At 41.6% G+C, this 241,064-nt stretch overlaps 5 protein-coding genes across 28 annotated transcripts; 4 read left to right on the forward strand and 1 right to left on the reverse strand.

The window, feature by feature from the left end:
- Positions 1-3,581: 3,581 nt before the first annotated feature.
- On the reverse strand, positions 3,582-34,105 carry CPSF2 (cleavage and polyadenylation specific factor 2). 3 transcript variants are annotated; one of them, XM_039536390.1, is made up of 15 exons: positions 33,991-34,105; positions 26,710-26,890; positions 24,145-24,304; positions 23,931-24,036; positions 22,022-22,151; positions 20,475-20,590; positions 19,685-19,872; positions 18,876-19,166; positions 16,922-17,022; positions 15,433-15,633; positions 14,566-14,718; positions 13,379-13,604; positions 12,240-12,542; positions 8,575-8,709; positions 3,583-8,464 (listed from the first exon to the last, which is right to left on the reverse strand). In XM_039536390.1, exons 2-15 carry the CDS (start codon positions 26,856-26,858, stop codon positions 8,372-8,374), a joined length of 2,352 nt encoding a protein of 783 aa, XP_039392324.1. In that variant the 5' UTR covers positions 26,859-26,890; positions 33,991-34,105; the 3' UTR covers positions 3,583-8,371. The 3 variants fall into 3 exon arrangements, with proteins under 3 accessions (XP_039392325.1, XP_039392324.1, XP_039392323.1); XM_039536389.1 differs by lacking the exon at positions 33,991-34,105 and adding an exon at positions 33,805-33,949 and having other exon boundaries at positions 3,584-8,464; XM_039536391.1 differs by lacking the exon at positions 33,991-34,105 and having other exon boundaries at positions 3,582-8,464; positions 26,787-26,892.
- A 6-nt stretch (positions 34,106-34,111) lies between these two features.
- Positions 34,112-44,272, forward strand: NDUFB1 (NADH:ubiquinone oxidoreductase subunit B1). 4 transcript variants are annotated; one of them, XM_039536392.1, is made up of 3 exons: positions 34,112-34,262; positions 39,026-39,170; positions 43,979-44,272. In XM_039536392.1, the coding sequence occupies exons 2-3, from the start codon at positions 39,031-39,033 to the stop codon at positions 44,013-44,015; spliced, it is 177 nt and encodes a 58-aa protein (XP_039392326.1). In that variant the 5' UTR covers positions 34,112-34,262; positions 39,026-39,030; the 3' UTR covers positions 44,016-44,272. The 4 variants fall into 4 exon arrangements, with proteins under 4 accessions (XP_039392326.1, XP_039392327.1, XP_039392328.1 ...); XM_039536393.1 differs by lacking the exon at positions 34,112-34,262 and adding an exon at positions 34,281-34,614; XM_039536394.1 differs by lacking the exon at positions 34,112-34,262 and adding an exon at positions 34,647-34,810.
- A 2,628-nt stretch (positions 44,273-46,900) lies between these two features.
- Positions 46,901-66,266, forward strand: ATXN3 (ataxin 3). Of its 16 annotated transcripts, XM_039537142.1 has the most exons (12): positions 47,046-47,156; positions 51,975-52,139; positions 52,582-52,626; positions 54,115-54,200; positions 54,689-54,755; positions 57,796-57,883; positions 58,178-58,310; positions 59,030-59,205; positions 59,919-60,042; positions 61,909-61,994; positions 62,889-62,910; positions 63,095-66,266. In XM_039537142.1, exons 1-11 carry the CDS (start codon positions 47,061-47,063, stop codon positions 62,891-62,893), a joined length of 1,071 nt encoding a protein of 356 aa, XP_039393076.1. In that variant the 5' UTR covers positions 47,046-47,060; the 3' UTR covers positions 62,894-62,910; positions 63,095-66,266. The 16 variants fall into 16 exon arrangements, with proteins under 16 accessions (XP_039393079.1, XP_039393076.1, XP_039393073.1 ...); XM_039537145.1 differs by lacking the exons at positions 47,046-47,156; positions 62,889-62,910 and adding an exon at positions 46,901-47,012; XM_039537139.1 differs by lacking the exon at positions 62,889-62,910.
- A 3,824-nt stretch (positions 66,267-70,090) lies between these two features.
- Positions 70,091-153,239, forward strand: TRIP11 (thyroid hormone receptor interactor 11). 2 transcript variants are annotated; one of them, XM_039537135.1, is made up of 21 exons: positions 70,091-70,132; positions 76,951-77,027; positions 77,669-77,779; positions 79,267-79,545; positions 82,660-82,728; positions 86,538-86,703; positions 89,310-89,675; positions 91,383-91,423; positions 96,769-96,864; positions 103,811-104,017; positions 113,376-116,408; positions 118,115-118,255; positions 120,053-120,246; positions 127,792-127,955; positions 128,307-128,410; positions 128,720-128,819; positions 144,471-144,552; positions 145,378-145,492; positions 146,118-146,243; positions 147,903-148,047; positions 151,059-153,239. In XM_039537135.1, exons 1-21 carry the CDS (start codon positions 70,123-70,125, stop codon positions 151,277-151,279), a joined length of 5,847 nt encoding a protein of 1,948 aa, XP_039393069.1. In that variant the 5' UTR covers positions 70,091-70,122; the 3' UTR covers positions 151,280-153,239. The 2 variants fall into 2 exon arrangements, with proteins under 2 accessions (XP_039393069.1, XP_039393068.1); XM_039537134.1 differs by lacking the exon at positions 70,091-70,132 and adding an exon at positions 70,338-70,818.
- A 2,432-nt stretch (positions 153,240-155,671) lies between these two features.
- FBLN5 (fibulin 5) lies at positions 155,672-230,527 on the forward strand. Of its 3 annotated transcripts, none has more exons than XM_039537136.1 (12): positions 155,672-155,703; positions 174,048-174,102; positions 175,469-175,518; positions 177,172-177,223; positions 178,341-178,571; positions 208,574-208,696; positions 214,046-214,162; positions 215,526-215,645; positions 220,832-220,954; positions 224,679-224,805; positions 226,877-227,072; positions 230,318-230,527. In XM_039537136.1, the coding sequence occupies exons 1-12, from the start codon at positions 155,695-155,697 to the stop codon at positions 230,477-230,479; spliced, it is 1,365 nt and encodes a 454-aa protein (XP_039393070.1). In that variant the 5' UTR covers positions 155,672-155,694; the 3' UTR covers positions 230,480-230,527. The 3 variants fall into 3 exon arrangements, with proteins under 3 accessions (XP_039393070.1, XP_039393072.1, XP_039393071.1); XM_039537138.1 differs by lacking the exon at positions 155,672-155,703 and adding an exon at positions 171,476-171,861 and having other exon boundaries at positions 175,445-175,518; XM_039537137.1 differs by lacking the exons at positions 155,672-155,703; positions 175,469-175,518 and adding an exon at positions 171,476-171,861.
- Positions 230,528-241,064: the final 10,537 nt, after the last annotated feature.

Here is a 241,064-nt window from a genome sequence, read left to right on the forward strand (position 1 = left end):
TATATTAACTGAAAGGGCTACTTTTCAGTGGTGCTGCAAGCACTGGTGGACCATAGGGGACGTTTTACCAACATCAACGTCGGGTGGCTGGGCAAGGTTCATGACGCGCGTTTTTAGGAACTCTGGTCTGTTTAGACACCTGCAGGAAGGTAGTTTCTTCCCGGACCACAAAATAACTGTTGGGGATGTGCAGGTGCCTATAGTGATCCTCGGGGACCCAGCCTACCCGCTAATGCCCTGGCTCATGAAGCCCTATACAGGCGCCTTGGACAGTGACAAGGAACTCTTCAACTACCGGCTGAGCAAGTGCAGAATGGTGGTGAAGTGTGCTTTCGGACGTCTCAAGGGGAGATGGAGGAGCTTACTGACTCGCTCGGATCTCAGCAAAACCAATATCCCCATTGTTATTGCAGCTTGCTGTGTGCTCCACAATCTCTGTGAGAGCAAGGGGGAGACCTTTATGGCGGGATGGGAGGTTGAGGCAAATCGCCTGGCTGCTGATTACGCTCAGCCAGACAGCCGTGCGATTAGAAGAGCCCAGCGGGAAGCGCTGTGCATCCGGGAGGCTTTGAAAGCTAGGTTCCTCAGAGAGCAGGGTAACCTATGACTGTCCAGTCTCTTTACAGAGAAGCTGAACCTGCCCGTTTCTTTACCCAGTTACTGTTGACTATCCGCTGCAGTTACATACCCTGTTCACCCCGTTTCCCCCCTTCCAACACATGTGTAAAAATAAAATCCATGTTTCATTGTTACTTAACTACGTTTTCTTTATTAATGACTTTGTGTTAAAGGGTTGAAACTGGGACGCAGACTGTGCTGGGTAGGGTGTGTAGTGATGTAAATACCGCTTCTAAACTCGAGGAATGACAGGCTCCTGCTCCTAGAGCGGTCCGCAGTGCCGGACTGGTTGTTTCAACGGAGCCTGCCATCCCTCCTTTTTGGGACTCTGTGTGCGGGGGCTATGTGGCCTTGTGGCGGGGGAGGACGGTTACAGATTCCCCTGCTGGTGGCTCTGTGGTCCAGGACAAGGACCGCTGCATAAGATCTGTAACCGCCCTCCCCCGCTACAAAGCCACGTACCCCCCCACCCACACAGAACATGGAAACCACCTCCCATACCGACCAGGGTGCCTACTGACTGCACTGTGTGTGTGACCTGCTGCTGATCCTGCCCCCGTGTCTGTACCCTGGTAAAGGTGACTGTCCTATGCAATTACCAACCCCCTTCCCCCCCCCCTTCAAACACAGACTTCTGTACAAAAACATGATGGAAACAGTAATTAACAGCAAAGTATTTTTAATAATCAACTAGACAGTTAGGGGATGAAACTGGGATTGGGGCTTGGGTGAGTCAGGAAGGGAAGGACTTCTCAAAATTTAGGGAATGAGAGCTTTTGGGTAATTGAGCACTCTGCTGGGGTGGAGTGACAGTTTTCACGGCCCCTGGCGCCCCTCCTTCTTATTATTTTGGGTGAGGGGGGTATGGGACTTTGTAGCGGGGGAGGGCGGTTGCAGATACACTGCAGGGGGGCTCTGTCCTCCTGCCTGCGGTCCTGCAGAACATCCACAAGGCGCCGGAGCGTGTCCGTTTGCTCCCTCATTAGTCCAAGCAGCGTTTGAGTCGCCTGCTTGTCTTCCTCACGCCACCTCTCCTCCCGTTCGCTGTGTGAGCGCTGGTACTGAGAGAGGTTCTCCCTCCACTGGCTCTGCTGGGCCGCCTCGGCTCAGGAGCAGCCCATAAGTTCAGCGAACATCTCGTCGCGTGTCTTTTTCTTTCGCCACCTAATCTTTGCCAGCCTCTGTGAGGGGGATGCTGGGGCAGGTCGGGAGACACTCGCAGCTGTGTGATGGGAAAAAGGGAGTGAATTCCTTGCAAAGATACATTTTTGCGAACAATGAACACAGTCTAGTCTGTCTCTGTGAACAAGACCATGCACAGCACCTATCTCATGCGCACTCAGGACAAGTTTGAATTTTCGGCCTTCGCTTTCATTGCCTGGGGTCTTGCACTAGAGATCAGACAAGCGGTTCAGGACAGCAGAATCCGTGTAGCAGCCAGGCCTGGTAAGCCGTAGACTTTAGGCTGCTTAAAACTTAATGTATAGCAGTGCCCTCCTGCTGCAGGCAATCCGGAAAGCATAAACTTTGCCCCTGTTCCACCCACTCGCGGCTGTCCCCGGGAAAGATCCCTGTATGCTGCCCCTCTGCAGCCTCCACCACGTGGCTGTAAAATGACGCTTATTGTTATGCAAAGGAAAAGTGAAGCATTCCCAATACTAACATTACACTAATTCCCCTAATTAAATGCAGGAGTCGCCGAGCGAGATCACCCTGAGGAGGGTCACTGAGGCAGACAGAGAGCGCATGCTGCATGAAAGCCAGCACAAACCAGGGGCCTATGCTGCCATGCTCGTGGAGGCAACGCTCCCGGAGTACCTGAGGATAGCCTGGCGTGGAAAAGTGTGCTACCACGGAGCACCCAATAAGGCAGCTCTTCCCAGGAACCTCATGCGTAGGCTTTTCGATTACCTCCAGGAGAGCTTCGTGGAGATCTCCCAAGAGGATTTCTGTTCTATCCCCATATACATTGACCTTCTTTTCACATAGTTAACATTCCTGTTCTTTCAAAAATAAATGCTTACATGTTTATAGCACTTACCGACTGATCCTTCCCCTGACTCAGGGTCCGGGTTAACGGCCGGGGAGGGTTGGTAGGGGATCTCTGTGAGGGTGATGAAGAGATCCTGGCTGTCGGGGAAATCAGCATTGTAAGCACTGTCGCCTGCCTCGTCCTCCTCAAACCCTTCCTCATCTTCCCCGTCCGCGAACATCACCGAGGAACTGCCCGTCGACACTATCCCATCATCAGAGTCCACGGTCACTGGTGGGGCAGTAGTGGCAGACCCACCGAGAATGGCATGCAGTGCCTCGTAGAAGCGGCATGTCTGGGGCTGGGCTCCGGAGCGTCCGTTGGCCGCTTTGATTTTTTGTAGCCTTGTCTCAGGTCCTTGATTTTCACGTGGCACTGCGTTGTGTCCCGGCTGTATTCTCTGTCTGCCATGGCTTTGGAGACCTTCTCGTAGGTTTTTGCATTCCGTTTTTTGGAGCGCAGCTCCGAAAGCACAGACTCATCGCCCCACACAGCGATCAGATCCAAGACTTCCCGGTCAGTCCATGCTGGGGCTCTCTTTCTACTCTGAGATTGCATGGACTCCTCTGCTGGAGAGCTCTGCATCGCTGCCAGTGCTGCTGATCTCGCCCCGATGTCCAAACAGGAAATGAGATTCAAACTGGCTAGACAGGAAAAGGAATTCAAATTTCCCCGGGGCTTTTCCTGTGTGGCTGGTCAGAGCATCCAAGCTCGGACTGCTGTCCAGAGCGTCAACAGAGTGGTGCACTGTGGGATAGCTCCCGGAGCTACTAGCGTCAAATTCCATCCACACCTAGCCTAATTCGACATGGCCATGTCGAATTTAGCGCTACTCCCCTCGTCGGGGAGGAGTACAGAAATCGAACTAAAGAGACCTCTAGGTCAAACTAAATGGTTTCGTTGTGTGGACGGGTGCAGGTTTAATTCGAATTAACGCTGCTAAATTCGACATAAACTCCTAGTGTAGACCAGGCCTTAGAAACACCTGGAGCATGGGGCAGCATCCCTGACCATCTTGGCCAAGAGCATCCTCCTCATGAGGATTAGTAGTACTTAATTAGGTACAATTTATGTCACTGAAATCAAGAACCCTTTCTTTACTGTAATTCCCATTTACCAGACTTGCAGTACAAACTAGCCTTTGGCAGGGAATTTTAGCAGTTGCTTAGCTCATTATCGTTCAGCTGTTGAGCCACAGCTTCAGACTACATCACCACCTAAGAGGATTATGCAACAACAGGTGATTACTGCTTAAACCTCTAATATTGAGCTTGTCTCCCATAACATTTTAGGCTTCTATGGATACCTTTTTTCAAGGAAAATAGTTAGTGGTTCAACAGACATCTCACTTGGAAAAAATGTAGTTTATTTTACTTAATATTACAGTGGCAAATTATCATTGTCCATGAGTGTACAGTTTGATGGTGCACAGTATGATTAAAATCTAGTCCCCCAAATCTCCATGTATTTTTAAAAATGCATTTTTAAAGACAGCAGTTCTCAAACTGTAGGTCACGACCCTGTTTTAATGGGGTTACCAGGGTGGCTTAGACTTGCCTTGGTCCTGGGCAGCAGGGTTGAGATTATATCCCACCAGCCTGGGACTGAAGCCCTTGGACTTCCACTTTACTCCCCCTCCCCCCCCGGGTGGTGGGGCTTGAGCTTTGGCTCCTGCACCCAGGATCAGGCTTCGGTTCCCCCCCGGGGCTGTGTAGTAATTTTTGTTGTCAGAAGGAGGTCGCAGTGCAATGAAGTTTGAGAATCTCTGTTTTAAGACTTATCCTCTTCTGCAGATTTGCTAGGTAGCATATCTAAATATACACTATATACATATTTACAATACAAATGTAAAATACCTAATGAATAATTATAGCGGTTAAGCATGTTTCTGGGGAAATAAAAAGTGGAGGAAAGGAGATGCTAGGAACCACCCACCAGCACAAGAATATCTTCCTTAAGATTTTCTATGTCATGAGTGTTTGTAGTATAAAAGAATCTCAGTATTTAAGAATATGGCTGACTTATTTAGGAGGAACAAGTTCTCATCTTCTGTTGACTAATTCCTAAATTCTTTCTAACATTAGGAACATTCTTTGAAGACAACTGGACACTTTGCCTTGGAAGTAGATCTGGAAATTTCAGCCTCCTCTTCCTCACTAGATATGTCAAAACTATCCTCACATCTAGTTGTTAGCCCTTGAGCTCTGCCTGAGGAGTACCAACCAAATATTTGTTAACTCAGGTAACTTATGCCAGGGACTAAACCTGGCTCCCTTGAATGGAAAGATTCCCCAGCAGTATCTAAATATATGTGTATATATATATATATATTGCATATATTTTTTCTCTAAATTTCCCCCCTCCCCCCCACTGTTTACTAATATCAAAGTGTTGCACACAAAAAGACCTGGATCATCTAAAGCCACCACTGAAATGCAACCATCTTTGCAGTACAATGTGACAACAAGGCAATGATACACAAAATATTTTTTAGGGCAGGGAAGCGAAAAGTAACTCATAAAATTAGGGGAATTTAGGCAGGCAGAATGCAATGATCTCTTCCATAATTTGGCCATGATGGGTCATGCAATATGATATACATCAATAATCCATAATGCATACCAACCATTATCTCACACAAAGTAAGAAGTTTAGTCCAGTTGGGCATTGTACCTTGAGGAAACAGACTTCACCATACAAAATTCTCTATAAAAAGCTTCACTTATTACATAGGTGTACTCAACCTTGCTGGAAACAGAGAGAGAAAAAAGCAGCATTTTCTAAAAATGAGTATATCTATATGTCAGGCCCAGTAAATTGCCCAATTCTGGGTCTACCAAATGCAGGAGTCACTATTCTACAGATTCTATTACAAAACAGAGCCTCAGAATGATGAACAGTTGCTTTTGAATAAAAAATGTTTATTTTTAAACTCAGATGTCTTTTCAACCAGAAAGCTTCTCTATAACACAGGAAAAGGTCTTTAGACCTCCATATTTATAACTTACCTTACACTGATAGTTTACAAAATTCTAAACATTGTAAAATATTTTGATGAGTAATGTCATTTACTGTGTGCACAGCGCACTTGGAACTTCCATTAAATAGTAATCCCTGACACAGATGTTTTGGGGATTGAGCCCTATACCTCAAATCACCATCCAATTAAAAAGAAAAACCAACCCCTCCCCAACAATCATTATTTTTAAAGGGTGGGAAAAAACAAACATTGTGGTGCTTCGTATGAACTAAAAACCAAAACTGATTTCATCCTTGTGACTGGACAGATGTCTTTAACAGATTTGTATGCATAAAGGCTTTCAATTAATTTAACAAATTTTAAAACATAAAATATCGGTAACAACCATGGAATGTAAAGTACTATACGAGCTTCTACCAGCTTCTATCTTGAAATCTTACTGAAAGCCTTTAAAAAAAAAAAATCTTATGCTTGACCTTAAAATGTTCTCCAAAGGCAAAATGCTTCCTTTCCCAATTGGAAAATTCACACACTTTTTTGAGCCATGCTACATCAGAGTGATTTTGATTCAGCATAGTAGCAATGAGTTTTATGGTGGAACTTTTATCACAGATGGGACCCAAAGGGTTTGTCTCTTTGCTTGTTTATATCAAATGAAGAGGTGTCTGACTACAATTACAATTAGATCAGGGGTACCAGACACCCCAATTTTCCAGCATAGTTTTACCAAAGGATTGCTCTCAAGTGTTTTCATAAGAACCTTTTCATTCCAGTTTAATACTGAGCATATTCTCCTTCCCCTCTGTTAAAACTTATTTGCAAAGGCTTCCCTGAATCTTTTGCCTTAAACAATTCTCAATATTGCCCAAGGGGGCGGGGAGGGGAGGAGAGTAGATTTTCAACTTTGGTAGTGTGTATTTGAGTTGAAGTAAAGCAGAATGAATAAAAATTAGCCTTTCACCCACATGAACGTAATTTAGCTTCAAGGTAAACCTCAACTTAGATTATGGGGACTGATGATTAGAGAAATCTTCATTACATTTATATATTAAAAGGCGTGGTGCTACATTTCTTTCCCATAAAAAAACCTACTTACTTAAAATTCCTTCATGGTATTTCCTCCAAATTCTATGAAATGGTGGTAGGCAAGGAGAGGAGAATGAAGAAACTGGGGTTCAGCCCCCAAGTACTGCAGATCTCTCATTATTTCTAGCCAGGAATTTGTGTGTATCAAAATACATACATTTCCTCTCGATCATATTTTAGAATGCATTACACATTTTTACATCTAGTATCAGAAGTTTTTGAATGCTTATCCCAGTTTTCTTTTAAGTTCCTATTCCAACTTTTAACTTTTAAACAGTATAAACAGGCAACTTGAAGAATAGCTATACAATGCCTAATAGTCAAGAATGAACAACAAACTAATCTTCACTTCAGCAGCTGCCCATAGAGCTGGTTTTTGCCATTTCATTAAAAGTTTTGTTTGCCTTTTTTTAAATAAACACATGAAAGCAGAACTCAAGTTTAAGCCACCGTTGTTGTAATAAACAAAGAATAATTTCAAACACTGGTTAAAACCAAAGGTCAAGAATAAAAAAGTAATTTCTCATTAATAGACCAGTGCTCTGCATGTGTCCCATCACTGTTTTCAATTCAGAAATGTAAGAAGTTAAGTGACCCAAGACTGTTCATATTCAACTAAAAATTTAATAAATTTTGGTACCAGTGGCTGTAATCCCACTGCCAGCAACAGGAAAAACAAGTAGTATGAAACCTGATACCAAGGGGATAAATCCACAAAGTGAAGAATTCAGACTTAAGGACAGAATACCTTCCTGAACTTAGCTCACTGTGCACTGCTTATTATAAGTAACAGAAAGCAGGTGGTTTTTTTTTCTTGAAAGTATTAAAATCAAAATTCTCAAAAGATAGGTATAGCTGGCATAACAGATTGCAACAACTAGAAGTTATATATATATATACACACATATACAGTAGCTAGAAAATGCAAAAACGTGATTAGCAGATCTGTCAGACAACTTTTGTTTTTCCAGTCATTCTGTATTAAAGTACCTTATAACATTTTAAAGCTGGCTTTTTGACCCAGGAAACTGAAATTTTATTTCACAATATCTTATGATGTACTGTATCAATCAGTAGCACGAAGCAGTTACAGTATTAACAAGGATGCATATTAACCATTGCAGGAAAGCCACTATTAAGCACTTGGCCAATTTTCAATGGCCTAGAAACTTTTTACTGAAACTTCTACTGTTCAGTAGAAGAACCTCCCCACAAAAAGCAAAGACAACCCTTACATTTTTAAAATAGGAAAAATGATTCTTTTTATATATTTGCATTCTTAGGCAGAGACTTGGAATGCCATGTCATGTGAAAGAGCATGTTTATGACCAGTTAAATCCTTCTTGGAAGAAAGTTCATAAAAGAAACTGTCAATCTCAATTATAGCATACCAATGGTATTTGCAACAATATTCTTTAACAGTCTGAAAGCCAACCATGTGGAATGTACCAAGAGATGTCTTACATAGAACTGTGGTAGCAATTATTTACCTGTTCAGGTTAGTTTACTGGATTTTGACGTCAAACTTTTCTGAAGAATCAGTATTCTCTATAGAAATTAGAAAACTACAAAAAGATACCCACAAAAATAAAAAGGTAGAAATCTCCACAATCTTTTAAAGTTCAAGTAAAGACATCATCTTCACAGCATCTCCTTTAGACAATGGCATATTGCTCGTATAAAAGATCTCTTATTCTATAGAAGTCCTGGCAAAGACAGCCTTCCAATCCAATGCGCCCTGTTTCAGTCTGAAACAAAAAACATACTTGAATTTATTATCTTTACAGTGAAGTGGTGAGAGAGATGCACATAATGCGTTGCATATATTCTAGATATTTTTAAAAACCAACATACTTACCCTACGAACAGCCACTAGGTTGTTGCACACAAGCACCCCTCCTACAAATTCAGCTTGAATTCCTTCTCGCAGAAGAACTTGTTTAAAATCAGACAGTCTTGGCTCATTCATGAAAACAGACTGATGTCCAATAACCTTTCAATGAATAAAGATTGTAGTAAAACATTTTTATGAAGCCTTTATAATAAAGTAACTCAGCATATGATTGGAAAAAAATATATATTCTAGGGCTGTCAAGCGATTAAAAAAAATTATTGCAATTAATTGCACTGTTAAACAATAACAGAATAACATTTATTTAAATATTTTTGGATGTTGTCTACATTTTCAAATATATTGATTCAATTATAACAGAATACAATGTGTACAGTGCTCACTATTTTTATTACAAATATCTGTGCTGTAAAGAACAAAAAAATAGTATTTTTCAATTCATTTAATACAAGTACTATAGTGCAATCTCTTTATCATGAAAGTGAAAGTACAACAAATGAATGTATTATTAAAACAAAAAAATATTTTTCAAAAAAAAATACCAACACAAACCTTTAGACAAGTAGTCTCAGTCACTCAGCAGTCAAAGAGACAAAACATTTGTTTACATTTGCAGCTGCTGGCTGCTTATTTATTTTATATGCACCAATGGTGAGATCAAGTGAGATCATGGCATGTTTATTTTGCAGCATTGCTGCATATTTACACATGAGATGCTAAGATGCACATATGTCCTTCACACTTCAGCCACCATTCCAGAGGACATGTCACCACAATAATTATACCCAAAGCAGTGCACCCCATGCATGTTCACTTTCATCATCTCTCATCATGCCACCACCAGAGAAGGTTTTTTTTTTTTTTTTTTGGTTTTGTTCTCTTTAGTTTGTTGCCATTGGTGTTTTGCTTTAAGACTTCTGATGAAAGCCACTCACACCTCCTCTCTCTCAGATTTTGGAAGACACTTCAGAATGACAACCTGTGAGTTCTGCTATCTTTCTTATCTATCTCACTTCCTTACACTGTGTTGTTTTTTAAATTTTTTTTTTGTTAAATTTTAAAACAACAAAATACAATCATCATATAAATATATATAATATATATGGCAATAATAAAAAGGCATGCAGGAAGACATAGAGACATAGACATTCTATTCTCAGTAGTCAAAAACAATTTAACAATTTTTTTTTTTTATCATCAGCATGGAAGCATATCCTATCCTCTGGAATGCGAAAGCAAGAAGGGTGAATGGATATATGTTATCTGTCTCGTAAATGTTTGCAATGCTATGAAAGTGTCATCACAAGGCCTGTCACACTCCCTCAGTTCAGGTGAAAAAAAAAGACACTTGTTAAATTAAGAATGTAAATTAAATAAAACAAACTTGAAGAAGATTGACTGAAGAAGAAAAGATTGAGGACTTGTGACTAGGCTCTGAAGTTTTTTTTTGTTTTTTGTTTTTGTTGAAAAAAAAAAAGAAAAAAAAAAAAAAGTGATTTTCTCAATAAAGAGACTTTTGGATGGTGTATATGGTGAGGTGAACTGTAAAATTGTTTTTAAATTTTGTTTTTTTTATTTTTTAATATTATATATAAAATAATAAATAATAAAAAAAAAATAATTAAGTCAAAATATTAAAATGTGTATGAAAAAAAAAAATTATAATAAAAAAAAAAAAAAAAAAAATAAAAAATTTCAATTGGCATTCTATTGTTTAACAGTGTGATTAAAACTGAGTTTAATCACGATTAATATTTTAAATCAGAAATCAATTTTTTTGAGTTAATAGTGTGAGTTAACTGCGATTAATCGACAGCCCTAATTTATTCAATTTCCCCTTTAATAGGTGTAATGATTTTAAGAAGGCCTCCTCACTCGCAACTCCTGGTCTGTGCTGGGAGCATGAACCTGTGGGACAGGGCATGGGAAACTCTGGTTTCCTTTTCAAACTCTGTGATCTTAGCAAAGTCTACTAGGGTAAGATTCTCACCAATACTCAAGCCCTTTTATGCCAGATGAAAGAGCTCTATAAGCCCTGGATCTAGCCAAGAGATGATTTCCCCCTACGTAGGCATTGTGTAAGACAGCCATAAGGCTACCTTTGTAGGATGTACTCACAAGCCCTGGACAAGGGGTGTGCTGGGAGCGGTGCCCCGACAATCAACACTGTGGTTCATAGCACAGCCCAGGGAGGTTGCCATAATTTAAATAGCCCTAGGTGCCTTCCTAAATTATGCTCCAAGGGATACAGAGGCCCTCAGCAGTACTGGTTTGGGAAGATACAAAGGTGGCAACCTACCTCCATCTGGGCTAAGAGTTGCAGCACAAGACCTTACCCTTAATATCTGTATGTCTCAGTTTTCTCTTTTTTAAAAGGAGTTAATGGTATCTACCCAAATACGCAAAAGTATTTGAGGACTAAGGACGAAGAGTGCTATTAAGAATTGCACTGTCTGATCCTCTGCTGGTCAGTTAGGTGCTTCTTTTTGAAATGATATTCGTGCATGTATCTATCTTTAACCTACATATGATGAGGAAACATTTACCAGTGTCAGATGAAATTTAAGGAGTAAATCCAAGGAGTGATACCAACTAGGGTTGTCAATTAATCACAGCTAATGCCTGCGATTAACTGAACACAAAATTAATGCGTTAATTTTTTAAACACATTAATTGCATACCTCTGGGTGGAGGGGAAGGGGAGAGAGGCATTGGCAGTGAGGGAGCTGAAGCCCCAGCTCGGAGCCTGGTGTAGGGGTGGAGGCTTGAGCCTGGAGCCCCACGCAAGCCCCGAGCGAGCCCCAAGCAGGGCTGAAGCCCCAAGCCCCCTGCCTATATTTGAAAATATAGAAAACATCCAAAAATATTTAAATGGTATTATGTTACTGTTTAACAGTGCGATTAAAACTGTGATTAATCACAATTTATTTTTTTAATCTGAGGATTAATTGCAAGACAACCCAAATACCAACTGATTTCCAAAGCCATGTATGGTAAGTGCACAGGTCACATAATAAATATTTTTTTTATTGCATCAGTACCTAGAAGCCCCATCTGAGATCAGGGTCACATTGTGGTAGGCGCTGTATATTATATATAATAGAGACATTCTCTGTCTTGAAGAGCTCACATCCTGAACAAAGAAAGCAGTAGCTGTGTAACAACTGTAAAAATCACACTAAGGGCTGGTCTTCAATATGGGGATATAGACACTGCTGCAATCAATGCAGCAGTGATCAATTTAGCAGGTCTAGTGAAGACCCGCTAAATCAATGGCAGAGTGTTCTCTGGTCGACCCCGGTACTTCAGCTCCCTGAGAAGAGTAAGGGAATTCGAGGGGAGAGCATCTCCCATCGATGCAGCACAGTGAAGACACTGGGGTAAGTCGACCTAAGCTACCTAGCTGGAGTAGTGTAATTTAGGTCGACTTACACCCGTAGCGAAAACAAGCCCTAAGACACCAATTTACAACATGAACAGTCCGATACTGGAGGCCTTATTCAAGCGAAGCTCCTGACTTTAATGAGACTTTTACCTGAGTAAGTCCCACTTAAAGTCAGGCTCTAAATGTTGAAAAAACTATACCTGCAAATCATCCCCACAAATATAAGACTCAAATCCCCACAAATATAAGAGAGCATGTAGCCAAGGGAAGGCAAAAGCTTTTCTACCTCATGTGGTGGCAGTGGTTCTAGAGTAGGAATGATCTCACTCTCCTCACATACTTCCTTATCATCATCATCAAACAAACTCTTCATAGCCTTTTGCTGTGCAATAACACTGGAGTCAGAAGAAGGCATATCCACTTGCATTTCCAAGTCTTCTCCATCTTCTCTCAGCTCTCCTTCTTCCAGAATGACTCCTGTGTCCACTTTTGAAACCCGCATGTCCAGGACACCATCTATCCAAGCTAGTTCTGCATCTTTCGCTTTACAGAACTGAAGGGAGCTGACCAGAGAATCTTTTAACCTGACCTAAGTTGCACACAGACAAAAACTGTAATGACTTATTTACATAAGCAAACCTGACAGCACATTTCACAGGCTCTTTCGAGAATTTCGAGAAGCATTTCAGTTTGGATTTTCATTGGAGTTTCTCCAACCAGCTCTCGCATGCTCTCTTTCATTCCCCACTCCCTTCAAACTGAGGTATGTACTCTTCTCTCTAGCCCCATTGCCCCATCATTAGATCTCTGCTTCAAAGCTTAGTTGAAACCATCTATAATGCTGACATGGTCAGGCAATTTCTCTAGTTTCTTTCATGTTACACACACACAGAGAAACAAACACACAAACATACAGAGTAATGGTATAGTTAAGGTTTTTAGTAAAATTAAGTTGCTCTTACTTGACATGCATATTTTCAATTACTACTTGCACTATTTCTTTTGCACCCAAAACTCTTATAGCAGTTTCAATAAGAATTTTGGATATACGTGGAATGCAGGACTGGGACTCAAATGCATACCTAAATATATACAATGTGTTCAGCAGAGCAAGTTGAATGAGATACTTTCCTTTTGCACTTTATAATTGCAGGCTTAAAATGTAATCTCAAACATCTATTAATGCAGTGATTGCATTAATAATGTATTGGTATAACATATGTAATATCCACAAGATTATAATGGAAATGTTTCCATCTTTCCCCAGAAATAAGTTCATTGTCTTGCCACAATATGACTAGATGTAAGTGCTCATACCATTATCTTTCCCCCCAAAAGACACAGCCAAATAATGACACAATCTGATCAATATAGGGCTCTCACAACCCTCAGTACTCATACAATTGATTAATTCCACTATCTTACCTGATAGATGTGAGTCTCACTGGTTGCATCTACAGTTTCATGCAGTTTAGGCATATAAACTTTAATATCTTTCCCACCAAAAGCTCTGCAAGACTCTGAAAGGTCCTGGCTAGCCTCAGGTGGACCATGGACAATGATCAACTGTCGTGGCTTCATCTGGTTAATTATTTTTTTAATGGAGTCACCATCTGAGCGTCCTTCATAGTCTATGTATGTAACTCTGGCTCTAATTTGATTTTAAAAGAAAAAAAATAATTAATGCTTTGTCCTAAATTTTGAGAGAATAATTATGTTGTCTTATTGCTGTAACACTTGCTCTTCCTTTCCCATTCCCCCTCCTGCCCTATCCCACATCATGTATAAAAGTAGACTATAAACTCTTCAGAGTAGGAACCATGAGTCAAATTCTGTGCCACCTCCAGGAGCAGCAGCACAAGAGGTGCAGCCCACAGGAAGCTTTAAGCCACTTTGTGCCTTCCTGACTTCAAAACAGGCCCCTGCCTAGTTTAGGCAGCCTGAGGAGGTGGGTCTGCTGTAAGTTACAGAAGCTTCCCCAGTGTTGCTTGCAGCATAAGCCAGAATGGCAGTAGTTATGTGCACTATGCCCCCCAAAATGCCAGAGACTGCAAGAGGAAGAGAGCGGGGAGAAGGCCACAGTTGAGCCATATATGGCAGCCCAATGCAGCGCTTGCACCAGTGGAATTCTCCCCCAGCCCCTTTAAACCACCCAAGCACCATCTAAGGTGGGGGTGAGGGAGAGAAAGGGGCAAAATCTTCTTTTGTGTCTTTTCATCTGTGCTACAAGGCACCTAGCATCCTTCTGGGTGCCATAAAATAATGATTAATGCTACATTGATGTAGGTTTCTTTCCATTAATTTTCTTTTTAAAAAAAAAGATTTAATAGGTGATACTTGAAATACATGCAGCTATTTCAATGATTTTTCTACCCTTTTCACAAACTTAAAAAAAAAAACCCAACAACATTATCGTCTAGTTCCCCAGAAAAATCTCCCTCTGGACTTGGAAAAAAATAAGCAGCCATCATGAAGTTTCAGCCTGAAAAACATTTTTTGAGGAAAAAACAAAACAAAACATAAGCAACTAAACACTGTTTGCAATGCATCAGCCATTTCAATTGTGAATCCCTGACAAGCAGTGCCCTCAAGTTTATCTAAAAATCACTCACTTTATTTCCATTGATTCTGTTGCTGAAATACATTTGGTAGGAACATCTGATAAATCTTGGTCCATAGGCTCATCTCCATTTGTCAAACCAGATTCTAATTTACTCTTTTCTTCTTCAGTTGCTTGAAGCTCTGGAACTAGGAAATCCTCAGGCCTAATGTTGAAATGTTTAATTATTTGCATTAAAGTAGCACCAGGGTTCTAGGTGCTACACAAACAATATTTACTATTACACTATATTACTGTTGAGTTGCTTTGCAATTAAAAGTATATAAGCTCAGCAGAAATGCTTTTAAGATTCCAATATCTAAACATGCTCAAGGATATTCCACCCCGGATTAACTATATTTCTTCCAGATTAATATCTTTTAGATATTCCAATTTCTGGCATTTACATTCAGCCAACAGTCTACAAGATTCTCTCTCTCTTTTTAGTACGAGTTCCTTAAAAGACAGATAGCCTCTTTGCTGGAAGATAGCGGTTTCTGTTTTCTCTCCTTTTCATTTCAAAGTTTACAAATCAGATTGTGTAATTTAAACAAAAATCAGGTTCACATTGAATCAGGTTCACAAGAATCAGGAACCAACAGAAAAGAATTTAATCACTTCTCTCTTCTAGGATAAAGAAAGTGCCTAGAGAGGGAGCATGATTTAAATGGATTGAGCATAAGGAAAAAAGGAGGAACTTCTTAATTTCAGTCCTGGCACTATCACTAATTCTCCGTGTGGCCTACAGCAACTTGTCTTAATTTCTGTCTGTTATCCTTTGTCTAAAGTGGGGCTAATACCTACTTCACAGGTCTGTCGCAAGTGCTAAAAAAAAAAAAATACTATACAAATAATATTACTATTTTTTCCTCACACATACTTGATAATCTCCCCATATTCATCCCATTTAATTCTTTCTTCTGGGGCTGGAAACATCGGATAAGACTTCTTGGCCTGTTTGAAGAAGCTTCCTTTTCGGCTTCCTTCACCTTTCATCATCAAGTCATGTTTAGTTTTATGCACTGATGGCTGATCAATATCCTCTTCAACATCACTCTCATCACTGGAATCAATATCTACCCTGAAATGTCACCCCAAAATGGATTTTAAGTTATTTCTTTTAAGTTTCATTTTACACACTCACCCACACACACACATAAAATTTCATTTTAAGTTACGTATCAAACATTTGCTGGCCATTGCCTGCACTCAGATGGTCACATGCCTAATTTTGCAATTAATGAACATTTAGAAACATTTAAAATCAGTTATTGCTGGAGAACTAAGATGATTTACAAACTTCAGAAAGGATTTGTGACTGTCAAAGAGATCAGCTAAAAGGGGCCCATTAAAACAAAATTCCATAGCTGACTAATGAATGATCTGATATACAGTAACTCCTCACTTAATGTTGTAGTTATGTTCCTGAAAAACGTGACTTTAAGTGAAACGATGTTAAGTGAATCCAATTTCCCCATAAGTATGAACGTTAATGGGGGGGTTAAGGTTCCAGGGAAATTTATTTTTGCCATACAGTACAGTACTATAGTTAGGAGGTGCCCCTGCCTTACCCCACAAAGGCACAGCCCACTGGCACTGGGGACAATGAGGCAGGCAAGGAGGCTGAAGGTGCTGTAGGCTAGGAGAATCACGTTGTGCAGCAGCGGCAGCTTTCCCTACTCTGCAAGCACCAGGGGCAGGAGGCTCAACCCTTGGCCCACCCACTCCACCCCTTTCCCCAAGCCCCCCCCCCTTAACCCGCCTCTTCTCCCCCGCCCCAGTTTACTCCGCATGCCATGTCCAAGCTCCTCCCCCCCCACCTCCTGCCCGTGGCAATCAGCTGGCTTACAGCGTTCAGGAGGGAGGAGCAAGGACACGGCACGCAGGCTCCCACATCCCGTTCTGGAGACAGGGGAGGGAGGGAGAGCCTGCGCGCCGAGTCGTCGCTCCTCCCCCTCCTCCTTCCTGAACTCTGCAAGCCAGCTGATTGCTGCGGGCAGGAGGTGGGGGGAGGAGGGGGAAGGCACTGATCCACAGGGTCTGCCGGAGGGCGGGAGGCACTGGGGGGGGGAGGGGAGCGGGCGTAGGGGAGCTGATAGGGTGGCTGCCAGCTGTGAACAAAGCAGGCAGCCAAACAACATTATAGCGAAGCGTTGCACAACTTTAAATGGAGCATGTTCCGTAATTGAGCAGGGACATAAGATCGAAACAACGTTAAGTGAGAGGACGTTAAGTGGGGAGTTACTGTATTTTCACCTATGGAAGCTACAATTTTCAGCTATTTCCAAAAGGTAGTAAGGTATATTGGTTACTTGAAGGCTGTGTCTTTGGCATTAAGAGCTCACTGCATTAACAGGAAATATACTTACTCTTTGGACTGTTCTAACTTTTTAGCTGCTTCTTTCTTTAGTTTCTCCTTTTCTAGGTACTCCTCAAGTTCCTTCCCTTCAAGTTTGACACGTTTCCTCAACTAAAAAGAAAAAAAAAAGAAGTGTGTGTGTGTGCGTGTATAAAAATATAAAAGGAGGGGAAAAACTGTATTAGAGTAAGCAACTTCAAAATAAGCTGTAACTTTTATTTGAAAGTTTTAATACCCCTTCTACTGCACCAACTAAAACTTTTACCCAGTCACAATCAGTATCAGGATACCAAAGTGATTAAGGCTACTTCTGCCACCCACATTGAGTTCAGTAGTAACTTACTCTTAATGTAAATAAAATCCCTAGTACTGCTAAAATTGAGCAAATATATTATTACCATGCTTAACAATAAAATAGTTATAGTAAAACTGTATTAAAAATCAACTGATTCACTTTGCAAAACTCCTAAATTGAAACTGATCTTCATTTAGTAACTTACAGTGAAGGAATTATTTTTTCCCCTTCTTTCAGTAACTGAACAGGGAAAAATTCATCCCTAAATAATATTTGGTGTTGGTATTATGGTTTTCCTGTCTTTGACACTGACAAACAAGAGCAGAATGCCAAAACTGAATATTATTATAGGGAACAGTAGCAAATTTTGCTCTGGCTTTAAAGAAGGCATACCACAGTACACCTCTAAACCGCTATTAAGAGGGGAGCCAAAAATCCCTACTGCGTTATAGCACAAACCCCGTTATATTGGGGTACAGGCGGCAGGGCTCCAGCGGAGATTTAAAGAGCTCTGGGCTCCAGCCGCTGTGTGGAGCCCTGGGCCCTTTAAATCATCGGCGAGCTCCGCTGCCGCAGCCCCAGGGTAGCGACAGCAGGGCTCCCGTGGTGATTTAAAGAGCTCCAGGCTCCAGCCACTGCGGGGAGCCCAGGCCCTTTAAATCGCCGGCAAGCCCCGCTGCCGCAGCCCCGGGGTAGCAGTGGCAGGGCTCCAGCAGGATTTAAAGGGCCCGGGGCTCCCCACAGCAGCTGGAGCCCTGGGCCCTTTAAAGTGCCACCTGAGCCCCACTGCTGCAGCCCCGGGGTAGCAGCGGCAGGGCTCCAGTGGTGATTTAAAGGGCCCAAGGCTCCCCATAGCAGCTGGAGCCCCGAACCCTTTAAAGTGCTGCCGGAGCCCCGCTGCTTCTGCGCTATACGTAAACCCGTGTTATATCGGGTCGTGTTATAGCAGGGTAGAGGTGTATATGTTTTCCTAAATAATACTGTATCCCGAGGACAATAATGCATGAAGTATTCTATTGTTTTAGGAAATTATAAAAGAAAGCTGTAGAATCTATATGGGAATTGCTAAGAACCCCTTTAAAGTCACAGGTGTACACACTCCCATACAAACCATAAAATTTGGCAGGTGGAATCAGGAGCAGGTGTAGTATGAAAAATTACTTAAATCAGCTGTATAAGTCAACTATTCCTGTTTATTTTCCACCCTTCGTTTTCTTTTTAAATTTCTTGTGTTATATTAACCTCACTCAGCTTGACTTTCTTTTTCCAAATGATTTTTTTGTCCAAATAAGCAACTGTACCTTGCCATCTAAACGTCGACGGGAAACTGTACAATTACTTTCTGTTTACTGTAACATGGGTGCGCTTCTGTGATTTGAAAGGTATTTTTAGCAATTTTTATGCTACAGATTTTATAACCTTGCCCTTCAGCTAATATATAATAATTCCCTACCACAAAATCTACTTTTGATCCTATTCTTATTTGACGATGCCATGCTTAACTATAACTACAGTTTGACACATCAGGAAATAAGTGGCTTAAGAGTTCTCTCAGCAACTAGACAAAATTTTCAATAGTACAATCAAAAAAGAAATTTAAGCTAGGTCTTGAACAGACTTCCACAGTTGGTAAACATCAGAAAATCTGAATTGTAACATATTGCCTTACCTCTATATCTATAACTTTTTCAGAAGGGTTATCTATAAGAAATCGTGCTAGCGTCCCAGGTGTGGTCCTATAAGTTAAAATTACAGAGTTTTTGGGATCCTGACACCACTGTATAAAGAGATCTCTTGAAAACCCACATTCCAAATCAGGCTGGCTGGCAAGCACGACTTTTGGGCTAGGTACTCGAGCCAGGTCAGAAAGACCATGACATAATGAGAGATGGCGGAATTGAAATGGATTGTTCCTCTTGTCTTCAAAACACCTCATCAGTTTGTCACTCATCCATTCAACCTAAGGGTGGTATTGGAAAAAAGAGTTAAGTCATCTTTAAGATTTTTACATGGTACTTTGTAATAACTAAAACTGATGTACAAACTCGATACTTGTACCTGACAACATTAAAAAATGCTCTTCTAGAGATTCTCAAGTTGACGGGTGCAGTATGCACACACATCAAATCAGTCTCTTTACCAATACCTCTTTGTGGGCAATCACATATCATGTATATAAATTAAATATTCTTTATCACACCTGCAACCTAGGCTAACGGATCACGTGGTACAAAGAAACTGGATTTCCCTATCTATCAAGTCATACTACTGGCAGTATTCTGGTTGCATATTACTTGATGGAGGGAATTTAGATCATGAGTGCCCACGCTGGAATAGGGAAGTCAGACCAGTAACACAGAAATTTTTCTTCCTGTTAAACAGAACTACATGTCTTTGGATAAGCCTACTGTTATCAAGCAACATTAAGAATGAAAATAATTAGCCTCTTCATAATTGTATTTTAATATCAGAACACACCTGTGATTTAGAAAACTCCACTACATTGTAGCTGACATTATTTAAAAGTGCTAAAGAGTAGACTCCTAATCCTGCATCTTTTGTTCTCCAAATCTGATCAAGAAGTTGGGCAAGTTCCAGAACTCTGCCTGCTGTATCCACGGCTATTAACACATTTCCATCACCTCGCAACGTCTCCAAGACATTGGCTGGAGTGGGATGGGAGGGGAGAAATAAAAATAAATAAATAAATAAAATAAAGTAGCTGCACACTGAACCACAATTAGAAGAGAAGAAAGATTTTTATTTTCTCTACCAAACATCAACTATAATCAGAGGAAAACTAAACTCAAAGATTAACTGACAATAAGCAGCACTGAAAAAATCTCAGCTTCAAAGAGATATTGATGCACAATTCCCATTTTGGGAGCTGTGCCCCTCTTATAGAGCTTTCAAAGGCTCAGCCTTAATATTTAATAGTAATTTCTTTTTTTAAATCAATTTTAATGATTTTTTTTAAATGAAGCACAAAGAACTATTGAAATTTACTTCCTTATCTCACAGGAACAGATCAGCTCAGGCTACATCAAAACATCAAGTCTTTGAATCAATTTTAGCAAGCATGATTCAATCACTTTTTATCTGAAAGTATGTTTATTCACAGGATCACTAGAGTTAGAAAAAAATAAAAATGAATCAGAAAATTAAAAGAAAATTAAAGATTCTCAATTTTCATGTATATTAATTTGTTATTGAAGTTTATAACACAATTGAAAAACAGATATTTTCCATTGCTACTGCTTTAACATACTTAACAGTTGTTCATCTCTTTGCTTCCGTCTGGGTTGTACATACGTAGCATTAAAGGAATCTGTGATAAGCAGCGAAGGCCTGCTCAACATTTCCAGAGAACATCCATTTAAATGGCTGAAGAAAAAGAAGTTAGGCCACACAAGTTCAGTTTTTGTATTGCTAACGAACGACAAGGCAAAAAAAGTCATAAGATTGAAAACCATCACATTGAGAACTATGTGCAGAACTGGCATTCCCCATTATTTGGCAAATTTTCAATTAGATTCTTACTGTCTTTTAACAACAACAACCACCACCTTGAAAAAACCCCTCTATCGTAGGAATCAGATGATATTTCTTGAGAGAAAATGTACTAGAACATGGATGATCTGGCTTCATAACCATGTACTTATGCCATGTTTAGAAAGAACAGTTTTTTGTTAGGCCAAAAGCATGGGCACTTCACGCTGCTTTCATTTTCTACATGCCAGGCCTTTCCCTTCCCTGAAACCTCTCACCATCCCTTAAATTTAGTTTAAGACAAACCCCAAATAATTTATGTTTTAAATCTGCAAACTTCTTCCACTTTGATTTTATTCTCGTCTCCATTTGTCCCTTTAACACATTTTAATTTAAAACAAAATCTTCCTAAAGCAACACAGAATATAATCTCTCTTTTCTGCGGGAGCAGGGGGGGGGGGGAGGGGGGAAGAGAGAGAGAGAGAGAGAGAAGAGATTTGCTCTCTTCTCTTTTTAAAGGATCTCAAACATTTCCACAATAATCTAAATATAATTATTTCCTCATTTTAAGCACCAAGTCACCTATGTACTTTTTTTCATTTTCTAAGAAATGTCTGTCCCATTTGACTTATTCTTGAATTACTTCTATATGAGACCAGCTGCGAAAACTCCTACAAGCAAAAATTGCCCTGTAATCACATTTTAATCAAAGGAGAAAATGAACACTGCAATTTCCCACAAATATAAATCTAAGATTCAAACCCTCCTTCTCCCCCACATCCCCACCCCTGAAGCCTTTAGTATCTGCATTTTGTACCTAGATTATTATGCAACATTTATGTCTGTCCCGACTCCCAGCGCATCTGCAGTCTTGATTACAAGTTGGACCTTATATTGGCATTCAGGGGCTCATTAGCATGGTTGTTTTTCCCTTGATAAAAGGGACAGTTATTTATCATTGTCTTATTCTTCTTAGAAGATTGCTTCTTTTTATTTTTATTATAAAAGACACTATATTTTTATATTCCTTTTTCAACGGGGAGGAGAGATTTCCCCTCCTCTCCCCAGCTGTAGCACTGGACATTTTCTGTTTCAAAATTTACAATTAAATTGAAAACAGGATTTGAGAACCAGGAAAGAGAGACCTTACTGCTCTGCTGTACATAGCCACCATCAAATCCAGCTATTTGAGTTGAAGTGAAGTTGGCAATCTTAATATTTCATGCCAGTGCAAGTATTTATCAGGCACTGTTAAATTACACCGCAATACTAACTGAAATTTGGGAAGAAAAAACAAAAAAAAAAGGTTTGCTGTGTTGTACATACATCTCCCTCTTGTGGTTGAAGTCAACAGCATAAACAATTTCTTCTTCTCCATCTTTGACAATCTTCCAAATTGTGCCTCCTATCATGTGACCAGCCGGCAGTGGTGTAATAGAAAGACCGTGTCCTTTCCCTATAGGAACAATATTGTAACCTCTCAATATTTCAGATATAGCATGCCTATTACAATACATTATCCCAACCACAAGGCAGTCTGAAATAAACCACTAACCCATAGTTACTACTGAGGGAGGTCAGAAGTCATTATTGCCTCCAGCCTGACTACTAACAACAGTGTAAGGTTCCAGAATTCCCTGTGATTAGGGATTCTTCCCCATTTGGCCTCCAGAAAATGGAGAGCTGGGAAAGGTACACCAATCTCAGGTTAAGTTTGTTCCAGCTGTGCTGTATTGTCCATGAAAACAGGAGGAAAAGAAACACACACCTGGCAGCACTTTTTGCCAGTTATTCTATGAACATAACATACAAACCACACTGGTGAAATGCAGTCATCTCTGGGGTAGAGAGTGGCTGCATTTAACCATACAGCAATATTACAGAGCTAACAGCAAGTGAACAGCAAGCTTTAAATTAAAGTTTCTAGGAAATTACAGAGGGTGCAAGTAGTTACACAGATTAGAAATCAGCCAGACCATGAGGACACACAGTAATCTCTTATGAAAAATATCAAGAAATGTGTTTCTAGTGTTCCACAGTTAGGTAATAGACCACTTATCTGCATGGAAATACTCTTAGAATTAATGACAACACGCAAGTGTGGTCATGCAGCAGTAGAGGGAAAGGTGGAGCATAACTTAGCCTGTAACCAGCACAAACATTCTAATCTTAGAAGTGTCCAGCATGCACTCTCTGAACTCATTTACATTACAAATATGACAAGTCAGGGGGCCCAGTTATAAGACAGTTCAAACTTTACATGTCTTCTCATTGGTTTAGTTAGTGTGGACAGGACTTCACTTTGTCCCAGTAAATGTGTTAATGCCTTAAACCAGTGGCTCTCAACCTTTCCAGACTACTGTACCCCTTTCAGGAGCCTGATTTGTCTTGTGTATCCCCAAGTTTCACCTCAGTTAAAAACTACTTGCTTACAAAATCAGACATAAAAATATAGAAGTGTCACATGTGTCACACTATTACTGAAAAATTGCTCTCTCATTTTTACCATATAATTATAAAATAAATCAATTGGAATATAAATATTGTACTTATAATTCAGTGCATTGGCTATACAGCAGTATAAACAAGCCATTTTTTGAAATTTTAGTTTGTACTGACTTCTCTAACGCTTTTTATGTAGCCTGTTGTAAAATTCAGCAAATATCTAGATGAGCTGATGTGCCTCTTGGAAGACCTCTGCATACCGCCACGGGTAGGCATACCCCTGGTGAGAACCACTGCCTTAGACTACTATAATTTGAGCAGAAATCTCCAACACTCCTGTCCATTTCCTGAAGAACTTGCTTTTCTGTTTTTATTTGTGCTCCTTTTCACTTGGGGAAAATATGTAAGCAACTGTCAATGTTGCCTTCAATTAGCTAGCAACAAGATGTATTTTAGAGATGTGGAAGATATGAGAAAAATAAAGATGAGAAATAAAACATAGGATAGGACAGTCAAATTCAATCCAGCATAACCCTTACTAACTTCAATGGGAGTTGGGCCTTTTTCTGAAATGTAATTATTGGGGCAGATCCTCAGCTGGAGGTGGAGCTATGACAGCTTACACCAATGAGGATCTGTTACTTTGTGCTGCTACTGATCCACTTTTAGTGAGTCAGAGGACCTATGCCACGTACTCTCCTCAAAAAAGCAAACTCCAGTTCAAAATGAAAATGCACAGTAAATCCATTAAAAGACAAGTCATCTTCTGCATCTTTTGCTGTGTTTTTACCTTTCAAGTTCACAATCTGAGAGAACTTGAGCTGCTGTATTTTATCAAAAGCTGCATCTACATCATCCAATGTAAAGAGAGTGAAATCTTCTGTATTGTGGCGAGACTAGCATAAAAAGGAAACAAAGGAAAACATATTAAAAAGCCCGAAAATCATCTTCTATGAAACAGTTTAATAAATTAAATACAAGTGAAAATGAGAAATAAAATATACCTGATACAGATCATACATAAACATTTGTCCCATTTTATATACAGGAATGGTTGCATAAATAGCACAATTTAAACCCATTTTTCCAACTGCATAGGGGAGAGCACCAAGATGTAGAGGATCAGGGTGAGAAAGTAGCACTGCATCAACCTGGTGTACATATCTAGGAGGAAAAAGGAAATATACGTGAAAAAAATTACTTAAAAAACAAAAAAGACTATTTGTAGTAACATCAAGTGCAAAACGGCCAAGCAGAAAAAAAAAATCACTCAGTTTATCCCCAACAGAATGGGAACTTTGAACTAAGGAAAAGTTTTAATAACTGTTATAAAAAATAAAGATTAAGGATAAAATTTTAAGAAGCTCTGAAGTGACTTAGGAGCATAAGTGCCCAAGTCATTTTTCAAACTGGGACTTAGGATCCCAAGTCACTTAGAGTAAATGTTTCAAAGTGCCTAATTTCCTAATTTGGCAAACTCCAAACTCACAGGAATTGCATTACTACTATTTCAGACAAGTGATAAATAGTAAGATAAGGGATTAAAATATTTCCAAATTGAAATAGCTTGAATCCAGTATTCAAACAGATTTAGTATGCAATTTCCCTTAGCTTTTCACAAAACTAGTTTTCCAAAGCTCTTGAAAACTATACACAGTTAATTATTTATGACTGTTTGGTTGGCTCTGGAACATGAAAACTTCTAGCTGTACCATGCCAACCTGACATTTTAATGTAATATTTTCTTTCTCCTCCAGAATGATTATGCTTGTTTAGTGCTTATTTGTATTACAATTATAAATAATAAAATATGACATGACTTAATATATTTGCTACTTAATTGAATGGCTAACACTATCAAAAGATTTTAAGAAACATTACATTTATTAATTGTGAAATTAAATTAGTCTAGGACGCAGGGCCCAATTCTACAGCTTTTACTCACTTGAATAATCCCATTTAAAAAACCTGAATAAAGGCTACAGAATCAAGTCCCAAATCTGTAAAAGCCAAATTAAAAAAATATCTATTTAAAGAAAGAGGAAGAGGTCAAATGTAAGTATTTCAAACAACAGTAAGTGGCTGGATTGTTATTAAAAAAGTAAGAAAATGGATTCTTTGACCTACTGGCTAAACATTTTATAAGAACAGACATCTCGAACAACAGACAAGTGAAAAAAACTTATTAGCTGAAATGCTAACAACATGTATATTGCACATATCTGAGTAGCATGTAGCAGGAAAGCCCTTTTCCTGAAGAGTAACTGTCTGGTTCAAGAAACTTTTCAAAATATTAACAGCCATATTGCAATTATTGTATCATAATATGTAGTTGAAAGATTTTAATGTGTGATGATGCTATGAATAGTGATTAAAATTGGCATTGTGAAGATTTTATGTTTTTTCAGGAACTTCCATATTTAGACCCCCACCTTGTAATCACCGGAAGTACAGGATGACCCTTTTCTGCACATGCACAGAGCCATCATTGAATTAAATGGGGTTCAGTGCAAGAGCCCACCTGCTCAGTTTAAAACACAGATTTTTTTTTTCCTGACAGCCCAAACACCCGATAGCAGGTGAGGGTCAAACTGTTTTCTTTCTGGCTTATACATGATCAGCAGTAAGATTCTACTATTTGTATTTAGTTAATTCTGTCGATAATTAAGGCTACGTTTTAGTCATGGGTATTTTTAGTAAAAGTCACTGCCTGTGACCTGTCCATGACTTTTACTAAAAATATCTGTGACTAAAACTTGGGAGGGGGGCCATGGGCGGTCCAGGGGGACTGCGGGTCCTGGGGGAAGTGGCTCAGGACCCCTGCTGGTGCTCGGGGCTGAAGTGGGGAGGGTTGGCAGGGCCTCCCTATCCGGTTCCACGTCCCTGTAGCTCCTAAGGAGCGCAAGGGCACAAGCACTGGCTGCCGCAGCTCCCATTGGCCAGGAACTGCAGCCAATGCGAGCTGTGGGGGCGGGACCTGTGGGTACAGGCAGCGCGGAGCCAGTTCCCTCACCCCCGACCCCTTGCCACCTGGGAGCTGCAGGGCCATGCCAGTAGGAGCCCCCTACCCTGAGGTAAGCGCCCCCTAAACTCCCAACGCTCTGCCCCTAGTCCTGAGCGCCCTCCCACACACCCAAACTGTTGTTGCTGGCCCAGGGGCTGCCCACTTTGGGTAGCCCCTGAGCCAGACCCAGCCACTGCAGAAGTCATGGAATCCGTGGCCTCCCTGACAGACTCACAGCCTTATTGATAATACATAGGCCAGAATTGAGCCAAGCTAAGTATCTCATAGCTGTATACAATGGATCTGCAGGGCTATTAGATAAAAAAAATCATATTTATGTAATTAATGCAAGCTGATATAACTCAGAATATACACTAAGCAGATCTATTTATTAAGGTTTTAGAAGAGTGATTTTCCCTATCATATATGCAATTTTAAACAGAAAACAAAAATTTTGGATTTTCATTCTACATCATGAGCATAAAATATCATGCTTTAAAACATGCAGTAATGTGTTTTCAGGGCTTTTATTAGAAAAACAAACAAAGGATAAGCAATTACTTACTTCCTTAGAGAATCAATGATATCCATTGAAAAATTCTCATCCCAGCCACAGTCCAATAAAAAACGAAACTCGTCTACCTGCAGCAGATAGCAGAGAGCAGATTCCTCCTGCACCCCTGAGAGCGTAGTCAACTTGATAATGGAGGTCATTTTGCTGTCCAAATGTCTGCTTACCAAAACAACTATTTTAAAAAGAAAAAAAATGTAAACACCTAATACAAAAGAAGTTTGTATTTAGATATTTAGACCAACCGTTATTTTATTATTTGTGTTATCAATTACCAGAAATTCTACTGACACTGTTATTTGAGCTGCTATATTTTAAATACAAAGACAGAAAATCTCTTATTGTTCTTAAATTGGGATTGTTTTCAGATACTTCCCCAAAACCTAACAAATTTTATGGATGTCATCAAAAATGTTGCAAGTCAATGTATGGCAACTTCATATTTAAAAGGGATTGTTCATTAAAAGAAAACTGGATGGAGACAGACATACACAAGCTTCCACTGAAGATGAAGAGAAAGGCAGATTGATAAAGAAACAGAAAAAGCCTGAGAAACTAGATCATAAAAGTGTAGGACTGTAAGGGACTTCAATAGGTCATCTAGTCCAGTTCCCTGCACTCAAGGAAGGACTAAGTAATAACTAGACCATTCCTGACAGATAATTGTCTAATCCAGTGGGTCTCAAACTTCATTTCACTGCGACTCCCTTCTGACAACAAAAATTACTACACAGCCCTGGGCGGGTGGGGGGAGGAGGGGACAGCCAGAGCCCTGACACCCCATGGAGGGAGGCTGTAACTTGAGTCTTGCTGCACAAGGCCCAGCAAGAGAACTAGATAAATTCATGGAGGTTAAGTCCAATAATGGCTATTAGCCAGGATGGGTAAGGAATGGTGTTCTTAGCCTCTGTTTGTCAAAGGGTGGAGATGGATGGCAGGAGAGAGATCACTTGATCATTGCCTGTTAGTTTCACTCCCTCTGGGGTACCTGGCATTGGCCACTGTCGGGAGATAGGATGCTGGGTTGGATGGACCCTTGGTCTGACCCAATATGGCCATTCTTATGTTCTTAAGTCTAACACCAGCCCTGGTGACCCCATTAAAACAGGGTCACAACCCAGTTTGAGAACCACTGGACCTGTTTTTAAAAACTTCAAAAACAAAGATTCCACAACCTCCCTATGCAATTTGTTTCAGTGCTTAACTACCCTGACCGTTACAAAGTTTTTCCTAATGTCCAACCTAAACCACCCCTGCTGCAATTTAAGCCCATTGCTTCTTGTACTGTCCTCAGAGTTTAATGAGAACAATTTTTCTCCCTCGTCCTTGTAACAAACTTTTATGTCCCCTCTCCCCACATCTTCTCTTCTCCAAACTAAACAAACCAATTTTTTTAGTCTTTCCTCATAGGTTATGTTTTCTAGACCGTTAATCATTTTTGTTGATCTCTTCTGGACTTTCTCCAGTTTGTCCACATCTTTCCTGAAATGCAGCGCCTGGCACTGAACACAATACTCCAGTTGAGGCCATATCAGCATGGAGTAGAGCGGAAGAATTACTTCTTGTGTCTTGCTTACAACACTCCTGCTAATACAACCCAGAGTGACATCCACTTTTTTTGCAAGTGTTAAATGGTTGATTTATATTTAGTTTGTGATCCACTATAATCTCCGAATCCCTTTCCATAGTACTTCTTCATAAGCAGTCATTTCATATTTTGTATGTAATTGATTGTTCCTTCCTAAATGGAGTATTTTGCATTTGTCCTTACTGAATTTCATCCTATTTACTTCATACCATTTCTCCAGTTTGTCCAGATCATTTTGAATTTTACAGTAGAACCTCAGATTTATGAACATCTTGGGAGTGGAGGTTGTTCGGAACTCTGAACAAACCATGGTTGTTCTTGCGAAAGTTTACAATGAACACTGACTTAATACAGCTTTGAAAATGTATTATGCAGAAGAAAAATGCTGCTTTTAATCATCATAATGTAAATGAATCAAGCACAGAAAGAGTACCTTACTTGCTTTTGGGGGGGGGGGGGGAGGGGGGAAGAGATGAGGAGTGCCTCTGCTGCTGCCTGACTGCATACTTCTGGTTCCAAATGAGGTGTGTGGTTGACCCGTCAGTTTGTAACTCTGGTGGTCATAACTCTGAGGTTCTACTGCAATCTTATCCTCCAAAGCACTTGCAACCCCTCCCATCTTGATATCAACCACAAACTTTACAAGTGCACTCTCTATGCCATTATCCAAATCATTTATGGAGATATTGAACAGAACTGGACCCAGGACTGATCCTGCAGGACCCCACTAGATATGCCCTTCGAGCTTCATTGAGAATCACTGATGATTACTCTCTGGGATTTGTTTTCCAACCAGTTGTGCAGCCAACTTATAATAGCTCCAGCTAGGTTATATTTCCCTAGTTTGTTTATGAGAAGGTCATGCGAGACAGTATCAGAAACCTTACTAATGTCAAGATATACCACATCTTACTCTTGAGGAAATTCTGCACCAAAAAAATTAAAATTCTGCACATTTTTTAAAATTGGGGAGCACTTGCCACTGGCTGCATGGAGGTGGGATATCACCCTGCAGCACCCCCCCAGAAACAGACTCAGCAGTGATGCTCTTCCCGACCCTCACACAGCGCAAAGGCTTTGCCTGTCCCACAAACAGCCCAGGGTTCTGCCCCTCCACACCAGATGAACCAAGATAGCAAGGGAGAGGGGCATCCTCTCTCACACATACCCACTGGTCCCCAATCCAGGTGTGGGGCAGGCAGGCAGGCTCAGACCCGCAGGACTCAAGTGTGGAGGGGGGGGATCCAGAAGTGGGGTGAGAGAGTTCTATGTGGGACAAGCTGGATGTGGGGGATCAGTGGGGCAGTTCCTAGCCTCTGTTTGCCAGAAGCTGGGAATGGGCAACAGGGGATGCATCGCTTGATTAATACCTGTTCTGTTCATTCCCTCTGAAGCACCTTGGCCAATATTAGAAGACAGGATTCTGGGTTAGATGGACCTTTGGTCTGACCCAGTATGGCCATTCTTATGGTCTGAGTGTGAAAGGGGAGGGAGGTAACTAGATGCACAGGGGCTCATTGTGGGGGTTCCCAGGGCAGGGGGAATGGGACTCTGCAGAGGGGTCCAGGTGAAGATGGCTGGGGCTCAGCACGGAGATGTGGGGGAGATGGGAATCAGAAGAGAGTGTGGGAGGTTCAGCGAGGGGGTCCAGGTGCTGGGGCAGGAGTCCAGGGGCAGCTGATTGGGTCTCAGTGAGTTGGGGGTCCAGGTACAGAGCTTGTTAGGGTGGTCCAGGGAGGAGTTCATTGGGGTGGAGGTTCAAGTGTGGGGGCTCAACAGGGGCTGGTAATCCAGATGCAGGGGGAGGAGCTCAGCCAGGTGGAGGTTCAAGCACAGGGAGGGTAAGGCTCAGCAGGTGTAGGTATGGAGAATATGGATGCACGGGCGTTGGGTGGACAGGGGAGCAGGTCCCCATACACTGACCCCCCCTCCCATGGCTGAAGGAATGATGGGGGCAGGAAGTGGGGATGCGAAGCTTCCTGCAGCCAGGAGAGGTTTCTGACCCAGCCCCAGCCACTACTTGCAAGGGAACAGGAAGTTATGTCCTCCCCAGCCCAGCCGAGACTAGCAGCTGAGCCTGGCACAGGGTAGGAGCCACCAGCCGGGCATCCTGCCCATAGTGATTTACCTGTCCGCTGGCTCCTCCCGGCACCCGAAACAACATGCCCATGCTGCTGGGAAGGGGCCCATGACCACTCTTGTGACTTCCCTTTGCTTCCCTCTCAAAAGTCATATTTCTACAGGGAAGCAATGAAATCTGCAGAGGCCATGAATTCTGCATGCAGTGGTGCAGAATTCCTCCAGGAGTAAACATCTACCCTTTTCCCCCATTCACAAGGCTTGTTACTAAGGCTATTAACTGCAGTTAACTCGCGTGATTAACTCAAAAATTAATCACAATTAACCACAGTTTTAATCACATTGTTAAACAATAGACTACCAATTGAAATTTATTAAAAATTTTTGGATATTTTTCAGATTTTCAAATATATTGATTTCAACTACAACACAGAATACAAAGTGTACAGTGCTCACTTTATATTATTTATTACAAATATTTGCACTGTAAAAATGAGAAAAAGAAATAGTATGAGGTGAACTGAAAAATACAAGTACTGTCGTGCAATCTCTTTTTTGTGAAACAACATAAATGTAGAATTTTTTTTGGTTACATAACTGCACTAAAAAGCAAAACATTTCAAAACTTTAGAGTCTACAAGTCCACTTGGTGCTACTTTTTGTTCAGCCAATCGCTAAGAAACAAGTTCGTCTCCACTGACAGAAGATAATGCTACCAACTTCTTATTTACAATGTCACCAGAAAGTGAGAAGAGGTATTTGCATGTGACTTTTGTAGCCCGCACTGCAAGGTATTTACGTGCCAGATATGTTAAACATTTGTGTGCCCCTTCATGCTTCGGCAACCGTGCCAGAAGATATGCTTCCATGTTGATAATGCTCGTTAACAAAATGCACTCAGAGGGATGAGGTGTGGAACATGCTTACAGAAGTCTTAAAAGAGCAACATTCTGATATGAAAACTACAGAACCCAAACCACAAAACACACCCAACCTTTTGCTGGTGACATTTGACTCAGATAATGAAAATGAACATGTGTCAGTCCCCACTGCTTTGGAGGTTATTGAGCAGAACCTGTTATCATCATGGAAGCATGTCCCCTGGAATGGTGGTTGAAGCATGAAGGGACATATGAATCTTTAGTGCATCTGGCATGTAAATATCTTGCCAGGACGGCTACACCAGTGCCATAAGAACACCTGTTCTCATTTTCAGGTGACATTGTGAACAGGAAGCGGGTAGCATTATCTCCTGCAAATGTAAACAAACTTGTTTGTCTGAGCAATTGGCTGAATAAGATATAGGACTGAGTGGACTTGTAGGCTCTAAAGTTCTACAATGTTTTATTTTTGAGTGCAGTTATTTTTTTGTACATATTTGTAAGTTCAATTTTCATGATAAAGAGATTTCACTACAGTACTTGTATTAGGTGACTCAAAAAATACTATTTCTTGTTTTTATAGTGCAAATATTTGTAATAAAAATAAAGTGAGCACTGTACACTTTGTATTGTGTTATAATTGAAAATGTAGAAAACATCCAAAAATATTTAAATAAATGGTATTCTATTTTGTTTAATCACACAATCGCAATTTTTTTTTTTTTTTTTACAGGATTTGTTCTTGTCAAATCCATGTTGACTGTTACTTATCACCTTATCATCTAGATTCTGGGTACTGAAGTTAAGTTGACTGGTCTATATTCCCCATTTTTATAGACTGACACTACACATTTGCTCTCTGCCAGTCCTCTGGAATCTCTCCCATCTTCCATGAGTTTTCAAAGATAACTGCTAATGGCTCAGATATTTCTTCAATCAGCTCCTCGAGTATTTCAGGATGTATTTCCTCATGCCCTGCTGACTTGAAGATATCTAACTTGTCTAAGAAATTTTTAATGTGTTCTTGCCCTATTTTAGTCTCAGGTCCTACCTCATTTTCATTGGTGTTCACTATGTTAGATATCCAAAAACTACTGATCTTTTTGGTGAAAAATGAAATAAAATCATTTAGCACTTCTGCCATTTCCACATTTTCTGTTATTGTGTCCCCCTCACTCCCTGCGATTTAGTAATGAACCTACCCTGTCATTGGTCTTCCTCTTGCTTCTAATGTATTTGTAGAATGTTTTCTTGTTACCTTTTATGTCTCTAGCTAGTTTAATCTCATTTTGTGCCTTGGCCTAATTGTGTCCTTACCTGTTTTTTTTTAAATATTCATTCTTTTTAATTTGACCTAATTACCATTTTTATAGGACTCTCTTTTGAGTTTCAGATCACTGAAGCTTTCCTGGTTAGGCCATGGTGGTCTCTTGCCATAGTTATCTTTCCTATGCAGGACAGTTTGCTCGTACCCTTAATAATGTCTCTTTACAAAACTGCTAACTCTCTCAAACTGTTTTTCCTCTTAGACTTGCTTCCAATGGGATCTTACCTACCAATTCCCTGAGTTTGCTAATGGCTGTCTTCTTGAAATCCATTATCTGTATTATGCTGTTTTCCCTCCTACCATTCCTTAAAATCGTGAACTCACCATTCATAATGGTCACTACAATCATGGCAGTTTTTTAAAATATAACTTTTAAGAAGTACTAATGAAAACAGTGAGTCACACTTTGCCCTTCTTTTTCTGAAAATTGGGCATATTTAGTCTGGAGAAAAGGAAACAGAGGGGACCTGAAAACAGTCTTCAAATATGGTAAGTGATGTTATTGAGAGGATTATGCTCAACTGGTCTCCATGTCCACTGAAGGCAGGACAAGAAGTAAAGGGCTTAATCTGCAGCAAGAAAAAAACAGAGTTAGAGGTAGAAAATATTTTTCTAATATCTAACAGTAGTTAAGTTCTCTTCCCAGGAAACTTGTACAACACCCATCTTTGGAGGAATTTAAAAACAGACTGGACACATACCTGTCAGGAATGGTCTAGGTTTACTTGCCATGGGGATAAACTAAAGGACCTCTCAAGATCCCTTACAGCCACATGTCTAGGATTTTGTGATTGCCAGAAGGCTAGAGATCTCCCCAAAGGAGATCCAATGCTAGTAGGAGACACACACACACACACCAGGTGCATGACTCCTCCACTCACTGTCCCCTTCCCCCACTGTGAGAAGCGACTCCCACTCCCGCCTCTCTCTGGAGGTGCCCCCGCTCGAGGGTCTCCTGCCCCAGCTCACCCCCGCTCTCCGGCGCTCCCGGGTAGGGTCCCAATCCCAAGACATCCCGGGGATAGGGCAAGCGCCTCTCCCCGCTCTCACTGACGGGGGGGGGGTCGCTTAGAGAAGTCCCCACACCCAGACCAGTCCCCCGGGCCTCATGCGCTGGGACGCGGAGCCTCCTTGCTCGCCAGGGGCCAGTGCGCAGGTCGCTGTATCAGGCTCTGCCCGGGGACATGGGCGAAGCGAGACACCCCAGCACCTACCTCACCACCAGCCCTACGCCGCTGCCCCCAGACCCCTAAACCCAGTGGGGACAGCACAGGGGGGACCCCGGCCGCCTCCTCAGTCAGACCCCATGTCTTCCACAGCCGCCGCCATTTTGAACTGAGAGGGGGAGGCGGGGCCCGGGAGTTTGGCGTAGGAGAAAGCGAAAGGGGAATGGACTGTACCATTGGCAGCCCGGGGGAGTACGGAGCGGGACACTCGGGCCTCGCATCCGCTTTAGTTACGGGAGCCGGGCCATAGAGGCTCATAAGGGCAACGGCGTGGAACTTTGAAATAAACGCTCCCAGGGTTAAGCTAATCCCCCCCTTCCTTCGCAGCTAATGGTCTGTCCTGCCAGGCTAGTGGCTTATCCAGTAGCAGCAGCTTGAGTGGCCCCAGTTGTCCTTGGGCTCGGCGCCGGCGGCAGCAGGTCTAGGCCCGGCAGCGCGCGCGGCAGGTGAGCGGGGCCTGTGGGTGAGGAGGCCCCGGGGGCTGCACGTTTGCCTCGTGCTGGCCGCTGGCCGTGGTGCCTTCTTGGCTGAGAACACGGCTCTAGCGCGTGGGGTGGGCCAGGCCAGTCGCTGTTAGTGCGATGTGCGAGGGGGCTACTGCAATAATACTGGGCCCGTGTGGAGTGACTCTCGTCCTCGGATCGTGTGGTACTTACACCGTAATGCTACTGGGAGTAGCCGGGGCCCTGTGCTAGGTGCTGTACAAGTTGAGTGGCGGATGCCTAAGCTCCAGAGTGCTGGACAAACCAGGATAAATTAGGCAGCGGAACACTTAACTTGCTTGTGGGGCCTGATCTGGTAAGTGTGTTCAGACCTCATCTACCGGATTGGGCCTTATAGACAAGTTCACACAATGGCCAGAGGTGGGGAGGAGCTGTCATCATTTTTAGCCCAGTGGTTAGGTTACTCATCTGTGAGGTGGGAGACCACTGGTTCAACTCCCCCCTCTGCCTGAAGGGGAGAAGGAACATCAACAGGATCTGCCACTTCTCAGGTGAGCTTCCTAGCTACTGGAGTATGGTATATTCTGTTGTGGGGCTCCGTCAGTCTCTCTGATTGAAGATGTTCCACTGTGTATGAATAAATAAATGTCACTGAAGCAGAGGGACAGGATCATGGATCTTCTACCTCTGTGGTGAGCATAGGTGGCAGGTTTGTATAATTTTTGGTGGTGCCCAAAATGGTGGGGCCCCCCTACTCCCGCCCTGTAAGCCGATATAAAATGAAGCTACAACGCGTCAGTGCCACAAGATTACAAGGGTCAATTAAAAGTGGAAAGTCAGAAGCAGCACTTGCCTACTTCAATATACAGTATTATATTTTGTTGCACCTGTTGTGATGAAGTGGGAATGTTCTTAATATTTTCTCTGAATACTGTGTGGGTGCCTCAGTTTCCCCTGCAAGATGCCAACTGAAGGTGTTGGGGACAAAGAGATCAGGTGGCCTCCTTGTCCGGAAGAGACACAGAGGCCAGAGGAGGGAGTGTCAGTTTGGAGCTGGCTGGGGAAATGGGGAGAGACCCAGAACTTGGTTCTGGGCTCCCCACCCCCCAAGATGGACCTGACAGAGGGGTTCTGTTTTCTGTACCAACAAGCTCTGTTTAAACTGTGTTCCCGTCATCTAATAAACCTTCTGTTTTACTGTCTGGCTGAGAGTCACATCTGACTGCGGAGTTGGGGTGCAGGGGCCTCTGGTTGCCCCAGGACCAGCCTGGGCAGACTCGCTGTGGAAAGTGCATGATGTGGAAGGGCATGCTGAATGCTCCGAGGTCAGACCCAGGAAGGTGTAAGCTTCTTGCCCTGGAGACAGTCTGCTCCGAGAGAGGAGGCTCCCCCAGAGTCCTGACTGGCTTTGTATGGAGTTGTTCCAAAGCATCACAGCATCCCCCTCCACACCGTGCACTTCCCAGAAGTCCGCACAAGCACTGACACTCCCTCCTCCGGCCTTTGTCTCTTTTCCAGGTATTAGGAGGCCACCCGATCTCTCTGTTCTCCAACACCTTCAGTTGGTGCCTTGCAGGGGAAACTGATTTGGGAGAAATGAAGTAAAAGCTGCCCAAACCGAGCTTGAGCACTCCTGAATTTTGAGGTGTTCAAATCCAGAAGGCAGGTGCTGGGGGTGGGAGAGGGCTGTGGGCTCCATGGGGGAGCATGGCAGCAACTGTCTGGAGCTGCACGGAGCCAGACACTCTGGTCTGAGTGGCACAGTAAGCGGTTTGGGGGTTGGAGAAGAGGTAGGGAGTTCCGGGGGGCAGTCAAGGGACAAGGAGCAGGGGGGGTTGGATGGGGCAGAGGTTCGAAGGGGCAGTCAGGGGACAGGCAGCAATTGGATAGGCATGGGAGTCCAGGAGGTTTATCAGGGGACAGGTAGGGGGTGCGGTCCTGGGGAGGAAGTTGGGTGGGGTCTCAGGAGGGGGCAGTTAGGGACAAGGAGAAGGAAGGCTTAGATAGGGGCTGAGGTCCTAAGGGGCAGTTAGGGGCAGGGGTCTCGGGAGGGGGTAATCGGGGAACAAGGACCAGTGGTGCTTAGATAGGGGGTGGAGGTCCTGGGGGGCAGTTGGGGCAGGGGTCTGGGGAGGGGGCAATCAGCGGCCAGGGGCTGGGATTCAAAGGGCTCTGGGCTGCTTGCAGCCGCGGGGATCCCAGAGCCCTTTAAATCCCGCAGCGGGCAGCCCAGAGCCTCCCTGCCCGCGGCGGCGGGGAGCCCAGAGCCCTTTAAATCTCAGCCGCGGCTGGGATTTAAAGGGCTCTGGGCTGCCTGCAACCGCGGGGAGCTCAGAGCCTTTTAAATCCCAGCCGCGGCCGGGAATCAGAGGGCTCTGGGCTGCCCGCTGCCCAGAGCCCTCTGATTCCCGGCCGCGGCTGGGATTTAAAAGGCTCTGAGCTCCTCTGTTGCAGCCCAGCGCCCATTAAATCCCAGCCGCGGCTGAGATTTAAAGGGCTCTCGGCTCCCCGCCGCAGCGGGCAGCCCAGAGCCCTCTGATTCCCGGCCACGGCTGGGATTTAAAGGGCTCTAGGCTGCCAGCAGCGCAGAGCAGGGGAGAAACCTAGCTCCAAATATTGCTGGAGCAGAGCCCCTGTCTGTGAATATATTCCTGGGGCTAAAGCCCCAGGAGCCCATATACGTTGGCGCCCATGGTGGTGAGTGCTCTAACCACCATACTACAGAGTCATTCTCACGCAAGCACTTTCTATCTCTTCTCCCCCTGCCCTCTTTCTGACTTCCCCCGATGTTGAAACTGTTGCACTGTGGATAATAATGAAAGAATTATTGGACCAGAGAGAGAGCAAGAGCAAGCATGAGAATGACTTCGTGGCCTTTTGGCTAGAGTATTCACCTGGGAGGGGGGAGACCCAGGGTATGTCTACACTGGAAACTTCAAAGTGCTGCCACGGAAATGCTCCTGTGGCAGCACTTTGAAGTATGAGTGTGGTCAAGCGTGAACTGCTAATTGCGCTCCCCACGCTCAGAGCCTGTCTACACTAGCACTTTAAAGTGCTTGGACTTGCTGCGCTCAGGAGGGTGATTTTTCACACCCTTGAGCCAGCAAGTTAGAGTGCTATAAAATTTAAGTGTCGACAAGCTCCTAGAATCCAGTTTCCCTGCTCCAATGACTGTTTAAAATATTTAGCCACGGTGGAATAGCTTCAACAGAAAAGATTGAGGGAGCTTCAGATTAGAATAGCTCAGAGCCCAGTAGCTAGGGCACTCAATCAAGAGATGGCAGATCCCTGTTCAATTCACATATTTCCCTCAAGTGGAGTGGGGACTTGAACTTGGGGTCTCCATGTCCCAGGTGAGTACTTGACCATTGGGCTAAAGATTATGAGGGAGCTTCTCCTCTCATAACCCTCTGTCCCCTCCGTTCATTCTGTCCCTTCCCTGTTCCTCTTCTCCCCCCCCCCCCATCTTCTTGCAAAAATGGTATAGGTACCTATCTCTGAGACAGCATTTGCAGCTGAGAATCCCAGTCAGAGGGATACACCTTCCTGCAGTCCAGACGTAGGTGCCTAGCTCTGAGAGAGGGGTATGCCTGAGAGAGAGGTATGCTTCCTGTTGGCTACCTTAGGCAAAGAACGTCCTGGCATGCTGCCTTTTGTGAATTCCATTGTTAGGCACCTATCTCTGCTCTTAGCCTTTCATTGTATAGGGAGCCTAGGTGCCAACCCAGGTTTTGTGAATCCTGTTGATTTTCTAAGCGCCTAAATTTCTTTGTTAATCTAGCCTAGCATGCCCAGTTCTTTCAATTTTTTCATGTCTTACACCCCTGTTAATGTATACCAGAGTGACAGTCACTTTTTTCAAACAGCATCATATTGTTGACTCATATTCAATTTGTGATCCACTAAAACCCCCAGATCCTCTTCTACAGTACTGCTGCTTAGCCATTTATTCCCCATTTTGTATTTGTGCATGATTTTTCTTTCCGAAGTGTAGATTTGCGGTTGTCTTTATTTAATTTCATTTTATTAATTTCAGTCCAATTCTCCGAAGCATCAAGATCATTTGAATTCCAATCCTGTTCTTCAAAGTGCTTGCAGCCCCTCCCTGCTTGGCATCATATGCACATTTTATAAGAATACTCTCCGCTCAATCATTCAAGTCATTAATGAAAATATTGAGTAGTACCAAACCAATGACAGATCTCTTCAGGTCACCATATGATAGGTCTTCCCAGTTTGACAGTGGACCATTGATAACTACTCTTTGAGGATGGCCTTTCAACCAGTTGTGCACCCACCTTACAGTAATTGCATCTAGACTTATAGATGAATACTATGAAAATTTCCTGCTTTATAAATGTTTGTTGAGAACAGGTATTATATTTTACAACAAGGCAAACTCCTCATAAATGGTGCACTATTAGGATGATTTCTAGTGAGGGACTTTTGCCATAATTTTAAATGCAAATACTCAACCTATGGTCACCTTGAAATAGTTTATTAATTGGGTTGCATTCCTATTCCCTTAGGGCAAAATTCTACTGTCAGTACTGCAAGTTCAATCTAGATTCCAGTATCTGGCTGTTCCCAGGAATTCTGTGTGGACCTGAGAGCAGCATTTTTCTCTTGTTAAAATATGTGCTGTCCTTCAGATGTTCATGATTGCATAGAGTACAGGAGGTTATATGTACTAAGTATATGCAGTTATTTCTATGTTCAGATTTTTGTCTACTCTGACCCCTGCCCCATTTTTTTTTTCGTTCTAGCAATCATGGTGAATTTTGTCCAAGTTGTGCGTGATTACTGGGTCCATATTTTGTGTCCCATGGGATTTTTTATTGGATGCTATCTGGACAGACTGAATGATGAAAAACTAACAGCTTTCAGAAACAAGAGCATGTTATTTAAAAGGTTAGTTTATGACACAACTTTTTAACAAAATAATCTGTCTGAAAGGCCTAATTCTGCTCCGATTGAAGTGATGTGAGTTTTGATATTGACTTCAAAGGAAGCAGGATTTTGCCCTATAGGTCCTGTCCTGCAAAATGTTGGCACCTCAAGTGAAGTGATCATTGTTCTCAACTGCCTTTTAAATTAGTTGGAGTTAAGAAATCTTGCAATCCTTCCCTATGTGAATGTCATAAGAATGGCCATATTGGGTCAGACCAATGGTCCATCTAGCCCAGTATCCTGTCTTACGACATTGGCCACTGCCATATGGTTCAGAGGGAATGAACAGAACAGGGCAATGATCCATCCCCTGTTTTCCAGTCCCAGCTTCTGGCAGTTAGTAGTTTAGGGACACCCAGAGCAACGTTTTCTGTCAAAGAGTTCCACAAGGTGACCTCATTGTGTGAAGTACTTCCTTATGCTTGTTTTAAACCTGCTGCCTATTAATTTAATTGGGTGACCCATGGTTCTTGTGTTGTTATGTCAAGGGTTAAATAACACTTCCTTATTCAGCAAAGAGTCCTGTGGCACCTTATAGACTAACAGACGTATTGGAGCATGAGCTTTCGTGCGTGAATACCCACTTCGTTGGATGCATGTCACTTTCTTATTCACTTCCTCCACCCCATTAATCATTTTATGTAGACCATTAATCATTTTATCATCTCCTCCTTTAGTTGTCTCATTTGTAAATTTAACAGTCACACTCTTTTTCATCTCCTCATATGAAAGCTGTTCCATATTCTTAATCAATTTTGTTGCCCTTCTCTATACCTTTTCCAATTCTAATATATCTTTTTTGAGATAGGGTGGTCAGAACTAGACTTAGTACTCATGGTGTGAGCATACCATGGATTTGTATGGTGGCATTATGATAGTTTCTGTCTTCTTATCTATCCCTTTCCTAATGGTTCCTAACATTCTGTTAGCTTTTTTGACCACTGCTGCACATTGAGCAGATGTTTTCAGAGAACTATCCACGATGATTCCATGATCTTTAGTGGCGGTAACTAATTTAGACCCCATCACTTTGTATGTTTAGTTGGACTTACATTTTCCAAAGTGCATTACTTTGCAGTAGGGCTGTCAAGTGATTAAAAAAATTAATTGTGCGATTAATCGCACTGTTAATAATAGAATGCCATTTAGTTAAATATTTTTAATGTTTTTCTACATTTTCAAATATATTGATTTCAATTACAACACAGAATACAAAGTGTAATATTTTTTATTACAAATATTTGCACTGTAAAAAAAATAGTATTTTTCAATTCACTTAATACAGGTACTGTAGTGCAATCTCTGTATCATGAAAGTTGAACTTACAAATGTAGAAGTATGTATTAAAAAAAAAAAATTAAAAAATAAGACAACGTAAAATTTTTGAGCCTGCAGATCCACTCAGTACTACTTCTTGTTTAGCCAATTGCTCAGACAAACAAGATTGTTTACATTTGAAGGTGATAATGCTGCCGGCTTCTTGTTTACAATATCACCTGAAAGTGAGAACAGACATTCTCATGGCACTGTTGTAGCCGGTGTTGCAAGATATTTACGTGCCAGATGCACTAAAGATTCATATGTCCCTTCATGCTTCAACCACCATTCCAGAGGATATGTATCCATGCTGGTTCTGCTCAATATCTCTCCAAAGTAGTGCAGACCAATGCATGTTCATTTTCAATATCTGAGTCGGATAACACCAGCAGAAGTTTGATTTTTCTTTTTGGTGGTTTGGGTTCTGTAGTTTCCGCATCGGAGTGTTGCTCTTTTAAGACTTCTGAAAGCATGCTCCACACTTCGTCCGTCTCAAATTTTGGAAGGCATTTCAGATTCTTATACCTTGGGTCGAGTGCTGTAACTATCTTTAGAAATCTCACATTGGTACCTTCTTTGCGTTTTGTCAGCTCTGCTGTGAAAGTGTTGTTAAAATGAACAACATGTGCTGGGCACAGTTGCCAAATTTCACACGGTAAATAAGCACCTGATTTTCACAATAAGCCAAAAATCAAGCTAATCTCCTTTCAAAACGAGACCAAAACAAGCCAGTCCCTAAGAACCCCAACACTCTATGTGACTAGATCCCCCAGCATGCAGTCTGGGACTGTGGTGGGCCTGCTGTGCGCCCCTGACTCTTCTCTCTTCCTCCTCCTCCCCGCTGCTTGCCCCTGCTTGCCAGGAGCCGATCAAAAAAAAAAAAAATCAACAAGCTACAAGCCAAAAACTAGCCAACAAGGAACTCTTAAGCCAATTAAGCAAAAAACAAGCCCAATTGCTGTGTGTGTGTGTTTGGTTTTTTTGTTTTGTTTTGTTTTTTTCCCCCACGGGTTTGGCATGTCTGGGGCTGGGTCATCATCCGAGACTCCTATAAAATGAAATATATGGCACAATGTGGGTAAAACAGAGCAGGGGAGATACAAATCTCCCCAAAGGTCAGTCACAAATTTAATTAACGCATTATTTTTTTATGAGTGTCATCAGCATGTCCTCTGCAATGGTGGCTGAAGCATGAAGGGGCATACAAATGTTTAGCATATCTGGCAAGTAAATACTTTGCAGTGTTGGCTACGAAAGTGCCATGCAAATGCCTCTTCTCACTTTCTGGTGACATTGTAAATAAGAAGAGGCAGCATTCTCTCTCATAAATGTAAACAAACTTGTTTGTCTTAGTGATTGGCTGGACAAGAAGTAGGACAGAATGGACTTGTAGGCTCTGAAGTTTTACATTGCTTTGTTTTTGAGTGCAGTTATGTAACAAAAAAAGAAATCTACATTTGTAAGTTGCACTTCCATGACAAAGAGATTGCACTTCAGTACTTGTATGAGGTGAATTGAAAAAATACTATTTCTTTTATCATTTTTACAGTGCAAATATTTGTAATAAAAATAATATACACTTTGATTTCAATTACAACACATAATACAATATATATGAAATATAGAAAACATCAAAAATATTTAATACATTTCAAGTGGTATTCTATTGTTTAGCAGCGCAATTAAAACTGCAATTAATCGGTATTAATTTTTTAATCACAATAATATTTTTTGAGTTAATTGCATGAGTTAACTGCAATTGACAGCCCTACTTTGCAGTTATTAATACTGAATTTCATCTGCCATTTTGTTCCCCAGTGACAGAGATCCATTTGTCACTATTAGATAAGTCCAAAGCTGACTACAATCTTGAGTAATTTTGTATCATCTGCTAATTTTGCCACCTTACCGTTCATCCCCTTTTCCAGATCATTTATGAATATGTTGAACAGCACAGGTCCCAGTCTATGTTCCCTGTAAGCTGTGCGGCCATGCAGCAGTCTCTCAAGGGCTGCGCAGACAGGCACCCTCCCACAACCCGGTGCAGCCCCACCGGAGCTGCCGGGGAAAGGAGCCCCGCCCACGGCCCAGCCCCTGAACCCCTCCTGCACCGCTCATCCCCAGTCCCACCCCAGAGCACACACCTCCAGCCAGATCCCCCCCACACCCCAACCCTCTGCCCCAGCCCTGAGCCCCCTCCTGCACCCCGAACACATCATCACTGCCCCCACCCCAGAGCCCACATCCCCAGCCAGAGCCCTCACCCTCCCTGCACCCCAACCCTCTGCCCCAGCCCTGAGCCCTCTCCCACATTTCGAACCCCTTGGTCCCACCCTCACCACATGAATTTTGTTAGCACTAATATGAAAGTGATGTCACACACCACCCCCATATTGGTGCACATAACAAAATTCATTCCACACATGGACATAAAAAATTAGAGGGAACACTGGTCCCAGTACAAATCCTTCAGGGATCCTGCTTTTTATCTCTCTCCATTGTGAAAACTGACCACTTATGCGTACCCTTTGTTTCCTATCTTTTATTCAATTACTGATCCATGAGAGAACCTTCACTTTGTCCCATGACTGCTGACTTTGCTTAAGAGCCTTTGGTTTGGGTCCTTGTCCAAGGCTTTCTTAAAGTCCAAGTACTCAACTGGATCACCCTTGTCCATGTGCTTGTTGACATCCTCAAAGAATTCTAATAGATTGGTGAGGCATGATTTCCTTTTACAAAAGCTGTGTTGATTCTTTCCCAATAATTCTGTTCTTTACTAGAGTTTCAACTAATTTGCTTGGTACTGAAGTCCCATTGACTTTGTTGGGAACAACACATACATAAGGGATTGGCTCCTAATTCCATCATTTGCTTTCATGCTAAAAGGGGCAGGGAGTGCTGAAGATGCACCTTAGACGAGATGCTAGAAAGCAACTGAACAACTATTTTATGGGTCTTTGTCATGCTCCTAAAGTGTCTACTTCAAGCCCTCATTAGCCACACTTGATAACTAAGGCCACAGTTGTCCAGTGAGCTCAACTCCAATGTGAGTGGACCCTGCCATGAAGTCCCATTTTAGTCAGTAGAGATATGCTGCTGCAGGATCTTCTCCACAGCACTCATTGAGGGGGGTCCTAATGTCGAAGGAAGTCAAGAGTATCATAAGGAAAGTACACAGAAAAAAGCGATCCTAACCTTTAAGAAGAGAGGAAGGAAGGAGAAGACCAGTTGTTCAAATGATAAAGTTTTTGATTAACAGTTACAAGGGAAGTCAAGGATATTAATTATTCTTAAAAGTTAATATAGAAATCAAGATCTGTTACAAAATACTTCACAATTAAGCTAGTGAAACACTAACTTAAATCTATGAGCAGTAATGTAGATTACAGTCTGCAAAAGTCCTGTGCACTACCTAATTTTACTATCTTCATTTTTTTTCCCCCTCCACACAGGGAATTGAAACCCGGTGAAGAAGTTACCTGGAAATAAAGGCTGTCTGTGAAATGGGAAATGCTTCCATGTAATTAAATTAGCATGTATAACAAGTGGATGATGTCTTTGTTACTGTGTCATCTGTGGAACAGGAACCATGTTTTTACACTTGATACACTTTATGCCTAGTATTAAAAAAAAAAAATAAAGCCACTGAAAAGTGTAGTTTAGCTCTGCCAATTTAATTCCCTGTTCTCCATTTCCATTGTGAAGGACAATTTAATCATATGACTAATAAATATCCTGTTCAGAAATGTTTTTTCTAAAAAGTCTTGCTTCTAAGGCAAAAACATACACAATAAGCAGAAAAACTATGTAAAAAGCACTCACATTTAAAACAAATGAACAAAAAAACCCTCCAAGGCTAGGACAGGTCTCTTCGTATTTTAATTGAGTAAAATGGGGGGGGGGGGGGCGGGAAGCATTAACAGTGAAATGGAAATTAATTTGCCTTTAAAAAAACAAAACAAAAAACTACTCGTTTAGTTATAACAAAGTGTGTGTGTTTGCCTAAATCATTATCAAGTAGAGAGACCTGTTGGTCCTCTAACTTATTGTTCTCGTGTAGGTATTCTGAGCAGTTCAGAGGGTGCAGCCATGGCTTGGGCACAGGTGCTTTTGTCCTATGGCAGGTTGCAAATTCTAGGCATAGCTAGGTGTTTGCCATTCACCAAGCATAAAGTGGAGCAGCCTTTGGAACTTCTGTAATTTATGGAAACTTCCAGAAACCAGTTATAGGCCATGCCACAGCCTGTTCTTTGCACCAAGGCCTGTGAGGGGTAGAGACATAGGGGCATTATATTAGATCGTAAGCGGCTGGAGCCAAGGACTGGAGGATATTTAGTTCTGTATTTCTACTGTGCCTAGCTCAACAAGATACTGGTCCACGATGGGCCTCTTTGGTGCTACAGCAATACAAGTAATTAACAACTCTATGCTGTTCAAGGAATTCCCTGTGCTGAGGAAATTTTTGGCTTTGGGGGAGGGGTTCCAGCTGCTTTCCAGACCTTTATGATCATGGTGTAGTGTAAAGGTGCTTAAAACACAGACGTGAATTCAGTCATAGAGTTTGACTGATTTTTCTCACAGTGGTTGCTCTCCTTCAGAACATGAAAGGGTCACCCCTCAAACCAGCAGCTTTCCATAAATCTGCATATTGGTTCAATACCTCCCAGACTGTCTGCTATAAAAAGTCTTTGGTTTCCCCAAATGCTGCTGTTCCACAATCCTCAATGGTTTTCAATGAGTTTTGGTATCAGTATTAACTTACACCAAGATCCCTGTGGTGTTGAATTTAGAATGATGCTATAGAGAGCACTGGAGGTGAGACTTTTTAGTCATTGTGCAGTGGTGTCAGTACTTCCCACTTCTGTTTCTCCTAAATGATGACAGAGCCAGAATAGGATAGTAATCAGAATATATTGCCTCCCTGAAAGCCCATAATTTATCACACATGAAGTGGTAGACTACTGGGACAGCTCATCTGGAAAGAGGAAAACTCCAAATTAAGCACCTACTGTTAGGACATGCTCCTTTGGAAGAGCCATTTTTCTGTACTCTAGAAATGTCATCCACCTAAACAATGTTCTGATGGATTTGTAGCATAAATTACATGCGCTAGCCAAGAGTTCATCCTAGCACTGATCAGTTTATGTGGTCGGGCTATGCCCATCATTCTGGTATCTGAGAGTCTTAGTGTTCAGATATTACAGTGATGGGCAATACAGGTATAAGACAAAACAGGTAATTTTATCTTTGCTGGTTGATTCTTTCTCTCTTTTCCTATTTACTGAGGATGAGCATGACCAGATTTGTTCTGTCTCAGTAAACTTTTTGGGAAAGGAGTTGTATCTTCCTCATGTTTGGCAAGAGCCTAACAGATTTCTGATGCTGCTGCACTCTTTAAAAATGTCTCTTCTCTTTTCCCTTTTGCTCCATTCTAGCCCCACCTTCCTGCTGGAGCACCTCCCTGCCAAATTCTCTGTGTTCTACTCTCCCTTCCCTCTTTTTCCTCCCTTGCGTTCAATATTAATATTTTATGTACCAGAGTGTCTATGACTGGCTGTTGCCTATGTCTACCTCGCTTCATTGCCAAGTGGTAGCCATTCCCTCCCTTGCTTTCTCCATCCTCTTCATTTGCATCCTCCTTATATTGGTTGAAATGAATGAGTTTAGGGAAAGCAGAGAGAGAAAGAGGTTTAAGTCAGCAGAGCAGACAGCTGGTTCACTTAATTAAAAAAATAAATCATAGTCATTAGTTTTCAAATGCCACCATTTGTACTGATAAAGGGGAGAGTAGGAAATGGCCTTCACAATTCATACAGACTGACAGGGCCTTCAGCAGGAGCCTCTTTTCATTCAAATGCACTGAATTTAGCTGACAATTCTTTCCTTCAATTAAACGGACAGTTATGAGAAATGGGATAATTTGCTTTGAAAGTGAATTAAATTCATTTCTGACTGAGTTAGTGTAGAATAGTATATGGGCATTGTGACAAAACTGTGGCTAACAGACTTAATTATCACCACACTGAACAAGGTGGATTTTGGAAGGACCTGGCCCCTGTAGGAATAAAACAGACCCTGCTGCTCACAAAGCACAACCCTGCCCCCTTAAAATACCATGGAGGTGCAGGATAATCTCCATCAGCTCCTGGCAATACAGGGCTTGTGACACACAGGGTGGGGGTCCTATGCACAGCTCCAGCCAACGCGTTACAGGGCAGACAGCTGAGACCGCCTGGATAATCAAGTGGTTGTAAGCGCTAACAAAGCTCTTCAGACCACAGCTATGAGCTCGGGCCTGAGGCTTTGACTGCGGCGTCCATCCCCCACTCCCCACGGCAGCCGATAGGGGGCGCCCGCGCCAGCTATGGGAACCCCGAAGCCGCTTCTGGCTCCCGCAATCCCCGCCCCCAGGACGCCAGCGCAAGCACTGATGTTGTGATCACATGACTGTCACGGCGCTGGAGAGGCCGTGGTTTATTGGGCGGGGTAAGATCACGTGGTGGGCAGAGGGCGAGGGGGTGCGGGGCTGCTGCGATGATTGGCTGCTGTGGGGCTGGGATGTGGTCACGTGAGGTGGAGGCCGCTGCTGGCTTGGGACAAATAAACATGGAGGTCATCTTCCACGAGAGGGTGAGTGTGCGGCGAGGGGAAGGGGCGCTTACGGTTGAGCGCGGGGCTCGGGAGTGGGCGGGGGGCGCCGCAGAGAGCCAGCGGTTGGGGGGGGTATTTCAGAGGCTTGGGTAGGAGCTGGGGCTGGGCTGGGAGAGGAAAGGAAGGAAGGGGCGGTAGCCTAAGGCGGGGAGGGGGTTGGCAGGTGGCAGCGGAGCGGCATCCTGGGGCGGGGGAAGTGAGGGGAGCCGTAGCCAGTGGCTGGGAGCCGGGGGTGGTGAGTTCCCTCCGTCCCGTGGATGACTTAGAGTAGGGTAGTACTTGAAACTGTCTTTTAAACACTCCCCAAAACAACCCCCTGACTACATTCTTTTATCCAATTGAACTTGAAGTCATATTGCCCCTTACTATAACATCTTAGTGCTGATAAGATTCCTCTCAAGTGGAAGGGGAGAGCCAGGTGAAATGACAGTTCAACTAAATACATCTTAGACGAAATCTAGTCCCCTTTCAGAAGGGGAATCTAGTTTCTCGGGCAGTCTGCTGGCATAACTTGCCAATACTGAAGTTTCTACCAGCTGAGTGGTTTCAAAAAAATGGCTGGACAAATAAGTCTATAAAGCTTCAAAAGTGGTCACAAACAAGTGTCAATATTACTTCCTTTTATATAGACAACTTTTTTCATGTTGAGTTTATTTCCTGATTTTTTTCTTGGTCCTTTAAAGATAAATATAGAGAACTTGATCGTGCAGAATGAAGTTTTTACTCTCTTGAGAAAGGCAGCATTGCTTAAATGAGAAATGAGTATAAAGATGGGAAGCAGGAGATATGAGCTCTATTCCTGACTTCTTCTGTCTTGCTGTGCCTTTGCTCATGACAACCTCTCTCTGCCTCGGTTTCTGCATGTACAAAGTGGAGATTATGACACTTATTTCAAAGTGGGTGTTGTTAAAATTTATTTAATGTCTTCTACAGTGCTTCTGAAAATGTAAAGCACCATATGCGTGTTAAATATTTTGTTTCAGGTGACAAGTACTTCTGCTACTCATGATTGCCTCCAAACTCCTAAACAATAATCTCTATATCACACCATCACATTCTAGTGTCTTCTTTATGTGTTTCCTGTAATTTAGTTTCTTTAGCCATCTTTATTATTAATAATTGTTTTTCAATTGGTCATTCTTAATAAATTTTCTTTTGTAAATGCAGATTGCTCTAGTTATTAAGAGATACAGTAATTAAACCAAACTAGTTCCTATCTGACCTAGACTGCCATGTGTAGGAGGGGAATTTAAAAAACAAACAAAAAACCCCAACATTTTTTGTTTTAAAATAAGTTACTGTGGAAAGATGGCTTTATAGGATTGGAATGATAGAAGTAATTCTGCTGAAGATTGATATTCTTATTTATACTCTGCCCTTTAATCTATGTTGCAAAATAATTGCCATTTATTGTGTAAGTGGTGTAAACTGCAAATATTTTACATCAGTCTGCAGTACAGGAAATGTGTTTCCGTATATGGAAACATACTTGCTCTTTGACAATTTAGTAGTTAGATTACTTAGGTAGAGATAAAACATCTAGTTAGATATCTTAAGCAGTAAACAACATATATTTTTATTCTGTTGTAATAATTATTTTCATAGGTTCTGAAGCCAGAATTGTGATGATCTAGTCTGACCTCCTGTATAGAACAAGCCATAGAACTTCCCCAAAATAATTCCTGGAATTTGTCTGTTTGGATGTTTTTCTATCTTGATTTAAAAATTGACAATGATGAAGAATCTACCACAATCCTTGGTGAATTGGTTCAATGGTTAATTACTCTTGGCATTAAAATGTATGCCTTATTTCTGGTCTGAACTTGCCTAGCTTCAATTTCCAGCCATTGGATTGTGTCATTCCTTTGTTTGCTAGACTGAAGAGCCCATTATTAAATGTTTGTTCCCCATGTAGGTACTTATAGACTGTGAGCAAGTCACCCCTTAACCTTCTCTTTGTTAAGATAAATAGATTGAGCTCCTTGAGTCTGTCACCATAAGGCATGTTTTCTAATCCTTTACTCATTCTCATGGCTCTTTTCTGGGCTCTTTCCAATTAATCAACCCCCTTCTTGAATTGTGAATACCAGAACTGGACACAGTATTCCAGCAGTGGTTGTGCTAGAGCCAAATATAGAGATAAAATGATCTCTCTACTACTACTCGAGATTCCCCTGTTTATGCATCCCAGGCTCGCATTAGCTCTTTTGGCCATGTCGTCCCATTGAGAGCTCATGTTCATCTGATTATCCACCCTGACACCCAAATCTTTTTGGTCACTGCTTTGCCGGATAGTGTTCCCCATCCTGAAAATATGGCCTACATTCTTTGTTCCCAGAAGTATGCATTTACATTTAGCCATATTAAAATGCATGTTGTTTGTGTGTGGCCAGTTCACCAAGTGATGTAAATTACTCTGAATCAGTGACCTGTTCTCTTCATTATTTACCATGCCCTCAATTTTAATTGCCTTCACTGGGGAAAAATGTGAACAAGTGTGTATGTAACATCATTTTTAATAAAGATCTGCATTTCAGTTCACTGGTAGTGCCCCCATTTCCTCCAAAGTATTCAGAATGCTGCTTACGTGTTTATAGTTAAAGTATTTTAATACACACACATCAAATTCTTAACCATAAAATCAAGCGTGAAAAGAAAATAATATAATTTTAAAAGGTAGGTAGGGATACCTTTTCAGATAGGTCTAAGGGGGGCAAGCTCCATGCCTAAGGAGCCACTACTGTAAAAGACAGGAAGTTCTGCTCTAGGGTAAAATGTTGAAAGCTCTAATAAATGAATGGCCAGAGCACAAATGTATGTCAGGACAAGGTTGAACGAGGAGGCTTCTAATTATGAAAGAATGCTATGTCTCCACACTTAAGGTTAAAGCTACTTTCAGTTATAAATTATGAGCCTAATTTTCTTGCCTTCCCCTGCTTGCCCCTCAATTCACCCTTAATGTCACCAAAGAAAAACCCCAGTGCACCTGAACATTTGCATACTATATATTATCTTAGGATGGTAAAAATATTTGGGGCAAATCCCATGAGGACTTTCAATGAAGTAGGGTTTAAAAATTTCCCTATCATTCTCTTACAAAGATTTTCTTGATGCTTTGACTTATATTTTAAATCTGATTCACATAGAATCTTCAAAACCAACTTTTTCAAGAGTCCCTAATAAATGGGAATGCCTTTCATATGATTGAAAGTGCATGTATATTGAAGTTCTTAAGGTAAAAAAAATACAAAAATATGCATTTCTATTTACTTTGGAAAACACATGCTATATACATGTGTATATTTGGATGCATTTAAGAGATGCATCAGTTTGAGGCAAACTTATAAAGTCTTCATGGCCTACGTGCAGAGGTGGGCAAACTACAGCCCGTGGGCCACATCTGGCCTGTGGGACCCTCCTGCCCGGTCCCTGAGCTCCTGGCCTGGGAGGCTAGCCCCGGCGCCTCCCCTGCTCTTCCCACCTCCCCTGCAGCCTCAGCTCACTGCACCGCTGGCACAATGCTCTGGGCAGCCGGGCTGCGAGCTCCTGGGGCAGTGCAGAGCGCAGTTGCAGAGCCCGGCGTGATCCGGTGCTCTCTGCTGTGCAGTTGCACGGCTGGCCCCAGCTGGGCGGTGCGGCTGTAGCACCCCCAGCCACCGGTGCTCCAGGCAGCATGGTAAGGGGGTGGGGTGGATAGAGGGCAAGGGAGTTTGGGGGGAGTGGTCGGGGCGGGTGTGTGGATAGGGGTCTGGACAGTCAGAGGGTGGGGCACAGGGTGGTAGGGGTCCTGGGGTGGGTGGATGGGGTGGTGGTGGGGAAGTCAGGGGCAGGGGTTCTTGGGGCAGTCAAGAATGAGAGGAGGGGTTGGATGGGGTGGTGGGGGCAGGGTCCCGGGGCCATCAGGGGACAGGGAATGGAGGGGTGGATGGGGCAGGGGTCCCGGGGGCCATCAGGGAACGGGGGGGTGGATGGGGCAGGAGTCCTGGGGGGGGGGCTGTCAGGGGGCGTCGGATAGGGAGCGGGGTGCGGGCAACGCCTGGCTGTTTGGGGAGGCACAGCCTCCCCTAACCAGCTCTCCATACAATTTTGGAAATCTGATGCGGCCCTCAGGCCAAAAAGTTTGCCTGCCCCTGCCTACGGGTGTATATCCATGATGGGGGAAGCGACATAGGGGTACATGCAGGGGCGGCTCTACAAAGTAGGCTGCCCCAAGCAGCGCGCAGCGGCGCCGCGCCGCCCCCCCCAGTCCCCGTCCGGGTCTTCCTCTTCTTCCATCCCGGGGCGGGGAGGGGTGAGCGTCTGGAGCTCTCGCCTCTCTCGCGGGAGCTCAACCGCGCTGCTGGAACCAGCGGGACTGCCGCAGGCATGACTGCGCAGGGGTACATGGCACTGTTGTGGAGAGAAAAGAAGAGGGAGATTTATATGGGACAAGTGCATCTGGTATGGAGAATGAGAGAGTCACATGTGGAGGCTGCCTGGGAGAGAATGAAGTCTGTAGCTGCTGCTGTTTGCAAGAATAGTTGGAGTCCCTCTGTGACTTCATCAGTCTGCAGAGACTTCTGTCACTGGCCAATTCTTAAATTATCTTCTAAATTAAAAGTAAACTTACGGACTAAAAATGTTTACATTTCTTGAGAAATAACCCAGGGTCTTACAGGCATGGAGACAAGTAATGCACTGTAGGAAAGCTTGGGGGTAAATATACTCCCTTGGCAAACATAGATGATTGAAGCAACGAAGATATAATAAAACATTTAAACAATTCTTGTATATATTTTTGTTCCTTTACAATTTTAGCAAGAAGGCTCATTGTGCGCTCAGCACTGTCTGAATAACTTACTACAAGGGGAATATTTTAGCCCTGTGGAGTTATCTTCTATTGCACAGCAGCTAGATGAGGAAGAGAGAATAAGAATGGCAGAGGGAGGAGTGTCTAGTGAAGAGTACAGAACGTTTTTACAGGTAACAATCATTTTAACGTTAGATTGCTTGACATCTGTTTGCCTTTTTGAAACATAATTTTTTGTTTTACAAATTTGCCATTCTTGCTTTGTTATGGGAGCTCCATTTTCAAGTGATAATGCTTTTCAATTTTATAGTCTTTTTCAGACAAGTATGTTAAATTGGCATTTACAGACATTAATTCACTACTACAGCATCACAACACTTCTATGAGAAATATATTATCCCCATCTTACAGGCATGGAGAGAAGGATATGGGATTGAGTTTTTTCACTAAAAGTGTATTTTGGGCAGGGCAAGCAGTCTTTTGAAATGGGTGTACAGAGTCTCTGTTGTAGGTGTACACGATTGTATTTATTTTTACACTTGATTTCTCATAAACCTTTTTAGAAATGTGAGCTGATCACAATTTTTCTTTTTCTCCTCCACCCACATTGAACAGCAGCCTTCTGGAAATATGGATGACAGTGGCTACTTCTCCATTCAAGTAAGCATGACTCTGTGGTCAGAACAGTTTCTTACAACCAGTGAAGTTGCATTATATATATTTTCTTCAAAAGAATTTTGATAACATTTAGTAATTCTTCTCCAATTTCTAGTGTGTAGGATTAATGCAGGAGAGTTCTGGCTTTCTAGAGCATCGGGTTTAAATTATGGATTACAGAGGCCTTCCTGGTGATTACGGGGTCCATGACAGAATCCTTCTCTTACAAAGTAATCTGCAAAATGAAAAGGCTGCAGAATTTGTGTTCCAAAGGCTTTATTTCACACTTCTGAAACTTTAGAGCTATTTGGAAAAAAGTTTATTTTTAAAAAGGGAATTTACTTAATATGTAGCGAATCTTTTAAATACCTGTAATAGAACCAAAAACCCCATTAAAAAATCCCAGAGTAGTAGCTTCTATCTATATTGGATCCCTAGGTCATGCTCTGTACCTTTTGTTTCTCTTCTTGTGGCCCCCATGTATGTTGGTCAGTATTTCTTTCCATACTCTCATGTAAACTTCTGTTCCCATTACTCTGTTTTGTAGATGCACAGGGCTCTCTTTTTATTTGCTAACTTTACTTCCCAGTCTCATTTCTGAAATATATTTTCTGCCATTGCCAGCATGGCAATTCCTTACTTCCTAATTGTGCTGCAGTGACCTTGAAGCTGATAAAAATTGCTTCCTACTTTGTTTCTACTTTCTTGCTCTACCATTTCTTTGCTCACTTGCTACACTTTTGACTGGCTGAGGTGAGGATGAATTGTTAATCTCCCCATACCTTTATCCCAAACAGCTTTAAGTGAGTAGTGTTAAGAGGTTTGATTTCATCCATAAATTTCAAACGTACTGATTAATGTTTAAAATGAGTTAGAACTTTAGCAGATATTAGGGAGATCCCTAGTTGGAAGTCTAGGATTTTTGGTAAGCCTTGATGCTCAGGTCTACACAAGTTGTAATGGAGTCAGGGATCTTGTTGCAACTTGGTTCTAGTTTGTAGTGTAGCAAAGTTAAGGACCTATGTGAGTTAAAAGCCTTAGTGGACATGTCTTCAGAAAGGATGAGAGTAGATGATCCCTAAATATGTTAAAAGTAGCCCTAATATTGTTTCTTGTGTTATCTTAATGGCTGCAAAATGCCAAACAGTTTTAATAATGTAGTTTTGAGGGTGAAAATAAGAAGGTAATAAGCATACAGCTGGATATAAGACTATAACCTAATCAAGGAGGTGTGCTTTGCGAGAATCTCTCTGTCAAACTGTAGTTTTGTAATTCATCTTTGTTGTATATGCTATCTATGTTGTGTGGTGATCGTAGATTCATGAAGGTTGCATTTTGAATATTCTGATCCCGAGGTTTCCTTTTTATATCAACTTTTTAAAAGCACAGCTTTATGAAAACAATATAATTGTTCATAGTGATTAAAATGGTTGCATTGCTTAAATTTGGAGTTGACTGGTTTGTCTCATGAAAAGTACTATTTTTTGACAGGTTATAAGCAATGCCTTGAAAGTTTGGGGTTTAGAACTAATCCTCTTCAACAGCCCAGAGTATCAGAGGCTCGGGATCGACCCTATGTAAGACTTTCTTTTTAGCACCCTGCTTTCATTTTACAGACAAGTAACGCTGAAAATCTGTGATTACTAAGTTTCTTTTAGAATTACTGTTTCAAGCTCTGTTACATTTTGATGTTTCCTTTTTTATCCCCTCAGCCTTTTATTTTTCGTATTTTGGGGATTAATATGATCTGTCCTCTGAGCCTTCATGACATCTCAGTATCTGTGGCATCACAGTATGCTGATTGAGTTGCATGTGATGTCATATATGCTTTATGACATTACCAGGTTTATATAGACTTCAGTACATAATTAAAAAGAACACTTTAAAATGTTATGAATTATAATAAGAGCAATTTAAACACTCTATAGCATCAATACTTACGTTGTATTGCCAAAATATTGTAATTTATTTATAAATTAGTGATAACAAATAATTTAAAAGTTAGTATGAGCTCCAATATTAGAGAATTTAATTTTATGTATACCTTGTGTTTTTCTTTTTGCAGAAATGAAAGATCATTTATTTGTAATTATAAGGAACACTGGTTTACAGTTCGAAAGTTAGGAAAACAGGTGACCTTGTCTTTTTTTATTTAAAAGTTGACTTCAGAGCGGGGGTGGAAAGAATGGTTGCAATGAGGCCATGTGCTGGCCTTTCATCTTTTGAAGGTCTGGGTTGAAATTTGTTTTAGACTATCCCAAATAAATAGGTTGGGTAAATGCTCATTTATATCATAATGCTGCCAGGCAGCTTGGCATTAATGTTTGCATAAGGAAGGACTCTGGATCAGATCCCCTAAGAATCTGCATGCTGTTATAAGAAGCAAGAGCTGCAGCTCTGGTTACAGCTTTATGTGACATCACTACATATTCGTCAGAAAAGAGAGAAGACTTAATATAACAAACAGCCAGAAAAATCATACTTTCGAAAAAAGTTTGAGGTCATCTTTATACATTATAAAGAGGTACTGAGGGTCAGATTTTTTTTTTTTTTTTTGCTGCATTACACATACTATTACATTGGTACTGTAAAAATACATTGCAGGTAGTTTCTGCATCTTAAATGGCTAGTCAGTATATGGGAAATATGATTAACACATTAGACCTTTGAATATTTATGTTTGCCAACATTGGAGAGGTATTAGTAGGGATTGTAGTGGGAAAAGTAGAAATGCAGCTTTTAACTCTGTAAGATTTAGGAGAGCTTCTAGGAGGAATTAAATTAGAAATAGTAAAATAGATCCCTAAAAATAAGGGATGGTGTGCCTGTATAAAGTGTTCATAACCAAACAGCCAGATAGATCAGAAAAAGTTGGGTCTTTTTAACACACAGAGATAGAATACCAATCAAAGTTGTCCCTTTCTAGATGACATTCTATAATACTTCATATAACTAAACTACATTTTTAAAATGTATAAAACACTCCTAAAGTAAACTTTGTAAAAACATCTATAATAATGGAAAGGAGCTCACATAGCCATGAATAAGGTTTTTGGAAGCTGCAGCCATGCTGACATCCAGGTGAGAAAAAATAAGTAAACTTTTTGTAGATGAAACTAACCAGGCCACTGCTCTCAATATGGCACTGAAACTTTTTGTTTTCTGCTGAAAAGGCCCATTGAATGCACCAAACATTCCCGATAAAGCCTCTTTGTTAAAAAATTAAAGCTCAAAGTGGTTTGGCTGCAAGTGTTGCCTTATACTAGTGATGATTTTTCAGGCCAATACAAATTTCAAAAGTGCACTTAGATTGTGGTTTACTTCAAGTGGAAATGACATCTGGCGTAAATGGTGGAAATGGGGAATACATTACAGACTTTACATTCAGGATTAGTTTAAAAATAATTTATGTTCATTTTGTAAGCATTTTTTCATGTTTTATATCAAAGGGACATTAGTGTTCACTTTAAAACTGTTATCTGATGGGGGAGAGCATTCCAGGCTAAATGCATATGTGTAGTTCAGATTTTTTTTGGTAAGCTGCTATTCTGTCACTGTGATTTAAAAATAAAAATAAAATTGGGTTTAAAACTTTATTTTTTTAGATATTACATAGTTTATAATCACAATAAAGCACTTCTTGGTGTCTATTCAGAGAGTGATACAGAAGGAGGATTCATTTTATAAATTGTTAATCCATCCCTAGACAATATAGATTAGCTCAATGAAGGAAACATTAATTTGACTCGTTCATCTCTATTATTTGTTATACTATAAAGTAAAACTATTATCTCGAAAAGGTTTTTTCTTCAATCCCCATTTTAAAAGCCCAACACTCACGTACATATATCAATACGTTACCTTTTTATCTCTACCCCACACCCTTGGCCCACACATCATTTGGGGATGGATTTAAAAAAAAATTTTTTTTTTTAAGAGGAAATTTTGTGGCGTGAATGGGGTAAAATGTTGGCCGTATGATATGGAACTATTTGATGACTCTATTCCAGGTGAACAGTAATCAAGACCCCAATCCTGCAGACACATGCATGTTCTACTTCAAGGACATGAGGAGTCCACTGATTTCATTTAAATGTGTTTAAAATGTTGCAGGATTGGGCCCAAAAGTAACTGGTGGTTCAGTAGCATCTGAAATAAGTTAATAGTCTCATTCTAGCTATCAATGGACATTAGCCTCTATCACAAAGAATATACTTATATATTAATTAGTACTCTTGTTGACAGTTTCAGTAGATTGGCCAAGAATTGTATGGAAAGGAAACTGAATTCTGTTGCCATCTGAAGTGGTTCTGGAAGGTCATGATTTTAGCACAATGGAAGAGTGTTGTGAAGAGATAGGTCTGATAGTTTTAATGGCTCCTATAATATCCATCTCTCCCCAAATTGGATACATTTTCAGTTATTACCATAATTACTATTAATGACTAATTGGCCTTTTGGAGTATGTGTGCGCGCAGTGATTTATACGGACACATCTTTATATCCTGTCTCGCCGCCTCCTAATATAGGCTGTGTTTGTGACACAGATGATAAAAGCATTCCAAGTGAACTTGGTTGATATAATTATCTTTAAAATACATGTAGAGAAACCAGTTACCTATGATTAAAGCAATCTTTTTTTATAGTATCCGCAGTTAAAGGCAGCACTGTTACACATATTCTTAAGAGAAAACACTCAACTATTTCTTCAGCCATCCCTTTAAATAGGGATTCTGTCCACTTTCCACTACAAATATGAATCTATGGTGGAGTGACAGAAGGAAAAAAACCCTCAGTGTATCAAATGACAATCTCCAAGAACAAATATTGCAAACCAGAACAAACAGTATCATAAAGTAACAGCAGAAACCATGACATAAAAATTGTTCAAATTTCTCCCCTTTAAACTCTCCTGATATGAGTAGGGAGGAAGCCTGAAGTTACATAAATTTCCCTATAAAGTTTCAGAGTTTGTGTCAGCTGAGGACTGTTTGAAGGGTGGCAGGTGCAATACTTATGTTGTTGTGCTTTTGTGCTTGAAAGGAATTTTTGATGTTTCACATGATTAGTTTACAAATCCGATATTTCATTGTGGAAATTGACCAGATTGCCCAAAAATAAATTCCATGCTAATTTTTTTCTCTCAAATCTTTTTTTGTTTTCAAATTATAGTGGTTTAACTTGAACTCTCTCCTGATGGGTCCAGAACTAATATCAGATACATACCTTGCACTTTTCTTGGCTCAGTTACAACAGGAAGGTAATACTAGTTTGCAAATGTTAAACCTCATTGGCTGAAAGCACATGATTAAACTCAGATAATTAACCTTTATTTATAAGAGTGTTTGTATCCAGTCTATCTTACATCAGTTTTGTGACTGAATTGGTGAAATAACTATACAATCCTTATAATGAGTGGCAAAGCGTAATATTGAATGTCTATTATATTGCTGGTAATAAATTACATCTTTTTTTATTTCATGGTATATTTAGTTGGGGGTATTTAATAATCCACACACTTTATACTTAGTATTTCTGCTTTTATTATTCCCAGGTTATTCTATATTTGTTGTAAAGGGTGACCTGCCAGATTGTGAGGCTGACCAACTACTGCAAATGATTCAGGTACAGCAGATGCAGCGACCAAAACTGATTGGGGAAGAGACTGCACAATCAAGAGATGAAAGGTAAGGTAAATAAAAATTTATTTTTAATAGTGTTGAACATGATTTTTTTTAGCGACTGATGCCTACAACCAAGGCACTTATTTCTAAGTAAACTTACAAAGTAGTATTAGGTACCTCTAATTCATTATATATACTATTATAATTTCACTGAGTTGTAAAGCTGCTATTTTCTGATTTATCCTACAAGTACAACATTAATCCTTAAATGTTTCCAAATCTTAAAACATTTTAAAATACTCTAGTCAGCCCGGTATAGTTTTGTTCCATTTTATCATGTTTAAATTTTATTGCTTTTAAAGAGATTTAAGAGAGCTTTAAATTTTCAAAGGAATTACTTCATAAATGTTCCTTTCTCTTGGTATACAGGTTAACTTCCATGGCTCTGCAATAGGTAAAAACAGAGATCTTGTGTGGCAATATAGCCTAGTTGATAGAGCATGGGACTGGGAACCACAAACTTCTGAGTTCTGCCCTTCACTGTGACACTGACTAGCACTGTGATTGTGGACAAATCACTTAATTTCTTTTGTATTTCTGTTTTTCATTTGTAAAAGGGGGAAATATTTAACTACCTCAGAGGTGTGTTGTGCAGATAAGAATGTTTTTACAGTACCTTGAAAATGCAGAGCTAAATCAACGCGCAAAGTATTATTCTTTATTATGAGATTCAAATGAAAATGTTATCTAAGGCTAATTGCAATGAGATATCTATTCTGCAGGGGGCAAAAAACTGACCTGGAACAAGCTTTAGACGTTAACCATCCCTATGATGGAACAGGCATGTTAGATGAAGATGAGGAGAATTTCCAAAGAGCCCTTGCTCTAAGTAAACAGGAAATTGATATGGAAGATGAAGAAGCTGATCTTCGTAGAGCCATTCAACTTAGTATGCAAGGTAAAAGACTTACTTTAAAAGAAGCTACAATTTTATCCAGTGATCACTTTGACTAGTTGAGTTCTTGTGAAAAGTGAAATTTGACAGCTGAAATCTGTTCATAGGGTCAACTACAGTAGCTGTTTTCCCTGTGAATGTGTCTCAGGCCCACTGATCAGGCCCTCTGGAAAGTCTGCCTCCTAAGCAAGAAGTGCTTAAGTGTGAACTTTGGTCCTTTCCTTGTGACTCTTAAAAATGTTGTCAGTGATGATGTGAATAGTTGATCGCTAGGAAGTATACTGAAAGTTCATCTTATTCTATGCATCTGAAGAAGTGAGCTGTAGCCCACAAAAGCTTATGCTGAAATAAATTTGTTAGTCTCTAAGTTGCCACAAGTACTCCTGTTTTTTTTGAGGATATAGACTAACACGGCTGCTACTCTGAAACCTGTCATTAATTTTTAGGTTGGCTACTGCATGGGTAGATTTGAACTGTTGATCTTCAAGTGAAGTTCTCTGTTCCCCAAATCCCTGAGCCATTCACTCCTCACCAGATCTATTGTTTCAAGACTTTTGTCTGTAGTAATAGAGATTAGATAATTGTATATGATGATCATGTTATAAACAATTTTTTCTTCATCGAGATTTGGAGAGGTAATTTTAGCTTTGTTACATTTGTTAGTTTAAAATTTCCCGTCTTGATTGGTGTAATGAAATACCATGTTCTAACTTTAGGAGGTCATCGAAGTGAGTTTTCAGACTCTGTATCGCAGAATATACCACATTCGTCTGGTATAAGTCAGTCTGAATCTCTTTCTTCAGAAGAGCTGCGAAGGAGAAGACAGACATATTTTGAAAAGTAAAGTATCTGGTGAAAAACTGAATTTGCTTGTTGAAGTAATTATATTTTAGGATAGTAGAATATTTTTTTCACACATTGAGGTCAGATTTAGCTTTATTTATCTTTTTTTTTTTAATGGCCTTTTTAGCACTGTATTCTGGAAATCCTGTAGCTTCTAATTAGTTACTTGAGATACTAGTTAGAAGGAGATTGTTTGCCGTAAGGTAAAGGTCCAGCTATGTGCACACATAGGTACTAAGATACTGTTTTATATGAAGTCTTTAGGAGTATTGTTGTAAATAACACTAATTATTTTATAGAGGGTATGTGTCCTTCATGATTTAATGAGAGTACACTCCATGAAAAAAAAACAATCAATATTTAGTGGGGGTATGTGCCTGAGAGGTGAGAGAGAAATGCAGGGAGAGTCACATAATTTTCATCTATTGAGTCCTTCCCCCTCTGAACAAAATGTTAGGCAGAGCTTGTTCTCTGCTAACCATAGCAAGTAGATTCTTAATACCAATTCAGCTTCTGCTTCAGAACTATAAACCAGTTGCATCTCTTCCGTTGTTACTATTGCTTTTCCTTCTCTCTATCTTGATCTTCTAGTGAGGAAAGAGAGGGGAACCAGAAGGAAAAGTGAAGTAGCAAGGGGATAAGATTGTGGATGAGAATGCCAGACATTTGAATTGAAGGGATTTGGGGTGCAAGGGCATATGATGGTGCCTAACACCATCCAAATATTTCTCACTCATTGGCTTTCCATGGAATGAAAAATTACTTTTTTGCAGAGGGGAGGTGTCAGAACAGGACTTCAGAAAAAGACAATAACGACAAGATGAGGAGCTTTAAATGGAGACTGTGGATTTAAATTTGGACCTGTATGTAAATTTTGGGGGGAGGGGGGAACAGATGTAAAGCCTCAGATCCAGGGAAATGTTTCACAATTAAAAAAAAAAAAAACTCAGTAAAAACAGTTTTTTAACAACTAAATATTTTCCTGCAATGTGTGGAACCCTAGCAGTAAGGAACTGAAAGTGAATCTGATATAATTGAAAAATATCAAAGCTGATATAAATGTTAAAATTAAATGGTATAAATTGTGACGTTCTCTGGTGTTTTAAAGTTTTGTCTTTTAATGTATGATATAAAAGAGACAAAGTGGGTGGGTTAATATTTTTTATTGCACCCACTTCTGTTGGTGAGAGAGACAAGCTTTCACGCTTACACTCTGCTCGAAAGCATCTCTCTCTCACCAACAGAAGTTGGTCCAATAAAAGATATTACCCCACCTACCTTGTTTTTCTCATATCATGGGACTGACACAACTACAACAACCCTGCATATAGGGTTGCCAACTTTGGTTGTATGAACTCCTGAAGGTTTCATCACATGGCATTATCTTTAATTAAAGATTAATCTTGAAGTCCTGGAGACTCCAGGACATCCTGGAGGGTTGACAACGCTGCACAATGTATGGTGTTGAACATATGTAAAGAAACTTTGTTTAGAACATAAGATTTTTAAGTTGACAGTACTACTTTAATACATTTTAAAAGTTCCCTTTTTCATAATTCTAACTACCCACTATGGGTTCCTTAAGGTTGATAGTAGGTAGCTATCTATTTTCTGCCTTTTTTTGTGTGTGGATCAAATTATTTGCAGGGATCAGAATATAGTGAAGTGAGTGCCTAATATAAAACCCAGAGATTCTGGATTATCTCACGGTCAGTTTTGTGTCTGGTAATATTTTCTTAAAGTATAAATGTGGTAACTTGAACTCTACCAGATACTAGGAACTTAGAAGTTTGTCTAGTTTATACTATTTTTGTGCTCCTAGTTTTGTTTTTTCACTAATTTAAACTATTTTGGTAATTTCAGACAGCAGCAACAGTCGCAGCAAGGCCAGACCCCAGATTTCCATGATAAACCAACTACAAGTTCAAATGCACTAGGAACAGACCCAGGTATTGTTTTATTCAACCTATGGTTTTCAACACAGATGTTAATCTAGGTTTTTCCCTGGTGGGTTTTCTCTCTGCTGAAAAACAGTTCCCCAATTTTCCTTGCCTTAAAAATAAATAAATAAATAAATTGGAGATAGGTATATCTCCTAGAACTGGAAGGGACCTTGAAAGGTCATTGAGTCCAGCCCCCCTGCCTTCACTAGCAGGACCAAGTACTGATTTTTGCCCCAGACTCCTAAGTGGGCCCCCTCAAGGATTGAACTCAGAACCCTGGGTTTAGCAAGCCAATGCCCAAGCCACTGAGCTATCCCTTCTCCCCCCTTTTTAATTCTCCTAACAACTGCCCTTGGGGCTGCATGACGTAGCCACTATTTTTCTTGCTGGGGAGGATATAATAGGGCTCTTAGAGAGCCTGTTCTGCTGTGTTGGCCAAAAGGGTCACTTTTGAGTGATATGAGATCACCTGTCCCATACGAATGGACTGCATTACCTGCACACTGCTCTCAGCCCTGTTGGCCTAAGAATCTAGAGATAGTGATTGAATGTAGATCTCTCCTTCTTGGGAGTGCACAGCACTGCTCCTAGATCAAGCAGGTTCTGGTTTTACTTTCTTTCTAGTTGAATATAGTATTGTAGCTCTTGGTGTAGGTGTATGCAGCACTTCTTATTACCAACAACAGAATGCATGTTGAAAAATAAATCTCTCTCTCTAAATGTCTATTCTCAAGTTTTGTAAAAAAATATATGTCTGTTCCAGCCTAATGTATTATTTTTAATTATGTGTGGAAACATGTTAACAATGTAATTGAGAGAGAAAATAAATCTGTGAACATTACTAATGTTAAATATCAAAGATCTAAAATTAATTATACATTATTTCATATCTTTTTATAGAATGATTACAGTGCATTGAAAAGTAAGTCTGAAATGATCATTTGATAATAGAAAACAAAAAAAGCAAAAGACATCTGAAAAAACATGGAATGATAAACAAATAGAAACAAGAGGCAAGAAGTGATATGAAAAATGTTTACTTTTTTATAGCTGCATTCCAGAAGTAATTAGACATAAATATTTTGTGTATGTTTGTCTCCTGGCAGGAGGTGATATGAGTGAAGAAGACATGCTTCAAGCAGCTATGAATATGTCCTTGGAAACTGTTAGGAACTGCCTGAATACAGAAGAAAAGAAATGACAAAATGTTTTTTCTTTTGTCAGAACACTCAATCTCCATTATAATATTCTTGTGTGGATGCTGTACAAGCAGGGTTCATTTCAGAGACATGGGATATTGTCTAACCACAGATGAAAAGAAGGGGGGCAGAGTTAAAAGGGGATCTGAAAATAACAAAAATATTGCACCAATTTAGATATTATGGCCCTGATGCTGAAAAACACTTCAACTCATGCATAATTTTGCTCAGGTGAGTAGTTTCATTGACTTCAGGAGGATTACTCAAGTGAGCAAAGTTAAGTGCCTTGTAGGCTCAGGGCCTGTGTGTTGGATGCCCCAAATAAGAGGCAAGTATAATTTACCTTCTTTTCTTATTAACTGTCAGCTGCTTGGAGAATTCAGCACAAAATTACTAAATTAGTGCAGTTTTCTTATCAGTGAACTCAGATGCCATTCAATAATAATTTAAAAAATACAAAAAAGTTAGGCTCTTAAATCATTAATAGAAAATATGGACACATTTTAAAACCAGTAAGCACATTTTAAAATTAAAAAAAATTTAATTCAATCTTTTACCCTCTAGAACCTGAGTTCATGGTTCTGTGTTTCTCCTGCAAGAATTGATGGTATTTCGCTTCCCAGAACCTAGAACAGAGCTCTCTGCTTTGCTGTTTTGTGCTTGCGATAGGATCATTTCTGCAGGAGAAACACAAAACCATGAGGTCTTGGCAGTTGAAAAGAAAAATCTTCAGTATATTTGTAATTATAATGCTACCCAAGTTATCTTAATGATTTAAGATCGACATTTTTTGTACTTGCAGTACCTTTAGCATTATTTGAAAATCATCATTAAAAGAAGGTTCATGTCAAAGATTTCTCCAGTTCTCTTACTTTAGGTCAGATGATTTGGCTACCTCTTCATACTCTTTCCACCGAATGCCAAAGTTGGCTTTACTGGAGATGGTACTTTTTTCTGTGAGAGAGACATAACATGTTGGCAGTTGGGCTAAACAGTTTATTCTTGTTTCTAATTCTCCTGTTTTGTCTTATGTTTTTTCTCTTTGAGTTCCTCCCCTTACCTTGGCCTCTCACCATTTCTTCCTTCACACTACTAGTAAGAATCTCTCTCTCTCTTCCCTGGTTAGTTAGTTCATCAAGCTTTGTTGAGAGTGGGGGTGGGAAAGGAGGGAGAAAGAGATTTAGATGCCATAACTTCAGTGCCACATATCTAAGGAGCATTCCTGCAATCTGAAATGACCCCTGTGCAAGTAGTTTTGTTAAGACTGACTGTTTATGTTTGTATGTGTGCGCATGTTTTTTCTCAAATGTTTTTATGAATATCTTCTATTTTGTCAGAATTTTACAGCTTTTTCAGGAATGGCCTTCATTCATGCACCTTACAATTTGTTTATCATGTTGTTTCTCTTACTGAGAAAAATGGGGAGCAAAGTATGCAAGCTAGCTTGTTCAATCAGTTGTAAGACTTACCCTTTGATACTCAAGATGAATGTGTGACAGAGTGACCAAATTTGGCTTTCAACTTTACTGCAACAGTTTAAACATGTTCTTTTTTCATAAATGGTGCTTTAACTATAAATTCTGTTTACATATAAATTATATGGAAATATGTTATAGATGTATGGTGTTTAAGCTGTTTTTCATTTAGTATGTAAGCAGTTGCCACAGACCTTCTAAGAATAATTTTTTGAAACTATACATTTGATTTCTTTACCAAAATATTTTAAAATTATACTATTGCACCATAGTAATGTATTTAATTATAATTAGTTAGAGTGAATTATAATTAGATGGAAATAAACATTCAGCACAGAATAGTACTGTATATAAAAGGGCCGTTAGGTTTTGGTAAAGATTTGTATAGAATGATGGCTTCTTGATGGCTTAGAATATTACTGTAAAAGAGATCCTTAGGCTAAATTTTGTTTCCTTTACTTGTATGCTTAATTTCCACTGATTTCAGTAGGAACACTTGCATGAGTAAGGCAATGTGGATATGACCAGAGGACAAGTAATGCTTTTTAGAATTGCTTTTTAGTTCCACCATTCTCATCCTTGGTAGGCAATACTGTTGTGCATTTCAGTCTACCTAATTGACTAACAGATTAACTCTTTTGCCATGCCTGCTGCACCAAGTTTTTAAAACAAAGTTACTGCTTTAAAAAACAAAACAAAAAACAACACCCTCCTTCCCCCCCTCCCCCAGGTTTGCAATGCTGAATGGCTGCACAAACCTATCAGTATAGATTTCAGCTTCAAGATTGACTGTTCCTTGTAAATGAAAGTGAAAAAGGATGCATATAAAGCATGAAATACTGTTTTTGTGTGGCTGGAAATTCATCATGATTTTTCTTTTTTTCTGCCTACATTTTGCCTGTCATAAACATTCTCCTTTTTGGCATGAGGCAGACAACAGCTGGATGAACTTATTTGACTTAATTTAAAATGCAGGATTTTATCTTTATAAATGGATACAGATTTGTAAAGACTGGTTAAAAGACTTCTTTTTTAAGACATGGTAATTGCTAATTTCCTCTTCAGTTATGTTATGTTATAAATTAATATTTCTTTGGCTATATACTGTAGCATTCCTATATAAAAATCTGAATTCTTATATTCTAGTGATGTCAAACCACCTCACTGCCTAAGTATTGTAGCATACAAGAAATGTAAGATCATGTAATGCTTAAAAGGCACAACAGAGTGAATCGGATGTTATGAATAACCATATTCCTTTCAATAAACGGTATCATCTAAAAATTAAGTGAGCTAATTGTGCACTTGGCCTTCTGAGAAGTAATAAGCTCACTCAGACTGGTGACCTGTTAGGAATTAGTTAAGAGGTAGCCCTGGAGGCTACATACATTAATTGCACCAAAGGAAAAGGTGAATATGAACTAGTGACAATACACATATTACAGTGTAGATCCAAAGTACAGAATGTGTGGAGCTGCCAAGAAGCCATCAATAAAAACTGATCTCATTTTCTCAATGTGCATTCTTTAAGTGATAAGCACTTACTGACATGTATAAATTGTGAAACACTTTTGTAAATAAAGTTTAAACTATTTGAGTCTTTTGCTAGCAGTAGCCATCTTTTGAAACTGAAGTTTCATCCTAATATTGTAGCATTAGTAGAGAGCCCATTATGCAGGAGAATAAATCATTTTTGTTCCAGTCTGACATTTGTAAGATCTTTAGATCCTGTCTATCCTACAAAAATTATCATCTTTATCATTATTATGGTCCATGTGATGTAGTATGTTCTTCTGTCCACAGAAGTCAGGGAAGAAAAAGTGATATCCATGTTGAGTAGCTACAGAATTAAAACACGGTTCTGTAAAACTATTGTAACTTTTTTTCTGTCCTCCCAGGTAAGGAAATGATCATGCTATAACAGTTTCAGGCCAGGTCACAATCATGCTTAATTATGGTTAATTTTAGGCACTATAATATAAACTCTGCACTATAAATGCTATTCCAAGCCTACCTTTCCAGCCAGCACTCTATACCCCGAAAGCCTTTTCTCTTAGCTTTCTCTCAGTAAAGCTTTCTTACCAGCCTTCTGTTACTGTCTTCATGGCTTTCTCTCAGACAGCCTCCCCTACCTCAAAACATTTCCACCAGTCAAACCCATAGGGCCATATGATCAGCTTTTGCTCAGAATGTCCATGTGCCTATATTTTGGGTGCTAATGTTATTGTTTCAGCCACCTTGTTACAATGGCTTCTTTACATTTATCCTATATGTAAGGTGGGGCCATGCCCAACCCATAATTACAAAGTTTAACTCAACAAGTTCATTCACGTTACTGAAAAGCTGATTCCACTTTGATAGCTATTTCCGTTTCTAAGGAAAGTGAATTTCCTCAGAGAGTGGTTATTTAACTTAACCAAAACTATAGTACAGGCATTTTTTTTCACAGCCCCAACAGCATGCCTCAACCCAAATCAGCTACTCAGGTGTTCACTCTGTGCCTATTGAGTTATTGACTTCTCTGTACAGTTAAGATTTCAGTTGTCGTGTGTGTGTGTAGGGGGGTTGTTTTGTCTCATTTTACAGCATCACTTAACCCCTTACAGCTGTCCCTGAGTAATAACCTGATAACTACTAAAGTGGCTGAATTCAAACCAGTCCCAATAAGCCATCCAAATCCCTGGCTAGTTTAGTAACAATATGAATATAAATTTTATACCTGCACCTTATATTGATGCATTGTCTGTAAGACTGTGACTGCTCCCCAATTATGTTGTTTCAGGAATGTCTTTTTATTATTATGGAAAAGCTGAATGGATATACAGCTTCTTTGGGGAGAAGGGCTGTGATTAATTTAAAAAACAAGTCCATGCTGTCTAGGAATGATTTTTTTTTTAAGCTTAATCTTAAACTTAAAAAAACCTAAATATTTCCTGAAAATACCTGTTAGTGTTAGAATTTGTAAATTATTTTTTCTTATACTACCTATATTTAAGGCCTAAATTTCATAATATACTATTAATAGGCAAGTATGAGTATCTGGGATAAGTTTCACATTAATCATAGGGTTTTATTGGCCTAGTTTATGCTTTTGGGTGACACATGGGTCTGAATGTGGGGTAATACTTTTGTTTGTCTGCATGCCTCTGATGCAGTGTCATTTGCTGACAGATCAGTGAATGAACAAGGAGACCAATGAATGTTGCTGTCACAGTCTCATCTGTGAGCTATTCATAGAACAGTACCCAGAAGAACTCTCAGTAATTTTGCAATTACACAAAATATACTTTATTTTGTTTGGGTACCAATTAATGGAAATGATAATGATCAGGCTAATGTATGCTTTCTGGTGAGAGAATGACTGTAATGGGACAAGGATGGCCCTTATAAACTCAGGGTATCTTGTATTAATGATCACTTAATATCCGGTAACATCTGAAAAGCTATTAAACATTTTCCTATATTAACTGTACAGAAACACCTGTTGTAATAATGATCAGAGACTGGATACAATACAGTAAATTCAAATAGAGAAACATTTTATATGTATTACCTTTAATATGACCATTTTAAATCAGAGATTAAATTCTGACAAAGGCTGATGCATCAGTGATGAAAATAAAGACAAGTTCCATAGTTTATTGTGGTCAGATCTCTACATTCTGTATACAAAATTAACATAGTCCGTATTGAATGGATTAAAAATTGGCTAACAGAGAGATCTCAAAAAGTAATTGTGAATGGGGATTCATCAGCCAATGGAGGTGTTTCCAGAGGGGATCTGTAAGGATCTGTTCTCTGGTCCAATGCAATTTAATATCTTTATCAATGATCTGGAAAAAAACAAATCAGGGCTGGTCAAATTTGCAGATGACACAAAAGTTGGTGGAACTGTAAATAATAATGTGGATGAGCCTAACCAAGATCACTTGATAACATGAGCTGATATGAATAGCACATGATTTAACACCGTGAAATGAAAGGTCATCCAGCTAAGAACAAAGAATGGAGCTCACATTTATAGGATGGGACTGTGTCCTGGAACAGTAACTCTCAAAAGGACTTACTTTAGCGGTCACAGCAGCTAACCAACTGAACATGACCTCTCAGAGTTAAGCTGTAGCTAAGAGGGTTAATTACAATTCTTGGGTGTATAAGCAGGGGAATATTAAGAGTAGAAAGGTGATATTACCTCTGTATAAAGCATTATTGAGACCCTTACTGGAATATTGTGTCAGTTCTGCAGTCCAAACGTCAAAAAGGATGTTGAAAACTGGAAAAGATTCAGAAAAGCTACAGAAAGTTGGTCTAGAAAACATGAGTTATAGTGAGAGATTTAAGAAGCCCAATGGGTAAGAGAAGGTTAATAAGTGACTATCATGATATGCCACACACTCTACATGGGGAAGAGATTTCTGAGAGGAAGATGGCTCTTTACTCTGGCAGAAGACATGATGAGATCCAGTGGTTGGAAGCTGAAGCTCAGAAAATACAGACTATGCGGGTGCATATTTTTAATGGAGAGGGTAACTATTGGAACAATATCTACAGAGTCTAGTTAAGAGTGGATATCATTTTAAAGGATATTCTATAGTTCAAACAAAATATGGGCTTCATGTAAAAATTATTGGGTGAGGTTCTTTGATTTGTGTGATGCTGTGTGTTTGCGTGTAGCTGGCGTGGTGTGAGAGCGGGGACTCAGGAACTTCCCTGGGTCCAGTGTGTGTGTGACTGGTGGGATGCCAGGTGACTCCCCAGGGGCCAGGTTTGTGTGTTGCAGGTGGGATGTGAGGGGCTTGGCCCGGGGACTCTCCGGGGGCCAGGTCTGTGTGTAGCTGTCAGGGTGTGAGGGGCTTGGGTACTCCCCGGGGGCCAGATTTGTGCATAGCTAGTGGGGTGTGAGGTGACTCCCCAGGGGCCAGATGTGTGTGTAGCAGGTAGGGTGCGAGGGGCGAGGGGACGCCCTAGGGGCCAGGTGTGTACATAGCTGGCGAGGGGCTCGGGGACTCCCTGGGGGTCAGGTGTGTGTGTAGCTGGCAGGGTGTGAGGGGCTCGGCTACTCCCCAGGGGCCAGGTTTGTACGCAGCTGGTGGGGCGCGAGGGGGCTCCCCAGGGGCCAGGTGTGTGCATAGCTGGCGAGGTGCGAGGGGCTTGGGTACTCTCTGGGGGGTCAGGTGTGTGTGTAGCTGGCAGGGTGTGAGGGGCTCAGGGATTCCCCTGGGGGTCAGGTTTGTGCGCAGCTGGCGGAGTGACGAGGGTGACCAGATGTCCTGATTTTATAGGGACAGTCCTGAGTTTTGGGTCTTTTTCGTATATAAGCTCCTATTACCCCCCACCCCGTCCCGATTTTTCACACTTGCTGTCTGGTCACCCCAGCGGAGTCTTCGCACAAATGAGAAGAGACCAAGGGCGCCTGGTAGTGGAAGCGGCTCAGTCTGGGTGCCCCGTGCGGCCGGTGCTATGCCACGCGGTGAGTGGCGGTGGCGGACTGTCGGTGAAGGCCCCGGCCAGGTGCCCCGGGAGCGAGCTCCGGCGGTATCACACGCCGCTAACTTACACCTGGACGGAATATGCTGTTCGACCGCCGCTATCCCGAGCGCCTTTGCTGCTGTGTACACGTCCCAGTAGTCGTGACGCCGCTCTAGCCTCACGTAGCGATTCTCTATGGTTATGCAGGGAGTTTGTGTGGACTCGGAGGTGTCATGGCGTCCGTTGAGGTGGCAGCGCCTGAAGCTGCCGGGAGGAGCCGCTGAAGCCGAGCTCTGAGCGGGCAGGGAGTAATGGCCGGGGCGCTGGGACTCTTTCACTAGGCGCCAGCAGGAGCCCGGCCTTTCCTGAGCGTGCGGGGTGGCAGGAGCCGGCTCTCCGAGCCCAGGCTGCCCAGCCCCCGGGGCAGATAGCGAGCCGGGGCCGAGCTGTTCTGGGGTCCGGCGCCACCCCTGGTGCGGGTGCTGCCTCGGGGAGGCCTCTGGCCAGCGCTGAGGACAGTTGGGGTCCGTTGAGGAGCAGCAGCAGAGATGGCCTCCTGGTTAGGGGGCCTGGGCTCGGGGCTGGGCCAGTCCCTGGGGCAGGTAGGGGGCAGCTTGTCCTCCCTTACCGGCCAGATCTCCAGCTTCACCAAAGACATCCTGCTGGAGGGCACCGAGGAAGTGGGAGGTAAGAGAGGGGGGGGGGGGAAGGAGTTGCTGCGGCGGCCATGGGAGGGGGGTGCCAACCCTCTGCGATAAGTGTGGGGCTGGGGGGGCACTGAGTGCTGGGGAAAGATTGTCAGCTCTATGGGCTGTGATGTTTTATATGTGTGTTTAGTACCATGTACTCATCTGATAGCATATTAATGATAACGAAGAGATATAGCAATTGTTGTAAGTGGGTAACAGTTTATTTAGGTCTGTGACCAGCTAGACCACCTGAATTTAGAGATAAACATGACTGAGATTTTAAGTGTCTTACTGGAGTATACCAGTTTAACGAGAGAATTGCTACCTTCATTTTCCTTTTTTAACAATAATAAAGAGAAATAAAATGTTTAGTGCTAGTGGAGTTTGTTGTTACACCTATTGGAGTTGGTGAGGGGTAGCATTAACACTGCTGATCAAAACAACCAAAATTTTCTTCTATGTGTTTTTTCTGGAAGGGGGTGCTCTCTCTCTCTCTCTCTCTTTTCTTCCTTTTTTCTCATAGAATACAGAATATCAGGGTTGGAAAGGACCTCCGGACGTCATCTAGTCAAACCCCATGCTCAGAGCAGGACCAGTCCCCAACTAAATCATCCCAGCCAGGGCTTTGTCAAGCCTGACCTTAAAAACCTCTAAGGAAGGAGATTCCACCACCTCCCTAGGTAATCCATTCCAGTGCTTCACCACCATCCTAGTGAAAAAGTTTTTCCTAATATCCAACCTAAACCTCCCCCACTGCAACTTGAGACCATTACTCCTTGTTCTGTTATCTGCTACCACTGAGAACAGTCTAGATCCATCCTCTTTGGAACTCCATTTCAGATAGTTGAAAGCAGCTATCAAATCTTCTCTCGTTCTTCTCTTCTGCAGACTAAACAATCCCAGTTCTCTCTGCCTCTCCTCATAAGTCATGTGCTCCAGCCCACTAATCATTTTTGTTGCCCTCTGTTGGACTCTTTCCAATTTTTCCACATCCTTCTTGTAGTGTGGGGCCCACTGGGACACAGTACTCCAGATGAGGCCTCACTAATGTCAAATAGAGGGGAATGATCACGTCCCTCAATCTGCTGGCAGTGCCCCTACTTATACAGCCCAAAATGCCATTAGCCTTCTTGGCAACAAGGGCACACTGTCAACTCATATCCAGCTTCTCGTCCACTGTAACCCCTAGGCCCTTTTCTGCAGAACTGCTGCCTAGCCATTCAGTTCCTAGTCTGTAGCAGTGCATGGGATTCTTCCATCCTAAGTGCAGGACTCTGTACTTGTTCTTGCTGAACCTCATCAGATTTCTTTTGGCCCAATCCTCTAATTTTTCTAGGTCCCTCTGTATCCTTTCCCTACCCTTCAGCATATCTACCACTCCTCCCAGTTTAGTGTCATCTGCAAACTTGCTGAGAGTGCAGTCCACACCATCCTCCAGATCATTAATTAAGATATTGAACAAATCCGGCCCCAGGACCGACCTTTGGGGCACTCTGCTTGATACCGGCTGCCAACTAGACATGGAGCTATTGATCACTACCTGTTGAGCCCAACGATCTAGCCAGCTTTCTTTCCACCTTATAGTCCATTCATCCAATCCATACTTCTTTAACTTGCCGGCAAGAATACTGTGAGAGACCGTATCAAAAGCTTTGCTAAAGTCAAGGAATTACACATCCACTGCTTTCCCCTCATCCACAAAGCCAGTTATCTCGTCATAGAAGGTAATTAGGTTAGTCAAGTATGACTTGCCCTTGGTGAATCCATGCTGACTGTTCCTGATCACTTTCCTCTCCTCTAAGTGCTTCAGAATTGATTCCTTGAGGACCTGCTCCATGATTTTTCCAGGGACTGAGGTGAGGCTCACTGGCCTGTAGTTCCCCGGTACCTTCTCCTTCCCTTTTTTAAAGATGGGCACTACATTAGCCTTTTTCCTGTCATCTGGGACCTCCCCCGATCGCCATGTGTTTTCAAAGATAACGACCAATGGCTCTGCAATCACATCCGCCAACTCCTTTAGCACTCTTGGATGCAGCGCATCCGGCCCCATGGACTTCTGTTCGTCCAGGTTTTCTAAATAGTCCTGAACCACGTCTTTTTCCACAGAGTGCTGGTCACCTCCTCCCCATGCTGTGCTGCCCAGTGCAGCAGTCTGGGAGCGGACCTTGTTCGTGAAGACAGAGGCAAAAAAAGCATTGAGTACTTTAGCTTTTTCCACATCCTCTGTCATTAGGTTGCCTCCCGCATTCAGTAAGGGGCCCACACTTTCCTTGACTTTCTTCTTGTTGCTAACATACCTGAAGAATCCCTTCTTGTTACTCTTAACATCTCTTGCTAGCTGCAACTCCAAGTGTGATTTGGCCTTCCTGATTGCACTCCTGCACTTCTGTCAAGTTCTTATTCTGTGCACACCACACTATCTGGGCTCTGTGGAGAATAAACTTAGCAAAGCAAACTAAGTACAGTATAAACGTATTTAGAGATATATATATTACAAAAGTTATTGGCATGTGTCCTGTTCCTGTTCTTATTTTCTTGTCCTGAGGTGTTGGAATTGCATTAGGGTACTTTGTTTACCAGGTTTGAAAGCATATCAAACTTGTCTTTGGCTTATTATGTTTATTCAGTTTATCTACAGCTTGGCTTGATCGGTTCCATTTAGAATGGGGGAAGTTTTCTAAAACTGTAAACAAATTGCTAGTTCAGTATTTTCCACATATGTATGTGATTGTAAGTCTGACGTGTCTCCCAGGCAAGGCTTTAATATGATGAGATTTTTATTATTTATGTTACAGTAGTGCCCAAAAAATCCAATCAAGATCGGAGCCCACTGCATTAAGTACAACAAAATAGGAAAACACAGTCATTGTCTGAAAGAGCTTAAAATCTAAAATGAAAGAAAGAAGCAAAGGGGGAACAAAAGGGATGTAATGTACAAGCAAAGTGATCAGTTCAATGACAGTCAGACACAGTGTTAATTCTATGTCTGTTTTAGTATTGGTGTTCAATTTTTCCATGGCATTTAAGCTTTTTAAATTAAACGTTTGACTTTGCCTTATAGCTATCTGCCCAACATGGTGAAAATATACATACATTAATATAGTTAACATAATATTACATCTGAAAATTATGGCTTTGTTAGAGAAATACTCTTTAATTGAAGTCTTTGTGATTTTAATGGTTTTGTTATTACCAATAGTAGGACCAGAATTTGGAATTAAACATCATAATTTCAGAAGTTTGATCTTATGAAGTGGGTAATCATTAAAGTAGGAATTCTCTGCAGGCGGGCTGTTCCAGTATTAAGTGGCTCCAGTATTAAATGGGATGAAGATATTTTGGTTACAGGACTGCCAATTTAAAAATGCTTCAAAAGAGAGAGGAATTTGTTCTGATGGCTGCAATATACTCTGAGAAAAGATTGTCTGTTGCCCTCTACTCTGAAAGATCTACTTGCAGTTTTAGATTTAATAATTGTTTTAACATTCCCAAGCTTATATTACAGTACAAGCTTTGTTATCTGGCATGTTGGGGAAATGGGGGGGGGGGTGCCAGTAAGTCAAAAATTCAGGTTAACCAAGAGGGAGAGAGTTTGGGCGTGGGAGGGGGCTCAGGACTAGGGGTTAGGTATGGGAGAAGGTGTGGGGTGCTGGCTCCGAGTTGCACTCACTTCAGGTGGCTCCCCGCAACTGGTGACATGTCCCTGCTGCTCCTAGGTGGAGGTAATCCAACACCAGCCAAAGTGTATCACTTTGAGCAACGCTGTTCTATCTGCTGGATATCTAGGCAGACTAGGTGTGTTCATGTAAGTACAGTTTGCAGGGGCGGCTCCAGGCACCAGTGCACCAAGCGCGTGCCTGGGGCAGCAAGCCACAGGGGGTGGTCTGCCAGTCACTGTGAGGGCGGCAGTCAGGCTGCCTTTGACAGCATACCTGTGGGAGGTCCGCCGGTCCCGCGGTTTTGGTGGCAATTCGGCAGCGGGTGCGCCAAAGGCGTGGGACCGGCGGACCTCCCACAGGCATGCCGCCGAATCTGCATTTCCAGTGGACATCCCGCAGGCATGCCTCCGAAAGCCGCCTGACTGCCATGCTTGAGGCGGCAAAATACATAGAGCAGGTGGGAAATTACAAATGCAGTAAATAGCCAAGCATTGTTTGTTAGAGTTTTGAATGAAGTAAAGTGTGAAATAAGAGGACTGCCAACGGTATTCTATACATCTTTTAAAAACATTGTTCCCTAGTAAAAGGAAGTGTTAATGTAGTGTCTGACTGCTAAAAAAGGGGATCCAAGATAAATTGTACTAGAGTGGTGAGCTTTACCTGTTTTTTCAGGGAAACCAATTATTACACTGTCCAAGGATAGACTATACTTAATGCAACAATCATAATAACCTTATATGGTCAAATCAGATTGGCTTGTGTTAAGGAAAATCTGCCTTTCATATTTGTTTTGGGAAAAGTATAAAAGTACACAAAAGGTGACCCATTGGACATCATTTATTTGTATTTTTAATGCGATCATCACATGGGAGTATTAAGAAAAACAAGTAAGCCTTGTGGAAAGAGGCAAAATCCTGGTATGGATTAAAAGTTTATTCAGCAATAAGAAACAGTCACATAGAGTTAGATTCCCAAAGGTACTGCTGTAAGGTCTCCCATGTACCCCTCTATGCTGACGGGAAAGAGCTCTTCCGTCGGCATAATTAAACCATCCCCAACAAGCGGTGGTAGCTATGTCGGTGAGAACGTGTCTCCTGCAGACATAGTGCTGTCCACACCAGCACTTTCGTTGGTGAAACTTACTGGTCAGGGGGTGTTTTTTTCATACCCCTTGACTGACAGGAGTTTTGCCAACAAAAGAGCTAGTGTAGACACAACCTAAGGCACCTATCTTGCTCTATGCATTGTATAGGGAGCCTAGCACCTAACTTGGGCTTTATGAATCAGTGTTGTGATTTTTCTAGGTGCCTAAAAATTAGGCATTGTGACGTTCAGCATCACGCTGTCTACGTCCCTTTCTGTATGTAGCTCGTAGTGAACACCTGCTCCTCCAAACAGAGACAAGGTAATAATGAGTCATAGTCATAAGGAAATTTAAAAAATGCTAGAGGGGAGTGGGCTAAAGGAAGTGAAGGATATTTTCGATCGCATATGACCCTATGTCATGATACAGAGCACATTTCCCAATTACTCGAAGTTATTTTGGTTATTAAAAACTATGGAAGATTGTGAGCAGCTCCAGTTAAATTTAAACACAATGGTGGCAGGACGCAGAATTGGTAAAATGATGACAAATTACATTTAATTTGGATAAGTGTAAGGTAATGCACACTGACAAAAATAGTCTACATTTCTGTTATATGGATAATCAGTTCTGAATTTTGCAGACTTCTTTGGGGAAGAAGACCTAATGGTCATTATGCTCAATGAAGAGGCATATCCGCCATCACACAACTGTAGTAAGGAAAAAATAAAAATAGAATACTGGAGTGCTTTAAAATGGGTTAAAATCATGCAGAAAATATTACCTACGATATGTAACAGTGATATACCTTCATCTATAATACTGTGCTTTTTCTAATTTTGGTTGTCTCCCTTCAGGAAAGGTATAGCAAAATTGAAAAAAGCTCGAAGAAGTGGGACAAACATTTAGAGGCAACTTGAGATTTATATGATTTGTGTTGCGAAAATATGATAGGAGGAATTTCATTGAGGTGTTTAAAATTTTAAAGGGTACAGTAAAATAGAACATTTAAATAATTTCAGATTAGAATAGTAGTTTTAGATGCCACAGAAATAAATTGACAGTTTAAGTTACAGTTTGCCATTGGTTCCAAGAAGTTTCTTTAAAAAAAGCCTAGATAACAGAAAATATTCCAAAATCCTGAATTGAAGAGGTTTTTTTGCACTGTAGTCCATAAAATGTTTTTAAGAGATAAAAGGAAAATAACTAATACATTTAAGGAGTAATAATATGTAACTAAGCCAAATAAAGACTTTAAAATATTCTCTTTACCTGAACATTCTATTTTGTGTCTCTTCCTGTGGAATTGTCACAGCCAATTCAGATGAGCACAATGTGAGTGGGTTTTTTTTGTTTTTTGTTTTTGTTTTTTTTTTAAATCTTTCAGAAGCACCAACAGAACTCCAAGTATCCAGTTCTAGGCTAAGAGAAATAGAAAGTACTCATGCAACACAGAGATTGGAGGTAAGCAATTCTGGAATGCAGGTAATTAGGCAAAATAAAGGGATGCTGATCAGGCTGATTTTGATTGTTTCTACATGTATTAGAAATATGATTTTAAAAAAAAAGCTTACTCTAGAAATGAAGGTGACAAAGGTGTTTAAATCCCAATCCATCATTACATTCAGAGGGCCAGATTTGTTTAGTGGGCATGGACATATGTGTGTTGTAGATTTGTTACCTCTTACATTGATTGCCTTCTCCATTCTGACATTGTTCATGTCAAACAGTGGGACCTTGAAATGTAACAATAGCTCCTGGCTCTGAGATGGTCTCAAGTCCAGGTTTCTTGTAAGTTTTCAGCATTTTTCTGGCTGATAAGGAGATAAATAGATGCTTTATGAATAGCTGGGTTTGCATTTCAGACTTGGACACAAATCAAAACTAATCTAGAAGATGTAATTTCCGGCCTATAACCCTCAATCCAGATTTTTATATGCGGTATTTTAAATTTCAAAGAGGGGTTTAAGTTTGAAAGAGTAAAGTAGGACAACATGGGAAGTCAGCAACATAGCTATTTTAATTTTTTCTCCCGTTAGCAAATTCCTTAGGAACATAAGCTGTAGTTTTTTACATTTATTAATAGTCACTTTACACTTTTCTAGAATGAGAGACTGAAGAAGGTTTGCAGTGATCTAGAAGAAAAGCATGAAGCAGCAGAGCTTCAGATAAAGCAATTGTCCATAGAGTACCGAAATCAGCTACAGCAAAGAGAGGTACGGTGCAGCATAAATAATTTCAGGCAACATATGTCTATTCGTTAACAAAAATGTACTACATTAAGTTTGTTTATATACTTATTGAAGAGATAACTTTATCTATTATACAATCTGTAAAGGTGAGAGGCCAGCAGACTGTTCATCATGATATAAAGTACTCTATTGCTCATCCTGTCATTTATGCTGTTGCTCATTTATAAATGTACAGATTGTCTCAATCACTCACAAAATGCTTCCAAATCATGTCACATCAGTTTACGCTTACACCTGCCAGATGACTTAATATAATGTAGCTATTGATCTAAATAGCCTCAGAAATACCTTGTCTGATGTCACAGTTTCTCCCTATTTTATTACCACTAAGGAGCAACAGAGGAGATTAACTACTACATATTATCATAAATTATTTTATAGTCCTAAATCATACTTTTTGGAAGGATAGGTAAGAAAGGTAAGAGAAAATTCTCTTTAAAAGTGTTTATTTCTATTGTTCTTTCAGATGTTCATTTGGTTTAAGTGTAGACTTAAAAATGGGACAGGATCAGTATTTGCAACTCTGGAAAGTTGATTTTTGAGCATAAAGTAATCCTCTATGCATGCAGCTGTATAATGTGAGATTTTAGAGTCTTCTAAACAAGGAAAACTAGCAACGCATTTATAAAAATTGCTTTTACTGAACAGGTTTTTAGCCGAAATAATACCTTTGAGACGTGTGTTGCGCCCATTGAAGTCAATATCCGATCTCCCATTGACTTCAGTGAGAGCAGGATCAGACCCTTGATTTGTACGTGCATAAGAAAGGACATATTGAAGTTGGAAAAGCAACATCTGGATATTTGTAGTATTTTGTCCATTCTGTATCTTAGTGTAAACAATTTTCTTTTGCTCTAAGAGTGACTTGTTTAATATAGTGTGTTGTGAATGCAAAACCAGCATTACATTGAAAAGTTGGAGTATAAAATAACCTCAATTTTAATATCAAAATAAATAACCTGAGGAACCCTGTACTGTTTTGTTTTTATTTTAATATTTAGTTAAAAAATCTACCACTTTTTATATTTAACTGTGTTGTGAGACTTGGCACTCAGAAGCCTTGCTGTAGAATTTAGGTACATTTGCCTGCTGAATACCCCAAAACCTTTATTTACAAGGGAAGCATTCTTTTTAAGGGGAAGTGCGGATACTTTGCTTATATGGTGCCTTTTGCTGACTAGTGCTTAAATGGTAAAAGAATAATTTTTAGAAGCAGTTTTTACAAGAGTCCTTGCTTTATAAGAAGCCAGTCAAGAACATTCCTCTCCATTGAGTTAGAGAGAAAACACCTTTTTTTTTCTCTAGTGAAAGAACAAGGAGACTTCAGTAATTTTATCTCAGATTAAAATACAAATAGCAAGTTTAAATTTCATCCATTTACAAGAGATAAAGTGAATATACTTTGAGATTTTCTTCTTACTAAAATCATGCACTGTATTCTATATATTTAGGTTGAAATCAGCCATCTAAAAGCTAGACAGAATGCACTACAGGAACAATTGCAGAAGTTGCAGACAGCTGCTCAGTCAGCACAGTTAGGAGCTGGTGTTTTGCCGCCAACCACTACATCAGCTTCCTTTGTTCCTGTGGTTAGACATCATTCTTCAGGTTTTCAAGGGGATGACATGGACTTTGGAGATGTAATCTGGTCCCAGCAAGAAATAAACAGACTGTCCAATGAAGTTTCTAGGCTTGAATCTGAGGTTGACCACTGGATGCAGATAGCACAGGTGGGTGATTTTTCCCTATATTTAGTACATTGAGTGAATTGGTCACTCTTGAAACCAGTCGTGTTCAAGTTCATGTTCAGCAATTAAATGTAGAGAAGTAGCATTTAGGTTGACATAGCTGCTGTGCTCAAGGGTGTTACAAATCCACATCCCTGAATACCCATAGCTATGCTGACCTAATCCCCAATGTAGACACAGCTAGGATGATGGAAGAGTGCTTCCAGCGACCTAACTACTGTTGCTCAGGGAGGTGGTGTTCCTACAGCAATGGAAAAACCCCTTCTGTTGGTGAAGGCTATGTCTACACTGCTGGGTTATGCTGGCATAGCTGTGGCGCCGTAGTTGTGCTGCATTAATCCCCATAGGCACTAATACATTCTAATTCTGGTTTTGCTGGTTGGTGACCCTTGGTACCTTTCAGTCACTGTTGTCCATTTGTAAAAAATTGGTAATACATAAAGACCTGCCTTATAGAAGTGGTATAAAGATTAACTAACCTGTAGATGATGATTTGAAAAATATATAGCACTATAATTTCTAAATATTATTTTTACTTTCTGAGAAAAGGAGCCATAGTAAGACTTAGTTATGGAGACTGAATTTCTTTACTCTTCAGCATTATATTAATAATACCGCCTCTCCCACCGCCTTAAAATCTGTAAAAATGTTTTATAAGTAGGGCTGTCAAGCCATTTAAAAAAATTAATCTCAATTAATTGTGCTATTAAAAAAATTAATTGCACGATTAAACAATTAAAAATACCATTTATTTAAATATTATTGGATGTTTTCTACATTTTCAAATATATTGATTTCAATTATAACAGAATACAAAGTGTACAGTGATCACTTTATATTTATTTTATTGCAAATATTTGCACTGTAAAAAAAAAAAAAGAGAAATAGTAATTTTCAGTTCACCTTATACAATTACTGTAGTGCAATCTCTTTATCATGAAAGTTGAACTTACAAATGTAGAATTACGTACAAAAAATAACTGCATTCAGAAGTAAAACAACGTAAAACTTTAGAGCCTACAAGTCCACTCGGTCCTACTTCAGCCAATCGCTCAGACAAACAAATTCGTTTACATTTTCAGGAGATAATACTGCCCGCTTCTTGTTCACAATATCACCGAAACGGAGAACAGGTGTTTGTTCTCACGGCACTGTTGTAGCTGGCCTTGCAAGATTTTTTTGTGCCTGACATGCTAAAGATTCATATGTCCCTTTATGCTTTAACCACCATTCCAGAAGACATGCATCCGTGCTGATGAAGGGTTCTGCTCGATAACCATCCAAAGTAGTGCTGGCTGATGCATGTTCATTTTCATTTTCTGAGTCAGATACCACCAGCAGAAGGTTGATTTTCTTTTTTGGTGGTTTGGGTTCTGTAGTTTCTGCATCGTAACGTTGCTCTTTTAAGACTTCTGAAAGCATGCTCCACACCTCATCCCTCTCAGATTTTGGAAGAAATTCTTAAATCTTGGGTCGAGTGCTGTAGCTATCTTTAGAAATCTCACATTGGTACCTTCTTTGCCTTTAGCCAAATCTGCAGCAAAAGTGTTCTTAAAATGAACATGTGCTGGGTGATCATCTGAGACTACTATAACATGAAACATATGGCACAATGTGGGTAAAATAGAGCCGGAGACATAACATTCTCTCCCAAGGAGTTGGGTCACAAATTTAATTAACGCATTCTTTTTTTAACGAGCCTTATCAGCATGGAAGCATATCTTCTGGAATGGCAGCCGAATCATGAACGGGCCTACAGATGTTTAGCAGATCTGGCATGTAAATACCTTGCAATCCCGGCTACAAAAGTTCCATGCGAACGCTTGTTCTCACTTTCTGGTGACATAAATAAGAAGTGGGCAGCATTATCTCCTGTAAATGTAAACAAACTTGTTTGTATTAGCGATTGGCTGAATGAGAAGTAAGACGGAGTGAATTTGTAGGCTCCAAAGTGTTGCATTTTTTTGTTTTTGAGTGCAGTTATGTAACCAAAAAAAAATCTACATATGTAAATTGCAGTTTCATGATATAGATTGCACTACAGTACTTGTAATAGAAACAGTATTTTCCAATTCACCTTTTGTTTATCATTTTTACAGTGAAAATATTTGTAATAAAAATAATTCTATAAAGTGAGCAGTGTACACTTTGTATTCTGTGTTATAATTGAAATCAATATATTTGAAAATGTAGAAAAACATCCAAATATTTTAAATAAATTTGAATTGGTATTCTATTGTTCAACAATGTGATTAATCACGATTAATTTATTTGAGTTAATTGCATGAGTTAACTGCAATTAATTGAGCGCCCTATTTATAAGCCTATCATATTTGTTCAGGCAAAGAGTTTCTTAAACATTTACAAGGGTTCTACCCAAAATATTATAACTTCTTTGGGGATTTTCATATGTAGGCTTCTAAAAAGTACTTTTTCTCTTGTTGTTTGTGCTATTGATTGTAAGTTACTACTCTGCCAATACACAAAGTGATACTGTAGTTGCCAATTTTTATTATAAATTTTACCATCTGTAATTTTCCCTTACCACTTAACTTGATTTTCTGTCAGTTACAAAAATTCTCATTGCTGTGATCAAGTAGAGCCCAATCCTGCAAACTCTTACTTATGTGACTGATCTTTACTCAAGCAACTAGTGCATTTGATTTCAGTGATATTACTTGTGTCCATAGCATCTACAGTTACCTATACTGGAATTAAAATACAGTGAATATATAGGTTTTCTTTAAATGCAAGAAACTGTTAAATATGCTAGCATGTCATAAATGCAATCAATATACTGTGAAATTTGTGCACAAAGAAATCCAATAGCTGTTCTTATGTTTCAATAGAGCAATGCTATTTTATATTTTTTTTCTTTGAAAACTTTACATTTTAATAGCCCCTCTTTATAATAAAAATACCTATGTTTGAATGTAGTGATAGAGGCTTACTTACTTTTAGTAAGTACTTTTAGTGTCCTTGCATTTTCTATTTTATTAAGAATTATTTGCTGTTGAAGTGCTCAAAGGAAAATAAATTGAGATAAACAACAGTTTATTTCCCAAACTAAAGTATTATTTTTCTTCTTTTATCTAGTCTTCCAGAGTACAAGGAACAAATAATGCTGATCAAAGTGAAATCTGCAAGCTGCAAAATATTATCAAAGTAAGGTGACAGTTTTCACAAATCAATCCACACTCATAAATTTTTAATAATTTGCAGCTAAGCCCCCAATCCTGCAAATATTTACATGTGTAGTCCCAATGACTTCAGTCACGTTTCATGTGAATCAAGTTAAGTGTATGCATAAGTGTTTGTATGATCGGGTACTAAACAAAGTGTATTGGCATATAATGTAATTGTGTTTATAACTGAAATGTTGCCACACCGCCTATATTTTAAAAAAAATTCTGATTGATTAGATGAATGAGTGTCTCTCAGGTTGGTTATGCAACTGGTTTGCTACAATATTATAGGCTTGAAAGCATAAAGTTTGTAAGATTAAGGCCAACACTTCAAAAGTAGCCAGTGATTTGTAGTGCCTCAATTTTTGGATGCCCATCATGGGATACCTTGAGGTTGCTTTCCCTCCCCAACCCCTTTCCAAGTCTCTACAACTCCAAGTGAAGTCAGTGTGAACTATAAGTGTTAAGCACTTCTGAATTTCAGACCCTTAATGGCTAAATTAGACACCATACAAATTTTGGTCTTATTTTGTACATATCTGGATGTAATTTTGCTCTGTTCTGAGTCCTGTTTTTCAAGTTAACCACTCTAACTTATTAATGTACTAATAAGTGTGAAGGCATATACTGGTAATGTTACATGGTATACATATATAAATACATAATGTAAATGGTGAAATAAGACAAATACATTTTTATACTTACAATGAAGCTGGAAAATCAAATCAGTTTTATCTTCAATACATGGTAAGGTGAGAGTAAGTGTATTATCTAGTATAACTTAAATTTTCTAGTTTGTTTTTCTCCCATATTTGTGTGTTTTAATGTAAGTTATAATGAATGATGGAGAGATGACTTCCTGGTAATTAATACTTACCTGGAGAAGTTCAGGGAATGACAGGAAAACTCCCCCTGATCACGCATTGCTGCTATTAAATGTTGGTTATTACATCCTTATTATTTATCCTATGTAAGTAAACAGTGCTCACCTTTTTTCTGTATTGAAAAGTGAAAAACCTCATTGCACCTTGCCGGGGATGCAGAATTCTAGTTACAGTACTAGAAACAGCTATTTTTTCTAGAGTTCCAATAAGCTTATAATTTTGAATTTATAAATATGATTAGAAAGAAGGTATATTGTTGCAGTTGTCTCTTCCCCAGAGTCTTGGATACTTAAGGCAACTTTCAAACTAGGAAAAGCTCTAATTCAGTAACTCTCAACCTCTCCAGACTACTGCACCCCTTTCAGGAGTCTGATTTGTCTTGTGTACCCCAAGTTTCAGCACACTTAAAAACTACTTGCTTACAAAAACGGACATAAAAATACAAAAGTGCAACAGCACAATATTACTGAAAAATTGGTTACTTTCTAATTTTTACCATATTATAAAATAAACTAATTTGAATATAAATACTGCACTTACATTTCAGTGTACAGTATATAGAGTAATATGAACAAGTCATTGTATGAAATTTTAGTTTTTTCTGACTTCGCTAGTGCTTTTTATGTAGCCTTTTAAAACTAGGCAAATATCTAGATGAGTTGATGTACCCCCGGGCAGACCTCTGCGTATCCCAGGAGTACGCAAACCCATCATTGAGAACCACTGCTCTAAATAAGTATAACAGAAGTCTGAGTGAGCTCTGCAGCCCTTTTTACATACTTTTCATTGTGGACCAGCCTCTTCCACAAGTTGTGTGACACTTTGCTCTGTGGCTGGTTCAGAAAGTTAGTCTTTCTTTTGCCTTCTGTGATGTATTGTAATGTGTCTACTAAGGTGTAAATAATCCACACACTGTAACTCTTCCCAAAACAAGTGCCAGCCTCTAGTCCTATGCCCTGCTCCTGCTCCAAAAGAAGTCTGTTGCAGGGCTCTCATTGACTTCTGTTGGAGCAAGTTTAAGCCCTCTGTGAGAATCTCAGGGTTGTGGAATCTCTTCCAAGATGAGTCCAGGTTACAGAATTGAGCCCACTTTCTGTCAAAATAGGAGCAATCCAATATTTTAATTTTTTTAGCCATTTGTGGCAGAAGTTGGGGTTTTTTTGGTTTTTTTTTTTCCACCAGTACAAATGAATTGACCATGATCTTGATTCTTCTTTCAAGAATAGTCCCAGCTACTCTCCCTAGTGAGGCTGAATTTTCTTGTTGCTTAAAGAGGAGAAAGTTGAGGCTAAGGTTGTGGGCTACATTCTGGCTGTTAGTAAATTCCTGTGTTTGCATAAGGTAAGGGCTTGTCTACGTGGAAAGTTAGTACCCAGCAAGCCAGGATGTGAATGTACAGGGCATCAGCTTGCCACTCACTATATGGACACTGCTACCACACAGTAAAAGTCCCGGAGTGTAGAATAGTACTTTGGCACTTCCACTGCACTATAATAATGTCCCCGGGGCGAGTTAATGCATGGCAAGCTTGTGCCTTGTAGATTCACATGCTGGCTTCCCAGGCACTAACTTGTCATGTGCACAAGGCCTAAGTTACTTTTTTGATGAAAGAACACTGCCAACTATCCCTATAGTTGATAAATGTTTTTGTTTTCAATTTTGTATTACAGTCAAGCTCCAAGATGACATTTTTTCGTTTCAGTATTTGTAAAGTTCTTAGAAGATGTGACATGCTGTTTAAGTGCTAAGTACTTTTGTTATCTAAGTGATAATGTTCAGAGTGGGCACTTCCAGGGACTTGAGGATCTGAAGAAAAGCTAAGGGTATTTAACATAGCTAGCTATTAACTGCTGCTATGGATTGCTTTACCTGGGACTGTAGGGGGGTGTGGGGTATGTGTCACTATTGCTTTACTTTTCTCTGTGCTGAAAAGATCAGAGTAGAAATGCATATCCATGGGACACAGCATGGTGTTATACAAAAGTAGTCAGACAACATGTACAGTTACAAATAGGAAAATAGCATTTTGTGCTCATGATTCCATTAAAAGCGCACACACACAGATTTTTGTTGTCATTAATTTCTTGTTCAAGAAACTTGTTCACCTGTTTACTTGGCAGCCCTGATGTATCAGTCATTAGCGTTTCCTAATTAACATGAGTTCTCCATCCAAACAAAAATATTATCTGAATGTTCATTAATAGAGGTTAGAGATGTTTTGTCTGTCATTGAAACAAGGTGATAGATCTGAAAATACAAGTTATTTGACATTTTGAGACAATATTAACCTGATTATAATTTATCTAATGTGAGTGGGAGTGTGTATATGTGAGAGGTGAGGTGGGGGATGTCCTAATGCAGGGATCAGCAGCCTTCGGCATGCGGCCCATCAGGGGAAATCCGCTGGCAGGCTGGGACGGTTTGTTTACCTGCAGCATCCGCAAATTTGGCCGATTGCAGGCCAATGGAGGCTGCGGGAAGCGGCAGCCAGCACATCCCGTGACCCACGCTGCTTCCTGCAGCCCCCATTGGCCTGGAACAGCGAACCGTGGCCAGTGGGAGCTACGATCGGCTGAACCTGCAGACGCTGCAGGTAAACAAATCATCTCGGCCCGCCAGTGGATTTCCCTGATGGGCTGCGTGCTAAAGGTTGCCAATCCTTGTCCTAATGTATACATTCTCCTATGTGTCTGAGATTACAAGTTCTTTGAGGTGGGGCTCTTTTTAGTTTGTACCATGCCAACCACATTGATTGTATGTATAAATAATTTTTAAACAGGCACGTTTTATTTTTGGTGTAAAATATTTGGCAGTATCTTTGCAGGTGCAGAAAAATATTCTTTTAAAATGTACACATACTGTGTGTCTGCATTCTAAATATTTTTTTTTCAATTACACTTTTTAGGAGCTGAAACAGAATTTAAGTCAAGACATAGATGAACATCAGCATGAGCTTTCAGTATTACAGGATGCACATCGACAGAAACTAGCAGAGATAAGTCGTCGGCACCGGGAAGAGTTAAGTGAATATGAGGAGCGAATTGAAGAACTTGAAAATCAGTTACAGCAAGGTATTTATTACCCTGCGATCATTCTATTTTATAAGCTGTTACCCTCAGCTTTTATATGGAATGAACTTTATTCAGAATATCAAATGCACATACAAATGAGCAGTATAATATATGTCCAATACATTCATATGGATTTAGCAAATCTTTAGTTTGATTAAAATTGACTTGAGCACATTTAATTACATTGTTAATGGCTGCTCTTCAGAAGAAAATACACGTGACTTTCAACTGTCCACCACACAGATTCTGATCTAGATACTGAGTGAGAAACTCTTCAAGTCTGTTAAATTAATTTTTCAGACCTATGGGTTTACTATCTGTGGAAGGCTTCTCTCCTGCTATTCCCCAATCTACTAGAGTTGAAAACTATCTGAGAAACAGATATCTCTCTTCACTTGTATTCATTGCGGGATATTTTTTTAAACTCCTGGACATTAATTTGTCCCCTCATAATCTACTTACATCCATATCCTCAGGCAGGTGGTATGCACCAAATCAGGAGTTCTCAAACTGGGGGGTTGGAATCCCTCAGGGGGTCATGAGGTTATTACATGAGGGGGGTTGCGAGCTGTCAGCCTCGACCCAAACCCCGCTTTGCCTCCAGCATTTATAATAGTATTAAATATATAAAAAGTGTTTTTAATTTATATGGGGGGGGGGTTGCACTCAGAGTCTTGCTATGTGAAAGGGGTCATCAGTACAAAAGTTTGAGAACCACTGCACTAAATCCATAAAGCCAAGACATGTTTGATTCCAATCCAATATTGATTTGGAAAGAGACTGCAGAATAGAGTGAAAACTTTTCAACACAAAAAATAATTCTGGAGGCAAGTAGTAGGTACTAAATGGGTCACTCACTGAATGATATGAAGTCAGAGTTGATGGTGATGAGGGCTGTATAAGTTCCTGGTTGGATGGATTGGTAAATAGCACATTTTCTAGCAACAAGTGCCTTTATCTGTTTTTCTTGTACTGGGATATCTTTGGATGCATAGAAGTGAAAGTTTGTATGTCTTATTCATTGGGTTTCTTTTTGAAGGGGGCCTCATTTACAAGTTCATATCTAAACTTAATAAGTTTCATTTGTAATTGATTCATCAAAACTATGCCACCCAAAGAGTACACGTTACCCTTTTGGGAAAGAGACGTACTTCAAATGACAACTGTCCCTTCCCAGAATGAAAGAGAAACTCCATTACCAACAGTGTCTCCTCAGATATAGAGTTAGGCAGAAGCACCATGTAAGAACCTTTTGAGGTCTCAACCAGAGTGGTAGGGAATTGACTCATGGTATCGTAATGCCTGTTAAAATTGTTCTGTCTTCTGACTTCTTTCAAAAGAATCCTTTTAAAGAGTCTTGGGTGAAATCAAAGGCATGAGCCACATATCTCTTGCATCATGACTCAGCTGTAAGACAAAATACTTCTCACACTTCTTAGTATGATATTACTCACCTATGACCATACCCTTGCTAAATTGCGTTTTCACCCATCTGGGATCGTCTGGATGCAGAACCTAGAAATTCTTGTTTTCAGAATCTACGTAGTCATGAATAGACAAGCAACATGTCGTCTTTTACCAGCTTCTATCTAAATTTTGGCTTTCTGCCTTCTTGAACTCTGTAACTTGTATAAATGATTTGCATTATAAGTTACGCTGGCTATAGAGAGGCTTCTAAAGTTTTAGGGACATTATATCTTGTATCTATAAAAACCCAACTTCTCTTGAACATGACCTTTAGGTTGAAAGTCTGAGAGTTTTATTGCAGAATAATGTGTCTTTGCTTCTATGCTTGACAATGTACATTTTTTAATGTGAACCTTTAGAGGAAAAGTCAATACTGTTTACTGTATATTGAATTATAAATGTAAGGATTTATATATAAAATGGCAAAACCAAATGTAATGAGAATTTAAATGTTGTGTTTGTGTATAGAATATATGATTGTCATCAAAACATTCTTTAATTCTTGAAGGAACTTAAAATAAATCTAATATGCTTGTACTAATCTCCAGTTTTCAGCCACAATCCTGAGAATTTAAAATTGATTAAAATGAATACATATGAAATATACAAATTATTATAACCTGTGACAACCATTCATTAACTCTGTTACATTAAAACAACAAACCACAAAATCTAATGTCCTTTGATCTGGAATGAACCTGGTAGCTAACAGTATTCTGGAGAAATAGTTTTAGGGACATATGAAGGACTGACTAGACAATTTTATTTTTTGATGCTCGTTATGACTTTTGATTATTTTTCCCTTTAAGTCCATTTTTTAACTATTGGTGATTAGAACTGTATCTGCCTCACTTCACTTATTTCAAAATTGCCATTTTATAGTTATCAACATAAGCAGCTGTGAGGTGTATCTCTTCTAAAGCAAACCACGTATCTTTATATACTTCAAACATTAGTTCTTCTAAATGTCTCTCTTGCTTTCTGTAGATGAAGTGAGTGCCTCCATTTCACTAAAGTTATTGTTTAACATTGCCAACCTTTCAAGAATAAAAATTCTTAGTTGGTAGCTGTTCCAGGAGAAAATTCTATAATGCTGACTTTGGTTACTAGTTTAAACTCAATCTCTTGTGCTTTTTCAGGTGGTGCAGGCATTGAAATCACTGATTATTCTAAAATTAGCGACTTGCAAAAGAACATTCAAATCCTACAAACTGAAAAACTAAAGGACACACAGAATATGAAGGAACTGGAGGATAAAGTAAAAAATTTAAATGAGAAATTGTCTTCTGTAGAAAATGAGAACAAAATCCTGCTGAATGAGAGAGAACTGGTAAAGATGGAAAACAGCCAAATAACACAAGAATATGAAAGACTGAAATCTGAGTTTATTAAGCTTCAAAATTATGTTGCAGAACAGGAGACCCTTCTGAAAGAACAGGGGAAAAAACTCCCACTGATGACATCGTCAGAGGAAGAAGTGCTCAGACTACAACAAGCACTGTTGGGTAGGAAGCAATTGAGATTTTCAGCTCCTATCCAAAATATTTTACACATTTAAAAATAGAAGCCATTTTAGGAAAAATAGTATGAATAAATGAGATTGTGATAACTATGACTAGAGCCTCTTTAGAAAAGGGTTTACCCCTGAAATGATCAAGTAAAACAAGATCTGAAAGGTCTACCTTGGCACTACTCTGATAGTGAGGTAGAAGTCTCTGGATAGCTTAGTGAAGATGCCTGGCTAGAGCCTAGCAGGAATTTTTGTTCTCTGTTTTGCCGTAATGTTAAAAAAAAAAAAATGCCAGTTTTATGATGGTGGTTTCTAATATTGTTTGCATCACTCTGTAAACATACAGCTAAGATCAAAATATGTAGAGAGATGCTGACAAATGTTAGAGATATGGCCGGTCTTAAAATGTTATTGAAAATACTAAAATTATTTACAGTGGAAAGAAGAGACGCTAAAGATGACAATTGAACAATTTAAAATTATGGCATGGCACATGAAAAATGACCTTTCCTGTTGGCTTGGGTTGCCTTCCCTTATCAACCTGGGCTTGTTTTCTTTTACTTCCCTTTTTCGGATCCATTTGCTGTCTTGCTCTGACACTTTGTCTTGTTTTACTTCTCTTGCCCCCAGCAAACCCTGGGCTAGGTATGGTATACTGTAGATATCTGAACACAGAGGTCCTCTGAATATGGATCTCCCTATCTGCAGCAGTATTTGGTTTTTCCCACAAAACCCATAGAGAGTTCTTTGCAGGTCCAGAGATCTTCTCTCAAAGTGTGAGAGGGAGGGCTGCAGCTCCCCAAAGTAGATCTGCTCAGGGGTTAATACTGTCTGAGCCCTATCCATTTTATAGAAGCTACCATTCAGGGTCTTCCAGGGCATTCAGTCTGGGAAGTCCTGGCAACATGGTGGTCCAGCCAGGGAGCCTCTGCAGTAGTTTCCCAGAAAATAGCAAAGCACAGGGCCAGAAGTCCTTATTCTTTCACAGGGGACAAACCCTATTCCTGACTGCAGAATCCAGAAGAGACTGAGGAGAACCTTGTAGTGTTTCTTTTCCCCTAAACTTTTTCTACATAGGGCTTTTTGGGGTTTCTTGTGAGGGAATTGCTTTCAAAACGAGACTGTTAGCCATGAGTTTTTCCCACAGTAATGACCACTTTTAAGTAACAGAAGCATATGTTTTTGCTTGTAACCATTATAGAAACTCAGTAGTAGGAGTTACGTTTAAATGAATATTTTTCCATTATAGTGAATTGTTTTTTGATGTTATAGGAATGTAATTCACAAAAATAAAATGCTGTCTTTGTGATTTATAGGCAGTGTCTGTGTTATGGTAAAATATGTAATCCTTTCATTTTGAATATTTTTTTTGGTGTTTTATAAGTCTTAAGTACTTAGTCATTCAAAGCTAAATTTCAGTAACTACTGATGGACTGTGTCTGTAACTTTGTTTGTGTTCTAACATCTTGGCTTGACTCTAGCTGCGAAGTGATGAAAACTGAATCATACTGTTGTGTTGTTACATTATGGGTTTTTTCCCACTGATTGGAGCATGCTGATGAAGTATACAGGTTTATTGCTTGGAGACATCAATTTGGTTTTAGTTTCCTAAGATTTTTCTACTTAATTTGTATAGCAATTTAAATGACCTAATCTTCTGGTTGTCAAAATAAATAATTTAATTTTGTTGCTCTTTTTACAGATGCAGAAAAAGAAATAATGAGACTTAATACCTTAAATCAGGTAAACTGATTTCGAAATGATACCAACGCTGAAGTCATAATAGTAAGAACTAATGTGAATCATAGAATCATGCAAATGTAGGACTGGAAGGAACCTTGACAGGTCATCTAGTCCAGTCCCCTGCACTGCCATAGGCCTAAGTATTATTTAGAATATCTCTGGCAGGCATTTGTCTAACCTGTTGTTAAAAACCTCCAATGATTCCACACTCTCTTTAGGTAATTTGTTCCAGTGATTAGCTACCCTTACAGTTAGACGTTAGGAAAAACTTCCTAACCTAAATCTCCCTTGCTGCAACTTAAGCCCATTACTTCTTGTCCTTTCCTCAGTGGTTAAAGAGAACAATTTATCACTCTCCTCTTCGTAACAGTTTTTTATGTACTTGAAGACGGTTATGTTGCCCCTCAGTCTTCTCTTCTCCAGACTAAACTCATTTTTAAAAATCTTTCCTTATAGGTCATGTTTCCTGGACCTTTAATCAATTTTGTTGCTCTCCTCTTGACTTTCTCCAATTCGTCCACCTCTTTCCTCAAGTATGGTGCCCAGAACTGGACGCAGTACTCCAGTTCAGGCCTTCTCAGTGCTGAGCAGAGTGGAAGAATTACTTCTCATCTTGCTTACAACTATCATACTAATACAACCCAGAATGTTGTTTGCTTTTTTTGCAACAGTATTACATTGCTGACTCGTATTTCGTTTGTGGATCACTATAACCACCAGATCCTTTTCTGCAGTTCTCCTTCCTAAAGTCATTTCTTATTTTGTATTTGTGCTGTTGATTTGTATTTGTCCTCATTGAATTTCATCCTATTTAATTCAGATAATTTCTTCAGTGTGTCAGGAAGATCATTTTGAATTCTAATCCTGTCCTCCAAAGTGCTCACAACTCTCCCCAGTTTGTCATCCGCAAACTTTAAGTGTATTCTCTGTACCCATTATCCAAATCATTTATGAAGATATTGAATAGAATCAGACCCAGAACAGATTCCTGTGAGTCCACACTCAATATGCCCTTCCAGCTTAATTGTGAATCATTGACAGCTACTCTGAGTACATTTTTCAAGCCAATTGTGCACCCATCTTATAGTAGATTTGTGTAGGCTATATCTCTCTGAGAATGTCATGTAAAACAGCATCAAAAGCCTTACTAAAGTTGAGATATATTACATCATCTGCTTTTCCCCTTATCCACAAGGCTTCTTACCCTGTCACAGAAGGATATTAGGTTGGTTTGACATAATTTGTTCTTGACAAATCCTTATTGACTGTTACTTATTCCTCATTTTCTTCTAGGTGCTTACAGATGGATTATTTGCGCCATTATCTTTCTGGGTACTGAAGTTAAGCTGACAGGTCTATAATTCCCTGGATTGTCCTGTTGACCTGATTTATGGAGGGCTGGTTAATTATATGCATCAATGATCTGATGAGAAGATTCATAAACTTTAAACTCATAGACTTTAAGGTCAGAAGGGACCATTATGATCATCTAGTCTGACCTCCTGCATAATGCAGGCCACAGAATCTCACCCACCCACTCCTGTAACAAACCCCTAACCTATGTCTGAGTTATTGAAGTCCTCAAATTGTGGTTTGAGGACCTCAAGCTGCAGAGAATCCTCCAGCAAGTGACCCCTGCCCCATGCTGCAGAGGAAGGCGAAAAACCTCCAGGGCCTCTGCCAATCTGCCCTGGAGGAAAATTCCTTCCCGACCCCAAATATGGTGATCAGTTAAACCCTGAGCATGTAGGCAAGACTCACCCACCAGCACCCAGGAAAGAATTCTCTATAGTAACTCAGATCCCAACCCATCTAACATCCCATCACAGACCACTGGGCATACTTACCTGCTGATAATCAAAGATCAATTGCTAAATTAATTGCCAAAATGAGGCTATCCCATCATACCATCCCCTCCATAAACTTATCAAGCTTAGTCTTAAAGCCAGATATGTCTTTTGCCCCCACTACTCCCCTTGGAAGGCTGTTCCAGAACTTCACTCCTCTAATGGTTAGAAACCTTCATCTAATTTCAAGTCTAAACTTCCTAGTGTCCAGTTTATATCCGTTTGTTCTTGTGTCCACATTGGTACTAAGCTTAAATAATTCCTCTTCCTCACCAATATTAATCCCTCTGATATATTTATGAAGAACAATCATATCCCCCCTCAACCTTCTTTTGGTTAGGCTAAACAAGCCAAGCTCTTTGAGTCTCCTTTCATAAGACAAGTTTTCCATTCCTCGGATCATCCTAGTAGCCCGTCTCTGAACCTATTCCAGTTTGAATTCATCCTTCTTAAACATGGGAGACCAGAACTGCACACAGTATTCCAGATGTGGTCTCACCAGTGCCTTATATAACGGTACTAACACCTCCTTATCTTTGCTGGAAATACCTCGCCTGATGCATCCTAAAACTGCATTAGCTTTTTTAACGGCCATATCACATTGGCGGCTCATAGTCATCCTGTGATCAACCAATACTCCGAGGTCCTTCTCTTCCTCTGTTACTTCCAGCTGATGTGTCCCCAATTTATAACAAATTCTTGTTGTTAATCCCTAAATGCATGACTTTGCACTTTTCACTATTAAATTTCATCCTATTACTATTACTCCAGTTTACAAGGTCATCCAGATCTTCCTGTATGATATCCCGGTCCTTCTCTGTGTTAGCAATACCTCCCAGCTTTGTGTCATCTGCAAACTTTATTAGCACATTCCCGCTTTTTGTGCAAAGGTCAGTAATAAGGTTAAATAAGATTGGTCCCAAAACTGATCCCTGAGGGAACTCCACTAGTAATCTCCATCCAGCCTGACAGTTCACCTTTCAGTATGACCCGTTGTAGTCTCCCCTTTAACCAGTTCCTTATCCACCTTTCAGTTTTCATATTGATCCCCATCTTTTCCAATTTAACTAATAATTCCCCATGTGGAACCATGTCAAATGCCTTACTGAAATCGAGGTAAATTAGATCCACTGCGTTTCCTTTGTCTAAAAAATCTGTTACCTTCTCAAAGAAGATCAGGTTGGTTTGGCACGATCTACCTTTTGTAAAACCATAATCAGGTTCTTGTTCTGAAATCAGGCCACAGAATTAGAGAATGTAGAGAATCCAATACTTTGTAAGGACTCTCAGGGTCTGTGGCAAGAACACTCCTGCTGAGGACAAAGCCAAGCTTTAGAGATTTTTATTAAAATCAAAGCTCCAAACCATAGAATTAGAAAGAAATAATATAGTTCTATGGGTACCTGTGGTATCATTCCTTACAAAAGCTACTCACACCCTTCCTTGGGGACCTGGTGATGGAAGACAAAGGACTAACCTTGTCTCTGGCATGACAAATGAGTCCGATGATCCAGGTTCCTCAATGCTGAGATGGTGGGGAGAAGGGTCAAATGTAGAGTAGCCAAGGCAGGGGTGGGCAAACTACGGGCCGCGGGCTGGATCCGGCCACTCAGGGCTTTGGATGCGGCCTGCGGCGCCGCTGGCACCACATCCCTGCAGCCCCCGGATTGGGGGGCAGAGGGTTCCAAGCGTTGCCCTTGCCTCCAGGCACCGCCTCCCGCAGCTCCCATTGGCTGGAAACGGGGAATCGCAGCCAATGGGAGCTTTGGGGGAGGTAACTGGAGGCGCAGCAAAGGCAGTGCACGCCAAGCCCTCCGCCCCACCTCCCCCAGGGGCTGCAGCGCTTCTGGGAGCAGTGTGGGGCTGGGGACAGGGAAGGCATGCAGAGAGCCTGCCCTGGCCCCAGTGCGCGCCGCTGCCACACGGGCACCCGAACCCCTCCTGTATCCCATCCCCCAACTCCCTGCCCTAAGCCCCCTGCCTGCACCTTGAACCCCTCCTACACTCCAACCCCCTGCCCTGAGGCCCCTCATACACCCTGCACCCCAACCCCCTGCCCTTAGCTCCCTGCTGCACCCTGCACCCCTATGCACCTCAATCCCCTGCGCTGAGCCCCCGCCACACCCCACATCCCTCTGCACTGAAACCCCCTGCTCTCAGCCCCCTCCCGCAATCTGCACCCTCCTGCACTCTGCACCCCTCCTACACCCCAACCCCCTTCCCTGAACCCTCTCATACATCCCGCGCGCCCAGTCCCTTGCCCTGAGCCACTTCCTGAACCCTGCTTACAATTTCCCCACCCAGATGTAGTTGGTAGCTAAACAAAAGATGAACTAAAAGAACTAACTCTGCTTGGTGGTTTGCCCTCTTATAGGGTCTTGGACTATCCTGAATATTCATGTCAGTTCCCAACCTTCCATGCCCAAATCTTATTCCCTCACCCACATAAATCTTTGGGTACACTTACTATATAGGCTAGCATATTTATGCATATTAATAGCACATCCATACAGACCATTTTGTATTTAAAGTCTGCCTTCTTCAAGTCCGTTGTCTTTATTTTGCTGTTTTCCCTCCCACTGTTCCTTAGAATCATGAACTGTATCATTTCATGATCATTTTCACTCAAGGTACCTTCTATCTTCAGATTCTCAACTAGTTCCTCCCTTTTTGTCGGAACCAAATCCAGAATAGCTTCTTCCCTGGTTGTTTTCTCCACCTCCTGTAATAAAAAGTTGTCTCCAGTGCATTCCAAGAACTTGTTGGATAATCTGTGTCCTGGTCTATTGTTTTCCCAGCAGATGTCTGGGTAGTTGAAGTCCCTCATTACCACCAATTCCTGTGTTTTGGATGATTTTGTTAAATGTTTAATAAAGCCTCAGCCACCTCTTCTTCCTGTTTGGGTGGTGTATAGTAAATCCCTACCAGGACATCACCCTTGTTTTTTTACCCCTTTTACTCCTGACCCAGAGGCTTTCAACAGGTCTTGCTCCCTCTTCTATCTCAACCTCAGTGCAAGTGTAAGGAAAAGCACCCTTTTGAAATTGTATGTTTTATATTGAACATCTTTAAAGCTTTTTTATTTTCATGTAGATAGTCTTATGATAATCAAGGAAATAACTTTAGGCTAATAATTTCATGATTAAATATGCCTTCCCTATCTCTTCTATATACAATCTGGTATGAGAAACTCCACACACTCTAGTAGTTAGAACTATTGCACTCCCTCTAACAGTGTATTGTTCAATGTAATACAGTGTGTAACTTGTTTTTAATTAAGTGGTGAAGGCATCCTAGAAATCACATGTAGACTTTTCGACAGTATTACAGTATTTGCATTGTCACTTTCTAAAAATTGTTTGTTTTCATTCTTACATGCTCCTTTATAGAAAAATCTAAAATGTTGTAGACATCTTGCAGATGCTATTGTTTTGATACTTTGATACAGATTCAGAAGAAACAAAATTATCAGATGAATTACCAACTTTTTTTTTGTAGGCTGATAGTTTTATTGGTGCAGGAGAAGATGGTCTAAAGGTTAAAACAGATACACAAGTTTTAAAAGAAGAAAATCATAAACTAGAAAAAGAAAAGGTATGTTAGTTAATTGACCATCTTTGCTTTTAGTTTTATATATACGTTTACTGCAGTATAAGAGAGTATTAACAAGCACATTGTGCACGTATTACTATTCTGTGTAAAGTTTTCAGACCAGCCTTAAATCTACTTAGAAAATTTGACTTTGTTCATTAAGGTATTTGTATGAAGTTGTTGGACTTGTAGTATATTTTTATTTCTCAATTTTTTACAAAAATCTCAAGAAAATTATTTAATTCCATTTCAAAATTAAAATAAATTATTTCAGTTAAATTCCCATATTAAAATAGGTATTCGATTCTGAATTGTATTTGTTACTACTGCTTGAAAGTACATCCCATTGACATATTGTAAGGGAAAGAGACTGCCTTTGCACTTTTTGTTTACTTGATAAATATTACATCATAGAAGCTGATGTATTTTGAGTTGTAAATTAACCATTTTACAGAATTGCATTGATATGTTGCCTCAGATGTTGATTTAAAAAAAAAAAAAGGAAAAGGACAAAAAGAATCTCTGAATTACTAGCTTTGTAGCTATTGCTTTCCATCAGCTTCTGTCAGTGTTTTGTTAAATATGATTCCCCTTCATATTTGGCATTGCATTGTGGTCTCTAAATTCTGTTTGCCGTTATTTTCACACTGCATCCCACCCCGCGAATGACGACGACATTTTGATATTGCACCATAGATCCAAAGATTTCAGTTTCTTTGGTAGAAAGTTGTTAACATAGAAAAATGACATAGTGCTTGAAGCATCAAGTTTAAATACCTGGTCTCCCTGGAAATTTAGGTTCTTCTTTGAGTAGTGTGCCTATGGGTGCTCCACTGTATGTGATGTGATCCCCTGTGCCTGGGATTGAAGATCTTTGGTAGCAGTGCCCATGGGGCCCCACATGCACTCCTCCCCATCTTGTGCCGTGGGTAACTTATAGCTGTGTGGTCCAGCTGCCCTCAGTTCCTTCTCAGTCGCCTGTGGTATGGAATCCGGAGCAGAGCCCTTCTACCTCCTTAACCTTTAGAGAGACTCTCATTAGCTAACCTTACATTAGTAGGTGAATAGCCATTTCTGTTAATTTTCTCCCCCTAAAAACATTTTTTTATAGTTACTCTTACCTTCCCATTACCTTACGCTTCCCTGTTTTCTGCTCTCCCCAAATGGGAGCCCTCATCCTCCTTGGGACTGTGCCAGGATCTCTTGGGTTCAAGAGGTACCTCTCTTGTTAGGAGGCCTTTCCTGTGAGTGACGGGCACTCATGGTGCATCCGCTGCCTCAGTGAGGGCCACGTCGCACAGCAGTGCACCCACTGCATCAACTTGACCTCCAAGGCCCAAAGGACTGTGAAGTCAGACTCAAAATTCTCCTCATGGAGAGTTTTCTACGGCCAGCTTTGGATCCCAGCCTTGATACCTCTCTGGCCTGGCTCTCGCCCTCATTTCGGTCAGCAGTCTATTCCCACTCGCCATGGCCATCCAAGAGGAAATCCTCTTTTTCCCACTCAGATGGGAAGAAATGGGCCACTACTTCACCTTCCAAGGAACCGTCTCAGAGAAAGCCATCTCCTGCAAGGTCAGTAGCCTCAACATCATCAGGGGTGAGACTTAGCTCCCATGACCATCTGAGTACCTCTGATACTGGAGCTAAACGGAAGTCCAAGGGCCCTAAATGGACAGGACCAGAGGCGGATACACTGTCTCTCAGGACCGAGAAACACAGTGCAAGAGCTTCCGAAACGGTACTGAGTGCCTCATCCAAGACAACCTTGGGTGCGTCAGCACTGACAAGTGTCGGCATCGACCAAACCCTCAGCACTGAGCAAGCTCTCGGGATCAAGTAAGACATCTAAACCATTTACTGGCTGTTCGAGGGAATGCACTCCACCCTCGGCATTGATAGTTCCTTCAATTTCTAAACAACCACTGGTGCTGATGATGCTCCTGCCTGTGCTACAGCAGTTCAGATATCCAAGGGACCTGGTCATCGGTGATACACTGGAGTCTCCGCTCCTCCATTGCAAGCTCCTTATAGTTCATCCTCTTCCCAGAATCAGAACCCTAACCCCTTCACCACTGAGAACTGCACCACCCTTTCCCAGCAACGACAAAGAGGAAGAGGATGACGAGTACTCCATTCCACCTGCATATCTGGAACACAGACAATCCTCTGCTCGTCTGCGTTATCCAGAACCAAACCGAGGGCCTGGTATGGACCCCCATGGATTGGCTTTGGTCCTGCTTTGAGCAGGGGGTTGGACTAGATGACCTCCTGAGGTCCCTTCCAACCCTGAGATTCTGTGATTCTATGATGCCAATCTCTCCAGATTGGCCCTACTGGGCCCCATGGGCTATCTGTATGGCACAGTTTTCCAAACCACCCATAGAGCAGATCCAGAAACACGAACGATCGCCATCCTCATCTGTTTCTTGACCATCTGATGTCAACCCAGTAACGATGGAGGAACAGCAGGAAGACACAGAGGAAGAGGTTACACCACCACTCCATTTCTCCTCCTCTTCCCCTGATGAGGCGATCATGCCACCACCTCCTACGTTGGCAGACTATTTCAGACACTTTCAAGAACTATTCTGCAGAATCGCTGAATCTCTCCGGATCTTGCTGGAGGAAGTCCCAAGAGCAACAACACAAGCTGTTTGATATCCTACATGCCTCCACATCGGTGACGATAGCCCTCCCTATTCATGAGGTCCTATTAGACTCTGTCAATGTGCTCTGGCAGACCCCAACGTCCATCCTGCTAACCTACAAGCAAGAAGACACAAAATATTATGTCCCCACTAAGGACTTGGAATTTTTTTTCCCATCCTACTCCAAACTCCCTGGTCGTCAATGCGGTACATAAGAAGGGATGCTAACACCACCCCAGGGCAAACTCCTACAAGAGGGACTGGATGAAACTAGACTTGTTTGGTCTCAAAGCATATTCTTCTGTGACACTCCAGTGTCATCTCACTAATTACAAGGCTCTTATGGCCAAATACAATTTATATGAACTATTCTAAAATACAGGAATTCTTCAACATCTGCCAGACAATAAGGAGCAATTCCAGACATTTGTGTCTGAAGGACACCACCTTGCCTGCACGGCACTACAAGCTTCCCTGGATTCTGCAGTCATGGCTGCTCACTCCATCGCAACAGCTGTGTTAACGAGACAAGTGACATGCCTTCACCTCTCTGGATTCCCTAAAGAGGTGCACAGTCCGTAGTCAAGGATCTACCTTTGAAGGTTCCAAACTATTTGCCGAGCACATGGATGAGTCCCTACATACTCTAAAGGACTCTTGAGTGATTCTCCGCTCTCTCGGCATATATAAACCAGCGCTGAAGAGACATCAGGGGAAATACCAGCTGAGATCCTGAGTTCCATGTTTCCCTCCTCGCTGTCAGTATGACACGCAACAAAGGCGACAGATACCCCTTCTGAAGTGCAGACAAATACCGTCTCATGAAGCTACCTCTTATGCACCTTCATCTAAAATATAATTTTGAAGGTTTGGTCAAGGCCCGAGAAAGCCGCCTCCCGTTAAAGTTGCTGCAACCATCTTTAACAACTCACCAGTTTGACGACCGTTTAGCCCCTTTTTATCTGTCATGGTGACAAATCACTTTGGATACATAGATCCTGGAAATAATCAACAAAGGGTACTCCATTCCATTCCTATCCCTTCCCTCCTTCCTGTCCCTCTTCAAACACCCTTATCACAAACATCTTCTATGAGAAGAAGGAAATAACCTTCTGAGACTGGGGGCTATAGAACCGGTCCCATCCCAACACAGAGGGAAAGGTTTTTATTCCCACTATTTTCTGATCCAAAAGAAATCCAGTGTCTGGAGACAGATCCTAAACTTACGAAACCTCAACAAGTTAATTTAACTGCAACACTTCAGTCTGGTTACACTATCAACCATTATCCCAGCATTGGAATATGGGTACTGGTTTTCAGCCCTCAACTTCCAAGACACACATCTTCACATCACCATACACCCTGCTCACAGATGATTCCTCAGATTCATCCTGGGAACCAGTCATTACCAATACAAGGTACTACCTTTTGGACTCTTTACAGCCCCTCACCCCCAAGTATTCTCCACAATTTTTGTGGTAGTGGCAGCATACCTGTGCAAATAAGGTATTGTCATAGTCCCATACTTAGACAACTTTCTCCTCAAAGCTCCATCTGAACCTGAAACAATTCACACCATATGAAAGATGGAGCTTTTCTTGAACCTTGGCCTTGAAATAAACATCCAAAAATCGACACTGTCACTTGTGCAACATCTTGACTTTATTGGGCCACACCTGGATGCAATACAGGCCAGAGCCTTCCTTCCAGCTCACAGATTTTCTATAATAGTCGACCTCTATTTTCTATAATAGTCGACTTCCTGGCGGAAGTGCCTCCAGCTGCTCTGCCATATGGCAGCGGCCACATTCGTGGTAAAACACGCCAGGTTGCACGTCTCCATGTGTGGCTACACACAGTGTATGTACCTCACAGACACAAGTCTTCACAAACTCCTATTCATGTCTGGTGGACACAACACCAAAATGTCTGTATGGGGGTCCCTTTTCTCCAACCAACACTGTCCCTGATTCTAACAACCAACGCCTCCCTAACTGGTTGGGGAGCACACCTTCAGACCCACAGGGAAGGTGGTCTCCTGCAGAATTCTCCATGCACATCAATTTTCTAGAACTGTGAGCGGTTAACAATGCGTGCCGACATTTCCTACCACTGATCAGACATCAAGCCATAAAAGTAATGACAGATAATATTGCCTGCATGTTCTACATCAAAAGACAAGGCAGAGTAAGGTCCCACTCCCTATTCTTGAAAGCACTGAAATTGTGGAACTGGTGTATCCAACAGTAAATCAACATTTCAGCTGCATACCTTCCTGGAAAGCAGAACACCATGGTAGACTCACTGAGCAGCCAGTTCTTACAAGACCATGAGTGGGAACTAGATAAAAGAGTCCTTCAGTGCATATTCAGCCACTGGGGATTTCCCCACATAGATCTCTTTGCCTCACCAACGATGCCAATTTCCCTCGATTCTGCTCACAAGCAGCTCTAGGCCACTGGTCTCTAGGAAGCACCTTCCTTATTACATGGGATGATCCACTACTCTGCCTTTCCACCTTTTCCCCTCTTGTTCAAGGTACTGAACAAAATACAGGTGTAATGAGCCTGAGTCATCCTCATATTCCCAACATGGTCACGACAAATTTGGTATCCTTACATCCTGTGCATGACATTGTGTGCTTGGATCACCCTGCAATTGATTCCACACCTCCTCTCGCAGGACATCACAACCTCATCTTGAACTGTCTCACGAGACCACCATTTGAACCCATAACAACATGCTCTTACATTCATCTTTCAATGAAAACAGAATTTCTTGTAGCCATCATGTCTGCCTGACAGAGAAGAAATAGGGGCTCTCATGGCATACCCCCCAAATAGTTTTTCATAAGGGCAAGGTCACATTATGCACACATCCAAAATTCCTAGCCATGGTGCTGTTCTTCCATTTGAACCAACTTATCCACCTTCCCTGCTTTTTCCTGAAATGCATACCAACCAATATGAAGCAATGCTACACACCTTGGACATTAGGTGAGCATTAGCCTTTACCTTGATAGAACTAAATCTTTCAGACAATTGTTGTGCTTATTCCTCCCAACCACCAAATGATCAAAGGAAGTGGCTGCATCCAAACAGTGTCTTTACAAATGGATCTCTCAGTGCATATGCCTTTCTTATCAACTGCACAACTCCACCTGGAACTTGAGCGCATTCCATTCGTGCTCTCTCCACATTGATTGCCTTTCTCAACAATGTGCCGATCACTGACATTTGCAAAGGGCCACCTGGGCATCTGTGGACACTTTTGGCCAACACTATGCACTATCCATGTTGCAGTATCAGATCCCTTACTAGGACACACTGTCCTCTCCTCCTTATTGGACACCACTCCAAAGCCCCAGCCTTTACATCTATGGGCACTGCTCTACAGTCATCTACAGTGAAGCACCCCAGAGGGACACTACTGGAAGAAGAGAAGGTTGCTCACTATGTGCAGTAACTGAGGTTCTTCAAGATGTGTCCCCCTATGGCTGCTCCACTACCTGCCCTCCTCCCCTCTGCTTCAGAACTCAAAGATAAACTCTGCAGTAGAGAAGAAACTGAGGATGGTTGGAACACACAGCACTATATATAGATGCCCCCCCCCCCCCCATGGCGTGAGACAAGGAGAAGCACCTGTGTGGCCCAGGTGCAAGGGGTGCTGCTACACTGCCTACAGTGGAGCACCCATAGGAACAAACGTCTCAATGAATATGTTACTGCACATGGTGAGTAACCTCTAACTTTTGGTAGGGTTGACTCGTTATTCTATGGTAATCAGAGTTCCATGTAGTTTATTATGTGTTTGGAAGCACTTTCAAACTGAGGTCCCCTCTACTCTGCATGGACACTAAAAGTCCCATTGCATTTTTCATCAGAGGTTTACTCGGATACCCTTGGTCAAAACCCTCCCTTCCCTCTTCCATTATGCATCATGCTGTGCTCCAAGAGCCACATCCATTATGCAGCTATGACAGTGTACACCAGCTGAGGACAGATTTCTCTTGTGGATGATGTGATTTTTCTTTGTGCAGTTATAAGTTGCTCTGGGATCCTTGTGATGAAAATACTTCTAATTTATGTATATTTATTAATGTTAATGAGACACCTTCCTCACACTGAATAATGCTTAGTTGGGATAAAACTCAAGTAAACTTGTTCTAGTGTCCAAAAGACTTGCTTTTTTTTGTTCAAACTTAAAATGCTCTAGTTGACTAAATATAAAGCCTGTTTTCAAACCAGTGTTTAAAAACTTGAATAATAGTATAAAATCCAATTTATGTCCAATATAAGGAAGAACTTCAGAAGAAACTAGCAAGTTTACAACATAAAGATGAGGATGTTACATCTGCATCTATTGAAGACACGAATTTGGAATTAAATCAATTAAGGCAAGAGTTGGAAAGGAAGGAGCATGAACTCAAAGAAAGTATTACAGACAGAGCAACACTAACAGCAGAATTAGAAGAATTGGACAAGCAGAATCAAGAAACTGTGCAGGTAACAAATATTGCCGAGAATTAATGGACATATTTACTTTTTAGACATTCAGTGTATGATGTTAATCTTTGCTCACAGATATCAGGGCCTATTAGGTTCCCAATAGTCTATTCTTGCCATACTAGATAAGACCAGTGGTTTATTTAGTCCAGCATCCGTCCTGACAGTGGCTGATACCAGATTCTTCAAGGAAATGCAAAAAAAATCCTGTAATGGACAATTATAGAATAACATACCCACTACCCACAATGGAAATTTCTTACTAATTTCTGTCAGGTAGTGGTTATCATGTGCCCTCTAGCATGAGGGTTTATTTCCCTTTTGAGGAATGTTGCAATACCAAGGATATGATTAGAGTTTTTTAATTCTAATAAAATCTTGACCTCCATAATAACTTGTGACAATGAATTTGTACGTTAACAGTGTGTTATGTAAAAAGTATTTCCTTTTATCAGTTTTAAATGTTAGTAGTTTATAGTAGCATAACATCTTAAACTTTTTTTTAAATCATCAGATTTTGAACAAAGTATGTGAAACTTAGTGATCACAGATTATTTTAAATCAAATATTAATAGTTTTATGTTTGTCACTATTTTAAACTGATATTCAGATTTAAAAAATGTATTTGAAATACATCTGTTTCACATTAACTACTTGACTTTTCAGAAAGAAAATGGCCAATACCACAATAACTAGGGCCTTACCAAATTCAAAGTCCATTTTGGTCAATTTCATGGTCATAGGATTTTAAAAATTGTAAATTTCAGCTATTTAAATCTTAAATTTCACAGTGTTGTAATTGTAGGGGTCCTGACCCAAAAAGAAGTGGTGGGGGGGAGGTCACAAGGTTATTGTAGGGGAGTTGCGGTACTGCAACCCTTACTTCTGCACTGCTGCTGACGTCAGCGCTGCCTTCAGACCTGGGCAGCTGGAGAGCGGCAGCTGCTGGCCGGGAGCCCAGCTCTGAAGGCACAGCTGCTGCCAGCAGCAGCACAGAGGTAAGAATGGCATGGTATGGTATTGCCACCTTTACTTCTGCACTGCTGCCTTCAGAGCAGGGCCCTCAGTCAGCAGCCACCACTCTCTGGCCACCCAGCTTTGGATTCAGCACTGCAGAAGTAAGGGTGGTATGGTATTGTCACCCTTACTTCTGCGTAGCTGCTGCCATAGCACTGCCTTCAGAACTGGGTGCCCAGTCAACAGCTGCCAATCTCCGGCTGCCCAGGTCTGAAGGCAGTGAAGAAGTAGGGTGGTAATACTGTGATTCCCCTAAATTAACCTTGTGACCCCTCTGCAACTCTTTTGAGTCAGGACCCCCAATTTGAGAAACGCTGGTTTCCCCTGTGAAATCTATACAAAAAGGCACACACAAGACCAGACTTCACGGAGGGGAGACCAGATTTAATGGTCCATGATGCATTTTTCATGGCCATGAATTTGGTAGGGCTCTTACAATAACATTACAAAATAGTATGACAGCATATGAAACAAATGTGCCGTGTGAGTCAAAATACTTGTATCTTTCAGGACAAAACTTCCCATAAATTTGAGTCTACCTGCCTTATTGAGCATATGCTAATATAAACTCAGAATAGAAAAAACTGAATTGGTATGAAAAAGCCACACAGTTATATCAGCTCACTGGTTTTATTTGCAGGGTGTTCTGATCTGCAAAATGGCAAAATTGAAGGAGAGAGAAGAGAATTCTGTAACGTCCGGGGAAAGAATTATAGTGTTCAGAAATTTAAAAACCCCTATTAAATCATTCTGTTATCCCTATGGACCTCCCCTCTTCGCGCCCCCCCCCCCCCAAAAAAAAAGAAAAAGCTTTCTATCCAATGCAGATTTGTTCCCTACAGATTCATAGATTCAAATCCTAAGGCCAACAGGGACCATTATGATAATCTTGTCTGACCTCCTGTATAACACAGGCCATAGAACTTCCCCAAATAATTCCTAGAGCATATCTTTTAGATAAACATCCGATCTTGATTTAAAAATCATCAGTGTTGGAGAATACACCACACCCCGTTGTAAATTGTTTCAGTGGTTAATAACTCTCAATGAAAAATGTATGCCTTATTTCCACTTTGAATTTGTCTATCTTCAACTTCCAGCCCTTAGATCGTGGTATACCTTTCTCTGGGCTTGGCTACACTTACGGTTTGCAGCGCTGGTAGTTTGCAGCGCTGGTCATCCAGCTGTGTAGGAGCAGTGCTGGTGTGTGGCCACACTCACAGCTACCAGCGCTGGTGTGTGGCCACATTTGCAGCATTTGCAGCGCTGTTGGGAGTGCTGCATTATGGGCAGCTATCCCAGCATTCAAGGGGCAGCAACGTGCTTTTCAAAAGAGGGGGGTGGGGTGTACTGTGACAGGAAGCGGGGAAGAGAGAGAGAGTGGATTTTTTGGAGCCAACACTGTGTGTTAAGTTTCCTGGATTGAAAAATCACAAAATGTTCGCGAGCCCTTAGTCTTAACTCCTAATTGCAAACAGCCTGCCTCCAACACGGACTCCCCGCTGTTTCACTCACTCCCTGTGGTGTACTGTGACAGGGAGCGGGGAAGAGAGAGAGAGTGGATTTTTGGAGCCAACAGTTTAGCTTCCTGGATTGAAAAATCACAAAATGTTCGGGAACCCTTGGTCTTAATTGCAAACAGCCTGCCTCCAACGCTGTTTCTCTGTCAAGCAAATGTTCTCTCCCTGCCTCTCATTTGATCGTTCACAGCCAGGTACAGATAGCTCCTGTTTGCTGTGATCAGTGTTTGTTTTTTAGATAAGCAGTTCAACGGAGCTCGGATCGGAGTTCACAACAAAACAAAGAGAGGCTGCATAACAAAACAAAGAGAGTAATTTAGTTAAAAGCTTTCTGGGATATCTCCTTATTCCCTGGAGGCCAATAAAAGCGCTGGTGTGTGTCCACACTTGATGAGCAGCGCTGGATCACCAGCGCTGCAATCGCTACACCCCAACCTGGCCAGGTGTACAGCCAGCGCTGCAGCCAGGGAGTTGCAGCACTGGATGTGCCTTGCAGGTGTGGACGGTTACTAATTGCAGCGCTGGAAAGCCTCTACCAGCGCTGCAACTTGCAAGTGTAGCCAAGTCCTCTGCTAGATTGAAGAGCCCATTATTTAATATTTGTTCCCCATGTATGTACTTATAGACTGTAATCAAGTCACCCCTTACCCTTTCTTTGTTAAACTCACAATAAGGCATGTTTTCTAATCCTTTACTCATTCTCTTGGCTCTTCTCTGAACCCTCTCCAGTTTATCCACATCCTTCTTGAAATGAGGGCACCAGAACTGGGCACAGTATTCCAGCAGCGGATGTGCTAGAGCCAAATATACTGATAAAATGACTTCTCTACTAACTACTGAGGGGAAAAACGACTGAGGAGAGTTGGCAGTTTTTCAAAGGGACACTATTAAGGGCCCAAAAGCAAGCTATTCCGCTGGGTAGGAAAGATAGAAAATGTGGCAAAAGACCACCTTGCTTAACCACGAGTTCTTGCATGATCTAAAAAATAAAAAGGAGTCATATAAAAAATGGAAACTAGGACAAATTACAAAGGATGAATATAGGCAAACAACACAGGAATGCAGGGGCAAGATTAGAAAGGCAAAGACACAAAATGAGCTCAAACTAGCTACGGGAATAAAGGGAAACAAGAAGACTTTTTATCAATACATTAGAAGCAAGAGGAAGGCCAAAGACAGGGTACGCCCACTGCTCAGTGAGGAGGGAGAAACAGTAATAGGAAACTTGGAAATGGCAGATGCTTAATGACTACTTTGGTTCAGTCTTCACCGAGAAGTCTGAAGGAATGCCTAACATAGTGAATGCTAATGGGAAGGGGGTAGGTTTAGAAGAGAAAATAAAAAAAGAACAAGTTAAAAATCTCTTAGAAAAGTTAGATGCCTGCAAGTCACCAGGACCTGATGAAATGCATCCTAGAATACTCAAGGAGCTAACAGAGGAGATATCTGAGCCTCTAGCTATTATCTTTGGAAAATCATGGGAGACAGGAGAGATTCCAGAAGACTGGAAAAGGGCAAACATAGTGCCCATCTACAAAAAGAGAAATAAAAACAACCCAGGAAACTACACACCAGTTAGTTTAACTTCCGTGCCAGGGAAGATAATGGAGCAAGTAATTAAGGAAATCATCTGCAAACACTTGGAAGGTCGTAAGGTGATAGGGAATAGCCAGCATGGATTTGTAAAGAACAAATCATGTCAAACTAATCTGATAGCTTTCTTTGATAGGATAATGAGTCTTGTGGATAAGGGAGAAGCGGTGGATGTAAAAATGGCCTATATTCTTTATTCCTAGGTGTATACATTTGCATTTAAGTTATTAAAACGCACATTGTTTGCTTGCACCCAGTTTACCAAGTGATCCAGATCTTTCTGAATCAGAGACCTGTCATCTTCATTATTTACCACTTCTCCAATTTTTGTGTCATCTGCAAACTTTATCAGTGATGATTTTATGTTTTCTTCCAGGTTATTTGATAAACATGTTAAATAGCATAGGGTGAAGATAACAATCCCAGAGGGACGTCACTGGGAACAGACCTCTTTGATGACAATTCCCTGTTTACAGTTACATTTTTGAGCCCCATCAGTTAGTAGTTTTAAAATCATTTAATGGGTGCCATGTTAATTTTATATCGTTCTAGTTTTTTAATCAGAATGTTGTGCGGTGCCAAATCAAATGCCTGACAGAAGTCTAAGTATATTACATCAGCACTATTATGTTTATCAAACAAATTTGTAATCTCTGTAACAGGGTGTGCTGAATCAGGAGCTGACTCAGCATCCTGTCTCTCAAATCCCCACCAATATAGATTAATTGAGAAGGGTCAGTCAGCTGAGTAGAGCTACATCTGAAGGGCTAATTAGAGGGGGAAACAACCCCAGTATCTGGGAGCCTATAATTTGAGAGGAAGGAAGCTGTGGAAGGGCGGGCTGAGAACCAAGGAAAGCAGAGATGGGCAGGGCTGACTGCTGCCAGCTCTGTTCCCTTCTGCAGAAGCAAGTGCTGGCTAGGGCTTATAAATATAAATAAATAGCACTACAAGTAGAGACCTGCTGGCACAACAAAATAAAACATGGTGATGGTAAAGGAGACATGAAGTGGTTTGGGTTTTACTTAAGGCCTGAACGGATTCTCAGGGGATTACCCCATAACAATTTTATCAACAACAGATATCAAGTTTGTTTGACAGGATCTGTTTTCTGTAAACCCATCTTGATTTGCCTTAATTACATTACCCTTCTTTAGTTCTTTATTAATTGCATCCCAAATGAGCCATTCCATTATCTTCCCAGAATCGATGTCAGGCTGACAGGCCTATAATTAACTGAGTTATCTCATTTAACCTTTTTAAAAATTGGCAAATGAGCTTTCTTCCAGTCTTCTGGAACTTCCCAGTATTCCAAGACTAATTGAAGATCAACATTAATCATCCAGCAAGCTCAGCAGCCAATTCTTTTATACCTCGAGTACAAGGTAATGTCTAACTTTAGTAGCTACTGTTTAACGTCCTCCAGAGATGTGAGTGCAGTGGAAAGTGTGTTATCACCATATGATGAGACTATATCATCTGTTTTTTTCCCCCAAATACAGAACAGTAATATTTATTGAACACTTCTGCCTTTTCTGCATTATTATTGATAATTCTACCATGTCCATCTAGTAATGGGCCAATACCATTGTCAGGATTCTTTTTGTTCCTAATATATTTTAAAAACTCCATCTTATTATCCTTAATTCTCCCGGCCATAGATTTCTCCTTTTGTCCCTGGGCTTCCCTTATCAATTTTATACAATTCCTAACTTCTGATTTATATTCACTATATCAACTTCCCCTTTCTTCCATTTGTCACACATTTTTTACAGCTGCCTTCACTCTCCTTCCCTCTAAACCAGGTTGGTTATTTTACCAGCACAGCCTTCTTCCTTGATTGTGAGATTGTGCCTTTTGGGGCATCTAGTAAGGTATTCTTAAAGGATTCCCAATTATCATTCACATTTTTCTGATTAAATTCTTCCTCCTGTCTGTGATCATTGCACACACCAGCGACTCCTTGCATTCACTACAACAAGCCTCTTGTGTGCCACCCTTCTATCCCCCTTTTACTTCAGTGACTCACTGCACACACACAGCCCAATACCAGAGAATCTTTGCTTTCTGCCCCCCATTCTCACCTCCACCAAGTGTGTGACTCCCCATTCCAGGGGCTCTGTGTGCTGTCTCTTTACCTCTTCCCCCATACCAGGGTCCCTCAGTTTCCCTCCCATGCAGGAAGCTATGTGCACCCCCGTACCTTCCTTCCAAACTGTATCAAGGTTCCCCATTTCCCACCTTCATTAGGGATTCTTTGTGACCCCTCCATTTCCCCAAATGCCAAGGGCTATGTGTGGCCCCAAATGAGGGTCTTCCCTTTACCCCCTTGGTCAGGGATCTGTGTCCCCCATTTCTCCCTCCTCTCCATGCCAGGGGTTCTGTGTGCCCCCATTTCCAGGTCCCCCTTTTTCTCCTGCCAGAGCTTGTGCCTGCCTCTATTCCTTCATGCCCCAATACCATGATCCCTCATTCTCCTTCTCCCTCTGTGTGTATCTCCATTCCCCACTACCACCGTTCTTAGTCTCCTTCTCTCCCCCTCCCCCGTTTCTTTCCCTTTCAATGTGTCAGCAGCATTGGGAGGATTGGCAGAACTCAAATGAGGTGGTTTGTTATGCTGGAATAAATTAATGAATGCGATAAATCAGTTCTTCAATTTATAGACAATTACAAGGGTGATTGGAGATGTTAGCTCTGCTAACCAGATGCCAGGGGCTTAATGTGTCCCCCATTTCCTCCTTAAGGTTTTCATATTTTTCACCAAATTGAATAGTGTTCTGCCCATTAATGCTTCGAATATTCCCTTAACTTTTGGAATTGATTGGATGAGATGGTCAAAAGTTATTGCATTACACCCAAACAAAGAAATGCAGTCAAGCTTGACCAATAATACATCCGCACAAGGCGGTTGAATGGGCAACCTTATTCAAGCATTTTGTAGGCTTTTTACTTTGCAACCTCAGTGTTCTCTTAATTTTTAAATTAATTTAAATTTAAATTCTAGATATATTTTGTTTAATGTAATTTCATATGTTTTTAAGAGGCTTGAAGAAAATTGTTTTTTCAGTTATATGGAACCATGTTGGCCCCACATGTGAGTCATCTGTAGGATTGGGAGCTTTAGATCCATAGCATAGACCTCTGCCATGGATCTTTAGATTCATAACATAGACCTCTCCCACATGAGCTAACAGAGAAACTGGTAGCAATGGAAGACTGTCACCTTCCATGTGGACCTGCCATTAGACAAGGAGTGAAGACACACTGTCAGGTGGATTTCATAGCTTTTTGCTAAACTGCAAAAGAATATTGAGACTATAGAATAATGGTTTCAATTCTCAGTCCTATAGGGGAGTATGCCCAGTGGTTATAGACCCTTCTGCCCCTGTCTTTCTGCTCCTATTCCTGCCTTACCCTCACCCTTATTCTTCATTTGAGTCAGGTAGCTTCTTTCTCCTCTATTTTGCCTGCATGCCAGTAGAGAGAGCATTGGGAGTTGCTCTCGATTCCTGTCCTTGTCACTACAGCAGCTCCTGGCAGCCAGGAGGAGTAATTGCAGTGAAGGTCCTGTTCAGTCCCTGAAGCCACAGGATGGTGCATGCTCCAGCACACTGTGGGCATGAATCATGTGCAGTCTAGTCAGCACATAAGAGCTGTGAGAAGTGGAGCATGCTCAGTACAAATGGAATCTTCAGAAAATTTAGTTGCAAAACTGTAATGTCTCTCTACTGGGCATGTGCAAACAGACTTTTTTTTTTTCAAAGGATTAGAACTTTGCCAAATTTGGATGAATTTTCTCAGGGACAGCAAAAGCACATCACTAGCATTAGTGGGAGAGACTCCCTAACGCCTGATCCCATTCCCCCACTACAAAATTTCAAGTCCCTGCTCCAAAGTATGGAGGTGCTAGAGATGCTCATTGAAACTATTGTAAAGACTTTCTTAATATGGGCAAAAAGGTGTATTTTTCACTAATCTCATTCTCAAAAATGGCTGAAGCATTTTAATTGAAACTGTCCCCAAAACATCAGCCTTGGGCACCTGGCATGAGAAATTTCAGCCCAAATGGTTTGTTTGGCAAAATTAACTGAAAACAAAGTCTTATAATGGAAAATGTTGGGCATCTTAACTGTATGCATCACTGTCTGTGCTGTCTATAATAAATGAGCTGTCTGTCAAATTTTCAATTGTATTTTGTTACTACTGTGTTAAGAATTTTAAAGTTCCAAATGTTCATTTGACCTAGTTGGAAAAAAAGTTTTCCTTTGTCTTAACCAAATCTTATATGCACCTGGGATTTCTTTGATGTTAAGGCTTCCTGGCTTAAGCTATCTTGTAGACCAAAATGGGTTCTCTTTTAAATATAATATGCTATTTCCTTCCAGTACATCACTTGAACGCCAGTGGTTTGATAGAATTATTACGGTATATCTGAAAATCTTAGGCTGTCCGCTCTTGGGAAGCACTAACTTCTCTTAGGGGCACTCAAGCAAGTCCATGAAAGGACAGTACGTTTTGTTAAATATTGGGTTTCTTAACATAAAAATGTACTGAAACAGAGCTGTCTATTGAAAAGTGAATATTCAATAAATTTCTTTGCTGTTGTGTGCTAATGTCATTGTGTTTTGACCATGTTTAAAATAGTCTCAAAATGTTCCATATTTTTCATAGGCTTTTTATAAAGACTGGAGGAAGAAATATTCTTATAATTTCTAATAACATGATTAATCTCTGTTTGAGTCCCAAATAGTCTGATATGGTCTATATTAGGCAGGCATGCTGTACCAATTTATCAAGTTTTTTGTGCAATTCAAATATAAACACTTTTTGCAGGTGGTACAGACTGTATGTTAATTCATATTTATGTATTCATGTGAATGAACATTAATCACGTTTACTTATTTGTGACTTGATTTAACGCATCACTAACTCTAATAGCTCAAAATATATGGAAGTACACAGCTAAAATGAATTTTTACTGTATGCCAATTTAATTATCCTGAGAAATCCTGGAAATTTTTTACTTTTACATTCGACTTATTCTTTTGGAGAGTGATTCTATAGGTTTGATGGAATATATTTTTAATAATTTGAAAAGAACTGCTTAGTCAACTCCTTTTAAAAAATCCTTTACATTCTTTTGTGATCCAGATGATAAGATGAATGAAAGCTCTGTTTTTACTGGCTCTGTTTTTATCCTGATGAATGCTTGTTTCTGTTTATTTTAGCATATGATTACCCTGAAAGAGCAGCTATCAAAACAGCATACAGAAGCTGATAGTACCATCAACCAGCTGAAACTTGACATAGATTTTGAAAGAAGGAAAGTGTCTGAAGTAGAAGCTGAGAAGATGGAAATGAGTAAGGAACTAGATACCCAGAAATTAAAAATGAACCACTGTACGTTTGCACTTAATGATCTGCATATGAGTAATCAGCAGCTTCAGCATAACATTAAGGATTTACAAGAACAACTAAAGAAATTCCAAAATTGTAACTTGAATAATAAAAAGGAAATTGCAGAATTGAAGCAAAATCTGAAACAAAAAGAGGAGGAACTTTCTGTTTCCCAGAACAAGTTAACAAAGATAATTAATCAAGAATCTAACAGTAACTATCAAGATCTTTCACTTAAAGAAAGAGAAGCAGAAATTGAAAAACTAAATAAAGATATTTCAGAAAATAAACAACTAAATCAAAATTTGGAGAAATCAGTTTGTGATCTTAAAATAGAAAATGGAAAGCTGCTGGCAGTCTGTGAAGAACTAAAACAGCAGTTGCATGAAGCCTTTGCTGAGAAAAATAAGATTTCCCTGGAAAAAGATACTATGTTAGAGGCTTTGAAAATGGAAAAAGGACAGTTGGAAACTGAATTAAGCCAGACTGAAAAGCGGCTGTTGGAACAAGCACAAAAATATGAACAAACCATTGAGGACCTGTCAAATGCACGTAACATGAACACCGATGCATTACAGCTTGAACATGAGCGTCTAGTGAAATGCAATCAAGAGAGGGACTTTGAGATAGCAGAACTCAAAAGAAACATTGAGCAGATGGAAGCTGACCATGAAGAAACTAAAGAGATGTTGACAACTAGCTTAGGAGGACAAAAGCAGTTGACAGAACTCATAAAAGAGAAGGAGATGTTTGTTGAAAAATTTAAAAATAGAGCTCTAGAGTTGCAACAGGAACTTGAGGAATATGTTAAGGATTCCAAAAAGCATGATATTTTAAGACAAAATTTAGAAGAAAAGGACAAAAGTCTTGCAGCCATGAAAGAAGAAAACAATCATCTGAAAGAAGAGATTGAAAGACTAAAGGACCAGCAAAGCAGATCTCCACCTGTGGCTGAGCCTAAAACACTAGATATTATTACTGAACTTGAAACTGAGATAGCACAGTTACATGTAATAAAGAATAATCTTGAGGAGGAAATAAAACTTCACAAAAAAACAATTGAAGATCAGAGTCAGAAAACTGTGCAACTTCAACAGTCTTTGCAGGAGCATAAAAGGGAAATAGGTGAGTCTAAATTTCAGTATGAGCAAATGAATGTCACACATGAAAAGCTTTTCTTGGAGAAAGATGAGGAAATTAAAAGTTTGCAGAAAACAATTGAACAAATTAAAACTCAGTTGCACAATGAGAGGCTCGTCTTTCAGACAGACTCCTCTGATCTCTTTCAAGAAACCAAAGCCCAGGCACTTAATGGAGAAAATGGTAACGAAAAACATGACTTGTCTAAGTCTGAAATTGAAAGACTAGTGAAAGGTATCAGAGAGAGAGAAAGGGAGATTAAGCTTCTGAATGAAAAGAATGTCTTTTTAACTCAACAAATTGATCACTTGTCTAAAGATCAAGTTGGTAAACTCACTCAGATCATCCAAGAGAAAGACTTAGAGATACAAGCTCTCCATGCAAGTATTTCCTCTTCATCATATAGACAGGATGTTCTGTACCTTCAACAGCAACTGCAAGCCTATGCCATGGAAAGAGAACAAGTGCTGGCAGTTTTGAGTGAAAAAACTAGAGAAAACAGTCAGTTAAAAACAGAGTATCATAAAATCATGGATATGGTGGCAGCTAAGGAAGCAGCTCTGATGAAGTTGCAAGAAGAGAACCAAAAATTATCTAATAAGTTTGAAAGTAGCAGCCAAGATATGTTTAGAGAGACTGTTCAGAATTTGTCCCGTATCATTCGAGAGAAAGATATTGAAATAGATGCCTTGAGTCAAAAATGCCAAACCTTATTGACTGTCCTACAGACATCCAACATAGGTACTGACAGTGGATCAGGAGGTGTTAATAGTAATCAGTTTGAGGAGCTTTTACAAGAGCGTGATAAATTAAAGCAACAAGTAAAGAAGATGGAAGAGTGGAAGCAACAAGTAATGACTACAGTCCAGAACATGCAGCATGAGTCAGCTCATCTCCAAGAGGAGCTACACAAGCTTCAGGCACAAATTTCTGTTGACAGTGATAGCAATTCTAAATTACAGATAGATTATAATGGCTTGATCCAGAGTTATGAGCAGAATGAGAAAAAAATGAAAAGTTTCAGTCAAGAGTTAGCACAAGTTCAGCATAGTATAGGACAGCTTCATAATACCAAGGATCTTCTTCTGGGAAAACTTGATATGGTAACACCACCTCTGCTGATGGCTTCTTCTGTTTCACAAACATCAGATATTCCAAGCAGTACTCCTCCTGAAATAGTCAGTGATGCATCCAAACTCCTTCAACAGGAATTGGAGCAGCTTAAAAAAATGTTACAAGAAAAAGATGACACTATCAGAACTCTTAAGGAAAATAATCAAAGATTGTCTGATTCCATGGCTATAACATTAGAATTAGAAAGAAAGGGACAAAAGGACACTGATCCAGAGATGAAGCAGATAAAGGGAAAATGTGATGTTTTCCAGAAGTCACTTAGGGAAAAAGACCTCTTGATTAAATCTAAAAGTGATCAGTTACTTTCTGTAAGTGAAAATCTTAGTAACAAAGAAAATGAAAATGAGCTTTTAAAACAAGCTGTCACTAATCTTAAAGAAAGAAATCTAATTTTAGAAATGGACATCTGTAAGCTGAAAGAAGAAAATGAAAAAATAGTAGCAAGGTGCAGGGAGAAAGAAACCGAATTCCGGGCATTACAAGAGACTAACATGCAGTTTTCAATGATGCTGAAAGAGAGAGAATTTGAATCCCACTCAATGAAAGAAAAAGCTCTTGCCTTTGAAAAACTATTGAAAGAAAAAGAACAGGTATGTGAGGAATTTTTATTTGTTCTATTAGTTATAAATATTTAAGTGAGAAAATACAAACTTGAAATCATACATATGACTGAATTCTCACAAATATAGTCTGGAGGTATTTGCCTAAAAGCAGCTTCTCATCTACTATATGAAACCTCGCAGAAGTGAATGAATTTCAAAGTTTAGTGGGTGTTTTGTTCAGGATCTCTTAGAAACCTGTATTTGTCTTCAAAGGTTATAAGTATTACTGTTAATGTTTAAATAAACCACTGCAAAGTAACCTGACATAGTTTAAGTATGATGATATTTTTGGCATCACTTAGAGCATTTTGTATCTACCAAGTGGAATCTAGAGCACAATTTCTCTGAAAAAGAATGTCTTTGTAGATTTTAAAAATGTACTTTTTATGTAATTCAAATAACTTAATCTTTATGGCAGTTAGAATTGTGTGGGTGTTTTTTGGTTTTGGGTTTTTTTTTATCCATGACATCTTCAGACACATGTGAAGTACTCTTGCCAGTCCAAATTTCTTACTCCGTACTGTTCTAACTAAATACTGTGAAATTGCAATGATAAGGCACTTCAGTGATTTAAAATACAGTTTGGTTATGTAAAAACTATAAAATGTCATTGTGGGGTTTCATGTTTACTCTTGATCTTGTATCAAATAAAGTTACAAATAAAAAGATTTTTTTTTAATGGCCAGCCCTGCAAACTCAGCCAGGCTCTTGAGAGTCAAACTTGTTTCTCTCCATCTCTTGCATAATCCTCAGTAATAAAAGTCCTGCAGACTAAATTAGGCCTCTTGGTGTCACCAGTGCAGCCCAAATGTTTTAAATGGGGTTTCACAAATATAACTGACTGGAACTTAGTAAACAACTTATTTGATGTTGCACCAGATAGTATAGCTCTCTCTCAGCTATGTTGGCTGTGCAGAGCTAATAAGAGTAGTAACTAAATAAGAAGAAGTTTCTAGCGTTTTTGTTAAAGTCAACTGATATGATTTTGAATACATGCAGAGAGCAGATCTGTGTAGATGGAAGATTCCATTTTTTACATAATCATTTTATTTTTATTACTGAAAGTTCATAGTGGGCCTAAAAACATTAGTAGCCACTGTTTGTTTGTTTATTTCATTTCTACTCATCTGACTTTATACCTTTTGGAATGTGTTTATTTCTATATAGCTATCATAAACAAATAACATAAATAATAATATAAACCACATGCCCAAAGAAGATTCAAATCAAGTTACTTTAGAAACAGCTTCTTAACAGGAAGTATAGCTTCAGAAATTGTGTTTAGGGGAATTGCAATTTCGAAGTTTACATGTCTGAAATGGAGGGGTGCTAGATATTTATTTTACTGCTGTTAGTGAATACATTATATTTGTGCATGACTTCAGAAACAGTTTTTAATCTATCAGACAATATGCCAATAAAATCATTGCAAAATAGACAACTGTTTCTTCAAAGGATCTTCTGTCCAGTAAGCACTCTCGTCTTCTATCCATGTCTGTCTATTTCATCTTTTTTTTTTTTGGAGTGCAAGTTCTTTGGAACAGAAACTGTACCTCCTTTTATACAGTGTCTTGCATGTTTATGCAGAAATGCCTAATAAATAGTTATAATAGACTCGTTTAGTGTTTTAAACAAATAAAAAAAGTTTTTATACATTTCTAACCTTTCTTTAATTGTATGTCCTCCTTCCAAAGGGCAAGGTGGGGGAGTTGAATCATCTGTTAAATGAAGTTAAGTCAATGCAAGAAAAGGCTGTTTCTTTTCAACAAGAAAGAGACCAAGTCATGTTAGCACTCAAACAGAAACAAATGGAGAGCAGTGCCCTACAGAATGAGGTATGACATTAAACAAGAGTAAAGCACAAAAAGGGTGAGTGAATAAGAAAAATCAGAGAATTTACCGTGCCTTAAGAATTCTTAGATAAGTATAAAAAAGGCATCTAAAATATATATCTATGCAATACAATTAGGGCTGTCCATTAATTGCGGTTAACCCAAGTGATTAACACAAAACAAATTAACAAGACTAAAAAAGTCATGATTAAGAGCAGTTTTAATCATACTGTTAAACAATAATAGAATACCAATTTAAATTTATTATAAATATTTTTGAAGTATTTCAACATTTTCAAATATATTGATTTCAATTACAACACAAAATACAAAGTGTACAGTGCTCACTTTATATTATTATTTTTTATTACAAATATTGGCACTGTAAAAAAAACCCCAAAAGATAGTATTTTTCAGTTTACCTCATTCAGGTACTGTAGGGTAGTCTTTTTATCACGGAAGTGCAATGTACAAATGTAGAATTTTTTTTACATAACTGCACTCAAAAACATAGGCTCATAAGTTTTACAGTTTTAAGTCCACTCAGTCCTACTTCTTGTTCAGCTAATTGCTAAGACAGACAAGTTTGTTTACATTTACAGGCGATAATTCTTCCCGCTTCCTATTTACAGTGTCACCTGAAAATGAGAACGCATTCTCATGGCACTGTTTTAGCTGACTTGCAAGGTATTTATGCACCAGATATGGTAAACATTTGTGTGCCCCTTCATGCTTCAACCACCATTCCAGAGGCCATGCTTCCATGCTGATGACACTTATTAAAAAAATAATGTGTTAGTTAAATTTATGACTGAACTCTTGGGGGAGGATTTTATGTCTCCTGCTCCGTGGTATCGCATTCTGCCATATATATCACGTTCGGGCAGTTTGGATGACGACCCAGCATAGGTTGTTCGATTTAAGAACATTTTCACTGCAGACTTGACAAAAACGCAAAGAAGGTACCAATGTGAGATTACTGAAGATAGCTACAGCACTCGACCCAAGGTTTAAGAATCTGAAGTGCTTTCCAAAATCTGAAAGGGACGAGATGGGGAACGTGCTGTCAGAAGTCTTAAAGGAGCAACACTCCAATGTAGAAACTACAGAACCTGAATCACCAAAAATGAAAATCAACCTTCTGTTGGTGGCATCTGACTCTGATGATGAAAATGAAGGTGCATTGGGCTGCACTGCTTTGGCTCATTATGAAGCAGAACCCGCCTGTTCTCACTGTCAGGTGACATTATAAATAAGAAGCAGGCAGCGCTATCTCCCATAAATATAAACAAACTTGTTTGTTGTAACTATTGGCTGAACAAGAAGTAGGACTGAGGGGAGTTGTGGGCTCTAAAGTTTTACATTGTTTTGTTTTTGAGTGCAGTTATGTTAAAAAAAAAAATCTACATTTGTACATTGCACTTTCACGACAAAGAGTGCACTACAGATTAATAGAAATACTATTTCTTTTGTTTTTTACAGTGCAAATATTTGTAATAAAAAATAATATAAAGTGAGCACTGTACACTTTGTATTCTATATTGTAATTGAAATCAATATATTTGAAAATGTAGAAAAAAGCCAAACATTTATAATACATTTAAATTGTTATTCAATTGTTTAACAGTGTGATCAAAACTGTGATTAATCATGATTATTTTTTTAATCTCACCATTAATTATGATTTTTTAAAAAATAATTTGAAAGCCCTAAATATAAATCAAAGGAAATAATTTGATTTGCTTATAGTATCATGCACAAAGAAGCATGTGTCATCGAACATACACTATATTTACCCAGGTGCAGCATTTACGTGATAAGGAGCAGCGTCTAAACCAGGAACTGGAGAGGTTGCGCAATCACCTCTTAGAAATGGAGGACTCCTATACACAGGAAGCTTTAGCTGCAGAGGACCGAGAGACCAAGCTAAGAAAGAAGGTCATGGTTTTGGAGGAAAAACTAGTGTCCTCTTCTACTGCAGTGGAAAATGCCAGGTAATATTTGCCTCCATCCAGCATTAGCATTTCCTTGAATAATTGAAGTATTCTAGAGTGATGGTGATACGATGTTTATTAGCTTTAAAGAGCATAGATGTGCTAAGCGCTGAGTAAAATGAAGGCATGGAACATCGATATTCTTCGAGTGCTTGTTCATGTCAGTTCCAATCAGGTGCATGTGCGCTGCATGCACAACAGCTGGAAGATTTTTCCCCTAGCAGCATCCATAGGGTTGGCCTGTGTGACTCCTGCAGTCGTGCCCTCATGGCGCCCAATATAGGGCCTTGCCGACCTGCCACCCCCTCATTCCCTTCTTACACCAGTGATGGCTAGCTGGAACTTCCCTCGCTCTTGCTTCTGCAAGTGCCTTTAACAGTGTCCCATTGTATTTTATATATAGTTAATAGTTTTTGTCTTAAGTTAGTAGTAGTAGTAGTAGTAGTGTTAGTTGGCTATGTTTTCATTGTGGGGGGGGTTCTCCCTCCCCCATTTCTCCCTCGCCACCAGGCATGCCTTGGTCGCTGGGGTTCAAACCATGTGGTGAAGTCTGCGGAAGATTGATGCGAAAAAGTGACCCACACACTTTTTGTTTGAAGTGCCTTGGCGAGAGTCACCAGAAGGACAAGGCATGATCCGACAAAGTGGGTACTCGCCTACGAAAGCTCATGCTCCAATACGTCTGTTAGTCTATAAGGTGCCACAGGACTCTTTGCTGTTTTTACAGATCCAGACTAACACGGCTACCCCTCTGATACAGAAGGACAAGTGCCGCATTTGTAAAGGGTTTGGGCTGAGGATCCTTAAGGATCGCGAGCAGAGACTCAGACTTATCTTCATGGGGGCAGCCCTCCACCTGCAATCCAACCCTGGGTTGGCGGAGCCCAGGCCAAGTGCCACTGCCTCCGTGTGCAGTGCAACAGCCCCGATGGTGCATGCATCAGCTCCTAGAAAGGAGACTAAGAACTCCTGAATCATAGAATCATAGAATATCAGGGTTGGAAGGGACCTCAGGAGGTCATCTAGTCCAACCCCCTGCTCAAAGCAGGACCAATTCCCAACTAAATAATCCCAGCCAGGGCTTTGTCAAGCTTGACCTTAAAAACCTCTACGGAAGGAGATTCTACCACCTCCCTAGATAAACCATTCCAGTGCTTCACCACCCTCCTAGTGAAAAAGTTTTTCCTAATATCCAACCTAAACCTCCCCCACTGCAACTTGAAACCATTACATCTTGTTCTGTCATCTGCTACCATTGAGAAGAGTCTAGATCCATTGTCTTTGGAACCCCCTTTCAGGTAGTTGAAAGCAGCTATCAAATCTCCCCTCATTCTTTTCTGCAGACTAAACAATCCCAGTTCCCTCAGCCTCTCCTCATAAGTCATGTGCTCCAGCCCACTAGTCATTTTTGTTGCCCTCCGCTGGACTCCTTCCAATTTTCCCACATCCTTCTTGTAGTGTGGGGCCCAAAACTGGACACAGTACTCCAGATGAGGCCTCACCAATGTCAAATAGAGGGGAATGATCACGTCCCTCAATCTGCTGGCAATGCCCCTACTTATACAGCCCAAAATGCTGTTAGCCTTCTTGGCAACAAGGTCACACTGTTGACTCATATCCAGCTTCTCGTCCACTGTAACCCCTAGGCCCTTTTCTGCAGAACTGCTGCCTAGCCATTTGGTCCCTAGTCTGTAGCAGTGCATGGGATTCTTCCATCCTAAGTGCAGGACTCTGCACTTGTCCTTGCTGAACCTCATCAGATTTCTTTTGGCCCAATCCTCTAATTTGTCTAGGTCCCTCTGTATCCTATCCCTACCTTCCAGCGTATCTATCACTCTTCCCAGTTTAGTGTCATCTGCAAACTTGCTGAGAGTGCAGTCCACACCATCCTCCAGATCATTAATGAAGATATTGAACAAAACCAGCCCCAGGACTGACCCTTGGGGCACTCCGCTTGATACCGGCTGCCAACTAGACAAGGAGCCATCGATCACTACCCGTTGAGCCCGACGATCTAGCCAGCTTTCTTTCCACCTTATAGTCCATTCATCCAGCCCATACTTTTTTCACTTGCCGGCAAGAGTACTGAAGGAGACTGTATCAAAAGCTTTGCTAAAGTCAAGGAATAACACGTCCATTGCTTTCCCCTCATCCACAGACCCACAGTGGTACCCACAGACTCCTGGCACCAACATGTCACCAAACATAAGACTTCTGGTAGGTGCCGATCTGTATCCCCGGTGCCCCAGAAGAAAAAGGCAGGAGAGTGGTTGCTGTTCCCCTCCTAAGCCTAAGGAGACACCGGCAGGGAGACCTCAGCCCACCCAGCCTACTTTGGGCCTGGCAGCTCCCAGGGGCTCATTGACTCCTGCCCCGCAAGGGGTCCAGTTGAGTCCGGCCCACTCCCATTCTCTGGACTGTCATGGCCGGGACATTCAACTCCACTCCAGAGACTTTTGAGGTGGTGCAGGACCTTATTCGTCTGATGGCTCCGCCTTCTTCAAGGAGGGACGAGGCACCGGTGATAGGCCAAAGTCAGCAATGATGTCACGCCACTCCCCTGCTCCAGCACACTACTTCCTGGTGCCATCTGCCCATGGAGGGGAACCGCATCAGTCCCCAGAGGGTCTGCATCACTCTTCAGCATCATCCAGTACTGCTTCTCCGTGCTCTTCTTTTTTGGAGACCTCGGAGTCCGAGGCAGGGTCATATCGTCCAGCAGCAGCAGGTCTAGATCTAGGCAACACCGCCAGCCTCCTCCGTGACCATGGCCACCTCTGTGGTAACTACCAACTCAGTGGCCCTTTTGGACTCCCTGGGCCCAGCGTCAGAATCAGGCGTCAAGATCCAGATCAGTGTTGATCGCATCAGCATTCGTTGCCCCTCCGCAGGAACTGGCACCTGGTCCATCTCCGGTGATGACTCCTGCACCCCCGCCTGCCGCTTTGAGCTCGGCACTGGCAGCCTCAGCACAATCAGCATGCCAGTCCCATGAGCACCGTGACTCTCTTGGCGCCGAGGGCAGTGACCAGGGCCATGGGCCAGTGTTTTCGTCCTCGTCCTGCCCAGATGAGGCTGTTCTGGGTACGTCAACGGCCCCGGCCTTGGAGGAGAGTAGGGTCCTGCAACAGTTGTTGCACAGAGTGGCCCAGAACCTGGGGAACCAGGCAGAGGAAGTGGTAGAGCATGCGGATCCCATGATGGACATCCTTGCCCCCTCTGGACCCTTGCGTATCACACTGCCAGTTATTAAAACTATAAACGAAATCACAAAAACTTTGTGGCAGACCCTGGCCTCCTTGCCCTTCCCCATCCCCCCCCCCCCCCATAGCAAGGAGGAATGAAAGACGCTATTTTGTCCCTTCAAAGGGGTATGAGTACTTGTACACTCACCCTCCACCCAACTCCCTGGTGGTGGATGCTGCGAACCAAAGGGAGTGCCAGGGGTTCCAGGGACCCTCCCCTAAAAACCGAGAGGCCAAAACTTGACTTATTTGGGAGGAAAGTATAATCCACAGGTGGTTTACAGCTCTGAATTGAAAACCAACAGGCCATCATTAGCAGATACTGCTTTAACACATGTGGAGCGATGACCGAGTTTGCCAAGCTGTTACCACCAGTCTCTCGTTCTGAATTTAATGCCTTCGTTGATGAAGGCAAACTCATTTCTAGGGCCTTCTTGCAGGCGGCTCTTGATGGCGCGGATGTGGCCGCCCATACAATGGTTACAGTGGTGGCCATGAGGAGATCCTTTTGACTCCAGGTCTCTGGACTACCTCACAAAGTCCAACAGACCATCCAGGACCTACCTTTTGAAGGTCAGGCATTGTTTTCTGAAAAGACAGACAGAAGACTTCACAGTTTAAAGGACTTGAGGGCTACGCTCAAGTCCCTGGGTATACATACCCCCGCCACACAATGCAGGCATTTCAGGCAGAAACCTCCTCTGCGGTTTTACCAGCACAACCAACAGGATGGTTCCCGGAAGAGGAATCTGAGTGGCAGGAAGAAGCTGCACCCATCCTCAGGGCAGGGCTCTGGCCAGACCAAGCCTTCTGAGGGCCAGAAACAGGCCTTTTGAAGGTGCGCAAGAGGATAGCGTACCAGATCAAGAACTGCATCTACCCCACCTTACCTTTTCATCAGACTATCCCCTTTCTACCATGCATTGTTCCTTATCACTTCGGACTGCTGGGTGCTCCGCATGGTAGAGAGGGGATACTCCATCCAATTCTGTGCCCTCCTGCCCTTCCATCCCCTTCCGTGTCCCTCTTCAGGGATCCCTCTCACGAGCAATTCCTTATACAGGAGATTCCTCGCTCCTTTCACTAGGGGCAGTGGAAGAGGTTCCTCAGGAACAAAAGGGCAAGGGCTTCTATTCCCGATATTTCCTAATACCGAAAGCCAAAAGAGGGCTCAGGCCTATCGTAGATCTGCAAGAACTCAACAAGTTTATGAAGAAACTCAAATTCCTCATGGCCTTTTTGGCCTCCATCATCCCTTCACTGGATCCAGGAGACTGGTATGCCACCCTCAACTTGAAGGACGCTTACTTTTACATAGCAATAACTCCGTCCCAAAGAAAATACCTCATGTTTGTGATGAACAATACCCGCTACCAGTTCACAGTCCTCCTGTTTGGCCTGTGAACGCCACCTCACGTATTCACCAAGTGCATGGCAGTCGTAGCCACATTCCTGTGCAGGCGACAGGTGTTCCCGTACCTCAACGACTGGCTGATCAAGGGCCAATCCAGGGCTCAAGTAGAGATGAAAATCGCCTTCATAAGAGTGTCTTTTGGTGAACTGGGTCTGCTACTGAACGAGGGGAAATCAAAGCTGTCCCCGATTCAGAGGATAGAATTTGAAGGGTTGGTACTGGACTCGACGCAGGCAAGGGCATTCCTTCCTGAAGCGAGATTTTGAGCTCCCAGCAACATCATTCAAGGTCTGAGGCAGTTCCTCACCTATACAGCATGGAACTGCCTGAAACTTCTAGGACACATGGCTGCTTGTACCTACATAGTACAGCATGCTAGACTCAGACTTCGACCTCTTCAGTCATGGCTAGGGTCAGTGTATCATCCAGCCCGGGACAGTTTGGACAGAATTGTAACCCTGCCTTGCCCGGTACTCAACTCCCTCCTGTGATGGCTCGACCCGCAGGTAGTATCTGTAGGGGTTCCCTTCACCATCCCGCAACCATCCCTCTCACTAGTGACAGATGCGTCAGACTTGGGTTGGGGGGATACATTTGGGAGACCTCAGAACACAAGGCCTCTGGTCTCAGGCAGATCTTGCGCTACACATCAATGTCAGAGAGCTGAGAGTGGTACGCCTGGCATGCCAGACTTTCCGAGCCCACCTAACAGGGAGATGTGTATCGGTCATGACAGATAACACCACGGCGATGTTTTACATCAACAAATGGGGCAGAGGGTGCACACTCCTCTCCCCTGTGCCAGGAAGCCCTCATGCTTTGGGACTTCTGTGTAGAACACTCAATACACCTGCAAGCATCATACCTCCTTGGAGTACAGAATGAGTTGGCGGACCATCTCAGCAGGTCGTTCCACGGCCACAAGTGGTCCATCGCCTGGACGTCGTGAACTCAATATTCCATCAGTGGGTCTTTCCCCAGATAGACCTTTTCGCCGCGTGATGCAACAGGAAGTGTCAGCAGTTTTGCTTCTTCCTGAATCGCAGGCTGGGCTCCATCACAGATGCGTTCCTCCACCTATGGGGAGGCCGTCTCCTACACACATTCCCTCCCGTCCCTCTCGTTCACAAGGTGCTCCTCAACATATGGAGGGAAGAAGCTTCAGTGATACCAATAGCTCTAGCTTACCCCGCCAGCAGTGATACACATCACTCCTGGAAATATCCGTGAAAGCTCCAGTCACCTTGCCGCTCTTTCTGAACTTACTAACTCAGAATCACAGCTGTCTCCAACATGTAAACCACGAGTCACTCCACTTCGTGGTGTGGAAGCTCTATGGCTGAACCCAGTGGAGCTTTCTTACTCTGATCAAGTCAGACAAGTTCTCCCTGGCAGCAGGAAACCCTCCACAAGAGTTACGTACCTTGCCAAGTGGAAGAGATTTTCAGTCTGGTTGTCGCAGCACCATTCGTCTTCGCCGCCGCCTTGGTGCCACTAATACTGGACTATCTTCTCACCTCAAGCAGCAGAGACTGTCTGTGTTGTCAATAAGGGTTCACTTGGCTCCCGTCTCTGCCTTCTGCCCAGGTGCAGAGGGATGCTCGGTCTTTGCCAACCCGTTGGTCAGCCATTTTCTTAAAGGTCTTGACAAGCTATACCTGCAGGTCCGACAGCCTGTCTCAGTTTGGGACCTCAGTTTGGTCCTATCCAGACTTATGGGGCCGTCATTTGAGCCTTTGACGACGTGCTCCCTGATCTATCTCTCACACAAGGTGGCGTTTTTGGTAGCAATAACTTCGGCTAGGAGGATGTCAGAGCCCCCTTACACTGTATTCCATAAGGACAAGGTTCAGCTCACCCGGCTTTTCTCCCGAAGGTTGTCTCCCTGTTTCACATCAACCAGGACATCTTCCTCCCTGTTTTCTACCCTAAGCCGCACTTGAGCGGCAGGGAGCAAAGACTTCATTCACTGGATGTTCGCAGAGCACTAGCCTTCTACATTGAGAGAACGAAACCGTTCCGAAAGTCTGTCCAGGTATTCACTGCAGTGGCAGACAGAATAAAAGGTCTTCCTGTCTCTTCTCAATAGATTTCATTGTGGATCGCATCCTGCATCTCTGAGTGCTACAACCTGGCAGGGGTGCCTGCTCCTTCAATCACTGTGCACTCCACCAGGGCTCAGGCCTCTTCAACGGCATTCCTGGCGCAGGTTCCCACCCAGGAAATCTGCAGAGCAGCGACGTGGTCCTCCATACACACTTTCACCACGCATGATGCAATCACCCCAATACTAATTTCTCCCCACTGTTACTCAGACCTTCTTGTCAACTGTCTGTAATGGCCACTCTCTTACCACTTCAAAAGTTATTTTTCCTCCCTTGGTATTCTGCTGTTAATTGGTTTATCTTGTTAGCCTGACCTCACACTTGGTAAAGCAACTCCCATCCTTCCATGTATTTATACCTGCTCCTGTATTTTTTCACATCATGCTTCTGATGAAATGGGCTCTAGCCCACAAAAGCTTATGCCCAAATAAATTTGTTAGTCTCTAAGGTGCCACAAGGATTCCTCGTTTTTATTTTGTTCAGAGTTATGAACATTTCAGAGTTCTGAACAACCTCCATTCCAGAGGTGTTTGTAACTCTGAGGTTCTACTGTATTCAATAAGCAGTTTACACACTATACTACACTACATTCCTGTTCAGCTGAATGACCTGGGGGACATTCCCAACTTTTGGATCAATGGAAGTGCTATTAATTAACATGGGGAATGCACTCTGGATTCAGATAACTATCGGCTTATCAGATAGAGGGAATAAAGAGTACTGGAATTATATGGGTGTGTGTGTATGTATGTATATAAAAAAATATTTTCTTTTCATGAAGCCATCAAGCCAGTCTGCAGGTGGAATCCTTGCAAGAGCAGCTGAACCTAGTGTCCAGACAGAGAGATGAAACTCTGCTACAGCTTACCATGTCACAGGATCAGGTGAAACAGTATGCACTGTCACTGGCCAACCTGCAGATGGTACTAGAGCAATTCCAGCAGGGTAAGTTGCATCAAAAATCTTGAAGAAAAGATTGCAATGAACATTTTCAGTCAGTATAATAGAGTTGTGGTTTGGTGCATTGTTTTTAATTTTGGCGATCACCAATTGCATTCAAGTAGATTTTAATTTCAAAATCTCAATTTTACCTTTAATACACTTAGGGTGAAATTCTGGCCACATTGAAGTCAATGGTGAAAATCCCATTGACTTCAGCGGGTCCAGAAATTTCACAGTTAGCGGTGCTGTATTTGGATTTCCATACCTTAGGTTTTGTGATGTGTAGCAGTAAAACCTTGAGGATTAGAAAGTGTGAACTAACTGTGTGGGTTTTGGTTTTTTTCCCCCTTTTAGAGGAGAAAGCCATGTATTCAGCGGAACTAGAAAAACACCAAAAACAGACTGCAGAATGGAAAAAAAAAGCTGAAAAGCTAGAAGGAAGGGTTGAGTCTTTACAGGTGGGCTGAGAAGATTTTTAAATTACTGTATTAAATAATCCCGATTGTTGGGTTTTAAATACCTTATTACACAGGAATATATTAGATAATGCTGTTTATAAGTCATTAGTAAAATTTTTGACTGGTGGAAGGGAGGAGAAAAGGAGGGCAAGCTAGCCAATTAAGTGAAATTGTGCTGATTATTCATTTTCCTCATATGTTTACAGTCCAAGAATTTAAAATAACAGTGATTAAAATCTTTGAGTTTGAAATACTTTATTTTTGTCATCACAATAGATTATTGTGATAGTGACTTTCCTCTCCTTACAGGAAAGTTTAGAGGAAGCAAATGCTGCCTTGGATGCAGCATCAAGGCTGACTGAGCAGTTGGATCTCAAAGAGGAGCAAATTGAGGACCTTAGGAAACAAGGTAAACAAGTTGATTTTTTTTCTAAAAGTGTGCAAGAAATTGAGGAGATGGTGTGGTACTCTGGGAAAGTTAGCAAAGGTGTGAACTAATAACTTCTTTGAGTGTTGGTCCCTATGAATATTTCACTCTGGGATACAAACGTTCTCCATGCATCTGGGACTGGAAGAATCTTATCCATTGGTCCATACCTGCTCCCTTGCTCTCCTTGTGATTCAAACCACAGGCATAAGGGGCAGTGCAGACCAACCATCTTTCCAGTTCCTCCTTACTGACATATGATCTGTGATGGACCCTCCACTGTCCAGAGCTGATCCTTCTCTTCATTCTGTAAATATTCAAAATAACATAAAGTTTTGTGAGGTTTTATAGACTTTCTGCTAGCTAGTATTAGTTTTATTAGTATAGTTAGCTATTAGTTAGAATCCCACCCCAATCCCTCCGGTACGCTCCTATATCCCATACTGGGAAAGCTGGATTATGCCCAGGATACCAGGCTTCAAAACTGTTTCCTGTCCTTGCTCCTTTTCAGTCAATGACAACCAGCTAATGATGCCTTTATTGCCTCAAGGAAGCATATCTCCACTAAGTTCAGTATCTGCCACTCAGATAGTCCCAGACTAGGGGGACTCCTTGTACATCAGCCATAGTCATCGAAGAGCTTGCCTCCCTGCATGATGTCATACTCAGGAGCAGGAAGAAGCAAAGCTAAAGATCCTTCGTCTGAGTGGTCTTATGAGAGTAGGGGACATTCATAAACATAAAAGCAGATTCCTCTGTAAATCCACTGCAAGGAAGAGAGATCCCTCCCTGACCCTGTCAGAGTGGGGAGAGTCTTTGGACCCAGGAACTTAGGCCCTCCTAAGCCGCATGGCCATGATTAAAAGATGCATAGGAGCAGAGCTCCTTCTGTACTGAACTCTGCACCAACAGTGGCACCAGCTCAGACACTGACAAAATCTAAGTACTGGGACTCTAAGGACCCAGAACTGTTGTTGTTATCCATGAAGAGCACTCAAAGGGAGATGCATTATGGGCACCCCTGTAACGGTTCACCAACCGCTAAGACTCTAGCTATGTCGACACCAACAGTGCCAGGTGATAAGACTCCATTATTCTCAAGGAGGGCAGAGACTTACACCTCTCTGGAGGATATGTTCCTCCTACCAGGTCTGAAAACTCCCCTACTGTCAGGGCCATCCTGACTAGGGAGATTATGACTTCAGGAGGAAGCAGGGTCTCTGAAAGAAGTCAACCTTCCTGTTTGCTATCTGCAGCTTCAGTGGTACCACCACACCATTGATGGAGATGGACCTGACATTGTTAGGAGAATCAAATATACCAGAGGAACTTCCATCAACTCCACTGAGAGAGATCAGCCCAGACAGGGGATCAAAAGTCTCCTGCAACCAGCCTCATCCACCCAACCTAGCATATCTTTCTTGGAAGCAGTAGTACCCACTGCCGTCAGGGCCTCCACAGCCTACATTTGACCCCTCCTACTTGGTATTGGTACTTGGAGTCCATGCAAATGAGTAGGGAGTCATGTTACCCTCTCCTCCAAGGGGTCAGTCAGAATCTCATCTGGAACCCACAGAAGAGGAAGAGGATGAGCTGGAATCACCAATACCAACAGTGAGATGGTCACTCAGGCTTCACTCTCTCCTCCAAATGTCCATTGAAAGTTCCAGGAGTTGCTATGGAGGATGGCATAGGAGTTGCAGATCTCCTTAAAAGAGATCCAGGACACACTGCATAAACTTCTGGATATCCTACAATCCATGATACTCAGTTGAATAGTGCTCCCGATCAGTGAAGCCATACTGGAACTGGCAAGACCCGTATGAGATACGTGACATGTGCCGCTACCCCCAAGAGGGTAGAAAAACTGAGGGAGCAGAGTTCTTCTTTTCCCATCCTGCCCCAAGCTCCTTGGTTGTTCAGGCAGCCACTGAAAGATCCAGGCAGCATCACCCCAGGGTCACCCCTGCAGATAAAGAGGCCAAATGCTTAGACCTTTTCAGGTGGAAAGTATTTATGTCTACTAGCCTCCGATTTGGAATATCAAACTACCAGGCTCTGCTGTTCAAGTATGATTTTATAAATTACATAAAGTTTCTGGGCTTCAAAGAGAAACTCCCTCAAAAAGACCAGGCTAAATTTCAAGCCCTTACAGATGAAGGCAAGTTAGTGGCCAGAACCTCTTTGCTTGTTGCAGGAGACATAGCATCAAGACGAATGGCAACTGCCCTAGTGATGTGCTGTCAGTTGTGGCTACACACTTGAAGAGTCCCTAGAAAAGTCCAAAACACCACAGAGGACTTGTGCTTTGACAAAACCAGCCTTTTTAATGAAAAGATGGATGATTCCTTGCACTTGTTAAAGGACCCCCAGGGCAGCCCTCTGTTCCCTGTATACACACCAATCCGGTAAAGATGATTTTATAAGCAGCTGTGCAAACATATGCCCTTTCTACACCCTTTTATTATTAGTGTTTGTATGAGCCGCCTTGCAAACGGCAAAAGGTGCAATGATCTAGATTCGCTGCTCCTTCTACATCAGCTGCATCTACTCAACCTCAACCCCTGCAAAAAAAATAGTTTTGACAGGACACTCAGAAGCTGTGAACTGATGTTGATGCCATATCCACTCAATTCCAAGGTTCACTTTGGTGGTCACCTAGCCCAATTTTCCCACAATTGGAGAATAACAACAGACAGATGAGTGCTGGATATTATCCATCCTAGCTATACCATTAAATGTATCTCTCTATCCCATTCAAAACCCTGTTCCCTATCCATCTTCAGAGATCACTATCACAAGGGGACTCTCCTGCAGGAGATTGTTTCCTGTCATAGGAGAGAGACTATTGAGAGGATGCCACCTCAGCATCAGGGAAAAGGATTCTATTTGAAATATTTCGTGGTCCCCAAGAAGGGAGGGTGGAGACCTATTCCTTACCTACTTCAACTCAGTGTTTTTATTTGTAAACAGAAATTTTGCATTATCACAATGACATTAGTAATTCCATCCCTGGTCAAAGACACATGGTTTATAGCTCTTAATGTGAAAGATGCTTATTTTCATGTGTACATTCACCCTTCTCACAGAAGGTTCCTCAGATTTGTAGTGGGTCCTGACCGCTACCTGTATAGAATTCTTCCATTTGGCTTGCAGCAGCACCCCATGGTCTTTACAAAAGTCTTTGCAGTAGTAGCAGCACAGCACAGTTACAACAGCTCCACCATCCTCCCATACTTAGATTGCTGGCTTTTGAAAGGCAGGTTGTTACGGAGTCACCGGACCAATGCTCTGGAACTACTCCATACGAAGCCAGTCAGGACTCTGGGGGAGCATGCTTCCTCTCTCTGAGCATACTGTTGCCAGGGCAAGAAGCTTACACAGCTTCGACCTTCCTGGGTCTGACCTCGGAGCATTCAGCATCCCCTTCCACACTGTGCGTTTCCCACAGTGAGTCCACCCGTGCGGGGCTGCTGGGGGGAAGCCAGAGGGCCCTACACCCCAACTCTTCAGTTAGCAGTGACTCTCAGTCAGCATGTAGAACAGAAGGGTTTATTAGTTGACAGGGAGACGGTGTAGGACAGAGCTTGCTATCATAGAAATCAGTGACTTTCACCCAAGTCCATGTTGAGGAGTCCTGAGCCAGACAGCCAGGATTCCCCCTCTTCCAGTCTCCCAAGCACACTGCCAACCTCCAGCTACACGACCTCAGAAACCCCCGTTGCTCCTCCTCCTTGTCTTTGTCTCGTTTCCCAGACAAAGAGTCACTTGGTTGTATTCCCCCTCCTGGGTCTCAGGTTACAGCACCAGTCATAGCATATGTGCAGGCAGCTGGAGCAGACTCACTTGCCCCAGAGGTCTCAGCCAAAGTCACACACCCCTATTCCCAGCACCAACATATTGGTGCAGCACAAAGGGAAACTGAGGTGCGCACAGTATTCTTGCAAAACAGTAAAACTCACATAGGCTCAATAGTAAGACTCACATACAACATAACAAGGGAAAATCCCCACTTCGTCACACAGGTCCCGACCAGAAGTCCTGGCATCAACTCCATTGCTGCTCCATCTCTTAACATTTCTGAGTATCCGCCTGAATTTGGAAAAATCTATTCTGACCCCGACACACTCCATAGAATATAGAGGAGCAACTCTGGACTTGAGTCAGGGCAAGGGCTTATTTTGCTACAGACCAATACCATGCCACAATTGATCTAATAGACCAAGTCATGTGCAACCATCAGATGTCACTTTGGGTATGCCTCACTCCTCTAGGGCATGTGGCATCATGTACTTATGTGAAAGGAAGGAGGAGGATCCGGGGAGCTACAGGCCAGTCAGCCTCACCTCCGTCCCTGGAAAAATCATGGAGCCAGGTCCTCAAGGAATCAATTCTGAAGCACTTAGAAGAGAGGAAAGTGAACAGAAACAGTCAGCATGGATTCACCAAGGGCAAGTCATGCTTGACTAACCTAATTGTCTTTTATGACGAGATAACTGGCTCTGTGGATGAGGGGAAAGCAGTGGATGTGTTATTCCTTGACTTTTGATGAGGTCTCACACAGTATTCTTGCCGGCAAGTTGAAGAAGTTTGGGCTGGATGAATGGATTATAAGGTGGATAGAAAGCTGGCTAGATCATTGGGCTCAACGGGTAGTGATCAATGGCTCCATGTCTAGTTGGCAGCCGGTATCAAGCAGAGTGCCCCAAGGGTCGTGATTTGGAGGATGGCGTGGACTGCACCCTCAGCAAGTTTGCAGATGACACTAAACTGGGAGGAGTGATAGATACCCTGGAGGGTAGGGATAGGATACAGAGGGACCTAGACAAATTAGAGGATTGGGCCAAAAGAAATCTGATAAGATTCAACAAGGACAAGTGCAGAATCCTGCACTTAGGACGGAAGAATCCCATGCACTGCTATAGACTTGGGGCTGAATGGCTAGGCAGCCGTTCTGCAGAAAAGGGCCTAGGGATTACAGTGGACGAGAAGCTGGATATGAGACGACAGTGTGCCCTTGTTGCCAAGACGGCTAACGGCATTTTGGGCCATATAAGTAGGGGCATTGCCAACAGATTGAGGGACGTGATCATTCCCCTCTATTTAACATTGGTGAGGCCTCATCTGGAGTACCGTGTCCAGTTTTGGGCCCCACACTACAAGAAGGATGTGGAAAAATAGGAAAGAGTCCAACGGAGGGCCACAAAAATGACTAGTGGGCTGGAGCACCTGACTTATGAGGAGAGGCTGAGAGAACTGGGATTGTTTAGTCTGCAGAAGAAAAGAATGAGGAGGGGTTTGATAGTTGCTTTCAACTACCTGAAAGGGGGTTCCAAAGAGGATGGATCTAGACTGTTCTCAGTGGTAGCAGATGACAGAACAAGGAGTAATGGTTTCAAGTTGCAGTGGGGGAGGTTTAGGTTGGATATTAGGAAAAACCTTTTCACTAGGAGGGTGGTGAAGCACTGGAATGGGTTACCTAAGGAGGTGGCGGAATCTCCTTCCTTAGAGATTTTTAAGGTCAGGCTTGACAAAGCCCTGGCTGGGATTATTTATTTGGGAATTGGTCCTGCTTTGAGCAGGGGGTTGGACTAGATGACCTCCTGAGGTCCCTTTCATCCCTGATATTCTATGATTCTATGAAGTGATGCCATTTGCCAGATTCCATTTCTGTTGCCTACAAGCTTGTCTCTGAACAGTATATATACCCTCAAGGTGAAGGCTTCGCTGACATGGTGGAAAAACCCTCAATGTGTATGCATAGAGAAACACAAAATGGTAATTACAGATACTCCCTTTCATATAGATGATCACAGAGCACAAGGCACTTGAACACCCTGGGAAACTAGAGTGCACATAAATCTCCTGGAACTAAGAGCATTCTGAAGCTTGCATGTCATTCTTACCACTCACATGATCCTGATATATCCTGATAATGCCAGACAAAATTATGGCAATGTTCTACATAAACAAGCAGAGGGGGCAAAATCCACCCACCATAAGCGGTCAACTTATGGAATTGGTGTATTGGGAACCACATTATGCTGTCATTGCATCTACTGGGTGGCCACAATTCACTGGCAGACAGCCTCACCAGACATTTTGCCACTGATCATGAATGGGGACTACATGACTCAGTGGTGAGCAACATCTTCACTTAGAGGGGATCCCCTTCTTGAGATGTTTGCATCCCAGGTGAGCAGGAAGAGTGACACATCCTGTTCCATGAGACTTCAGGGACGCAGCTCTGAAGGAAATGCTCTCCTGTTGTCCTGGACAGGCCACCTGAGGTATGCCTTTCCTCCCATTCTGCTATTACCTCAGGTTCTGTGACAGAGCGCTTGTCATTCTCATTGCTCTCAAATGGCCCAGGCAATTGAAAGCTATTCATGCCTTCACTCACCTTGTGATATCAAGTGTCTGATTAGAACCCTCCCACCAGTGATGAAACCAACCCCACAATGGGAACTCATCTTCATATTCTCAACATTGACTAGGCCGGGGTCATCACTTATTTTTAGTCAAGGTCCAAATTTATTGGTCAAGGTACAGTCAAGGTCCAGATTCCAGAGAAAATAATACAAAAATAATAACAATAATGATAAGTAAATACAAAGATTTTGTGGTCCATTTAAAAGCATCTAGCTAGCAGTCTGGATTTGGTCCATAATCTGCCTATTGACTACCCATGGACTAGGCCTATTGACTACCCATGGACTGTTAGCCATGTCCCACTTGTCCATAAAAGTTGCCTTCCTGGTTGCCCATCACGTCTGCTAGAAGAGTAGGTGAACTCAGGACCCTGGTGGCTGATCTACCATATGCTGTAGTTCACAAAGACAGTCTCGCTATGGCTGCACATAAAATTCACCCCTGAAGTAGTTTTAGATTTCTGCATAAATCAGGCGATACACTTACCTGTGGGTTTTTTCTGAAGCCTCATATCACCAATGAAGAGAGCAGACTTCATTCCCTCGATGTGAGATGTACATTAGCATTTTACCTGCAAAGAATAAAAATGATCAGAATGCCACCTAGATTATTTGTTTCTATAGCAAAATGAATGAGAGGGCAAGCTTTATTCTCTCAAAGAATCCCTAAGTGCATCTTGGGTTGTATCTCCCTTCCTACAAAAGCAGCCTCAGTAATCATTTCATGAGGTGTCCTTACTTACATTTGCAAAGCAGCAATGTGGAGCTCTAGCCATACTTTCATGAGGTACCACACCCTCTTCAAGCCTCCACAGATGATTAATCCTTTGGGGTGGCAATCCTACAATCCTAAACTGCTTGCAGCTTTGCACCCTCTTCCTACCTCAGTATTGCTTGTGAATCATACACAGTGTAATACAAACAGGGGTGAGCACTCGAAGAAGAAAAGGAAGTTATTTTATTGTCACTGGAGTTCTCTGAGATCTGTGGTCCCTGTCTATGTTGCACAACCCGCCTTCCTTCCCCTCTGCTTCAGACCTTTAAACAATTTGCAGTAGAGAGAGAACCAGAGGTGGTTGGTTTCCACCATCCTTTATGGAGTTCTCAAACTTCATTGCACTGCCACTTCTGATAACAAAAATTACTACATGACCCCAGGAGGGGACCAAAGCTTGAGTTCCACCACACAGGGCAGGGGGGGTGAGGTGCGGGTGGCTAAGCCAAAACCCTACTGCTCCAGGCAAGGGGTCTGTAACCTGAGACCCGCCACCCAGGGATGAATCCCTCGGGCTTTGGCTCTGGGCAGCAGGGCTTGGGCTTTTGCTTCAGTCCTAGACCCCAGCAGGTCTAACACCAGCTTTGGTGACCCCATTAAAACAGGGTCGCGACCCACTTTGGGGTCCCGACCCACAGTTTGAGAACCACTGCCTTATATCATTGTTACAAAGCACAAGGAGAGCTAAGATGTAGCCATAGACCAATGAACACTGCTTGCAAATTCTTCCAGTCTCAGGTGTGTAGAGTGCATGCATACCCCACAGTAGAACACAGGTAGCAGCCATGCATATTGGGTTACAATAAGGTAACTTCCCTTTTTTCCTCTTGTGAAGTAAAAGAACAGTTTTGTGCCATCCTTGACAATCTTTAATTTTTTCTTATAAACTGATGATTTGAAGGAAGTTTATAGTTCTTTTATTGATGATCTCCTACCAGGAGAAGCCATTTGTATTCACACTTCTTTCTTAGATACCTGTGCCCTTAAGTGAGTTTTGTCACCTTCTTTAAAAGCATGTTTTTAAGGTGCTCAGATATGACAGTGATGAGTGCCATAAAAATATCTTAACTATAAATAGTTTCCATAATAAAATATGGATATGCAAATAGAACTTGACTTATTTCCTCTCTCCTGGAGCGTCAGCTTTTTTTCTTGAACATTAACTGTTTTTCTGTTGTGTTTATTATCCCGGGTCTGTGTTTTTATCCTGTTTAAAAAAATACCGTGTCTTTGATATAAATTGTATTTGGAAGTTTTGATCTGAATTAAATAGTTACAAAATTAATAATAGCAGAAGAAAAATGAAAGGTAAATATAGAGACAAGAGAGAAAGATGTGCTCAATTGAGATTTGAAATGAGATGAAGAGGCAGTGAGGCAGAGAAGTAGAAGATGTTCCAGGTAGCAGAAGTTGCACCAGCAGAGGTGAGATTGGATGGAGGGGCATTCAGAAAGGTAGTGATTGATATTAGAGTAGAAAAAGGATATGATGTGTTATGGTTTGACATCTGTGTGGCAATAGGCAAAAAGCAATTTATATTAATACTTTCTGCTTGTTTTTTTAATCTTCATAATAAAGCGTCAGATCACCTCACGTACACCTATCTCCCACTGACATCAATGGGAGTTATGTGCCTATATCAGAGACTGTATTTTCGGATCTGATTTCACCTGTTTTGGAATGCAAGATTCTTGATTGCACTATTGTTTAGAAAGATGTCTTGAACATATTCTTGGATTAAGTACTCTAAATGTTGTTATACTGTACTTTATTTTTAAGACAAAACTTGGCCAGACAGTGAAGGAGTTTGCCAGGAGAAACAATTTTGAAAAAGATAAATGGCTTTTGCTTTATGACTGCACTTAGACATGAATCGTGTAAAGAAGAGTTGTGTGGCTTTTTCTTTCATAAACAAGCTGGAGATTAATGATTCATTGTCATAAAGTTTTAACATTAAAACAATGTTAGGAAACCTTAAAAGGCACAGTAACATTGTAGCGAAAATGATCAAATCTGCTTTTTCATCTCTCTTATCAGCACATTGTATGATATGGTCTCAAGTTCCCAAAGTGAAAACTTAAGTTGTGAAAATTTAGGTGTTTATATATGGCAAACAAACATCAGTAAGGCTAGATTGTGAGAATACTAGTTTTAAAATAGATGCCTCTGATGCAATTCAAATAATTGCTATATGAAGAACTTTGGGTTCATTTTGTTTTTATTTTCTTGTTGAATTAATTGTTGTTGCCATCGGAGTGGTCTGATAGCATCAAACGTGCTAACTCTCCTACACAGCTCTGTCAGTATAACCCAGTCCTTACCTGTTATCTCTTCTGCATTAGTCATGTTCCCTTCTTGAGTCAAGATTTATAGTTATGCCATTGCCTCAAGTTTTATGGTGGTTTTGTGATCTGAACAAATACCCACAAATAATTAAGGGTACTGAGTTTGTTAAATAATCTAGCCCAGTTTTAAACCTTTTTTTCCAGGCATGAGGGGATGTTCTGTACCTGTCTTGTTACCTTTTCCTTCTCTTCTTTCTTGCTCTTCTGACCATCCCTCCTCTATCCAGGTGCCCTAGTCCAACTGCTTTGCCATTACTCTACTTGCATGCCCTGCTTTCAACCTACCCAATTCACTGCATGGATTCAGGCTTGATATGAGAGTCTAGGGGTAGGAAGAGAGCCAGAAGGTGCCCATGTTAATTAGTGTCTGAAGATGAGGGGATGGCAAAGGGTCACTTGTGCCCTGCAGTCACTAGCAGCTCTTGGTTTTTCTCATTCTCTTCCCCCTGTCAAATGGAAATTATTGGAAGATCCTTCTTCTTTTGAGTTTCCTTGGGGGAAGGAGCCCAGAGTGTCTCATCCCACCCTGTAATGGTAGCTTCTGCTGTTGAGCAGTGAACATATTCATCTGATTCCTACTGCTCATTTTAAAACTTTTTTGGTGTTTTTATTTTTTTGTTCCTCATCTGCATTGACCAACTCATTCTTGTCCCTTAAAACAAACTTTTCATTTTAAAGCAAACAGATAGGAAAGCTTGGGGTTAGAGAGGAAGTAGGGGTGCAAAGTAATTTGGCAACTCTCAGCTATTTCAGCAACTATTCTCCAGAAAAGCTGTGACTCTTACTAGTTCATTGAATGAGTAAAAGCAGCAAAGAGTCCTGTGGCACCTTTATAGACTAACAGACGTATTGGAGTATGAGCTTTCGTGGGTGAATACCCATTTCGTTGGATGCATCAGATGCATTGAATGAGTGTTTACTCAAATTCCAGTTGTGTGTGCGCAAAACTTGGCCTCCTGTGGGCAAAGTTAGGGGTATTTTCCCAAGTCCACATATGACTTTTACAGCGTAAATTAAATGTCAAGCTGCAACATGAAGATGCAGCTAGTTACCTTTTTTGGTTTGAGTTGAACCATCTGTATATATAGCTTGATTTCAGTATAGTCGTTCCATGTGAAACTCTCCCTGACACCAAGGACCAAATTGAACCTCGGCATAAGCAGACAAAACTCCCCCCCCCCTCCCCCGTGAGAGGGTGTGCTCATGCCAGGGTGAACTTAGTCCCATAGTTTTGCATTTGGTGATTGTGGTGGTGGGAAGGTTGGTAGGTCTCAGTAGGTTTGAACTTACAGGCAAGGTTGGATCTTAGTATGGTTTCAAACAATAATATGATATTTGCAGTGTTGTTTTAGCCATGTTGGTCCCAGGATATGAGAGAGACAAGGTGAATGAGGAAATATTCAAATCTCAGGAAGAGCTCTGTGTCACTCAAAAGCTTGTCCCTTCCACCAATAGAAGTTGCTCCAATTAAAGATACTACTTCACCCACCTTGTCTCGCTCAGTGTGATATAAGCAGTTTAGTTTAAAAACTTGATGCATAAGGGAAACAACATTTTACTTGGTTAGAAGTACCTATCAAATAGTAGATTTTTTTTTTCAGAAAAGGCTCTCAGTTTTTTAACATGTTATTTATTCAAGAAAACATATGATGTCCTGTTGAAAATTGGCCAAATACATTCCCAGACACAGCTTTGTTGGCCAAATCTTTTGAAGAATTTCTTTATGGATTTTTTTGGCAGGAGAACTGATATTTAATGGGAAAATATAAGACATACCAGATGCAATTTTTTGAATTGCCCTAAATGGCGTACAAATTATTGGAGACTGTCAGAAATGTCTCGTTTACAGCAATCCATGCTGAATTTTGGCTCAGGTCTCTTCTGCTATGCGCTCTTTTCATACCCATGAAATAAATGATTAAATTGTATTCAACTGTGTAATTATACTTGTGATGTCACAATACTTTAGAAGGAAATATATTTCTGAGATGTGGACTGATTATAAAACAGTTTATTCACTCTACAAATGTGTAGATGTGTAATAGCCATTAAAATTGACCCTTATTAAAATTATGATGGAATATAGCTATTAAAGTGACCCTTAATGAGCTCATGATAGAATAAATGTTTTGACAAAAGTAGAATAATATATTTAGCAATAATATTTTCACTTTAAAAATGTATTGGTAATGTTTGTATTGACTATGAGGAATAAGTTTTGAGATGGACAGTTGAAAAATAGTGTAGTCTAAAGCAACACCATTAAGTTGAAATATGTTCAATTAAAAAAAAAAGGGAGGGGGGAACTGTTAAAAGGTATTTCAGATACTACACCTGCTCCTGAGTTTCTTTGTCAATTTTTTTGGTTTTGTAATCACATTTTCCAATTTTTTAAAATGATTTTCTCTTCCCTGTTCCTTTCTGAAAGACCTACACAACATACCATGTCAACTAACTCATACGGCCCCCAGAGCTGTCATCTTTTCTTAACATTTCTTTCTTTAAACTTTGGTCTTGTGGAATCCCACATATTAAGTTATTTTATATAAATTATGCTTCTTTATATCTTTAAAACATTGATTTTAAAAGCAGTGTAATTTTTCTCTCCCCCCACACCCTTTTATGTCTAGCATTTGCAAAAAATTGGAATTTGCAAGTGTGTGTTTGTATTTAAGCAGCCATTCTCTGGCACTTTACACATCAGGATGGTTCTCTGATCTCATCACATCTCAGAGTTTGTTAATGCTAATATGTGGGATTTCTCAATATACCCTTGTATTCAGAGTGTAATTGATACAGATGTACAATAATGAATCTGATTATTAGAGGTGTGTGTGTGTAATTGCGAAGACAGATTAATCAATCTTTACTTTGTTTTGAATAAAAAGACTAATCCTTATGCCTCTGGAGTAAGGTTTTTTTATGCGTTACACTAGTTACTTTCTTTCCGCTTTGTATTCTATAAAATTCAGTTTCTGACTGACAATTATTACAGTTATACTTGGAGTCCTCAAACAGGATACATTAGAACATATCAGTTTCACAGCTAAGGTCTTTGATGTATATAGAAAGTCCTGCTGAGGGTGGCATGGGAGTTATTATTGTTAATTGAGAAAACCCCACTGTGCCAACATGGTTGTGGGCTGAATTTTATAAAGGATTACAAGCCATGTGGAAATTAGAGTGAAGTGTTTTTCCATGTATGTCAGATGATTTGTAACCAAAAAAGGTAGATAGTTACGCTCCCCTGCCCCAAATATATATTTACTTATTGATAGTAATTCATAGGAATTTTACCTACATATTTTAGTGATTGAGGCTTGTAGATGTCCATATCTCATGGACAGCTTCTTAATAGAGAAAATATTGGATTTAAATTTAAAAAGTTTACTTAAAATTTACAAGTATAATTTGAAATGCTCTGAAATATACAAACACATGAGCAAGGGGAACCTCCTGCAAGGGTAGATTAACCTGATGACATTTCCTGGGACTGAAGACGATAGCCACTCAACTCTGCAGAGGAAGGGAAGGAAAAGCTCCTGGTCTCTGTTAGTGTTACTTGAGCGTGAAATCCATTTTACCACAGAGGCTCTGCATGAAGCTCCTGTGTCCCAGTTAATCCTTTATATGTGGTACATAGAGATTTGTACCTGCCCTTTGCATTAGATTGAATGTAACCCTGAGAGAATACATCTTGCAAAATCCATACTTGGCAATCATTTAAACCCTAGTCAGGGGAGAAGACCTCTCCAGGGTCATTCATGTTGTGACGGTGTTTATCAAGATGGTCAGCTTCAGTATAATCTAGTCAATTGTCCATGTAGCTGAGGTGGCTAAGAGATTCTCTGCCACTGAGGTGAAACTGACCAATGAAACCTTGCGGAAAGGGCATTCCGGTATCCTGTGTGTTGATGAGAAATGTAACTAGTCAAAGATTGATCCAAGTGGTGCTCGATCTGCAAAGAGGCCATTTTCCTTTGGGATTTGCCATGATGATGAGAGGAGAAGAAACCACCAGAGTTTAGCATCTAACACTACCATTTATCATCTAATACTACCCTGGAAATATCTTTTAGTTCCTAAGCAATTGTCAACTTTTTCTTAAATCCCAAAACATTTTGAAAGTGAAGAAGTTGTCTAGCAATTACTGTACTGTTTCATTGTGCAAAAGATCTTTAATTTATCTAATATCAGCTATTTTTGATTCCATATTTTAATATAAGTTTGAGTAGGAATCTTGGCATGTTTTCTCACAACATTAATGTTGAATAAAATGGTTTTGTTGTGTGAATTTTCTTAGGGATTTATTTTTCTCTCATAATATTTTAGGAATTCATAAGCTATTTTTATCAGCTTATGAATGATGAAGGTGATGGAAGGTCAAACAGAGTCCAGGATACATTTCCATAGGGTGGTTAGGTGATTGTATGTGTATAAGAAAAGGCAAGCAGTTGAGTTATATGTAATACTAGATGCATAGAGAAATGGATGCCATTATACTGTTTGGGAAGAATGATGATCATAGCAACAAAAGGACTAAATCTGATGCCTGTTTGGTCTGTATGAAATGAATCATTGTTCTTGGTAACTTCCATACTGGACATATCAATCACAAAACCACACTGTAGTTGACCATTCTGCCTATGATTTCCACTCAGCTGTGATCCAGCAGATCAGGATATTGCATCACAACAACCAATTGGAACATGGAGCTGGCAAGTAGGAATTCAGGATAGTGGATAAAGATCCATTTTTGAAACTTTTTTATTTAACTCCATAAGTATTGATAGGTATATCGTATGATTTGCAAATTAAATAAATAACAGCTTTTGGCCCTCTCATTTGTCCCTCAGCTCCGTGTCTCAAGGAAATGTCATGGTATCTGTGATGTTCCAGTCCAACCATTTTAAACTGAATTTTCATACTTCCAAAAAGCCATTTCAGTCTCTCCTATAACTCCTTTTCATCATATGGGTTATTGGCATAATGGACCATGTAAGTGTGCTGGATCTGGAGTGCATGCACATGTTTCAGCACCCTGTTCTGCGGCTTGGGACTGTGGCTGAGTTAGGTGCTGGCAGCCCAGGGTTGCTAAAGAGAAAAAGAAGAGAGACCCAGGGCCAGAGGAAGGACCCTGGTGGGAGGCTTCCGTGCCAAACAGATGGGACTGCCTAGTGGGAGATACCTACAGAAAACAAAGATTGAAGCTTTACTGATGAGAGGCTGTAGGTCCACAGTTGGATCTGGTTTTTGGGAAAGAATGCTGGAGTCTGTGAAAGTTTGTTTTGCATTGAGGTGATGTTGAACTGTGAAGTTACTTTAATAAACCAAACCCTGAGAAGGGATGGAACTTCTCATGAGAGTCTGGGTGTACTTGGAAGCTAAAAAGGCAGCACACACATGACCAGATGACATACACTGACCCTGTTACAGACCAGAACACACCGTAAGAGTCATTGCAGTCTTGTGTCAAACTGGCAGTCTGCAAAATTATACCTGGAAATTGGGATAAAGTAAAATACAAATAAATGTTTCTATTTCCCAGTGTGAGAAAATGGCTCTAAAAGTGCTAACATTTCCAAGTCTGTTGGGGTGTCAATAGTGATTTATGGCTAATTCAGGAGACCCAGTGGGGTAGGTTTGGGTATTATGGTGACCAAAGTGGTTTCTAAGTTCATACTCTACACTATATAAGATTTCAGATAGGACTGAAATCATACCTAGAATGTACTGAAGCAGCTCATGAACTGTTGCATAAGATCTTATTTTCCAGCTTTAGTTAATTTAACTGCAGCTGAACAATTTACCAAGCCTCATGCAGTGGATTTATAACCTGCTGTCTGTGCTTTGGCTTACTTTGCACTGAATGTGCTGGGTATTTTAGCTCATATTAAAATATTAAATACCTTATTAAGTGAACACTTTCCAAATACATCATCTTTATTTTTAAAAAAAGTTATTTTAATAATATTGATGCATTTTATTTGAAAACATATGTGTATATAACTTTGAAGTGTATATTATCTTAAAATCATCTATTTTAGTTAATTTACAGTGAAATTACATATTAATTCTCTAGGTGAGATCAAACAAGAAATGTTAGAAGATGCACAAAACAAACTAATGAACCTTATAAACAGCACAGAAGGGAAAGTGGACAAGTAAGTGACTTTTTTAATTGGTGTAATTATAAGTTCTTTGCTCTTCATCCTATACATCCCTTCTTAAAACTACACTAACAGAATAAGAATAGTAGTCACGGTGTAGATATAGGTTTCTGCATAAAATATTTCAAAAAATAGTGAATACTTGCATATTTTCCATTGTACAGTCATTTTAAAGCTTAGTTTTGAAAATTGAAATAAAAATGTTTGTCTAAACAGAATTAAAATATGTCGTCTAAACAAAATTAGCATTATTGATTGTTCCTTATTTATAATTCTAGTTTTACTCTAATTTCTTGACTTTCTATCTGTAGTTCAATGCTAGTACATTGTAATCTGTCTAGGGCACAAAAAGTAAGCCTTCTCACATAGCTGGTATCATCTGGATATCAGACTCTCATTTGATTCCCCCCACTTAGAATTGATATTAAAACTATAGCCACTCCACTGTTTCCTCCCTTAGGATTGGTTCAAGACAGTACTTTGCTTCTTGCTCCTTCCTCCATGTCAGTGAAATATATCACTTCCTCAGCATGTGAATCATTGTTTCCTCTGTCTCAGTAGACAATAAGGCCATTTGCAAGCTTCTCCAAATTATAACCCACAGTAGAGGAAGTGTTTTGGGAGCTTAAAGGAAATTGGTGAGGTTGTCATTTATTTCTTGCATCATACATTTTGACTTTGGTTTATGATGATGATGATAAATTAGAAAAGTGTATGTGAAATCATTTCAAGAATAAGGATTAATATGTTAATATTTTGACAACATGAGTTTTGTAAAAGATGAATTGATTAATTAGCTCTTTCTCTGCATTTTTATAGGGTCTTGATGAGAAATCTCTTCATTGGGCATTTTCATACTCCAAAGAATAAGCGTCATGAGGTCTTAAGGTTAATGGGAAGTATTTTGGGGCTCAAAAAGGAAGAACTAGATCAGGTAATACCGTGTTAAAAACTAGACTTCCTCTTTCATTTAACATATATTTGTGATGTTAGTAAAATACAATGTTGTTTTCTGCTGCTACGTTAAATGCCACGGCCAAGCAATGTTTATGGAAAATAAAAAATTTGGCCTTTCATCTGTGTTCATTCTTAAAGAGGAACATGCTGATTCTATTGGATCTTACAATGATTTTAATAGAATAATAGATGCAAGATGTCATTTTGTCTGATGGATGTTGCTGTAGAGGAAGGAAAGAGCTTCACTTGGTTGTTAGTACAGTAGCTGTAATATGACAGTCTCAGAATGTTTACTTCAGTTAGTCAAACTAGTTTAACTCATGTATACAGGCTTATTTAAACAATGGTTTTATGCATAACAAGATTTTAGACCAGTGGGATATTTCAGAGGGGTGGAGAACAGTTTTAAAGCTTTTGTTAGTAAATAAGGGTTCGCTGTTCGTCAAATAAGATAATCTGGAACAGTTCCCTTTGCCATTTGTGAGCAAATGTAAGGGAGCCAGCCCATAAGCTGATTTTTATTGTTTGTTTGCTTTTTGTTGGTTGGTTTTGCTGTTTTTTCTTTATTTCAGCATTTCTCTTTTTTTTTTAATTCTCTCTAGTTAGTGTCTGAAGACCAAAAAGGTGTTACCAGATGGGTGACTGGTTGGCTTGGTGGAGGAGGAGCTGGATCAAAGAGTGTCCCGAGCACACCTATAAGACCAACTAATCAATCTGTTTTCAATAGTGTAAGGATTAATTATACAATTCTCTACATTTGAATGCAAAAGCCATGACAGTTATATATAAATGCTAACATTTTTAGTTTTGGTATTTTGGTCTTGATTTAATGTTGGTTTTATTGATAATAGATCTTAAATTACTTGTGTTCTTAGTGCAACTACTTAGTTTTCCAACATTTTTTTTAAACCAGTAATAAACAGGAGGTTAAAAGTCATACTGGCCTGAGGTCCATGCTAAGTGCTGGGCTACTACCAAAATATTACAGCTCTTCTAGGGATTGATGACATCATTGTCCACCAGGGACTTTTATTGTGTGAACCTTCAGAACTAGAGGTTAAATGCATTATTTGAAAGCTGGGAGTCTTCAGCAGGCTTCAGGATATAAGACCATGAAATCATACTTTGATTACAATTTTGTCCTTCCCTTTCCCCAAAGACCCCCCACCCTCCTTTCAATTTTAACTTGAAAGCTGGAATTCCTAGCTTTTCTGTGCTGTATGTCATTGGTCTTAGATTCAGAAGTTCTTGAGAAAGCAGCCACTTTTCAAGTTTTATAAAGTGGTGATTCTGACACTGTAGTAATAATAATAAGTGGAGATATACCAATCTCCTAGAACTGGAAGGGACTTTGAAAGGTCATTGAGTCCAGCCTCCTGCCTTCACTAGCAGGACCAATTTTTGCCCCAGATCCCTAAGTGGCCCCCTCAAGGATTGAACTCACAACCCTGGGTTTAGCAGGCCAATGCTCAAACCACTGAGCTATCACTCCGCCCCCACCTCCAGTAGACTGGAGTCTTTCTTGGTGATCAGCAGAATGGAACATATTTGAGAATCAAGCAGTGAGCAATAAGAGGGTTTGGAAGTTGTTTTTTGTTCACCGTGCCACAGAATAAAAATGTTGGAGAATTTATGTAAAGCGTTAATCTCTAACTGTAAGCTTATGGGAGGATATTGGCTACTTAAAATGACACAAGCAATGAAGTGGAGTAATAAAGTAAGCCACCAGCCAGAGCTGTGATTTTTAAGGTGTAGATGTCAATTAATTTAATTTAGAAAATGTTTTTTCCCAGTGTGTTTGCTAATAATGTAAATTGTCTTAGTAGTTTCACAGGCATAAAGAGGAAGATTAATAATTTTGTATCTGCAGTGCTTATTCTCCTAGCAAAGTCTGAGTACTGTGCTTTTGCTGACATCATAAGCAGTCTCATATCCATGGCATAGTGTGTCAGATAAACAAAGTGGAGAAAGTAATGGCCTTTTTAAAAAAAAAATCTTACATTTTCTCCTCTTTATTAAGCTGTTGTAACTTGGGTGACAATATTCCTGTGTCCATGTTATACTGCTTATGATGTCAGTAGCATCATGGGATTCAAAAAACAATCCGACTTTGATGGTGGAGGTACAAATGTTATCTTTAAAACTTTAATAATTTCCAATTATATTTTTGCTGTGTCACTGAAGGTTAACTGATATTTTTTAAATAAATTCCTTGATCACCGCATGTTAAAGTCTGATTTCTTGTGACCTTAGGGCTAGAAAAATTCTTGCAGGCCAGTACAGATCTTTTCAGGACCAGTCTTTCTTTCTAAATTCTGGTCCAGAAGCAGTTATCAGTTAAAGAAAATTATTGAAAATGTTCTAATTAGTGGGCATGTTCTTTCTAGTCTTTTTCAGAACTGTTTGTGAAGTTCCTTGAAACAGAATCACGTCCAAACCTTCCCCTACCCACGCTCTCTGTTCATGACATGAAACCTTTAGGAGCAGCAGGAATTTGTAATCCTAGTAGTACCAGATCCAGCAGCCATACAGGTAACACCATATCTTGGTGGAAAATTTGAAGTTCTGGGTTAAATCTAAAGGGAGAGAGAAACTGTGTGGGTCCGTCCGTCCTTTCATTCTGATGGGATTTTCTAAAGGGCATACATGAGTTAAGCTCCTAGCTCCCTTAGACCCCTTTGATATTCTGTTTCCCCCTTCGCCCATCCCCAAAAAAGTCCCCTTAATCTCTGAGTGAATATATTGCTTTTGATGGTGAGAGCCAGCACTAGAGCCAGACAGATGGTAGTTAATCTTCCCTGCATGTGGTGATGTCTGTGCTCTCTAGTCCTGATCCGCAGCATCCCTGCTGTTTAGCCTGGGTCTCATAGAGCTAAGAATGCCAAGCTTATGATGGTTTGTGATGTGTAACACCAGTTCACTTCCTAAGTATTAGGCTAAAACTAGCAGATTGTTTAAAAATGTGAGCTAATCGGAGATTGATTTTTTGATCTGAGAAAGGATCTCTAATTTGTTCTCCGTGTTGGTAAAGTCAGAATACTTTAACAATTATGCCTGTACTTGAAATACTTCCTAGCAGGTATGTGCAAAAATATCAATTGACTTTCCTTTAGATTCTGATCCTGTAAGACACTGAGCACATGCTGCTGAGTAATACATGTTTAGGATGCTCAGCACCTTGTAGGATCAAGTCTTTAATTTAATTAATCAGAGTTCTGCATATGGAATGATTTTTTTTTAATATGCTTTTTAGGACTTCATCTTTAGATGCCAACTGTTGCTGATCATAGAGCCTTTTTAAATTAAAATTTCAACAATTGTAAGCTGCAATATTAAGATTTAAATAACTTTTTCAAGCCACAAGTAAATTGGAGAAACATAAAGAAAGAATTTCCAATTTGCCGTATCAGCTTATCTCTGAAAGTATTATTTTCAATAAACTTAAATTAGGTTTCATATTTCTTTGTACTCTTGTCATTTATAATAATATAGGCAGGGTACCCTATTTTATCTGGCAAAAGCCCATTTTCCTAGTCTGGAAAAACTAAGTTCTGAGGTCCTTTATTCATTGAGGAACCATATTGTTCCGTTATAAAACCAGACACCCATGCTATATCCCTTAATTGTTTTGGTTTTGGTATCTAAGTTTTCAGTTGCTAGAGATATACCATATGGAAGAAGCATAAGATAAGGATGTAAATCCCATACCAATGCAAAAGGACTTGAGTAGCCTTGCTATATTTATAGGAGTTTGATCCAGTTGTGTGATAAAAGATCCTTTTTAAAAAAAACAAAACTACTGAATTATTATGGAGTGGCATTAGCAACTTAGTTTCCACTATAAACCTGATATATATACTTTTCTTTTGCCTGCTTCCCCCTCTGATAGCTGAACACAAAGGAAAAACATAGGTTATATCTAGGGCCCTACCAAATTCACAGTCCATTTTGGTCAATTTCAGGGTCATAGGATTTTTAAAATCATAAATGTCATGGTTTCAGCTATTTAAATCTGAAATGTCAGTGTTGTAACCCTGGGGATCCTGACACAAAAGCGGATCATGGGTGGGGTCACAAGGCTATTTATTGTAGGGGAGCTCATGGTATTGCCACCCTTACTTCTGCACTACTTCAGAGCTGGGCAGCGGGAGAGCAACAGCTGCTGGCCAGGCACCCAGCTCTAAAGGCAGCACCGCCACCTGCAGCAGCACAGAAGTGTAAGGGTGGCATGGTATGGTATGCTATTATAGGAGGTGTCACAGTATTGCCAGGGCCGGTGCAACCATTTAGGCGACCTAGGCAGTCGCCTAGGGCACTAGGATTTGGGGGGCGACATTTTCTTCGGCAGTGACTGCGGCGGCTGGATCTTCGGCCGCCCCAGTCGCTGCCGGCATTTAGGCGGAGGGAGCTGGGGAGGGCTGCCTGCAGCAAGTAAGTTCCCCTTGCGGCACGCAGGGGAACTACCCGCCCCAGCTCACCCCTGTCCTGCCTCCTCCCCGAGCACGCCGTGGCTGCTTCATTTCTCCCGCCTCCCAGGCTTGCGGCGCCTAAGCTGATTGGCGCCGCAAGCCTGGGAGGCAGGAGAAGTGAAGCAGCCACAGCGTGCTCGGGGTGGAGGCGGAGCAGGGGTGAGCTGGGGCGTGGGGGGGGGCCTCAGGGCAGAGGGTGGGGAGCTGCTGCAAGGGGGGCACCTCAGGGCGGAGGGGAGCTGCAAGGGGGAGGGGCGCTTCAGGGTGGGGGCTCGGGGATGGGGGAGGGCGCAAGGTGGAAGTTTCACCTAGGGCGTGAAACATCCTTGCACCGGCCCTGAGTATTGCCACCCTCACTTCTGTACTGCTACTGGCGGGGGCGCAGAAGAAAGGGTGGCAATTCCATACCATGCCACCCTCACTTCCGCGCTGGTTATGGTGCTGCTTTCAGAGCTGGGCTCCCAGTCAGCAGCCACAGAGCTTCCTGCAGCTGGGAGGTTCCCGGAGGTGGATCTGACCCAGTCCCAGGAATGGCCTCTGCTGGGGAAGAGAAAGTCCCATCCCTCCCCAGCCTGGCCATGACTAGCAACTGGAGCATGGTGTACTGTAGGAGCCCCAGCCCTGCCCCTCCCCTACACTAGACAGATTTCACAGCGGAGATCAGATTTCACAGTCGGTGATGCATTTTTCATGGCCATGAATTTGGTAGGGCCCTAGTTTTATCTGGGACTGAGATAATTTTTATACTGAATTTGAAATGACTTGGACAAAAGCTAGTATGGGCAGGAGTTTTGTCTAAAAGGGGCAGATTGTGAGAAGTTGATATATGGGCAATCAAAGCTAGCATAATTTTACCAGTGGGATGTAATAATAAAGTAGATAAGTAGAGAGGATGCAGAGTTGTGAAAGGCCTTGAAGTGTAGGGCAAGAAGATTGAATTTGATGCAACGAAGGAGGAGGAGTTGAAGGGTAATCTGCTTTCTACACAAATGCGTTGAAAATTGGTGGATTGTAAATGTTTTCTAATGTGTGTGTGGTTTTTTGTTTGTTTTTTTGTTTTTTTTTAAATCTCAGAAACTACAGGCTCGGGAACCAGTAGAAGACCAGATGCGAATCCGTTCTTGGCACCCCGATCTGCAGCAGTGCCCCTAATCACCCCCACTTCTCTTGGAGCTGGTGGATCAGGGCATCTGCTTATGAAACCTATTTCTGATGCATTGCCTACTTTTACACCACTGCCAGTGTTGCCTGATGCCAGTGCTGGTGCTGTACTAAAAGACCTCTTGAAACAATAGATGATTCTGAATCAATATTGATGATGATAGCACTTTAAGAAAAATGAGAACTCTATATTTTATATAATTGATCACAAAGAGGCCTTTTGTAAAAAGCTCTGTACTTGTTTGCAGATGTACTTGGTTTTTCTTTAAATTTAATTATGAACTAAACCGTGCTTTGGAAATTGTAGGAGTCACAGGAATAACTGCCCTCTTTGTTCATATTGGTTCTGAGGTAGGTTTTAAACTGGAGAGAATTTATTCTATCTCAGTTGTAGAATTGCAAAACAAACTGTAGGACTCATAAACACTAGCTGTATTCTGAGTTGTTTCAGGAGTGCAACAGCAATATTAACTCTTTGGTATTGGGGTCAGTTTGTCAAAGAGCACAATCTGTTATTGACAATGGGCATGTGAGGAAGCACCACTCCAAATTAATTAATATTTCCAACCAAAATTAATATAGAATAATATTTGGGGTGCCCATTCATGACGCAAATTCCAAAGGAGGAGGTAGGGAAGCATGTAGGAGCTTGATTATTGGAGACGACAAAAATACTTGCAGTTACCCAACTATATTTACGTAAAAACATATCCCTCTCTTAATAAGAGGATAAGTTGCACCCCAAATTTTGGGCCACTTTGAGGCACATCAATCCTTTTTGCACCAGGAGCTATATTTTTCCCAGTCTAATAGCTGCTTATGGCAATCCAAAACCACAGGCACCAAGGTGTTAATTCTGGAAACAAAGGAGTTGGAGAATATCTTTGATTTTTTTTTTTCCCTAAAAACTTCCATGTGATGAATAGCTATCAATGGAGAATTTAACAGATCCATGGGAATTTTAATATATATACACACATGCTGCAGTACTGTAATGGTTTAAGATGTATATTTAAAAGACTTTTATCGTGCAGGATTTGATTTGAAACAGGTTTAAAGTTTGAACATATGTATAGAATTTAGGTAAATAGATGTTTACTTATCCCAGATTTGTAAATAGGTCTATATAAGGCCAGAGCCAAAGCCAATTATGTAAATTTAGCTGTGATGACTTGTACACTTTATACTACATGTTGCAGATAAAGTATTGAATTGCATACTGAAAGTTAAAACTAACCTTCTTAGAAAAACAGTTAAAATCTGCAACAAAGCTGCTTCGTTTAAAAATGTCTAGTTTCTAATCCTGTTTATGCCATTCCTTGTTTAGTCGGTGTTAAAGGTGATTATTGTGCAAGTTCTATATTAGAACTGTCAGCCTTTAATCCTCTCCATTTTCATTACGTACCCTTAGTTTAAATTGTTGCGAGAGTTATGTTTAAATAAAATTAATCACAGAATCTTGTATCAAATCTGTCAAAATAATGAATGCAACAAAACTTTTCTTTATTTATATATAGATAAAATGGTAACATCCCTTCATTTCCTTTAAACTGTTCTCTAGAAAAGTTTCTCAATTTGTTACTCCATCTTCACGAAGAATTCAACTTCAGAATCACTTTCATACAATAATGACATTCCCCAATGTAGCAGAGTTTTATGGATTTGAAATGGAAGGTTAAGGCAAATTTAGAAGCAGATCAATCATGTTGAATTTTTGTTTCAGATCACTAGTATCTGTTATAAAATCTCTATTATGGATAAATTAGTGAATGCATTCAAGTCATTTGAAATTTGATTTCTGAAAGGTCAGTAGGCATATTTGATTTATGAAAGCAAGTATTATGTTGTATAAGAACTAAATTTTAAATTCCTATTAAATTTTTGGATACCTTTGTTGAGAATATTCAGGTAGGTTACTTAAAATGTGTATTGTCATTGGAAAACCACCATCATGGAATGGTTATTTTTTGTCCAAAAGACTCTAAAGAAAGTTTAAACCATGTGGTGTATCTGTGCAATCTCTTATATACGTGTAATTATATTTATTTCAGGGTGAGCAATCACTTTGAATAAAATCCTTTTGATGAGCTGATATAGACAGAAATGTTTGCCTTTTAAAAATAATGTATTTTACAGATTAATAATACAGGTGGACACGTGCTGGCAGCTGTCTCCTGAATTTAGTGGTTGACAGCCACATTTTGGCTGATTACTATTTTTCACAAAAAAGTCATCTTGATTTTTTAAAATTATATAGAACTTAAAATGCACAGAAGTGAAACAAGTTAGCTTCATAGCTAACGGAAATAATGTGTATTAGGACCATTGACTTCATTGGACTTTAGATCAGGTCTGTTATGCAATAGCTTGGTAACTGCCACCTAAATCTTCCCATCCTCTGGAAAACTTGGGCGGGGGAAAAATAGGCAGGAAATGTCAGAGTCCCTAATTCATGTTTCCCTTGGAGAAAGGAAAATGTATCAAATTCTAATAAGCCCCTGGAATTGCAGAGATTGCTTCTGTAGGCTTGGGACTATCTGTTTAGAGGGACTGTGTTTCCCCCACTGCATTCCTCCTTGGGAAATAATACTGTTCAGTCCATTATTTAGCCACTAGAGAGTAAAGAAAGGACTGAGCTGACTTAATCACACTTCCTGCTGCTATTGTAAGTAATGCCCAAGATTGCTGTTACTGAAAGATTAGTGAAAATATCTTCTGATCTTTTCTCTTTATTGACTTTGTGCATTTAATGATTCTTTGTACATAGTCTGTTTCCCATATTTACAGTCAATTAGTTAATCAGTTTTTCCTGTTATTTGTGTGGGTCTTTCCCATAGTAGTGGCAGGGGAGAAACATTTTACATAGCAAAAAGGTGAGTATAAAATCACAAATTGTCTGTGGGGCTTAGGAGCAGGAGCAGTCCTTGAAACTTCTTTTCACTTTTTCTTAATGGACTAGATTTTACGTTTTTTATTTGACTGTGTCCCCCGAATCTCCTTTCCCACAGGAAGAGCTGCATAGTGAGTGCAATCTAGGTGGACACAACCAAGTCAAATGGCAACTCATAATCTGCATCTCATTTACCTTCTTGATAATTTATGCACTTGACAATGATTTTTCACTAATAATTTGTAACAAGGCAGGCTACTTGAAAGAAGAATTTATAAAGCAATGGTTGACTGATACAGTTGCATTATTAGTACCAAACAAAATGTAATTTAACTCATATATGTTTCTTTCACGTTATAAGTAGGCTTGGAAGAAGGATAAGTTTATCAGTAAATATTGGTAAATGTCTATTTCACTGTTTACACGCAAACCCGATGAAAATAAAATGTCTCATCAGTGATAATTGAAATTTACAGATAGGCAAAGTAAGAAAAACACTGCTTGAGAACTTATTGGACTCAAAACCCCGTGATTTAGACTTCTGAATTAGGCTGATTACAAATGGACTAGGAGTTGATTAGTAAAAATAAGTATATGTTGATATAAGAATATTTAATTTGTATATTTTCACATATGTTGACAAGTTATAACTCTTTGAATCTCAGCATCTACAGTCATTAAATAATTCTGACTCCCCATCCCCCTAATTTCCCACAACTGAAATTTTTAAAATGTTTAAAAGTGGGGAAAATGCTTAAACCCATAATTTCATGCAACTCAGAAAATTTAAATCAATACAAATCGAAAACAATGCTTAAAAAGAAACATCAATATTATGCACTGAAATTATTTAAAAAAAATTGAATCCTGCCAAGCCTAGTTACAAGCTTCTTGGAAGTTTTGTAGTTAAGTTCTGACACTGTTGTGACCACAGTTTTCCAGGTAGCTCAGTTGCTACTTTACCACTGTCTTAAAGTTCAAGACTTATATCTTCAGTCAGTTGCAATAAATAATTTAATATGTTTAATACACATTTGTTTAATTATGTGTTGTGGCTTTCTAGGTATCTTACAGTCCCAGTTTGAGAGAAGATTTAGCTGTAACAAAATGTCATTAAACTTTTATTTAAGAAAAAATGCGAATTTTTAATTTACTGTGGAGAAAAAAACTTTGCTGTGGAAACAGAAATGACAGCTTAAAGAATCAATTGCACAAATTCATGCAGGGCCTAAATTTAGAAGAACAAGAAGTATTTATAAAAAGAATTTTGAAAGCCGAGCTCAACTTAGATTTATGTTTATCAGAATGTAACTCTCTTGGTTTTATTTGTATGTTCAAAGTCTTCCTTTCATCAAAGTGCACTTTTTGGAAATCCCTAAATATCAAATGCAAATTGAGAAATTGAATTCTGTACATATAAATGTCTTTAAACATTTTAAAAAATTCTGGTATATTTTTATATGTCTTTACAGCATGAGATGTCTTATTTTGCCACACCTGATAGTTACTAAAATCCTTATTAGCTGTTAAATAAGTGAATATCTGTAAGGTGAAAATCTACAGATTGTGGCATTTGTTTTGTGCTGCATTATGCTGTATTAATGTACATACTTTTCCATTTTTTTGCAGCATTGCAAAGCTTTATAGCTAACAACAAAAATGATACATGTAAGTTGGCAATGTATGATGCACAATGAAAAAAATTAGCAAAACAGCTGCTGGCTTTTATTTAAAAAAAATAACTTGCACATGTTGTTTACAGCAGCACAAATGTGATATGTTGGGTGAACTATTACATGCAATTGCTACAAACTTACACTTAAGTACAGGGTTGGGGTTTTTTGGGTTTTTTTGCAGTTAAGATTTAGAAACCTTAAATGTGTAATCAGTGGAATACTTTTTGTATCAAATAATTTAGTGCCCCAGAAAACTGATATATTAATAATAGCTAGGGATAAAAGAGGAAGTAACATCAGAGAAAATATGGCTTTTCTATGCTGGCTGTATTAGTTGATCTTTTAGAATGGTAATTTGACAAAATTACTAACACTTGCCGATTTGATCAAACAAAAGAAGTAAAAGCAATTGATCAAATAAATGAATGTGCTTGCTGAAATAAAGGTAAATATTAATTAGACATAAATACAAGAGGACATTTATCATCCAGTAAGTGCCCACATTGAGTGATTGGGTATTGTTCTGTGCTTCCTTAACTGGCGCATGTGACATAGACTCTTAATTTTTATTTTTTTAAGGATTTACATCTGTTGTTTGTATCAACTCTGAGCTCACTCTTTTAATGAATTTGTTCACAGCCAGTGTAAGATTCTTATTGAATGGCTTCTCACAGTCTTGATGGGATTTAATGGCATTTTTGCTCAGAATTTTCTGGCAGCCCATGTTTTACTGGCTTTGAGAGGTGACCCTCTCTTGGTCTTTGATGGACAACTCATTAATATTATTGTGAATTTCACAGTAACACTTATGTTTCCTCAATTTTCAGACCTCTGTAAGCAAGCAAAATGGATACTTATTTGTAAACTTCCCTCTCTGCCAGCAGACATTTTGATTTGACTGTTTTATACCCTTTTTCCCCCCTACTTGATCCTATAGAGAGCTGTGCCACAAAGTTATCTGCTTGATGGTATTGTTTTTAATCTAGGAAAAGAGTGAATCCACTGATGATATTTTAAGCTAACACTCAAATGGAGTGTTTACATGATGGGTAGAAATTAGGCCTATTTTTTTTAAAAAAAGGGAGATTCCCTTAGAAGAAAGACATTCATCCTTTGACTCAAACTTGCTGCTATATGTGCCTATAACAACTGTGTAAACAAAGGGTTACTATTGTGACTGCATAATTTCCTTGGCCACCTCCTTCTTTTTCTGAAAAGACGCTGTCTACTATTTTTCCCCAATCCTGTCTTTCTCCTACCACAGTTCTAGCTTTTTCCATCTGGCTTTGAAAATACACCCTTCACAGTGCTCCCTGCACCAGTAGAAGATGAGGACATATCCTGCTGCCACAGTCAGCATGACTTTCCTGGTTGCAGATGCAGAAGATATAGATCCTGCCAAAGCAACCACCATAATCATAGAGACTGAAGAGATCCTCTTGGTGCCTTCATGCAACTGGGATATGTGGAGTGGTGAAAGGATAATAATTGGGTTTTCTTGTGGCCAAGGAAGAAAAGATGCATCCTTACCAGAGGATGGAAGTGAAGAAAAGCCATCTTGTACATCACTAGTCCTAACTGACACAAAGTCACAAGTTCTTCTCTGCGGGCACATATTGGGACTAAAAAAGTTTTGGCAATATTAAGTGTCAGCAGCAGTCCTTGCAGTGAACTATCAAGTATAAAAATATATGTAATCAGTGGCATGGTCCCTGAAGGTCTGCCTTCATGAATCCAGGAAAAATAAATTCATCTGTATGTCTCATTTTCATCAACCCTCAAATCCAGCTACAGGCTATTTCCATATTAGCCAACTTGGCAGTCATCACCTTCCTAGATTTAAAACTATATTCATGTTTGCTGATAATAAACATAATAAAATATTCATCTTTATAGCCACCAAATCTGCTGCTTGGGGAAAAAACCCTGACTGAAACATTGATATTGGGAAAACGCCTATATAAACTGATTAATCCTACCTCCTGTTCTCAAATTGCAGAAGTTGGGCTGACAGACTGCAACAAGGAACAAATTCCACAGCTAGGGATCTGTCTTTTAAGACTGCCCAGCTACAAGCCTTCAAGAGAAGAACGCTGGGAATTGAAGACCAAAGTACCCCCAGCTGACTTCTGCAGTTGCAACAGGCAACTTCTAAACTAAGTCCCCGCATCATGTAGCACCACCAAGAAGTTCTTAGTAGTCTTAAAGGATAGCCCAAAGTAAAGCACATTGCCATAGTCTAATTTGGAAGTGATAGAGGCTTGAGAGAGATAGAAGACATCAGATGAAGAAATGAACTCCAGGCCACAACTTTCATCTAAGATCCTAGGAACAGTGATGGATCCAACAGGACGTCAAAGCTGCCATCAGTTGACAAAAGGAAGACAAAACCTCTGCCATCTACTCTCACAACCAGCCAACATCCTCTTATCTTTTCTGGATTGTGCCCCAGACAGTTTGTTCTCATCCAAGCCTCAATCTCCTGCCAGGTATTAGGAAAGCAAAAAGACGACAGAGTATATAGATCATGTAGAACAGAGTGTGATCTACATAAAGATTTCACTACAACCCTAAATACCTCAAAATCTCCTTTAGTGACCTCAAATACACATTGAACAGGAAGGGTCCCAAGAAGAAATAGTGTGACCCTGCACAAGAGAGCCCTCACACATATATTTCTAATGTCCTTTTTCTACTGAACAGTTGCTCTGAAGAAATCCAACCTGCAATTGGAACTTAAACCCCTGTTTTGAAGAAATGTTTAGTGCTGACCATCAGCTGATTGCATTTTTCTTTGTGTTTTCTTAGATCCTATTTTTATGGCATTGGTAAAAGTTACAAGCAAGGTGCAGTAGAACACAACAGAATAGACAGTGAATGTTTTGGAGTACTAATAGTTACAGAGAAACATGTTAAGGAGTCCAAGCCACAAATTGGCAAGGATGTGACTTAGCGAGGTTGAGAATGTTGATCAACAACAATCAGAGCCAGCTATTTTGTATGTGGAGGGGGCAGGGGTGATGAAACTGCATGGTTCTCTAAAAGGACACTTATCTTTTCTGGCCTATGTGATTCTTGAGTCTGCTAAACTAATCTAGCAATACTAAAGAAAATTATTTATTTGGGGAGAATTCATGTGCTTTCTACAAATGAAAAAAAAAGCACTTTAATATATACACATATAAAAATACATCTTATCACATCAGGTAAACTTTTTTTTTTCTATCCAGCTAATGATTTTAGATCTGACTTCAAAATATTACAGAAGATGGGTAGCTCCCTTTAAAAAAAATCTCCTTTGCCAGTTATTACAAGACCAAAAAGTCATGTTTTTAGGATATGCATCACTGTTTAAGAGAGTGGTTAGAAAAGACAGATGCATCTGTAATATAATACAATGCATACAACCTGTGAGTAGTCTTTCCACGAAAAAAATTAATCATTTTCTCCAAGTGAGTATTTTGCAACCCATCAGAATGCTTTCACATTCATGCAGCTGTAGTCTCAAGCTATATTTCTAATTTCAAAACCTTAGCAGAAGAAACTTACTAGAGAAAGATGGACCTCATCATGGGTCTGTTTAGCAGAATATTTGCTTTTATAATACAGCCAAAGAAAACTTCATCCAGATCATTAGAAACACTTGAAAACAGCCCTTCTCCATGCTCTGCCTGTTTCTACAATATTTGAAGTCTGACTATTCTGTAAACTAGATATAACAAGTGAAGTGCAGCTGAGGTACTTGTACTAGATTTGTGAGACTCAGAACTCATTATATCTGTATATTAAATGCTTGTTAAAGGTGCCAGATTGAAAGCTGTAAAGAGTGACATACTGAGCCTATCCACTGAACAAGAACAGCATTGACTCCATGGTATTCCCTCAGTGCCTTGCCAACTTGCCTCAGTCCTGGAGAGGACCACTTTTATGGGTCAGAGAGGGTGCTGTGATTCAGTCTCTATAGTCAATCAGTGCTTGGCCTGACTGCTGAGCTTTCCAGTAGTGGTTAGTTTGCATGTGTGTCCACTGGGAAATGAAATTAAACACACTTGTGTAGTGTGTACCTCTGTACATGTAGTTTTTGAGAGGGAATGGGTGATAAAATCAGTGTTTCCAAAACCCTTGTTTTAAATGCTTTGATTTGTCTTCATGAGAAAAATGCCTCATTTTTAAACATTGTTTGGAAAAGAAGCAAGAAGGCTTCTAAGCTTTGAGTCAGGGCAGGAGTTGTTAGGGGAGTGTCCTGTGTCTGTATTCACAAACAAAAACTTAGTTAATGCGGAGTTGAGGTTGCCTAGGGGTATTTCATCCTTCCAAAATATCGAGTTTAGTTAAACTTAGACCTCTGAAAACCAGGAAACCTTAATTTTGCCCTTCTGGAGCTGGCAGTAGCCGCTGGGAATAGTTCAGTAAGGGTGAGGTAAAGGTTAACAAACTACCATGGGACATTAAAGATGAGAATGGTCTGTGGGTTCAATGATGGGTTACTGAAAGTATAGTGTTAGATGAAATCCTGTAGGTAAAGGTGAAGAATTATAAAAGGGGATGAAGAGGTTATACAATTTAACAAGTGTGAGCTTTTCTGTTGAGGAGACTCACTGAGTGTAATGTAGGGGTAAGTGGCTTCTCTTGAGTACACCTGACCAAAACACAAGTTTTGCCTTACAAATTAAAGGTGTTAGATTCTGTCCTACAGTGCTCATGTGCCCTATTTCTTGAATGTTCTGTAGTATCTGCAAGAACATAGTGATAGTATGTGTGTCATGAGTGTGTTGGGGCCTGCTCAAAGAGGGCAGCATTGCACAGTTGTGTAGCTTAACTCTGTATTGCCTAGTTTTCAGGGGTTGAGGAACAATTAGAGCCATAGTTCCACTTCCAACCCCAGGTATGTGCCCCCCCCCAATAAAAAAGGGGGAAAGAATGAGTTAGTTTTGTAAAGTGATGTTTTTAGGAGAGTGTATCTTGAAAATACCTTGCTCAAATAACCCCAGATATGTACTAATAACCCTCCTCCAGGAGGCACAGCAAATGTTTAGACATTCCGAGTAAGTGTGCAGATTTTAGAGAACTTAGACTAGTCAACCTTTAAACAGAAAGCAATACCTCAACCTTAACTTGAGCAGAGCTGCTGCTCTGCTGTAATATATGTAAATAGGTAAAGTGTCAGTAGATGGTGCTACATTTTTTTTAGATGAATAAAAGTAGTTGTGTACTGCAAATGGTTTCCTTTGTGCAGCTCTTTATATCAGATTTTAACCAGAGTGGTGAGTGTGAAGGGCAGATTGAAAAGGCAGTGGAAAGTGGTATTGCAGAAATTCCACTAGGGAATACACCCATTCCATTTTTCTGGAAATAGGTTTCTCGACTGTACTTATGACCAGCCCAGACAGTGGGTGTTATACACTCCTGTCAGCACATGGAAACAGAAAAATAAAAACTTATGTTATGTAATTCCCTCTCTAAAGGGAGCTGGTTAGCTGGAGAATGCTCAGTTCTCCTCTTGTCCTCAGCAGATAGACCCTCTTCAGACTAGAATCATAGAAACATAGGGCTTGAAGGGACCTCAAGAGGTCATCTAGTCCATCCTCCTCTGCTGAGGCAGGACCCAAGTCAACTTAGATCATCCCTGACAAATGTTTGTCTAGCCTGTTCTTAAAAATTTCCAATGATGGGGATTCCATACTGGCTGATGAACCAAAGCTTTTACCCTGAGGTGTTTCTTTGTCAGCAGCCTTGCTCTGCCTCCTTGGCACACTTAGTGTGAAATATGATAGTGACCAAAATCAACTGAGCCAGAAGGCTGACCACCAGTCATATGAAATGAGCCTCTCCACTACAAACGTGGGTATTCATGAGCACAACTTAACTGTAGAGAAGTTCATCTTGTGTCTTGACCCATCTGCATAACTTGTCAGACACCCCCAGTGGAGAGGGAGTTGAGTAATAAAAAAAGACAAAAAACAATCTATATCTATCTATATAATGATCTCATAACTTGGGGGCTGATCTCATGATTTTTGGGGGCTGATCTATGATTTTTGGACCCTTATTGGAAATACTGTAACTTTGGGTAATCTACAAGTTTAGCTACCTCACTGCTCACCCCCTTTCCATATCATTAGTATATTAAACAACATGGTACCTACCATACAACAATGATGCACTGCTGTTAACCTTTTGCCATGATAATATCATTTAATCCTACTTGCTTTCTGTCTCCTAGCCAGGTTTTGATCCATGACAATATTATGCCCCTCACCCCTTGCCTGCTAAATTTCTTTAGCAGAGCTTTTTGGAAGTCTAAATAAATTGTCAGCTGGTTTTCCTTCATCCAATATTTTGACATGCTCAGAATTCTAAGAGATTAGTGAGACACAATTTCCTTTGCCTCATGACATCAGCAAGTCACTAAGAGACAAACTTTCAAAAGTGGCCACTAGTGTTGGGTGTCACAAATTGGGAGCCCAGCTGTAGATGACTAGGGCCTGATTTTTCAGAGGTTCAAAGCACAGGTAGTTCCCACTGACTTTAGTGGACTTGTGTTGGGCACCTCTGAAAATCCTAGCCTTTCTGGCTAAAGCAGAGTATCCAAAATTAGAGACTGCTTTGGAAAGTGCTAGTCTTAACCTCTCTGTCCCTCAGTTTCCTCACCTGTAAAATAGAGACAGCTTCTAAACTCTCTGAGAAGATGATAGCATTAAAGTTTGTAAAACACTCTAGCTCCTCAGGTGGAAGACTCCATAGAAGTATAACACACATTATATCCATATTTAATTTCTATATTCATTTCTGCAGCCAGCATAAACTTCCCTACATCTGTCTAGTAACATATCTCTGTAATGTCTGTGCTGATTAATTCTTGTTTCAGTCCTAAGTGGAGCACAGGATCTGATCCAAGAGGTGAATATAGTTGAACAGCTCAGTAATAGCGACCATAATGTCATTAAATATAACATCCTTGAAAGGGGGGGAGGGAATGCATAGAAATCCTGCCACAGTAGCACCAAATGTCAAAAAAGGGAAATGCAGAAAAATTAGGAAGCTAGTTAAAAGGAACGTGACCAGAGTGAAATCCCTCAAAGCTGCATGAAAACATTTTAAAAACATAATAGATGCTCAAACTATATGTATGCCCCAGATTTTAAAAAAGTGGGGGGGCATAAGAGGACCAAAAAATGTCACCATGGCTACCAGCAAAATAAAAGAAGTGATTAGAGTCAAAAAAGGCATCCTTTAAAAAATGGAAGTCAAATCCTACTGAGGGAAATAGGAGCATAACTCTGGCAAGTCTAGTGCAAAAGTATAATTAGGCAGGCCAAAAAAGAATTTGAAGCGCAACTAGCAAAAGACACAAAAACTAACAGCAATTTTTTTAAAGTACATCAGAATCAGGAAGACTGCTAAACAATCAGTTGGGCCACTGGGTGATCAAGCTGCTAATGGAACACTCAAGGAAAAGAAGCCCATTGCAGAAAAGCTAAATGAATTCTTTGCTTTGGTCTTCACTTCAAGGGATGTGAGGGAGATTCCGACACCTGAGCCATTCTTTTTACGTGACAACTCTCAGAAACTCTCTCAGATTGAGGTGTCAGTAGAGGAGGCCTTGGAACAGCCTAATAAACAGTAATAAGACATCAGGACGAAAGGGTATTCACCCAAGAGTTCTGAATGGAACTCAGATATGAAATAGCTTATATACTACAGTTAATAGTTCTGCAATTGCTTAAATCAGCCTCTGTACCAGATGACTGGAGGATAGCTAATGTAATGCCGATTTTTTTTAAAAAAAAGGATCCAGAGGTGATCCTGGCAATTACAGACCAGTAAGCCAAAATTCAGTATCAAGCAGATTGGTTGAAATAATAGTAAAGAAGAGAATTATCAGACACATAGATGAACACGATATGTTGGGGAAGAGAACACAGCTTTTGTAAAGGGAAGTCACGCCTCACCAATCTATTATAATTCTTTGAGGATGTCAACAAGCATGTGGACCAGGGTGATCCAATTGCTAAAGTATACTTGGACTTTCAGAAACCCTTGGACAAGGTCCCACATGAAAGGCTTGTAAGCAAAGTAGCCAACCATCAGATAGGAGGGAAGGTCCTCTCATGGATCAGTAAGTGGTTAAAAGATTGGAAATAAAGGGTAGGAATAAAAGGTTACTTCTTCAAATGATTGCTTATGTCTATTCCATATTGGGGGTGTGTGCTTGCCACTTGCACCAGTGCTGGAAGTTTTTCCCTCAGCAGTATCCGTAGGGGACCAGCGCCGGGGGGGCCCTGGAGTGGCGCCACCAGCTTCCCCCCCCAGCTCCTTCTTGCCGCCAGTGACGGTTCTGGAACATCTGCTGCTTTGTCTAGTGTTGTTTCATTTTCTGTTCTTGTGAACTTTGAAAACCTGTAATATAGTTGTATATAGTTAGTAGTTCCTTAGTTACCCTTAGTAGTAGTTCTCAACTTTTCATTAGTCGCAAACGGGTCTCAGCTGGAGAACGGGGCATGCCCCGGTCCCCAGGCTTTAAGCCCTGCGATCGCTGCAAACAGCCTATGCCTGTCAGCAATCCACATACCGGCTGCCTAAGGTGCTTAGGCATAGGGCACGTAAGTGACAAGTGCCGTATCTGCAAGTCCTTCAAATCTAGGATGAAGAAAGAGTGTGATATCTGTCTGAAAGCACTCCTAATGGAGTCGGCACTCCAGCACTGGAGCAGCAGTCCAACTCCGCACTGAGCACTACGGTCTCCATGCACAATGCTCCGCCAGTTCCATCCACGAGCCAGAATGTTCCCACTCCACGGCTCCAGGGAAGAAGACTGGGAGGGCAAGATCTCCTACCTCCTGTAAGGGACAGGAGAGGGCTGGGGGTGCCAGACAGCTCAACATCCCGTTCGGAAAGTCAGGCCCCAGCTCAAGTTGAGTGGTGCAGCCCATCCCATGCTTCGCCTGAGACCCTGGATAGTGGTGCAGGCCCTAGCCAGCTTCAGGTGCTGTCGATGCTCAAAGCTCTTCGAGCGGTTCAAGAGATCCTGACGCTCCTGGTGCCGCTCACACTGGCTCCCATGGTACCCCAGTCTCGGGGAAAACCTGCATTGGGACCTATGTGTGTATTCCCACCTTAGCATACCGATCCTCATTGAGAGGGACGTCCCACCAGCGTTCGCCCACCCAAAGCCATCATGCCTCAGGACTAGAAGGGCAGGTTCAGTGGAACCCTCTTTGGTCCCAACACTGGGAGCACCAATCGAGGGACTCGAGGCATACCTCGCCAGTAGACCCTCTGAGGCATGTGCCACCAGGCAAAAACTCCCGGGACCGATCAGACACCAGAGACTGCCAATTGCTGGGCTGTCATCACCTTTCTCCAAGAAGGGGGTCGTCCTACTCAGAACGATCTTCCCAGCAATCGGCCTATAGTAGCTCCAGGTCCCGTTCAACATCCCGGTACCGGTTGAGTAGCGTGAGGCATGGATTGCCGGGTATCCAACGCAGATCTGCCGAATGCCATCGGTCCCCGAGAGCCCAACCAAGACAGTCTGACAGGTCAGTTTTGGGACACAGCATCCGTCACCGGTTGGACAAGAGCCACCACTCAGCCCGATCCTGGTCACCCGGTACTGATCACTCCACTGGTAGCTCCGGCTTGGAGCAAAATTCCCTGCCTGTGGGACAAGCCCGGTACTGGCAGTGCCATTTACATTATTAGCAACAAAACCTGTCCGATGGCCCCAAGCACAGTGGCTGACGCCATGGTATCAGTGGAACCTTTGGGGGTTCACCCAGCCTTCCCAGGCTACCTGATTGGTGTCAGGCATCTCAGAGAGGCCAACGGCCTTGGTATCCTGTCCACTTCCGGTGCTGAAGACTTAGGGGAGTAAGACCCCACAGGTCCAGGAGGACCCAGGGAAGCAAGCTGCTGGACCACCAATGGATGTGGCAGTTCCTGCAGCACCGGCATTGTCTTCGTCATTGCCAGGCAAAGCTATCACGGGACCCCCTACCCAGTTCCTCAGGATGACAACAGAGCACACCAGGAACTTTTGAAGAGGGTCACTTCTAACCTGGGGCTTCAGGCAGAGGAATTGGAAGAGCCTTCGGACTCTGTTTGATGTCCTCTGTTCCTCTGCTCTTGCCAGGGTGGCTCTAACCCTTTGTGAAGGGGTTTCCAGAATCACTAATGCCCTGAGGCAGACCCCCTCTTCCCTGGCCTCTATCTGTAAAAGGGCTGAACACAAGTACTTTGTGCTGACCAAAGGACACAAGTACTTATACTCCCAGCCAGCCCCTAATTCCCTTGTGGTTGAGGCGGTTAACCATAAGGAGAAGCAAGGACAACCTGGGGCCATCCCCAAAAATAAAGACTCAAGGAGGTTGGATCTCTTTGGATGTAAGGTTTATTCGTCTTCCAGCCTTCAGTTGAGAGTGGCTAACCACCCTTGGCTGATATGACTTTAATATGTGGTAAGCCATGGCCAAGTTTGAAGGGTTGCTCCCCGAGGCTTCCAAGAAGGAGTTCTGAGCAATCCTCGATGAGGGCACGACTGCTGCCAGGGCAGTCCTACAGGCGGCAGCAGATGCTGCTGATGCTGCCCGCACCAGGGCTTCCGCTATCTCTGTGCAGCGAGTCTCTTGGCTGCTCCTCTCTTGGCTGTCCACTGAGGCCCAGCAGTCATTGCAGGACCTGCCCTTTGATGGCAGGGCCCTATTTGCTGAGCAAACAGACAGCAAGTTGCATGGCCTCAAGGACTCCCACATCACCCTGAAAACCCTGGGTCTCTACATCCCACCCCCGGCGTGTAAGCGGTTCAAACCGCAGTAGCCTCAGGGCCAAGGGTGCCAGCCTCAGCAGGACCAGCCCCATAAACAAGCCAAGGGTTACAAGCACCACCTGAGCCACACACCTCCATCCTTGGCCCAGTTGGGCTCGACCTGTAATAAGCAAGGGGCCAGATGGTCATTTTAAGGGTGCGCCTGAAGGCGATTTACCAGACTATTCCCCAGATCCATCTTTCCCAGTGTTCTCCGACTGCCTTTCCCCTTTCCTCCCAGCGTGGACCGCTATAACTTCGGACCACTGGGTCCTCAGCACAGTGGAATGGGGTTATATCCTCCAGTTCCTTTCTGAAGGATGCATACTTCCACATAGCAATCTTTTGAGGACACAGATGCATCCTCTGGTTTACGGTGGGGGTCCCACCACTACCAGTTTACAGTCCCCTCATTCAGCCTGGTGACAGCACCGAGGGTATTTACCAAGTGCATGTCGGTGGTGGTGGCTTACTTCAGGCTCTGGGTTATCCAGATCTATCCGTACCCCGAAGACTGGCTCATCAAGGGTGGTTCCAGGTCTGAAGTCCGAAGGGATGTTGCAGTATTTCAAGCCACTTGCCACTCTCTGGGCCTACTGGTGAACGACAAAAAGTCGACGTTAGTGCCAGTGCAGAGGATAGAGTTCATCGGAGCAGTCCTCGACTCTACCTGCGCCAGAGCGTTCCTGCTGCTGGAAAGGTTCCACCTGATGGCAAGCCTCATCGCGGAAGTCTCTGCATTCCCTCTGATTACAGCCAGGGTCTGCCTGCGCCTTCTGGGCCAAATGGCAGCGTGCACTTATGTGGTCCGCCATGCCAGGCTCTGGATGAGGCCCCTGCAAGTATGGCTGGCGACGGTCTATTCCCATTCCTGAGACCCTCTGGAGAAGATCGTTACCATTCTGTTGGTGATATTTACTTCGTTGAGATGGTGGACTGACCGCAGGACAGTCCTAGAAGGGGTTCCGTTCAACAGCCTCCTCACTCCATTGAGTTGGTGTCAGATGCCTCGGACCTCGGCTGGGGTGCACATCTCAGCAATCTCCAGACACCGGGAATGTGGTCCCTGGAGGAGATGCGGTTACACAAATATCAAAGCGTTCCAAGCAGTCCGGCTGGTGTGTGGAGTCTTCTTGCCCCACCTGTCGGGCAGGGTGGTACGAGTCCTGATGGACAACATGGCCTCGATGTTCTACATCAACAGGCAAGGGGGAGCGAGGTCGTCGCCTCTCTGTCAGGAGGCGCTCCGTCTGTGGGACTTCTGCATCAACCACAAAATCAACCAGGAAGCTTGTTACCTTCCTAGCATCAGGAATACGTAACAGACCAGCTCAGCAGTGACTTCTCCTGCCACCGTGAGTGGTCGCTCCATACAGTGGTAGCCTGCATGATCTTCCAAAGGTGGGGAGCTCCCCAAGTGGACCTGTTTGCTACCAGACAGAACAGGAAATGTCTCCAGTTTTGTTCTCAACAGGGTCTGAGCAAGGACTCCTGCCTGATGCCTTCCTTCTGTCATGGTCAGGGAGCCTGATGTACGCATTCCCTCCGATTGAGCGCCCCAGTGTGGCCTTGCCAGCATTGGTTCGGCATGCTCATGAGCCTGTCGGTGGCCCCTCCCTGGCCCCTGCCCAACCAACTGGTCCTGCTGTTGTAGGACCATGGTCGGCTCTTACACCTCAACCTCGGGTCCCTCCATCTCTTGACATGGATGCTGCATGGCTGAACCCAGAGGAGTGGACCTGTTCGGAAGGAGTCCAACAGGTCCTCCTGGAAAGTAGGAAGCCCTCAACTAGACTGACTAACCTGGCCAAGTGGACAAGGTTTTCCCGCTGGACATCCAAATGGGGCAGCTCTCCCTCCATATAGGCTGTCCTAAACTACCTGCTCCATTTGAGGAACCAGGGCCTGGCACACTCTTCCATTAGAGTGTATCTCCGCTTTTCACCCACCAATCCAAGGATAGATGGTGTTCTCCCATGACATGATGGTTGGATTCTTGAGAGGGCTGGAGAGACTTTCCTGCAGGTGTGGGATCCCGTCCTGCAGTGGGATCTTAACTTGGTTCTCTCTAGGCTCACTGGCCTGCCCTTTGAACCGCTGGGGTCCTGCTCCCTTTCCTATCTGTCATGGAAGGTCGCATTCCTGGTGACAGTGACATCAGTGAGACAGGTCTCAGAAATTGACCTCAGACCTGCCATACATGGTCTCCTACAAAGATAAGGTTCAGTTGCGGCCCCACCTGGCCTTCCTGCCAAAGGTGGTCTCCACCTTCCATATGAACCAGGACATCTTCCTCCCAGTGTTCTGTCCCAAACCACACAAGACCAGTGAAGAGAGGCTTCTTCACGCCCTGGACATCCAGAGGGCCTTGGCTTTTTACTTAGAACATACCAAGCCTTTCCATAAATCGACTCAACTCTTCATCACTTCAGCGGGTAGGATGAAGGGTCACCTGGTGTCCTCGCAGAGGATTTCCAATTGGATCACCTCATGCATAAGGGCCTGGTGGGGATTCCACAACCACCGATTGTCAGAGAAATGAAAGCTCAGGCATCTTTGGTGGCCTTCCTAGCGCACATCCCTATCCGGGATATCTGTAGAGCCGCAACGTGGTCCTCAGTCCACACGTTTACCGCTCATTATACCATCGCTCAGCAGGCCAGGGATGATGCTGGGTTTAGCAGAACTGTGTTGCAATCTACACGTCCGTGAACTCCTACCCACTTTCAGGGGTACTGCTTGGGAGTCACCTAAAATGGACTGGACATGAGCAAGCACTCAAAGAAGAAAATACAGTTATCTTTTTTGTAACTGGTGTTCTTCGAGATGTGTTGCTCATGTCCATTCCATGACCTGTCCTTCCCCACTGTCGGAGTTTCTGGCAAGAAGGAACTGAGGGTGAAGGGAGCCGGCAGGGCCCTTTATACCATGCTATGCATGCGCCACTCCAGGGGGTGCCAGAGCCGGTCCCCTATGTATACTGCTGAGGGAAAAACTTCTGGCACCAGTGCATGTGGCAAGTGCACACACCTAATATGGAATGGATATGAGCAACACGTCAAAGAACACCAGTTACAGAAAAGGTAGTTGTCTTTTTTCACAGTGGAGAGAGGTAAATGAACAGTATAGGTCCCAATACAGAACTTTGAGGATGCTAACGTATTCATAAATGATCTGGAAAGGGTGGGGAGATAAAGAGTGAAGTGGCAAAGTTTTGCTGATGATACTAAATTACTCAAGACAGTTAAGTCCAAAGCTGATTTAAAGAATTACAAAGGGTTCTCACAAAATGGCAGATGAAATTCAGTGTTGATAAATGCAAAGTAATGCATATCGGAAAAAATTATCCCTACTATATAGGCAAAATGGTGGGTTCTAAATTAGCTGTTACCACTCAAGAAAGAGATCTTGGAGTTGTAGATAATTCTCTGAAAACATCTGCTTGTGTGCAGCATCAGGCAAAAAAGCTAACAATGTTAGGAACCATTAGGAAAGGGACAGATGACAAGACAAAAAATATCACAATGCCACTATATACATCCATGGTACACCCACACCTTGAATACTGTGTGCAGTTCTAAGGTAATAGGTAATAATTGGAGATATACCAATCTCCTAGAACTGGAAGGGACCTTGAAAGGTCATCGAGTCCAGCCCCCTGTTTTCACTAGCAGGACCAATTTTTGCCCCAGATCCCTAAGTGGCCTCCTCAAAGATTGAACTCACAACCCTGGGTTTAGCAGGCCAATACTCAAACCACTGAGCTATCCCTCCCATCCAAGCTCCAAAAAGATATATTGGAATTGGAAAGGTGCAGAGAAGGGAACAAAAATTATTAGGGGTATGGAACAGCTTCCATATAAGAAGAGATTAAAAAGACTGGGACCATTCAGTATAGAAAAAAGATGACTGAGTATATAGTAGAGGTCTATAAAATCATGAATTGTATGGAGAAAGTGAATAGGGAAGTGTTATTTACTCCTTCATATAACACGAGAATCAAGGGTCGCCCAATGAAATTAACAGGCAACAAGTTTAAAACAAAAGGAAGTACTTCTTCACACACAAGGCACAGACAATATGTGGAATTCATTGCCAGGGGATGTTGTGAAGGCCAAAAGAATAACTGGGTTCAAGAAAGAATTAGAATTCATGCAGGATAAATCCATCAATGGCTATTTGCCAAGATGGTCAGGGATGTAAACCCATGATCTGGGTGTGGCTAAACCGTTGACTGCCAGAAGCGAGGACTGGTCACTCAATATTGCCCTATTCGCTTCATTCCCTCTGAATCCTCTGGCACTGGCCACCAGGAAGACAGGATACTGGGCTAGATGGATCATTGATCTGACCCAGCATGACCATTCTTACATTCTTATATATGTTCTGCTTGACCTACTAAAAGTCTGAGGCAAAGTCACACAACACCTGAAAAAGTATTTCTCCTCCTCCCTCTTCAATCAAAGCTCCAGCCTTAAAGCAGACAGAAGGAAAGTGTTTTGGGTTTCCTGAGAAATCTTCCATTTTACAAACTGAAGCCTTAAGTTTGGCGTCACCTTGAAAATGGCCAAAATTTCAGACAATGCTGTTACTTCCCCTTGAGTGTCTAATTTGTTTTCTCTTGTTTTGAAATAAGTCAAAATTATATAGTCCCTGTAATTGCAATTGCCATGAATTCAAGTCATTCATCTCCCGGAGGGCCAGAGCTTTCATCAGTATGCCATTGGCATGAAGTATTGCAGTGCTGCATATTCATCATCCAAGCTGAGACACCAGTTACAGGGCCCCAGTTTTTTGCTCTGAACGAAAGGAAAACAGTCCCTTTTCCAGCCCCTTGATAAGGGATTCTATCCAATAACAATGCAGCCTCTGCACGAGGCACGTTTACTTGTAAAGTTTGCAGTAGGAGAGGCTTTCCTTAAAGCTGTGTCTTTTATCCTGGCAGGCTCCTCAAGATTGTTGTGAGGAGTCTAGCCAGTTGGTGAGCTCTGTAATCTAAACCAGCTGTCTCCAGACTGAGGCCCCCATTTGCATTGTTTAACATACTTAGAAAATGAAGTGTTCATTTTTAACATTCCTCCTTCAATTGGTTTAATGCTGAATTACAGAAGAGAACTAAGCAAAACCAGGTGCTTTTGCTGTATTCTCTCCAGTGTCTGAGGAGGAGCAGACCTCTCTCTGCCCTTTCTATTATTTGGTATTTCATTCTTTGGAATACAAATGACTGAGGAACTCAAGTGCTAGCAAAACGCCGATGTTCAGACACGTTTTTTAGTTATTCAGCGTGCAGACTCCTTTTTTCCTTCTTTCCTAACTAATGTTGGACATGCAAGAAGTAAAGAGGTAAGTACTGTGCATCAAACTATTTTACTGACTGAATGGAAACCTACTCATGGAAAACGTCTGTGGCTACGAGTCACTATGCCAGTTCACTTGCTAAAGCCATTTGCAAAGAGACGGGATCTTAATGGTCAGAGAGAGGGTAAAGCGCTTTTTGTTTGTTATAAAAGCTGTGCTGTCTAGCAATTTCTGTCTTGATTTATGCTGTATTCTGCATTTAGGAATCTGTCTCTTGTGGGAATGCTGAATTGCTACAGTAAAGGGTCTTCTGGCTAAAATCACAGCTGCTTTCTCTGCAGATATGATTCACAGTAATTGATTTAAACTTCACTAGCTATTGTTGCAGAAGATAATTGCTATTTTATAATAATTTGTCTGCTGACTAAACCAACAGGACCAGCTTAAAGCAATGTTGTTGGTTGTGTTGTGTTATATGTCTGTTAATAATTCTCAGGGGGACGAGAGAGCTGATACTGTAAAGTCAATTGAAGTAGTGATTGCAGCCCAAACCCACGTCAGGAAATCTCTGTATTGTTCTATCACGTTCCTCATAACTCAGAAGAACCTAGTAGCTCTTAATTCTTGAAACCGAAGGATGTATGTAGTTGTGGATACTATCAATAAGTAGATATGAATTTTTGCTGTACATCAAAGAGTAGCCTTGTTAGGCACTTTTAACATAGAGCGATAAAACGTTTCATTTCCTTCCGTTATTCCTCTTTCTATATACAAAATGAATGTGCAGTAATGTACACAGTGCATGCTTGAGAAAATGTGTTCTATCCCTCAAAAGGATTTAAGGGATCCATAAAAGAGATGCAGTCCTAAATAGATGATGCAGCCTTAAATGCATTACCTCCATTTCTAGGGAAAAGTCTTTACAGAATTTGCCTGTTTGTGTCACTACAAAACTTGCCAAACAAACAACATTTGCCTGTTACACAGCACCACGAACAACTATGTTAGGGGTTGTGTGTACTTTTCAGAGCTTATTCCTCAACTAAACATACTGGTGTTTTAAAATGTGCCTGTCAGTTTGTGAGTAGTCTTGTCTGATGTATCTAATAGGTCATGTTCAGTACCTTGACTTGCTATACGAATCATAGACAGAGCTAAAAGAACCTGTAGGGAAAGTTGGCTGCTCCTTTAAGTAGCAGAACTGAGGCCACCTAAAATTTTCCTGCTTCCCATGTTGTTTTTAGAAATATATTGTATACGCTATATACATTCAGTAATAGTCTCCAGCATAAATGAGACATGGCTCTAAAATGTATTGAAAAGGATCTTTATATAAAGAAACTGGAAAACACTGAAATTGAAGTACACAAAATAAAATCAATTTCTTATTATTCTTTCCAGATTCAAATCTGGCACTAGTTAATATCCATCACTTTGATTTGGCCAGGGTATTTATATGGGCAAAGCATACTTCCAGGGCTCAGTCTATAGCCAAATATTTAATAGCAAAGGGCCAGATTCTGTAACTGAGAAGTTCCTTGCTTTACAAAAAGTCCTTTGGAAATACATAGGCCAGACTCTCAGCTGCTGTAAATCAGCATGGTTTCGTTGAAGACACTGATTTATATCAGATGATGACCTGGCACAATGTATTTACTTGCAGAGCAAGATAATACTCAGTGTGAGTAAAGAGCTACAATCTGATCCCAAGAAATCAGTTGATTTTGAGAGTACTTTCTTGGGGATGAAGCGTGGTCTAGCCCTGCTAATGACTTGCTCTGTGGGGTTTGTGCTTCAGTTTATCCATTTGTAAATTGTGTATAATACTGACCTAACTCCTAAGGATGTTGTGGACTAAATTAATGCTTGTGAAGGGTTTTGACATTCTCAGAGGACAGGTGCCACAGAGGGATAAAGTTTTATCATTGACTATTATAAACTTACCCTTTGAAGAGTTTGTGTATAGCCTATAATAAAGGACATGGATTAGCCTACAGATATTTAGGGCCTGATTCTGATCTCACTGGTGTTAGTCCAGAGTAAGAACACTGACTTCAGAGTTCTGAATCTGGGCCATATACTTAATGTTATATGTCAGCCAAATTCATCTATAGTAAGCACTGTGGAGTGCACTGGAGTTACACCAGAGATTAATTTGGCCTCGTATCTAAATCTGTGAATTGAACATGTGCATCAAAATGTTTACATCTTATTTTCTATGCGTATTATAGGATACTGACGGTTTTCATGCTGGCCACCTGCCTTACACGCCCTGGGAAAGCACAGGTGAGATGAGCACACCGAATACATATACTTTTTTACACTAAAGCATTTCATAGCATGAGGCTTACTTTGATAGCAGGTGAATAGGAAATCTGTGGTCTGGGGCTTAGATGAACAGGAAGCTATGTGGTCTAGGGTTTAGCGTGGAGGAATGGGAGCCAGCAGGATCCTGGAGTCTAATGTGGACTGTCAACTCAGCAGGAAATTCTTGGAGAAAGACAGGTCTCAAAGAAAACCAGACACTGCCTCTGAACTAAGTAGTCCTTGAAAATGAATGCGCAAAAGCACCAACAAAGGAGCTTTGAGTCCTGAGTTCTACCAGTGAGGACCCTCCATATTTGGAACTCCCATTGATTTGAATGGGAATTCTGTGTATGGAAAGCTTCCAGGATCCAGCCCTAGGCCTTTCAGCTGTGGGTTTGGGAGCCTGGAGATGTCATCCTAGTCGTCATTCTAATTCCTTGGAATATCCAAAAGCATTGGAGCTCAGGATTGAGGGATATTACATTAGTAGGGCTGCATAAAGAAGTTTACACAGTTCCTGCCTGAACTGAGCCTGGCTCAAGCAAATTTTATTAGTCCTTCATGTTCCTGGGCATTAAATTCACTGTAAATTAGGCGGGGAGGTTAAACTCTGATTTGAAGGTAATAGTCCTATATTGTTCAGGGCTGTGTTTCCAAATACCTTTTAGAGAAGGTTTTGAAATTTAGTTGTTTTTTTTCCTCCTGCTGGATTGACAGTTGACTGCATGTGGCTTGTTAATTGATATTTTGCCAACATTAGAGCTGGGCAAAAAGTTTTCCCATCCGGTGAGAATTTTAGAGATTTTACATTTTTTCCCATCCTGAATTGGGATGAAAAGTTGAAATATCAAACATTTTCACAAACTGAAAATAAAATTTAAAATAATTGAAATTTACTTTTAAATGAGTAAATTAAAACATTTTCTTTTTATAATTTTGCAATGTTTCATTCTGATTTGGACATTTTAAATTTTTTAAACCTTTTTTTTTTTTGCTATAAATTAAAGTTCAAAACAAAGTCATTTCCAGCTGAAAAATGGAACTCTTTCATTTTGAAAATGTCAAAACAGGACATCCTTCTGACAATTTCTAAACTTTTTTTAGTTTTTTTTCAAAACAAGACATTTGTTGAAACCAACTTAATTCCCGCAAAGAGTTTGTTTCAACTAATTGGCCTTTTTAAATGAAAATATTTTTTCATCTAAAAGTTCCCAACCAGCTCTAGCCAACATAGGCAACAGCCACAAGATGTGAAGAATGTCACTGTAGCTAGGTGAAGAGGTTAAAAGCACACAGAGTATGTATGTTCTTTACATGACAGACTGAAAATAGACTCTCCCATCAGAATACCCTTGGCTTCCTCCAGATGATGCTAAAACATCTCATAATGTCAAAGTAAGTGCCGGCAGAATTCCCCACCACATGATCTGTAACTGGAGTGCTCTTGTGGGTAGATGGAGGGACTCACTTCATACATTTAAATGACCATTCATGTATTTCCTGCCATGTCCCCTTAACCCTTTAAAAATGCCTGTCTCAGTGTCTTGTTCATTCCACTCTATCACTCCCACCTGCAGTTTACATTGCTGCCAAATATGCATGACACACTTTCCCTTCCCAGCTCACCAAGGCAACACTTTCTACTGACTTCAAATACTTGTAGAAAACTCACTTCTTCCTTGACGCCCAGAAGAAAAACACCACTAAGTCCTCCTGCCCTCTGGTTCTTCCAGTGCATCCTGTCTTCGATGTCCCTATTTCTTACACTGTCAGTGTAACCTACTGACAGATTGGGTATCATGCTCCCCTCTACTGGCTGACCAACTGTTACCAGCTGATGGGCTGATCCAAAACCCATTTAAGTCAATGGCTGTCTTTAAACTGACTTCACTGGGCTTTGGAGGAGGCCGTACAGGAGTTACTTCTGTAGCTGACATGGAGCGGGCTCTGCTGGCATACTGGAGACCGCCGTTCAAGCCCCGCTGATGGTCTCTGTGGTGGGGTGAGGAGACTGCTGTAAAGCATGCACCCTTGAAAAAAGCTTCCTCTAAGGATTTGTCTACAGTAGGATTTAAAGGTGTGGTATTTGCAACGCGTCTACATGTGTGCTAAGCTGGTACCCTAGAGTCCAACTCCACCTGCTTAGCATGTGTTTAAAAATATATATTGCCTTGTCAACACTAGAGTTGGCTAATGACTTTTAACAACACACCTTTTCTCCTCATCAAGACAAGTGCTAACAGGAGACAGGGCCGGCTGCAGGCACCAGCAAAGGGAGCAGGTGCTTGGGGCAGCCAATGGAAAGGGGCGGTATGTCCGGGTCTTTGGCGGCAATTCGGCGGCGGGTCCCTCACTCCCTCTCAGAGCAAAGGGCTTGCTGCTGAAGAATTAAGCGGCGTGGCTGAGCTGCCGCTGAAGTGCCACTGATCGCAGCTTTATCTTTTTGTTTTTGTTTTTTTTGTTTTTGCTTTGCCGGCTTTGGGGCGGCAAAAAAGCTGGAGCCGGCCCTGACAGGAGATATAATAATTCCTAGATCTTATATTGCACTTTCCATCCATAGATCTTAAAGTGCTTGACAAAACAGGTTGTCAGTATCATTATTCCCATTTCACAGATGGAGAAACTGAGAGGGAGGTGACTTGCCTAGGGCCACTCAGATTGGTGGCACAGCCAGAAATTGAACCCAGCTCTCCTGAGTCCCAGTCCAGTGGCCTATCCACTGAGCGCTAAGCCATTGGCAGACTAGATATTGGTTTCTCCATTAGAGAATGACAGCCTGCTACTGCTGCCAGCTTATAGAATTACTGCATGAGCTAAAGCAAGAGGTCTGTGCTGCAGTGCTGAAGGTTCTGAGTTCAAAGTCTGCTGACTTCCCATATGAGAGAGTCATGACAAAGGTCCTTTGGAGAAGGGACTCTGTTCATTTTTTGCATATTGTACAGTGCTGAACACATTACACTATAATAATAATCCAGATGATCACATGATTTTTTTTTTGTCATCATCCAATTTCACAATCACTGAGTGTCCTTTCTTTTCTTGTTTTAGCAGCAATGCACTAACGGGTTTGACCTGGACCGTGCCTCTGGGCAATGCTTAGGTAGGATTTTGACTGAATCAATTCATTTACACTGGGGTTCAGACCCTCTGGCTTTGTTAAATTAATAACGTGCTACTATCTGTGTATTTTGGCTGAAGGATGCTCTCAGTGTCTGGCAAATATATATAAATTATGCACAAGCCTTTGGAAATTGTTCACTTGCATAATTTTTTCAATATGAAAATGTCATTGTTCAGACTGGGTGCAGTGCTTTTCTCATGGCTGTGATGACATGAGTTTGGGAGCTCAGTCTAGTTGCCAGAGAACAGGGGTTCAGTATCATAAATACCCACTACTTGCTACTTTTGGCAGCTTCAGCCAAGAGGCCAGGGAGAGTTCCTCTCACCCTCTAGTTCAGAATTAAGGTGCACTTTGGGGCAGTGCAGGGAAACTTGAACTTTGCTCATGGAGCATCTTTTCTGTGGATTAACAGAGGACTTCAGAGGGGCTGTCAATATAGCACCTTCCACATACGCTAACAAATAGTAAGTTAAAAACAGTAACATAAAAACAGAGATGCCCTGTCTGAGCTTCCTAGCAGTTCCACCCTCCCAGCCAAGGAAATGCTCAGATCCTAATAATCTCTCTGCATCTTTCTAAGGTCAAGACAAAAAATCCCAGGCAGAACAAAAAAGAGACCTGAACCAAATCCCCAGATTTGAACATCTCAAACTTTGTGTGTGGGAGGCACTGCGGAGTCCCAGATCAGAATCCAAGTTTCACAGCTGGGCAAACCAAACCACCAGTGTTTGAAATCTGGAGCTGAATGTTGTGGCTTGGACAGATCCATTAGGAGAAACGGGCTGTAGGATCAGTGTTTAAACTGAGCATCTATAGAAAAGAAAAGTGGTTGGTTTTTTTCCCTGATTGTAAAGTAGAACAAGTAGAACACATGCTAGGTTGAAAATATGTGCTGTTTCCTGTTATGATGTGAGCTGACTTCAAAGTGAGCCTCTGCAAAGGAAGCATAGCTTTTCCTAACACAAACCATGTATATCATATTCAGCAAAATCCCAAGTAAACCGTATCATATGTGCTGTTCTGTGCATGTGTCACATTAAGGACCAATTGTGGAAATTGCTGATCTAATTGCCATTCTATTACTACATCCTTCCAGATATTGATGAATGTCGGACTATTCCTGAGGCCTGTAGAGGAGATATGGTGTGTGTTAACCAGAACGGTGGCTATTTATGCATTCCCCGAACAAATCCAGTTTATAGATCACCATATGTGAATCCTTATTCAAACATTTATCCACCACCTCCAGCTCCCAACTACCCCACTGCTACAAGACCTCTGATGTGTCGGTTTGGCTACCAAATGGGTGAAAACAACCAATGTGTTGGTAAGTAGTAGAACACTTTATATATTTTAAGGCTAGAAGGGATCACTGCGATAATCTAATCTAACCTCTTGCATAACTGAGGCCAATGTTACACACTAATTCTTGCTTGAAACCTGATAAATTGTGGTTGGACTATAGCATTTCTCATAGAAGGACATATGTTATGCTGCTTGTATGGTCTTAGTTCAGGGCAAACAAAGGTATTTTCTCCAGTCTGCATGTTTTCCTTAAAAATGAAAATCCATCCTGTTGATTTGAAAGATGGCTCTGTCAGGTGATTCACTGGTGCATACAATGTATGAATTTTCACCATCATGAGTCTGTCCTTGAGAGAAAGGAGGGTCTATGTTTAAAGAACTGGAGTAGGACTCGGGAACTTTAGGTTCAATTCCAAGCTCTGCCACAGACTTCCTGTGTGACCTTGGGCAAATCTCCTAATCTCTGTGCCTCAGATCCCCATCTGTTGAATGGGTATAATAAGACTTCCTTTCTCCCACCATTTGTCTGCCTTGTCTGTTTAAACTGTAAGCTCTTTGGGACAGGAACTCTCTCTTACTATATGTATGTATAGTGCCTAAAACTAGTATTATTACTAGGATAACTTCAAGGCCTCAACTAAAAATGGACCCCTCTGTACTAGACACTGTACAAACATGCAGTAAGAAACAGTCCCTGCCCCAATAGAGCACTGATCCTGTAACACGAATAATAAATAACTATTCTTACTGTTGCCTCCATTTTGTAGCTTTTCTAGAGGTGCATCTTTTGGGCTTGATTCTGACCCCATGCACACCACTTTTACCCAGCTATGATGCTTGCTATCCATGGAATTACTCCTGATTTACATTAGTTTAAGTGAGAAAGAACAACCACCATTTTTGTTTTTTATTTGTTTTTTTTCTAGCTTCAAGAGTACAGCTTGCAAGCCAAATTCTATGTCTGCTACACCTATGTCAGTTTAATGTCACTAATCAGCAGAGTTACTTTGGTGTGAAACCGGTATCAGAGAATCATAGAATATTGGGGTTGGAAGAGACCTCAGGAGGTCATCTAGTCCAATCGCCTCCTCATCACTCTCAGGCTCCAAGTGTTCTGTTGTGCAGGAATCATGGGTTCAGCCTCTGTCATTGACTTAATGTGCAACCACTATCTTTTGCTGCACCTCAGTTATGCCACCTGTAAAATGGAGATAAGAAGTTGAAAATTTTCAGTCAAAAGTGTTGGAAAAATTGGGTTTCAACAAAATGATTTTTCATGAAAATATCTGCTTTCCATAGAAAAATATGTTTTTCATTGAAAAACAATGCCCAAATCTGGAAATATTTCTATTTGGATATGCTGCTGCAATGCCTCATAGGAGTCGTAGTTCAATTTCCTCATGTCCCTGTTCTTCTCTTGGGGTTCAGTTATCTCTTCCATGATGCACTGCTTCCCCTCTCCAAGAGGGGAAACCCTGGTGCATGATAGGAGATGTAGTCTGACCATCCAATAGAGAAGAATGGGAACTTAAGGCATCCAAACTACAATTCCCATTAGGGAAGCATTTCTGAATTAAAATAGTTTGGTTTTCAGCCAAAATATTTCTGGATTTTGGCAGAAAATTTTTTGTATTTGAATTTTTGCCAAAAAATTAAATTTTTCATGTGGGGAAAAGCCCATTTTTCAACCAGCTGTAATAAGAATAATGGATGTTGTGAAGTTTAATTAATTTTTTGCAAAGAGTTTTGAAATCCTCAGATGACAGGTGTTGTGAGTTAAGTATAGTATTAATTAGTCCTACTGACCCTACTGAATTAATTCACATAATTTCTGATGATGTTGTGGAACTATAAAGGCCAATGCTTCTTTCAATCAGCACCATTCCAGTAGAGCCACCTGGAGTTGAGAATACAGCAATTAATTGCTAGGGGAGGCTGTGCTGAATGCAACCACTGACCAGAATAGCTGGGAAAAGATGGAGAGTGGCCCATCAGAATCACAATTAGCTGGAAACATTTTCTGAACCTCCCCATCAGGTTTGAATTGAGGCAGATAATAGTTAGTGTTTGTGTAAGGACAAAAAACAAAGCTTAAAGAAAGAAAACAAGACCTCGCCACAGCCATTGGGTCTCCACTGGGTTAGACTTTGTTTTAAACTGTGTGTTATTTAGTGAAGTGCTCTGGAGACAATTTGTGTTTCACTTCCCTGAGATGGGAACGGAAGGCACCTAGATAGACAGTATAGAAGATTGTCACGCTACGCTGTAGCATCCATGAGTTCCTCTGCAGTAACTGTAGGGCCCATTTTAGTATTTCTTGTACATCCAGAACACTGTATTTTATGGAGGTAAAGTTCACCCTTGCACTGGAGGACAACACAAGGCTTATGTATCACTTACGCCCTCAGGGTTTAAATAATGGATTGGGCTTGTTCTGATCCTCTGCGTAGGGGTGAATTTCACCAGGCATACACAAGAAATGCTGAACCAAAAGGGTGCCTGAGCCATAAAAACAACTGCTAGTGTCAATGACCCTTCAAGCTGCCCCTGCCCTTCCCCACTTGTCAACGTTCCAGGCCCCTTGAAACCTAGGACAGTCTTTTACCATGAAGTTTTCAAAAATGCTCACTACGAGCCTAACCACTTCTATTGAGGTCCATGGGCCTTTTGGCCATTGAATTCAATGGGAGCAGAGGTAGCCTAGTGGCCACTTATTCTATGGAGTGTAGGTTATAGAAACTCTCTCAGATCACATTTAGGGTTTATAAGATATCCCTTTGCCAAACTAATGCAATAGAAATCTTTTCTTTACTTTTTTCTTTTTTTAAATTCCAGTGGAAACATTCTTTTTAATGAATGAACCATCCCCTGACAAACCTGTTTTCACTATCCGAGCTGAGAGAAATGCAAGAACGTTGTGAGAGGGTCTGTCTATCCTAGGGTGACCAGACAGCAAGTGTGAAAAATAGGGACAGTGGGTGGGGGGTAATAGGAGCCTGTATAAGAAAAAGACCCAAAAATCAGGACTGTCCCTATAAAATCGGGACACCTGGTCACCCTAGTCTATCCCATCCTGGCAATTGGTTGGTGAGCCAACCCTCACTTTGCCTTAACTCTTCAAGGAATGCACACCCCAGGTGGTTCAAATAATATTCCCCCTCCTAGGGGCTGATTTATTCCAACATAGCTAAAGATAAACATAAGTAGTTCCTCTCCTGGCCAGCAAGAGTTCACAAGGAATCCATCCCTTTCTAGCCCTCTAGCCCTCATCCTTTCTGGCTGGAGTCACAGGAGCAAGGTGAACGGATTCCTTCCCCAGTCCTGCCACGACTTGGCTCTCCTCAATCCTAACACAGTCCTCACCCACAATCCTGCAGCCAGAGAGCCTCCCTCTAGAGCCTCTTGCACTGGGTGAAAAGCAGCCCCTCTTATAGTATGCACTGCTTCTGACTCCCCTCCTGAGTGTCTTTTGAAAGTTTGTCTCTCTCACTAACAGATGTTGGTCCAATAAAAGACAGAGACAATCACCTACCTTGTGTCCATAATACCCAGGGACTAACACAGCTACAGGAAACCTGCATGCTCTAGAAAGAAATTGCTATGGCCACTTACAGAGCAGAAGGGGATAACCCTTTCCCTGCTGGTCTAGGCCTGGGGCTTCTGCACTGTGTCCCAAAGGGAAACAAACAGCTTACAGGCAATAAATGAAAGCTTAAGTGCTCTCAGTGTTAATAACCTAAGAGCTGCTGTTAGCACCACAGGGAAAGATATTTGTTTTCTAGAAAGACAAGCAGGCCAACAGAGAATCTGTCCTCATCTTGTATAGTCTGTCTGTCTGTCTATCTAAAGGTGTGTGTGTGTATATATATTTGGCATTATTCTTAAAGCCCCAGCTGCTGGAATGGTGATGTTGCATAAAAATACTGAGCTTTCATTCAAAAAAATTAAGTTTCTAGCCCTTGTAGTTGCAGAGAAAAGCTGGAAAATAGGACCCAAGTGCCACCTGAAGCTTCAAAAATCACCAGGCATAGAAAAAGATACCAGAGGGTGGTGGTAATTTTTAAACCTCCTGATTCTTTGAGGACTGACTCGTGGTTCTGAACACTTGGGGCATGTCTACTTTACAGGATTATACCAGCATAGCTAGGTCACTATAACTATGCCGGCATAGCCCCAAAGTGTGTACACACAGACAAAACCAATGGAAAGGGTTTTTTGATCGGTGTAGGAACAATACCTCCCCAACTGATGACATTCTTCTGTCCATCTACTTACATCTACATTGAGGTTAGGTCAACACAACTATGTTGCTTCGGGGTGTGGATTTTTCATACTCCTGAGTGATGTAGCTATGTCAACCTAAATTCTAAGTGTAGACCAGGCCTTGGGGTTGGCAAATGCAGTGTTCATTACACCAGTAAAAAGTGTGTGTAACTTGCTACTTAGAATGGGAATGATTTATGCCCACTCTGCACATTATTCGCACTGGTGTAAACAGCAATCTCACCCAAGAGCTCTAAGCTGCCAGTGTCCCTTTTAACTTGTATAATTTCTGACTCTTTTTTTCCTTTCAAATTGTAGACTGCTTAACTATCATAATGCCCCTTTTGTTAGAGGAACTCAGTCCAGGAACCGTTGGCAAGACTGGATTGGAACTAGAGCCCGTGTTCTTGCATTATACATTCATAAGCTGAGAGTTCTTTCCAATTTCCCTTCACTCCACCCCACCATTTCCTGATTTACAATGATTTTTAAAACATGCCTGAAGTATAGATCCTTCTGGGCATTGTAGAAAGATTTGAAACTTTTGTTTTTACTATTTTTATCCCATTAACACGTCTGTCGAATGGGAGGAGCCAGGGATGGAAAAGGAGAAAGAATCAAGGAAAGCAGACAGAAGCAAGAGAGATCTGTGGTTTTAGCTCAGTGGGGCTCTGGTTCAATCCTCAGTGCTGGCAATGACGACAGCCATTACACCAGCACAGTTGCAAGAGTGGGTGGCCTGGGAAAGGGTGTTATCTGAGAGAGGGCATAATTCAGTGCTTCTCCTGAGTAACCTGCACCAGCAAGGTGCCTATGAAGTCCTGCCCATCAGCTAATTCCACCTCTCCCCCCACTGACCCTAGTGGAACCTGTAGGGGAGAGAAATGATGTGAAAGCTGCCTCCCAATGGTGTGAATCAGTCTGTGGTTGAAGCGTCTGTGTGTGCTGGCATAAACTGAGCCCTCTGGGGTTAAGATTGTCATCCCCTTTCATGCCCATAAACCCCTGTGCAGAAGGAGCATGGTCTAGTGGTTAAAGCACAGGGGAGCACTCAGTTTGTGTGTGAAGGTTACTGCTTATATAGGAAGAAGCAACTCTGAACCAAGAAATATAATGAGCGAGCCAAGAAAGCTTCATGTCACTAAGAAAACTGGCATCTCTGGAACACGCTGCAAAAAAAGAGCTGGCCGTCTGGGGATGGTGAAGTGTAATAGTAAACAAGAGTATATCATCCTGCATATCAGTGCCTTACTGACTAATTGTACTGATGTGTGATGAGACAATAAAATAAACTCACCAGCAGCGGAACCACAGATTAACTTGTTTCAGCTAAAGAGAATCTTGATGACAGAGTGCCAAATTCCACACTCAGATATGGGTGTATGATTCCTGTTGGCTTCAATAGGATTTCAGAATCTTGGAGCCAAATTTGTCCCAGTGAGTCTATCTGAGTTAGTTTAATCGAATCATGGGCCTAAGCCACATGTCCCGGCTCGGATACAGAGCTGAAGCATCCCAAAGTTCAGGGCTGTTCTCCTTCTGCAGCATGAATAAGTCTTACTGACAGTGATGGTCTGGAACTATTGCTGCTGCTGTTAAAGTCTGATCCCATTTTTATCCCAGGAGATGGTTGGGATTCAGCTGGGGCCAGTAGAAGTGGTATGTCAATCTGGGTCTCTCTCTCTCTGGCCCAGTCTGGTGAGGGCATCTCTCAGGATTAGGGTGACAAAGGCCTGGGGTGATGGTGGAGGTGGCAGCCAAGATGGTGAAGCTTTCTTAAGTAGCCTCCATTTGTTCTTCCTTCGTTTTCTCCACAAATCTCTTTAAGGACCCAAAAAGGATGTGATGGGAGAAATAGTTCAACTACTCACTATTTTGTCCTCCAGTTAGGGCTAATATCTGACATATCAATTCTGGGCCATTAATTTCCAGTTCCACATCTGTTTTTACCAAGCATGATTTCAGCAGCCCTTGAATCATGTCAATGTGGCCTTTTTGGTTTGGACTAATTTAGTCTTTCTGACTGATTCTCTTGCACCGGGTTATAACATTCATTATTGAAAGCAGCTTGACTTACGTTCCATCAACATTTGTTACTCTAAGTTATTGTCACAGCTAATGACCTTCCATATATTTTTTTAAAATTGAGGTCACACTTCAAGTAAATTGGTTGACCCAGTTATAACAATGGGACCCTTCGCTAGGTTACTTGGAGCTGCTCCCTATGATTGCTGAGTTGCATCTGTTTATAGTAATTTCTTTAGCTGCTTATTGGGTGGGTGACTAAAAGTTTTGGGGGTTTTTCAGTATGTTGGTGGGGAGCTGGTTGTGGGTGCTAGAGCTGCTTTCTGAACCTGCTGAGGAACAGGACAATGAAACAAAGGAGAGTGTGGGCAACTGGTTGAAAGGGAAGGTGTCACCCCACAGCATACAGCACGGGACCCTGCATTCAGGCACAGCTTTGTAAGCATATATGGGGCAGTTGGGCATGAGCACTTCCCTGTGTAAATTGGGATCCTGTCACAGCCAGGTTCACATCCCCATAACTGAGAACTCTTAATCTCCTTAGAATCTGTTATTCTTCGCTACTCTCTGTTCTCACTTTGCAAGCTCCAGAGTCACCTTGCTGTATGATGCATTGACATATCAGGTGCAGACAGCTCAGGGAACTGCAGATCAGATCCTCTCCACAGTGCTGCAAGGGATAACCTCTGCACAGTGCTGGCTAATATGTTGGCTTGCATGCCACGGCTCAAGTGAGCATGGTCTGTGAGTCAGGGGTCACCTATCTTTAGACTCCCAGCGGAGCAGCTTGTATGCTGCAATTGGCAGCAAGGACTGGCCAGTGGGAGGTTACACCAGGCTCAATTGAGAGGAGTAGCGTCTTGATGTCCCAGCCCACCATGTCTTTTCCTGCAGCAGAGGACACATTGTGCACTGCGTCAGCCAGGGCAGGATTTGACCCACATTGTTAATCTCTAATTGATTCCTTACACTCTTTGTGGATCCCTAATTTAATATGAGGGACTGCAAGGCTGTTTGCTTTCAGTATGTCTTACTTTTCTCTCACTTCCAGAGATTGCAATAGGGCCAAATCAGTTAAAGTCAGAATGTGCCAATTAATTCTGTCTGCGCTGGGAGTGGATTAAATGAGCACCACTTTATGGGCTAGCTCTTAAAGTAAAAGAATGAACAGGTCATTCTGGCCAACCAATTACAGCATTTCTTTTTCTTGAAGTCATGACTTGATCTTGGAAGATCTGCCTGAGTCTTTCTTCTCCAATCCATCAAGTCTGAGACTTGTTCCTCTCTCCATTTTCTAACTTGACTCTGGCCAACAGTCCATACATAACATTCCATTGAGACCTGAGGGCTTCCATGTTTCCTGAACAATTCTCTCTCTCTGTCTCTCTACCCTTCGGCAGCATAACGTGGGTTACTGTAGTCTGAAACATACTGGAAGCCTTATTCATTTTCACTGTAGTATCAATGCAGTGCTTAGCCCTGCATAAGGCTGTGTCTGCAGTGTCTGGAGTGCCTAGAGATGGCAGGATTCTTGATGACATAAAAGTCATTGTTATTCTTGGCTCCTGCCTTATATTTCTTGGGTCAGCTTCGTTTCTCTCCATTTGGCTCCAGGCTGAAATTGGCCATAGTTATATGTCACGATCGAGATGTTTGGCCAAAATATATTAAAATATGAATTGGCTCTTTCACAAATGTAAATCGTCCAGCTCAGCCATGTGCTGTGCCAGACTGTATAGGCAGAGTAAACGTGCTGGCGTTGCTCTTGTGTTTTGTCCCTAGGACTTAAGAGGCCATGAGGAAGCTGCAATGCAGAAAAATAAGAGATGCCTTAAATTGTGTGGAGATTAATATGCTCTAAACTTTTCATCCATCAGTTCACTGGTTTCCCACTTTATTATTTAAGAAGTGTGAGAATGTTTTAAAGAAAATAAATTTACTAGCACATGCATGAGATCTATACTGTCCCAGCTCTGTTCAGTAGAATACCAATTAGTATTCCAGCCGTGAGCTGAAGGGGCTGCCGAACAGGAACAATGGGTCAAACCCAGAAGTCCTACTCATTCTTGCTTTCCTGTCATGTAAGCGAGTACAATTGCACATGGAGGAAGGACTGTCCGGTGGTTAAGGCACTAGCCTAGGACCTAGGAGAGAGAGAGTCAAATCCCTGTTCTGCCATAGACTTCCTGTGTTACCTTGGGCATGTCATTTAGACAAAGATGTTCAGATGTCACCAATGATTTTTGGGTGCCTCAGTTTGTGTCCAACACTAACACCTTAAAGGGGCCAGATTTTTGGAGGGCAGATGCTCAGAACTTCTGAAAAATCGGGCCCTTGGAAGGTGTCCCAATTTAGGCACCCCCAAGTCACTAGCCATTTCTGACAATCTTGGTCCATGCCTCAGTCACCCCAGCTGTGTAATGGGGATAAGAGTTCCCTACCTCACACAGGTGTTGTGAGGTTAAATACAATAAAGATTGTAAGACACTCAGATCCTGTTGTAATGAGGACCATATCTACCAGATAGACAGATAGGGCCTATGGTACTGAAGAAGAGGGATAGATAATTTAATATAAAATGGGCCAAATTCATTCCTGCTATAACTCCACTGAAGCCAATGGAGTTACACCATAGATGAATTAGGTAGTGCATTTGATACAGTACTATGAAATACTAATTCAAATTAGCTTGAACATAAACTCTGTCACATGGGTTGAAAGCTTGCTGAAGGGCTATAAACGAAGGATGATGATACCTGGCAATGACCTGAGTAGATAGAGGTTTCTAGGGGTGCTGCAGGGACCATTATCAAGTCTGGTCTTATTAAATATCATCTTTAATGATCTGAAAAAGAGTGTTCACTGGCTTCAGAATGGTTTTATTGGCCATCCTCAGCCCATGGTCATATTCCTCCCGTCTAATATTGCTCTGTATCACTGTTGCTGGGATTATTTGCAGCTGGCTCTACAATCCAGAGGGAATCATATTAATCATTGATCTAATAGCACATAGCTGCAAATATGGCATTTGAATGGCTGGTGGTCATCTTCTACAGTGTGTGTATATTTGAGAGTCTTTGGATCTGCTAAAGTCACACAGCAGATAGCCTCCTCTTCACTGAAAGTTTCTACAGCGTCAGTCATAATGTGTGCTGTTGGTTTTTTTTTCTTCCTGGGGTAGTTGCAGCATTGGGCTATAAAGTGGTTGTTTACCAAACACCTTGCATCCTTGACCACAGGCAGGATGTTTTTCATTCTGCCGTTCATGTTGCATTCCACAGCATACACCCCGATACACTGGACTATGATGTCCTCATTCCCAGTTGGTCTATCTCTGTTCTGCCTCCTGGGTTCCTCTAGCTTGAGCTTGTGTACTTGTTCCACACTAATAGCTGTTATCATGTTGATCCTTTCCCTGAACAGTTCAGCTGCCCTTACTATATGAGGGCATTTCTCTAGGATTAGGATTCTCTCAACAATCTGGGATCCCAATACTCAAGCACCTTTCTCAGCTGTTCCAGTGTTTTGGGCATTATTATTGACAAAAAAACGTTACCTCATTTTCTCATCTTTATCCCCCTACAGACAACTGTTTATACAGACTCAGCTCTTATTTCCACTGTTTCCATGCTTGTGCAAGGTTTATTGTCTGGACTTTCAGCCTACCTGGTGGGCTGTCCCTCCATGCCTATTTGCTCTGCTTCTAGTTGATGCTTTGTTTGCCTGTTTTTCACACTCCCTGCTGACGAGTCTCACACCACCCACTGCCACCATGTTTCATGTGTTGTGTTCTGGATAATAACCTTAGAGGATTCCATATTTCTAAAACTGAACTGGCTCTGTATTAACAAGCATTTACAGAGATGCTGCAGTGACAACTAGCATTCTAGCCATGGGCACAAGGACTGGCATCCAAGTGCCTCATCCAAACTCTTCCCTTCTGCACTCTATGTTCCCCTCTCCAAGTTCCATGCAAGTAGCTGCCGAAGGGGTTAACAATGCATTAACTATGGGTCCAATACAGTGCTTGTTAAGTCAATAGGAGTCTTTCCCTTGGCATTGGCTCACGTCCTATATCTGCAGATAACACTAAATGGGAAGATTTTGTGAACTACACTGTGGGCAGGGGAATAACCCAGAGAGACTTAGGACACATCTACACAGCAGATTAGAACCTGCAGTAGTGAGTCTCAGAGCTCGGGTTTACAGGCTTGAGCTTGCACTATGGCGCTAAAAACAGCTGTGTAATGTGGCTTGGACTGGAGCTGGGGCTCTGAAGCCTCTGCCCCATCCCTTGGCTTCCAAGTCCCAGCTCCAGCATGAGCCCAAACATCTACACAGCTGTTTCTGGTGCCATAGTGCAAGCTCAGCAAACCTGAGTCTGTAGCCCTGGGCTCTGAGACTTGCTGCCATGGGTTTTAAAATGCAGTGCAGACATACCTATAAAGAGGTTATAGACTTTCCTTCCTATGGGCAAGAAATTAACAAAAGTAAATTCAACCTGGACAAATATATGTAGGGGAGGGAAGGAGAATCCAAAACCACATCTATTTAATGGAAGAAAGAGTAGGAGGCAGCTGGAGGGCAGAACCAGGGCTGGAGGTGGGGGCTAGCACCCCCATTTGGAAATATTTTAGGAGCTGAACTATGTTTCTGCCCCTGTGTGTTGGGCTGGGGATGGAGCAAGTAGGAATTGGGCACCCAATGAGGGGAGCTGGTCCTGGGCCAGGCAGCTCCGTTCCCTCCCTGTTGCTGCAGAGCATCTTCTAAGTGGGCTGGGCACATGCAGAGGTGCTCAGTAGTGGGTCAGTGTGGATGAAGCTGGAGACACTGCAGCCAGGACTGGGGAGGGAAGCACAAGGTCTGGAGCTGCCGGGTGCCCAGGATGGAGCCAAAGCCGGGTGACATTGGGAGCTGGGAAGCAGACAGTAGAGACAGCAGAGCCCCTGTGGGGAGCAGGAGCTGGGCACAGGTAATAGGGAGGTGGAGCTTTGTGGGGAGTTACCCCAGGTCCCCCAGATTCCCCACTGCCCTATCTTCCTCCCAGCTCCCTCCATTACCTCCCCTGTTATCCTCTGCTCCCTGCCAGGGCCTGCACCCCAAATATACATCTCAGCCCTTTTTCCCACCCACCCCCATTGAAAGCAAGCTTCTGCCACCTCCAGAAGGCAGTAAGGCCAAGCGGAGTCTTGGGGTGCATGGCAAGTTACAATATCACATAGCAGCAAAAAATTCTATTGCATGTACTGAGGTTTCACATCACAGAACAGGGAGTACTTCCAACCACTGATGGTAATGGAGAAGCATAGGGACAATGTTGTTTTAATTATTTTTTTTTAATCTGAGACTTCGGAGAAAAGGTTCATAGCACACAATAAGGTTTTATAGCATCCACATTTAAAGAATTTAAAATTATGATTATTGGGCCAGATTATGGTCCACATTAAATCAGATTTCTGCCACCCTGGTGGAACAAACCAGAGTTAAAGCTGGCTTAAGTGGCTAACTAAGGAGTATTCTAGTGTAAGAGAAATCCCAATGTGCTGTAGAGTCCACTCCTCACAGCCTCTAATGTAGGAGCTGGGTCAGAGGGAATGAGATGTTCTTGGAGCACTGTAGACTCTGGCAATCCTCAGCTGTTGTAACATCTCCCTGGCAATCTTTGCAGCTGGGCATATTTTAGAGCAGCTTCGAGGCTATGCTAATTTATGCGTGGGGATGAGCCCAGTAATAAACCCAGCATATGCTGCTGGTGGATCACTGAGCATTGCAGCTGGGACTTTAACCCAGTAGCCGATTGCGGTCCTTTGCATTTGGTGGTGTAGTTTTGTGAAGCTAAATACCAGAACAATTATTCCATTCATACTTTGCCCTTATCAAGTAAAACTCTTGTTAAAGTAAATGAATTGTTTGTCTGAGTAAAGACTTCAGAAATTGGCCCATTTATATTTTCAAAGGGCTTTGAGCTTCTCAGAATGAAGGTGCTATATGTGCAGTGTTGTTGTCAAAGTGTTATCAGGAGTAATTTTAAAACATAAGACAGATTTTTAGGGTGGAAAACCTAAGGAGTTTGATGCCCAGTTCCCATTAAAATGGATGGGGATTGGATGTCCAAATCCCCATGGCAATTCTGAAAGTCTCAGGCTAAATTTGAAGCCAGACAACTTTGACATGTAAACATATAAGTGGATTGTAGAAAACCTTGTAAATGTAAATCTGTGCCCCAGGTTTCAAAGATCCTGCACCAATGACCAAGCAGAACATGTGAAATGCATTTCAGTTCTGGAGGTGATATGAAATTGACATGTCCTGAAGTTATCATGGAACATCCCCAAGCTGAAATCTATTAAAATCTCAAACTCCTGTTTGGAGTCTCTTTGAGATCTTTGAATGAAAGACAAAATACAATGATGACAATACTTAGCACTTATATTGCACTTTTCATCTCAAAGTGCTTTATAAATATTTGCAAAATAGGCCTTACAACTCCTGTGGGATTAAGAGGGTAGTGTTTTCTCTTTCTATCGAGGGATGAATTGAGGTACAGAGAGTTTGTCCACAGTAGGACAAAGGTTCTGAAACCTAGGGTTCACTTAAACCAGCTAAAAGGTGTTAAAATGGCAAACTGCCCTGTCTACAGTAGGAGTGAAATCCTGGCCCCACTGAAGAGCAATGGAAGTTTTGCCATTGATTTCAGTGGAGCTAGGGCTTCAAAACATGTTTAGCCCAGGGTTTCTCAAACAGGGGTCGCCGCTTGTGTAGGGAAAGCCCCTGGCGGGCTGGCCTGGTGTGATTACCTGCCCCGTTCGCAGGTCTGGCCGATTGCAGCTCCCACTGGTCGCGGATCGCTGCTCCGGGCCAATGGGAGCTGCTGAAGTGGCGGCCAGTACGTTCCTCGGCCTGCGCCGCTTCCAGCAGCTCCTATTGGCCCGGAGCAGTGATCCGTGGCCAGTGGGAGCCATGATTGGCCGGACCTGCGGACGGGGCAGGTAAACACACCGGGCTGGCCCGCCAGGGGCTTTCCCTACACAAGCGGCGACCCCTGTTTGAGAAACCCTGTGTTAGCCATTTTGTCTTAGCTATCACTGTTCAAGACAGTCCTAAAAACACCTCAGACAGGGGTCAGCAACCTTTCAGAAGTGGTGTGCCGAGTCTTCATTTATTCACTCTAATTTAAGGTTTCGCGTGCCAGAAATACATTGTAACATTTTTAGAAGGTCTCTTTCTATAAGTCTATAACTAAACTATTGTTGTATGCAAGGTAAATAAGGTTTTTAAAATGTTTAAGAAACTTCATTTAAAATTAAATTAAAATGCAGAGCCCCCAGTGTGAGTGCCACTGAAAATCCGCTTGCGTGCCACCTTCGGCATGTGTGCCCTAGGTTGCCTACCTCTGCCTCAGAGGAATAAAGGGGTTGACGGGGAGTGGATTTGAAAGTTCCTGTGCTCTAGTATGGTGATTAAAAGTTTGCGTTATAAAAACCTAATTCAAGGATAGGGGCTCATCCATTTCTGTAGTAAGTCCAACTCTCTGAGACGCAGTAGCTAGGTCGATGGAAGAATTTGTCTATCGATCCAGAGGGTCTCAAATGGGGTGGGGTGGGTGAGAAGCTTTTTTGAGGGGGAACCATGCCGTGCACATTTTACCCACAACAATGAATAAGTATCAAAGCTCATTGCTCCAGACATATTAGGTCCTTGGATGGCGCTGTGTACTTGACTCTAGATGGTGCTGCGTATTTTGACGGATTTCTGTTAAGCTTGCATAGCATTATACAAAGTCGTTGCCATCTGTACAGTAATCCGTTTGCTACGATGCGGTGTGCACATTTAATTGTAAGAATCAGCCACAAACACAGTTTTGCTTGTGCTCTTACTGCAGTGGATCATTGGCTCTGTTTGAATCAATGCCTTGCTGTTTTTAATATTTAGTGAGATGCATGTTGATTTGTTTTAATCGATGTACGTACTTGTGTGGCGGGAAGGAGGGCATAAACTACTACAGACATAAAGAAGGAGGGCACAATCAAATAAGTTTGAGAACCACTGTGGTGACCTATCAGTGTTTAGGTCAAATTAATGATATCACACAGGGCGTGACATTTTTCACAGACCTGAGCGAGGTAGTTAAGCTGAGCTAACTCAGTACTGCAGACCATCCCTAAGTATTGCTATTGAATAGGATGAATTCATTAGAGTAGTGGATCTTTCACAATCCATTATAACTGATTTTTGTATAGTGTCAGAAGTTTCACACTTTACTCTCTATACATGCATAATCAATCTATTTCAATGGATAATAGCTTTCATCTAGAGTGTTCTCTGCATAAGACAAACTAATCCAACTAATCGATCCCACACTCAAAAAGAAAAGGTATTTTACAGCCATTTATTTGTGATTCAAAGGGACAGTTACAGGAAAGCACAGAGAGCATGCTCACCGGTAAACAAATGTAAACACACATACCTGTATTTCAATTTCTTGAATTAGAAACCCAATACGGACAGTTTCCCCATCTATCACCCAAACCAATAATAGACGCAGTCAGTTAAAACATTAAAATAAAATAAGATTTCTCAGGATATAAAACCATATCAGAAACACTTGGGCTGTCATTGGTCCGTTTACTCCTCTGAAGTGTAGGTGGACTTTGAGGTTAGTGTTATCTGCACAGTATAATTGAAGATGAAATAAAAATATTGAAATGTGTCTGTGTTAAAGGAATTATTACGAACTCTTTTGCACTGAAGATGTTGCATTCCCAGCATGTGGTGGCTTTTTTACATGAATAACTATGACAAAAGCCCTTATAGCTCAAAGAGGTTAATAAACAAAGTGCTAAGACAAAGGAAAAATGCAGTTTGGTTTTGACAATGGCAGGCTCATATAATGATGGAACATGTGCTAGTCTAGAATTACAGCCTGCCTGATGGAGAGCCAGAGAAATAGTTTGCTTCAGAAATAATACTAAATGGCCTAGTCAACAAGTACTTCCAAACTAGAGCTGATCAGGAATTGTCTGTCAATTCTTTTTAACTGAAAATGTATTTTCTGCAGAATTGAAATTTTCTGCAGGAAAATCTAAATGTTTTGTTTCAGGTCAGGTCAGCCTGAGTCAAAACATTTCCTCTTGTCTAATTAAAACATTTTGGCTTGGGTCGGTTTGACATTAATCTGAGTCTTCCTGAGCTGCAGTCATGTGCCTTATGCTCCTATACTCCCCCAGGGGCCAGGCTCCCTGGCTGAACTACATCTCCTGTGATGCACCGTGCGGCCCCTTCGGCTGAACTGCATCATGGGAGATGTAGTCCAGTTGGGGAGCCCAGCCAATAGAAGAGAATGTGGGCTGGAGGCCACCATACTACAAATTGTGGAAATAAATGTTGAACTGATCTGAAATAGAATGTGGACATTTCAGAATCAACATTTTTCAGACTCTTGGTTCCCCAAAAATGTTGGTATTTAACTTTTTGTTCCACATCAGAATGGAAACAAATGTCAGCCATAGTCCTTTCTTACACTTGCATTGTGTAAGGTTTTCTGTGCTCTAAGCACCCCACCACCTACTTATGTAAAAATAATTTGGTTGATGTACCAATTTATAATGTACAAGGAGAAGTAGTTGTAGAATTAGGATATGGAGCCCCAATCCAGCAAAATATATTAACACATTTAGGCAAGTGAGTAGCCTCATTGACTAACTTTTGTGCTTAACATTTAGAATGGGTTGGAAATTTCTGAATTTTGGGCATCTTTCATAAACATTCTTGGGAAAAAATATTCACCTTTATTAAAGCTATTCACATGCTTGAGTGGTTTGATAGGTCAGCACCTGCATGCTCAGGTTTCTGTCTTGTATTTTGCCCATTGAACTTGTTCTTGATCATTATTTTTACAGAACCCAGCATAATGGGGCCCCAATCCTGCTAAAGATTTACCTTTAACAATAAATTACACAGGGGCTGCCCAAAGTATGTGATACTGAGAGCCACATTGGTCACAAAGATGGCACCTAATCTGCATGTAAATGTAAAGGATTTTTTTAAATAAAAATAAATGTGCTTGGGCTTGGATGGGTAGATGAATCACAATTACCTATTTTAGTTTGGTAGGAATAAAGCTTTGCAATTGATCGGCTTTGACCTCAGGTTTCTGAAGGTGAAAAGTCAGTGTATTGGTGCAGTGATTAAAGCTCAGTAAGGGGAGTCTGGAGAGCTGGAGTCTCTCCATCTCTGACACAGACTTACTGTGTGACCTTGGGTAAATCACTTAACCCATCTGTGCCTCAGATTCCTGATCTGAAAACTGGAGAATGCACTTTCCTACTTCACTGTCACTTCCTGTTTCTAAACTGTCGCCGGATAGATGGTTACACAGGAAAGTGAAGTATTAACAATAACCTGAAATGAAGAGCTTGGGTCTCCTTTTGATTATGCTGGTTTACAGCAGCAGAGCTATGTTGTCTTCAGTGAAGTAATTTCTGATTTATACTGAGTGAGAGGATCACCAAGGCCCTCATGTTCAACAGATTCATTTTACACCAGCACCAGAACAGGGGAAGAGGATCTGATCCTTTCTTTTTTGAGTCATCTATGTTGTGGGATTTTAAGCTGGTCCAAACTGACCTAAGCGAAGCTTAATTAAGCAATCATTTCATGTGCTGCACTTTGAACCCTGTCCCCTACCTCCAGGGACGGCTCCAGACCCCAGCGCGCCAAGCACACGCTTGGGGCGGCATTTTGCCGGGAGGGCGGCAGGCAGCTCTGGCGGACCTTCCGCAGTCATGCCTGTGGGAGGTCCACCGGCGCCGCGGGACCAGTGGACCTCCCGCAGGCATGACTGGGGTGGGTCTACTGGTCCCGCGGCTCCGGTGGACCTCCCGCAGCCATGACTGCGGAGGGTGCGCTGGTCCCGTGGCTCCGGTGGACCTCCCGCAGTCATGCCTGCGGGAGGTCCACTGGTCCCGCGGCGCCAGTGGACCTCCCGCAAGCATGCCTGCGGCTGCTCCACCGGAGCCGCGGGACCAGTGCACCCTCCACAGGCACGTCTGCAAGAGGTCCCCCCCGAGCTGCGGGACCGGCGATCGGCAGCGTGCCCCCTGCGGCATGCCGCCGTGCTTGGGGTGGCCAAATTCCTAGAGCCGCCCCTGCCTACCTCGTTGCACTGATGAGAGCCATAGGTGCTAGAACTATGGAGGTGTGTGTGGGGAGGTGTCCGCACCCCATGGCTTGACATGGTTTCCATCATGTACAGGGTTTACAGTTTGGTTCAATGGCTCTCTGCACCCCACTACAAAAATTGTTCCAGCACCCCTGACAGGAGCTCCATTACCATGCAAAATTTGGCAGCCTCCTCAGCACCACTGTGTTGTACCAGGCTGGCTGCTGGGTGAGAAAGAAGCAGCCTTGGAAGTTGGTGTAATATACCCTCTCTTTGCTGCTGGAGGCTGGGAGCATCTGCCAGTTCTTGCCAGTCCAAAAGTCTTGAGGGTTTTTGTTTGAATTTATCCATTTAAAGAGAATTCAGTAGACGGGGGAAAACAACTGAAATGAAATGTCTCTCTTCCACGGGATCCCTATTCTGAGATTGGGGAAGGAGGGTATAATCAGCTCTACACATCCTCATCACAACAAATTAAAACAAGATAATAACTCCGTATACATTCAGTTTTCATTCATTTGAGAAGGTTTAGATCCCGTTTGGCCAGTAGCACTTTTAGGTAGACTGTGGCTAGGAATTCCAAGCAAATGTGGCTCAGTGACTTTAAACCAATACGTGCCAAATCTGATCTTAAACCAGTTCTTATTTGAGTTGGAATTGTAGGCATTTTCCAACCATCACCACTGCAGAAACAAATCAATAGGTGGCTCGTTGTGTACATACTTAGAGGGGAATGTTGCTCAACATGCATAGCTCTTTTCAATTAACAGTAATGAGGACACAGCTGTCTGAGCCTGAAGCTAGTATTTTCAGAGAATAATTCTCAAGGATTTTTTCTCCTCCATTGGCTTCTGTACAGTACCAATTCTTTGCTTACAAATGAACCAAAAGGCCATGATGTTTAGACAAGAATTACCTTGGTTTGTGGCGCTTTTAATATTGTGGTAAAGCCTGTTGGCACATGGCCAAACTCAAAATCAAATGAAATTTGAAAAATAACATTCTCCCCTGATAAGTCCTTAACTTCCACAAGCCCAAGCATCACAATCTTCCAACCAAGCAGGAGTGGATAACACCCTCTTTTAGGAGCCCATCAAGTCTGCTCCTAAAGCAGCTGGCAGAGGGATATGCAAGGCCCACTCTTTCTGAGAATGAGTACACAGCTCTTGTAAAACTCCGAGTGCTTGCAGGCCTGGAGCATTACTGGTGGAGGCTGAAGCTCAAACTTTGATCCAGAAGGATCTAATCACTAGGCTACCTAGAACTGGCCAGCACTGCAGACAATTTGAACTGCTGCTTCCCAGTCAGAAGTGAGCATGTCTCGCCACCCTCCCTGCAAACACACAGTGGGTGCTGCTATGTTATTTTCCTTCTTTCCTGAAAGAATTGCCTGCTATTTATCCCTTTCAGAACCCTGCGAAATGCTAACTGAGTGAGGGAGGTTTTATCAGCTGGGTTCAGGGCAAGCGGTATCAGATTGCCAAAGGAAGACAAAACATTGCAACCTTCAGTGTAGATGAATGTAGCTTGCACAGAGCAGGGGTGTGATGAAGCTATCTACAGCCATAGCACCTTGGGCTGGGAACCTTTTACATCTCATAACTACATAACTTTGGATCTCGTCAGTCCTTGAATGGGATATCTCCAACTAAAACCAAAGTATTGGGAGAAGTAAGTTTGTGATTAGGTATCACACAGCCAATTCTCAGCATGGTGTTAGAGCAGTGGTCCTAAAACTTTTTCTATTGTGCTCTGCCCCCTTACTTGTAATGGAGTCTGACCATGCCCTGGCCCCAGGAGCTGGAGCCGGAGCTGGGGCCGGGGCCAGAGCCAGGGCTGGGAACGGAGGTGGAGCCAGGCTCCAAAGCTGGGGCTGGGGCCACGGTTGGAGCCGTGGCCTTGGCCAGAAGTGGGACCATGTCCAGAAACAGAGCTGGGTCCAGAGGCCAAGGCTAAGGCCTGGGCCCTGCCATGTCCCCCCAAATGTTTGTCTGCGCTCCCCTAGGGGGAGAACCCCACAATTTGAGGACCACTGTGTTAGCGGGAACTTCCAGCATTACAGTGGCCTCTGTTATTTGCATCTGTACCTGAGGTCCTGATCTCTTGTGGACAATAAAGACCCCATGGCACTTTCTGGGAAAGTAGCCTCAACATCCAGACTGAATTCCCAATGTGGGTAATTACATCCTGCATACCTGAAGTTTCTCTTGCATTTTTAATGGAATCACTCATTTAATATCTAGCTAAATGGCTAGGTAGTATTCCTGCACAATGTTTAAAACAGCTGGCACATTTCTCCCCAGAGGTGGCTGCATTTCAGTGGCAGGGTCCATCACGGTGAAAGATACCATTATCATTACTTGCAACTTGATATTTGCACACATCTGTTTTCTTGACTACCTTAATTTCTATTTAATATCTCCTTTGGGTTGGTTTCTTCTGATAAACTGTACTTAAAAATGTCTACTCCTCTTTCCACTGGCTATTGTGATCTATCAACAGCCTCTATCATCTTTAGCCTGCCAAAGGAACTCTTGGAAAAGGAGCTCTTAATGATTCAGTTAAAATGTGCGGTCAAGAAGTTCACTCATTAGAGGAAATGTAAACTGACCACCAATTGGCTAAATCAGTTGGCTGGACTGTTTGTGCTAGTGATTTCTCCAGGCTCCCTGGGGCTTGAGAGCAGTAATAGCAAATCTGTTCTCTCCGCCTCTCCCCCACCCGCACACACACACCCTTTTCTCATGTCCTAGTCCCTAATGGAAAAGTCTTATAGAATTCAATAGGTGATTAAGCCAATAGGATTCTATGGAAATGTAAACGGGTTTTATACATATTACTCTAACATCCTATATATTTAACAGAGGTTTCGATAGGTTCTTTTAAAACCATGCTATAGAATTAAATAGTAAAGCTATAATTAAAAGCTATAGGAAAGTTAACATTTTTCTGTTGAGTTCTATAGGACTTTTCTATATGGGTTGGTCTTTCTGTGTGTTCAGACCCATATTTCATACCATGCAGCAATGGAATAATATGCCCTTTTGCTAGAAGTATGTCCCAAGACACTGAAATAATTAATATTGTGGTTGTCTGTGCAACTTTGGATTCCAGCTGCAACCTCTTTCAGCTACCATTGCTGATGCAATAGAAACTGTCGTTCAGTAAATAACTTCACAACAGCTGGGAGTATTCTTTCCAAGCACTCATCTGGCTCCCATCACTGTAGTATTCAGTACAGACCTTGGAGTCCTGCGGTGATATACTTATGTAAGTGTCAGACATTATGACACAAAATTGATGTATTTATTCAGCTGAATAAATACAATTTGTTGCTGATGAAGATGAAAAGATGGAGATGCAAATTTTCTGCTAATTAATTTAATGGGATTGGTACACTGAATATTATAATAAATGTTCCCCACCGCCACAGGACATCCTGCTCCCTACTGTTCTGTCACATTGTGGCTACTCAGAACTTCACCGGGGGAGCAGGGAAATAACTAAGATCCTTGTGCTCCAAAACTAGGCCACTAGCACTTGAGCTATAACACACAGAGAGGCTATTCTGATTCCATCTACTCCAGACTAATGGCATGCCTGCGCTCTAGCCAGTTTATTACATACTCTTATTTAGACAAAAATCTTCCCGGACAACATGGGGTTCAAATAATTTCTGATTTTGATATAACAAATCTGTGGCGACACAGAACTGCACAAGTGTGAGCTTTTTGGTGAGCAAGGACTGCCTCTCGTCATGCATTTGTACACGATGGGCCCTAGCCTGGTTGGGACCTCGAAGCACCATTGTAATATAAGGAACGCCAGCAGCAGGGCAGAAAACACAGCCTCTCACCCATTGAGCTATTGCTTATTATCATCATCATTTCTGCAGTGCTGAAAGGGTGCTAGCTAAAGGAGACTCTCCATTAGCTCTCAGAGATATTGAGCCTAGGACACACAGTCAAGCAGTTCTTATATTAGCCAGTAGGAGCAGTGCTACACATTAATGATTACCAATATTCAGTGTCCAAACTCAGGCTGCCCATCTATCTATAGAACTGTGTTAGCCCTAGCAATCAACTGTTACTATAACGTAAATGGGATGCAGAGCTAAAATGAATTCAACCGTCAAGGGCCAGTTCTCAGACCCTGAAATTTGCAATTAAACAGGTGTATAGGGAGTTGGTCTTGGATAGTTTCCAGTCTCAGCTGGGCTGGCTGTCCTTGGAAAATAGCACTGACCCCACACAGCAGCAGTTTGAAGTTGGCTTCAGTCTGCACTTTAGGAATGTGGCATTGTTATTTTCCCCTTTCTTATCAACTGTAATTATCATGAGAAAAAAACCTTCTGAGAAAACATGTGATTTCACTGTGTAAAAATCTACTACCAAGGAAATTATTTTCTCAGTGTCCAAAAAGGAATGGTGGAGACATTTAGGGAAAGAGCTTTGTTCCAAATAATCTTGGAACCAATACTCATGTCCCAGAGCTCGTCTGTTTAGTCCTGGCTTGTGATTATTCCTATAAACAATAAGAAGACATTCGTTCTATTTATTGTTCTAAAAGTGAGCTGCCAGTGTTTTAAATTACCAAACCAGTTCTGTTAGTTAGGGAGGTGGGAAATGATGCTGGGAACCTGCAGCCCCTCAACGTGTTGCAAGAACATTGGAAGATGCTTCCCTAGAACCTGTGTAAGCTCCCATAGCCATGTTGGTTTAATGGTGGGAGCCGGGGGGGGAAGGGAGAGGAAAAGTAAAACACCCCTAAATCAAAACATCTAGAAGAAGGGAAAGTCAGTCTGCACTTGTCTTCTCTATAACATACATCCACTGCTATGCAGGGCATCCCCACTCGGATGACTGGGCCACATCTAGTCACACACACTTACACACTCTTTCTCTCTCTAAAACAAACATCAGCAGAGGAGCTAATCATTTTTTGTATGAAAAGATTTTTTTTCTTCCAAAATTGGCCCTCTCTCAGAACCAGAATTTTTCATTAAAAATTGTTGCTGTTGTCCCTTTGACCTGACCAGTTTAGACAATATTCAGGGCCTTAATAAGCTGTTTCCATTAGCAGATGTTTCTTGGGCGCAGCCCTGTTCATTTACAAAGATTGTGCACAAAGTCCTGTTTCCCTGAACGCCGTAGAACAAACACCAGCAACTTCATCAGCAGCAAATTGTATTTATTCAGCTGAATAAATACAATGTCAATTTTGTGTTATAATGTATGACACTTATATAAGTATTTCTCCCCAGGACTCCTAGGTCCGCACTGAATATTATAGTGATGTGAGCCAGATAAGTACTTGGATAGAATACTCCCAGTTTCTATTGCATCAGCAATGGTAGCTGAAAGAGGTTGCAGTTGGAATCCAGAGTTGCACAAACAACCACAATATTAATTATTTCAGTGTCTTGGGACATGCTTCTAGTAAAAGGGCATTGATATTATCCCATTGCTGTATGATATGAAATGGGGATCTCCAAATCCCTCCATATCACTGTTCCATTTCAGTGCCTCTCATGATGGCCTCTCCTGCTTTCTAACTTTCTCACACACGTACAACACTTGCTAAAACAATTCGCTAGGTACAGTGTTTGTAACTAGTTCCAGGGATCTACTTCTGACTACATGACTGAGCCCTGCTGAGGATTTGAGAAGGTTTAGATCCCGTTTGGCCAGTAGCACTTTTAGGTAGACTGTGGCTAGGAATTCCAAGCAAATGTGGCTCAGTGACTTTAAACCAATACGTGCCAAATCTGATCTTAAACCAGTTCTTATTTGAGTTGGGATTGTAGGCATTTTCCAACCATCACCACTGCAGAAACAAATCAATAGGTGGCTCGTTGTGTACATACTTAGAGGGGAATGTTGCTCAACATGCATAGCTCTTTTCAATTAACAGTAATGAGGACACAGCTGTCTGAGCCTGAAGCTAGTATTTTCAGAGAATAATTCTCAAGGATTTTTCCTCCTCCATTGGCTTCTGTCCAGTACCAATTCTTTGCTTACAAATGAACCAAAAGGCCATGATGTTTAGACAAGAATTACCTTGGTTTGTGGCACTTTTAATATTGTGGTAAAGCCTGTTGGCACATGGCCAAACTCAAAATCAAATGAAATTTGAAAAATAACATTCTCCCCTGATAAGTCCTTAACTTCCAGTCTGTTCTGTCTGTTCTGCATGCTGAGGATTTGCCATGCTGCCAATTGCCTATGGCAGTAGCTTCTATTGTCTCCAGCTACCTCATTCCAATAAGGGGTTTAATTGCTCCTTCCCGTTAGCCTGAAAGAAGGGTGCTTAGAATATCCATTGGCTTTAACCAGGTGTATGATTGAGGGAAGCCATTAACACCTTCTAGAATAACAATATTATCAGCATTTTCTGATTTTTCAAAGTTTTCCAGGCTTAGAAGGAAGAAAGAGAGGGTGATTGTTATGTCTATTTCTGACTACTCCAGAGGAGCTCAGATATAGTGGTGGTGGGGCTCCTGGGTACCTAGGTAGATAATATGCCTCTCTCATGGTAATTGATTTATGAATTTTAAATCAGAAGGGACCATTATGATAATCTAGTCTGACCTCCTGCATCGCACAAACTGTAGAACATCACCAATAATTTCTACATCAAGCCCCTGGTTTGTGACTGAGCTATAGCAGATCTATTACAGTGTCATTGCATTCCAGGATATTGTCTCCCATCTTGTGGGAATGACATAGGTTCTTTGTTCTTAGATGTATGACCGCAATTGCATATGTCTGTGTTAACACGAGTTGTTCCACGAGCTCAGCTTACCAAGCAGTCTGTATAACTGACTTGGCCCTACCATTATTACTACTACACCAATTTGTGTCATTGGCCTTTTACCAATGATTTAATATTTTCTTCCAGATCATTAATAAAGTTGTTAAATAACACTGCACCGAGAACAGAGCTGTGCAGGGCCCCACAAGAAACACTCCCACTGGCTGATGATTCATCATTTACAATTATTTTGAGATCTGTCAGTTAACTAGTTTTTAATCCATTTAATATGGGCTACATTGATTTTGTATAATGCTAAACTGACATTATCCTATTCTTCCGAACTCTTTTATCAGGGGTTTTCTCTCTATGCTGTTGTGTCTTGTTATATTGTTGTTACAAGTGATCCTGGACCCAATCCTGTGTTCTTTGTGCACGCGAGGCCATAGAAATGAAAATAATCATGCATGCATTCTGTTGAGGAGTAGCATCATTAGGGAGGGATGGTAGCAGCATCCTGTTTGATTGCTATGTTTTCCTTTTTATATTTACAACATATATATTTTTACATGTTTGCATGCATTGCTTTTTTAAATAAAAACCCAGTGAGTTAATGTTCATTTGAATTATGGATGTAAATACAACATTTTATTCATTATACTATAATGTTGATTTCCAAGGTACCAATCCCCACAGCAGCCCCGGGCCTAGATTCACAAAGGGGACTTAAGCACTGCAACGCTCAGTGTCTCACCACCCAACTCTTTAGAGACGTTGCTGCCCAGTGTAATCCCTGGCCCTGACTTATGTGCCCAAGCTCCCCTAGACAATGCATGGGGAGAGTTAGGTGCCTAAGAAAGAGATTCTCAGAAACCAGCACACATTGAGTAGAGAGCTGCCTAAGCTGATCCAGGAGTAAAATGCAGAGGATTGAGGCAGTATTTAAGGTCCAGATCCACAAAGGGACTTAGACACCTAACTTCCATGATCTGGGCTTTAGGTGCCTGTCTCTGGTCAGAGTTCTCCTGGAGTCAGGCACCTAAGCCAGGTCAGTCCTTTCTTGTGAAAAACCAGAGACACCCACCCCACCCAAATCCTGGTGGATAAGGCACTGACCTGAAATGTGAGACCTGTTTTCAAATCCCTGCACTGCCTGATTTGGCTCAGAGACTTGAACTCAGGTATTCCATGTGGATGGGATATAAATACTGTGTGTAGCACAGAACAAGCAATAGTTACGCTGGTAGAGAGCCTTTGAACTTCACTGAACTTTTGGAGGGGAACTTGACGCATAATAGCTGTGGATCCTCATTTACAGTTCGATCCTGCGTTCTGATGCATCACTTGCATTGCCACTTACCATATCTTAGGAAATCAGCTCCTGCATTTTTTGATACACATGAGAGACAGTGCGGTCTAAGCGAAAGGATTGAGAGCAAGGAACTTCTGAGTCCTGAACTGTTCGGCCTAAATTTTTCCATTTGTAAAATGGGGATAGTAATGTTTATCCATCTTACAGGGTTCTATGAGGATTATCACTATAATTAGTATTACAGTATCACTTAGAGGGGCCATTCAAAAGCAAACCTCATTGTGCACAGGTGCTGAATAGAGGGGGAGAGAATTCCTGCCCTAAAGAGCTTGCAGTGTAAACAAACAAGAGAGACAAGTTGTGTGTGAGAAGAAATATTATTAGCCTCACTTTACAAATGGGAAGTGAAGCCCAGAGAGATTCAGGCTCAGATCCTCAAAGGTATTTAGGCATCTAAGGTCCATTGAAATAAATGCACATTAGATGCCCAATTACCTTTGAGGATGGGACCTAAATAAGTTGACCAAAATAACAAGGGGACTGCACTAAAGCAGAGTATTAAGTTCATGTTCTCAAGTCCCAGTCCAGTGGCTTAACGACAAAACTCACCATCCCCTCATTAATTAGGTCATACTTTGTGAAGTATCTTGAAAGGAAAATCACTAGCAAAGTGTTAAGTATTATTGATTCTATATACATCATGATGTGTGGAGATAACAGGAAAAAGCCCAGGGAGCACGCACCTAGCCCTTTGCCCTTGTATTGAGAATGGGATAGAAATAACATGCTCTCCAACTAGAAAAGGAAGTGACTTTCACAGAATGCGCTAGTTATATGACTTTTACTTTTAATTTTCCACGGTACCAAAGGATGCCAAAGAATGTCCTTGGCGTGGTTGAATGTATTTTTCCTGCAGGTATTTAAGTCCAATGTATTCAGTATGGGCAACCTGTCTATGGGTCACTATGTTTTATAGGTAGTTTTTGCCCCGGTTGGTTTGCTTTTTCCCTATTAAATGTTTAACTTCATCTTTATCAGAGCACCAATGTGAGAGATGATATGGCGTTCTCACTCCCTGTGCCTCTGTGCTAACAGGTGTGCTGCAGTGCTGCCAGTCCCTCTGCCCCTGCCATCTCCCTGCCCCATCTTCTTTCAAGGATATAGGCAACGGTTACCAAATTCCTGGGCAGATATTTTTCCCAGGGTATAACTGTCATCTATCACTTAACAAGCCAACGCCATGTAAATACGTACTGGCAGACATGAGCATTACATATTATACTGGAATTACTCTATGTATTTGAACTGAGAAGGCAACTTGCCAAATAATACCGGTATTTATTTTATTCCACTGACTGGGGCTTTCAAAGTTTTAAATGTGCATCATCGGTGGGGCTTGCCCTGGAGGAAGCCAGCCAGTGAGGTGGACCGTAAAGTTGAATGTTTATATTAAGGCCTAATCCAGGCCTATGAAGCTGCACATAATGTATACATCTTCTTTCAAAGATATAGGCAACGGTTACCAAATTCCTGGGCAGATATTTTTCCCAGGGTATAACTGTCATCTATCATTACATATTATACTGGAATTACTCTATGTATTTGAACTGAGAAGGCAACTTGCCAAATAATATTTATTTTATTCCACTGACTGGGGCTTTCAAAGTTTTAAATGTGCATCATCGGTGGGGCTTGCCCTGGAGGAAGCCAGCCAGTGAGGTGGAACGTAAAGTTGAATGTTTATATTAAGGCCTAATCCAGGCCTATGAAGCTGCACATAATGTATACAATTTCCATGGCCCATTATGTTGCTGCCCCCTGCAGTTCATACCTGCCTTCTGTGTGCAAGGCCAGCCTTACCATGCAAGTCAATCAGGTGACCCCCCCCCCCCCCATGGGTAGCAAAATATAAGGGGCAGCAAAATGTTTTGGGTGGGTGACTGCACACTAGTAGAAGTGGAAATTGGCCAGTTTTCCTAAGGTGGCAGAAGCATTGCTCATGGCCCTCACTGTCCAAATTTTGCTTTCAAATGGAAACAGAGGTTGAATTGTCTCCTCTACCCCGGCGGAAGACTATGGTTTGAAAGTAAGCTAAGGACTCTTCCCAGTAGGTAGTGGAGACAACAGCAGTGATGCCTTCATTTCTAGAAGTAGGTACAGCCCATGTAACTCTTTAGCAATGTCCTCACAAGACCAACGCATAGAACAGAGCTGATTTCAGAGCAGCCCGCTGCTTTAGGTGAAGGTAAGTCTTATACCTGCTTCAAGAACCTGAGTGTAGAGGGGTAGGGGAGCTACTGTGCATAAAGAATGAAGAGAAAACAGTGAAGGAAGGTCAATATTGTTGTGTATTTGGTTGTCGTGGTAACAGAATTTTGTGTTGCTATGGCAACTGAGTTAGATTATTAGGGAATAGCCCAGCCAGTTTTGGCTGGCTGTTGGTTAGTTCTGTGAGTGGCAATAAAATGGCTGCTTCAAGGTTTACAGCTCTCTGTGTCTCCAGTGATTTCTTCCTAAACTATTGCCCCCAAGGATATAACAAATACTCTTCAAACACTATTTGCACCACATAATACCTTGAGATCCTCCTCCTGGCCGCACTTTGGACCACACAGTGCCTCTGCCATTAATGGCACTGGGAGTTGTGAGCATGGAACGAGGGCATGGCCTGAATGCAGCCTTTTGTGAGGCGCAGGGCCAAGCCCTGCCAAGAACTTACTGTGGGCAGCAGCAGTCATGGCTGCTAGGGTCCCACGTTCCTGCCTTTAAAATAAAAAGCGGAAGTAAAAAACTGAATGCATTTTGACGAAAAACACATTACCATAATTATCTGTATTTGGCTGGTACCCACAATGTGCAGTCTACATGCAGGGGAATATACAAGCCCTACCCCAAGGGTTCTCAATATACTAAGACAAATAACATATGATAGTTGTGGAAAGTGTGATCCCCAGCTTACAAGCAGATTTCAGTCATGACACAATAAAGTTGGGGTTAACAAAACAGCAAGGGAGGGTTTGAGGGAGTAGCACCAATATGATGACATGATAACGCAGCAAAGGCCAGCGCACAGTATGATGGAATCAAGAATAATTTAAAAATCATCAATAAAACATAGATATCTCAGTTGGCTGAAAGAATGTCACCATTTATCATCTGACTATTCCATTTCTGATCCCTAGAGCCAAACGCAATGCCAGAAACACTAGGAAAGATATCAGACAAGGAGGGATTCAAATTGAACTTATGACTCTGAAAGGCATTTTTAATCAATCTTCTTTGTATGCTGATGTAGAGCAACAACTATAATTTTACGTTCAGATGGTTATGCCAGATAATTGCGTCAAGATTAGCGGAGGGTATCGCTGTGATGCTGCCTTCATATTTGTGAATCAGGCATTGAGTTGTTATATGTTCCATGGTCTGTTCTGGGTGACCGCAGTTGCACACTGGAGAGTCTTTAATTTTCCATTTGTGCAGCAAGTATCTGCATCTGCCATGGTTTGTGCAGATGTGGTTTAGGGTTGTCCATGAGCTTCACAGAAAATCAAAGCCAGGGATCTTCTGCACTAGGTGTTTGTAACTTCTTGTGAACTCTATTTGACTTTCCAAACTTCAGAGTTGCAATTGCATTGGTGAAGGTTAAACACATGAATCCAAAAGGGCTTCGGGACTTCAAGTGGCAGTGAGGGACATTGTTAAGGCCCTGGTGGATGTGGAGACGTTCATTTTCTATGATCTGCTAGAATTCCCAAAGTGTTGAGGCATTGCAGAGAATGGATTGGGGAGCACCAGCAGCCAAGGTGTTGGGGTCAACTTGAGGGTTCCAATAATGCAATTTTTTAATCAATTAGGTTACAGTATCTCAGTTTATATGAATATCGAATTATTTGCAAACAAACAAATAACCCCAAAGAAAGTGGTAATAAAATGCCAAATGCATTGAAATCAATAAGGCTAGTTAATGTTTTTTGAGTGAAACATTTTCCTATTAGAAAGACAAGTGAGTAAAGTAATACCTTTTATTGGACCAACTTCTGTTGGTGAGAGAGAGATGCTTTCAAGCATACACAGAGCTCTTCTTCCTCTTGGAAAATAGGGTTTCACTGAAATTTTCAACAAGAAATCAGGGAAATTGAAATGAAATGTTTTGTTTTGGGTACGTTGATATTAGTCTTTGCAATGGAGCCACCAAAAATGTCTGGTGCGATGGAAATTCCATTTTTTTGATCAACTCTAGGAAACAATCACTTTATGGGATTGATCCTGCAGGGATCTGAGCACCTTCTGAGAGGTGTGGAGTACCTTCCCCACTGACTTCAGCACCTCGAAACTTGGAGTTTTCTATGAATTTCTGTGCAATGCCTCAAACATTGAGTATGTTCAACTTTCTTTGATTTCTTCTCAGATTCATCCTCTGATATATTTCAAGTGTCCATACAATTAAAAAAAAATCACCATTTGTTTTAATAATTATATAAAGCTTTGATGGTACATTTCTGTATTTCAGATATTGATGAATGTGCTTCCGAGTCACACCAGTGTAACCCCACCCAGATCTGTATAAACACTGAAGGAGGATACACCTGCTCCTGCACTGAGGGCTATTGGCTCTTAGAAGGCCAGTGTTTAGGTATGTTCTTCTGGAGTGTTGATATACATTCTCTAGAGTAGTGTTTTTCAAACAATGGGTTGCTACCCAGTAGCGGGTCGTGGCATGTAAGGCGCTGGGTTACCTTGCTCTGGTCAGCACCACTGACGGGACGTTAAAAGTCCTGTCGATGGTGCTGCCCAGCTAAGGAAGGCTAGTGCCTACTTTTTCTGACACCACGCTGTGCCCCAGAAGCAGCCAGCGGGGGGGGGAGGGGGGGGCCACAGGGCTCCGCGCTCTGCTCCTGCCCAGAGCATCGGCTCTGCATGCACATTGGCTGGCAACCAGCCATGGGAACTGCGGGGGGGGGGGAGGGGGGAAGGGCGATGTCTGCGGGCAAGAGTCACTCGCGTCTGCCCAGGAGCCAAACATGCTGCTGGCCACTTCAGGGGTGCAGTGTGGTCTGCCGCTGACCGGGAGCCACCAGAGGTAAGTCTGTGCCCCAACCCAATGCCCCAATCCCTTTTCACAAACCTGAAACCCCTTCCTGCATCCCAAACCCCTCATCCCTGGCCCCACCCCAGAGCCTGCACCTTACGCATCCTAACCCCCAGCACTGAGCCCCCCACAAACCCAGAGCCACTCCCACACCCCAAACCCCTCATCCTCAACTCCGTTGGATCACAGGCATCAACAATTTTTTTCAACTGGGTCCCCAGAAAAAAAGTTTGAAAACCACTGCTCTACAGTGATTCTGGAAAATCAGTGTCCATCTGATTAATCAAATTCATTTTAGTCAGAATTCTGGTCTCTTTCTGTCTCCCCAATGTTTTGATGATAATTAAAGTTGGATTGTTATCATGGGTCTCCCAAATTCCATAATTTTCATATTTTCTTCTGTGTTCAAAATCTTCCATCATTTTGGACAATTTAGGATTCTGGTGTGTGCATATGGTGGTACAGAGCTGAACTGACATCACTGAGAGTCTTTGTCAAATACAGAGCTCAACCTTGACCTATGTGGAAAACTAACATCTTTCTTATTTGTTAAGTGCCAATAGTATGCTTGGCAAAAAGACTCCCACATGCAACAAAATGGCAATGCCATATGACTGGCATCCATGTTACTGACTGCCACCATGAAAGCAGCCTCTTTTGTATGTTCTAGTTCATAAAAATATGACATACCAGCAACATGTGCTTTCCACATGGTCACAATCCTGACCTAAGGCGCTTACATTACTAGAGAGCAGGAGCTCAGTAACAATAACATCAAGAAACAGAGCAGTGAACCCACTGGAAAATCTTGGACACAAGCAAACATATGAGTCTGAAACCAGCGCTGTTTCAGCAGATTCAGAGCTCTTCTCTCTGTCAGCTGCAGAGAGTCAATCTCTGTGTCTGCAGTGCCCTACAATGTGAAAAACCAATCCCTACCAAACAGCAGCAACAGCAAAGGTGCAAACTCTACCACTTCCCCCACCCATTCCCCTCAGTCAGTAGTCACAGGCACTGACATGGGCTTTAATTTTAGGCCAATTCATCTAAGTCAGAGACATGACCAAATGTGTTTTTAATGTTCTTGTTACACTCTCTCCCTGCTTTTTTCCCCTCTCAGCACAGGCTGTTTGCCCATCGGTTCTCCAAAATGGGACTTCAGTGTCACTCCACCTCAGCTGGAAGGAGAATGGGATTTTCCTGCTCATTTTCCTTGGAATTTATTTCTCATCTCCTCCTCCTGTCTAGCAGTTGTACTGGAGGATTGCATGGCTGCTTTTTTAACTGCTGCTAAAAGCTGCTGTGTAACTCACCTGGGGGTGATATGAAGTTATCAAGTCCCCTGCGCCTTTAATTCTAGAGCAGGTTCCTGTAACTCCTATTCTCCTAGAGACCTGGGAAGGAAAAGGCATAGTGCTAAATTCTCTGGTTTAGTAAGGGCCTCAGAAAACCCTATGTTCAGTGGAAATTGAGTAATTCTGCCTCCTGGGGTAGAAGATGTCACAGATAGGCCATTCAGGAAGCCTACGCACTTTCTGTGTGACTCCTCAGCATACCTCTTTAGGTGGGGAGTTGGGGCTAGCGAGTGATCTGTGATATTATGGATGCACTGGGTTAATCTTATGCATGGGGTTGTGTGTGTGTTCTGCACCATGCCCTGGTATGTGATGATCCCCATGTAGTTCCCTTGTGCACAACCCAAGTACATGAGCTGTGTGCAGGAACCAGGATTTGGCCCCGAGTCAGAATTCAAGCACTTTGGTGCTTGGTGTAAGTATCAGAGACCATAGCTGTTGCCCTGCTGAGCCGAGTTTGCCCAAGAGTATCTGTTATTGTCTCTTTAAAACAGCATAAACATCTCAGTGGTTGATTTAGGTAACTGTGAGTAAGGGTGGGGAAGATCATCACAAAGCAATGCAGAGATGTAACAAGAAAAGCTGTGCTGAAAAAACTCCTCTGCATTTTTCCAAAAATGTCAGAGTCTTCTCAGTTCTCTACTTTTCCATAGGCCCTGGAGAATCCATTTCCACTGGGCACATGGCAAAAAAAGAGATAATTTAAAAGTATTTGGAGGGCTGGGTTGAGTTTACAAAGGCAGTCTCTGTTGGTACATTTCTTCACTGTTAGTAAGAACAGCACATCTGTCTAACCAAATTGTTGTTGTTGTTGCTATTTAACATTTAGCCAGTAAGTGCCAGCACAGTAGTTACACAGTGGTGCCAAGAGGAGCCAATCAGGAAAAGGGTTCCTACAAAAACAAAGTCCCTGGCTTGGAAACCTGTAGGTCCTGATCCTGCAAAGACTTAAGCATGTACTAAATTTTCAGTGCTGAGAGTGGTGCCACTGAGGAGAACAGAAGTACTCACGTGCTTAAAGTTGAGAATGTGTATAAAACTTTGCAGGATTAGGGCTTAACCTATCTAGCGAGACGTTTATATGACACACCTGTCACTGGTATGTGGGTCATCTTGGTATTGGACTAAAACAGAAAATAAATCTATTAAAGGTGAAAATCAATGCCCCTTAATGCTTTTAAACATATTTCCATTACTTTTGTCCTGTTTAACCTAGCTTCCTGAGCCATTTCTTTGACAAAATTGCCACTCAAACCCAAAAACTTAAACCTGATAAACTGGATATAGCTAGCTAGCAGCTACCCAGTGTTGTCTATTCTTCATGGTCATATAAAATCACCTAAATATTCAAACTATTCAAATATTCCATTGTATAAAATAGTCTTTAACACCTAATTTCTGCTTTAAAATCCAAACCGGGAACATAACCAATTTGAAGTAAGACATCAGAGAATGCCTATATTATGCCAAAAAGTACATGATAAATGACAAACAATGAACTGCTATTTGTGCATTTATGTGTGACAGACAAAACTGAAACTATCAGTATTCTGATTTTCACGTGTTGGAGCTTCTGGAGATACTTCTGATATAACTGATACCATAAATGGCAAATCCTGCTTTCCTTACTCACCTTAGTAAACAGATGGAAGACAAGAAGTCTAATTGGCTTTTGCCAGTGGAACTCCATTCACATCAAAGGCGTTGCACCAGCATGGAACTGGTATGGCAGAGAGAAGACTCGGGCCCAGTGGATATACCCTTGTGAGTAAGGGAGCAAGAGTCAACCTAGAAAATCAAATTCAGAAAATGCAGCTTTCAAAAGTTGCTGGAAACATATGTCTTCTTTTCAGAGGTGGTCAGCACCCGCAATTTCCACTGAACCCCATGAATGCCGCAGGTTCTCATCGCCACTGGACATTCACATCAAAGGAGTTGCACCAGCATGGAACTGGTATGGCAGAGAGAAGACTCAAGCCCAGTGGCTATACCCTTGTGAGTAAGGGAGCAAGAGTCAACCCAGAAAATCAAATTCAGAAAATGCAGCTTTCAAAAGTTGCTGGAAACATATGTCTTCTTTTCAGAGGTGGTCAGCACCCGCAATTTCCACTGAACCCCACGAATGCTGCAGGTTCTCATTGCCACTGGACATTCAGCCAAGAATCACCCTCTCATTCAAGGAAGTGTTTGTTTGACTGGTTTTCTATGTCTACCTTAGTGTTTCACTGGCTGGATGTTATCATTTAATATTCCACCACAGTGTCTTAGGGATGCAGTTTTGAGAAAGCTCAGGTCTGGTTATACAAGTGCAAATTTGTTAAGCTTTCATCAAACTGAGTTATTTTTCCAGATCACCACAGACTTTTATATAATTATAGTTTTTCCAAACACAGCAGTACTTTCCAGCTCAAACAAACAGAGAGAGAGAGAGAGAGAAGAATGAATAAACCATTCACCCATGACCTTGTTTACAGGAAGCACTCATATAGGGAACGTCTTCCAATACCGTCTTTCCCATCTGCTGTCACTACAAGGCTTGGGTTGTCACTAGAGATAGAAGTTGAATATCAGTGCAGTATTTGCTCTGAGAGCTTATTTGAATCACCCATAAAGAAAAATCTAAGCAGGGTCATAAACTCACTATTGGAAGGATATGAAGTTTTGAGGACAGCCAAAAACCAAACTCCATAAATTAGAAGGCAGCTGATCCAAAAGAAAATGAATAGCCACAAAAGAGACAATTCATCAGGTGTTTTATTTCTGCTCTGAAGCAAGGAGTAAAGCTCTTCCTAACTTTCATAATCATGTTTATTAGGTTCCAGTGCCATCAGAGAGTACATTTACATTATGCTTGTGTCTTTCAGTCTTGCCTCTTGCTCATGACAGTCAAATGCAATGATTGTTAATGCTGCAGTTCAACAAAAAAACTGTTATTTTAGCGACACTATGAATTCTTATATTTTAAAGTTTCCTCATAAGCCAGTGAAAACAGCTCAATAAAAATAGTTTTTCAGGATGATAAAAATATTTAAAGATTGCCACCTCTAAGACTAAAAGCAGCTTTTGGGGCTAAATTCTGCTCACCTTACTATGGAAGTAGCGCTGATATGTGTGTCTAAGTGACCAGGATTACAACCTAACCATTACAAAAAAACAGTATAATGTTTTGGGCTATACTCTAATAGACACAAATCGAGAGTAGCTACGGAGGGTGTGTGACATGGGCTTTTTGATGATGTAGCACATTGAGCAGAATCATTTACACCATGGAACCAATCAGCTCCCATAATTATATTTCAGCTATTTATAACAAAATGTATTGCTGTGTTGTCTTGGGGAGAGATGGATTTGAACAACCTTCCATCCGAATGCTCTGGAATTTAGCTGTTCGAGTTCTGGAGTCAGAATATCATATATTAATCCCTTCCCCCCTCGCTATGAGTAAATTTTAGTCCTATGGTTATATGAGTTTATCTAATGCTATGTATGGCAATTACAACTACAATCTTGTCTGTACTTTGAATCTTTTTATTTTTAGATATAGATGAATGTCGCTATGGCTACTGTCAGCAGCTGTGTGCCAATGTACCTGGTTCCTACTCCTGTACATGCAATCCAGGTTTTACCCTTAATGATGATGGACGATCATGCCAAGGTACTGTATACAGGCAATAACTACTGCAGTGTTGACCCCAGCCCAGCAAAGCACTTAAGCATGTGTGTAACTTTAAGAACATGAATATCCTGCCGAGTTCACATGTGTTACACTGTCTGTTATAGGGTATGGTTACACTTTGAGCTGGAGGAGACACAGCTGTGCTAGCTCTGATTCAGCTAGTGTGCTAAAAATAGAGTGTAGCCACTGTGGTGTGAGTAGCTAGCCACCCCAAGTACATCTATATCCAAGTTGTTAGGCACATACTCAGGGTAACCTGCCACAACCGCATTCTGTTTTAGCATGCTAACTCGATCCTGCAGGTATGCCTCCTCATGCTGGAACTTCAGCTTGCAGGGTAAACGTTCCTGAAGGTACTCATATGGTTTCCATCACTGTAGTATCTGAGCACCTTCTAATTATTACTGTATTTATACTCACGACACCCCTGTGAGGTAGGACAGTACCATTAGCTTCAGTTTCCATATGGAGAACAGACACAGAGAGATGAAGTGACTTGCCCAAAATCGCATAGGAAGTCTGTGGCAGAGCAGGAAATTGAATCCAGGTCTCCCAAGTCCCAGGTTAATGCCCTGTTGGACCATTCTTCCTCTCCAATGTGTTTAAATGCCTTACTGGATCAGAGCCTCTGTGATCTCATGATCAACGTTATATTTCTGTTCTTGAACAGTAAAATACTTCAAAGCAGCTGCTCAGGGAATGGCCCAGCGTTAATGGGATAAAGACATTCCAGGAGTTGCAAGTGTCCTAAAAAGAAACTATTTACTTTATGGTAGCCACAGGATTCTATAAGGATCATTTCCTCATTACATCAGCATTCCCTAGATTTATCCTGCTGCTTTTGGCCTGGTCTTGCTCAGATTAAATCAGTCGGAGACTCTTATAATTACTAGATAAACAAGGAAGCATCTGCAGTAAATAGTTTATCCCAGTCTTTCTTGTTATTTTCTGATCTTAGACAGATCAAGCAGCTTTTCCCCCAAGAAGTCTCAGTTGTAAGTGACCCTCTTCGCTCACTAGGGGTAGGTTCAAGAGCTGGCAGATTTGTTAAATATGAGACTATCTGATCTCATATTCAATGCTATCTAGTGCCTCAGCAACAGCATTAGGGACGGTGTTCCCAATTGCTTTACATACAGAATGGACTGGGTTTCCAACCACTTTTTTCATTACAATTCATCAGCCTTAAATACCAACAACAATACAAACTGAGTCAAACCTTTGCAAGAGACTGCTGTGCCTGTACTGTTAAGTCCTTTCTAATGTTTGATTGTAATAGTAACTAATTAGATACAGTGCCTTGGGAGAAGTCATTGATAAACTGAGTATTGGTTTCCCGTAGATGTGAATGAATGTACAACCCAGAACCCTTGCGTGCAAAACTGCGTCAACACATATGGCTCTTTTCTCTGTCGCTGTGATCCTGGCTATGAACTGGAAGCGGATGGAATCAGCTGCAGTGGTAACTGTCTTCAGTGATTGGATGTGGGGAGGGGGTTAACTGTCTTTAAATCATTCGTTGTAATGTGTTATTTTTTATATGCCTTCCTCTGAAGTTTCAAATATGGTTCACTGTTAGAAGTAGGATATATCTACCTATCCAATCCAGTAGAACAATTAATCTTTTCCTAATTTCAGTTAAACAGGAGGGTAAAAGCAAGAAACCACACACAAATCAGTGGTAGTGTATGTTTTTTCTCATACTGGTATTAAAGAAATAGATTAAACATTAGAACTGTTCTGTGACAATGGTAAAGAACCACAGAAAAGAGTTGCTTTCTTCTAACACTCACCAAGGAACTTTATTGGCATAAATAAAATAGCATTATTCCAAAATCTATTCTTGCCCTGATACAGCAAATAGCTCACTTTAATTCAAAAGGTACTTAAGCACATGTTACCTCTCCTGCCCTGCTTTACTGAAGAACTTTCCCGAACATTTTCCAGCCCCACCTGCCTGCTACAGATTTAAAGAAACGAGAAACCTCCTCATGAGCACTGTTGAATCTAATCAGATAGGAGCGATCCATCCACCATGGAGCAGTATTATTGGAAAATTGTTACACCATTGTTCTTTCCCCCGCTCTCATTTTCCTTTTGTTGTTTTATTTTGCTTAATTGAAAAAGAATAGTTAGGCTAACTTCTTTCATGACTGTCCCCACAGTCTGTTTAAATGAGAGAGACCAGCCAATATTTCTTGGAAGGAAAAAACCTCCCTGGAAAATATTTGTTTTTTAATTTACACTAAACAGATGTAAAGGGCTGTGTTTGAGAGAAAAAACATGTGACGTGCAGTGTATGTTAAGCCGTTGTTCTTTGTAAGCCTAATTATAAAGAAAGGGACTCAGGCCCAGATTTTAAAGGTATTTAGGGGTTATTCTGCTCAGCACTGCAATGCCTAACTCAGGAGCCTAAGTCTCACTTTCAAAAGTGAGTTGGGCACTTAGGACCCTGAGTGTCAGTGAACATCAGTGGGAGTTAGTCTCCTAAATGTCTAGTCACTTTTGAAAATGGGACTTAGACCTCGCAATGTTGAATACCTTTAAAATTCTGTTCTTAAGTCCTTGTTTTGGCAGTGAGATGCTAATTGGTCCAAATTCTGGCTTTAGCAGGATTACACAAGACGTAAAGCGGTGTCTGTTTTTTCACACTCCCTGTTGATAAAGTAGCTTCATGGCCTGAAGTTAATAACAACAATATCGAGCATGCTCCCTCTATAAACCACTTTATAGATACTTACTCATCCCTACAACACCCCTGGTGAGATGGTTAAATATATTTAACCCCCATTTTAAAGATTGGGGGAATCAAACTGAGAGCTTAAGTGATTTGCTCAGGGGAGTCTGTGTGTCAGAGCTGGGAATAAGTACTCAGGAACTGGCGGCTCAGACTCAAGCCTTTGTTTCTTTGTAAATTAAGTTGTCATGGGATAAGGGAAGATCCTTTCATGGATTGAGAACTGGTTAAAAGACAGGGAACAAAGGGTAGGAATAAATGGTAAATTTTCAGAATGTCGGGGGTAACTAGTGGTGTTCCCCAAGGGTCAGTCCTAGGACCAATCCTATTCAACTTGTTCCTAAATGATCTGGAGAAAGGGGTAAACCAGGGGTCGGCAACCTTTCATAAGTGCTGTGCCGAGTCTTCATTTATTCACTCTAATTTAAGGTTTCACGTGCCAGTCATATATTTTAACATTTTTAGACGGTCTCTTTCTATAAGTGTATAATATATAACTAAACTATTGTTGTATGTAAAGTAAATAAGGTTTTTTAAATGTTTAAGAAGCTTCATTTAAAATTAAATTAAAACGCAGAGCCCCCCAGACCAGTGGCCAGGACCTGGGCAGTGTGAGTGCCACTGAAATTCAGCTCGCGTGCCGCCTTCGGCATACGTGCCATAGGTTGCCTACCCCTGGGGTAAACAGTGAGGTGGCAAAGTTTGCAGATGATACTAAACTGCTCAAGATAGCCAAGACCAAAGCAGACTATGAAGAACTTCAAAAAGATCTCACAAGACTAAGTGATTGGGCAACAAAATGGCAAATGAAATTTAATGTGGATAAATGTAAAGTAATGCACATTGGAAAAAATAACCCCAACTACACATACAATATGATGGGGGCTAATTTAGCTACAACTAATCAGGAAAGAGATCTTGGAGTCATCGTGGATAGTTCTCTGAAGACGTCCACGCAATGTGCAGTGGCAGTCAAAAAAGCAAATATTCAAAAATGGATAGAGAATAAGATGGAGAATATCTTATTGTCCTAATATAAATCCATGGTACGCCCACATCTCAAATACTGCGTACAGATGTGGTCTCCTCATCTCAAAAAAGATATACTGGCATTAGAAAAGGTTCAGAGAAGGGCAACTAAAATGATTAGAGGTTTGGAGAGGGTCCCATATGAGGAGAGATTAAAGAGGCTAGGACTTTTCAGCTTGGAAAAGAGGAGACTAAGGGGGGATATGATAGAGGTATATAAAATCATGAGTGGTGTGAAGAAAGTGAATAAGGAAAAGTTATTTAATTGTTCCCATAATACAAGAACTAGGGCCCACCAAATGAAATTAATGGGCAGCAGGTTTAAAACAAATAAAAGGAGGAGGTTCTTCACACAGTGCACAGTCAACCTGTGGAACTCCTTGCCTGAGGAGGTTGTGAAAGCTAGGACTATAACAGGGTTTAAAAGAGAACTAGATAAATCCTTGGAGGTTAAGTCCATTAATGGCTATCAGCCAGAATGGGCAAGGAATGGTGTCCTTAGCCTCTGTTTGTCAGAGGGTGAAGAAGGATGGCAGGAGAGAGATCACTTGATCATTACTTGTTAGGTTCACTCCCTCTGGGACACTTGGCATTGGCCACTGTCGGTAGACAGGATACTGGGCTGGATGGACCTTTGGTCTGACCCAGTATGGCCGTTCTTATGTTATGTTCTCTTATTAACTAAGCAGGGGAATAAGGAAATGATTAACAGTAACCTTCCTTGCATGTGCTTTCCCCTCAGACATGATCCCATGTGGAACATTGGGGTCCTGCTTTCTCACTTGTACACAAAATTCTGCAAATTATGTTGATTTAGCAAATCAAGAGTAAAAAGAATGAAAACCAGCATTTCTGTTTTTAATCCAAGATTTGAAAGGCTGCTCAGCTTCCCTGATATTTTAGAGATCTCTAGGCATTCTGGAAGACCTGCACTGAGCTAGGATGATGTTATTAAGCCATATTGGAATGCCTAGGAAATAAATGAATAAAGGCTAAAAACCAGAGCTGGCTGCTGCAGGGGTGGGATGCAGGATTTCTGCTGGGACTGTTGTCACTCTCTTGGAGGGAAGGCTTTGCTTTCCAGAAAAGATTTTTCCCTTTATAAAATACTCAAACCCACCGCTCCCTGCGAGGGAAGACTCCACACACACACTCATTACCATTTGTTTGAGGAGAGGCCTTTCACTCCTATGCCTTAGATTAGCACTAGGTCAGGTCTGTAACATCTGGATCATGAAAACATACCTATGTTCCATGGGTAGTTCTACCTGTGAAGTGAGATAGAAGTGAATGGCCAATCACATGGACAATTAGAAACAGGTTTTCTGACAATACAGGAAATAAGAGCAATGTATCCTTTCGCTCTCTAGTTTTTCACTCAATGCTACCTCACCTGTAGAGAAAGCTTAATTAAAAAGTTGTGAAGTAACATTTCAGTTGGATGCATTGATGCACCAAACAGAATAGATGACATGGACGGACTCCGTTATTTGCAAACCCTCTGCACTACACCCAAATCCTCCCCTTGTACCTGCAGATTAGTGGAGGGTGTACTTCTGCTACTGAGTGCCAGAGCTAAAAAGGTGCTGAATGCCTTAACCTTCAGCTGCCATCAATGGGAAGTGAGGCACTCAGCTCCTTACAGGAGGAGAGCTAGGTCCCCTGTATAGCTGCACAGAGAACTGTCAGCAAGTCATTCTGGGCCTGACCCTGTGTTTCTCACCCACCAAAACCCCTCCCTGAAGTCAAAAGGAGCCTTTGAATGTACCAAGCATGCAGGAGTGGGCCCTAAGGTGTGCAAATACTCTGGTGACACAGCAGAATTGATTATACATAGCAAAGAGCTTTAAAAAAAATGCACTGATGAAGTCCAACTGCACTCCTGAAGGCAATGGCCAGTTTTGCCATAGTCTTCCAGAAGAATTAACAAAACTGGTTGTATTTTTAAAAATATAGCGAAACCTATTGTAGGCCACCCCACCACCTTGACTCCCATGATCTGCAACATTCAGTTGCATAGTAGAGATGACCCTGAATTAAAATGGCTTAGTAGCCTTGGGGCTACCTGTGGCTGAATGTTCTTCCCTGGTACTGTATTCTAAAAAGTAGCTATTTAAAAATGGCCCCCTGGAGTCTGTCATGACCCAGATCACAGGCATCACTTTAAAATTAAAACAATTAAAACATTTTTTTTATCTGGGGACCTAAGAGTCAAGTTTCTTCTGTCATCACCGGTAATAAAACTTCTGCAGGCCAAACTATACCCTGAATGACAAGTAACTGACTGGAACTTAAGCAAGTCTCTTGATGATGCATAAAAAGGAATAAAATCCAGTTCACTCTCTCTTAGCTATGTTGGCTCTGCAGGGCTAACAAGAGTAAGAAACACTAGAAGGTTATTTCAGTTAGTCAAGTAAGCCAGCCTCACTGATTACCCACACTGAGCAGGTATATTGAATAGAAAGGTGCCAGTCTACATTTCATTCAGGCTAGAGTCTCGCTTTTAGACAGGCTTGCCTACTGGATGGTCTTCTGAGAGTGGGTTTCATTATCATTTATTAATAGTTGTAGGCCTGACTTGACATGGGTGAGGCTTAGAAAACAATAGTGAATTGGATCATTTTCCTTTTTCAAGTAAAGTAATAATTTACATTCATTCCTAGCTACCATGAGCCATATTCACCCTGGTATACCTTCAGCAAAGTCAGTGGATTTACATCAAAGTTGAATCTGGCTTATTAAACCGAGTTGAATAGCAAACACCATGATCTTGTAGCTCTATGAATTTTTGTGGTGACAGGCACTGTAGTTAGGACGGAGTTCAGGGGAAAGTCCTTTTTACTTTAACACAAAGCATTGTAAACTTCATTCTACCACTGCAGACATGGATGAGTGCAGCTTCTCAGAGTTCCTTTGCCAGCACCAATGTGTGAATGAGCCCGGTTCTTACTACTGTTCCTGCCCCCCTGGCTATGTTCTGCTTGATGATAACAGAAGCTGCCAAGGTAAGAACATTCCAACCATGAATTAAAATCCAACCAAACAGTAAATAGCTCATAGTTCTGGAAGGCAAATTAAGTTGATTCACTGAAAATCAATACTTGAGACGTTTGTTTGATCTTGGCATTGCAAAAAGTTGGAAATATCTTACGGGGTGTATTGTGCAGCCATGCTGATGAGTGCTTTCTCCCATGAGTGATCCCATTGATATCAATGGGGTTATTTGCATGAGTAAGCGCTTACTATTGTGAGTAAGGGTTGCACAGAAAGGTACCTAATGGGCCAGTTTTGCTCCCCCTGAAGACAGTGGCAAAACACCTACTGACTCCAATGGGGGAAATGAGGATTGGGTCCATTGAGAGCCCCTACTTTACTCTGGAGTTTTTGAAATGCCGTTAAGTCATTAAAGTATATTACTGAGTAGAGCTAATCTCAAACTTAGAGCACTGGTCTCTGCATCTATGGATGTGTCCTGCACTATAGGATAAGAAAGAGATAGCAACTGATTTCCATGACTGTGCCTGGGGCATTCTCTTTTTTATTGCATCTCCACTTATTGTTCTGTATGTTCTGCATTAAGCTGTAGCCGTGGTTGTACCATTGCTGCTGGACTCGCTTCTCCCTTTCAATACAGCTTTCTGTTTGCGGCTTCTTGGCCAGTTTTAAGCTGGCTGTGAGCACAGGAGCAGTCTGCTTTTTCTTTAATGTCCACCCTCTATACATTCACTGAAAAAGAAATCCTGCAGAGTTCATCGATACGGAGATTTTTTTTTAATCGTCTCAGTAGCAGCATTCATGGAGTCAGTTAAGTGATAGATTTAGGGGTCTGGTTCCCTATTTTTGGAAACTTTTTCCAATGGTGGGAAGTCATTGCTGTATACATACTCACACCCACACCCACCCACCCAATGGTTGTGGGGAGCATGCCAAAAATCCCTGGTTTCAAAAATTGCAATACATGCCCCAATCCCTTCCTGGTCATGGACTATCACAATATCTGTCTGTACTTCCTGGGGGAAGTCAATGTCTCTTCCAGTATGCCCCTGTGATATCCGCAGGTCGTTTCTGAGTAGGAAAAAGCAGTGCAGGGAGTTTCAGCTCCAAAAGTTCCTCTTTGAGGAGTACATGAAAGTAAGGCGTATGCCCCTGTACATCAACCTGAAGAAGGTAGGATTGGTGCCTCTTCTTTGGTCTCCAAGACCTCCACCCCTCACCGGCTCAGAGAGGCTCAGGAGAGCAGGGAAGGGAAGGGAGATACAAGTGCATTCATAAGGACAAGAGGGAAGATTCCCCATTCAAATCTAAGAAGAGGCAGAAGTCCCTGCCCCATTCCAAGTCACTGGGAGATTTGTACTTCAGAACAGGACCATACAGTACTGAGAAGGAACAGACTGGGACTTCTTCAAAGGGCAAAACTGCAGCATCTTCCAGTACTGGGGACTGCTTCTTCAACACCGAAACCCTCGTTGGTACCGTAGGATTTAATGACCTCTTCTTCAGTGTCCTGAGCTGTGGAGACATCTCCCATCAACTCTGTCTGGCTTTCTGATTCCTGAAAATTTTCTGCTATTCCTAGAACTGAAGTCACTCCTCCTTTCCAGATCTCAACACCTGGCACCAAGACTTCAACTGGTGCCAATATCTCTGTGGTACCACTTTCCAATCCCCACCAACAAGTTGGGTTGAGGCAGACTGTCTCCGATACCATAAATGAGTAAAGGCAGATCACTCCCACCTCCTGCAATATGAAGAGCCTCCCTTTCTGGATCTGAGGTCAGAATCCTCAAAGTCAGAAGAGGACTGCAGCAGACACCTGTCCCAGTCTATGTCCCTAAGGACTCCTACAGAGCATTGAGCCCTGATAAAATATTGAGAGTCTCCACACTACCTCACTACTCTTGTACTAGAGGATACCCTCTCCCCCATATACTCACTGGTACCCAGCACCTCGGTGGCCATTACTGAGGGGCTACAATGTTGCACAGTGATGGTATTGAGTCTGGAGGCTCTTCTGGGACCATCATACAATATACCCACAGTATCTCCATCACCAGGCTCATACAGCAGATCTGTTTGAGCCCCTGAACATCCAGACAAATCCTGCTTATCACTGTTGGGTCATATGGCCACCAGTACTTATGTGTAGGGCTGTGCGTCTGTCTCAGAGGTCACGGAAGTGATGAATTCCGTGACTTTCTGTGACCTCCGTGACTTCTGCAGCAGCTGGTGCTGGCTCAGGCTGCCCAAGCCAGGCAGCCTCTGAGCCAGCAGTAGCAGTTTGGGTTCAGGGCTGGGGCAGGGGATTGGGGTGCGTGGCGATGGTGCTTACTTGGGGATGCTCCCCAGCTCCCACCAGTATGTTCCTGCAGCTTCTAGGTGGCGCGTCCGGGGGCTCCACGTGCTGCCCACATCTGCAGGCGCTGCCCTCACAGCTCCCATTGGCTGTGGTTCCCAGCCAATGGGAGCTGTGGAGCTGGTACTTGTGGTGGAAGCAACACATGGAGCCCTCCTAGGCACTCCTCCCCCTAGGTGCTGCAGAGACATGCCAGTCGGAGCCGGGTAGGGAACCTGCCAGCCCTGCCAACCCTCCCCCTCCAGCACCAGCGGGGTTCCTCGGCTGCGCGCCGCCACCTCTCCTCCCCCGTCCCAGCACTAGCGGAGATCCCAGACCACGCCTTCCCAGCACCAGTGGGGGTCCCAGGCTGCAGGCCACCTCCCGCTTCCCCCCTCACCTCTCCCCTCCAACCTATTCTGGGACAAGTTAAATAATATGTCCCTTGAGGGCAGCATATGAACTCACTCAACTTGAGCTAAGGCAGCATCGGTAGCTTTCTTTAGAGACGTTCCTATTGCTAACATGTGCAGAGTAGCAATTTGGAATTCCATTCACACCTTCACTAGACAATATGCACTGGTGCAAGCAGCTGCTTCTACTGCCTCTTTGGGCAGGGCAGCTCTGCAATCTGCTGTGTCAAAAGACTCCAGGCAGACAGCTCCTTGAAACAGACACTGCTTGTGAATCATCTGAAGTGCATTACACATAGGGACAGCCACTTGAAGAAGGATGGGTTACTTACCTTGTAGTAACTTGAGTTCTTTGAGCTGTGCAGTGCACTACCAACACTCCTCCTCTGCTGCCTGGTCTCCCCCTACCTGGCACTGATGGTAGGGACAGAACTAAGATGGCGGGTGATCTGGCAGTGCCCTTTGTGCACACATGGCCCAAACTCTGCTAGTGAAAAACCTCTGGTCCTGGATGCATGCACAATCTAAATAGCACTACTCATAGAGACAACACATCGCAAGAGCTCAAGTTACTACAAGGTTAGTAATCCATCCTTACTTATCAGAGGTAGCCTTCTAATACAGATGGAGCAGGGTTGTGCTTTGTTTGGTGATACTTTGGTGCAATCTCTTAATAGGAGAGGTTGCTTTATTATACTAAAATACAAATAATAAATGATATCTAGCTATTCTATAGCTGTTTTCATCCATAGATCTCAAAGTGCTTTATAAAGGAAGTCAGTGTCACAGCCCCCATTTTACAGATGGGGGAAAGTGAGGCACGGAGTGGGGAAGTGACTTGCCCAAGGTCATCCAGCAGGTCAGTGGCAGAGCCAGGTCTCCCGAGTCCCCATTCAGTGCTCCAACCACTAGGCCACACTTTACAAGGGTGGCATCTTGTAGAGTTTTCCTTGTATTATCCTCCCTCTCATTTTTATGTTTCAGATATCAATGAATGTGAGACTAGAAACTTCACTTGTACTACACAGCAAACCTGTTTCAATATCCAAGGAGGATACAAATGTCTAGACCCAGTAAAGTGTGAGGATCCTTATATCCAGATCAATGACAAGTGAGTAACAGACCCATAGAAGTGGAGGGCAGTAAATATGCTTGAGGCAAATAAATTGCACTTCTGCAACTTGACAGCAAAGTACATCTAAAGTGCTATACAGACGCTATTGTTGCATTTACTATTAGCAAGCTTTATAAAAATATAAATTGCAATTACTTGCCAGGTGGTAGGAGATTCAGTTGTGTGGAAAGTTAAGCTGGAAAAGCCCTCACCAAAATGAGTGCAGCAGAGAAGACCATAATGGTTGTAATTCAACAAAAGAAAGTTAGTTACTCCATTGCCACCTCCCTTTAATCATACTTGATCAAACACAATCTATTTGTTAATAATAGTACTTCCTTACCTACCTAATCCAGGGGGTTGTGAGGATTAAGTAGTTAATGTTTGTACAGTGCTTTGAAAGCATAACACACTGTACTATAGAGGAGTGGCAGCTCTGCTAGAGTTAAGAGTGAGTCGCTTACCGTTTAAAAGATGACTCTTCTAAGAGTTGTAAAATCCACACGCTGACTGACATTGTCTTGAAATTTGCTTTGCCTCATGGGGTTCCTAGGTACTGTTAGTGATCCACATGTGAGGTCCTTTGAGCACAGTGTTCCCAAGATACAATCCCCCTACTAAAAGCCCCAGCATCTTACAAAATCACATGGTGGTTCTAACTTTTTTTGCACACGCTTGGGAGTCAAATTATGGCTGAAATACTCCCCAGTCTTGTCAGTCACTTTGGATTTATTTAAATCATCTTATGGTACCTGCAGCCCCCTTGCGAAGTTACTCAACATTATGCTTAAAACTCCAGATGGTATGTCAGTAGCTGAAGCCAAAGAGAACAAAAGACATGCAACAAGACTAGGGCTCTGTTAACATCCAAAGGGTTTCCAGCCAAACTGTTATCACCAGTTCTAGTAACTGGGTGGCTCAAGGTGACATGCTCTGGTCACTGAACCTGAGCAACACTGATGCACTGAGAGTCTGAGCACTTTCAGCAAATGTGGCTTGGGCATGTTTCTTGCTCTCTGCCTGCATTCTGCAGGGGCTTCTTTTGGGAGTTTTGCCCCAAGATCAAAATTCTGGTTTTAAGAGCCATATTTTAAAGTGCTTTAAAATCTATATGCAGACTCTGATTTTACTTTAGAAGTACTGTCAAGGAAATTAGCATTACTTAAATAGAGGGAAGATGAGAGATTCTAGGAAGCAGTTAGGGTAATGTCATCAACCAGAACAATGGGATTTAGTGTGATCAAAGGAAAGCAAGTTGCTGGGTCTTTTAATATTCACAGAGTTTAAGGCCAGCAGGGACCATTAGGACATAACATAGATAACAAAATTTACCTTTATTGGCTGTCAGTGCAAGATATCTCTTTGGTCAAGTATTTGCTCAAGTTCAGCCCATCCATGGGGTGTTTATGGATTATGGTTTGTGTGTGTAATAAAGAGAGGAGGCTATTTAGATCATCATTGTGGACTGTCTGATTTAATTAGAGATGTACCTGAAACAAAACTCCAGACCCAGGCTTTGGAAGAACTGGACTTTGTGGCTCTGGCCAGGCTTTAGATTTATTCTCTGACTGTATTTAATCTATGACATGTACCTGAAAGGTGTTCGACACACAGCCTGTCCAAAAAGTAATATAATTATTTATATAGCCCCATTGATGTTCATGGTTCTGCACCGTAAGTGAGCTAGGCCAATAATTAACAGGTCCCTAACCTGAAGAGCTTATAGGCTAAATTCCTACCAGGACAATCGTGCATTAGGAGTCCACAGCTGCAGAGCTGTCAGAAAAGAAAGTCCAAATTCTTGAGGGATCAAAGGAGACAAAAGTTTCAGTATGAAGAGCAGTTTTGGCAGAGCCTAGAGAGCAGAAGGAAGATGAAGGCAGAGATATAGGAAGGATGAGGGTGGAGCTATGGAGAGCTCTGAATGCAAGCAAAGGAAATGAAAGTTTCATGGTTCTTTAAGCCAGTTAAGTTTTGTACTCCATTATTTTTTGCTTTCATAGCAACATGTAGTGAAATAGGTGTTGCAGAATTGGCTCAATACTGATGATAATTCTGTCCACATTAGTCGCTGCATGTGTCCAGCTGAAAACCCCGGTTGCAGAGATCAACCATTCACCATCCTATACAGAGACATGGACATCATGTCAGGACGGTCCGTGCCGTCTGACATCTTCCAAATGCAAGCAACAACTCGCTTCCCTGGTGCCTATTACATCTTCCAAATCAAATCAGGGAATGAGGGCAGAGAATTCTACATGCGGGTGAGTAAGTCTGTATAGAGTCCTACCAGTATCTTATAGTTTGCCACATCCTTCTCTGACAGCTGTACTATGTTTTTAATGTGTACTATTTAAAATTTCAGTGCAAGATCTCTCATAGGGGCAGATGTGTGCCTGTCATACTACATCCAAAGCCATGCAGTGTAATGTACTGGTCATAATCACAGCGGGCTGCTCAAACCCAGAAAGGCTGTAGATGCTAGTTCTGCAGGAAGGTGATGTATCCCAGGGAAAGATACTTTATAATGGCAGTGTAGGGAATTCACCAGACTAGCCCAGCATGCCCCACTTGTGCTATTCCATACGTGACAATATGGCTCAGTGAGATCTGTGATCTCACATCTTGAAATAGCTGAAGAGGGAGGCTGGTTTAAAATGTTGTCAGGTTGTTTGTTGTTTTTTTTTTAACTGAAAAACTGAGTTTTATATTAAAAGAAAGTTTTGCAGAGAGTGTCTGTTTTCTTCAGGACGACTTGATTTTTTGTCAGGAAACTGAAAATACAAAACCCAAAATGCTCAGTCAAAACACAAACATTTTTGGCTAAAAACTGAAAAAAATTCAGTTTGCAGGGGTTTGGATTTTTAATAAAAAGTCCAGATTTTCCGCACAATTTGCAGCTGACCTCTTTCTTCTCTCCCCCCCCCTTACACGCTTTCCATTGGATATGTATTGGACAGCTGGCATTCTTAGAAGGTGGGACTCAGAAGCTTGGGTAGTAACCACAAGTAGAATCTGACCCTGATAGTCAAACCAAGTGCCATTCATTGGAATACACATAATGACACTTTCAGCATATCATAAGAAATAATATTAGAACAGACTCTGGCATTTCCCAATTCACATTCTTCATGGTAGCATTGGATTCCAAACTTTAAAATGGCATCAGCTTTGTCTTAAGGTTCCAGGCAGTTCCAGGGATAATCATTTCCATCCTGTAGCAGCATTTTGCTGTTGTAAAGTTGTATTGTCCCAGATTTTTTCACCTATCTGGATTGATCAGTCAGTTGTGTGGGGTTCACAGACAAATTCCATTGTTCAAATCTGATTCCGTTCTTTCATTTATCCCAGAAAGTACCCAAGGCCTTTCTTTTATTGGACATGTTGCACTTTTCCTTTAACTGGTAACAGAATATTCCCAGAGTGTCTAGGTTATAACCAGCAGGTGGTGCCTGTTCCTTTGTTTTGGAAAATAATAAAAACGAGAGGTTGTCGATGTGGGGGATGAGGGTGGGGCAGGCAGATACTGCTGTATTGTTAAAAGTGCCATCTGTCAGGTGGGTTGTTAAACTTAAGCCCGTGCTGCCCTTCTCTGGTGAGCTATCCCACTGTCAGCTCAAATTTTTGTGGTACTTTTTCAAAACCTAGCAGGAGCTAACCAGAGTGCTCTGGCTAACATGTCTCTCAGTAAAACAGGTCCCAGGCTGTGTGTGTGATGTTCTGCTGAATGGTGATTTGCTGCTCTATTTAGGAACACCGGACCAGATTTTCAAGTGCTGAGAACCAACCATTTTGGCTAGATTATCAAGCATTCAGTCCCCATTTAGGTACCTAAACGAGAACCAGATTTTCAGAAGTACTTGTGGGATGAGTTTATTATGAGTGCTGAGCACATCTGAAAATCTGACCCACAATCACAGCATTGCTTTCACCTTTGTGTATAATACATTTAAAGGAGTCTCTCAAAAGGGTCCGATTTTGCAACACATATTTATGCAAATGAAAAACCAACCCTCTTTCCACTGAAACTGGAAAAATATTCATGAACAGTTTTCTAGACATATGAAGTATCAGAAGGGTAGACGTGCTAATCTGGATCTGTAAAAGCGGCAAAGAGTTCTGTGGCACCTTATAGACTAACAAACGTATTGGAGCATGAGCTTTCGTGGGTGAATGCATCCAGCAAAGTGGGTATTCACCCACGAAAGCTCATGCTCCAATACGTTTGTTAGTCTATACAGTGCCACAGAACTCTTTGCCGCTTTTATAGACATATGAAGTTTTTGTAACTTCATTATATTATTTTTAAATAAAGTCTAAATTTTGGAACTTAAAACCACTTCACAGTGTCTCTTTAAATGGATAAAAAAATTTCTGCATCAAACCAAAATAAACTTCATGAAGCTTAAGAACTAATGGAAACAGGAAAAGAATACCTGGCCCAACATGCCAGCACCTCTTGAATCCATGGTCTTGCTTTTTCCTCCAGATAATAATGATGGATTTATATGTACAATAACAACTTTCATCTGCAAGGATCCCCACATGCTTTACAAACTGATAAAACTGTACAAAGTGACACTTCCTATACCATTGAAATGCAGCCATCTCTGGGGTGAAGTGCAGTAGCTCTCAACAGTGCCTGTAAATACACAACAGTTCAACACAGGAAATGCAAAGCGCCTTTTCTAATTGAAAGTGGACTGTAGGAGATATTTAGGCAGGCAGAATGTAATTGTCTGTTTAAGAATTTACAGTGAGCGACATGGGTCTTTAATTACCTCTGTTTTATACATCAGCCAAATACAGCAACCACAGCAGCACAGTGTCCTCTACCACTCTGCTGGAGCACTGCTTCAGTAATGACAGGGTATGTCTGCACAGCAAATGAAGGGTGATTAAAGCTAGTGTAAATCTAGCGAACGTGTAACTATGAGAGAGGAGACAAGGCAGCACAGACTGCATCACAGGTTAGCAACCCAAGTGTGTGCCCACAGTACCCAATGGCTTGTACTAGCCCCACTGAAGCCCAGGCTGCCACATCTTCACTACTGTTGTTACCCATATTAGCTAAATTAAAGGTAGTACAGGTATGCCTATCCGCACTATGATCACACCTCCATTGCTGTGTACATACCTTTAAAGAAAATAGTGAGACCTATTGAATCACCAGTCCTCTGGAGGTGTCCCACCCATGTACTCACCAAGTCAATGAGGTACAATGTATAGGGCACTAAACTAGGGATCAGGAAACCTGGCTTTAATTCCCAGCTGTACCATTGACTTTCTGCCTGACCTTTGTTCACTTAACTATTCTGTGCTCAAATCTTTCCATCTATCAAAGAGGAATAATGACACTTGCCCACCTCAGCAAAATGGATGGAAGGGCTAAGGAAGCATCATTTTGAGATGTGAGACACTCAACCATTAAGTAGTATACTCTAAGATCATAAACTTAATGTATCATCTTTGGAAATCTCACCTGCTTCTCTCTCTGTTTTGCACACAGCAAACGGGACCTATCAGTGCTACTCTAGTGATGACCCGTCCCGTGAAAGGGCCCCGTACCATTCAGTTGGACTTGGAAATGATCACAGTCAACACTGTCATCAACTTCAGAGGGAGCTCTGTCATCCGGCTGAGGATATACGTATCACAGTACCCGTTCTAAACCTTCAGTACATTCCCTTTAAACATTAAAAGCAACAACAAAAAGACATTATCCCCTTTCTGCAGATCTTTTTCCTCAAAAAAATATAGCAGCTCAAAACCTAACCAGCGTTACCACAGACACAACGGCCTACGCCATCTGATGAGAGAAGCCTCTTCATATACAATCCTTCCAGGATGCAGACATCTGAACATGTATTGTCAGCAGATCCCGTATGATTTTATATGTGATTATATGTTTTAAGAACCTTTTGTTGTTGTTGTTGATTTTAAAAACTTTTCTAGGGTGTGATTTTATGCTCCAAAGACTGTGAACTTCCCCACCTCTGTAACTGCAACACTGCTTAGCAAAGGCACCAAACAAACTGAGGGAAAAGCTGGCTTTTGCTATTTTGCTTTTTTTATTTTAAAAGGAAGGCAAACAAACAAAAAATTCACCTGTCCAAACGTGGAATCTGAGAAGCGCTAACTACCATTGCCAGTTGTTTCTGGAATTGTCAGTCATACAGTCTGTCTCAGTTGTCCCTACATTTGGCTTAGCTCCATCTGTCCTTTTTGACCGTACTTCTTAGTTGAGTCATTGTAAGTTAATTCTACAATACATGTTGTACTATGCTTGCTGGATCTATAAGCCCTCCTTTTTAACAAAGTGTCACCTGCGTGGGTTCCTCACTGTATTAAATATTTCCTACATAATTGAGTTCAAAGAGGTCTATCACTGGATTGTGTATTTTAAAATAATTAGGGCCTGATCCTTATGTTCACCAAGGCAGCATGAGCATAAATGTATGCTGCCAGAATAGTATAAAGGGGCCTTAGCATAACTGAGAGTCAGGTCCTGAGTGTTCAACTGCTTTGCATACTTTAATGATTGTGCATAATTAGCAAAGATTATGAAGTGCCTGTGCTAGTTCTGTGGTTATGGCCAGAGCTAATTTCCCATTGTAACCCCAATATTCAATTTTGCTAAACCCAATTTCCCCCAAAAGAAAATAATCACCCAAAAATTACATATGCCCAAACTCTTCCCAGAATAGAATTTTTCTGAAAAGTTTTTTGGGAAAAATTAGAAGATGAATTTTTAAAGTTGTGGGATAAAATCTTGGTCTGGTTGAAATCAAGGGGAGTTTTGCCATTGACTTCAGTGGGCCAGGATTTCACCCTGATGTGGTTTTTGTAAGTTTTTCTCTTGTTGACTGTTTACAATGTTTCCAGTGTTTTTTTTTTCCTCTCCATTGGCTAATCTTACCTCCCAAATGGCTTGGCCAACAAAGGCTAAATTTTGCAGGCCTGAGGACAAATGGCTCAGTGTTTCTCAGAGGGCTAATAGGGGATTAACAAAGATATATAATGTGAAACAGCTCGGAATGAGGTGTTTGTACTCCCACGTTATGGTAGGCTGGGAAGCAATATATTAGAGCTTCATTAGTGTAGGGATGTAAAGAGGAGGACTGCAGGCTCAGGAAGCTCTCAGGCACAGTTGCATGAAGGAATGGAGAAACTGACTATCTTGCTTATAACAGGCTTTTCAAATTCAGGACTGTTTTTTATTTCCCCCAGCAGAAGTACCCTTTGTTTACCAGGTTGCTCTTTATTTTTAATCAGTATGAAGAAAGCCCTGGTACTTTGGAGCCGAGCAGAGAAATGCTCTGCACAGAACGGAGTGTGCCTTAAAGTAGCAGGACACTGTATTTTGTTTCTTTATTATTTTATCTTTTCCTGTTACCTCAGCTGCAGTGTGATACGCTGGGACAGAGCTGTTTTCACGTGTCTACAGACCATCATATACAACCCTTTATATGATATATAACAACCCTGCTGATTTCTGCCAGGCTGTGCTGAGCCAGAAATAAAAGGTGGGAGGTCAGGGAGACGTGGTCAGGCAGCTGTCCTGGAGGAGCTAGGGAAGGAGTATAGAGAGAAGGATCAACAGGGACTGAGGCTCAAAAGGGGTCCAAGCATCAAATTCCTCAGTCTTGGAGGAAAGGGGAGGGCAGGTGATGGGAGGCATATGGTTGGGAGGGCAGGATAGAGAAGCACTGACAGGTGACAGGGGAAGGTAAAAAGTGAGACACAAGGGATCTGGGAGCAGGACAGGGAAAGGCAAAGTCTTGCATTAAAGACTTTAAACTCTTAATGCTGTCTGTTATGAAACTTTAATGCTTATAGTTTTCTATGTAGCAAAATCCCTCTCCTCTCCTTCTCCCTCCACTAATCCCTTAGCCCACCAATACGGCTCTGTCCACCCCCCATATCACCCACTGGAGAGGAACCCCGCTTTGTTGGTCCTTATATAATCTCTTGGAGCAGGTCTCTTCTTCTGGGCCACTCTATGGGAACTTAATCGAGCCTTTGGCATTCATTAAAGCACATGAAAACACTAGAGGAATTCCAGAACAAAACACTTGTTGAAAGAGATTTAAGGTTGAAAGTGTGATTCAGCAGAGCCCAGGAATGCCCATAAAACAATATTACACTTTCAACACAAACACTTTGTGCCTTAAAATATGTGAAAATGTCTGGAAGCCATGAAAATCAGCCACTTCCCCTCTGCCATAAAGTCTTGTATCACTTGCTATCACCCCAGCCAACCTGAACCTTGCCAAACTATATACCAACCTCAAAATAACAAATTACTACACGATTACAACATCTAACACCACCACATTTTCTATTCAAAGGATCTATTTCCAATATACTAGTACACAAGCACCGGTTATAGCAGTTCTGACAAATAAGGACCACACATGTTAGTTTTCACATAATATAGATTCGGATGGTTAAAAATGCAAACTTTCAGGCTCTGCACACACTTACATAACCCTGTGTCGCAAGGTAGCTAGGCCCTGTCAGCAGAGCAGGTGTGTCCAGTTGAGATAATTAAATGGGATAGAGCTAAACCTGGGCAGGGACAGCAGGCAGGGAGAGGAGGTATGACAGGCTATGCCTGGAATGGGGAACTGTAGAGGAGTGGTGCTAATGTCTCTGGCAGGCCCTTAGAGCAAGGGGCCATGTACTCAGGAAGGTTATCCTGGAGTTGCTTTTCCAGAAGAGCACCAGAGCTGGCTGAATGAGGACTGGCTGAGCAGGGAGCTGGATGAGGTAGTAGGAAGCAGCATTACTAAAGACGCCTGGGAGGGGAGGCTGTGAAACCATAGGACACTGGGAGGAACTTCCTGTTTGCTTCAGTTTGAACAGTAAACTGGGCCTAAAGCAAGTGTGGGTGTCGCTATAAGTGCTTGTTACACTCGGGGGAAGCCCTGCTCTGCTACCCCCTACAGCTCCAAACTTCCTCTAACACCAGCCAGAGCCATAATTCTAGTCTTAGTCATACAATTAGTCTTCTAGTCCCCAACCACATCATGTTGGGGGGAAGTATATAGAACTCTGGCATATCTCTATTTACTGGGCATTTAATAAACAATAGCTCTAATCAACAGTGTAGAGCTGGCAGCACACATGGTCTAGTGAATATGGCACTAGACTGGAAGTCAGGAGACCTGAGGTCTGTTTCTGGCTCTGCCGCTCACCTGCTGTGTGACCTTGGGTAAGTCACTTTGCATCTCTTTCCCCTTCCACCCTGTGACTGTCTTGTCTCTTTAGACTGTAAATTCTTTGGGGCAGAGAATCTCTCTTGCTATGTGTTTGTAGTGTCTAACATAATCTCTGTAGGGGTATAGCTACACTGGGTGACCCATGCAGCTGGCTTGGGCTAAGGGGCTGTTCAACTGTGGTGTAGCTGTTCAGGCTCTAGGACTCTGCGCAGTGGGAGGGTCCCAGATCTTGGGCTGCAGCCTGAGTCAGAACATCTGCATTGCAATTAAATAGCCCGAGCACCATGAGCTTGAGTCAGTTGGAACGAGCCAGCCACAGGTGTCTAACTGGAGTGTAGACATACCCTGGAAATACTGTAATACAAATAAAGAATAGTAATCTTCACTACAGAACAAACTAGGGTGACCAAGACAGCAGGTGTGAAAAATCAGGACGGGGGTGGGAGGTAATAGACGCCTATAGAAGAAATGCCCCAAATATCGGGACTGTCCCTATAAAATAGGGACATCTGGTCACCCTAGAACAAACCAAGCAGGAAATCTAGTCCCACAAATGGGTAGAGGGGATGATGCGAGCCAGGTAGGATGACAAATGAAGATGTGTGGTGAAGGATGATATGGTAGTGGGGAACTGACTGGATCCTCTAATTGTTTATTTCCAGACTGTTTAACTTGGGGATCTTTTTAGGGGTATACTTTTTATGCAGCAAATGGGATGTTATTTTCTATTAACTGACTTCCACTGAAACATACTTTCAACCAGAACTTTTTTAAAAAATGAAGGTTTGTTTGGGCATAGTTCCTATTCTGCTTCCTGTACAACTTGTAGAATCATAGGATTGGAAGAGTCCTTGAGAGGTCATCTAGTCCAGTCCCCTGAACTCATGGCAGGACTAAGTATTTCTAGACCATCCCCCTACAAGGGGATGAATACACAATCACAAGCCAGGCTTCCATTCATGGATTTTTAACTGAATAAAATTGACACTGACCTATTTATCAGTCTTCTAACTTAGATGAAACCAAATGCTCAGGGTTTGTCTACACAGCAAGTTACTGTGCAGTAAGCCGGGGTGAGTATCTATAGTACAACAGCTTGCTACACAGTAACATCCTGTGTGGATGTTGCTCTGAAATTCCTGGAGTGTGGCTTGATGTGTTACTACTTCGAAGTATGGTAAGCTGAGCCATACTCCAGGACTTTCAGGTGTTCTGTAGCAATGTCCATGCACAGTGTTACTGCACAAGCTGTGGGCTGTAGATTCACACCCTGGTTTGCCACAGAGTAACTTGCCCCTAGAGGGTCTGAACACCCCAGGTTGCTAAGAATTGAAATGTCAGCATCTCTCAGGACTTAGCTCATGCATAAGTCAGGATTGTTAGTTCTCAACATGGGAGTCTACATTCAGCTTTAGCCTTCTCTGACTTTCTCTTGAAAGACTTGTCCCTCTATTCAGATGTAATCCTAGGTCCTGCTCCCAAGCCTAGCTTGATCTTTCATTATGTCTTAGGTGCATCATTAGCATCAGCACAATCAATAAATCCAGTCTTCTCTAGCTAAAAATGGACAGAACAACAGTATCACTGTTCAATGGTTCCCAAATCTAGTCTGTCTCTAGGATTTCCTGTTGCACTTGTCTCTGTAGTAGCTGTCCGTGTTAAAAACCTGTTGAAAGAAATTCACAGCTCAGCAACATGGAAAAGAAATGAATCTTGCTTGTATGTTGTTTAATTCTGCCAGATGATTCATTCTTGCTATAGTTAAGTGCGGAATGTTGTACAAAGGCGAATAAGTCTGTCTACAGGCAGATCCTCGGCTAGTATAAATTGGCATAGCTCCATTGACTTCAATAGAGCTATGACAAATTACACCAACAGAGGATCTTCCTGTAATTTTTCTGTGTGTGTGTGTATGTATGTATGTATGTACACATTTCTGCATGAATCGAGGGAGAATTTACAATGGCTAAAATTGGATGAGATATGGTGTGTATATATACATCTGGAAGTAGCCATAACTAAAGAGTGCAAGGTGAAGAGAGATGACTGAGCAGTGTTTGATCATCCCAAATGAGTATATATAAATAGCTTGATTACTCCACATATTGCTGCTGTATATTGTGAGTCAAACTGTGGCTTGCTCTGCATAGAATCATGTGCCATCAAACCTATGGCCAGCTGTAGAAGCTTGGGGCAGATTCTGGCCAGCCCTAAGAGTGGCCCCTCTGCAATATCACAGGTCATTATGACAGATGGTACATAGGGGTCCTGGAGAGTTTATGCTTGGATACTCTGCCCTCCTGCTGGGGCTGAGTGGGGTAGCAGGGTGGAGGTAGGGGCTTGGCCATCTCACCTTCTCCATAGGGACTTCGCTCTGTGGCCTGAGTGACCTACCCCCAGCCACAGCCCACCCTGGGCACCCCTGCCCCAATGTTTATACGTGGCTACCCCTAATCCAGCAATGGCTTCTCTTCTCACCTCATCCCTATGTAAATTATTCCTACTTTTTGTATGAATAGGCTGCAGTATGGGTCTTGACCAGAATACTCATATATCTGAAGGCCAGAAGGGGCCATTGACGACATCTAGTCTGATCTCTTGTATAACACAGGCCAGAGAACTCCCCCAGAATAATTCCTACTGCAGATCTTTTAGAAAACATCCAATCTAGATTTTAAAATTGCCAGTGATGGAGAATCCAGCATAATCCATGGTAAATTGTTCCAATGAATAATTACCTTCACTGTCAAAAAATTACACCTTATTTCCTTCTGTATTTGTCTAGCTTCAGCGTCCAGCATCGGAATGTGTTATACTTTTCTCTGCTAGACTGAAGAGCCCACTATCAAATATTTGTTTCCCATGTAGGTACTTTGATTTGATCAGTCTTTATCTTCTCTTTGTTAAGCTAAATAGATAGACTCAAATTGCTCAATCATTATAAGACGTTCTCTAATCCCTTAATCGTTCTTATGGTTCTTCTCTGAACCCTCTCCAATTTATCAACATCCTTCCTGATTTGTGGACACCAGAACTGGAGACGGTATTCCAGAAGCAGTCACCGCAGTGCCAACTGCTGAGGTAAAGTAAACTCTCTGCTTACTCAAGATTTCCCCTGTTTATGCATCCCAGGATCACATTAGTACTTTTGGCTACAGCGTTTCCCTGGGAGCTCATGTTCAGGTGACTGTCTGCCATGAGCCCCAAATCTCCTTCAGAGTCACTGCTTCCTAGGAGGGAATCCCCCATCCTGTAAGTGTGGCCTACATTCTTTGTATACATTTATATTTGGCCATATTAAAACACATAGTTTCCTTGAGCCCAATTTACCAAGCAATCCAGGATGCTCTATATCAGTGACCTGTCCTCTTTCTTATTTATCACCTCCCAATTTGTGTATTATCTGCCAATTTTATCACTGATGATTTGATGATTTCTTCCAGGTCATTGGTAAAAATGTTAAATGAGGTAGGTTCAAATGCTGATCCCTGCAGGATCGCCCTAGAAACCCTGTTTGATGATGATTCCTCATATACAATTACATTTTGAGAGCTTTCAGTTAGCCAGTTTTTAAGCCATTTAATGTGTGCCATGTTAATTTTGTATCAATCTAGTTTTTTAATCAAAATATCATGAGGTACCGAGTTAAATTACATAAACACTTACCTTAATCAACCAAACTTGCAATCTCAAGTTAGTTTGATAGGGATCTATTTTCCATAAACCCATGTTGATTGACATTAATTATATTACCCTCCTTTAAATCCTTATTAATGGAGCCCTGTATCAGCTGCTCCATTATCTTGCCTGGGGTGAATGTCATACTGACAGTCCTATAATTACCAGGTCATCTTGCTTACCCTTTTTAAATATTGGCACAACATTAGCTTTCTTCCAGTATTGGAACACCAGGGAAGTTCCAGAAGATTTACTGAAAATCAACATTAATGGTCCAGCGAGCTCCTCACACAGCTCTTTTTAAAAACTCTTTTGAGTTCAAGTTGTCTGGACCTGCTGATTTTAAAATGTCTAACTCTGCTGTTTTACATCCTCCTGAGATACTGGTGGAATGGAAAGTGTGTTATTGTATGATACAAGTTTTCCCCCAAATACAGAACAGAAATATTTATTGAACACTTCTGCCTTTTTGCATTATTATTAACAACTTTACATTTCCATCTAGTGATGCACATATTACTGGTAGGAGGTGGGGAGGAGTTATATCTGTTCTTAGGATGTACCAATTAGAATTTGGATGTCTATTTGTATAATGGATACCCATGGGCCAAGTTAATCCCTAGTGTGAACTACATTGATATCACAGGAGTCACATCAGGGATGGATTTGGCCCAATTTAGATCCACCTTGATGCAAACAAGTCAATATTAATGCATAAAAATAATTATCAGAGTCAGGCTGGGTAAAAATGGGGTTTCTAGAAAATGCTCCATCTCATAAGACACCCCTAGCAACTATATTTCCTGATGGCATGAAATAGTCTCCTCTGGGAGGCTTTCATCTCTTTTCCCTTTGATGTATCCCTAATTGTAAATTACTTCACACTTTCTGCCTCTGCAACCCATGCGCCAGGTCACAATGCCTGGAGTGGGGAGCCATGCCCAGACCTCTGGGACAGAAGCTGCTGCTGCAGGGTGAGTGTGGGGCAGACTCGCTCCATTACCCAGGCACTGCTGCCCCACCCCACTGGAGTAGAAGTGTGTTTTTACCTGTCTCTGCAGCCTTGGTTTCATGATTTCTATGAGTGCAGCAGAGCCCATGCTAAAGCTGCTACTGCTGCCCAGCCCACTGTTTGTACAGCAAGCTCTCGACATTCTTATGTTTCCTCTGGAAACATAGGCATGGCACTGCTCTGTCGGCTGCTTTTTGTTCTCCCTGCAGTTACTGTGATGTTAAGCTGCAGATCCGTTCTCTCATGGGGAAAATGTTAGCTCTGATCTGATTGCTCAATCAGCAATCTGCTTATAGAACCTGATTTTACGAAGAAGATAAAGAAAATTGGCTTTCAAGGTAACCAACACTTTGTTCTAGCAAGTTGCTTCTCTCCTGAAATTTTGACACTCTTGCTGGTTTGGGAGTCTCAATGCATCCTAAAAAAGTGTCACCTTTAAATCCATGTCTATAGCATCTCTGCAGCTGCCGTAGATAAACACCCAAAGAGAGACAGACAATCTCTTTAGAAAAATGTGTGTGTGCTGTATATAGCTATATGATGAAGGGATCCCACACTGATTCTGGAAAGCAGGGGATCACCGCCCCAAACATCCAATCACCCTTGTCTTATACTAAAAGGGATTAAGAGCATGTGCTCACCACAAGAACACAGAGGAGCCGATTGCCTGACGGGTGGGTATATAAGCTTTCAGGAACAAAAGGAAGAAGCCAAAATCCTGAAAGAATAGTGGGGATTGGCCTCTTGCCACCTCAGCCTGAACTCCTTTTTCCTGCCCCTTTAGGAACTTTGGCAGAAGGAAGCTCTGTTCAAGCCTTAAAAAGGCAGGAAAATGTTCAATTACTTTTGTTTAAGGTTTTCAAAGTCTCTTGCTTATCCTACTGCTGCTTCAAACTCTCGTCTAATAATTAATACTAAAAGGCAGGCAGGGTTTCCAAAATAGCAAAGATAACACAACAAAGAATCCTGTGGCACCTTAAAGACTAACAGATGTATTAGTCTTTAAGGTGCCACAGGACTCTGCGTTGCTTTTTACAGATCCAGACTAACACGGCTACCCCTCTGATACGTGACACCATGGAAGGTATAACAGTTTTTCATGTAATTAGTGATAGCTGTAGGGACAGGTTCACTGCCTAGCTCAGCAGCTGTTCCATTAAACTTCTGCTTCTGTTTAAACAGTCATTTCCCTAACCCTTACATTCAGGCTTTCCAGATTGCTAAACACATGCTATGTTTTGTAACCCTAGGCTGTATCAAAAGAGAACTGTAATTTAAAATAGATGGCTTCACTTTTCCTCATGACCCTTTAACATACAAACCCTTACTTCATTTGTATCTGAAAAAGAGTCTAATTTGTGTACTGTTTTGCAACTTGTGAAGGATTTATATTGGATATGCCAATGTGGGACTGTTCTTAAAGCTTTTTTTAAATAAAACTATAATTGAATGAAACTATGTTGTGACCATTGATCTGAATGTGATGTGTTTTCTAAGTGGTAGTTTTGATTCATTTAATGCATTCATCTGGCGGGAATCTCTTTACAAAAGAAATTGAATGAGTTTGAGATCATTACATCTATCAGGCATAAGTGCTGTTATAAAATATATAGTATCATAGCTATACATCAGTGTTCCTTTAAATATGCCATGTGGTACTAGATAACAAGCCATGATTAGTGAATGTCACGAATAATTAAAATTTCATTCTTAAGAAACTAGAAGACATTAATTTTGTTGCATTGATTCACAGTTTGAACATCCATCTAGACTGCAACTAGCTTTTGTGTGCATGTGTCTTAGCTTATTCTCCCGCTGATTTTTGTTGTCTGTTAAGGCTCATGTTAAGCCAGATTAACGTTTCAGCAGGTGTGCAGGGAGAGAGATGGGCACAAGGGGCCTTCCTCCTCCTCAAACTGTCCATCAAAGTACGGGATCACTTATACTCCCCTGCGCTTTTCTGAATGCAGGCACCGCTTCCAGCTAGTTCCCATGGGGCACTAGCCAGGCCCTCTCCCAACACACGGCAAGCATAGCTAGCCTGCTGTAACCGGGAGTGCATGCTGCACCCTCTCACGTGTGGTATGCTGCTGCTGCCTGCTGTGGAGGTGATGTACTTTCCTGGGCCTGGGGTAGTATCACTCCATGCTGTCCCAACAATCTGGCTCTTTGCCTTTGAGGGAAGGTATAGAGTGCACATGTAGTTGCTGAGGTCAGAATTTCAGCCTTAGCTTTGCAGGGTGATCTAGCCTTTGCAACAAAAAACTTAATATGATCTAAATCAGACAACTCAGTCTGGTGGCCATACGTTCCAGGGGGACTTCCTCATCACTAATCAGTCA

Source organism: Mauremys reevesii, linkage group 4, assembly GCF_016161935.1.
Source record: "Mauremys reevesii isolate NIE-2019 linkage group 4, ASM1616193v1, whole genome shotgun sequence".
NCBI classification, from domain to species: Eukaryota; Metazoa; Chordata; order Testudines; family Geoemydidae; genus Mauremys; species Mauremys reevesii.

Excerpts from the sequence above, each read along its gene's own strand:
- CPSF2 (XM_039536390.1), bottom strand. The coding sequence starts at position 26,858 with ATGACCTCCATTATCAAGTTGACTACGCTCTCAGGGGTGCAGGAGGAA. Across the intron at positions 13,605-14,565 it reads ACAGAATCAATGGAAATAAA|AGCCAGAGTTACATACATAG; the intron begins GTGAGTGATTTT and ends AAATCAAATTAG. Across the intron at positions 12,543-13,378 it reads GTGAGACTCACATCTATCAG|GTCAGGTTAAAAGATTCTCT; the intron begins GTAAGATAGTGG and ends TGTGCAACTTAG.
- ATXN3 (XM_039537139.1), top strand. The coding sequence starts at position 47,061 with ATGATTGGCTGCTGTGGGGCTGGGATGTGGTCACGTGAGGTGGAGGCC. Across the intron at positions 57,884-58,177 it reads GGCTCAGTTACAACAGGAAG|GTTATTCTATATTTGTTGTA; the intron begins GTAATACTAGTT and ends TATTATTCCCAG. Across the intron at positions 58,311-59,029 it reads GCACAATCAAGAGATGAAAG|GGGGCAAAAAACTGACCTGG; the intron begins GTAAGGTAAATA and ends TCTATTCTGCAG.
- FBLN5 (XM_039537136.1), top strand. Across the intron at positions 178,572-208,573 it reads TGAAAACAACCAATGTGTTG|ATATTGATGAATGTGCTTCC; the intron begins GTAAGTAGTAGA and ends TCTGTATTTCAG. Across the intron at positions 208,697-214,045 it reads CTTAGAAGGCCAGTGTTTAG|ATATAGATGAATGTCGCTAT; the intron begins GTATGTTCTTCT and ends TTTTATTTTTAG.
- TRIP11 (XM_039537134.1), top strand. The coding sequence starts at position 70,680 with ATGGCCTCCTGGTTAGGGGGCCTGGGCTCGGGGCTGGGCCAGTCCCTG. Across the intron at positions 96,865-103,810 it reads ATAAACTAGAAAAAGAAAAG|GAAGAACTTCAGAAGAAACT; the intron begins GTATGTTAGTTA and ends GTCCAATATAAG. Across the intron at positions 148,048-151,058 it reads CAGATCCAGCAGCCATACAG|AAACTACAGGCTCGGGAACC; the intron begins GTAACACCATAT and ends TTTAAATCTCAG.
- NDUFB1 (XM_039536392.1), top strand. The coding sequence starts at position 39,031 with ATGGTGAATTTTGTCCAAGTTGTGCGTGATTACTGGGTCCATATTTTG. Across the intron at positions 39,171-43,978 it reads AAGAGCATGTTATTTAAAAG|GGAATTGAAACCCGGTGAAG; the intron begins GTTAGTTTATGA and ends CCCTCCACACAG.